The sequence below is a fragment of the Fundulus heteroclitus genome, chromosome 11 (genome assembly GCF_011125445.2).
Source record: "Fundulus heteroclitus isolate FHET01 chromosome 11, MU-UCD_Fhet_4.1, whole genome shotgun sequence".
Classification (NCBI taxonomy): domain Eukaryota; kingdom Metazoa; phylum Chordata; class Actinopteri; order Cyprinodontiformes; family Fundulidae; genus Fundulus; species Fundulus heteroclitus.
Window position 1 is genome coordinate 17787485 of NC_046371.1, and position 239186 is coordinate 18026670.

A 239186-nucleotide genomic window follows, 5' to 3' on the forward strand; every position below is an offset into this window, starting at 1 on the left:
CATTTGTCTCCGCTGTTGAAGTATCAACATTCCTGAGAAGCGTGTTACAGTTTGTGGCGTGCAAAATGGTTCAACTGACTTTGCGGCCTGTTCATGTAAGGCATACAAGTGTTGTTGTTACTACACCCCCACATTAGCTCCTGGGCGAGGCGCTCAGTGGAACCGATGCCATGACAATAGCGGCGCAAACAGCAGGAAGTCACCTCAGGGTAGACACCTCCTCTGAGGGCCGATCTGCCCGACCCTCCGGGGAAAACAGAAGTGAAATGAAGCATGCACATATGTGCTTTGAAGAGAGCCTAAGGAGGAAAACAGAATTTATTTAGCAGAGCCGTCTTTTTAAATACTCATTCATCACTTTTACCGCCTGTTTAGGGATTGCTGAGCAAAACTACGTTTGGAAGAATGTTTTGGGGGGGGGGGGCGACTAGCGAGAGTTAAATTTGCCTGATTACGCCATGACATCACCACTTGTAATCACTCCAGCAGAGCAAAAACCGTACATTAAACTTCCCGTACAAGGCTGGGAAGATAAGCAACAGGAGGGCAGTTTGCTTTTTAAGGGTCTGGGTCAATTTCTGGCGCCTTTCCAGGGGTATCCAGGAATTCTTACCATCATCGTGTTAACATGTACACTGCAAAAACGGAACTAGAAATAAGTAAAATGTTCTTAAAATTTGTGTGTTTGTCCTTGATTTGAGCAGGTAAATAAGATGATTTGCCAATGGAATAAGATTTTTGCACTTAAGACAGGAACAATTCATCTCCATCATCTTATTTCAAGTGCAGGATATCTAATTATCTTATTTTAGGGGTAAAAATACTCATTCTATAGGCAGATAATCTTATTTACTTGCTTAAATTAAGGATAAATACACTAACTTTTACTTATTTTTAGATCTGTTTTTGCAGTATATTTTAATGTAACATTAGTTTTTCCTGCTAACCAACTTCTTCCTATTTGTCCTGCCGCAAACGTATTACGCAGAAAGTCCGTTTTCACTTTTCTCTTTTTAAACGCGCGATATCAAACAAGGATGAGAATATTTTGTGAATCCTTTCTGTCTTCTGTCGGCTTTGTTTTCACCTCTGTGAATGGGTGTGTCTCAGTAATCCTACCTCCGCCATTAGCATGTTGAGTTTAAGATAACTGGTTAAACAGCCTCAACCAGTGAGTACAGGCACTCTGGCTGTTAACACACACCCACATGCCATGGTATGTCGAGCAGATGTATGCGTATCTGTCACGCTTTGCTCCTATAGGAGGGACACAGAATGAAAGTAGAGTCGGCGACACAGGTGTGCGAGAAATCCCCTCTTGTCAAAAAAAATAAATGAAAAATAATACGGTAAGCGGAAGGAGGTAGTTTTGAAATGAAAGAGGGGAAGAAACCTCTGTGAGAGAGGGAGAAGGGATAGAAGAACCACCCAAACTTTCTAAACCGCCCAATCAAGCTGCGCTGTTGGAACTGGATCCCTCCCATGCTCACCACCTGAGAGCAAAGAAACACAGCTGTGCCTCAGAGACTCGAAAACACTGAGGAAGAAAGGGAGAAGAACCAAAGGGCTGCAAAGGCAGTCAAACATCTTGGAAAAACAAAACCTGCTCCTCAGATAAGTGGGAGTATGAAAGCGCTTTTGGAGTCCTAAACAAGGAATATAGAAGATTGACTCTAGAGAGTGTGAATACTGAGGAGATTTTTGGATTTGTAACAAGACTGTGAGCTCACCGTCGCCGGATTGAATGAACTCTACATAAAGAGAAGATGCCATAGGAGGAAACTGGATACCAACATGCGGACAAAAAGGAAAAGAAGACAGTGAAGACAGATTCCTGAACTGCTTTACTTTTTAAAATATATCAACGTTTTGTTTTTTGGATCTAAAGTTAAACCATGTAGCATCTATTTGAAAGCTCTGAAGAGGGCATCGTTTTGAGTATTGATTCCTGGGAGCGGATTGATCTCCAGCACTTTGCGTTGCTGACGATAGAGACATGTCTGGAGAGGACGAGAGATCCACCAATGGCCTTAAGGCTGAAAGCAGTGCTTCCGATCCCAGCGATGGTAAATCTCCAAAGGAGGCTTCAGACCAGGTAGTTCTTAACCAGAACCAAAGCCAGGATGGGATTCTCCTGGATCGCTTTGCCTGTCTGTCACTGGACACATTTGACCCCAGCGCCTTCACTGGGAGATTTTCAAAGGTCCTCCAGTCTAGATCCAGAAAGAGGACAAGGATCTTTGGTAGGTGAACACATGTTGTGATGGGTTTTATTTCTGTTCACTGTCAGAATGCTGTGATGGCCTGGTGACAACCCTCATGTTTGGGTGTGCGTACTTCGTTTTCTAGGGGATATTTTTGAGTCAAGAAACCTTAGAAAGATTGGTTCAACCTACATAAAATAGTGATCCCCAACTCTCCGAGTGGAATCTGAATATGCAGGTTTTTCTCACCAAAGAATGTGAAGAAGTCACAGATCAATCGCTTGCTATTCAGACCCTCTCTGTCTTTACATGCCTCCTGTACGACATAAGCGTTAGCGCAGTTAGTTAGTTAGTCGTTGTTCTGGTTTTTTATGCTCGTAGGAGAGTGATAACCTTTTTATTTTGAGTAAACACGGATTTTATTACTTACCCAGTCCTCAGCTGTATAATGAGCATTGGTCAGTGGTCTACACCAATGGCTATCTACTACTTGTAGTGTTGATTACTTTAGCTAAGGTAAAAAAATATATATATATAATAATAATAATAATAATAATAATAATAATAATAATAATAATAATAATAATAATAATAATAATAAAAATATAGTCAACCATCTGTATAAAACTCTACAAACTGACCCTTGCATATTTACCCAGATTGTCGAACTTCGTTTGGCAGCAATGCCGCAATAACAGAGACACTCAGCCCCTGACCTCCCTGCAAAACAATGATCTGACCTAAACAAGGAGCTGCTGCTAGAAGTTTGAAACTCAACTAAACATAGCTAGTGGTGGCCTTGTGGTTAGACCAGCGCGCTTGCCTTCTGAGAAGGCTCCAAGTGCCTGGTTCGGCCCCCGCAGACTGCTGCCATAGGTCCTTGAGCAAGACCCGTAACCTCAAATTGCTCCCCAGGCGCTGTAAAACTGCCCACTGCTCCCTAAGGGTGATAAGTTAAATTCAGAGGACAAATTGTACAAATGCAATAACAAATAAATATTTCTTTAAAAAAAAAAAAGAGTTGTTTACACTGTGAAAAATATGTTTTTATGCACCAGATCCATGTTTGTTTTGATATGCAATTCCTTTAAGTATAGAATAATTAATTTGTCCTTCAGTAGTAAAATGTATTTGTATCTACAGCAAATTGACAGGCAAATAGAAGCACCCAGTGGTACATTAAAGATAAGCACTTATTCTAAAATAACATAACTACATGACGGTATCAGAGGTACACACTTCCATAAAGGATATTAACATTTATACAAAACTTGCAACCTGTTATCATCAGCACGATATGCATATCTGTGCAACCTTGTTTCTGTCCTTTTCTCATTCAAAAAGCTACGGTAGTATCCCGTTATTACTGAGTAAAAGAGTCAGAACCCGGTCAGAACCAGAAACAGATATTTCACCCATTGTTTAACCTGTTTAACCTAACTTTGTGGCTATTTCATTCTTTAACAAATAGAAATGAGTAAAATGAAGACTACCAGTGTGTATGTAAAGCTAAGTGCTCTTTTACTGTTAATTTGTAATATTAAAAGAAAAACGTTTCTAGTAAAACTTCAGCGGATGTAAATTGAAGATAATTATGTATATTGTTGTCATTTAAGCAAAAATGTGCCGGCATAATTTTCTTCTCTCGGTGGGAAAATTAGCCAGGCTTGAGAAGAAGAGTGAAAAGGAGGCATACAGTTAAAAGTAGAAGGGGAAATTTGGGCTGAAGTAATGCCTGTGGATCAGAGCACCACCTGCACAAACATTTCTTTCAGAAAGGAATTAACAGAGTCTTCCAAATAATTGAGCGAAAAGGTTAAAAAGGTCAAATTCTCAACACGCAAAAAATGCTATGAAATTGAATATTGCGGGGCTTCTCGGCTGTGGTACTTTGGACCCCCGGGGCTTTGATGTGAGGGAGGGAAGTATGCCTGGCATGAAAACTTGTCTCACTCAGACATTCTTCAGAACAGTGACCTATTGGATCAACCCAGCTGTGTCAGGGAGACGCTACTGTGTGAACCCTGAACCTCAAAGACTCATTCTGGGGTTGTGTGCAGCTGTGTACTCTTACACTGTTGTGATGTTTCAGCCAGTATTCCTGTTAACTAATAACAATCCACAGATGGATAACAGCTCAGTGCGAAATGATTGTTGTTGTGGTTAATCTATTTCTGGTTAGGTCCAAAGCTCTAGAACTTACGACTCTACTGTTTCCAGCAGGGTGATGGTTTCACTTTCTACTAACCCAGTCACATTTTGCATATCACGTGTTTCAAAGGCGTTTTTGCATGAATAATGCTACAGCAATAACCGCGTACACTTCAGACACTGTAGGACAAGTAGCGTGATCTACTAAGATGGGGAGCCGTGATTTTTCTGAGGATATGGCAAAAAAGATTCCACTTCACAACTAAGAAGCAATTTATACCACAAATAGTTTCCACTTCTATGAGAATCACCTGAATGTAAATGTTGCAGGCAGTTATGATCCAATAGGAACCTCAATTAATCTGATGCACTGCTATGCAGACACTCTGTCTGCACTGACGAAGCTTCACTCTCCACAGCATTCTGAAGGGTTGGCGTGGCTAACATAGCCAACCCAAGTGAGTTGACCTTGCCTTTTGATAAAAGCTAAGTCAAATGCCACTAGAAAGGGTTTGATGAGTGGAAGCTTGCAGATCCTTTAATTGAGGCAAGGCAGATTTAGTTATAAAGCGCTTTTCAGTAACAAGAGGATTAGCAGATTTCATCAATGTATTGGAGTGAAAGCACTGTCATATTCAGCATGGCTGGCTGACTTCCAATGTTGTGTTTGCAAATAAAAGTACATAAGTGCTGCAGGATAATTAGCTTCGGGGGAAGGTAGGCAGTCGTTTTGCTGCGTCTCTGGATGCATTTTCACAGCGGAGCAATGCATAGTGCAGCTCGATGAGGGATGTTTCTCAAGCTAATAACAGCTAGCATTAGCTTATGTTGTCTGGGAGGCTTATAGCTGCGCTGATGCACGTTCAAGAGCTTTACTGACTTTTCTATGTTGCTCTCAAACTCATTAACATCTGTTTTCAGTGTAATTTTGAAAACTTTCACTTTAACGGGCCATTGCGCTGAAATGCACTGGCGAGAGCCCTACCAGTTACTGAAAAAGTTCCTGCAGCGAAAAGAATGCACCTACAGACATACATCAAATGAGTTCTTGACATGTAAACATTCAGTATGACGGCAACTTTAAAGGATAAACAGCTTCCCAGTAATTCGTTTATGTGGCTGTAGTCCTGAAGATGTCCCACAATCTAGCAGTTTGACCTCAAAGGGAAATAATGTTTATTCGGATCCAATGGTGGTAATAAACATTATAGATTGAATGTATTCTAGTAGAGGCAAGAAACATGATTTGCTCATTTAAAGAGCCCATTGCAACAATAATAACTCCAGTTGCCCTTATTGGCTGCAGATGGGCTTCTGGCTGAAACTTGTAGATATTCATCCAGATTGAAAGGTGTAGTTAACTTTTAGCTATAACTAATCAATTTTGTTTTTATAAGAAAGCGCTACCCCCATTTCTGAGCCAAAATTAATCCTGAATGAAGGAAAATATCAGCATGTTTTTCCTTTCACCTTTCATCAATACTTGGTCTTAAGACTTATTTTTTCACATGCAGTCATTTTAAACCTGAGCACTAAACTGATGCCTTTAGAGACTAAACATGGAATGAATCAGATAACTGACCCAGTTCTTTTGGATCCTCCAAAAACAAACATTTAATACATGTTTAATTTCAAGTTGAGTGAACATGCGATACAGTTCACGCTTTGTATCTGTACACACGTGTGTGTTGGGAGGAATCACATTCCAGCAGCTGGCATGCCCAGGCCTCTGCTCAGAATGTGAGGAATCCCATGAGCTTCACAAGGGTGTGTGCATTTTTTTTTTTTGTGTTTATTATTTTCATTTCTGACCCAAAATATGGGTGTAGCTGTTTCTATCTTTGTGCAAATTTCCCCTTTTCCGATAGTTGGCTATGAATTTGAATAGATTTTCCTATCTTGGGTTGCCTTGGGTGAACTCCGGCGAGTGCTTCCCATTTGCGCTTTCCTCTGTCTGTTCAAACACTGGCCACATCTAGTACAGCAAACGATTTGCATCTTAATTTGGAGATTCCTTTTTTTCTTGCCTTCGGGATAAGAATCCAGGCTGTGACGCAGGGTTGCACGGAATAGTATTTGTCTATATGTTAATTTTACACCGAATAATGCTTTCTATCTGTTCCTCGATCTTGAGTTTGAGAAACGGGGGGAGGCAAGGTGTAATTCTTTACATAAACTCTGTGGTTAGCACTTTTGCGTCACAGCTAGAGTGGGTGAGGCCTTTTTGTGTGGAGCTTTGCAGATTCATGTCTTCTCTAATCTGACGTTCTCACATGCATGTCAGGGTAACTAGTCACTTTAAATGGCCTTAGATTTTTAGTCCCAGCGTGTGTTTTCACGGTTGCTTGTCCTATGTGTCTCCAAATTGGCTGTACCTGCCTCTTACCCATTAAATGCTGGGAAAGTACAGGCTCCCCTGTGACCCTCAACAGGATTAAGTGGGTATAAAAAACAGGTGAGTGGACAAAGAAAAGAGAGTGGACCCAGTAAATTGTATAGCTGATGTAACAGTAAGTAACACCACCATTGCCACAATATCACGATGTCATCTGCTGTTAGTGTTTCCTCCGCGACTGTCGCAGAGTAAACATAATGAGCTGAGCTAATTTAGCTTGCAGAGGTTCTCTGTCGTGGCTCTCTTCCTTTGAGATCAGGCTTTAATTGTCTCTCAATGTAAATCAGGCCATCCTGTTTCTTCCGTAACTCTCCTGTGAGCGGCAGCTTTCAACATCCTCTGTCCTATAGGCGTTCTCCTCTTCCCGCGCTCACATACCATCCGCTCTCCCTCCCTGACATTGTCCTGCGCCACTACTCCAGGTCACCCGAGGAACTACACGACGACCCTAATTATGCACCCCTAATGCATTCAGCCGGCGCATGATTGGTTAGACGTCGGGTACTGCTTGTAGAATATACGACAGGAAATTTAAAACCTTTGAGGTTATTTTGTCTGACGATGAATAATTGCGTGTTCAGTCTTTGAAGGATCTTATGGTGGCTAAGCTGCAGCTGTGGAGGGACCATTTGAAGCTGGCTAATGAAGGCATTTTGAGTTTTCAGTCTTAAAAAGTAAAAATAAAAAAGCAATAAGATCATTTCAGTTATGGGCTTAGAAAGGCTGGTGACAAGAATCGAATCTGCTTGATCAGGCCTGACTGCTGAGTGCAACAACAGCACTGGTCAGTGTAGATGGTTTTTCTGGGGGTAAGACCACTTAAAGATGTCTATTGGAGTTGTTGTGAGATGTTTAAAGCTCAGAGACTTAATAAGCTAATTAGAAGGAAACTATTTTCTAGAAGGGCACGTTGAAGGCAGTGTATTCACGCTCCGAGAGAAAGCAGCAAAGTCATTTTGAGCTTACAACCTTTAATTGTCTTAGTGAAACATGGTAGATTTGTAAATCTTATAGTTAAGATCAGTGTCCACATTCACAAGGGAATAAACAGGGAGACTACCATCTACAGATGCTTGTGCAAACTGTGCTAATTGCTCTAAAGGAAGGCAAAGATAAATGTACACTCTGTGATCTTAATGTTTTAAAATATTGGTAAAAGCCTTATTTATCAAGGTATCCGACTACTATACAAACGTGATAATCGTCCCTTTGCTCCTGATACTAATAATTAATGAACACTCATAGCATAAAGGTTAAAACATACTTTAAATGCTGTTTTTTAAATCTTCTTATATGCAAGTTCTTCAACGGAAATCAGTGTTTGAAAGTTAGTGTTACAAAAAAAAAAACAGATCTCTATTTAAGCTCTTTAAAAGAACCCAGATTTTCCATTGTTAGTCTTTTTCATTTAGTTCTGATTCTTTCGTTGACTTATTTTTGAGAAAAGCAGTGGTGGTATTCATCTGCCAACCCTTAAGCCTTCCCTATGAACTCCCACAAAAATGATCCCACTTGGAATAGCTTCATGTGACTTAAAATATTAAGCTGCTAAATTATTTTTCATATTTAATGTAGGTCTTCAAGTGAAATCAAAGCTCTCTTGAATTGTTTTAACCTACAGAGATGCTGATTATAAATCCCTCTTCAGCTAATCTTGACATGTTTACGTCTGTTTCTTTGGGCTTCATGTTTTTTGGGGGGAATGTCTGTTTTTATTTAAGATGCAAAATCATGAACAGCATTTTATAATTGTTTTGAGAGAGAGAAACCTAACATTAAAAAGCTTTACATCGTATTGTAGAAAGTGACTGTAAAACAGAAGAGAACATTCAGTAGCAGTTTGTATGTGATGTCAACCTGAGGCAGTGATAACAAAAACCCGTTGTTCCCCGCTATTGGCTGATTCAGTCTGTGAGTCACCGTTTCCCTCAGCTCTCATTGGCTTATAAGCCTCACAGCACACTTACACAGCACTATATGGCACACTGGCATAATGTTATTGTTAGGCTGTATTATCTCCAGCCCGCTTTCTCCTCTCTCCACATTGTGTATCACTCTCTAGTTTTCTCGTTCCCCTGCTTTTAATTTTTGACGTTTCCCTCCCATTTAGTGATTAATGCTCCGCGCTGACCTCTCGCTGCCTCTCTCTCTCTCTCTCACCCTCTAAGAGGATTGGCCGCTTGCATCTCCCAACATCTGTGTATCACTGTCCTGAGAGAGCAAAACAGAGAGGGGGTGGGGAGGTGTTAGCCAGCATTATAGCAACACGGAGCTCAGGCAGGGCTGACATACACTTTTTTTCCTCGCTCTCGCGCGCGCACACACTCAGAGCAGCAGACAGCCGCAACATCCGCATCGCTCACTGCCCACCTGCATCGTCCTCCCTCTCTCTCCTTGCCTCCTCACTCCGTCAGCGCTCTCCTCCTCCTCCTCCTCCTCACTCGCTCCCATCCTCCGAGCCTCATCCTGCCGTCCTGATCCCCCCCCCACCCCCGGCTGCTGTCTGTCACCGTGGCGACCTAGCCTCTGCAGCTATGGCGACCAGCCAGCAAGATTCGGGGTTCTTTGACATCAGCCTCAAGTCTCTGCTCAAGTCTTTAGGAGGCAGTGAGTACAGCTAACAGATGACAGTTGTTGTTGCCGTTGTGCCGGACAAGCGGCTGACACACAGTCAGTGGCGGACTCACGAGCTGCCAGTGGGTCCCGCTTTGTTTTTGGGCTGGCAGCTGATCTACCCTTGTCAATATTTGCCAGCGTTATGTAATAGAACCATGTTCTGACAATGCTTGCAAAAAAACGATGAGGGCTTCAGAACCGGGGGCAGTTTTCAAGTCTCTCCCGTCATACGTTCAGCCAACTAAGTGTGTCTTTTTGGCGTTGCTATAATCTTTGTTCCTGCCTGAAGGTAGCCTGGAAAAATGCGTAGCAAATTTGTATCTTAACATGCAGCATTGGTCAGTGAACCGTGGTTTTTTGCGCCGTTTGCATTCCGAGTGCGTCCTACGTCCTTTTCGGTTCCCTTGTTTTTGTTTACTAAACAGCACTGGTCTCACGCTGAGACATCCTCCATCCGTTTCTATTGGACACAGTGTTCCTCAGCCTCACAACGGCGGGTTCCCGAGTCTGAACCATCACAAGAAGCAAAAAGGCAACTCCGTCTTGTTGCCCCAGTGGGAGTCATCGCCACGCCGGCTGCAGTTTGTCATCGCTGTGACATTAGTGGTTATCTTGTTGATGTGGAGGATGCTGGGATTAACAAAGGGGACTGCGTAGTCAGGGGAAATTTGTATATTAATACTAGAATGCTGCAAGTTGTTGTTTTTTTTGGTTGGTTTTCTTTGCTGATACAATATTTATGGGGACCTATTCAAAAGTAAATACATTTTAAGAGAATGTTTTGAGAATGTAAGGCATGGCGGCCCGCCAGGTTTATAATACGGTGGGGGAAACTCTGAGTTAGGCTAGCCGTCTGAGGCTCATGTCTAACCTGGAGGTGCAACTACCAGGCTTTACCTGCTAAAAGCAATCTGTTGTATTTATTGTTTTTGTTTTATTTAGTTTTCTAGGTCTGACCAATCAATTCAAATTTTAAACTTTTTATTCTTTTCTTATAGACTATAACACATAAAGGAAATAATATACTCTTTTTTTATTAAAGGTAGCTGTTTTGCATCATACACAAAATGAAGGAAATCAAAATCATACCCATTTGATAAGAAAAAAAGTACATCAATATACATGCTGCTAGATGATGCTTTCATAGACTAATAGCGATGAGAGTTCTTAGGCTAAGATGCATTAATTATGTAGGGGTAAAAAAGTAATTTAGCATTTGACCTTCTGATTACCTGTCTTCCCTGATGATGCTGGGGAATCGGCTGGATCCCAATCTCTGACCAACTGATTTGTGCATTTTTAGTCGATATTTTTATATATCGACTAAGTTTTATATAGGTTTACTGTAGGATTTATATTGCTGTAAGGATCTCAGGGAAAAAATATAGAATGTGTTCAAATAAATCATTCAGGCTAGTGGGAGATAGCTTCATACACTAAAATAGTTAGTAGCTTTAGAAATATGACCAGATTAAGTTTTACTCTAAACTCGAGATGATGATGAAAGAACCTTGTAGGCTTAAAAGGGTGGAAGCATCGAATACGTATCGACCAAAATCAAAAAACAAATAGCTGACCTCATCAAGTTGACCTTGTCAGATCTCGTGCCACTGGGCTCATCTAAAACGTCAGCTAGCCTAAGGAGCTGAAGAAGTTCAAATTTGAAGGATACTTTTTATTGGATTTAGGTCTTTAGTTTTCATCATTGTGATATTATTATCCGCTGTGTATAAAACAAAGTAATTGTCCCTTACCAGAACAAATATACATTTCACATAGGTGTTCTACTTTTCAAATGTATTTCGGATACTTGTTTGTCTTTAAACGCCTCGTGTTTTGTGAGCATCTGTTATTTAATTGATCCTTTAGCAACACAACACAACCTGCAGGATTGCCAGACCTTGTCACTCCTAATCATGGTTTGTCAGGTTTCTTCTCCCACAGCAACCAGGTTAGGCTCTGTTGGGTCCTGTCAAGGGCACTTAGATTCTGCGTGTTATTATTCTCTATGCTGTTAGACGTGACTCATACTGTAGCTGTTACCTAGAAACTGACAGCAACATTTTGGGAGGCTTTTAAACACTCAAGTCAACATTTTATCCTTGGTTTTAACATGTAAGACATGTCTCAGAGGCCTTTACAGCATCAGCTGGGAGATGAAGTTGTATTAATTTTTCTATTCTGTTTTATACACCTAATGTTAGAAATGCATCGAGCAGACAAAAGACATCGAACAGACAAAAGAAAATTTGCTTGACCTATTAGAGAATGTACCATAACTCCACTCTACAAGGTTGGTGGAAACAAAAACAAGCTTCGGTGTGGATGCTGTTGCTGAGGGAACCTTAGCTTTGTGTCAATGTTAGATTTGAATTGTTTAAAATTACGTCAGAGAATTTTCAGTCATGTAAAAACCTACTTTTATTGAAGGAACTTTAGAAAAACATGGTGAGACGTGTCTGGGGTTCATTCAGGCTGTGAGAGGGTCAGTGAGAGCAAGACTTTCAGCAGATAACAAGAAGGCTGAATGGAGTACAGCAAAGTTGCTCTGTTGTTGTGCTAGGCATTAAAATAATTACTGGTGCCGTATGTGGCACCACCATTATTTAGGCATTTTTACAATATGGAGAAGAGTTTTGAACCAGTTCTGTAAACTTAACTTTTATGCTTCTACTGAAACATATTGTGCTGTCAAACAGTATTGCAAATGGGTTTTTACACCAACATCTTGCTTGTTAAGAAACTGTATTTTGTTCCCATGTTATCCATCCTGTCCAACGATGCTTAGTGGAATTGTGTTTTTATTTATTTTTTACATTTTTTTAATGCAAGCGTAATTTGTTATTATTATTTATGTTAATTTGTTCTTTCAGTTTGTCTTGAAACAATTATTGGATTGTCCATTTGAAACCGTATTGCAATAATCACATGGTCCACACCAGGATTCTTTGCGTAGCGGGGGATTCTCTGCACAGGGGGTGCACTGGTAATTTGTTTCACTGCTTCAGTATGTATTCACACAGCGGAGCATTGCATGGTGCAGCTCGAAGGGGGAGCCCAGACTGACAGAACTCTGTAACTGGGCTGTCCGTCAAGCTAATAACAGTGAATGTTAGCTTACGTAGTCTAGGAGGTTTACAACGTCACTGATGCAGATTCAGGAGCTTTTCTGACCTTTTGATGTTGCTGTTAAACATCCATGCCGTACTGTTAGCATGTAGCACCGTTCATTATTTAGTTTTTCTTGTCTGCCTGCCTGGAGGACTCTTCGAAACAACGCTTTTGTGTTCGTCTTGTCTGTCTTGGCTGTTCTCCACATATTAGCAGACTTTAAAGCTTCCAGTAGCAGCTCTTAATTTGGATCATGTGTGCAGCTGCAGGGAGGAGACGTGTCTGTGCACAGCTGCCCGAAGAAATGCGACAGTTCGGGCAGATGTGAGCGAATGGGTGGGTGGGAGAAACCCTGCGTAAAGGGAGCCCAAATGTCAGCCAGTGAGCTATTAATTAGGTGGTAACCGTCTAATTTAAGCTTAATTTTGACAGTTTACAGCAGTGTAACGTTGTGCTGTCAGTTGTCAAAATTATGCTCGCGAAAACCCTGAATCATCAACATCGTGCTGGACTTTAAGTTGAGATTTCAAGAAACTCAAAGAGGTCACTGTTTTCATAATGCTAGCGTTCTAACCATGCTAATCGCTAAAATTAGAACCTAAAGACAGGATAAACAGCCAACACCATAATTGTACCTTTGTTTTAACAATAAAACACAGTTTCTCAAACCTTTCTCGCTCTCTCTGTCTCGCTGTCTGCCTCTCTGTCTCTCTCTCTCTCTCTCAAAGGCCGTGCTTATGCACATCATGTAAATAATTGATAATATATTCATAACAGGAAGGCCGGAAAATATATTTTGGAAACTGTTTTTCTCATACCTCTTAGGAGTCAGCTAAAATCTGTAATTGGTGCATTAAAGATTTAATGGAGTTGTTCTTATTTTTCAATATTACCCCAAAGATCTAGCTAGTATGTGTCCAACCACACAATATGAAAAACCTTCAAACCTGGTCTGCTGTTTATCCAAATTTGTACCCTGACAATTTGAAACCGAGAAATATACAGAAACATAAATGAGTTTTCATTTAACTACATTTTTTTTTTATTTCCCTCGGTATATGTTATATTCCATATTTCATTTTGTCTTTGCTCACACTGTGTTTTAGGCGAAGCAGCAAAATGAAATTAAATATGTACTACGTCATGTACTAGAGGTTCAGTGTTTGCGTTGAATCATCTCTAAATGCTGAATCATGCAAATCCCTCCAACGAGTCCCAGGAAGCGCTCGTCTGTCTGTTAGGGACATGATTACGTTCGCCTCTAATCCCCCTCTCCTTTTCCTAACACATTCCTGTACAGCACACGCAGCTAAGTTCACATCAGCAGACACCTTGCAGCTATATCATTTAGAAGCCATTTTGGATTCATTCGCTTGGGGTCCACCTCTTATTTGCTAAATGAGATTAGCGCAAACTGCTTGGAAGTTAAGCCATGTTGCTCAGCTGTTTGACTTCTGCCAATTTCCACATCTGTGTTTATTTGCGAGTGTGCACTTGTGTATGAGTAGGGGTCAGTGGGAGTGGTGGGTATGTAAGAGAGTGGACCACCGGCCGGTCTATATATAGCGCCTCCCTCCTCCCCTTGGCTCTCTCTCAGAACAGTGTTGAAATTCCTACCCAAGTCTTCTGGTCGGACCTCCACAAGGATACGATTCTGCTTAACCGCTGCGGACAACTTAAAGACAGCCGCTTTTAAAGAAGCGCCTCATTTCTGTGCCTCGTTCCAATGGGATCCAAGGATTCAAAGGTCAAAGGAACTACTGTACAGAGAAGAGGCGGCAGGTCGGAGGCGGAGCCGAAGCTAAAGTAGGAACTGATAGTTTTGCCTGTGGACTCATAATAGCAGACAGGCATGAGGCCCTGCACGGCCTCTGATTTGCCCAAACCTTTGGAAATATTCTCAGTCCCTGTTTGTAGAGTCACGTCTCATCAAAAGAAGTTGACAGCTGCTGTTTTTTTTTTTCATTTTATTTTAAATGGATACCCTAATGCCATCTCCTCTTCTGAGGCTGCGACTGTTTAAGATTTGAGGCGTCCAACAAAACGTCCGGCGAGCTGAAGCAGTTTGGCTTTGGCTCCTCCAGTCTGGATACCTCTTGTCTTCCAGCTTCATTTGAGAATCTGGGATTTCTGTTCAAGCTTCCCAAGGATGGAGCTTCACTCTTTTAGCTTTGCTTAAACCGGGCCAAGCATCAAAGAGAGGCGTAAATATAATGTCCGCCGTTTCTGTTGTGGTAGACCGTTTGGACAGTGAAGGAAAATACCGTCTTGCAAGGAGCTAGAAAGTTATGGAAGCTGACTTTTACTTTGAGTAAAGTCCGACTGCTCCCCCTGTCCTACTGTTTTGTCCCTTTTCATACACTGTACCTGTGCCTTTCGTCGTTTACGTCATGGAAGTCCCAACCAAATGGAGCAGGGCTAGCGTCATCAGCTTCATCAAAGGCCTCGGTAAGCTTACATGGGTGTACGTTCATACGCACGTGTGTGTGCATCGTGCGAGTGGTCAGGTTTCATCCGGATGGGTGGCTGCACGAGGCCAAGAGGGCGGTGCACCAGGGGAATTAGTTCTCACCTCGCCACTGAGTCGGGTCACATGGTCATGGAAGGTCAATTAAGACCTGACATTGTTGTTACCTGACCCTGCATGTGTAGGGGGAGGCTCCAGCCTTTTTGACATATGATAAATCACCAGCAGCTATAGTCTGCAGCTCAACATGAGCATGAATCTTCCTCTCGGTGTAAAGGAATGTTAATATTCTTTCGGATGCGTCACAGGAAATACCTCTTTTTCATACTTTTTTTTTTTCCTTCCATTAGTTCGCCGTCTCTTACACATACTCGAGAGATTTCAAGTCTTCACCCTCTATATTTTGCTTTCAGTTTGTTTTCTCACACGAGTTCATGATGTCCAGGCTTAACCGTTGTGTAATCACGAGTGGAAATGAAAACATGAACTGCAGTTCAAATTAAAGTGCGTCTTTCTCCGTCCGCCTCTGTCCACCCTGGAAAGTGTTTCACTGTCAAACTTGGACAACATAGTTTATTTGCAGATAGGGCAGATTCTCACTTTTGTAGGGGTTCATACAAAGGGTATATTTAGTTTAAACAGTGTCTGCAGAAACAACATTTTATTTCTTTTGCAAAAATAGATTAAATTGGACATACTGATATTGAGACATAAACACACAGTTGCTTGTAATTATATTCATATTTCTAAAATGCCTGTCTCTAAACACAAAATTCATAGTATTTTAAAATAATTTAATGTAAAAGACCAACAGCAACAACAAAAAACACATAAAGGAGAATAAAGGATACATGTTTTAAAAGTTTTTTTTTTTTTTTTTTTACAAAGAAACATCTGAAAATGGAGTCATTCATCAAGGGTCTACAATAAATTCTGTAAATATGCACATGTTGACTATAGTTCAAGTGTCAGGGCTTTCGATTTTAGATGCAAATGTAATATTCAGCCAGTTGTCCACAGTCTGACGCTGCCTTCAGACCAAACACGATTCGAGTGTCGACAAAGGCGTCCGACGCCTCAACTTGGACGCCTGTGCAGAGCGTTTTTGATGCTGCAACCACATTTTGGACCGGCTCGTCTGACGTGTGTTGGGAGCAGCTGTCCTGTTCTTCTCCTCAGATGCGGGGAAATATTTTTCCTTTGTAAAAAGTTTACCCGAGTTCCCGGCTTCCTCGCTAATCCTCCTCCAGGCAAGGTCCTTTCTGTTACCGTCCCTGTAGCGACAGCTCCACTGATCATAGATAATAGGATGGACATAAACAGCGACGATGAGTTTGTCCTACGTTTTCGACTTCCCGGGGTTTTGATGGTCCTTCCGTCCCATCGGAAAATCCGCCACTACGTCACATAGCGGAGTCTCTCTGATTGGTTGAAGCTCCGCATCCAGCTGCCAAAGTTAAAATTTTCCAACTCTAGCGTCTGCCGCTTTGGATGCCCAGACACTTGACTGCAGGACTTGTCAACACCCCTAGATGTGCTTCCACTATCGACTTTGCATGCAAACCAGATGTCCCTGACGGTCAAATAGGTCTGAACACAGCATTACAGGAGTAGCTGCCTTCACCTCACAGACTATTGCACCCATGCACTGCAAAAACAGAACTAAAATAAGTTAAAATCTTCTTGAAATGAGTGTATTTGTACTTTATTTGAGCAGGTAAATAAGATTATCTGCCAATGGAATAAGATTTTTGCACTTAAAATAGGAAGAACTCATCTCCATCATCTAATTTCAAGTGCATTATATCTAATTATCTTATTTTAGGGGTAAAAATGACTCTCTCCATTGGCAGATCATCTAATTTACCTGCTCAAATAAAGTACAAATACACTCATTTCAAGAAAACTTTACTTATTTTTTGTTCTGTTTTTGCAGTGTGGATGAGGGAGAACATGATTTTATTGTAAGTGACACTTGCAGTAGTTTTGCTATCAGGGGGATTTCAGATATCCTGCAGGCCTAATGTGCTTTTATTCGGTCCATACTTCCTACAAAACAGCTGAATTTCAGGTCAGTAGTACCTGTGAACATCGATTTTCAAATCAACTAGCCTCCTGTGTGACTTTTTGACTGAGCCATTCTCCATATTAATATGCTTTCAGCTAAACAGTTGTGTTGTAGCTCTGGCTGCATGTTTAGGGTGTATTGTTCAGCCTCCAACAGGATTTCTGTGATAGTCTGATGTTAACTCCATCCATCTTCCCATCATCTATGACCAGCCTCTCTTAAGGCTAAATGTGTGGAGCAGTTGCGTAATAATTGTCCTGCCAAGAGACTCTATTAATGCTCCCCTTAAGCGGCCTGTCATTTTAGTCTGACAGCCACGTCCTGGTAGGTTTTGCCGTTTTGCCATCCTCTCTCTGATGACGGATTGAACAGTGCTTGGTGAGATGTTCAAAGTGTGAGAAAGCGTTTTAAAACCTAAGTTAGGTTTAAGCTTCTCCATCTTCATCCCTAACATGCCTGCTGTGTTCCTCAGTCTTCATGATGCTATTTGTTCTCGCATGTTCTCTAACAAACCTTCAAAGCCTTCATAGAGCAGCTGGAATTAGAATGAGATTAAACTCAGCACAGGTTAACTTTATTGTGGATTTTATTTAGGGGTATCGGACTAATGGGTACTGACTTTTCATACTTGCAGATGTCAAAAAGTTAGTGGTTGTAAGGTGATAAAATGTGAAAAGGTTCAATGGGGGTGGAATAGTTTTGCAACACAATGCCTCGGTGTACCAAAATATGGCCCTGTTGGGAGAAAATGTCTTCTGAACTGCCTTGTCCTTCGCCAGCCTCGCCCGCGGGACTGAAGCCGCCAAACCCGCCTGCCAGTGGTACGTTGGGAGAGAGGAAGGGTCCGGTCGTCATGGCGCCCGTCAACGTAGACCCCGAGAGCAAGCCGGGCGAGTTCGTCCTGAAAAGTCTGTTTGCCAACTTCACCTTGCTCTCCGAGCGCAAGATCCGCATCATCATGGCCGAGCCGCTGGTGAGTGAGTTTAGATTGATTTTTCCTCTCTGGTTTTTCTTCATTTTTGCTCAGGTTACAGAATCAATGCATATGAACCTGAGCTGCTTGTCTGCCTTATTCAAATGAACTTTATGAAGGTATATATAGACTAATATTATTTATGCAGAGGAAGTGGTCTGCATGCTGAAATCCTTTGCATCTTGCCTGTTATAAAACATGATCTAACTTGGGATAGATGAACAGAATTTTCCTTCTTCCCATTCACCTGAAAGGATAATGTATTTTTCTCAAAAAAAAAAAAAAAATCTTGACTGGCTTTATTAAATCCAGACTCGATCCAGCATTAAAGTAGGCAGGCCACATTGACGTTATAGTAACCTGTGTTTGTATGATCTTCAGCCATTTGGATTATTTGGAAGACCAAAGAGTGGTAAAGAGGGAGGGATGCCTCTTACTTCTCTTTGAAATTAAACAGTAGCACACAATGTATAATTTTTTTTGTGCGATTCTTAGAACTGCAAGAAGGGTGTGGCGTCTATTTGTTTCCTAATCCCTTTTCGCGATATCACAAAGAATGCAAAGTAGGGGCAGATTGGGACAGTCTAGGCCCGTGGAAAGGTCTTAGCCTACCTTTAGGCAAAAGCCAGGCAGCCGGTGCCAGAGAGCATAGAGAGAGTCCATTAGGGTTGGATGATAATTCAATAATAATATATATCCATCGATAGACGTATATCGATGATAGAAAAAAAGGGTCATTAAAAGGTTCAATAGAAGAACAGTTTTCCTTCCTTCTGCACTCTAGCCCTAATGGTTAATATTACAGTCGTTACATCCTCCCAACCAATCACAAACGTAGACCCAGGAACCAAGCTCCGCCCCCTTCAAAGAGTTCAGAGAGCACATGTTTGTTTTTCTTTTTCTTTTTTAAACTTGCAGTTTTGGTAAAACGTTGGTTGAATAAAGAGTTGAGTTTGAATTCAGTGTTTGTGTGTTCTGTATCTAAAAATAGGTTGCTAAGCAACAGCATAAAACAGCCAGGGCTGCACTTGAATTTTTTGGTAATTATCAATATCGATTAATATGATTTCTATTTTATCGATATGCTTTTCTTCTATATCGTCCAGCTCTACTTTGTATGAAGGAAGTTGGTATTTGGTACATTCTAACAGCGTTTGTGCAAATACTCCAGAGACGCACATGCCAGCCCCACCGCTCCTGTCCCCAGAGATCTCCAGAGACACCAGGAGGGAGTTCCCTCAAAGCAGCCTGGACTGAATATAACTAGAGGAAAAGAAGTTAACCATTTATATTTACTAATAAAACTGAGCCTATTTGCATATGATTCAAATACCGCAGTAACATCCCCTTTTTATATTTACATGCCATCATTTTGCTATTCCCCTGTTTCTCCAGGAGGAAAACAACAAAGACGAATAATATAAATGCATATTTCTGCCCCTTTTTTCAGGATAAATAAATAGTTTGTGGTGTAAAATAGTCAGATTTACTTCCTGGAAGAAATTCATATTTGTCTCGGCTAATCATTATTACCATTGAGTCTGCCATGGTAACAGGGTGTTTGGCTGGCAAACTAACTGAAAGGTTAGGTGTGGGATATGCCACAATAATAAAAGGTTGGGGGGGGGGGAAGCCCAAATAATCACACAGAGATAGAATGTTTTATGACCACTAAAATGGAAATGCGTAAATAAAAATAGAGCATGGCATACCTGTGCTACAGGCGTAAACCAAACATGAAAACTTATGCTCAGACATCTCCAGCCAGATTACCAGAAAACCAGATCCTAAAACATAGAGTGGGGGTATTCATGGGTATTAATTAACTTTGTTTGATATGGAATTAGCAAAACAAATCACAAACTGACATCTTGTTCCCATAACAGGAAACCCTGAACTAATAATCAAAACAATACAATCCATTTGGTTCTTATGGCACCTGGATGCCGGACAGCAGGTCTGATCTTAAGTAAAAAGACATTTATGGTCTTTTTAAAAACATTATCTTTTACCTTTTTTTAACGTACAAGGTACTTTTCTTCATCTTGTCAATAAGAACATATAATTCAACAACCATTCCTCTAGTTAAGCCCTGAAAGGCTATTAAAAAAAGAGTACTAAACGATGTTAGTGTCTCTTTCAAAACTTCCAGCTAAACAATGAAACAGCTCTTCATCAGGCTGCTAAATCAGAGCCTACAAAACGTACGCTAACTCCACCCATAAGGACCAAAGAAACTCCATGCTAACAGTATTCAGCAAAATAAAAGCTACTGCTTCTAGGCAGCAATTAATATGGCCGAGGCCCCCAGCCATGGTTCTCAGGGCTGTCTGCCCTGCAGGTTCTAGTTGTTTTCAACCCTTCCCTTAAATCATTATAGAAGTTGTTTGTCCTTCCTAAAAATAAAATAAAATAAAATGAATGAACTAAGTAGAAATAGAAAACCTACTCTCAATTATCCATTATATTAGACAAGTGGCTGTCATTGTCTTTATTGTTTCGTGCCGTTATTTCATTGTAAAACGCTTTAAAATAATGCTATAAAATAGGACCAATGGCTACTGTGCGGAAAATGACTTTGATTTAAAGCGCTGTGGATGTTTGGGCATGGGTGTGGGAGAGGAGTCGCAACAAATTATTTCAATTTTGTTTGTGCCGCTATCATTCCTGACATTACTGTTTTCCTTTGTTCTGCTTATTTCTTGTAGGAGAAGCCACTTAACAAATCCCTGCAGAGAGGAGAGGACCCACAGTTCGACCAGGTATGTCTTCCTCACATAGACGTCAACAATAAATCCTTCCTGTGCTCCTCTACGTGTAGATCTTATTATTATTTTTTATTTTTGTGAAAGTCACATCAAGTATTCCACCTGTTTTTCTCACCTGCTTCTGTGCAGCTGATCAGCACCATGAGCTCCCTGGCAGAGTACTGCCTGCCCTCCATCCTGAAGACCCTGTTTGATTGGTACAAGAGGCAGAACGGCCTCGAAGACGAGTCGCACGAGTACAGACCCAGAGCCAACACAAAGTCCAAAAAGTGAGCGTCTCCCCCACTAAACCCGGGAAATAGATGGGCAATACATTATGACAGAGGCTTCCAACAGAACAATGGACAAATGGACGAAACCGCGTTGAACAGATAAGACTAGCATAATCCATTTAGATGTAATTTATTAGTAAGCAAAGTAGATTTCCTGCATGGGCTTTGCATGTCAACATGGTATCATTCATAAAAACCTTTTACCTTAGTTTAATCCCAGCAGTAATTAAATCATATAGACGACTTGCTCCTACTGAAAGCACATTTCCCAAATTTGAAATAAAGAGAAAATTGGCTTCACATCAAATTACAAAGCAGAGGTCTGCTACTATAGATTATTTGTTCTAAGAAGTAACACAAACTGTACAAGCCACCTGAGGAGGGTTTTTTTATGTCAGAGTCGAAACAACAGTACAGTTCGAATGTGACGACTAATTATTGTTTGTCTGCTGTGTCTCAGTGATGAACAACAGAAGGACTACTTGCTGGAGCGGAGGGATCTGGCAATAGACTTCCTCTTCTCTCTGGTGCTGATCGAAATCTTGAAACAGGTGAGGCTCGGGCTAAAGTGTGATTAATCAAAGAGACCGTACTGGATGTCTTATTACACCCTAATACAGTTCATTTGCATTTATTGCTTGTCCAGCATAACACTGGATTTTTGGACACATGGACATTAAATATCATTGTTGACAACTCTTAAAAATTCAACAAATAGTGATGAATATTAAACTGAAGATATACCTTTAAACTTTAACATGCATTCATTTATTTTATTTATTTTCATGTAAAATGGGAATTTTTGGTAAGAAATAAATTTGGACACCCCCACATTTAATCCAACTGAAATTGGCTTAACTTGCCTACAGAGGAGCTAATGGAAATCCCCCAAAAAAACTAAAATGGCATCATGGGACCTCCAGCAGGCTCCTGCTACTGTTGATGTGAAAGCGCATACCTCAACAATCAAAGTCCCAATTATATAAAAAAAACAAATGGAAAACACATCCTTGTTGCTGTTTTATGGTAAGTTTAAAAGCAAAATAGTTTTTCAAACAATAAGTCACATGTTCTGGTTCAGGGTAGAAGAAGTCACTCCTTGTCATCCCCCTTCTTTTAATTAAAATTTGATTTGCCACAAGATGAAATTTAGTATTTTTATTATTTGTCAACAAATACTAGGGTTTTATGGCTAATTTCCAACCTCTGGGTTTTGACCTGGTATCAGTTTCAGCTGGTAGACTATTAAGTAAAACCGCGTGATTTTTAAAGTAAAGACAAAGTAACTATAGGGTTTGACGTTTTGCACTGAGTATAGCATCTTGAATTAGCAGTTATCACGGTTAGCATTAGAAGCTGTCAGCATTTGTATGACCAAGACGCTGCCCACTTCCAAATCCAGCTGTTTCCATGACCTACGGAAGGTGAAGTCTCAGAAGGATAAAAAAAATAAGAGCATCTTAACTGTAATAGGGTCAGCCTCCCTGTTATCTGCTGAAAGCTCTCGCTTGAAGGATGAAGGAACCGCAGACATTTCTCAGCGTGTTTTAAGAAAATGCAGTTTCATTCTCTGGCCATATCAAAAACCTTTCTGAGCCTGAAAACAGTTAGGTTTGAAACTTCCTGTCTGAAAAACAAGCATTCACCTGAAATGCTGTTGTTGTGACCTGATAGCTGTTAGCACAGTCGATCCAGCTAAAAGTCATTCCAGGGTCTGATTTCTTAGAGCAACACTATTAAATTATGTTTTCAGAGCCAATTTGTGACGCAGAATACCTACTAATGTGATAATTTTACTGCACACTCCCTAAGACTAGAAAACCAAATATTCCTCTGTTCTCTGGACTCATTAAAATTGTTCATAAAGCAGCTAAAGACTCTTCTACTTAAACTGGCATTTGGGAATCACTGTTTCTTGTTTAATTTAATTTGTTTCCCATTACTTTTATTTGACTTTGATATATTTTATCTTTAAATCTTCTGGTGCTTTGCTCTGAAGCAGCTTGCGTTTTAATCATGCAGCCAAAACAACATTTTGTTAATAAATTCATTGTATTACTAAATTACTGTTTTTCTCATTGTGTCAATATATTGTTTTTCTCTATTTTTTTTTACTCCCCAATTTTGTTTTACTTTTTTTACTTTCCAATTCAATTATATTAAAATAGATTTATATAGCCAATTAGAATAACCTCAGCTGACCAAAGTGCTTAATAATAGTTACTGCCAAACAGATAAAAAAAGGTATAAAATTCAATAAGAAATAGAAAATAAAATTAGTAACAAAAGCAGCAATAAAATAGCAATAAAAGTCGAGATTTGCTCTGTTGCAATTTCATTTCAGTTAAAGTAATTTCCCAGTTCTGAGTTAATGAACTACATAATGTTTGTCATGTTTTAGCTTTAATTGTCTATTTTCCATTAAAATCTAAAATGTTAAATTTATGAGTAAATTTATTTTATTTTTTTCCCTAAATTCAGATCCCTCTCCATCCTCTTTTGGATGGACTTATCCAAGAAGTTGTCAACCTGGCCTTCAAGCACTTCAAGTACAAGGAAGGGTGAGTGGATTTATTAAGAAACACTCGGTTTTCAGCGTGTGTGTTGTTATCTCACCAGAAGTGCTGTGCATTAATAATCGCGATTGGGGTCGCTGTTTCAGGTATCTCGGACCCAACACTGGCAACATGCACATAGTGGCCGACCTCTACGCTGAAGTGGTCGGCGTCGTTGCTCAGTCAAGGTAACTGGATTTCACTTATGTCGGCTGTAGTCACCGTTGCTTTTAGTCCAGTAATCCCTGCCCTGTTGAAGCCGTTGCGTTATTTGTCTGTTTGGACGACGGACCGACGCTAATCACAGCAGCAACACGTCCTCTAGCTGACCCCGATTTTTACTGCTGACAGATGTCGCCTTACAGACGTCAGCTGAAGGGAGAAAATTGAAAGCGGTGTTTATGCACGCACGGATAATGAGACTCTAGACGACGGCCCTCCGACTGCGGAGCGTCTGTGAGGAGAGATCTCATTTTGCCGGAGGTTATTATCCCGTAGTGCGGGGTTGGCAAAGCAGCTCAGCAACTGCCACCAGACACAAAAACGCGCCGTCACAAACACTTTGATATCCAGTTGAGCAAATACAGACTCTCTTCTGTTCGAGCTTCCTCAGTTAAAAACTTGAACCACATTTCAGCTGTGAAATCACCTCTCTGTGCTTCGTGCAGTAAAATAAATTTGAGGGCTTTCTGAACAAATTACTGTACAGTTTAAAAAGGGCATGACATATTTCCTTTTAATAGCTTTGAACCTGTAACTATTTAGAAACCTGGATTGCTTTGACACTAGAAAGCGACCCATGCCTCTCTGTAGGGTTTCCTCCTTGGTTTAGGCAACGCCGTGTTGAAAGAGCAAAGAGTATGCGAGGAAAGCGCATGTGCATCACCACTCCAGATGCCTTTCTAAATTTAGGCGCGCAGAGCGCCGTCGGTTAAATGCATCAGGATCATGTGTAAATACACAAACACACACATGCTCAGCACCTACCCAACAGAAAGTATAACTCGTTGGTGTATGTGCAGAGAAAGATTAACACGTAAAAAGGTTGCTGTTTTTTTTTTTTTTTTTGTTTGTGACCGTAATGTCAGCGAATGCAAACTCAGAGGAACAGTTTCCTAAAAACACAGGCAGCTGCAACAGTTGCTCACATCTGGTGGCCGTTTTCGCCCCCCCGCCAGGTTCCCAGCAGTGAGGAAGAAGTTCATCTCCGAGCTCAAGGAGCTGAGGCAAAAGGAGCAGAGCCCGTACGTCATTCAATCCACAATCAGCCTCATCATGGGACTCAAATTTTTCCGCATCAAAATGTACCCGGTGGAGGACTTCGAGGCCTCCTTCCAGTTCATGCAGGTAGGCTGCGCAGAAACTTTCTACTGACATTGTTGTTATCTACATGAAATAAATATCATAAAAGTGGCGTCCGCTTAAGAACCTCAGTGTATTCACCGACAGATGCATCCTTACTTTGCCTCCGCTGACATCTGGCAGCCGTGTTAAGCTATCACAGCGCTAGAGGCAGTAATCAGGGGTGACTTTCATGTCATTGGAGCGGTGTGTTTCTAATTTCCTCCTATTGTAGAGAAGCTGAGATTTGAACTGGTGACCTCGCATTAATGTGCGTTTCAATCGCTGATCCTGATTGTGGCCTCCCTCTGTCTGCAGGAGTGTGCGCAGTACTTCCTGGAAGTGAAGGATAAAGACATCAAGCACTCATTAGCTGGACTCTTTGTGGAAATACTTGTACCTGTTGCCGCTGTAAGTGCATTTTTTTTAGCTGAGCAGTTCGGTCACACGTAAAGTCACAACTTGACTGAAGCGCGACGTCAGACAAAAAGTCACTAAATGTTCTGTATCTTTTGTGTTAATATCCATGTAAATAAGATTCTGTAGTCCACAATGAATACTGCGCTCTGCTTTCTTTCTAAAGAGATCTTTGCATCATTGTTTTTTCTCCCAGACCGTGAAGAATGAGGTGAACGTTCCCTGCCTACGAAATTTCGTGGAAAGTTTATACGACACCACTCTGGACCTGTCCTCTAGGAAGAAGCACTCTCTGGTAGGTTTCTGACCATATTCTGTTTCATTACTGCTCATCTCTCTTCATCTCCTCTCCATTACCAACAGTTGCTGAGAGCACTTACCGTCGCTCTCCGACACGTGGACTTTTATCGCTCGGCGATGAGCGAGACGAGAGATTAAAGAAGGGCGATGTGCTGCGGGGAAAATGAGCTTTTGACGCCAGATTGGCATTATTAAACCACAGCATGCAGCTAGCTGGTAGCAGTAACACAGAGGTAGTACCATATTTGCCTAATTAGACAAAATGTCTCAACAGAAACGATAAAACGTTTTAGTAATAGTGCACTGATCAAAGCATTAAGTGCCCAGATTCTGATCAATCGTTTGTTTTTTAGCTCTTAGCTGCTGCTGCTAGTTTTTAGGTCAATGCTCGTTTCACTTTAAGAAAATTAAATAATACCAAGCTACTTCACTATCTACTGTCTTCAAAATAAATTATTTTAAGTCAGATATCTCTAGAACAACCCAAAGTTGCAGAGCTGTCTCTCTGCAACACTGACAATCTATTAAGACAGGAAACTCCTCCAAGCTATGAGCCAGAGGTATCTGTTGAAATAATAGCAAATTAAAATTATGTGTTTATACTTTTAAAATATACATTATAGCACAGTAATTTCTATCCCTATTTTTTGCGTACATGTGAAAATATGCCGTACCTTAAGACATTCCAATTCCCCCACAAGATAAATACTCATCAGTTAAAAATAAACTGCTGCATTTGGAAAAAAAAATATCTGCATATCAAGCATTCATTGATTTATTGTAACTATAAAGGGCCGTTAGAAAGCCTTTGTTTCAATACCGGTCCATAATTATTGGTGCTAGAACCGGAGGTGATGCCACGCTGTGTAAACGTAAACAGTCAGCACTTCTCAGATACTTCAAAACAAAGACAAAATTAGCACAGAGGTGATGTTTTAAAGTGTCTTTAGCATCCTGTATCACCACTAGATTTTTTGTAACTATGAACGCTGACACCAGTCCTGGTGTGCATGGCCTTTAGAGCGAGTGGATCCTTAACCAAACCGTAAAGGCTCCCACACACTTGCGCTGACATGAGTCCGCGGAGATCTGCACAGAGTCTGCTTCGACTGTGCGTGGAACTACATTTTTACGATCTCGTTTGCCGTGTCGCTATAAACTGCTCGGCGGGAAGAAGTCTTCACATGGAACTGTTTTATATGGGACACCGAGCCTGATACGCTGAGCCGCTCCAAGCGGACGGTCGCAAGGACGCGCGGCATCACAGCCCCTCTCTGTGCCGCACTGACAGGTGGGTGCCTGCTGGAAAAGGAAAGGGTCCAGGTGCTCACCTAACTAATCAAACATGCTACTATCCATTCCCCTGCTTCGTCCCATTGGCAGAAAGTGTGGCAAAAGTAGGAATTCGTCACACGAAATTAAGTTAATAGGTACGCTCGACAATGAAGGGTAAAACGTCCGAGGATAGTCAGCGGGCAGTACGGCTCTTTATATATGAGCCTTGAGATTTCCTTCAGATGACCAAATCCAGCTAGAAATAACTCATCAGAGAAGCTTTACATGAAAACTTTTAGCTTCCTGTTATCTGCTCATATCTATCAATGCCACTGAAAGGAGTTTCATTTCTGAAAGCTGTTTACACAGTTGAATTTTTTTTTATGAATTCATTTTGAAACACCTCACAGACACTAAAAAAAGATGTATGTAAGGTGTATATAATCTTTATATAAAAATCTATACTATAGATTTAGTAATAGTAATAGTAGTAATAGTAATAATATAGTAATTAGATTTATATCAATATGTGTGTTAATGTGTGATTTATTGTTTGATTGATTTTATAAATTCTCATTTATTTTGAAGAAGAAAATTCTTTATTTTGTATCTATTGACACAGGATCTCTCCCATTCTGCTTTCATTAGTCATTTCAAAGGATCAGGTAATTGACGATGATAGTGTTTCTCCTCACATTAGTTTGACATTACAAAAATAAAATGTGTGATTTTACAGTCATTCTGTTTTAAATCCAGAAAATTGTTCCAGAATTTTTTTTTTTTTGCCATTCAGTGAACTTTTGTATTAGATAATTTTTTTTCCCCCAATAAGTTAATGAGTAAAACAGTGGCGTCAATTAATTTAGGCTAAATGAGTTTTTTGTTAGAGTACGTTTTATTTTCCCAAGCAGTGGGATTGTTTCCCGCTGCTGTTTGATAAGGTCAAACGCTAACAAGCAGCGTCGAGGATACGCCGTGCTTTATTTTGGTCGCCCGCTAGCTGATGTGCCATTCTAGATATCTACCTGGGTTCCTCCTTCTGCTGCAATAGACACTCGTGTTGTCTGGCATGCAGATATGCCACTCTGCAGGTCTACAAGCTTCTTCTGACAGATTCTTCAGATTCTCCGACCAACGCATGCAGTCTAGCCTCTACACACCCCTTTTCAAACAATAGTCTTTTTTCTTTTTTTTTACGCTTCTTTCCCATTGAGCAGCTCTGTGCATTTGCATCCACTAACCCTAACCTGCAACGTTAGCAGAATGGAGAGGCATCCCAAACATGACAGTGACGTGACACAGTTCTATCATTGCTATGCTTTTACATTCCTGAGCAACTAAACGCGTGAAGGTATGGAAATGGGTCAGAGATAGACAGCGAAGGCTTCTAGTGATAATCAGTGTCCGCTATATGGTGCCTTTTAAAAGTGAAATACACATGCATGCTGAGGGTTTACCTGGACTTAATCAGCTGATTGTTGTTGATGATGGTTTAATAGAAGCTGCTAAATTAGAGCTAGGCATTTCATTTACTTATTCTGATCTTTTTCTTTCTTTTTTTTTTAGAGATCATAGTAGCGTCATCAATGGCCGAATTTTGTTAGGAGAAGGAATGCATTCTGAAACTTTCTCTTCCCCGTCTCCCTTGTGATGTCTCTCCCCCTGTCAGGCTCTCTATCCTCTGGTGACATGCCTGCTGTGCGTCAGTCAGAAGCAGTTCTTCCTCAGCCGCTGGCATATTTTCCTGAACAACTGCCTCTCGAACCTCAAGGTCAGTTTTCTGTCGGCATCATGCAAATGCAAGATATATTTCCACAAACGGCAACCCTTTATTGTTTATATGATAGAGCAACACAAGGTAGTACATGTTTATCAAAAATGGAAGGAAAATACTTTTGTTTTATTGTTTTTTTGTCAAGGTAGATATGTGATATGCATTTGTATTCAATCACTTTACGTCTGTAACCCCTAAATAGTGCAAAAAATCGTCTTCAGAACTCAAATAGGTCCAGGATAAAGTTGCACAGAAGTCTAATGCAGATGTAGGTGATGAAACTATATCTCAAGCTGTGGACATCTCATAGGGCAGTGTTCAGCGGCTCATCCAAAACGGGACAGCGGTTAAACTACGGCTGGACGATAATTCAATAACTATAAATATCGATCTATAGACGTATATCGATGATAGAAAAAAAAGGGTCAATAAAAAGTTCAATAGAATAACAGTTTTCCTTCCTTTTCCATCCTAGCCTATCATATAGGTTTATACTACAGTCATTCCATCCTCCCAACCAAATGAACCAATCACAAATGTTGAATCAGGAGCGCTCCATCATTAAGCTCCGCCTCCTTCAAAGAGTTCAGAGATCGCACATTCTTTTTTATTTTTTTTTAAACTTGCAGTTTTGGTAAAAAGTTGGTTGAATAAAGGGTTATGTTTGAATTCAGTGTTTGTGTGTTCTATATTTAAAAATAGGTCGCTAAGCATCAGCATAAAATGGCCAGGGCTGCACTTAAAATATATGTTTTGAATTAGTTGATAATTATCGATATCGATCAATATGATTTCTATTTTATCAATATGCTTTTTTTCTATATCGTCCAGCCCTAGTTTAAACGAACAACTTCAAATGAAACGCCGGGCAGGGGACAGCATTAATTAAACAAGGAGCACACAGGCTTATGGTAACTCCAGTTGACCAGCAAAGATACCGAGGTCACATAGGAGCATAAAAATACAGTTTCAATATAATACAGTTTATTTATATAGTGCATATTTACAGTCATTTCAAGTCAGTTCACACAGACACATTGGTTCAAACATTTTCTGTTTACACACAGCAGATTGCATCGAGTCATCGACTTGCAGCAATCACTTGGATGAGCATGCAGCGACAGTGGACAGTAACTTGCATTGTGTAGTTGACTTTGCAGTAATCAATCCTACCAAGCCAAGGGGGGAAAACTCCCCTTTAACAAGAAGAGGCCTCCAACAGAACCAGGTTCTGTCCGAACGGCCATCTGCCGTGACCAAATGGAGGCTAGAGATGACAGAGCAGAGACACAAAAGGAGCATGAAAGCACTGATCCAGGACAACTTTCTACATAGGAGAAAAGTAAAAGGGAGTACTGGCTCCTTTAGTGGCTTCATCTAGGAGAGAAACAAAGCTAAGCAGATAAACTCTGAGCCAGTTTTTTAAGTCAAGAGAACAAGAAAATCTGGCCTTTACAAAAGAATAGCAAGAAAGAAGGCATTAGTAAAAAATACTGTATGCAGTTATGTTATGTGGGGGTCATGCTCTGGTCAAATGAGACCAGAACTGAACTTTTTGGCCTACATGTAAAACGCTGTTGAGCATCGGTATGACAAATACCTTCCTCGTGGTGCAAACATGGTGGTGGCAGCAACATGCTGTTGTTTTTGCTGCAACAGGGAAGCATGTCCGAGTTGATTGAAGGCTGATTGGAGCTGAATCCAGGAAAATCCTGCACGAAAAACCTGTCCGAGGCCGTAGGTCTGTTTGTTGACTGCAGCGTGACAAAATGTGAAGAGAACCAGCTTTTACAAGCCTCTGACCCCCAGTGTTTTGGTTCTTGCGATCACCGGGATGTTAAGTTACAGTGAAACGAATCCATGCTGAACGTCTCCCTTTTGAAAGACAGACAACCCTTCCACAGTAGCACCACCCAGCTGTTTTTCATCTGTAACATCAGTGTCTCTTGCCTCAAGCAAAAAAAAAAAAATATAGCAGACTAACAAGCAAGTGATTAATGGATTATCGTAAAAAACATGTCCGTACAAGTTCTTGTAGAAGTCAGGATATGTTGAACACAACGTAAGTCATCACTTCACTGCCAAAGTGCTGCAGGATTTCTCAGTAAAAATCTTTTTTACAAAGCGCATGTATAAAGTTAGGGAGGCGTGAAACCATGTACGCGATGGAAGAAGCATTTGTTGTTTTCTGCTTGCATGCCGATGCAGAACAGAGACCCCAAGATGGCCCGCGTGGCGCTAGAATCGCTCTACCGCTTGCTGTGGGTCTACATGATCCGGATAAAGTGCGAGAGCAACACTGCGACCCAGAGGTAACACTCCCGCCAAGTTCCCGTCCTCATCAGCACGACTGTAACTGGAATTTGAAACCTTAAAATTGTTTGTTGCTATGAAGCCATTAATAAAATCTATTGTCTGTCTGCGCATTGTAATTTCCGTTTTGCTGTAATGTGTTTTCACTCCTTCCTCCTGCTGTTCAGCTGTTTTCATTTCAAGATCTCATCAAGATGAGAATATATACCGTTAAATGGCAACAATGTGTAACAAAGATGTCTCGCTAATAATTGCCCTCCTTTCCCTTTTTAGCCGTCTGACGTCCATCACCTCCACGTTGTTTCCTAAAGGGAGCCGTAGCGTTGTGCCCAGAGACATGCCTCTCAATATTTTTGTCAAGATCATCCAGTTCATTGCTCAGGTGTGTAAAGAGATTGCTTTTTTTATGGTGGCTTGAGTATAAGTGACTCTTAAAGTGAGCAATTAATCTTCCCAACGTTGTTCAAAAAAATAGATTTTAATAATAGACTATAGGCCGTATATTTATTGGCTGACGTTAGCAATAGTCATTGCAGTGGCAACAATAAAATGCAACATGCCAGACAGACAACTGATGTTTGTAATCACAAAGTGAATGAATATCTTTTAGAAACACAGTTTTGAAAAAAACGTGCAGGTTCTTGTATTTCACTGTAAGTTTAGCTTAATTATGTTATTTCAAGTTGTATTCTCTGAAAATAGACATAACGTCTCAGTAGGTCTGAGAGCCCATCCATTCCTGACCCAAACACCTTTATGTCTTTAGGGTTTGTTCACCTTGCGCAGCCCTGGAGACAGTGTAAAGGATAAATAATATCAAATACTAACGGTCTTAGAGAATCAATGCCGGATATAAAACCGAAGGAATAAGCATCCCTGCTTCCAATCTTTCTGTTTTATGTCGCCTTTGAAAAAGCGCTTCCCTTGTTTTAGATCTCCTAGTCACACTCAAATGTTTCAGTTCATCTACAAATATCAATATCAGACAAAGATCCCACACTGCAAAAACAGACCTTAAAATAATAATGTTCTTAAAATTAGGATTTTTGTCCTTGATTTTAGCAGGTAAATGATATCATCTGCCAATGGAATGAGTATTTTGACTCCTAAAATAAGATAATTAGACATCCTGCACTTGAAATAAGATGATGGAGATGATTGTTCCTATTTTAAGTGCAACAATCTTATTCCATTGGCAGATCATCTTATTTACCTGCTCAAATCAAGGACAGATACACTAATTTTAAGAACATTTTACTTATTTCTAGTTCCGTTTTTGCAGTGTACATGTTAACACGATGATGGTAAGAATTCCTGGATACCCCTGGAAAGGCGCCAGAAATTGACCCAGACCCTTAAAAAGCAAACTGCCCTCCTGTTGCTTATCTTCCCAGCCTTGTACGGGAAGTTTAATGTACGGTTTTTGCTCTGCTGGAGCTAGGCTACACACACTGCAAAAACGGAACTAAAAATAAGTACAATTTTCTTAAAATTAGTGCATTTGTCCTTGATTTGAGAAGGTAAATAAGATGATCTGCTAATGGAATGAGTATGTTGACCCCTAAAAGAGGATAATTAGATATTCTGCCCTCTAAAGAAGATGATGGAGATGAGTTGTTCCTATTTTAAGTGCAAAAATCTCATTCCATTGGCAAATCACCTTATTGACGTGCTCAAAACACGGACATGTACACTAATTTCAAGAAAATTTGACTTATTTTTAGTTTAGTTTTTGCAGTGCAATGTTAGGAAACTTGATTTTCTTTCCACGGCTGCAGGCCAGGTGGGACATACAAGATGTAAAACGTAACCACTGTGTGAAACCCGATCATAAGCTTCCATGACTCCGACTTAATCTAAATGAGATGTCAAATGATGCTGTTGCCTCACAGAACATTTCTTCTGTAACGCCAGCATGTTTCGTCCGTATTGCAGGAGAGACTGGATTTCGCCATGAAGGAGATCATCTTTGACCTTTTGAGTGTCGGGAAACCTGCCAAGGCCTTCAGTCTGAACCCAGAGGTAAGCAGAGGAGACACAAGTGCTCAGTCATCTGAACTCTAAGCACACAGCAGTCCAGCAGTTTATCTCCTCTGGCAATCCAGCTGTTGTAGTAGCTATGTTCAGGACAACATGTTCTCCCTCGGAGCGTTATAAGATGCTGTCTTGCCTTTTGTTTTTGGATGTTATAATGCAGTGCAGCAGGTTTTACGTAAGTCAACGATATTTACAGCCACAGTAAATAGTAAAGTAACCCTTTGCTGCTGTTGTTATACTTTTTTTTACCACTAGCTTTCAACTGATCTTTTTCCCCCATGCGGCATAAACGGCTTATCTGATCTGTCCTGCAGCGTATGAACATCGGTCTGCGTGCGTTCCTGGTGATCGCGGATGCCCTGCAGCAGAAAGACGGCGAGCCCCCGATGCCGAACACCGGAGCAACTCTGCCCTCTGGGAACTCTTTGAAGAAGAAGAAAACCTACCTCAGCAAAACGCTGACTGAGGAGGAAGCCAAGCTAATAGGTCTCAGTCTGTCAGACAACTTTTACTCTGCTGTAATGGGATGGTTATTACCAGCGTTGTGATTTGTGTCCGTCTGCTCGCTGCAGGGATGTCTCTGTACTACTCCCAGGTACGGAAGTCGCTGGACAACATCCTCAGACACTTGGACAAAGAGGTGGGTCGGTGCATGATGCTCACCAGTGTCCAGATGCTCAACAAGGAACCAGAGGACATGATCACGTATGTATCTAAAATATAAACTCAGAGCGGTCAACCAGCTATTAAGAAAAGTTGATACCTAATGGGCAAATCCATCTCTGCCAGCGGCGAGAGGAAGCCTAAAATCGACCTGTTCAGGACATGTGTGGCGGCCATTCCCCGCATCCTTCCTGACAGCATGTCCAAACCGGAGCTGATTGACCTGCTGGCACGGTAACTTTCACACTGACTCTGGAAAAAATATAAAGAATTCCGTTTAAAGAGACAACGCAATGAAAACACATGCAAACATTGCTCTTTTCTTTTACCCCAGACTTACGGTGCACATGGACGACGAGCTTCGTCTCATTTCTCAAAACTCTCTGCAGAGCCTGTTGCTCGACTTCTCAGACTGGAGGGAAGACGTCCTGTTTGGTTACACACATTTCCTTTTGCGTGAGGTATGGCAGACCTTGACTAAACCTACACAAAACCATCCACATGCAGCTCAAAACTCAGCGTAGGCTTGGTTTATTATTAGATTAGATTAGATTCAACTTTATTGTCATTACACAGGTACAGGTACAAGGCAACAAAATGCAGTTTAGGTCTAACCAGAAGTGCAATAGCAGCAAGTGCAGGATAAACAATGGTTCCATAAGTACAGGACATGGATTATTACTGAATAAATATAGAGATGTATACTATTATAAACAGAATTTTACTGATAGATTTGTCCTATGAGTATAATATATAGATAACTAGTATTGTGAACTAAATTGACAGCTGGATATGTACCGAATATAATATACAGGTGGTTATTACTATGAATAGAGTTTTACAGATATGTACAATAGCATAATATACAGATGATTGTTATTATAACAGAGTTTACATTTACTATGAATATATGTACAGATGGCTATTACTATAGGCAGAATTGTGAATTATGTTGGAAAGACTTAGTTTTTTTAAATTATTATATAACTATGTACAGTGTTGGCCACATTTATCACCACTCAAAGTAAAGATGATTTCTGGTGGGACCACTATTGTCACCCTCAACAATTTCTGTAGTAAAAAAAAGTACCTGAAGCTGTTTTTCTTATTTAGTCATTCACTATTTAGGAAGTTAAAAAAATCGAATTAATAATGACATATTTATGCTTCCTGCCACAAACAGTAAGTAGGACTACTTCTTTAAATTCTTTAAAATATCAAGACCTTTTCAGTAAACTGAAACTGGGTCATTCATGGGTCTTTCTGCAGGATATTTACGTAGTATGGAGCCTAAAAAAACCAAATAGTTCATCAGACACAAATCATCTGTCCTCCATGCCCGTCCTTGTTGTCAGACCTGAACCTGTGGGGTGGGCTGAGCAGGAGAGAGGAGCCAGGACTCTGAACAAAGCAAGACAAGCATCCGTCGCTCCCTGTTGGCTCCATCATTGCCAACAGCTGTCCTGTTGGCCTGAAGGTGTCACACAAACTATTAACAGCAGAAGGAACAATAATAGTGTGAATAGGGATTAGTTGAAAATAGTCATTTTAGAATATGTGATTGTTTTTCTCTCACCACTAAAGAAATGTAGTCAAAATGTTGGATTTTTCCAACTCTTACAGTGGGACAATATGGTACAGCAAAAATAAAAACTTTATTTTCAGGCTTTTTACACAACTGTACAATAAACGTGGCCATCGCTGTATGTGGAAACCTATTCTCTTATATCACAACTGAGATGGTAGCGAGATAACTACCATAGGAACACTTGTTAGTTATTTTTAAATCATGAGTCATAACCATTAACACACATGTAATAACTAATTACAGATTGAATTGTACCTGTTTGTAAGGAACAGTTAAGTGTGAGTATGGGCCGTGGCTAAAAATGTCCTTTGTCTGTGTTTTTTAGGTCCAAGACACCCATCAGGGTCTGCAGGATGCGTCTGTCAAGCTCCTCCTGCAGCTGCTCACACAGTGGAGGCTAGCGCTGCAGCTACAGGGGAAGATGCGAGGGGGAGCTGATGTGAGTAATTTCTTAACAATATGTGGAACTTGTTTCTCTAAGTGCGATCCCTTAAACAGGCCTTTGTTTTTGGGACTCTGAAACATGCCAGTGAGCTCTCGGGAACAAAGATAATGATTAGTTTCATTTACAGCTGACGAGGTTTATAGCAGTATGACTCACGCCCTGATCCCGCTCTGTCTTTGTCTGCTCCCTTCGTCAGACCAGCCCCAGACTCCCAGAGCGCAGCCCTCATTGCTCGGTGCTCCATGCGGTGGAGGGCCTGGCTCTGCTGCTCCTCTGCTCGTGTCAGATCAGCACCAGGAAGCTGGCTGTGGGCGTGTTAAGAGAAATACGCTGCCTGTTTACAGCTCTGGGGCATGCAGAGGTGGGGTGTTTAAATGTAACCATTACATAAATTCCAACCAGTCATAAAACTGTAATATGTATAAAGAAAACTTGTATAGAAACTTGATGTGAGGACACCTAAATTACAAATATTGATTAGAGCATACCACTGAGCTATATAATACACTGGAGTGCTGATTTTGCAGAAAAAAATGAAGTCACTGGCCGCCATCTTGCTACTCCCTACTCTCACAGAATCCCATAGGATTTGGTTGCAACAACAAGCAGTTTTCTGGCTGAGTGAAAACGTTTCACAGGTAATTCTACAGTCATTGGATGTACTAACACTATCAACTACTAGGAAATTAGGTGCTGAAATATTTTACATGTTATTCATATTAAATATATATATATGTATATATAAGTATGTGTATATGTATATATATGTATACACATATGTAAATCTATGTTTTTGTATATTGTTATTTATATATTTATAAATGTTAAACATATATATTTAAATGAATAAAATGCAAAATATATCAGCACATGACTTTCTCAGTACTTGATATTTTTAGAACATAACATAAAACTATATGGCATTTGACATTTTAAAAGTCTTTAGCCCCCCCTGAACATGAGAAAATCCTCGTTATTCGATGCTGTAGCGCACATATTCCCTAGTTACTGGGGGGAAATAGGGAGTACCAATATGGCGGCTGGTGGCTTCAAAGCGACTCGTTCTAACAGACGGTGATTAGCACTCCAGTGTATTATATAGCTCAGTGGAGCATACACACTGCGGAGACTTCTGAAAATAGCCGTTGACCTGAATGTCGCCCCCTACAGGATGATGATAAACCCATGATCGAGGTCATGGACCAGCTGAGCCCAGCCGTAATGAACAGCTTTGTCCACGTGGCTCACTCTGACTCCGTGAGTGTTGATTACAGCAACGACACTAGATCCAGGACAGCAATGACTTCGGGTGTATCATATACATATAACGTCCGCCGTTTTCTCCGCCTCAGTCGCTACCGCTCAGTCACCACGTGGACCTCCAGTGGCTCGTGGAGTGGTCGGCTCGGCTGGTGAGCAGCTCGTACGACGTGAAGAGCCCCAGCTACGTCTGGATCTTCGCACAGTGTGTGAAGGACCCCTGGGTGCTCTGTCTGCACATCTTCCTGCGACAGGAGCACCTGCCCAAACACTGCTCCACAGCACTGGGATACGCTTGGCCCTACGTTTTCACGCGGCTCCAGCTCCTCCTGCCACTAGTCGACCCTAAGTACGATAACACATGTATATCACGAGCAGCACAAAATGCTTTGAAGGATCTAAATTCCTCTCCTTCTTTACCTTTCTTTCTGCAGCAGTCCTGTTAATGCGAAGAAAACCAGCACGGCGGGCTCCAGCGACAGCTACATTTCACTCTGGAGGAATTACTTGATCTTGTGTCTGGGCGTGGCCAAACCTAGCATCATGTCGCCTGGCCACCTGAGGGCGTCCACACCTGAGATCACCGCCACCACCCCTGATGGCAGCGTCACTTATGACAACAAGGTGCGTGTTTAAAGCTACGACGGACACGCGTGTTCCTAACGGCTCCGGGTTAATTTCTCCCCTTTGTTCCTCCATTTTGGTACCACAGCGTTACCATTGAGTCCCCGTTTACATCTGTTTGGTACTAAATAACAAGTAATTTCATAGCTATTTACTTAAGCTATTTACACTAAGGTCTTCTGGCTCCAGCCTACTCTGCATACCTAGAACCAGAACCAAACATGGAGAAGCAGCATTTAGTTCCTATGCTCCAATTATCTGGAACAAACTTCCAGAAAACTGTAAAGATGTGGAAAACCTTAGTTCCTTTAAATCAAGATTAAAAACACATTTGTTTAAAATTGCCTTCAACTGTCCTAGTTAACTGAATCACCACTTTTTTGTTCTATTTTCTATCTATATTTTATTCCTACTTGCTTTTATTCTGTTTTATTTTGCTATATTTTAATCATGTAAAGCACTTTGCATTGTCTTTGTACTGAATTGTGCTATATAAATAAATTTGCCTTGCCTTGCCTTGCCTTAATCACTGCGTATTTTGATGAAATAAAGAATATGTGTTTAAATTACTCCCTAATTTCCACTGATTTATTTTTAGTATCAATCCATCTTTGGTCCTGTCAACTCTTTTCAGATTATGACCCCTGATGCAAAACAACTAAACTCCTGGTTGAAATGATCTATTGGAGTCATATAACCCCAAATATTTACAGCACGCTTTGAAAAATTATTTTAACTCATCGGTTGTCAAACCAGGCTGGAAACATCCCTCAAAGTGGGTAGGAGCTGACAGTTTGTTGCTATGATACCAATACTGATATTAATTTCGTTCTTTATTTTTAATTCCCCTATTCTAAAAAGACGCATGATGGAAAATGGTCACATGAATGAGTTTTTCACCATGTTCAAATTTAAAATATAATTTTTGCGTACAATCTATCTAGTACATTTTAAGATTTATTTTTCTTTTCAGTCGATTTATTCCTAAGTATATTATCCATCTCTTATAAGTAACAGATTAATAGCTGTACAGTTTTGCTGATGCTGAGCCACCCGTGTGTGTGTTTTTCTTACAGGTGATAGGAACTCCGTCTGTGGCCTGGCTATTAAAACAACTCGTCCCACTGATGAGAGCTGAGAGTCTGGAGATCACGGAGTCCCTGCTGTTGGGCTTCGGATGCACAAACGCTCTGGTCTTCAGGTATTTGAACCGAAACAAGCACAGATACACTCCTTTACTAAACTTTAAATTGTTTTCTATCGTTAAAGAATCTGCGATTTGCCTAAACCAAGTGTTTTCTTTGTGATCTGTTGCTTTCAGTTCTGACATTTTGATCAGGAACATATACTGGCTGGATGTACAGTGTGTTAATCCCATTCAACTTTATTTATAAAGCACTTTAAATTACCAAAGGGACCACGGTGCGGTCCAAAATACATAAAATAATAAAGAATGTATGTCCAGATTTAAAAATTGATGACAGACAAACTCAAGGGAAGGTCTATTTGTAGAATACTCGTACAAAGTTTTGACTTGGGGGAGACCCCGAATACAAATACATGCCACACCTTTCAGATTTTATTTATAACCAACATGTCTTATAGTCCTTCTGCTTCACAATTATGTATGTTTAGTAGTAATAATAATATATATTTTTTTATAAAGCGCTTTCAATCAAATTGCACTACAGGCAGTTAAATATCCAGAAAAAAAAAATTTAATATCACGACACAGAACAAAAGAAAATCAAGTGGGTCTTTAGAAACATCTACCGAGTGTTAAATTGTTGCACACAAGCCCAATGAAATGTCTTGAAGTCTTTGGTTGTTGTTGTAGCAGGACACAATGTGGAAAAGTTCAAGAGTTAGAAATGCTTTTTAAAGGCGTTGTGGAAAAAAAACGTTGCCGTGGTCATTCTGACCTTATCACTTACATAAGACAAGCGCGATTAGCAGTGTTTACGCTCTCTGCATCCATTACCGACTCCCTTCTGTCTACACATTGCTGTCATAACTCGAATAGGTCAGATACCTCTGTGTCATTCAATGAAAAGGAAAAAAAAAAGCATCACTGATGCAGAAGAGTAGTTTTTAGAGGGAACGATGTATCACATTTTCTTCACACAGGGCTGGCATTTAATTGTGAAAGGACGGTTGGTCCCTGAAAGGACCCTAACCTAATTCTATTTTTAACCCACTGTGCTTTAGAAAAGGCCCTCATTGTAATTTAAGAGACGATCTTTTAGCCAGACTGATTCATCTGTCGTTACTTTGAGTTACGTAACAAAATAAAATTCTTAGGTTTGAAAAAGAATGTTGATCCGTAACTAAGCTTTTCTGTTTCTTAAAATACGGCCTTACAGAGAGCAAAACCTTTTATGAGCTTGGTATTTAATGTGGTTTGCATCTGACCCACAGGGAGCTGGTTGAAGAACTCCATCCATTGATGAAGGAAGCCCTGGAGCGTAGACCTGAGGTAACGCAACTGCAGAAAAAATATTAATATTACTACTGCAACTTATTGATGTCGAAGTAACACGGTGAAAATATGACAATATTAAAAAAAAAAGTGAACAATGCTAATATTTATATTGGTCAGAGAAAGTAACAACTGAGTTAGAGCATGTTCTGACAGTCCTGCTCTGTGTTACTTTGAGCGTTTATGCGTTTTGCCGTTCCAACATGGCAACAGGTGAAGATTATCTATACCGGTCGTTGCCGTACGGCGCCTGTTGCACAGCAGCAGTAAACCGACAGCAGCTGTTTCCTCCTTTCAGAACAAGAAGCGTAGAGAGAGGAGGGACCTCCTCAGGCTGCAGCTGCTGAGGATCTTTGAGCTGCTGGCCAGTGCCGGAGTCATCAGTGACAGGTATCACGCACCTTAAAGCTCCTGACAAATGCATTTTTTCATAACACTCACAACCTGAGAGTCTGAGGGATTTTATTATGATTTTAAGATATACACACAAACATTCAGCCATATCTGTACGACTTGAAGCTGTAATTCCTCTGAGTGCTGAGTAGGGGCTGGACGATATAGAAAAAAAACATATCGATAAAAATAGAAATCATGTTGATCGATATTGATAGTTATCAACTAATTCAAAACATGTATTTTTTATATTTTTAAATACAGAACACACAAACACTGAATTCAAACGTAACCCTTGATTCAACCTACTTTTTACCAAAACTGCAAGTTTTAAAAAAATGAAAAAGATCGTGTGATCTCTGAACTCTTTGAAGGGGGCGGAGCTTTGGTGACGGAGTGTTCCTGGGTCTACATTTGTGATTGGTTGGGAGGATGTAATGACTGTAGTATTAACCTACATGATAGGCTAGAATGGAAAAGGAAGGAAAACTGTTATTCTACTGAACTTTTTATTGACCCTTTTTTTCTATCGATGGATATTTATCGTTATTGAATTGTCGTCCAGCCCTAGTACTGAGTTAACACGTTTTAGATTTAAAACTTTGTATAATTTTTCTTCCTCTTTAAGCTATTTTTTTATGTCTCCATGACATAAAGCCTCAAGAAAATACATTTAAGGGTCGATAAAATGTTCACGTAGTTCAAACGCTTCTGTAAGTGCCTCATTTATCATCACTTACTCTTTTTAGTTAGGCTTTTCCAATAGCCTTCAGACACACCCTTCTCTTTTTGGTCTCCATTTGCAACGTCTGCTTTCTGTTTCTTTTTCCTAAAGCACTAATGGGGCTCTGGAGCGGGATTCCTTGGCCCTGGGAGCGCTGTTCCTCGAGTATGTGGACCTCACCCGGATGCTTCTGGAAGCTGAGAACGAGAAAGAGCTGGACGTCCTTAAAGACATCAGAGCTCATTTCAGCGGGATGGTGGCTAATCTCATCCAGTGTATTCCAGGTAAACCATTGTTTTGCCTCTTAATGGTTTCAGCATGTAGGTTTAAATAGTCTTACAGCGGCGTATGGTCTGCCTCCGCGCCGCTAACTCTCTCTCATCTGCACAGTCCACCACAGGCGCTTCCTCTTCCCTCAGCAGTCGCTGCGACATCACCTCTTCATCCTCTTCAGCCAGTGGGCCGGGCCCTTCAGCGTCATGTTTACTCCCCTTGACCGTTACAGCGACCGCAATCACCAGATCACTCGCTATCAGTACTGTGCCCTCAAGGTAAACTACGCCTACGTCTTAGCTTTTTTTTTTTTTTCCCCCTTTCTCTGTCTAGTTTCAGAAACCTTAGCAGCAACTTGGCTTTTATCTTCCAGGCCATGTCGGCGGTTTTGTGCTGCGGTCCCGTTTTTGACAACGTGGGTCTGTCCACTGACGGATATCTCTACAAATGGCTCGACAACATCCTGGCCTGTCACGACCTACGGGTTGGCACCTCCGTCGGCTTTGCTAGAAAGTCTCTGACGCTGTCTTCTAAAAAGGCGTTTTAAATAAACTCAACCACGTTTGCCTTCAGGTGCACCGTCTGGGATGCGAAGTGGTCATCCTGCTTCTAGAGCTGAACCCAGACCAGATAAATCTGTTCAACTGGGCCGTGGATCGCTGCTTCACAGGATCTCACCAGCTGGCATCCGGCTGCTTTAAGGCCATCGCCACGGTGTGCGGCAACAGGTTGGTGACCGTTCAGCGGCTCTGACCTGCGATGCTCTCGTCATCCCTGTCAGGAAGATTAAACATCAATCAAAACGCTCAAGACGTTATTACAACTGAGCTAAATGCCTCAAGACCTCTTTCCTTTATTCTGTCAAAGTTTTTCTGTTTATTTTTGCACATGTATGACCGTAGCCATTCGGTGAACTGCAAAAACGGAACTGGAAATAAGTAAAATGTTCTTAAAATTTGCATATCTGTCCTTAATTTGAGCAGGTAAATAAGATGACAATTCATCTCCATCATCTTATTTCAAGTGCAGGATGTCTAATTATCTTATTTTAGGGGTCAAAATACTCATTCTATTGGCAGATAAGTTTATTTACTTTCTCAAATCAAGGATAGAATACCTGTCTGGTAACAGTTTCTTGTTATTTTTCCAGGAATTATCCTTTTGACCTGGTGACTTTGCTCAATCTCGTGCTGTTTAAGGCCTCAGACAGCAACAGGGAAATATATGAAATCTCCATGCAGCTCATGCAGGTAGGGTAAAAGGTGGGTTTTGTTAACATGCATAAGAACGTGAAACCACACGGTAAGGGTTAAACGGTACATGTGCAGGTGCTGGAGACCCGACTGTGTGCATACTCTAAGAGGATGGTGGAGCAGAAGCCCGGCAATATTCTGTATGGGACACACGGACCCCTCCCTCCGCTGTACAGCGTCAACCTGTCTCAGCTCTCCATCCAGCTGGCCAGCATGTACCCAGAGCTCACGCTGCCCCTCTTCTCAGGTAACTCTCCCACTTCCAGCATGTGTATACTGGTCACAAAGCGCGACAGATGAGAATGCAGACCAATAGAAAGAGGTTTTTCTGATCTCAAAACGCAGCCGACAAGTCAAAAGCTCAGAAAAAAAACCTGTTTATTCTGTAGAAAAAGCTACTGACCCGGGTGTAAACGGAAACTCCAGCCCTCTTCCCTTGATGCCCCGCTAGGCTATAATGTTTCAGCAGCAGCAGTGGATAACAAAGCAGCATAGCAAGGTGGTCCTGAAACGGATCAAGGCTTTCAGTCTGTGTGTTTGGATCTAGACTGACAGTATCTACAGGGGCGAGGTATTCTTAAGAACCTCATTGTTCGATTCGATTTCCATTCTTGAGGTCACGATTCGATAAAATTTTTATTCGATAGTGATTTATTTTGTAAGAAGTGTACAATTTTTTACGCGTACCTGTCATTTATTTATATTTTGTCCATGTGAACAGACTTAAACCTACATTGTTCACTCTAGGAGTACCCGCTGCAAAAAACTGATTGTTTTCTGCTACGCCGTCTATAATCTTATCACTCTCCAGCATTTTATCATATTCATCTTTAGTAGAAGCCAGAATAGTTTAAATGTGTTGCTGCACTTTCCTGTAGTCCTAAAATGTCCTAAAATAAGTATTTCACATTTTTGTGGTGAAGTCTTAATTACGGTTTCCATGAAAAGTTTGACATTTTATTTAGATCAATAAGTCTGTTGCTGGCATTCAACCGTTTCCTTCCCTGTAAAATAAAATCTCCTGAAAAGGGAAAGAAATAAATAATTTTTGTTACCATGCCTGCGTTCACCTCCATGAGAGGAAAGGGTGTTACTGACAAGGTTTGTTTTAGAAAAAAAACTCAGGAAATGTAAGTCTTAACACGTACAAGGGTCCAAAAAAAAAAACAATTCCTTTACTGAAACCTGCAGAAACTCTGATTATATTCTATTAAATGATGCTTTTATCATGCAGAGGTGAGCCAGCGTTTCCCCTCCACACATCCCAATGGCAGACAGATCATGCTGTCCTACCTGCTGCCCTGGCTTAGTAACATTGAGCTGGTGGACACGGGGCTCCTGCCCCCAGATTCAAGCCCCTGCACGCCTGAGGACGAGTCGCGCAGTCAGGCGCAGGGCATGAGCCCCAGTCTGAGGGGCAACGGTTGGGGGTCCTTGCAGGCAACCTCGCTGGTGCTCAACAACCTCATGTTCATGACCGCCAAGGTAGAAAGAAACATTATTATTTGAGCAAATGAGCAATTCACTCACGGAAATGTTCCGCATCACAAGTGGATTTTCTGTTTTTTCCATGATCAGTATGGAGACGAGGTTCCTGGACCTGAGATAGAGAATGCCTGGAATGCTCTGGTGTCCAACGAGAGGTGGAGCAACAACCTGCGAATCACTCTGCAGTTCCTTATCAGCCTGTGTGGCGTCAGCAGCGACACCACTTTGTTACCTTATGTAAGTGATTCCTTCAGAAACGTAATGAAAGCGTTCCTATGCAGCCTGGAAAGGTATCTGGAAGTACTGGATTTTACTTTAGTGTTCTGTTGGGTCTGAATAAAGAAGAAAATAAAGCACCAACTATCATCCCTTTGTTCCCAATCCCATTGTCTTCTTCCTGGTATCCATCCTTCATTTGTATGTTTCCATCTTTCCTTCCTCCCTCATGTTCTTCCTCCTGTCTTCCTTCCTTGATTGCTCCCATCTTTCCTTCTTTTCTATCAAGTGTCCTTCTCTGTGTCCTTTCTTTTGTCACCTCATTCTTGCCTTCCTCTGTCCTTCATCCTTCTTTTCTCCCTTTATTTTTCTATCCTTCCTCGGCCCCTCGTCCCTCTTGGTTTTTGGCCAATCTAGTGTCCTTCCTTCCTTCTATGCTACCTTCCTTCCTTCCTTTCTTGTCTTCCATGTCTTTCCTTCCTTTGTTCCTTGTTTCCTTTCTCTCCTTTCCTTTGTTCTGTCCATCTAGCTTTACTTGCTTATGTCCTCCCCCTTCCTTCGTTGTGTCCTTCCTTCCTTTTCTACCTTGCGTCCTCCATCTCTCCGCTCCTTGTGGCCTTTATCCCCTCAGTTCTTTTTCCTCATTGCATTCTCTTGTTGTTTTTTTTTATACAGCATAAATTTCAGTCCTTCCTTGTGCCTTTCTTTTCTGTCCTTCCTTGTACAAGTGTATTTTAGAATAAATAAACCTAAGGGACTGACCCATCTCGAAATTTGAGTCTCGGAAACTTTGGAATTTTTAAAATAAAAATGTATTTTTAAAAAAAAAAACGAATAAAGTTAAACATGCTTTCCAATTATTCTTGTGTCTCAGATTAAAAAGGTGGTGATCTACTTGTGTCGAAACAACACCATTCAGACTATGGAAGAGCTCCTGTTTGAGCTGCAGCAGACCGATCCCGTCAATCCAGTAGTTTTGCACTGTGACAATCCTCCCTTCTACCGCTTTGCTGCCAGCAGCAAGGCCTCGACATCACAGACAGGTGAACAGATGCATTTCCAGATGTGGTTATGGAACTGTGTTTTTTTTTTTTTTTTATGTGATAGGAGGCCTATAGTTCTGAACTTCTAAAAATATATTCCTTTATTGGCAGGCACCACTTCCAGCAGCAACACCGTGGTGGCCGGTCAGGAGAACCTGCCCGACGCAGATGACAATAAGATGGTCAGAGAGAACGGGGAGCGGTTAGTTACATTTATCTGTACCGGCAGACAGAGGGACGCTGATCTCCAAGTGACGGCTTCCCGCAAACAAAAAATATCTACAGACATTTTGCAATCTGGAAACTGATTCCCTTTTTTTAATGTCCCACATTCAGCAGGGCGAGGGCTCACAACAGGCTGGAGTCGCGTTACAGCAACAGCTCCGGAGGCTCCTACGAGGATGAAAAGAGTAAGTTATCTTATGAGAATGAGTGGAGAAAAGAAAAAAAAACAGACTCCAGGCTGTTTTCTCTGAGAACGCAGCGTGTCCAAAAAGGTTTTTTCCTTTAGTTCTAAATCTACACCCCTCTGTAGCCCTAAAGACATTTTTTACTATTTTGGTAAAAACCTCACAAAGGTGAGCCAAAAGTAGCTGCTGGGAATTTCCCTCACATTTTTCCAGAGTTCTTTATCTTTTGTTATATTATGAAATATTCTTTTGTGTCTGAAAGAAAACTCTGCAGGTTTTGTGTTTGTGTTGGACAGCCTTCATTTATTTGTAACCTGATAAATATAAAGGCATTTTGATACTAAATTGGGTTTGATACAGCTTTTCCATGTTTGGTACTTTAAAACATGTAGTCTAGTTTTGGATTTTAGTAGTTTCAGGGAACAAAATGCAGAATTTACTTTGTCTAATAGTTTTAATTATGCCACATCTATTTTTTATCAAATTAATCTTTTGCCAGTTGCTGTATATCAAAATCTTCTAAAAAGACTATTCCACATATAAACATCTTATTAAATTATTAGCATGGTTAAAAGCCGTCCCTGCGTGTATTCTTTGTAGATTTACCAGACCCTCGCCTTAGCTGTGAGATTTCCAAGAGTCCCAGAGAACCAGCAGGTTGAAAACAGACAGAACTGGACTCCTCACAAAGAGAAAAAAAGCAGCTTAACTGTGATAAATCAGCTTCCTGTTATCTGCTGAGCTCTCACGCCCTGTTTAAACGTAGCAGCCTGAATGAACGTCTGACTCGCTCTGTACAAGGAACAGTTTCCTTTCCAAAAGCTTCACCTTGTCCCACTTCACAAATATCTTTTTCTGCCCTCATTTTTTTTAATAACTCATCGATAAAAATGTCTTATACTGAGTTGGGAACAGCTTCCACTCTAAGAAGAGTTGTTGTTAGTGCCACCTATCAGCGCTTAGTATGGTGCATTCACTTAGATAAAAAGATAAAATTTTTAGTTCCTAAGCAGCTGATCACCAATCAGGGCCCGTCGTGTGACCTAAAATCATGTGATTCAGGGCACCTTCTGAATTCTTGGTGCATTTCTGCTTATTAGGCTCAGCATGGAGACTGCAAAAGTGTCAACAGCAGGGGCGGTTCTAGACAGGGGCCAACAGGGGCCAGTGCCCCTGTAGAACTGTTATGGCCCCTGTACTAAAGACATGATATTAAATTTCTTAGGATGATAAATGCTGGCAAAGACACCGTGACTGACTGGTCATTTGGATCAGTTGTATTTTTTACGTTTATGGTTTTACCCAATAATAAAATAACAAAATAATAAAGAAATAAATATAAAAAATAACAATAATTAAAAAATTTAGCTGTTTCACATTAAGCTCCCGCCGTATTGAGAAGAGATCAGGGGTCTGCAACCTGCAGTTCCAGAGCCACAATTGGCTCTTTGGCTTACTTAATATATTAAGCGATGAAATGTTGACCTGTTCCGACTTTTTTTTCCCAATCTTTTGTTCTGTGCCCCTGTGAAAAAACACTGGCCCGCCTGCTAAATTTGGTCTAGAACCACCACTGGTCATCAGACACCCCGGTCCAACAAGCCTCATATCACAGTGTCTTCCAAGCAATGTCACAAAATCACAAGACATTTGTTGGTGAAGATTCTCAGTCATCCAGGACATGATCAATCCAAAAAAAGTAAAAAATAAAACAACTAGACATCTATTCTGAAGCTGAAGACGTTTCGCTTCCCATCCAGGAAGCTTTCTCAATGATTAATAAATTGAGAAAGCTTCCTGGATGAGAAGTGAAACGTCTTCAGCTTCAGAATGGAAGTCCAGTTGTTTTATTTTTTAACCTTTTTTAGATGGAAAATCACAGGACTTAGAAAAGGTTTTTGGACCGATCCTGGCAGTTTCATAGAAACTGGTTCCAGATGCCATTTTAATAAAATATGGGGAAATTTGTAATCGATTAAATATTTTCTTTGGTTAGAAAAGAGCCAAAAAACTTGTCTACAAATAGAATACAACCTACAAAGAGCCCGAACCTGGGCAGTAACTGAGCTGCTTTCCTTTCTCCCTGAAAAACGAATGATTGTCACTTTTCCAAGTGCGGATAGGTGACGCTTCCTTTATTTCGTTTTTGATCTTTCGTTTCCCGCAGCTGACCCTCTGCCGCCATACGCTGGATGGCTACTCGGAGTCTTGGAGACCAACCGTCCTCAGCCGTTACCCATGCCTGTTAACGGAGGCTGCTGGGCCCCTCTGGTCGACTACCTTCCAGAGACCATCACTCCCAGAGGACCTCTGCATAGGTGTGCACACACTGTTCTGACCCTGTAACCTCACATTTACTGAGACACTGAACACAAACCTTATTTAGGGTCGCAGGAGTGACTACTAGAGCACTCAACAGCGTAGTTAGACTTTAAGTCAGGCTTCAGCCTGCTGCCTTTGTTTGGTGTGTTTAAAGGTAATATTTGGGGGGGGTTTGCCATGATCTGTTTCCTGCTTATTTTAACACCAGAAATTCAGCCAAACCCTTGTGATGCAACACAAAACAAGAGAGGAGAATGTTGAGCTTAGAGAAACACTTCTGTGTATCTCAGTTTTTTTTTAGTTTCCGCTTAAGTAGTTTTCTTGTGCAAAAAGAAACCGAACGAGTTCCGGCATGAAGAAAGCTCACAACCTGTTTTTGAGGATCAGACTTAATTGGTTTTCACTGAGTGACAAATACACCTGTCTAAAGTCACTTCCTTGTTTACACCGCTGACACACATCTTGTGTGTGGATGTGTGTGTCTTCAGTGTTTTTGCAGTTCTGCTTCATCAGTGAAAGGGATTTAAGAGGAAGACTGGAGAAAAAACTATTTTAAAAGTATTCATACCCCATCAGTGTATTTTATGAAGTAGAATAGTAGATCATTATAAAGTGGGAGGAAAACTAGACATGTGTTGGGGTTTTTTTTGTAAAGGAAAATCTGAGACTAAACAAACAGCCAGAGCTGCAGAGAAATTGTTTAGAACAAAGTCCAGGCCTGAATCCAACGTTTTTCACATCATGTGGGAAGTTCAAGGGGGTTTGGTTACTTATGTAAGGCGCTGTGTGCATGTAAAGGGCAGAAACTGTTCATTTATTTTCCTCTCGTGACTCTTGCCCTTTGCGTCGGTCTCTAGGTGCAATATTGCTGTCATCTTTATGACTGAAATGGTGGTGGACCACAGCGTGAGAGAGGACTGGGCTTTACACCTGCCCCTGTTGCTTCACGCCCTCTTCCTAGGTGGGTATTTATTTCAATTCAATTCAATTCAATTTTATTTATATAGCGCCAAATCATGAAACATGTCATCTCAAGGCACTTTACAAAATCAAGTTCAATCATATTATACAGATTGGGTCAGATTATACAGATTGGTCAAAAATGTCCTATATAAGGAACCCAGTTGATTGCATCAAAGTCCAGACAAGCAGCATTCACTCCTGGAAGAACCGTAGAGCCTACAGGGAGAGTCGTCTGCATTGTACATGGCTTTGCTGCAATCCCTCATACTGAGCAAGCATGAAGCGACAGTGGGAAGAAAAACCACCCATTAGCGGGAAGGAACACGCACAGCTTCTATCCGCTTTGACCCGCTTTACACAGAACTCAAAAGCCCCTATATTGCTCAGTTACAGAGACAGAGGTGGAATTACAGAAACACTGACCTTAAAAGATAAAAAAATATATATATGTATATATTTTTGAACACTGACGTCAGTGTTTCCAAACAAAAGCAGTGCCGGTGTGCTTCTTTTCATCCTCACAGAAATTATCATCCTGATAATACAGAAACTGTTCGACAGTCTCCATAGATATGAATGCGGACCCAGCCTACGGCAGATATGTGCTGTTAGACACATTCGACATATTAAAACTTGAGCATTATCTTCACATCTAAGACTGTACTTCTCACAAGCAGCGTACCCGCAGAACCGCTATCTTCTTAGCAACGCACAAACATTAGATAACAGCACCGTTGTCGGAGATGTGTGTTGCCATAGAAAAAACAAGAAAGCCCAAATAAACTGGTGCATCCATGTTTACGATTACCGAGAGCAAATGTGTTTATTTGACAAAAAAAAAAAAGCCAGATGAGCGGACATCAGTTACGAACCAGGAGAAAATCACCTGGACAGTGTTTTTTTCCCTGTATTTTGTAATTAATGGCTGATTCTGCCTCTCTGGATGTTTATTTAATGTTGCCAGGTCTGGACCACTACAGACCAGAGGTGTATGAACACAGCAAACGCCTCCTTCTTCACCTCCTCATCGCGCTCTCCTGCAACAACAACTTCCAGGTCGGGACGCGTGATTCCGTCAAAGATCCATCGCTCGCTGACAAGACATGCTGACAGCTTAGCTTGTTTCTGTGTTTGCAGGTGATAGCGTCGGTGCTGATGCTGACGAGGGAAATCACGGACAACAAGACCCTTACCATTAAGTCCAGCTACCACTCGGAGTACCAGCAGTCACGTCAGTAATAAATAATGGGTTCTCCTGTTCCGGTCACAGTTTTCGATGACTTGAATTGTTTTATCAGTGCCCCTTTTTAACCCTGGTCGTGTTTCTTTAGAAGCGCCTGACTTCCTGCGAGAGTGGCAGGCGTCTCCAGTGGTGGACTCCGGGCTCAGTTCCACCTCCAACTCATCCTCTGCCAGCCTGGGCGGAGGGAGCACCGGAGGCAGCGTCGGAAATTTGCCGCTCGTGACGCCCGACGACCTAGAGGATCTGGAAGATGCGCCCAACGAGACGGACGAGAAGACAAACAAGCTCATCGAGTTCCTCTCCACCAGGTAATGCCACAGAGACACGTGTTCTGGGGTGTTTTAGAGTACAGGGGAGCTGTTTGCACATTTAAGTGCTGGTGTAACTTGTGTGTGGTGCTACTGGTGGTGGGTATACAGTGCCTGGAGTACTGTGTTGTTCTTGCTCAGAGCTTTTGGGCCCTTGTGGGCGCACGAGGACATCACCCCGAAGAACCCCAACTCCAAGAGCACAGAGCAGCTTTCCAACTTCCTGCGACACGTCGTCTCTGTCTTCAAGGAGTCCAAGTCTGGTGAGAAGCCACCTTTGTCTGTATAAAAACTATTGTTGCACCGATCCGATACCAGTATCGGATGGGGCCCCGATCCAGCACTAAAATGGTGGTATCGTATTGGCGAGTACCAACAAATAGGCACCGATACCATTTTGATGTTTGTATGTCACTTGAACGCAGCCTTCTCTCTCCTGATTAGTATTATACATGTTCTATAAGTTCATGAAAGTTGCACTATTTTGCATTTGAGAGCCAAAACCCAGGGTTTAAAAGAGATGACTCAATTATTAATGTAATTTTACTGTCTTACTGTGCACTACTATTATACATGTTATAATTTCACGAATGTTGCACTATTTTGGCCTTAGTATTAGAATTCAGAAGGTGCCCTGAATCACATGATTTTAGGTCACACGGCGGGCCCTGATTGGTGATCAGCTGCTTGGGAACTAAAAATTTTATCTTTTTATCTAAGTGAATGCACCATACTAAGCCAAAAGTTTGTTCAACTATTGTCACCCATTCCAGGTAGGCAATAACAAGTTCTACTACCCTAAGTAGTATGCAGTTCTTCATATATACAAAAACCGTTAAAGTGAGCCTCAATAATGTGAAAAGCATTTGTTTCTTTCTTTCTTGTCCCAACTAAATGTTTCAGTGCACCCATCAAATATGAAAAATCAAAGATAAGCGGATTAAATAGAAAGATCAGTTCTGAGATGATGATTTTGGTTTATCAAGAGAAAACAGTTATGCGGCCCACCTGGTTCTGTGTGAAAAGTATTTGCCGCTAAACCTTATAACTGGTTATGCAAACAATGGCGACAACAACTGCCATCAAGCCCCGGTGATGACTGGCATTGAGTCTTTGACATTACGGTACTGTCGAGGACTTTTGGCTCATTCTTCTGTCCATAACTGTCTTAAACCAGCCCCACCAGAAGGGTTTCAAGCCTGAACAGCCTGTTTGTGGTCATGCCACTGCTGCTCGATCACATTGAAATCCAGACTTTGACTAGGCCGCTCCTAAATCTTAATTTAGCTTTTTAAAGCTACCAGTGCTGGACCTACTCCTGTGCTTCAATGCTTAGGACAATAAACTGCAGGTTGGGGGCGCTATTTTCCCATACTGAATTAATTTGTAATTGAAAAACTGCCTTTAGTATTTACTCAGGTTATCTTTGTCTGAAATAAAAACAAATTGACAATCTGAAACGTTTCAGTGTGCGTAAAAAAAGTAAGAACAGAAGAAACAAGAAGTGGGCAAATACTTTTTCAGCACAATGCATAACTGATTCAAAACCTACATTCATTAGTGTTTCTGTGTGTTGTTTTTTTTTTTGTTTTTTTTGTGTATCTTGTGTTTTCATCTTCCTGTTCAGATTTCCACCTGGAGCAGCAGCTGAGCGACGTGGCGTTACAGACCGCTCTATGCAGCTCCTCGCGTCACTACGCCGGGCGCTCCTTCCAGATCTTCAGGGCCCTAAAACAGCCGATCAACAACCACGCCGTGTCTGACCTGGTCTCGCGCCTCGTCGAGGTGGTGGGCGAGCACGGGGACGAGGTGCAGGTGAGGGACGGAGTTGAAGGACTATAAATGCTTTGAGACATAGAGCAGGTTTGAGGCGTGCCTGAGTTGTGAATTTGACGCGCGTGTGTTTCAGGGCTATGTGATGGAGGTCCTGCTGACTCTGGAGGCTGTGGTGGTGAACCTAGCAGAATGCCTGAAGAATAGTGACCTCATGGCAGCTCTCACAAGGTAGCATTTGCCGTATTTAACAATATTCTAGCACATTAAACGGGAAGCAGAATTGTCCTACATAAATATAAGAGGTGTAAAAGTACGCTAAAGTCGTGGTTCAGGAAACACCTCAGTTTTAAAGTCACAGAATGGGATGTTTGTATGTTTGCTGTATGATTCGACCAATAGAAACAAACCCTTTTTTTTTTTTTTACCTTATTCAGCAGTGAATAATAATTATTATTATGTTTATTTATTTGATTTTTATTATGATTTAGAACCTCAACGAGGAAAGAAAGTAAAGAACTTTATTATTATTATGTATTATTTTCCATTTAACTAAGGATAATCAGGGATAACCAGTCCTTGGATAAACTGCACAACACTAAAAACACCGCAAAATGGTCAGAGTTGTTATTTAGAAATGTTTAAATCGCTTTGAAGTTCTTTCAATAACTAGACAATCCAGTGTACCAGTTGTCCCTGAATGCACCTGACAAGCTGAGATGTCTCAGGGGAAAACCTGCCGACACGGATTTGGACCTTAACTCATTTTTGTCTTGTACCGGTGGTATTTACAGTCGGTTTGAAGTTGTTTCTGGTGGTTAATTAATTTAAGTGTTATTGACTAACTTTGGCCCTTTGTTTTCCATGGTCCCTGTACTTCAAACAGCAGATTTTGTCATTGCTGGGAGTTCACACTGTTTTGTCATGGTGTCGCGTTTTAAAGTCAAACCACCGTAGCTCTGTGCACTTGGTTCTGCACATAAACGTTCTGCATTTGCTTTAAAGCTAAAATGTATTCAAACCAAACTAAAAGGGCTGTACCTAATATTTCCATCTCCATCTCCTGGAGAACTGTTTAATCCAACATCTGAAAATGGGGAAAAAAGCCACAGAAATTCACCTGAACTGACAGGTGAAGCACGGAGCCTTCACAGAAACCTTGGAGGTTAAGTTAAGGGTTGTTGTTTTCAAGATGTACTTTTAATCTGACAAATGAGCCCAATCGAGACTGCATGTTCTAATTTATTGAATAATAAGGTGGATATTTATCAGAAATCCTAATTTGTCATTTTTGTTCAGTAGGTTATGTAACATTTACGGCTCTAAACGTTTTATTTAGCTAGACTGAGGGCAAAATCGGAACTTTGGCTTGTAAAGGTTGCAGACCTCTGGTTTAGATTACAGCGTAGTCACGTGTTGACACAGATGTTTCCACCAAACTCTTCTGGCAAAGCAGAATGGCAACTGGTTACACAAGTGAATTTCTCCAATGTGAGATCAATAAAGCCTATCTTATTTTATTTTTGGTTGTCAAATTAAAGGGGAGAGAACACAAATGTGCATCACACTTATCAGATTTATTTTTCTTCCGCTTAACCGTTATCTTCTACTTTGTGGTGGTCTATCAGATGAAATGCCAATAAGATGCATTGATTTATTTTTTACATTTACATAAGTAAGTATCTACGATGAACAATATGATTTAAAAACAATTAGGCAGTTAAGCTTTTACAAAAAACGTTCTGTCTTTCTCAGAGAGGTTAAATGCAGACGCGCCTAAGTAGCCTTTTCTTGCATGGTGGTTTGTTTACATGGTGGTTTGTTTACAGGACGTCCTCGCCAGACTTTGTGACTAGTGACAAACTGATGAACAGGAAGAGCACCGGCCAGCTGAACTTCCCTGGCCCCGGGTTTGCTGGGCTCTCCTCGCAACGCCACCAGCGTTCCTATTCGGTCCCCAAGAAGTTTGGCGAGTGCGGTAACCTGTCGAGCGATCCTCCCCGCAGTGCAACCTTGGATCGTATACAGGCAAGAAACGCAGCGTTTCGATCCGTCCCTCAACAACCTGCAAAGTATGTAGCGCGCCATCCTAACCCTAGAGTGCATTTTCGATTAACAGGCTTGCAACAGTCACGGCCTGTTGTCCCGAGTGGCGAGAACCCCGGGGTCCTGCACGTCGTCGACCAACCGCATTGATCCCAGCGCACTGTCCGATCCTTCCCACGTTTCCCATCCCTCGTCGATACTGGCCACGGTCTTCTGGGTGGCTGTGTCCCTCATGGAGTCGGACTTCGAGTTTGAATACCAGATGTCTCTCCGACTCGTTCACAAGCTGCTGTCAAAGGTAGATCAGACTGATGATAAGAGCAGAGGTTATGGCAGAGTTACCGCTGAAAGCAGAAGAATGCAGCCATTTTTAATTTTTTTATGGAGATGGTCATATTCTTGATCATCCTACCAGTGAGGGGGAAAAAAAACAGTTGTAATGTATTGTGCTATGGCAGGATGGCTATAATAGCGTTAACTCTGTCTACAACCTTATTATCTGTCACTGAGCTAGGCTTTTATCTTCTCTCACAGGTGCCTCTAGACAGAGCGGAGAACCGCGAGCGGCTGGAGAAGCTCCAGGCCCAGCTGAGGTGGAGTGGGTTTTCTGGCATTCAGCAGCTTCTGTTGAAAGGTTTTACCTCCCAGACAACGTCTGACCTGACTTTGCAGCTATTCTGCCAGCTCACGCCGGTCTCCCGGGTTCCTGTTGTTGATAGCTCACAGTCTATAGGTGGGTGATGCTAATAAGCAGTTAGTTAGAGATCTACATTTGAAACCAGATCTTTACATGTACTGCATAAGATAGAAACATTCGGTAATTTTTTTCTCTCACTTTGTTGTAATAAATCAGACTAAACATGTCCTGTTCTGGGTCAGTTAAGATTGCCTAAATATTTTCTATGTTGTGAACGCCAGAACAATTAGAGATAATGTGCTCTCCTTGAATTCAGAAGTTTACATACATTAAAAAGCGGGTATCCTGCGGCAGTCCCTTCTGCGGCAAAACACCTAAAACAACAACGTTGCTCACCGTTGGGATACCGCTACGGTCATTATGCTCAAATACTTCAGTTTTAGTTTCATCAGCCCTCAGGGCAGGTCTTCAGAGATTAAGATCTTTGTTGCTGAGTGCATTTGCAGATTGTAATCTCTATTTTTAACGGGACCTATTGGAGTACAGACTCCGCGCACGACATTTTTTACTTTCTTATCAGCTTCAGCCAGCATCGTCACGAGGCCGTTTGCTTTTGTTCTGGGGGTTGATTCACACGTCACACCGACATGGGTTTGTCTCTGGGTCACAGAGCGCTTCTTCCCCCTTGAACAGCGGCATAGCACAAATTCTCACGCTGTTTCTTGCTGTGTGAAATAGTTTTAACGGAGCAACGTGGCACCTTCTTTCATCACGTATGCAAAGATGATCCAGATTTGTGGAGGTCAACCGTTATTAACCTAGATTAGAAAGCCATGGCATCATCATCTAGGCATTCCCACATTGTGTGAAGGTTTAGAAATCTTAGCGTATGTAAACTTTTGGAATTTGATGTAAGATTTCTGTCATTTAGCAAATAGGAATAATTTTGGTTATTGTAGCTGACCTAAAACAGTAACTGTTTAGTCAAATTAAATGTCAGACAGTGAGAAAATTGATAGTGTGTTTTTTTTTTATACCATGTACGCAGATATATGCTTTTAACTTATAGCGCTCTGTGAAGTGAAATCCGGCCTCTCGTATCTGTGCAGGTTTTCCCCTCAATGTGCTGTGTCTGTTGCCGCACCTCGTGCAGAACTTTAGCCATCCAACACAGTTTTGCAAGGAGAGCGCTGAGAGGATTGCACAGGTGATTTGATGTTCTGACTGCTTTTTGTTTTTTTAGCCTCTTTTAACTATGCTGCCGGTGTGCTTTTTACCTTCTAAACCAGGGGTGTCAAACATACGGCCCATACGGCCGGACAATTTAGTCCGGCTCTGTGGCTAAATGCATTATTATAAATAAATAAATAAATAAATAAATAAAATTTTCCCAGTGTCCTGTCTGGCAATGTGGCAATAAGATGCCACAAAGAGCTCATCAGATTTGACTTTCACAGGTGGACAAGATAGAAGGAAGAGAATGATAAAACAATTATTGAAAAAAACATGTACTTTGTTTAATTGAAAATATGCAGTTCCTATATTGTCCACGAGGGGCGCTGTGTTTTAATTAGCAGATGAAGCTAAATTCAAATCATTTCTTAATTTTTATCTGTTTGATGTATTTTGTCATGCAGGACAGTGTTTTTAAGTTCCAAAAAATGTGAATAAATGTTTTTCAACATTGTATAATCACTGTGATCAGTTCTTATGCATAATGCACAAGTAAATGTTTAACTAAATAAAAGTATAGTTGAAATTGCACATACTTTTCCTAAAAACGCTGAGGTTATTCATAATATATTGTGTAAAAGTGAAATTAACTTAATAGAAAAATGAACAAGTCCACATTTATTAGTTCTATTTAATCTTGCAATGAGTTTACTCGTGTGGCCCTCTTGAGATCAGATTAAGCTGTATGCGGCCCCTAAACCAAAATGAGTTTGACACCCCTGTTCTAAACAGTAAAGATCCCAGTTTTTTTATGACAAATGAGTAAAAATTGCTGGAAAAACGTCAAACGAATACACAGGGCGAGCTTACGTTAGTTCTTACATCTACTGTCTGGCTCTTCCTTTTCTCAGGTGTGTCTGGAGGAGAAGAACACAAAGCTGTCCCATCTGGCACATGTGATGACTCTTTACAAGACCAGATCCTACACTCGGGACCCTTTCTCGTGGGTCAGTGTTGTCTGCCGCTACCTCCACGAGGCGTTCTCCGATATTACGCTCAACATGGTCACCTACATGGCTGAGGTAAAAGCTGCCAAAACATGCAAACATCCCTTATGTAGCCGTATGAAGTTTGCTAATTTGTTGCTTCGTATAGTTGGAAGTTAAGTAAGTGCAAATCAGCAAAGAAAAGCAAAGAGGCCTGATCAAGAAGCTGTTTTACTTAATTCTTGTTCCTGTCCTTTTTATCAATGGACACAGAGTCACAGCTGCTTGCAGCTGCTTTTCCGTCTCTAAAATATCTGTGTCTGCATGTCTCAGCTGCTGGATAAGGGCATCCCCAGCATGCAGCTGCCTCTCCTCCAGATCATCTACTGTCTGCTCAGTCACATGGACCTGACAGCTGTGCAAGTCAAGCAGTTCAATGGCGACGTCATGAAGACGGTTGAGAAGTTTGTCCACGTAAGTGTCCAACACTCCATGCCTCTGTTCTTTCTAAGTAACAGTGTTGAATGTAAAGTTGTCCTGCTGTCTCTCTTAAACGTTTTGACGTGTCGTTTTTGTAGACGATACACTGGAAGGATGCTTTAAACGTCTTAAAGCTGGTAGTGTCGCGTTCTGCCAGTCTGGTGCATCCATCGTACATCCACACACAAGGAGATCTTTCCAACCTTGAGGTCAGCAGAGTGTGGGACGGTTCTGCCAAGGCTCTGCCGGGCAAAACCCTGGATTTCACATTTGACATCTCTGAGGTGAGGAAGAAGCCGCTCTTACGCTCTTTAGTATGCTAACAAGTTACTTCCACTTTAAGTCTTATTTCATAATATAAAGGATAGAAGACACAAACAACAGCAGAACAGATGCCATGATGTCTAAAGGCCCATTCATACCTCACGTAAAAGACGGATACGGATACGTGTGGAGTGTTTCATACGTTCTAACCGTCGATTTCGTCCGTATTTTGACACGAAAATTGGGAGCTTACGATTACGGACGAAACGGATCAATACGGAGCAATACTACCGGAAACGGTGGGGGCGCTATTGAGTTTGTAGTACAAAATGTCAACAAAATGACGAAGAAGGTTAGAATTCTGGGCTTTAAACAATGGAGAGATTCGAGGAACGACTTGCGGAGCTTGTCCGCAGCTACCCACACATATGATGTGTCGTGTCCGGGGCACAGGGACAAACAAAAAGTTTACTTACGGAGCATATACAACAAAATCACGTCTTGGACCGTCGCCATGTTTGATAAGTGACGAATCATTGGCGCCCAGCACTGCCACCTAGAGGAAATATTGGTTATTGCGCACCTCAACGGACGGAGGTATGAAGGAGTCAACGGATAGAACGTACGGACAGAAATACGGACGTGTAAGCCAAACGTAGGGTATGGATGGGCCTTTACACTGATCTTATTAACCGTTTCTGACACAAAGGTGGAAGGAAGGAGTAAATAAATATGACATTTAAACCCCTACACAACTTACAGCTGGCTCTCTGTTGCTCACTCAGACACCAGTTATCGGGCGTCGCTTTGATGGGCTCCAGGGTTCAGGGGGCAGAGAGGGGAAGGCCAGAGCTATGGCTGTAACACGAAGTACCTCCTCCACCTCTTCTGGATCAAATTCCAACACCATCCTAGTGCCGGTCAGTTGGAGGCGTCCGCAGTCATCTCAGGTAGTTTGACACCTTACAGCTGCTCTTGCAGTGTTGCGTTGTATGTTTGTGCATTTTTACATGTTTTTTAGTGTTTCTGCATGACTGCATTTCTTTCTAAGAAAAATGTTTTTTGCTAATGACAACCAATCAGTTTGTGAAGTGTGTGTATGCTGGGATCAAAAGTTTAAAATGTACAGCACCAGGCTGTGTAAGGACAGGAAGTCACCTCACCCCTGACGTCACCGGCTCACTTCACTTTTTTCACACTTACTGATCATCCTAAGATGACAATTCACTGTTCTATACATACTCTTCATGAACACATGCTGACTTACTCAGAAAATAATTCAGACCAGCCTTGTTTTGGAGCCACTTTGAGAGCTTGGCCTACTGAAATAAGTTAATCTTCTTCGGTGAAGACAGAGTGTCTGCATAGCATGTCACGTAATTAAGCTTTGCTACAATTGGGGTTATTACTGTGGTATTTGACTTGTGGTTATAGTAATTTTGCAGTGGCTGAAACCTTTATGGTTTGATGAAAAAAGTTTTTGTCTTGTCTATAAGAATATTCATAAATCAGCCTTAGCTGGAGATTAAATTGTAGGAGCTAAAGACTCAGATGCCTGGAATGAGGAAGATGGATGTTGTTCTGTTTTTCTAAAGGCACCAAACTTCACCTCTTTCTGCTTCGAACTACAATGTTTTGCCATATTTATTTTAATATAATGATATATAATATTACTTTTAATTAGATAAATGCTATAAATGTCACAGAGGCAATGTATTAAATAATATGCTCCGTTTTTTAAAATTTTAAAACTTTAAAAAAGTTGATTTTTATCTCTTCTAAACATAAAAAATAAAAGGTTTTGTGGACTGAAAATAACATGATTATAATTTTCTCAAGCAGTAAAGTACTTTGTATGAAAAACTGATGATATCTGAGGTATAATAGTATTTAATTTCCTGTTGATATTATTTTAATTATTGCAATCTTGCCTGAAACAGAAGAGAACCAGAGAGAAGCTGGTGAATGTCTTGTCTCTGTGTGGACAAGAAGTGGGACTCACCAAGAACCCATCCGTAAGTATTTACTGTATGCTCAGCGCAAAAGCGCAAAACCCTTGTTCTCTAGGTTGAGGTTTTCTTCTCTAACTTTAATGCTGATATATCCATTCTGTCTTCATTTGCTCATGATGCTGACCCTCTCTGTTCAATCTGCCCAGGTGATCTTCTCGTCCTGCGGTGACTTGGACATGATGGAGGTGCGTGAGAGCGGGGTTTCGTCGGAGGAGGGCGGCACCAGAGAGGACACTCTGGACGACACGGCCAGCGAGCAGCAGTTCAGGGTTTTCAGGGACTTTGATTTCCTGGACGTGGAGCTGGAGGACGGGGAGGTGAGAAGGATTTGATCGAATCCCATCTCCACCTTCACCTGTTCAATTTCTCTCTCCTTCCTGTTTTTTTTTTAACCCTCTTTGAGTGTTTGTCCTCCTTTAACATCAATATGTCTGAAATGTATTCCTCTGTTCCTCCTGGTCTGTCTCTCTCTCTAACTCTGTGTCTTTCTTTCTCCCCCTTCGCTGCCCAGGAGCTCCAGGTAAGTCGCCCCACACAGAGCACTTAACACGAGCTTTTATACGCGCTGTGGTGTTGCTGGCTCCCTTTCTCATGAAAATCGCTGCTTCATTTTGCTCTCACAGCTTGGTTCTACTTTGTTTTTTTGTTCTTGTGGGATAAACTCTTAAAGGTATACTATGCAACCGGGGTTGATTTTCCAGCGAGGCTCCCCCCAGAGGGCGAAAGTAAAAGTGCACTGTCGTAAAGATTCTCAGCTGTTCTGGTTTCTCCTCAAGCCAGGCTCGGTTGTTTTGAGCTTAGCAGACAGGCGAACGCAACGAAAAGTGGAAAAAACGGCAGTACAAACAATGACTAACACAGTGAAGGTATGAACATCAAGCTTCCTGCAGCGCTATCTTGGCGAGGCGGCCGCCGACGCCGCCTCGTCAAGCCGCGGCCGCCGCCACCGCCGCCTCGCCGCCTCGCCAGTTTTATTATTATTATTATTATTTTTTTTTTTTTTTTTTTATGTTGGCGAGACGCTACCGCCACCGCCTCGCCAAGCCGCCGCCGCCTCGACGCGGCCGCCGTGGTAGCGTCTCGCCAACATAAAAAAAAAAAAAAAAAATAATAATAATAATAATAAAACTCAATATGCTCAATATTTGACGTTAACACTCGGTTCTTTGTTGTTGCTTTCGCGCGTGCATATAGTGAATGGCAGGGCAAAAACACATGGAGTTCTCGCCGTAAAGCGAGACTTCTGTGGGTGCGGGCCGTGAGCTCTTGCAATTGCAAGTGCGGTATTTCCCCCACAGACCCCCAGGGCGGCCGAGAAAACCTTTGTTCAACCTGAAATGACTCATTTAATCATCCAAAACGGTATGGAACACATTAATTAACTGAAAAATTTTGCATAGTATGCCTTTAAGACCAAACGCATATTATTTTCCCATGAGTAACAGCTCATTTTGCTTTTTATGCTCATAAACGCAGCTGCTTTATTATTTCCACAAGACCTGACCAGAAAATGAGTTTTGCATTCCCTCTCTCCCCAATTTTCGCCCAACGTGTTTCTGTTGTTTTTTTTTGTGTGTGTGTGTGTTTATTTCAGGGCGAGACCGTCGACAACTTTAACTGGGGTGTGCGGCGACGGTCTCTGGACAGCACCGAGCTGGGAGACCTGTTGGAGGAGAGCCAACACTCGGGCAGCACCCCCAGTTTGGGTCACGAAGACCCCCACGACTCAGACGAGTCCTCAGAGGAGGAGGAGTCCTCAACCAGCCAGAGCCTCTCCCATTCCCAGCTTGTGTGTAGCCTCGTTTTTTTTTTATAGCAATGCACCATTTACAGTTAAAGCCTTCTAAATCTTATCCATACTTTCCTTCTCATTCCAGACTAACCCGTCTCCGTCTGAGGAAACCAACCACACCGATTCTCTGTCTACTTCCTACGACTTATCAGCCGACCCCCAGTCGTTGAACGCGACAACCCCGGGCCAGGGAGTCCTCACTGATGATCACGGTGGCCTACATGTGAGAAACATTTCAATTAGCTGTTTGAATTCAGTAGATTGTTGTGTTACTGTGATTTATTCTAATGATTTGTTTCAACAGGTGAGGCTGTGTGGTGAGGATGAGGACACCCAGGCTCAGGATGACGAACTGTCACTGAGCGCTCACGAGCTGCCTCAAGGCTCAGACTGCGGCGAGAGCTTCACTCTCGATCTGCCGGGACAACCTCAGGATCAGCTTTTGAACATCGCCCGCGGTCTCAACCCAGACTACTGCCAGCCCCCGCTGGACTTTCTGCCCAGGTGAAAAAGACCAGGAAACTGGCCTTGGTTTTTTTTTTTTTAGAGTGTTTCTTTAAATGCAACTTCTTTTTGAACAACGGTATCAATCTGCAGCCCAAGTGCCAGATTGATTCTAGTACGGGCATGACTTTTGGAAAACGTCTGGGGAAATATTACTTCAGTTTACTGAAAAGTCAATTTTATGTGTCTGCAAGCTGTTGTTTTCTCTGAGGTGCTCTGTAAATAAATGGATGTTGGTATAATTGTCTTGCGGATAAGATCGCACATATCCATGATTGATCATGCCTCCTGGACAGGGTTCCTACGCAGACTGGAGAATATATTCTCCACTCCTTTCTTTTTTTTCCCGGCTCTCAAAAAGTAATGAAACAAGAAAAAAACATCCTCTTAAATCTTCTTAAAGGCGTTATTATCAATCCATCCATTCATCCACATTTACAACCTTGAACTCTAGGTTGAGTCTGGAAAAGTAGAGACATTTGACCGATGTGTAGGAAGTGGAACCCTGTAGAAGAAATTGTGCTTTTCTTGATTTTTGTTTAGCTTGTATATTTTGCAATAGGCTCGTTTCTATTTGAAATAACAATTTTTTTCTCACTGATCTAATAGGAGTCAGCTTTGAATTAACCAAGTCACTGAGCACCTTTCATTGTTTGAACACTTCCTTACGTTTAGACGGCACCAGTTTTTGTCTCATAATGTTTTTGTTTGTTTTGTGAAGCCTACGTGATGATGTAGATGACTTGGAGGACCTTGGGTTTCCGCCTCCTCCCTCTCCTTTTTTCTCCGCCATCTTGGCAGCGTTCCAACCCGCGGTGTGCGACGACGCCGAGGAGGCGTGGCGCTGTCACGTCAGCCAGCTTGTGACAGATTCTGACGGCTCGTGCGCCGTCTACACTTTTCAAGTCTTCTCGTCGCTCTTTAAGGTGCGTCTAAGGAAGGACTGGCTGGAAAATACTCTAAAGTCGTTGCACTTTTTTAATCCTGTGTGACCTATCTCCAGCATGATTGGTGGAAATAAACCACCTTTTCTGGACAATACTGATTTCTGATCCCTTATAAGATCTGACCTGCAAATTCGGAATTTGACCAACTCTAGTATTTAAGTCTAAAACACATATTTTGATACAGGCATATCTTGTGGCAATTGTGTTGCATCCACTAAGAAATCAATGATTGAAAGATTATCCCTTTTCATTGTTTAAATCGTGCGTTAACGATTACCCGAGTTCTATTGAACTTCAAAAAGTGCGTGGAAGTACGTGTTTTCAATGAAAAATGTGAAGCATTCTTAGTTTTGATGTATTTACATCAAAACTAAGATGTATATGACTTGATGTATATGATGTATTCACATCATATATATATATATATATATATATATATATATATATATATATATATATATATATATATATATATATATATATATATATATATATATATATATATATAAAAAATCTCTCTCTCTGTCTCCCTATCTATCTATCTATCTATATACATATATAGATAGATAGATAGATAGATAGATAGATATCTATATAGATATATATATCTATATAGATATATATATATAGTTATTTAGATAGATCTATATAGATATGTGTGTGTATATATATATATATATATATATATATATATATATATAAAATCTCTCTCTCCCTATCTATCTATCTATATATAGATAGATAGATAGATAGATAGATAGATATAGATATTTAGATATATCTATATAGATATATGTGTATATATATATATCTATCTATCTATCTATCTATATATATATATATATATATATATATATATATATATATATATATATATATATATATATATATATATATATAGAGAGAGAGAGAGAGAGAGAGAGAGAGAGATTTACCTGCAGATCATCACTATATCAGAATGTTAATCTTTCAAAACTTTTTGTTTTGCAGAACATTCAGGGGAAATTTTGCACCTTGACAAATGACGTCGCCACGTATCTTGGCGAGGGATTAAGGGGAATCGGGTCAAAGTTTCTCAAGTCCTCCCAGATGCTGACGACGTGCTCAGATTGCCCGACTATCTACATCGACGCCGACACGGTGAGGGCCGTTGACGACGGAGGCTGGATCGCCACGTGCCGGGCAGCTCCAATGAGTGGATTTAACTCTCGTGTTCTCCGTCTGCTCTTCTTGTACTTTGCAGATCATGTCCTACGGTCTCCTGGAAAAGATGAAGTTCAGTGCACTGGAGCTGCAGGAGTACCTCGATACGTACAACAGCAGAGAGGAGGCTGCTGTATCGGTAACTCTGCCGCTCTCGCTGTACCTTTCCAGGATATTTCAGTGAAGATATGACAAAATAACCTGTCACTTTTCCTTTGTCAGTGGCTGAGGAACTGTAAAGACACGTTTCCTAGATGCCCTGTTGAAAACGTGGTTACCTGCCAACCTGGGGACTCGGAGGAGAAGGTACTGGCTTCTTTGCGAAACACCAACTTCTTGAACGTACCTGCGAACAGATTGTCTCGATGCCTAAACCTGTTCCTCATATTTCTCCTGCTTCTCCGCTATCTTGCCGCGCTAAGCTGTCTGCTCGACTAATTCTTTGTAGCCTGACTTTAGCCTTCATGGTGAATACAATGCTTTGCATGTGTTTGATTGACGGTGTGTCTTCCTCTCACCTCGCTCTGGTGCCCTAACACGCTCTATCGCTGTCTAGCAAATGGAGTCTCTTGCAGTAAGTTATCTCACAAGTTTCTTTACTTTACTGAAATAAGCTGCTTAACTTACTCTTCGCGAGACTATCAGCTAATTAGCCGTGTGCTTGTGTAAATCTGTGGAGAATACGTAAATGTGTTTCGATAATACAGATGGGTGTCAGTGAGCTGACTATTGTTTTCCTCACGACTATTGCAGCAACTGGAGCTCTGCCAGAGGCTCTATAAGCTGCACTTCCAGCTCCTCTTACTGTTCCAGTCCTACTGCTCGCTCATCGGTCAGGTTCACGCCATCAGCTCGGTGCCCGAGGTAAAGCACAACAAATACAGCAAACATGATAATCAGAGCACACAGCTTTTGTACTTACTTTGTAGGATTCACCTTGCACAAACCCTTTAGCTATGTAAAGCTTTTAAATCTCTGCCGTGTCTAGACAAAAGGTTTCTGTCACATCCTGTCTTCTAAGATTTGATTTACAGAGAGCCTCGCAAAGGTCGCATGTTGCCACCGTGTAAGTGCAGACCTCGATGTGTTTTGTTGGGATTTTATGCAACAGGCTAGCACAGAGTATTGTCTGGAAGAGGGCCATACAAAAAAAAAAGTCTATTCAGTTATGACTTTTTTCTCAGAATTCTGAGAAAAAAGTCAAAATTCTGAGAAAAAAGTCAAAATTCTGAGAAAAAAGTCAGAATTTTGTGGGGAAAAAAATCATAATTCTGATTTTAATCTCAGAATCCTGATTTTTTTTTCTCAGAATTCTGACTTTAATCTCAGAATTCTGAGAAAAAAAGTCAAAATTCTGAGATTAAAGTCAGAATTCTGAGAAAAAAGTCAGAATTTTGTGGGGGGAAAAAATCAAAATTCTGACTTTAATCTCAAAATCCTGATTTTTTTTCCTCCGAATTCTGAGATTAAAGTCAGAATTCTGAGAAAAAAGTCAGAATTGTGAGATTAAAGTCAATATTCTGAGAGAAAAAATCTGAATTCTGATTTTTTTCTCAGAATTCTGAGATTAAAGTCAAAAGTCTGACTTTTTCTTAGAATTCTGAGAAAAAAAGTCAGAATTTTGTGGGGAAAAAAATCATAATTCTGACTTTAATCTCAGAATCCTGATTTTTTTTTCTCAGAATTCTGACTTTAATCTCAGAATTCTGAGAAAAAAAGTCAAAATTCTGAGATTAAAGTCAGAATTCTGAGAAAAAAGTCAGAATTTTGTGGGGAAAAAAATCAAAATTCTGACTTTAATCTCAAAATCCTGATTTTTTTTTCCTCCGAATTCTGAGATTAGAGTCAGAATTCTGAGAAAAAAGTCAGAATTGTGAGATTAAAGTCAATATTCTGAGAGAAAAAATCTGAATTCTGATTTTTTTCTCAGAATTCTGAGATTAAAGTCAAAATTCTGACTTTTTCTTAGAATTCTGAGAAAAAAAGTCAGAATTGAATAGACTTTTATTTATTTATTTATTTATTTTTAATGGCCCTAATCCTCTTCCGTAGTATTGCGTAACAATGAAGTGGAATTAAAAAAAAGTCTCAAGCGAAGAAAAGCCTTGCTATGGGGACTCCGACACCCTGTTTCGCCGGCGGGACGGTGTGTTTAGGCTGATGTGCAGAGTTGGTTCTCTGCCATAAAGTAGGGTTTAGCACATACATTTTAGTCTCATCCAGCAGAGCCCCCTCTTCCACACGTTTGCTGTGTCCCCAACGTGATTTGTAGCAATGGCTTCCTTTCAACGGTGGCTTTCCTCTTGTCAAGCTTCCATTAGATGTAGAAAGTTTGGGATGATGTTAACGCAGAGTCTTGGCTCAACTATCCTTCTAGAAGAGCCTGACTCTCACACACACACGCGACTAACCGTTGTCTTCCACCTCTTAGCTGCTGAACATGTCTCGAGAGCTCACGGGCCTGAAGAGCAGCCTGCAGGCAGCAGAGGCGGCTGTAGCCAGCGACCTGGAGCACAAACACTTGGCCCACACGCACGCACACGCCGCCCAGGTGGCAGCAATGGTCGTCCCTGACTTCCCCACCTCAGAGGCGGCTGTGCAGGCCATTCTGGAGTGCCTCCGGAGCCACGAGTTCACCAAAGCCGTGCGCTACATCCAGGAGTGCAGGTGAGGAGGGATTCTCCGTATCTGATGTCGCAATGGAAACTCCAGCTTTTATATTTAGTGTTGGAAGTGTTTTTCAAATTATAATGTGTTTGTGGTGTTTTTAGGAAAACCAAATTAGATTAGGATAACCTGTTGAAAATTAATATGGAATAAAATAAAGCTTAAATTCTACCTTTCCAAAGAGTTAAATATTAAACTTAAAAAGCCGGTGGAGAGATTATTTTAGCCTTAATATTTATTGACATGAACGAACGTTGAAACTTTACATTATACTTATCCTTCTAGGAAACGTTACATACTAATCAGCTAATTTCAATAAATGGGCATAAAGTACTACTACTTCTTTAAAACAAATATCCATAAATCTAATCTTTCTTGTAAAACTAAAGAGTAATCGCAAATGGAGGAGCAAATTTTCTACTAGTGTGGACGAGGTTTGCAGCCGCATCTAATCAACGCTGCTACATTTTTCTCTCTTCAATCAATATTGCGGATAGCTAAAATTGAATTTTTACTAGTAGAACTCTCATCTCAGATATCTATTGTTTCAAAGTGAATTGGAAATATCTGGGCTTTTGAATTAATGTTAAAACAGCTTGCCGTACTGGGTGGCTGCTCATACTGATACTGTTGAACTTTAACATTTAAAGGCAACACTAAACAAATGCGTTTTTAACCTTGATTTAAAGGAACTCGTTGTTTCAGCATTTTTACAGTTTTCCAGAGGATTTGTTCCAGATAAGTGGAGCATAGGAACTAAATGTTGCTTCTCCATGTTTGGTTCTAGTTCTGGTTCTGGAAGATGGAATCAGATGGAACCAGAAGACCTTAGTGGTCTGGATGGTTGATACACTGATAACAAGTCTGTGATGTATTTAGGTGCTAAGCCATTCAGGGATTTATAGACTAACAGAAGTATTTTAAAGTCTATTCTCTGAGATACAGGGAGCCAGTGTAAGGACTTTAGAACTGGGGTTATGTGCTCTACTTTCTTGGTCTTAGTGAGGACACGGGCAGCAGCGTTCTGGATCAGCTGCAGCTGTCTGATCCACTTTTTAGGCAGACCTGTGAAAACACTGTTGCAGTAATCAATTCGACTAAAAATAAACGCATGGATTAGCTTTTCCAGATCCTGCTGAGACATTAGTCCTTTAATCCTGGAAATGTGCCTGATCAGTGGTTTCTAGCTGAAGCAGCTGAGGCTGTGCACTAACTCTTGATCTCTCCTCTATTGGTCCAAAAATTGTTACTTCAGTTTGTTTAGGGTTTGTTTTTGTTTTTTTGTGTTAGCCAATCAGAATTAGATCTGAGAGAAATAACTTCTGAAAAGCAGAGTCTCAAAAATGACGTTAGTAACAATTAAACAGGTTTAAACAACAGTTCAGGGAGTTAGAAAAAAATCCATTAGTTTGAGTAAGCAGCAGAACTGACACGGCTCGGCTGTAGTGAGCAGCAGAGCCAAGAGAGCAGCGTCTCTGGAGATGAAACAATAGGACTGGTTCTAGGGCTGGGCAAAATATCAATATTTTTTAAAAAAGAGATATAAGTTGAGACTATATCGAGATGGTCTATGTTGCATTAGAATTATACTTTTATGTCTTCCAGCAGGTCATGTTTCAGCTGTTTCTCAAATTATCTACAATCTGTGAGACATTTGGGATAAAGATTTGATTCAAAGATGCTTTTTTATAATTACTTTATAAAAAGAAAATCATATCGAGATAAATATCGTATATCAGCATTCAGCCTAAAAATATCACAATTTTATTTCTGGTGTACATCGGCCAGCAGTTGGTAAAAGCTAAATCTCTATGAAACTAAAATGAGAGCTTTAAATGCGTACGTGCACATACATTAAACAACTGAAATGTTTAAACAGCAATTTCTTTTTAACTAAAACTATTTTTTGTCTTCTGTTGTATATTCCAAAAAAAGTAAAAAACAAAGCAACTGGACTTGTTTTTTGTAGTTGAAGACGTTTCGCTTCCTCTCCAGGAAGCTATCTCAATTCAAAAAAGTCTGGAGAAATGTGGAGTAACAAGCTTTATACTACTGTCCAAACAAAGGCCTTGTAATGGCTTAGATAACATGCAAGTACAACCAAAACAGGTCCACCCCTTAGTAATGGGCAGTTGCTAAAGACATTAAGCCAGCAGATTGAAATGAAACTGGTCTTCTGTAATAGTTCTTGTCTGATTGTTGACAGTATTGTTCAGCACACAGAGCCTGTACTACTTGTGTCTGATCTCCTCACCAGGAGGCAGTGGCCCAGCGGGGTGTTTGGCGGCAGCTCGGAGACCGAGGTTCAGACGCTGCTCAACATCTACTTCCGCCACCAAACCCTGGGCCAGACGGGCACCATCGCTCTGGTGGGTTCCCGTCAGGACCTCAGCCTGATCTGCTCCAAGCTGCTGGAGCTCAACGGCGAGATCCGCGAGATGATCCGCCGCGCCCAGGGTTACCGGGTCGTCACGACTTACCTCCCCGACTCCAGCGCCTCCGGGACAAGCCTCTGACAGGACCTCAGGGGCCCCCAGCCCCCTGCCTCCCCTCCCCCGTACATACAACCACTAAAAACAGCTCCACCATTTCAACACGCCATCACAGAGGAGGCTCAGCACCCGCACACGTGGCCGCTTCCCCCTCCGACATGTCTGCTCCCTCGGCTGCACAGCTTCAGGAAGACACCTCGCCGCCCGGCCCCCAATCGGAACCAGAACGATGCTTAGATGGTGACGTACTCCTCCCCCTGCTGTCCTCACTGTCTCCATCTGCAAACCCTGACGTCTCCTTGCCTGGTTTCCCTGAACCGGGCCCGCGAGATTACACGCTGCCACGCACAAGACAGCCGAAGAGGACCCATTTCAGTGAGAACCCAGGCCTGTACTTCCCCTTCAGAGCCTATTCGTCACGCGGGTCCCCTCTGTCAGAGCAACACAGCGACAGGACCCCGGCGTCACCATTTCCACCCGACGTCCTCCCGACGGTGGCCTCAGAGCCTCCGTCGCTCGCTCGCTGCATGTCACGTGTCGTCTCTCAAGGCTCGCATCTTCCCCGTTTCCCCCGCTCCCCGTACAAAAACCCCTGCAGACACGACTCGGCCTCAACCCAGACCCCCGCGCCATCATCATCATCATCATCGTCATCCCCTGCTGCACCCCTCCCTCCCTGCCCCACCGGCCCAGAGGAGGCTGCAGCGTGGGGCTGCTGCTGCTCCCTCGGCGGGGGAGCAACGCCCCTGTCCCGCTACCTGGGGAAGGTGGGGCAGGCCGCCCTGCCCCTCCTGAAAGTCGGGGAGCTCCTGAATACCGAACCATCGGATGTCCAGACCTGAGACGACAGAAGCTACAGATCATGAAGATTTTCCTCACAGAGGGTTAAATCTCTGATCCTACTGGAAACGACAGATTGCTGCCTGCTGAAAACAGAGTCTTGACTTTATCCTTAAAGCTGCACATTGGTCAAAACGTCGGCCCCCGCTTGATCTGGACCTGCGAAGGCCTCTGGCGTGGACGTGGGACTTGCCTCTCAGAGGAACTCGACCGACCGCCTCCTCACTGACGGAGGCGGTGTGGCCGAGCGACGAGGGCACATCGCTGTGACACGCTGTAGCATCACTGGAAAACGTTCATATTTTGCACCAGACGAGATGTTCGTCGGCTCTTTTTGAATGTTGCAGAAAGAGGACGACGCGGCCGAGAGAAAAGCCTTTCTCTGAGACGGAAAAGCCAAACGCTGGAGGAGCTGTTCTGAGATCTCCACTGGAGGGATCTGTGCAATGCATGAGCCCAATTACACTACTGTACCCTGCCCCCCCCCCCCCCCCCCCACACACAGGTAAAAAAAAAAAGGCTCCACACGGGACTGACTGAAGGACCGACGCAGACGTTTGAATCTCACTTCCTGTTGCTGCTCTGCGTCAGCCAATCAGCTCCTCCTCCTGCGACCCCGTGCCGTTCCCTGTGCGCGGCTCTCTGGCTAGCTGTAGCGTCGTTAGCTAGCGCTCTCTTTCCCCGCTGTCGTGCTCTGTTACCTGTTGCGTCCCCGTGGCGGGAGGAGGGCGCTCGTGCTGCACATTGAAATATCCTGTCTGTCAGTGAAACTGTTTAGTTATCGTTAGGGTCGCGCAGCCATGGTAGCATATGTTTTTGTGTATGGTTTTGTAGTTGCACATAAGGGAAATGCTGACATTCAGCACATTATCGTTGATGTCGAGACAAAACCCCAGCCGCTTGGCGCCGTCAGCCCCTCGTTTTTTTTCCATTCACCGTACGAACGTCTTGATTCCTATTTATATCCGACCGGGCAAGACGGCACTTGTTCGACTTTTCTATCGATGTTTTGTCCTCTCAGACCCAACTGCCATGCATGCGTCTTCGCCGTTCCCGTGTGGAGCGTTGGAAATATTTATTAACAGAATCATGTTTGATCTGAAAGATAGGTTCGCGTGCGGTACAGAAGGGAGCTTCAAGCTCCGGTGGGTGTGTCTGCGTTGATTGTTTTTTTTGTTTTGTTTTTTCGTTTGTTTCCTGTGTGGGAGAGCGTTTGTTTGCATGCCATGAACAAGAAGTTGCACATTTTTAAAAGCTTTTTAGATGAAGACGGTAGTTGTTTTTTCACCGTGTAAATACTTTTACAGCTTTTTGTGAACTTGTTTTTGAGTTGGAGCTCTGTACAAATCGGTGTCAAATTAAAGACATATCAAAATCGCTTCTTCATTGTGCTAGTTTTCATTTAAAACGGGCACACTCTGGTCATTAAAAAACAAGTTTATAATTTAATCTTCCACCGGTCCATGTAGGTTTATGGTAATTGGATTTTCTACTTTCAGACACCAAACATTTAAAAAAGTGAATATTAAATATTCCATTTAAAATAGCATTTATTTTCTTATATTCTTATATTCCTGGGTTTGTGTATACATCACCCTCCTTATACAGGTATGTCTCAAAACATTAAAAATATCGTGGGAAAAGTTTATTTTATTTATTTTTTCATTTTATTTTTGTACTTTATTTAAGGACAAACAAGTGAGGGCTAGAGTGCACATACAATATATAAAGCAGTGTATTTTACACTGCATTACTGGTCTGAATCACAAAGATAAAAAGAAATAACACATATAACCAACAACCCAGGAGCAGAAGAGGCAGATATATTTTCAAATTCACAAAAGTAAGTTGTTATGAGTCTTTGAGTTTCCCAGAGTCTCTCCTTTCTCCTGGAGACGCAGGGAAAAAGTCAATGTTTCCATTTCGTGGACCCAGTTTATAATGCTTATGAAGAGCCTCAAGGTGTGGGGACTGGAGTCCGCCTTCTTGCTTGCAATCAAACAAATCTTTAGTAAATATGTGTCACTTGAACTGAGTCCTTCAGGGAGTTTTCCCAGGTACAAGGAGATGAGAGAAAAGTCCAACACTGTGTCCAGGGTTTCTGAGATTATTTGCTTAAACTCAGTATTTGTTTGTCTCTTATTTCAGAAAGTGAAACTCAGAGATTCATTAATGAGTGAAATTTTTCATGCAAAAAGGATACATGTATTGCTTAGAGGTTCAAGGTCCTCTTTTCAGGTGAAAGTTTTCATTTTATCTGGAAATCAAGCAGATTTAGTTTTGCTGCAGAACTCTTATCAGCCCGCACTGCCAAAGGTACCAAAATCTACGGTGTGCACGGTGTTACTGTGCTTGACCGACCAGCAAACTGGTCTGACCCTAACCCGCATTCATGGGTTACCGCCAAGAGGAGGATGAGAGACCCCAGACCCGACAAGGCGGTTGACCTGAAGGCTGCGATCAATAAAATCTGGGCTTCCATCACACCGACGCAGCGCCGCAGGTGGATGTATGCCACGCCGACCTGATGCAGTCAATCATGCAAAGATAGAATAAGCCAATTACTGAGTGCATAGAAATGAACGCACCTTTCAGAAACCTGAAGTTTGCTTGAAACATTCTTCGTTGATCTTATGTTACATTATAATTTTCTGAGACAATTGGGGATTTTCATTATCTGTAAATCATAAACATCCAAAATAAACGATATTTATGTATGCTACTGAATGAATCTAAATGATTTCACTTTCTAAAACTGACAAGAAAAAAACTTTTCAGAATTATTGTGCTTTTTTTAATGTCCCTATACATTGTAGGGGTGACCTTTTTGTATTTTCATTGTATTTTTAAAACACAAATAGATTGCCACCAGAATTGCCTTTTTTGTAGTTTCAGTTTTGCAGTGATTTTAAGTTTTTGTTTTAAATCTGAAATAAAACAAAAAAACAAAACATTTTGACCACAGAAGGACAAACAGCTTCAATGGAACATTTTAGATGACAGAATTAAAATAAAATAACCACTTCTTAAGTTTTTATATCCAGTTTCTGAAGAAAACATGCCAGACCCAATTCTCAGCGTGGTCCTTTACCTTGATTGGTTGGTAAAGAACTTGAACAAGCAAAAAGGTTTACCAATATTTATAATACAGCTTATAGTCATGTTTAGTGTCAAGCAAAAACTGTAATCACATTTTTGGGGTTTTATAGTCTTGGTTCCAAATATTTAGTACAAGTTTAAATCAGAGTTCTTTTGCCATCTCAAAGTATGGAAAAGCTGTACAGCCGGAGAATATTCGGCTTATGTATGTACAGGTACAACACGATTAGAATGTCAAAAGGTTGATTTCAGTAATTCACAAAGTCAAGCAGGATCATTCAACAGCAATATTTCAAGTGTTTATTTTTAATAAAAACCCAGACTTAGGTGACTTAGGACAATAAAAATTAGACATTAGCACCGGAACCGGCTGGACATTATGGCTTACAAAATCCCAGGGAAGACCAACTTGCTAAAGAATTCAGCATTTAAGAGAGCTGCATAAAAACACACTGGGAAGCTCTGTGAATGGGGAAAAAAACATGCATAAGCAACAAGGATACCAGCATTTTGTCCCCCCCCCCCCCCAAGAACAAAACCCATTCTTGCATCTTGTCCTTGAAGTGATCTGGTCAGAACATTCTTGGCACGCATCCTTTCAAAATATGAAATGTTAGGGTCAGAAAAGTTTTCTTGCCACCTGATCCCGGTTTCAGAAAGCTGGGTTAGAGTCATTTCTGGAGTTAATTCCTGCATACCCTGGGTTTTCTGTTTCAGAAAGTTCAGAAGCCTTTACCCTGAGTAAAAATATAACAAGTTACTTAGTGGAAACAACCCTGTAACCGAGAAGAGTTGTTTTTCCTCCTAAGCTGCGATCTGCACAAAGCCTGTATGCTGGAGCACAAACACTCGGGAGAGGCTGTTCAGACCATGATTAAACGTCTTATTTCTGGATTAATACATTTGTGTTACCGTTTTTCACCACTGTCATTTTGTATTTACCTAAAACAGAATTGAAAAGCCCATCCAAAAGTTTGGAGGACATTCATAAACATGGCCTGGCGTCAGATTCAAAAGCCACCACAGACCTGTCCACGACAAATACTGAGTTATTCCATGTTAAGGCAGGCTTTAACCAGAGATGTTAGAAGCATCTTATCTGGGCAAATACAAAAAAATAAAGTTCAGGCTGTTGCTCAATGGCCTAAAGTGTTTATATGAAAATAAATTATGAGTTTCATTTGTAAACCAAGGTCCCAGAGTCTGAATGTAGAGTAAAAAGGTTCATAATCCAAGTTCCTTAAAGGCCCAGAGTAAAGTTTCCCCAGTAGAGGTGTTATGGTTTAGATTTATTTTTTTCTAAAATAAAAAAAAAGTTTAGATTACAGAGAAACAAAGTCTTTGTGGTTCCGGTCCCTCAAGTTTTCCAAAGTCAGCCCAGGCATCTACCAGCAGGACTTGGTACCCAATCAAACCATATGTATGCATGGTCTTCTACAGCATTTAAATTTTCTACAAACTTCATTTTGGGCATTCCTTGTAAATCCATTGTCCAAATTAGAATTAAAAGTCATGTACTATATTTCATTAGCTTGTAGGGTTTCACCTGGGTTAGGACTAATTTGCAACTTTAATTTTATAAAGCAGTAGATTTACACAAATTCACAGGAGTCATTTAAGATTGAAAACCCCATCCACACAAGCAAAAACATGGCCGTTCTGGATTAATCCTCAAATCTCATACATGGATCTTAAGCAGAATCAGATGTTGACGCTGATCAAGCCATTGCAACTACTGAGACAATGTCTGATCTAAAATCTAAAAAAGGAAAGACGGACTACAAAATCATTTGCCATGTTTTTCTCAGTTTTGTTTTCTGCAGCTCCTCTATTTTAACCCCTGAACTGCACTGCCAGTCAAACCAACCTGAGCTTTAGCAGCAACTGTTTTACTTGACTATTCTTTCGCTCCACAGCATTCAACTTTCAGCCTGAGGTGCAATTTATAATTCACAAACTTTATTTTTCGTTTTTACAAAAATACTTTTCACGTTTTAACAAGAACCACGGTATAACAAAAGGGTGGGGACGCAGCAATTTCAGAGCTTTTGTGAAATAAGCCACCGGGGCAAAGCTTCAGGGTGTTGCTGATGGGAGAACAGGAGGAGGCGGCGGCTTTAGTGACGTGGACTTTGGCGTGACCTCAGCCCCTCACAAAACCATGCAATGAAATCCAGCGACACTGCATGAGCTCAGACGATGTATTTGAAGCTGTAGGTGGCGTCACATGACAATCTCATCCCTTTACAGCGGCAGCACAGGTCCTGACGGTGAGGCCTCTTCATGTTGATGTGTCTCTGCTTCGTCTCGCAGACGCAGCAAGTCTGAGAGCAACCCTGCAACAAATATTCAACAAGGCCGCGCATTTAGGCTCTTAACTCTTCAAACAGAAGACATTTCTCACCAAACCCATGTATTGAACTGACAGGGTCATCGACTAAGGGGCAAGAACCTGTACCTTGCAGACGATCGATTCCACTCTGTAGGGGTTGAAATCCCCCTGGCACTTCCGGCAGAGCTGCTTGTAGTACACCTAATTGAGAAATTGCTCAAAAACGTATGAATGGAGGCACGGAAAGCTGCTGCATGTTGCATACATTAGTCTGTAGCTGATCACTTGCCTTGCTGGTGCCAGAGATGCACCAGACATAAGCACTCTCCCACCGGATGTTGCACTTTTTACAGTGGAAGAAGCCATACCTCTGTTCCAGGAACTAAGAAAAAGAAAAACAGCACATCAAGCGTGGTCCACTATAAAATTTTGTAGGAATAAAAGCATATTCTGATGCCTAACAAAACCTTAGCCCCTTGTAAGCAATTTGCCAGATGCACAATTTATTGGCTTTTAATTATTCATTACATTTTTCTTACACCCACCAAATCAGCACCTGGTTGAAAATCCAGACTAAATGTAGATAATTTAGCATCAGATTCACACTGGTGCGCTGCCCTTTCTGTCCATTTCCACTTTAATTTCATCAAATCAAACCAATGTGAACCCTTTTAATTTTCGCTGCCGTCCCCTCGCTGAGTAATGGGCCTAAATCGGATATCTTAAAGACAAATGGGGCGCAACCCTTTTTTTCCCCCATTCAATTTAGATCTGATCTTTTTTGGGCTTGCTGATATTTATTAAACTACCAAAGCCTGGCAGAGGCTTAACTGTACTCTCCTAAAATAAATGATGTATATAATCAATTAGGCACTGTCAAACTGTGGTTACAGCAGATTGTCGTAACTGTAAATCTCGGTGGAGACCTCGAACCATGCCACAGAAACCGACCCTCCATCAAAACCAAAATAACCAAGTGACCTCCACTTGGCAGATGCTGATCGGCGTCAAATAAACAGTTTCCTACTCTAAACTTATTGTAGTGCGTCTTGGAACATTTAATCCTTTCAGCGAGTGTAAAAACTCGTGCATAGTCTGTATGTAGTGTCCTTGAGCAGACGAGTTGGGTATCAATACCCATAAGTACAAACATGCAATATAGCAAAGGGACGAAATAACCTGTGCCAGTCAAATCTCTAAATATTCAGTACACCAACACACTCAAAGCATTACGGAAGCCCATTCTTTAATATATAACTCAACAAGGTGTTAAAAATAATGATTGGTTAATATAATCTAAGACAAAGGGTTTTTTTTCTTTTTAGTTAAAATCAATCTAAAGACTTCACTTTAGAGAATGTGATCCGTTTGGAGTAATTTCATCTAGCTCTGACCAACCATGTATAATGTACTACTTGCAAACCCATGCAGAGAGAGCACTAAAATGCTTTGTGTGTACTTATTTTATGAAATGAATAAAGGTTTCACAGATCTCAAACAAATCTGTCATAGATGCATTTGCCATCCGATCGCTGAACAGCTTTTGCATGATTTTTAACTGGAGCTGATCAAACAATGCAGGCTGGGCTAAAAAAAAAAAATTGAAACATTTTATTTGTCACAAAATCATAAGCTTTGACTAAATATGCCTATAAATATTAAGACTGGCCCCTTGACACTTCCGCTCTGGGCAGAGAGCCATTTATTAACTGGTGTGAGCAGGGGCGGTTCTAGACCAAATTTACAAGGGGTGCCAAGGTGGGGCCAGTGGTTTTTCACAGGGGCACAAAACAAAAAAAATTAAAAACAATAAAACGGCAATATTTAACTGTGTAATAATATTAAGTGAGCCACTTGTGGCTCTGGAACTGCAGGTTTCAAAGCCCTGATCTAGCAATTGAAAACTTTGCCCCCTGCTCAATACGGCTAAAGCGAAACGTGAAACATCTTAAGTTTTAAATTCTTTTTAGAGTAAAGCTGTACAGGTAAAAAAAATAATATTGGTCAAAGTGACCAATCGGTTATGGTTTCTTTGTCATTGCAAATAATTATGAGAAGTTTATTTAACATCATGCTTTTAGTACAGGGGCCATAACAGGGGCCAGGTAACCTGACTCCGCCAGATAGATTTGCTCCGCATATCCATCTGGAAACCTTCCGTTGAAGTAATTTTGGGAAGGGGCGAAAATACTGGTTAGCTGATTGGCCTATGTTGGTGATAGACGGGCCAAATGAACCAATCAGATTCGTCGTCACTCTGTTACGAGCGACGACGAAAACACAACCACAAGCCAAGCTACTCTTGCTGCTGCAGGTAAAGGCTCGTTAGCTCAGCAAAAAAATACTCTGTAATTCTGATAAAACTTGCTCGATAGCCACGCTAACGCTAGTTTCATCGGCTGAAGCCGCCATGTTGTTAAGACTGAACTGACGCGCTTCCCGTTGCGTCACACCTCAAGCCGCCTCAAAGCCAACGCTGATTGGACGTTCGTTTGGTGAACGGCTCCAAATTTTCTTCGACGGAGAGTAGCCAGACTGATCTGCGAGTGAAACCTTGAAAGCTCGCGAGATCAGGATGGTCTCACGAGGCTAGGGGCCAGGGGCATTTCTACAGGAGCATGGGCCCCTGTTGGCCCCCGTCTAGATCCGCCCCTGGGTGTGAGAACGCCCCCCTGCCCCATCAGAGCGCAGATCTGTGGCTCCAACAGGTTGACCAACAACACCCACCTGGAAGTTGGAGCTCTTGGAGGATCGCTGAACCGTAGCCTTGAAGCCCTTTTCTAAGGTCTCGCCACTGTGATCCGGGTCGGCATCAGACTTGGCTTGCTCAGGGGCTCCAGCCGCTTCCGGCGCAGCGCCGTCGCGGAGACTCTTGAGGAAGACCCTGCGGTCAAACACCGGCGAGTAGATGGACACGGGCCTGAGGAAGCGCAGGCTGCCCACGGGCGGCGTGCCCAGCGGCGCTCTCCCGTCGAGGCTCTCCTCGGGGTCCGCGGGTTCGTCGCGCAGCAGCGTCTTCGGACCCAGGGAACACTGCACCACCTTATCCACTTTGGCGTTCACCTGCACGCCGCACTCTTTGGTGTTGGCCTTCCCGCAGGACGGCGGCGGCGGCGGCAGCGGCAGCAGCGGGGGTGATCCGGGCCCGACTTGGGACAGGATGGTCTTGCAGATCTCCAGGTAGTTGAGGCCCTGGGGGATGAGAATGCGGCCCTCTCTCTTCCCCCAGCTGCCGCCCCGAGGCGGGGGCGTGCACGCCGGGTTGCCGTAGACGCTGAAGTGGGGGGACGTGGACAGGAAGCCCTCCATCCTGGAGCCGTGAAACCAGTTTAAGTTCCTCCCCCGGTTATTTATGCCGACCCGAAGGCACTGATTGCTTAATTGGGGCCTGGGTGTGCAGGTTCTGACTTGGAAATTTGAGTAAAGTAAAAGTTAAATTAGATTTATTTTAATTATTCAGAAGTATTTCAGATAGTAATATTTACAGTATAGTATTTCAATATCTAAAAGTAACACATTTATATAATAGAATTTAATTCCTGAGAGTCATTCTGGTCCACACTCCATTCCAGTAGATGGCGGAAATGCATCTATCTGTTGTTTGCCAACCGCCAAAAAATTTCAAAGAAGAAGAAGAAGAAGAAGAAGGTTCTGACTTGAACTAGTGTAGCAGTAGTGATTCCTGAATTAAAGATTAATATTTCAAAAAGAACATCTTATTATATCAGTATATATGCAGTAGAATTATATGCTATATTGTTAGCTTTAGAATGGGTGGAGGATACCAATATAAATAAAATAATAATTTGTAGTGATTCATTATCTGCATTATTAAGTATAGAAAAGGGATGTGCAAATAATCATCAGAATATATTATATGAGATTATGGCTGTTTATTATAGAATATGTGAACAAAATAAAAATATAATATTATTTTGGACTCCTGCTCATGTAGGCATTTTGGGTAATGAAAGAGCAGATAGGTCGGCTGAGGAGGCTATTAAAAAATAAGACATTGATATGCCAGTAAAGTTATCAAAATCTGAAGGAAAAAGTATAGTTTGGATAGAAAGCAAGAAGATATGGAAAATTAGGTGGGATAATGAAATAAATGGAAGGCAGTTGTATACGATACAAAAAACAGTTGCTGTAACAAGGATTAGAGGAATAAACAGGAGGGAGGAGATAATCATAAATAGAATAAGAACCGGTCACAGTTTTTTTAAATGGCACTCTTTTTAAGATGGGGAAACATCTAACTGGTTTTTGTAGTTGGTGTGGAAATGTAGAAACAATGGAACACGTTTTTATTAGTTGCAGAAAAGGGCTGTGGAGGACACGTGTGGTTCAAAAGCAAATCATGCGCCTGTAGTTTTAGGCTACTATTAATACTTCTAAATTAATTAAACACATAATAAGAAATCAGAAATATAAACTCAGAGCTGGCAGTAATATAATCCCTGAACATGAACATGTTTGCCATAGTTTTTATATCAGAAAGAACTTAGTAAAGGGTACTAATTGTGCCCTCCTGCAGGAGCTGGGTTACTGTAGGGGGGGGAAACTGTTCTGGTTCTGATGGCCCGTAACCTGCCAACGGAGGGGAGGGACTGAAAGAGTTTAGTCCAGGCTGAGAGGAGTTGACTGCAATCCTGGCCCCATGTCTCCGGGTTCTGGAGATATTATATCTCCTGGAGAGGTGGCAGGTTGCAGCCAATCGTCTGCCTGTGCTGCTCCCTGGTCTTGTCCCTGTTTGGTGCTGCAGCAGACCAGTTATGGAGGATGGATTTGTTGACGGGGAGTTTAGTATCATCTTCACTGGGATCCAAACCTGTCCAGATGTGCAGCTGCCACCTGTATGTCAGGAAGTCTGCGTCTCACCTGTATGGATTCAGGTGGCGAAGCTTGTTTCTGATCAGAGCTAGGATGATTTTATGGAAGACAGAGATCAAATTCACACACAAGTTTGTTTTTTAATTCTTCAAAAAAGTAATGTAAAATCATCCTGTCTGTAAACAAATATTCTATTTCTGAGAAAAAATTACTTTAGGTGCTTTGAGAAGTAGATAGGTTAACGGGAATATAAATTATAGACAGTCGGAATTTCAATGTTTCAAAGAATATCTCTGAGCTGTTTTGTATTTCAACAAAAGCTACAATTAAATATTATTATTATTGCTAATAGTTTCCTTCACTGTAGAAAAAGCAATTCTATTCATTATCTTGTTAAAAAAGTAAAGAGATGGTTAAATTAGTGGAATGCTTAAATTAAAACAGGGGCTCCACAAGGAATCATTTTAGGCCCCATCCTTTTTGAGGTTTTAGCCCATATTAACAATCTTTCAGATGTGTGTCCCTCAGGTTGACATTTAGGTGTGTATATATATATATATATATATATATATATATATATATATATATATATATATATATATATATATATATATATATATATATATATATACACAAATGTGGTGGAAGACAAATGTGTAAATATTATAATTGATTCTCACTGAAGTCTAAAAATGTATGATTTTTAAAACCCAAAGATGATACTTTCCTTTGAAATGATGAGTAACTATTTGACATTTGAATGTCCATGGTTGTTATTTCTAAATGAAATGATATTTTCGTATTAGCATTATGGTCTCAAACCATCAAATCCACCATCAACTGAATGGAGTCTTTTTTAAATTGAGCAACAAAAACTCTATATAAAACAATGCCATCATTTTTATCTTACTTTTTATATTGTATTGTATTTTATTGACTGGGTCTGGGGATTAGCTGGTTGGTAGAAGTTCTGTGTGTAACGCATTGGTTACTTTGTACCATTCCAGAATGAATAGACAGAAATATTTAGAAAATAAAATTATGCTAAAATACAGAAATCTACAGATACCCAGATATCCAAAATAACCATACAGAAACACAATAAACCAGAATTCAATAAAATTGAGGCTCGTCTTCCAACAGCCAGTTGCTGATTCAGGCGCTGCACAGCCATCCGTGTGTTCATCGGAGTCATCGGGGAGAAGTGACTCTGATGAACACACAGATGGCGTTGAAACATTAGTCTCCATGAACTGTGATATCAGTTTGTTCTGCATATTAAATTGTATGCCTTCAATTGTTTGTCAGGAACACTGACAAATCATTTTCTCAAAATTACACTTTAATTGCCCTGCTTTATTTAACATATTGTTAAGTAATCAAAAAAGAAAAAAAAGTTTAAAGCATTTGCTGTCCTGCATGTATTAAATATGTGCCAGCTGCTGCAAACGTGAAAGCATTGGGCGATAAAACGGCCTCTGCTGCACTTTGTGGGTTGCAAACATTTAAATCGGGTTTGGTGAAGCAGAGACACATGAAACACGAAAGACAGTGGCTCTTAGGACCTGGATAGAAAAATGCATTTTTTAATGTTTTTTTTTTACATGTTTTTAATATGCAATAAAATATTTTAATATGACCATTTTAGTGTGTAATCTGTATATTTATTTTCAATTATCATTTTATTTATGACACATTCAATTCATTATTTGATGTTCATTTAGCTGTTAAATTCTGGCACTTTGGGGACTCCATACTTAAAAAGGGTTCCTTGGATATTTGTATCAGTATGACTTTAATGTGCTCCCTTGGGGAAATTCTCCTTACAGCAAGGTGGGACAAGAAAACATGGACAATACCCACACACAGATAAATAATCACATAATGAATTTAGCAACATTAAAATCAGTAAGCATCCATGTTCAAGTATCAATTAAACCAGACTGAACAACAAATCAAGCCCGATAACCTTTAAAATTGATCTGAACGATTGCTGGCTAGTAAAGAAGGGGCTCAAAATATGAAACATAGTCTTAGAGTGCCCCCTAGAGGTCACGTTGGCCACAGAACCTGCACAGGAAGACAAAGAAAGATGAAAATACACAAGAATCACCTTTCCCTTTCCCATCCTGGAATCCAGCTTGCAATGATGTGTTTTTTTTTTTTTTTTGTAATAATAGTAGTAGTAGTAGTAGTAGTAGTAGTAGTAGTAGTAGTAGTAGTAGACACAAATTAAGCCGTTTGATGGGGAAAAAATATATACAAACATATAGAAGCCAGGGTCAGATTTGATAGATATGTTTGATATGAATAGAAATATGGCTGTTTGCTATGACACAAAGCTAAGTTTGAGAAAGACTGCATGAACAGTGGCAAGTTAATTTGATAGAAAACCCCATTATAACTTGCATGGGTGTTTTGAAAAAGATCAACTGTGCTTTCTAAAATGTTTGAATTCATTTTAAATTATAACTTGCAGAATAAGTATAACAATATCACTTGAACGGGATTGTTTTTTGATTAATTGAGAGTATTGTCAGACTATCATTCATTTATGCAAGTAGAATAAACGAAGTTGGTGCGTTTAAGTGCCGACAAAATACATAGGTTTTACGTTTGCACTTTCAAGTTTAAGAATCGGAACTTGAAATAAACACTTGTAAAATAAAATAATTAATGTTCTTTTCAGTCATTAAATATCAACATTAGTATAGTATTCGTATTACTATTATTAATTCATAAACTGGGTTGCCACATACAACTCTATATAACTATAATATTCTTTGTTCTATTTGTTTTCGTTATTTCTATACAGAATACATATCTTTGTAAATGTAAGCTTTATAGTTTATATGTAAAATATCAAGTGAACAGGCATTTTTATGACTTTTTTAGTGCGTAAAGCAAGATAAAGGTAGATCCGAGCGTCACTTGAACGTCGCAACAAAACTACCAGGTCTCGCCTTTAGGTGGTGCTACTCGCCCACCAATCATTTGCACCCATGGGCACTGAATCTATGCATGTTGGCGCCATTTTGGAGCTAGGAGGGGGAAGAGAGCTGCAGAGGAGGTACACGATTTATCACAATTCACCCTAACAGGTAAGAAATGCACAAATAACCATATCCGTTGAATCGTGAAATAACAGTATGTTTAGTTCCGCTCGTGGAAGAAAATATAGATGAGCGAGTATTATAGCCGCGGTGGAGCGGTCTGGTTCCCAGGCAGGGAAAGGTGGAGCGCAGCCCGCCTTGCTCGCCTGTGTTCTGGGCTGCCTTGTCTCGATTCTCCGCGTTGCTTTGACTTGTTCCTGCGCCGCAAAATGATTAGCCGGAATAATATTACCCTGTTGGGTTAGCTTGCTGTCACGGGGGGAAAAGAAAAGGGGGGGACACACAACTAGGCGTCTCAGTTGTACGGCGGGAATCGGGGCAGTTGTAGCAACATAACGGTAGTTAGCCGGAGTGTTTTGTTACTGTCTGTCCGCCCTCTGTCACTGAGATTGCTGCTTGCTAATGTTAGCTGTAGCATGCTAGCTGAAGGTGTGCAGAGCGAGCAGCTAGCGGCAGCTAACTGGGGGCTAGCAGCCAAAACACTCTTCCTTTACATGCTGCGGTGATGCAATAATAGTAACTTATATGCTTTAAAGGGTTAGCGCTGTTCCTGTAAACCTGTTGGAAGTAATTCTCACTTATGCTGTTCGGATATAATATTTTAGTTGTGCGATATTTTTTTTTTTGTTTTTATTGCCAATAATGGCTGCTCTATCTTGCGATCATTCGAGGGGGTAATGTTGAACAGCTATACAACTAATTTACATAATTAAAAGTAGGCACCCCTGGGGACTTTTTTATTATTATTTTTTGTAGTAAAAGTACTATAATCCAGGATGATGGAAGAAAGATGGGCTTTAGCCAGCCTGGTCGTAGCATCCAGGTTTTAATTGCTGCCTCAAACTACAAACTAAGCTGAGGAGGAGGAGGAGCAGTAACTGCAGTCGCCCTCACTGTGATTACAGCACTCACTATAAACTATGAACAGACTCGATTATGAAAATATTGCTCATTGTGTGATTGGGAAATTACGTTTGAGTTTAATATTTGCTTTAAGAAAGCTAACCATGTAGAAAAAAAACCTGTAAATAAAAGCCACATTAAAGAAAATAACAAAACAAAAGTAATCACTGAAAATATGCTTGTGAATTACAAAACAAAAAAAAACAAAAACATGAACGGTCATATTAAAAATATATTTACTAAAAATGAATAAAAAGAAACTGTATGTATTGAAGAATGTTTTTTCTAAAAATACTAAATAAAATGATGTACGTTTATAAAATATAAAGAGATGAAAATAAATGTGCACCATTAAAAATGTAACATGTTTGTTAGATAAAAATGCAAAAAAAAAAAAAAAAAGTGTGATGGTAAAATAAATTTCATAAAATAAACAATCATTTTAAAATGTATTATAAACAGAAAATAAGAAAAAAAATCTTAATTTAAATCAACTAAACTGTGCTTTTAAAAGTTCAAATACTGAAATCCTAGAAAGAAAAATGCTTATAGGTATGAAAAAGAATGTATAGTACAGGCAGATAGCCTGTACTTGTATAGCACCTTATTAAGTCCGATGACTCCAAATCGCTTCGATTAGCCTTTATGCATGATGGATGGATGGATTGTAAAAAAATATATATATTCACTGTCCAGAATCTGCGTTGTTGGTTTTGGCAGCCGTCTGCCTGTGATTTAGTCTAATATTATAGTCGGACGTTGTAAGAAGTCTTTAGAAATTCAAATTATATAAATGGGAGTCATTGTTTTCACCTTAATAGCTCAGAGCAAACAGAGATTTAGTTAAACATTGCTTTAATCAAGCGGTTAAATGTAACTTCCCAAACGGCAGAATCTCGGCCCCAATGTCAACATAAATGTGCTATGTGACAGCTATATATTCTTTTCCGTTACTTTCCAACAAGGCAATGCTGTGGTTGAATATTGGTATGAAATAATTTATGGTTAATCCACATTTTCCAACACTGAAACCAGCTGTAAGTGTTGTTGCCCAGTAGACTGATCAGCTGAGGTCAGCGTACCAAATGTTCGCACCCCGAGCGGTCCTTTGCAAGGCCAGTATTAGACACATTGAAATAATAATTATAAGAAGAATGATTATTGTTTTCTTTAAAAAAAATGCAGTGTAACAAACATTGATAATTAAAGAAGAGAGGGATGTTCCTTCATAGATGCATAAGCTTAGAAATGTGCTGAAAATGGAGGAAAATCAATATGGTTGTTGTTTTATGAGATCAAAATATTTTTAATATTTATGCTTTTAAATGACCAAGAAGAAATGTATACATATTACTTGTGTTGTATGGTTAGAGCTGATAAAGGGAGGTTGGTTGGTGCGTTACTATAAATGGGGAAAATGTTAGATGCCAATTATGAAAAACAGTTGTTTTAACTCTGAACGCAGAGGTGTTTCCGTCCCAAGCTGATTTATGTTTTATGTCTTTTCTCTTTAAATCTAGCGCTGAGTACAGTTTCTTTGGCGTTAAACGCATATAAAGCTGATCACGGCGGCGTCTTTTTGTACTTATGTGTGAAAGCTGCTGATGTAGTTGAATATTTATGACGGTCGAATAGCCCTGGGCGTGATTTATGGCCCTGCTCCATCTCTACGTCGGCGTCTATAGACAGATGAAGTGTTCCTATTCCCACTCTCATACAGCGTGATGCCTGCTGTTTTGACTGTTTGCTCCGGCTGCGATCGCTTTGTTCTCAACGTCCCGTGGGCACACAGGCATGAGCAACGCTTCCAACACTCAGCTCTTCACTTGTTACAGCATCACTTTTTTATTTACTAAGACCTTGAACAGGGGCTTAGGGCAGTTTTTAATGGATGTAACGTGTAAGGCCTGTGATCGAGCAGTGCTTTTATTCGGGTTTCCTTTATGTTTATCCCAGTTTCTAACCTTCTGGACTTACTTTAATCCTATAAATTACCGTTGTTTTGGCAAAGAAGGTTTTTTTTTTGCAGGAAACATTGTCCAGGTTTCTTTATCTTGAAACCGCAAAAGCAGGTTTCAGACGATGTGGAGACTGGTTTGTATTAGGGCTGAACAATTAAAAGCATTTTCAATATAATCGCAATTTAAAAAAACGCAATTTCCAAATTGCAGAGTCTGCAATTTTTGGCTATGTAACAATTAGTGAATTAGACACGTCCTTTAGGTGTTGGTAAAATGTTTAAAGTGGGTTTGCCTCCACATGGAAGGGAAGACAGTTGCAGCAGTAAGATAATCTAATTTTATTACGTGTTTTAGAGTTTATATAATCATACATAGCATTAAGTACAGGTCAATCAGTTTAATACATAGACTTGCTTGTTGGTTGCACTTTATGTTCAACAAGGATTGATGTCCAAATGAACTAAAAGCTGTTCTCTTGAATAATATTCTGATTCGTAGAAACATTAAAAGTTCTTGTTTTAAATAGTCCTTGTTTACAGACGTCTTTATTTAGACGCCATTTTTGTTGCTTGTGGTTAATGTGGAGAAAAGTCAAAATTGCAATTTTGGTTGAAATATATCGTAGGCAGAACGCAATTATTTCTGCTCTGAGTTTAGACGCTGCGGGTCTTTTAGCAACTAATCTGCACAGCGAGGAAACGAAATGATTTGTTGTTTGTGTATGTTTAAAAAGACACGATAAATTAAACTGGGGGGAAAAAATCGCATTAAATCGCAATATTAAGAAAAAAGATCGCAATTAGATTATTTGCCAAAATCGTTCAGCCCTAATTTGTATCCACATATAGGTCGTTGGGTTCACCTTTGTAGACAGCTGGTGGCCAGGTTTCCCTCCTGTTGCTGGCTTTCTCTCCCTTTCCTAGCCCACCCACGGGTTTAAAACCAGTCGGCCACTGCCGACATTCAGCTTTCGTGTCCTTAAAGTGCTGCCGGCGGCTCAGATGAGCCGAAACTGGCGGCGCAGAGGACGATCTGGATGCAAAGCCCTCCGTTGGGAGGTAAAAATGTGTTTAACTGTGATAAAGCAGTAATGAGCTCAAAGAAGCCCGTGCTGAAGATGTAGAGGAGGCGCAAAGCCAGTCCCTTTGTGGTTATTTCCTGCTGTATTTCTGAAACGTTCCCCGGTGGAGAGTAGCCACGCATTCACATCAGGTTGAGAAACAAGCTGCTCTGATTGGCTGCCAGGGCGCTCTGTGTGTGTGTGTGTGTCTGTGTGTGTGTCTGCGCGGCGCAGAGACGGAGGGACGGACTCAGATTTGGCAGCAGCTGTGGGGTGGAAAAGAAGGTCACAATCCAGCGATCTGGCGGCCTGCCAGCGGCCGCTGAGCGCGTTCGCTCTCTGCGTGTGTGTCAGCAGACGCTCGGCCGCTGCCGCTGTGACTTCTCACAACTCTCGTGGTTTATACGTTTGTGTTGCATCTTCCTGAACAAGACAGCTTTACTGCGATGGAACAAGTTTGTTTAGTGATGGTCACAAATAACATAAAATGATAAAGTTTTTAAGCCTCAGATTAGGTTTTGTTAAATTTTTGCGCTAGTGACGGTAATCAAATGCTGCCCACAGACAGAATTGTGTTTTGTTATTACATTATTTAAGAAAAAGTAATGTTCTCCTGCCATATGCAGCAAATATAATTTAGTTACATGGCATTCAATGTGAGCGCAGTCTGCTGCAAACGACGGAGGACTTGGTATTATGACTTGTTAGAGGATGACGTTAGTGCGGCTCCTGCTCCGGTGAAAACAGATCAGCCGCTTGTGCCGCTCTGCATCTTTGGCGTCTCACCAGGCAACACCGTTAAAAGCGTTTAAACGTCACAACAACAAAACACTGCAATGAAATGTGACTGCTGCATGGATGAAATGGCATCTAACACTCATTTTTAAAAGCATTTAAAACAATGAAAGCAGCACTATTAAGTTACTTGGTTGATTTTTAGTGAGGAATGCATTATTTTTTATTTTTTTAGGATTTTTGCCAGTGAGGATTAGGGCTGAACGATTTTGGAAAATAATCTAATTGCGATTTTTTTATTTTTTTTTCTTAATAAATAAATGCATATAATTTATGCAATTTTTTTCCCCAGTTTAATTTATCATGTCTTCTTAAACATATACAAACAACAAATCAACTTGTTTCCTCGCCGTGTGGATTAGTTGCTAAAAGACCCACAGCATCTAAACTCAGAGCAGAAATGATTGCGTTCTGCCTACAATATATTACAACCAAAATTGCAATTTTGACTTTTCTCTGCATTAACCACAAGCAACAAAAATGGCCTCTAAATAAAGATGTTTGTAAACAAGAACTATTTTAAACAAGAACTTTTAATATTTCTATTGATCAGAATATTATTCAAGAGAACAGTTTTTAATTGATTTGGACATAAATCTTTGTTGAACATAAAGTGCAACCAACAAACAAGTCTATGTATTAAACTGATTGACCTGTACTTAATGCTATGTATGATTATATAAACTCTAAAACAAGTAATAAAATTAGATTATCTCACTGCTGCAACTGTCTTCCCTTCCAGGTGGAGGCAAACCCACTTTAAACATTTTACCAACACCTAAAGGGCGTGTCTGATTCACTAATTGTTACATAGCCAAAAATTGCAGACCTCCTGCGATTTAGAAATTATGTTTTTTAAAATCGCGATTATATTGAAAATGTGATTAATTGTTCAGCCCTAGTGAGGATGCAGACGTTTATAAACACCCAAAACAAAGAGTGGCAGCCACAGCTGGGCGATGTGGACCAAAAATACAATTTTAAGGCTGATTTCCGATGTACGACATTTATCGTAATACGTCTTTCCTGTCATTAAGTAATAATAAAAAGAGCGAGTAAGGCTTGTGATACGGTGGGGGAAACCCTGACATTAATGATGTCCATTTGTTTTTATTCTCCTTTATTTTGCCTGTGAATTTGCTGTTGATCCAAATATAATGGACTACTGTGGGGCAAATAGTCTTTTCTAAAATAAATACGTTGTTTCTAAAAACAAACATGGAGCGAGTGTGGCACGATGGGGAACGCCTCGCCTCATCAGAAGCTCAAATATCGTCCCGCCCGCCCAGAATGGCTGGAACCAGTGCTGTCCGTGTCAGGAGGGGCCCAGAAGCTCAGCCTAGAAGTCGGCTCACCTCTTCTTCACTTCGGAGGCAAGGACGGGTGATCCGGTTCTCATGCTAATCAAAGGGGTTATATTCACAACCCCGGGTTCTGTTTCATAGCATACGAGGAGGAATGCCACGAGAGCCTGCACTTACGACTGAATGTGCCAAAACAGGAGCATTCACATCAAGCTTGTGAAATCTAGCCCAGCGTGCCGCTGCACACGCCTCCTTGGATTGGATAGGGACGTGTTTGAAAAGAGCCCACGGGCCGAGATCTCTGATGGAATGTGCATGAAGACCGGGTGGGGCTGGTGGTCTCTGCTAGAATACGCCAAAAGAGGAGCTTCCTGTGGGAAAGACGCTGCTTCAACACAGGCGTTCCTACCCAAGACGTTGAAAAATGGTCGGTTTTCCTAAAGCCTTGCGTCGTGTCCAAATAAATCTGCAGGCATGTATGAAATTCTGATGGTACGATAACCCCAAATGGTAAATGGCCTGTGCTTGTATAGCACTTTATCAAGTCCAGAGGCTTCCAAAGCGCTTCACACTACAGTCATTCACACCCGTACGGTGGTGAGCTATGTTGGAACCACAGCTGCCCTGGCGCAGACTCACAGGAGCGACGCGGACATACATCGGCGCCACAGGGCCCTCTGACCACCGCCAGCAGGCAAAGCGAGTGAAGTGTCTTGCCCAGCGACACAACGGCTGAGCGAGTTGGTCGAACCAGCAACCCTCTGATTACAGGACAAGTTCCCTAACTCCAGCCTCACAAAATGTCATGGTATCACAGTAGTAACGTGACTCTAAGTGGCGTTATTCGGGAAATGTCGGCGTTTAAAAAGAAAAAGAAAACATTTCCATCGAGCAGCTGTTTGTTTTTAAACTTCTATAACATAGAGCAGAAGAAATTTAAAATAACTGCATTTTTTTCTAGATCAGATAAATGCAGTCCTTAATGTAATCGTTAAACCGTCGCTCATCTTTTACACCTGTCTGTAACGCTAACAGCAGTGCAACCAGGTTACTTAATAGCTCTTGTTGCACATAACCAAAAAAAACCCCTCAAATCAGAGACATTTTCGAGGACAGCTGAAGGTAGATCGTTCATTTCTGGACGGCGTAATCCTTACCTTGAATTTCCCGGCTAGCGATTAGGTCGTGGTCCTGCAGATGTGCCATCGTATCTGACTTTATTCTTCAGGCAAAAGTTCAGGGTGCTTGTCTACTTCCTCATACGACCTGCGGAGCTAGCAGCTACAAAGGGTTGCGTGAGTGGGAGGCGTCGTGATACTGCGCCTCCAGGCGACCAGGTAAACTCCCACTCCCGCCAGGAGAGGGCGCACTTAGAGACACGACACTTTTTAACTGCCCTGGTAAATATTTCTTTGTTTTGTAAACGGACCCAGTTTCTGAGGATGTCTGCACTAAAAAGTCCCACGTAAGAATTATCCCTGACAGAATTAGGGTGGCTTGTGTCGGGAGCGCGGGATCCAACGAGATAAATGCGTCGTTTATCTTTTTTTTTTTTCTGTTGCACGGTTCTCCCCAGAGGACGGAATAAGGGCAGCGCCGCTGTACTGGTTTTCAAATCTAGGGTGTTTATTTCCTGTCCTGATCATTTTCCTCAAACTTATCGAAATTCCTCAGCCCGCGCGTCACTTTCCACGCCTGCCATCGTTTTCCAGCCACATCTCGGAGTCATCTCGCAATATTTCAGCACGAGGCTTGCTTCTCATTGGTCGGTTGTTCTGTGACACATTCAAATTAAGCGCTGTTATTCGTGGAAACCCTTTAAAGAGCCAACTTGGTGGGTGAATTTCGTACACGACTTTTCCCGACGAAGGAAAGAAGACGACTCGCCGAACGTCACGGACGGAGCTGGTGGGACTGGTCACCCCAGATGGAAATGTTTGAGTTAGAATAAAGAGAGCAGGAGTTTGTTAGGCTAGACCATATGAAGGTAAACATTGTGTATGTGCTCGCAAATGTTACCTTTCTACTGGCATTTGTACATATTGTTTGCAATAAAGGATTCATTTGACCGTAAGAAGGTGTTTGATATTTTCATATGCATCTAAAGTTGTATATTCAGAGCGGACTGAAAGCTTAAGTCACAGGAAATGACCTCCATTCGTACTTGAAACAATTAAAAGATGCCAGAGCTTCCTTCTCCAGATGTAATCCGCCGCCACGCTTCAGGTGAAATTCGACAGCCCCTCCGCTATACTCTAATTTCTAGGGAGAAGCACGCTGTTGTGTTACAACTGAAAAGGGACACATTTGTTTATTTCACATGGTGCTTTGATTATTCAGTATATTGAGAACGTTTGCCTGATACAAATATGACGACGATCACGTCTGTTTAAACTCAGTTATTATAAACATTAAGGCTGAGTGCAGCACGTTCTCAACACATGAACGGCTCTGTGGGGATTTTCAGATGTCCTACAAAAATACCGTTTGCTTTGATTGTTGCAAATCACCATAAAGTCTGTCTGGAAACAAAAATCCACCTTTCTGAGTCCATCTCTGAAAACAGATGGCTGTTTTATTCTTGGAAAATGCGTTTTTGTTGCTAGATAGACCCTAAGAATGGACAATAAAATTAGAATTGAATGAAGTCACGCTCAAAAACATTATGATCTAGATCTAGATTTTAAAAAGATTTTCAATCAATCAAGAAGTAGGAAGGAAGAAAGGCAGGTAGCCTTCAAAATATAACCATGATAGAGACAGAAACTTAAAGAGAGAAACAGAAAGATGGATAAATAAGAGATAGCTGCTTTTAAGGAATAAAGCTGCACTCTGTGACATTAATGGAAAGCTAAGTGGAAGAATTAGTTGTCATTTGCTGTCAGTAATCAGTAAGCCCAGAAGATCTACAATTTATGAAGTTCATTTAGCTGTCGCACTTTAAACTTTTCCCGTTTAGTTTGCTCTGCATGTCTAGTGTCCAATGTTTGTGATTTGATGATAAAGCTAGTCACTGGTTGCCTGAGGAAGACGCTTGGGCTCAGTGCGATGCTGGGAAATGTTGTTAGATAGTTGAAAGGCTAATTTCCCCTGGCATTCATTGTTTGCACTGGATCTGTTTACTTTTATTAATCCATGCAGAACATCTTGACAGCTTTTTGATCCCAATTTCAGCTCTCCCCGCTTTGCATAAAGGTGGATCAGTTCACAAATTTAAGAGCCAGCTTCATAAAGATGCAGTGTTCAGTGTTGGGGTTTATTCCAATATTTCCTGGAGAAATCCTCAGTTATACATTGTTAGATAAAAAAATTTGCTGGACGATAATTTTCTCTAAAACCTACTGCGATAAATGTGTTATTGTCATTTGGAGACATTTTTCGACTAAGAGTATAATGCCGTAACAACACAAGTAAATCCATCAATTTTATTTCTTTTCAGACTAGCGTCTCTCTGGCTCTGCCCCACCAGGCTGTGGTTTTAACTTTTTTCACTTGTCTGTACACTTGTCTGTACAGGAAACAAGCGCAATGCATAGACCTGTCGCGATTAATCAATAAATCAATTAATCGAACGATAAATTAGAATCGCATTATTAATTAAAATAAGCGGGATGATTTGCTTTGGCATGCTTGCTTATTTCCCCCCAGCCTGGCGGAGGAGGCGAGTAAAGCGCTTAGAATACGGTGGGGGAAGCCCGGCTTGTGTCAGAGAGGTACATGCTCCAAGTCGCGTTTAATTAGTAGTATTCACGTAAGTTCACACCAAATGTGAACAAGGCAAATGGAGCGTGTGATTTACGTGTTATACCTATGTAAAGGTGCGTTAAAGAGCGAATTAACTGTCCAAGACGTGAACTAGGGCTGGTTATCGATTTCAAATTTCAAGAATCGGATCTATTCTGATTCTCAACATTTGGAATCAATTGTTTTCAATTTGATGCGATCTCAAATTGGATCGCTGGTATTAAAAATTGTTTTTTTATCTATATTACAAAACCTTTAGCTGACTGGCAATCCTAGTCCAATGTTTGCTAACAGATCTGAATCAAATTTTGCCATCCCCATTACTATGATAAAAATAACCATTCTTTAAAAATAATGTTAATAGAATCTTTCAGATTTCATCCGAGACTTAAAAAACAAGAGAATAAGATTAAAAAAAGGTCATGTGAATGTAACTTGAAATTAAAATAAAAGAACATGTAGTAGCAGCAAATTCAGTCAATCTATGATACATTACTGCTAGTCTGGATGAAGGGAAACGATTACAAATACAGTTCATTAAGTTATCCTTTGGGCTGTGGTCCACCATATGCCGAGCATCCTCAGTTCTGAGGGGGCGACCAATCACTGTCATCTTCATTTCAACACATCTCTGGCGCTTACTCACATCCAAACAAATGTCCAAATGTTTTCAAGGAGCGTGTTGCATACAAAAAAACTGCCTTATAAAGCAATTTACATGCAGGATTTGTCAAATTCGAGAAGACCAGGTAACAATTTCTGAAAATGTGCTTTTGCACAAATTTGTGATGAAAGAAAAAAAAAATGATAATTTTTTTTAGCTGTTAACCGAATTTCATGACTGTGAAGTTATGCAACATATTGATACTAGTATCATATTAACATTTAACCTCAAATTAATAAAGTAATGGTAGCTAATGCCGGCTAGGACCAAACGCTCTCCCAGAATGTTGAGACAATTACTTTTACGGACATGCTGTAGAGAAGAAGAGACAAACAGATCCAGGGGAGAAAACATGATCTACAGACATCTACGGCTGCTATTTCTATTCAATTCAATTCAAAAATACTTTATTAAACCAAAAGGAACACTAACCTGGTACACTATTAAAAATCCCCCTCCCGGACTGGAGTGTGAAGGCTCCTGTGATGCATGTATGCCTCCAACCACTAGGTGGAGCGTGGCGCTTTGTTTTGTTTTGGTCCTGCTGAGATTTCAGAGCAGAAGAACTAATAAACAGACTAACACTGCTGTTAACGTAAAGTCGTCTCTCTGTGTGCTTTACTGCTAAAAACATAATATCACAGCTCCCACATACTGGGGCGTGCTGTGAGCCGCGCAGACTCTCCCCTTATGCTTTACCTTCATAGTCGAGCGTACCTGTTGTCTACATTTCTTGTGATAAATTCATACAATGCCCACATTTTTCCTAGCGGGACGAAGCAGGGGAAGGGTTGGTAAAATGTTTATAGAGCTCAAAAGTTTAGCTCTGCTCGTGGCTCTCACAGTGAAAATTACTTTTTTTAAATCGATCTTTGGTTATATGAATTGTTTGTTTTTTTAGGAATTAATGAGAATCTATTCATAATTGGAAAATCTATTTTTTTAACACAGCCCTAATGCCAATGCGTTTTGGACCATGCGAGAGCCGCGGATTGCACAAATGGAGCAAAGCGAAATTTAGCTCGATTTCAACAATCTGAACTTTTCTGCCCATTCACACCATGTTAAGGTTCTTCATATGTAACGTATAAAATGTTTTTGTTTCTATGTTACATATTTAGACTGTACAATCAGGCTGCTGGTGAAGATTCTCAGTAACCCAGGTCATGGTCATTCCAAAAAAAAGTACGTTTCGCTTCCTCTCCAGGAAGCTTTCTCAATTCAAAAAGTCTGAAGTAATGTGGAGTACCAAGCTTTATACTACTGCCCAAACAAAAGCCTTGTAATGGCTTAGATAACATGCAAATTCAACAGAAACAGGACCACCCCTTAGTAATGGGCGGTCGTTAAAGCCATTAAGCCAGCAGATTGAACCGAAACTGATCCACTCCTCTGTAACGAGGAGTCGTTAGGGTTGTTATTGGCCCGGCTTAAAGGAATGGCTGCGTTGTCAGCGTGGCTTGTTTGCAAGAGAGAGGAGGAAAAGCAACCAATGGCAGGCGATCAACGCGGAGAATTCGACTTGATGGCGTTTGGTGTGAACGTAAATTCTCCTGTAGTTTAGTCACCCTGCAGAAAACTGGCTAATTGTGTAGTTGTGCAGAGGGTGAAGACTTTTGAAATATGACCGACAAATACTGCTGACCAAGCGGTTTGGGCTGTCCCCCCCACCCCGGCTTTAAATCACTCTACCATTAATCATCCCGGGGATTGATAAAGTTGTCTGTGTATCTTATTTATTGATAACGTTTGCTGTAAAGTTAAGTTTCGCAATGTTTGTTTAGCAATCAGGATTCTACAGGTAAGTACCATCTGCTTGAGTAGTTAGGAAGGGTTATTTTCCCTTTATTTTTTGGTCAAACATTGCTGCAGTTACTTATTTTCCACTTGTCCACCTAGAAGGAAAACAATAAAAGCGATGACAGTATTTACAGCTTCTTGCTGTGTTTTTCTGGTAACTGTGTAGCTGTGACTAAAACATCTATTATAGCCCAATAAGCACAAAAACACTAAAAATTTAAAATATATTAAGACAAAACTGAAGATGTTTCATCAGCACTCTAGTTACATAAAGAACTGTTTTTTTATTACCAAACAGCACACAGTAACTGTATTTAGCTATATTTTTTAATTTATTGATATTTATTGATGCTCTCAGTGACCCAACTGTGCAGAAAATAACAATCCTGACAATACTGGCAGTTTTTAGGGGTTAGCAGACGTCACTAGTTGGAAACTATTGTTGTAGAGAAAAATCCAAATATGTTATCACGGTAAGAAATTTCTCAGAATAACGATAAAATAATCGGATAAAGGCCTGGCTCTACGTCACGGGCCACAGCCTAGCTGCAGGGCTGCACGAGAGGAAGAACTGAGATGATGTTGCTGGATCATTTTTGATATTCATCAATATTGACCAGAAATAATGGGGATTAATATGTTTTTCAGAAGTCCTACTAAAAATAGAGTGAAATACAGAAACATAAGTATTCACAGTACGACAACGAAGCTTGAGCTGGTTTAAATAAATGAAAAAACTCTCTTTTTGGATCATTGAGTCAAAGATCCGACCCTTAGGAATATTTATTTCCCAGCTGTTTTTTTTTTTTTTTTTTTTTTTTTTCTGAAGATCTGGAGGGTTGTGGAGTAAAACTGCTATAATAACCGTAGATAAATAAGCCTGGCTCCTTTTTGAAAGGAAAATCTAAATGAATGTAGACCGTCGCTCAGTGGAGATTGTCATGTCTGAGCTCTAGATCTACTGTTGAGTCTTTTTTCCCTTCATCATGCCGGGAACCCTCCGTTTATTTATTGTGTCGGTGAAACGTAGACGCGTCGTTACCGGCTTTGCTCCATAAATGTGGTCGTTTCATCCAGAACGCCGAGCGCCTGTAGAATAAAAAAACACTTCCATGCTTTGAATCCCTCGTTGAGTATTTCAGTGGTGGCTTTGTGGCTGATTTCTGGGAACGTATTCAGAGGATGCTCTAGGTTCCCGTGTTGGTCAGTGTTGCTCTCAGGGCTTCTCTCTCCTCGCCTAACGCTCTCTGTCACACCGACTTTGATGCTCTCCTCCGGTTTGTTACGGCCGTGTTCTTCTCTCTCCGTCTGCAGGCAGTGACGAGCTAAAGAGGATGGCTCACTCTAAAGCTCGAGCCACAGACGGGAAGGTGACCTACCCCCCGGGGGTCAAGGAGATTTCTGACAAAATCTCCAAAGAGGAAATGGTCCGCAGGCTCAAGGTCAGTGTTGCTCTGCGCTGCATCTTTAAAACCAGTATTAATAACCACCTTTTTAATCACCAAACCTAATTGTTTTGTTGTTTTTTTCTTCCTCCCATCCTGGCCTGACCTGCTACCCCAGATGGTGGTGAAGACCTTCATGGACATGGACCAAGACTCCGAGGAAGAGAAGGAGCTTTATCTGAACCTGGCCCTCCACCTGGCCTCGGACTTCTTCCTCAAACACCCGGACAAAGACGTGCGGCTGCTGGTGGCCTGCTGCCTGGCAGATATATTCAGGATTTATGCCCCAGAAGCGCCCTACACCTCTCCAGATAAGCTGAAGGTGAGAGGAGGCCGGCCTCGTTGCATCACAGCAAAGCACTTACTGCCGAAACACTTTATGCTGTTACAGCTATATTAGTTTATTTATTATGTTTTTTTTGTCTTTGTTGAATAGTTGCTGCCTTTCTTAAACATTCCCTATCCTACTGTGTTTGCAGGACATTTTTATGTTCATAACGCGACAGCTCAAAGGCCTGGAGGACACCAAAAGCGCTCAGTTCAACAGATACTTCTACCTGCTGGAGGTGTGTGGCTCTTCTTTGCAGCCGTAGCGACGATTGGTCAGATTTACAGAAGATTAACCCCATAATAAAACTGCTTTTGGCCGTTTTCTTTTAAATCTGGCCCTGCGCCTCGTTTACTGTGGCTTCAAAGTAGGGCTGAACGATTTTGGAAAATAATCGAACTGCGATTTTTTTTTTTTTTTCATTTCTTTTTTTTCTTTGTATCGCAATTTAATGCAACCCCCCCCCCCCCCCCCCCCCCAAGTTTAATTTATCGTGTGTTTTTAAATATATACAAAACAACAAATCAATTTGTTTCCTCGCCATGCGGATTAGTTGCTAAAAGACCCACAGCGTCTAAACTTGGAGCAGAAATGATTGCGTTCTGCCTACGATATATTTCAACCAAAATTTCAATTTTGACTTTTCTCCGCATTAACCAAAAGCAACAAAAATGGCCTCTAAATAAAGATGTTTGTAAATAAGGACTATTTTAAACAAGAACAAGAATATTCTGATCAATAGAAACATTAAGTTTCTATTGATCAGAATATTATTCAAGAGAACAGCTTTTAGTTTAATTGGACATCAATCCTTGTTGAACATAAAGTGCAAACAACAAGCAAGTATGTATTAAACTGATTGACCAGTACTTAATGCTATGTATGATTATATAAACTCTAAAACAAGTAATAAAATTAGATTATCTCACTGCTGCAACTGTCTTCCCTTTCATGTGGAGGCAAACCCACTTTAAACATTTTACCAACACCTAATGGACGTGTCTAATTCCCTAATTGTTACATAGCTAAAAATTGCAGACCTCTGCGATTTGGAAATTGTGTTTTTTTTAAATCGTGATTATATTGAAAATGCGATTAATTGTTCAGCCCTACTTCATACTGTAAAAGCAACAAGTATCAAAGCTAATTGGGTTTGTAGGCCATGTAATGGTAGAAGAATAAACTCCTTAATGAAGCAGGCAGTGTTTGGGGTGGGTAAACGTTTCAGCAGCTAATATCTGTGTTTTTAATTACTAATTTTGAAACAAGTTGCATACGATCCCTATCCCCAAACAAAATAAAGCAAACAGTTGTATTTCCCTCGCATTATTATGTCCATCCTGGTTGGTGTTCAATCTGGAAATATCTGAAAAACGTTTAGATTTGATTTTAGCATTTTGGAAAATAGTCTGGTAGCATATTTGTTAGATCAGAAATGTATAATCCGTCCTAAATAGTACATTTGACATCATCTAGCTAGCTATCATTCCACACATTTAATTGAGGCTCATATCTTTACAGCCTGACTTCCTTAGACGCTTCCGCTGTAAATTTACTGTCAGGTTGGGTATTGCTTCTAAAATGTCCCGAGACCATCGCTGATGAGAATAATTTGGGTTTGATAAACGAGGAGGAGCCGTGATTGGCCCCCACCCCTCCACACAGCCCGGCCCTGTCAACATCTTTGTCACTAACATCATTCCTCCTCTTCTTCCTCCTCTCTCCAGAACATAGCGTGGGTCAAATCGTACAATATTTGCTTCGAGCTGGAAGACAGCAATGAAATCTTCACCCAGCTTTACAGAACCCTCTTCCAGGTCATAAAGTAAGTCGCTTTAATGAAAAGTCCTCTTCATCGCCTCGGACGGCTTTCAGTTGTAGCTGACTGTTGTTTTTCTACCGGCGCTGGCTCGTTTCGAAGCAGCACAGTAGCGAGCTTGTCGTTTCTCTCTGATGCCCCCGAACCCCCCCTCCCCGTTTCACTCTGCTGAGCACAACCTTGAGGGCTGGATTCTGCACCACAGCATCTGGCCTTTTGCCAGTGGGGGGGGGGGGGTCTGTCTGCGTCCAGGTTGTGCCAATATTACCATTTTTCCTGCTTGGGGGAAAAATGTAAAGGCAGCTTTGTCAGTGCAGCTCTTGCACCTTTGTGTGTTTGCAGCTGAGTGAGAACACGCTGCAAAAACGAAACTAAAAATAAGTCAGTGTATTTTTCCTTGGTTTGAGCACGTAAAGAAGATGGTTTGCCAGTGGAATGAGATTTTTGCACTTAAAGGCATACTATGCAACATTTTTCAGTTAATTAATATGTTCCATACCGTTTTGGATGATTAAATGAGTCATTTCAGGTTGAACTAAGGTTTTCTCAGCTGCCCTGGGGGTCTGTGGGGGAAATACCGCACTTGCAATTGCAGGAGCAGTCGGCCCGCAGTCACAGGCTCAGATATCTCGTGTGCATCGCGAGAGTCGGTCTTGCTTTACGGCGAGAACTGCTACACGCCCGCAGTGAAAGGTGTGCTCGTTGGTAGCGCAGTGGCGATATTTGTGCAGTTATCATGGCGGAACCAGCGAGAAAACAGCGAAAGCCCATGTTGGAGCAGGCAAGAAAGAGGAAAAGGGCTCTGGACAGAGAGAGGAGTCGTACACGGGTGAACATAGAAAGGGCCTTTCAGACAGGAAGCGATTTGCGCTGCGCTGGCCGCGGGGTTCAGCGCAGGGCATTTGCGGTTTCTATGGCAACGCGTGCATTCGTCACGGCGCGAAGCGGTGCGCTGCGCTGTGCTTGCGCTTTGCTCGACGCAGCGATAAACCGCCCTGGCGCGGCGCAAGCCATTGAAAAGAATGGGTTTCACAGCGCAGCAGTGCGGTCGCCGCAGCCTGTCTGAAAGGCCCAGAAGGCTGCAAGGCTGACGCGGACCTCGCGTTTCTGCTGATGCGATTGTAAGTAACATTGTAGGGTTTCCCTGACGCTACCGCCTCGCCGACATTCCAAAAAAATAATAATAAAAAAATAAAACTAACTCGATATGCGCGCCGCTCCGCTCAGCCGGTCAGCGGTGCAAAGTTTGTCTCCCGCTCCGCTCTGCTCCGCTCCGCTCAGCTCCGCTCAGCCGGTCAGCGGTGCAAAGTTTGTCTCCCGCTCCGCTCTGCTCCGCTCCGCTCAGCTCCGCTCAGCCGGTCAAATAAACATGCAAGCATATCGAGTTTTATTATTATTATTATTATCTTTTTTTATGTTGGCGAGACGCTACCGCGGCGGCGGCGGCTGCGGCTTGGCGAGGCGGTGGCGGTAGCGTCTCGCCAACATAAAAAAATAAAAAAATAATAATAATAATAAAACTGGCGAGGCGGCGGCGGTCGCGGCTTGGCGAGGCGGCGGCGACCGCCTCGGCAAGATAGCGCTGCAAGAAGCTTGATGTTCATACCTTCACTGTGTTATTCATTGTTTGTACTGCCGTTTTTTCCACTTTTCGTTGCGTTCGCCTGTCTGCTAAGCTCAAAACAACCGCGCCTGGCTTGACGGAGAAACCAGAACAGCTGAGCATCTTTACGACAGTGCACTTTTACTTTCGCCCTCTTGGGGGAGCCTCGCTGGAAAATCAACCCCGGTTGCATAGTATACCTTTAAAATAGGAACAAGTCATCTCTAGCATCTTATTTCAGGTGCAGTATATCTAATTATTTTATTTTAGGGGTCCAAAATACTCATTCCATTGGCTGACAATCTTATTTACCTGCTGAAATCAAGAACAAATGCAGTAATTTCAAGAAAAAATTGACTTTTTAGTTCCGTTTTTGCAGTGCATGTATGTATTTTACCACCAAAGTGAGGACTTTGATGTAAAATACGGACTTTTTCTTGGTCCTCACTTTTGGGGAGGGGGCTAGAGATTAGGACTAAGGTGTCGATTAGGTTTAAAGTCTGGGTGAGACCATAGAAAAGGTTGGAAAAACAATGAAAATCAGCGGAAGTCAAAGCAAGGTCCTCGGTAAGTAACCAAAACAGGGCTGTGTGTGTTTGAAAGTGATGCCTGTGCTGAATAGAAGCTAATGGCTGTTAGAAATCCAGTCGCTCAGCTACAAATCAAGGTAACAAGCTCGGCCTCCCGCTGAAATGCAAGTACGCACGCCCACTCGCTCCAATCGGTGCGTCTTCAATCATGTGGGCCGTTTGCATATATCTGCGGAGAATACTGCTCTGTTGCTAAGTCTCTGCTTTAAAGACGTTACAGATCAATGTTGCAAAACGGTAAAGCTAGTTGGACTGAAACGACTTGAGGAGAATTCTTACTGAGTCGTGTGCTTTTATTCTAATTAGGATGTCAGCAGCTCCCCCGATTAGCCCATCAGTGTCTCCTTTTAAAAAGAAAAAAAAATGTATGCATGCATGAAAAGGGAAGTGATTTTGTGCCCAGATGACTGAGCAATGCATTTTAAAGTTATATAAAAAAAAAAAGGCCAACCCAAGTGGAAGATGTGGTTTTAACTCCTCGTGTTTGGTGCCTTGTCTTCCTAGCAACGGCCACAACCAGAAAGTGCACATGCACATGGTGGACCTGATGAGCTCCATCATCTGTGAGGGAGACACCGTGTCTCAGGAGCTTCTGGACACGGTTTTGGTCAACCTGGTGCCGGCACATAAGGTACGTGCGTGTGTGCAGCACTCACGGCGCCACATTTATCAGATAAGGGTGCAGATAGCGGCGCCGTAGGGATAGTAGGACAGCGGCCAATACTAAGGTACCAACAATCAGAGGTTTTTAAATCATTCTGCTGGCATTTATATCCAAACGCCTCATATATGCATAAGTGGAAATATGGTGCCGCCAACATGTTATTTATTTATTTTTGACTGTTAAACTTGTCACAACCTGATATGTCCAATTTTCCATACCACGCAGTTCAGTGAGACCCCTGCAGGCGAGGAGAAGTAACGCAGCTACTGTTTCCGTGCAGAAATGTTGACATCTGTCTGGTGCATATTCACTTTGTCTTTCTTTAATCTGTGTTTTGCTATTCTTTGTCCGTTTAGAACTTGAATAAACAGGCGTACGACCTGGCCAAAGCTCTGCTGAAGAGGACCGCTCAAGCTATTGAACCTTACATCACCAATGTACGAGGTTTTCATTTTGGTTGTATTTTACCGTGGACACAGTTCAGTTACGGGGAAAAAACTCAATTTCTGAAAATCTGAAAATAGTGCTTTTGTTTTATTTGTTAAATTTACTCGGAAAATAATCCGTCTTCTAAACTTCTTCATTCATTGCATTTTCTGAAGCTTCACGCGTGATTAGATTATATATGTGTCCCTGCTAAACACTCGTAACATTCATTCATGTCTCACTTTTTGTTTTCCAACAGTTCTTCAACCAGGTGCTGATGCTGGGAAAAACCTCCGTCAGCGATCTGTCTGAACACGTGTTTGATCTCATCTTGGAGCTTTACAACATAGACAGCCATCTGCTTCTGTCTGTGCTGCCTCAGCTGGAGTTTAAGCTCAAGGTACTGACAACCATGCTCTGCGTCCCTCTGCACCGTAGTGCACGTATTTTATCCAGTTTTTAACGATTTTTAACAGTGCTAGAGGCTGTTTAGCTGCTCGAGGAGAATTTCCATTTTGCAACTTTTTATCCCCTGGGCTGCTTGTTGCCTGCTTTTTAGCTGCTGGTCCTCATTTGCTGCTGCTCGCAGACGTGTTGCTGCTTCTATAACAGGGACCCAAACTAAAAGTCATCTAAAGCTGATTGATCTGTTGTACATCAAGAGGAATAGCTATTGTTTGCAAAAAAAAAAAAAAAAAAACAGAGTTCAGACTCATCGAAGCAGGCAGCTTCGGTTATTTTAGGAAACAGGGAGAGAGCTGGGCTTTTGCCCACGCTTCAGGAGAGGCAGCTCCAGATTGGGTCAGAAAACTGAAATCGCCCCGTTTTTAAAGTATTATTCTCAGCGTTTCACCACAGTCTGAAAAAAAATGGGTTATAACCGTCAAACTCTCTGCAACCGTAGCTTTGAGATTTAAGATAAATGGCAGGCCAGGTGTGCGGCGGAGACGGGGCGGTTGGGCGCACAATACATCAAACGCATATATGAGGTGTAGAGACGACTGCTTTGATGCAGTATTTATCAGGCTCTTATACTCCAGATGCTTTGGATGCAAACCGTATATTCAGCCGGCTGGATGCACTTTGCTCTTGATGCCCACACCTGAAATGGGATTCAGTGGCTGAGGTGCAAAAAGCTCATGTAGAGATGTGGGGACATAATAATAATAATAAGGCGAAAAAGAAATATCAGAATCAGATACACTTTAATAATCCCAGAGGGAAATATGAGGAGAAGGTGGCTGAATCACAACCATTATAATTCTCACAGTGTTTGGCAATAATAATCTTTAAAATACGTGTTTTTCTAATGTGCAGCGCTACTATTGGACCGAATTCCCACTTCACCCTGTGATCCTCTCTCTTCACGCTTCACCTTGGGTTTTCTTTTTTTTTTTTCTTTTTTTTTTCTTTTTTTTTTTCTTTTTCTTTTTTTTTCCAGTGTCCTGTCTAGCAATGTGGCAATAAAAATTGATATCTTAATGCCAAATAGAGCTCGACAGATTTTACTTTCACAAGTGGAGCAAACAGCTTTCGCCATAATGCTCCGCTTGATTTGTGCTTGTAAATAGCTTTATTGTGATTCCTGCAGGGAGAATTTCAAATTATATGGACACTACAATGGGAAAGTAGGAGAGTAAAAGAAAAACAAGAAGAGAAAAAAAAGAGAAAGAAGAGGTGAAAGAAAGAAGAGATAAAAGGAAGAGAATGATAAAACTTCCTCTGTCTGCTCCATCACCTGGAAAGAGACACAAAAAGAACAGCACAACCAACAGACATAAAGCAACAGATACAATCGTGTAACACCTTGATACCATTGCTAAATCATATGTATTATTATTTAAGCTGACATGTGTAATGTGATACCTAAAAAAGAAAGTAAATAAATAAATTATAGCCTTTCTGTATATAAGTGAACATTTAATAACTGGGACCCAGCACCTGTGGGAGTTTGTGAGAGTGCACTAGTTTAGGTGAAAATTATCCAGAAGGAAATAGTTCGATAGTGATTGTGGAGAACCGAAGACCCACCTTCCCTGAGCACAGAGGCAGGAGTCAGGGGACCCGTAACCCCGGACTCCCAAAGGGGCCCCCAAAGCAGTGCGCCCGAGAGGGGCCTTCACAGGAAATCTGCAACCCCCCCCCCCGAGGAAAGAGGAGAGACGACCCCGAGGAAATCCCCCAGCCACCGCAATGCTGACGACCCCAAGAGCCGCGGGGACGAGCCCGTGGGCTCCGCCGACAGCTAGCCCCGCTGAAGTGGTCCTGGCTATGGGCCCTGGGGGCCAGACGCCCCAGGGGCGCCCCGCCCCCGCGGCAGGGGCCCCGGCCGCCCCCTGGGGGGCCAGGCCCCGCGAAGCCACCGCCGGGAATGGGCCGGCGCCCACCCGGGAACCCGCCCCAAACCCGAGGACCGTCAACGCGCCAGAGGGCCAAGGCGCCCGCCAACGCAGCGGAGGAGGGCAGGGTGTGGGGGGATGGGCTCCGCACCTATCAGAGACTTGAGATGATCTTGGGAGAGGGAGCGGACCGGGCCCGAACCTGGGGGGGAAAAAAAAAACTCATTCACACCATCCCTCCCTTGTGCCCCACTCGCCACACACAGACACACACAAAAAAAAAGGGACGCTGTACACACATTCCCACATAGCATTCACATCCAAAAATCCCAAGTGGGGGGGGGGGGTCACCACAATTAAACAATACGACTGCCTGTGCCCGACCCCCGCCCCCGGACCAGACGCCCCCCGGACCAGGCCCCCCAAAGAGGGGGGGCCGACACGACCTGTACGGGCCATCCGACCAGAGCCCCCCCTCACCCACTGTATACCTAATAAACCCCTTCCCACCCCGACCTTACCCTAGCCACCCCTGCCCCCCATCCCTTCCTGGGGAGAGCAGAGGCGTCAGCCCCAGACCCGGTAAGCCGCTGGCTAGCCGCAGCAGCCCCCCGCCAAGACCCCGGACCCAGTGGCCCGCACCTCCTCCAGGCCCCAGACTCCGTGCCGCGATCGGAGATCGGGGGTGTGGAAAAGACCCCCGATCCTCCCTACGCCCGCTCAGATGTTGTGTTGTTGCATGTTGATCTCAGGTGTGTTTAGAACTGGGAGCACCGAAGGGGGTGCACGGCACAGCCCACCCCCCCTCCAGAAGGAAGCTGGTGCCAGCGCCCCCCCCTCCAATCAACTACCCAGAACCCTCAATGTCTAAATGCGAGAGGGGGTGAAGGGAGCCGCCCGGGGCGAGGCTCACACAACATAAGCCCCCCCCCCCCCAGACGTCTTCCCCCCACCCCACCATATCGTGGCCTACATGAATGTGCGTTGTGAAAATGTTTGGAGTGAAAGTGTCACCAAAAGGTGCCAACCTCCAGTAACGCCCCCTCCCCCAGGACCTACATGTGTGGCGGCGTGATGGAGCAGGCAGAGGGAGGAGTCCGGGGATGGGGAGCAAAGGACTGGGGAGCCAACCCAGGGAGCCAGCTCCCCTACTGACTCCAATAGGCACCCCCACCTTGGGTTTACTAAGGGGTGGGGTGACCCAGTGGACTATTGTTTAAAAATGTGAAAAATATCTTGAAATATTTTATTTATTTTTTTTTTTTTATTGCACCTTACCAATGATTATCTTTCACAGATTTTTTTCCTTGTATTCCTCTTTTTTGTCTGTTTTCAAATATATTTTAGTAAAAAGGGAAACAACGAAAATGTAATTTAAAGTACGATGTATTCTGACGCATTACCTGGTAAAACACGATTACTCTAAGTGTAAAAAGGGTTGAAATGCTCCCAAGTATATTCGAAGATTAATGTAAAACTATTAAGTCTATGTTTGGAGCTACCGACTGGTACGTCTCTTTTGTTGGTATAGTGGCTAATAATGTATTGCTGATAATTTACATGCATGCAAATGAATTTTTCAGTTGAGTACATTTATGTACTGTAGGATAGAGAGCTGTTCAAACAGGCGTAGTAGATCACATCTGTGGTGGAGATGGTTGAGAACTGATCCTGTTTGTTATTGTCTGATAAAGTGAAGGAGGAATGATGTAAATTGTAGGGATAACCTCAGGAAATAGGATCCAGTCTGCAACTTATGTGCGCATGCAAAGGTTGTACGAGAATCTCACCTGACACTAAATGTTTACAAAAATCCCTCAACATTTTGAAAAATATAAAGGTAAATAAGATTACAGTGCTACAATACAAATATAAATAGCAGTAAAACAGATATAACTCTTAAAATCGTGCTGATAGATGCAGTGTACAAGTTTGCTATGATGCAGACATTGGGTTAAACAAAACGCTGAGGATGTTCCTCTAATAGAAGATGGCTGCCAGTCTGCCTCAACCAAACTTCACCCCAAAGGGTTAGAGGGGACATGAAGTGACGCTCCCTCCCTATCCGAACTGTTTCTGGGATACGCTTCTGCGACGCTGAAGAAATGGCCCCAAAACCTACCTATGGCCGTCTAAACTCTGCTGCATACAACGACTTCTAGTTCCTGACCTGGGAGGCGGATGTGTATTGTGTCTGCTTCACATCGTGTCATTCTTAAGCAAATCAAGCCACTGTGCTCTCCTCCGGCTCTGCTTCAAGCTACACCACCAGCTAGGGACCTGCATGTATTTAGCATTTCCTTTGCAGGTTTGTTGATTCATATTACCAAGATAAAGCGGTGATCCAGTCAGCATTATGTTGTCTCATAAAGGCATTGTGCTGATGGATAACACTCATTAACTGATCTGAGGGAGTGTAGATCACTGCTGTCTCCTCTAAATAATAGCCGTGATAAAATCTCTCCTGCACAGACTCCGCTCGCTCGCTCGCTCGCTCTCTCTCTCCAGCCCATTTCATCACTATTGCTTATTTCTCCCCATGATGCTTTCCGCCTCCCATCCCTGCTTCTTGTACACAAAGTCATTTGCGCTGTTTTCTCTTCCTGCCTGGAATCAACATTTATATAAATGGAACTGCAGCCCGTCGTGCTTCGTGAAAATGGTTTGCTTCTAACAAAGCGTCCTAATGACGTCGCCAAGTCAATTCATTGCCAGTTTCTGTGCCTCATCTCCCCCCCCCCCCCCCCCCCCCCGTTCTGCCTGTGCAGAGTAATGATAATGACGAGAGGCTGCAGGTGGTGAAGCTGCTCGCGAAGATGTTTGGAGCCAAGGACTCTGAGCTGGCGGCGCAGAACAAACCTCTCTGGCAGTGTTACCTGGGCAGGTGAACGTGGATATATTGCCGTTTGTACAACATAATAAATGACTGCAAACGTGTCGACGAACATGTTGGCGTGTTGATTTTTAACATGAGTGCGTTCTCCCTGTAGGTTTAATGACATCCACGTGCCCATCAGGCTGGAGTGTGTGAAGTTTGCTAGTCACTGTCTCATGAACCACCCTGACCTGGCCAAGGACCTCACAGGTGAACGTGCTAAGCTGTGCACGCGTTTGGGAAGTTGGACCTCTTAGGGAAGTGGGATTTTAACGGGTCACACTTAGGGCCGTCTTCGGCAAAATGACACTATTTGTCCAGCGCACTGTGCACCGACCAGGCGGCTAACGCTACTGATAGCCTAGCCTGCTAATACATGGATGCTAAGTGTGGATATACGCTATGGGGACAGAAAACAACGGGACCTAAAAGGTGTAAGGACACTTTAAATTTACCAGAAACATTAGCGCTTCTGGGTGCTGCTTGGTCCCCGTCTATCTGCTCCTTGCTTTGATTGGTCAACATGGCAGCCAACCGGCCAATCACCTGAGGGCCTCACCATTATGTGAAAAACAGAGAGGGGGGCAGCTGTGAGCAGACACTGAGCTATAATATATACTGGAGTGCTAATCGCCCGCTGTTAGAATGAGTCGCTTTGAAGCCACCAGCCGCCATATTGGTACTCCCTATTTTCCCCCAGTAACTAGGGAATATGTGCGCTACAGCATCGAATAACGAGGATTTTCTCATGTTCAGGGGAGGCTTAAGACTTTTAAAATGTCAAATGCCATATAGTTTTATGTTATGTTCTAAAACTATCAAGTACTGAGAAAGTCATGTGCTGAAATATTTTGCATTTTAGTTTTTTATATATATATATATACTATGAATAACATGTAATATATTTCAGCACCTAATTTCCTAGTAGTTGATAGTGTTGGTACATCCACTGACTGTAGAATTACCTGTGAAACGTTTTCACACAGCCAGAAAACTGCTTGTTGTTGAAACCAAATCCTGTGGGGTTCTGTGAGAGTAGGGAGGAGCAAGATGGCGGCCAGTGACTTCAGTTTTTCGGACAAATCAGCACTCCAGCGTATAATATAGCTCAGTGTGAGTAGAGGGTAAGTTTGTTAGGTTGTCCTGTAAATAACTGTGAGGGACAGGAGAAAACAAAGCCACTTAAAGATGTTGGGGACAGCAAAGCAGAACTCCTTCCCTGCAGAATGAAAATGGCTTTAAGAGAGACAAATCAGAGTTGTCATTTTAGAGAAGAGTCTGGTTCTGTGCTGTGCATGTCTTAGCAGTTTTTTGTTCATTTGCTCAACAAAACAACGTTTGATTAAACTATTGCATTGTTCTGTAAACTGCTGTTTTATTCTTCCGTTTTTAACTTGATCACTTTATTTTTTATCAGAATATGCATTATTAATATATTATCTATTAATAATCACATAGTATTTTTTTTTTCTCTTCTGCTGGACAGTTTAACTTAAAATGTAGCTTTTTCATATAAATTAATCTTGTAAGTCTGGTGTCTATGCCCACCTGTTTGTGCCACTGTTGCACCCAAATTTCCCCACTATGGGACGGTAACGGTGTTTCTATTCTATTAAACATAGTTTGAAAAAAGGCAACATTTATGGCTGAATTTAAAATGAGCTGTTTACCTTTTCAATGAGTGTGTAATTATTTTATTGCTTATTTGTGGATTTGAAAAAACTAAGAGTTTGACTTAGCTCTGAAGTGCACTAGATGGGTTCTGTTTTACGTGAATAGAATTATTCTTTTAAATCTAAATAAAAAATCCAGAATGTAGTATGCAAATGAGACTTTATGCATTTTGTGACCATTTACACCAAAATATATTCATGTTGAGTCAACCGGAAACGGTTGAGCTTTTAACATTTTGATCCTAGAACTTTTTAGCTGCAAATTTATCCTTGTTGTTCAAGAAGAATTTGAATTATTTGCTAATTAGCATCTTTTTGATTTATGTCTACTTCTCATAAAATGAGCTTCAGTAATTAAGTGAAAATTCTACAGAATTGATAGAATAATCGATGACTAAAATAATGGTTTATGACAGCCCTAGTCTACAAATTTACAAGCTGCTCTTAGAAACTGTAAAAGGCTCATTTGGAGAAGTTCGGCTGAATTGTTGTGATAACGCTTTGGGGTTCTCGCATATCCCGCTCATTGGTTCCTGTTTTCCTTCCCAGAATTCCTGAGGGTCAGATCACATGACCCCGAGGAGGCCATCCGCCATGACGTCATCGTCTCCATAGTAACGGCAGCTAAGAAAGACTTGTCCCTCGTCAATGACGCGTTGTTGAATATCGTGAAGGAGAGAACCTTGGACAAGAGAGTGAGTCGGAAAAATTTAAAGATGGTCCCGAGCTAATAGAGGAAAAAGAGTAGAGCTAATTTAGCTCAGTTTGGTTAGACTTTGGGATGTTTTATACTCATTGTAACTTTGCTGCTAAAATCCACATCTTATTGTTTGCAGTGTTTTTAGAAATGTCCCTTGTTTCTGTCCTGGTTTCGTCAGTGGCGTGTTCGTAAGGAAGCCATGATGGGCCTTGCATCCATCTACAGAAAATACTCGCTACAAGGAGAGGGCGGGCGGGAGGCCTCCAAGCAGATCTCCTGGATTAAAGACAAACTGCTTCATATTTACTACCAGAACAGCATCGATGACAGGTACGGGTGTTTCTCTGCGTTCGGTTATAAAAGGGGGCAGCGATCCTTCCCAGTCTGATGAAGTATGGAGTTTTATGCGGTTGTTTTTCTTCTTCTTCCAGGGCTAGATAAATATGGGAAAATATTAGTATTTTATAAAAGCTGCATTCATCCATCCATAAAGTCATTTTTCTTTTTGTTGTCCTTCCATCCATCCATTTGTTTGTCCATCCTACTGGCCGTCCAACCCTTTGTCTGTCCGCCCATTCGTTCCTCCATACTCCCATCCATCAGGTTGCCGATCTAAGCGGCAGCGCTTTCGTTCATCCATGCAGCTGTCCATCATCTGCCAATTCATCCGTCCTGCTTGCCATCCAAACATGTGTTTGTCAGCCACTCATCTATCAGTCTGACGACGTGCCTCTCCATTCATCTGTCTGTCCATCCATCCGTGCATTTGTCTGTCTGTGAAGCCTCTCCTGTAGAAATATCTGCTATGAATTTAAAATCTGTCTAAGAAGCAGGCCTAAGAACGCTAAAAATTTCAGCCTGGAAAAATCTGTAATTAAAAGTGGCCGAGTTTCTTTTTGGCTGGTCATCATGCCGGTGTTTAGAACAGGAATTAAATCAGTTTCTCGCAAATGTTTTTCTTAGACTTTTGTTTTCTTGAATAGGTTCTTAAAACATTATTTGTATCGTCGCAGCTTCTGCTCTGCGTGGTTTAGGTGTTATTTGTTTATTTATCTGGTGAACTGGGCTTGTAGTAATGTGGATAATCAGAAAATATTTGTTTTATAATCTTGTTTTTAAGTGAGTTTTGGTGTCCATATAGCAAAGCTTTTTTTTTTGTAACCTGCATTTTAATCAGTGGTGGTGGAATTATAATTGAGAGGAAATGAAAGTTTTTATCACCCTACGGTAGCCTCCAGACATCCTAATGTAAGCAGTACAGCAGATATTAAAGCAAAGCTTGTTTATTACATCTTGTCTTCTTCCTCTTTGAGCAGCCAGAAGGCAGAACTGCAGCACCTGCTTAAACGGAGCATATCGTGCGTTATTCTTGATCCACCTACACAGGCGTTCAGTCATTTTTTTTTTTTTTCATAACGTCTCGAGCTCCATCTGATCTGAAGCTAGCCGTTATATTGAGGAAGGAAAGTAGGAGGAAAACCCTTCTGCGAAGAGACCACAGAACAATGTCTGTTTAGTTATCATCTCCATCGCTCCTGCCAGCAGGAAAAGTCTTCACTGCGAAAGGCTGTTTGTGGTAAAAGGAGATTTATAAAAAAAAAAAAAAAAAAGTTAAGCAGCAAGGTGGTTTGTGTGTTTCCAGTGGAAATTCTGACTTCATGCAAAAACTTAACACGATGACTTCAGCATCTTTTAGCTCTTCATCAAAAAAAATGTAAGGTTCCTATTAGGGCTGGGCGACACGGCATAAAAATAAAATATCCAATTTTTTTTGTTTACAAAAGATCTGATTTACTATTTTAATCTTTTTTTATATATATATATATAAGAACTGGAAACAACGAGGAAATCAAATAAACTTTGGTTTGCTTTGGTAACAACCCAATATGAATTTACCAATTGGGCTTGAAGTGCAAACCTTAAAATAAGGCCAAATAAGTAAAAGGTTCCTCTTGAACTTGAACAAAGATGAGTGTCCCTATTGTGATTAATAGTGCAATAACTTGCCTTTTCACAAAACTCACGCAGCAGCTGCCTGTGAGACCGCGCTGAGGGAACAGGGAGACTCCACACAGCTCCAGGTGTTGTGGTGAATGGTAGACAGATTGCTGCTTTCAACTCAAGCTGCTAAATCACCAAAGACACAGAAAGGGTCTGAAAAGTCCCCAAATATGAGTCGCTAAGTAGGAAACGCCGAACTGTCGTCTCTAGTTTTCCTTCTCTACCGAGACCAGAGCAGCGCCCAGCAGCTTCATCACTAGCAGCTTCATCACTAGCAGCTTCATCACTAGCAGCTTCATCACTAGCAGCTTCATCACTAGCAGCTTCACAGGGATGCAGACAGGAGGAGTTGGTTTTTCAAAAGTAGATTTTAACATTACACAATATTTAAATTCATTTTAAATTGATTATTTGTAGAATAAGTGTTTAAATATAGAGTAGCTATGCTATATCAAATGCTTTACATTGTAACATATTTTTTAATTTGTTCTGAAGGTGTGGCGGCTTTTATTTTGGTGTGGCAGTGCGCCACAATCAAATGCATGTAACCCTGGTCTTAGGGTAAAAAAGTTTCATCTTTAGATTATTTCCACAATATATTTTCCTAAACATATATTCACATCGGAAGCTTTTACCAAAACAGTTTGCCTTAGGATTGTTTATATATAATTACATGGAGCCCCAAGGGATGCATTGGCCGGAAAAAAACAAAACAACAAAATCAAAAATAACATCCTCATAAATTGCTAATTGAAATTAATTGATAAAATCCCTAGTTCCTATTGTGTTTTTAAAAAAATGTGATTTATTAACACTTTATGTGGTCTTATTTTACTTTTAATAATCTGTTTATTTTTCTTTCTATATCAGAGCACTTTTAAAATGTAAATCCAATAACAGATTTCTTGGGTCCTCAGGTTGCTGGTGGAGCGGGTTTTTGCCCAGTATATGGTTCCTTACAACCTGGAAACCACTGAGCGAATGAAGTGTCTTTACTACCTTTACGCTACGTTAGACACCAATGCTGTCAAGTAAGTCTTTTCAAGCTACTTTATGAAGACATTAAAGCTTAGAAAGTGATATGGTTCTTAAACCCTTTAATTTTTCAGTCTGTTGCCTAAAAGCTTCATCATTACTGTGTCCCTTACAGAGCTTTAAATGAGATGTGGAAGTGCCAGAACATGTTAAGAAACCACGTCAAGGACCTGCTTGACCTGATCAAAAAACCTAAGGTACTTTTGATGGATCAGCTCTAATAAAAGTGTATCTGCCGGGTCTCCTTTTCACGTTCTGTTTCTGAGGCACGTTTTTCTTCCTGTTCTCTGATTTGTTGCAGTCGGAAGCGTCCAGTAAAGCCGTATTTGCCAAAGTGATGGTGATCACAAGTAAGTCATCTTTTCTAGGTTATAAATCTATCCTGCAAATGTGGTGTTTGCACCGGAGGCCAGTGATGTGGCAGAAAGCACCCACTGGCCACCAGTGCAGGAATACAGTCATAATCAATAAATTAGAATATTATTGAAAGGTTCATTTATTTCAGGAACTCAGTTCACAGACTAATTATGTTTAAAGCATTTATTTCTGTTAATTATGATTTTTTTCTCCTACCTCCAGCTTATAAAAACACAGCATTTCAGATTAGAATTACATCAGATCAATAAAAAAGGTACATTTGTCATGCAGAAATGGAGGCTTAATGAAAAGTGTGTTTAATATCATCTTAAAGGTTGTTGTTTGGTTTTTTTTTTTGTTTTGTTTTTAATCAAAAGGTATTTCTAATCTGACAAACAAGCCTCTTAAAAATGCTTATTCTAATTTATTGAAATTACTGTATATCACAAACCAAGTTTGAAAACAATGATTAGAGGAAGATGTGAGGAGATTTTCAGATAAAATTTTAAATGAGCAAATAAGGACAAGATGCAGGGCTGAAAAAAATAAAATCCTTTTTCACATTTACAAGATTTTATGTGAAAGACCAATAAAAAAAAAAGTAGGGCTCAGATTTGTGTTGATCCCCCTAAATAAAATCCGATGCTACTAAGTACCTTCCTAAGCTAACTAATTAGTAATTAGTCTTTCTGTATAATTGACAGTCAGTATAATTCCAGCTATCCTTATGCTTGTTAAAGAGCACTAATGGACAAACAGGAGACACAGCAGATGGGTCAAAAGCATCCAGAGCACTGATCCATCCATCCCAGAAATATGTACGTTTGTGTCTGGAACTTGACAAATTAGGAAAAGATGATGGATCTGCCTTTGCAAAGCACTAAATGCAGTGGGATGATTTCCTGCTTTTACTTCAGATCCACTCCATGCTTTAAAAAAGGCTTTTGCTTGTGTGTGTGTGTGTGCAGGAAACCTTCCAGACCCAGGAAAAGCTCAGGACTTTGTAAAGAAGCTGGCTCAGGTCCTGGAGGATGATGAGCGGATAAGGGATCAGCTGGAAACCTTGGTCAGCCCCGCCTGCTCCTGCAAGCAGGCTGAAGTCTGCGTGGTGAGTATTGAACGTTTTTGCTGCTGCCGCCGTCAGATAAAATAACCAATTAGAATATAAAAAAGATGCCCAGGAAAAAGCTTAGAGCTGTGTTCCTACCTTTTTTTTTTTAATATGCATCATCTTCATCAGCGAGACATCACTAAAAAGCTCGGGAGCCCAAAGCAACCCAGTAATCCGTTTCTGGAAATGGTGAAATTCCTCTTGGAGAGGATCGCTCCTGTTCACATCGACACAGAGTCCATCAGGTACGGCGTTGGAAGACACCATTACACACTGCAAAAATAGACCTAAAAATAAGAATTTTTTTCTTGAAATGAATGTATTTTTCCTTGATTTGACAAGGTAAATAGCACTATTTGCCAATGGAATAAGATTTTTGCACTTAAAATAGGAACAATTTATCTCCATCATCTTATTTCAAGTGCAATATATCTAATTATCTTATTTTAGGGGTAAAAATACTCATTCCATTGGCAAATAATCTTATTTACCTGCTCAAATCAAGGGCAAATACATTAATTTCAAGAAATGTTTACTCATTTTTAGTTCTCTTTTTGCGGTGCACTGGAAGATGTCAGGGAGGAGAACTATTTCAAGCCTAATTTTATTTATTTTTTTTATCTCTGGCTTCGTGTGTCCAGTGCTTTGATAAAACAGGTCAACAAATCCATTGACGGGACAGCTGATGATGAAGAGGAGGGCGTTCCCACTGAAGAGGCCATCAGGGCAGGACTGGAGCTGCTGAAGGTTTAAAAAACAAACAAAAAACTTCTCATTCTGGAGGAGCTTTGAGAACGTTTAATCAGCACTGTGTCGTTTCCCAACCAGGTGCTGTCCTTCACACACCCGGTGTCGTTCCACTCGGCAGAGACGTTCGAGTCTCTGCTGGGTTGCCTGAAGATGGACGATGAAAAGGTGGCCGAGGCCGCGCTGCAGATCTTCAAGAACACGGGCAACAAAATGGAGGAGAGTTTCCCTCACATCAAGTCGTACGTCTTTTATTTCCCCCGTTCGTGCATTTCGTCCCGGTTCTAACCCACGACAAAATCCACGCCGTCCCGCTGGTTTGTCGTCATGTACAGAAGTTGTTCTATGGCTGCGTTCGTTAACATCTGCAGGAAAAGCTGCTCTTACTGCCATTTAAAAACGATGCTAGCATACCAGTTCCTAACGGCGTTCTCCTGCTGCTCCTCCTAGTGTCTTGTTGCCGGTACTGCAGTCCAAAGCTAAGCGAGGCCCCCCTCGGCAGGCCAAGTATGCCATCCACTGCATCAATGCAATGTTCACCAACAGGGACACACACTTTGCCCAAATCTTCGAGGTCAGTTAGTGCTTTGTCTCTGTTTTGTGTATTTGCACAAAGTAAACTGTAAAAAGTCACTAAGAGTAAGTAAAATCTTCTTGACATTAGAGTATTTGACCTTGATCTGAGCAGGTAAATAAGATTTACCTGCCAATGGAATAAGATTTTTGCACTTAAAATAAGAACAGTTCATCGCCATTATCTTATTTCAAGTGCAGTTTATCTAATTATCTTATTTTAGGGGTAAAAATACTCATTCCATTGTCAGATAATCTTATTTACCTGCTCAAATCAAGGACAAATAAACTCATTTCAAGAAAATTTTACTTACTTTTAGCTCCTTTTTTGCAGTGTAAACTGAGAATACCAGATTTACCTTTAAGCATATTTTCATAGTTTCACCTGATTCTGTGCAAAAGTGGCCGATAACGCGACAGTTTCTCTTACATGGGTAAAAAAAAAAAATCATAATATTGTGTATTTCTTCAGCCCCTGCACAAAAGCCTGGACCCTGCCAACCTGGAGCAGCTCATCACTCCTTTGACCACCCTGGGTCACCTGGCCCAGCTGGCCCCAGAGCAGTTTGCTGCGCCGCTCAAATCTCTAGTCGCCAACTTCATCGTGAAGGATCTACTCATGAACGACAGGGTACAGATATAAATATGTATTACACATTTTAGATTCAGGCTAAAAACCCGGGGCTCATTTTTGTTAAAGCTTATTTAGAAGCTAAGCTACCTAGAAACAGCAGTGTTTAAAATAGTTTTTAAGAAGAATCCTTTTTCTTTCTTTTTTTTTTTCTTTTTTTGTAGATCCCAGGCAAGAAAACAACCAAACTCTGGGTTCCTGATGACGAAGTGTCCCCCGAGACGATGGCCAAGGTCAGTGTTGAACCTCAGTCACTGCATTCTTTCATGTTTATAATGTAGTTTGCTGTTAGTAGAAAATAGTTTTAACAATTTTTTTTTTTTTTTTTTTTGGACCTCCATTCAGATCCAGGGCATAAAGCTGATGGTGAGATGGTTGCTGGGAGTGAAGAACAACCAGAGCAAATCGGGCAACTCCACCCTGAGGATGCTGACGGCGATCCTGCACAGCGATGGAGATCTAACGGAGCAGGGCAGGATGGGGTAAATGAAGAAAGAGAGCAATTGTAGTCTCTTTGTCTCCGTTACTTAGAGAATTTTGTTAAATTTTTTTTGGATCCTAATGTCTTTTTAGGCTTTGATTATTTACAGATCTGTGGATGACTAAAAAAAATGCTTACTTCCTCTCATCCCCAGCAAACCAGACATGTCAAGACTGCGGCTGGCGGCGGCGTGTGCGCTGCTCAAACTGGCCCAGGAGCCCTGCTACCACGAAATCATCACCCTGGAGCAGTATCAGCTGTGTGCCCTCGTCATCAATGTGAGAACCTCCTGTCGTCTAAAGATTGTTTCTCTCATCAGACTCTGGATTTTATGTTGTTGTTTTTTTCTACTTGGGCAAACATTGCTTCAAGGTGATGAAAGTGTCAAGTCTGGTAAATTTGATCGTGCTTTTTAGCTCTGCATTAGTAGGAAAAAGGAAAGCAGGATGGAAAATTTCCACTCTTTAGTCACGATTGTTGTGTTGTCCTCACTATACAACGTTATAAAACTAGCTAAACTCTTCCTTATAAATGAAGATGTGAGTCGTAGTAAGCTGTAGTTACTGTTTACTGTGGCTCTTTTCTTCATAGTACAAGGTAAGAGTGAAAACTGTAACAAGACAAGTACAAATATGACCGTTTAACTCTGTAACATATGCTTTCCTTATGTAAATAAATGTAAATAAAACGTTTTTAGCCACAAATAAATCAAAGGCATTTTAATGTAAATGGTACATATAAACTTATAAATGTAATTATGAAATTATCAACTTACGACGTTGCCTCTGAGACGTTTATAGTGATAAATTAACTAACTTGTAGTTGAACACAGAAATGTAGCAAAACTCTGCTAACCTCCAGCTGCCTTACTAACTGAAAACAAACCTGAGATTCAGAATGTTAGAGTGAAAACTGCCCTTCAAAATAAGAGTTCCTTCAAAACAAAGGTCCATTCAGATTCATGCCTGAAAGGCAACACAATTGTGTTTTCTTAAAGGTTTAGTATCGTCATACATCCGTTTCTGTCCATCCATCCTCAACAATCTGACTTTTTCAGGCTCTAGATGTAAAGTCTGACCTCTAGCGGTATGTGCCATTAATCCAATGAACGCCTTTCTATTTAAAATGGTTAAAAAAAACAAAGGGGACCTTGGAGATTCGAGTGTGGAGAAGAACTATGACCTAAAGAATAGGAACCCTGAAGTGCACATTTTCCTTTTTTTTTTTCTTTTTTTTTTTTTTTTTTCTTCTCCATTTGCTCCCAGCTCTCATTCCTAATCCAGCGTTTCCTCTCCTCTCACCATTCCCCTTGTCTGATACACTGTATATACCTTATACCTTATGCACCTTTTTCCTCGTTTTTGGCACCTTTTGTTTATTAATCCGATGCGTAACAAGTGAATTTCTCCACTGTGAGATCAACAAAGCCTATCTTATCTTATCTTATCTGTCTCCACCTGTTCGCTGCAGGATGAGTGCTACCAGGTGCGACAGTGTTTCGCCCAGAAGCTCCATCGAGGCCTCTGCCGCCTCCGCCTGCCCCTGGAGTACATGGCGGTGTTCGCTCTGTGTGCCAAGGACCCCGTCAAGGAGAGGAGGGCTCACGCTCGCCAGTGCCTGGTGAAAAACGTCAACATCAGGCGAGAGTACCTGAAACAGCACGCCGCCATCAGTGGTAAAGAAATTCACCTCCGTGAATGTTTTACAGCAAATTTATTTTTTTTAGTGATTGTGGTTCAAAGCGACGTTAAACGTCCTCAATTTTTAGAATATATATATTTTTTTTATATTTAAAAGTGACAAAAAGAAGTCATCAGTGAAGTGTTTTTTAATACCGACTGTGTTCAAACAGACAAGTTGTTGTCTCTGCTACCGGAGTATGTGGTTCCCTACACCATCCACCTTCTGGCTCACGACCCCGATTATGTGAAAGTGCAAGACATCGAGCAGCTGAAAGAAATCAAAGAGTAAGTCGGATTGCTTCATTAGTTCTAGTTCATTTTCATTAACAAGGAGAGAAACTGTTTTTTTTTTTTCATGATGCGTGTATATTAGCCTGGCCAGCCAGACTGAATTACACGCAGCGTAAGTCAGTCTGGTAAGGCTCCAATACCCACGGACCAATCACAGCGAGGGAGGCGGGACTTTACAATGCGTCACTCTCAGTGGCAGAATTACCCATAATGCAGCAGTGCTTTTCTGCTACCGTAACAGTCGCTTGGAGTTTTTGTGTCACATCTATAGTTATCTGATTCGTTCCAGACTTACCAGGCTATATCTATCTATCTATCTATCTATCTATCTATCTATCTATCTATCTATCTATCTATCTATCTATCTATCTATCTATCTATCTATCTATCTATCTATCTATCTATCTATCTATCTATCTATCTATCTATCTATCTATCTATCTATCTATCTATCTATCTATCTATCTATCTCTTCTCCATAATTATTACTATTATTATTGTAATTGTTGTTTATAGCAATATTATAGCATCATGCACCCCTGTTAAAGATATGTTAAGATAACCTGGGCCAATAACAAAAACTTTCATTTGGGTGCATTTATTCAGTGATGAAACCTCCATATAGGAAAGAAACGTTTTTATTAAATAATGACACAATTATAAGGAGCTCTAACAGTTCCTTCCTGCGACAGAAGCCTGTGTGACACATCAATGTCTGAACCTATTTAATAACGGTCATATGCAACAAGGCCAAGCTCTCTTCAAAATGGGAAAAACAAGAGAGCATTCCATAATTTAAGGCAGATGCATGTTGATCTTCTTAAATCAGGAAACTGCTAATCATGCCCATATCTACAGTCAGAGCAATAATTAAATGGTTTTAAAGCAAGGGGAGCCTTATTAACCAAGACTAAACAGAGCCAGACACCTCACAGTGAGGAGGATGCTAAAAGAGGCAAGGGAAATGACTTCATTCCCTTAAGAGAGCTTAATAAAGGGTGGCATCTTGCAGTCTCCTAGTTTCTATTTGAATTTTTTATAAGTAGAGCTGCACAATATATTAAATCCCAGTCCATCATTGCAATATATTTGTGTGCAGTCACTAAGGACTGCTAGCACATAATGTTTAGTAGGCTGTTATGTTGAAAGTGTAGAGCATTCATGAGCTGTATATCAATATATTTGGCTCATTAGATGGACCCTAACTGCTTTTGATAGTAACAATAATAATAATAATAATAATAATAATGCATTTTATTTGAAAAGCGTGTTGTATAGCACTCAAGGACACTGTACAAAATTAAACCAAACAAATGGCAATACAAAAACAAAGAATCCCACCCCTGATATATTATTCATTAGCTGAGATGCTGAAGCTCAGAGCGTTGCATCTGGCCCCGTGCGCCGCTTTGGCAGTGGAAAAGCTTAGCTGCGATTAAACAAGCGTCGCATAAATTACTGCCGTATAGAGCTGAAATGCACAGCACTTCTATAGTTGGCTAATATTTACTGCAGTCCACGCAGTTCTTCAGGGTATTGATAAATCTGTCATGTATAGGGACATCCAAATGCAGTAAATCAGCAAAATGTTCTGCAGTGCAAACAATGACATGTTTTATTCATATCGTGGGGCCCTACTTTTAAGGCTTTGTGCTCATCCATACCAGTAATGCCATTATTATGACATCGCGCTGAATCAGGCTCTAGCGGATTTCAAGATTTAGGGATATAAAACCCAAAAGCAGTGAATTTCCAATAGTCTGCCAGAGGGTTGCAGGTAGAATTGATTCAAGTCTAGCATTCACGGTTGTCCCAAAATTATAGGCTTATCTAGGAAGGTTTGACCATGAACGCTTAAGGTCTGTGTATTTGTTTGTTTGTCCTTCCTCTTTAGAGCTTTGTGGTTCGTCCTCGAGATTATCATGGCCAAGAACGAGAACAACAGCCACGCCTTCATCAGAAAAATGGTGGAAAATATTAAGCAAACGAAAGATGCCCAATCCCCTAATGATCCTAAAACTAATGAGGTAAAACTGAGCTTTTCTACTCTTAATGAAATGTATTCAGCAGCAATGAATTATTTTCTATTATGCAGCAGTGTGCTGACCGTCTGTTTGCCTCGCTCTTTTAGAAACTTTACACCGTGTGCGACGTAGCCATGAACATTATCATGTCAAAGAGCACCACCTACAGCCTGGAGTCTCCCAAAGACCCCGTGCTTCCTACGCGCTTCTTCACCAAGCCAGACAAGGTCAGTGACTCGGGTACCAGGCAAAAGTCTGCAGTTTGACTCATTTTGACGAAGGCAAAGTGTGGAGAACAGATGGTTTCCTGTTTTGGCTTTATATTGTCTAAGAGGTAAAAGTGTCTTTTTTGGGAAAAAATAGAGCTTTTTATGTTGATTTACATTTAAAATGTTACTTTAATTTTTGGTTCATGACATCACCGAAGTGGTTTTTGTTCAATGCGTTGATAATTTTGAGTTACAAACCGATAGACTAATTAAAAAACCGAAAAGGAGCAACTTCTCTGTTTTTAGGCTTCATTTTATAAGATGGTTTCCTGTTTTGGCTTTATATTGTCTAAGAGATAAATGTGTCTTTTTGGGGGAAAAAATAGAGCTTTTTATGTTGATTTAAGGTTTAAAATGTGCCTTTCATTTTTTGGCCTGCCCCATCAAGTGGTTTTTGTTCAACGTGTTGATAATTTTGAGTTACAAACCGATAGACTAATTAAAAAACCGAAAAGGAGCAACTTCTCTGTTTTTTAGGCTTCATTTTATAAGATGGTTTCCTGTTTTGGCTTTCTATTGTCTAAGAGATAAAAGTGTCTTTTTTGGGAAAAAATAGAGCTTTTTATGTTGATTTACATTTAAAATGTGACTTTAATTTTTGGTTCATGACATCACCGAAGTGGTTTTTGTTCAAGGTGTTGATAATTTTGAGTTACAAACCGATAGACTAATTAAAAACAATTAACAAGAAGAACTTCTCTGTTTTTTAGGCTTCATTTTATAATTTTCCTCAAGTTTTTTATTTTTTTTTTGTATGGATGCCAGGTTCTTCGTCTAGGTTTCGTTTACATGACAAACCGTTGAAATTCCTGTTGTCATTTTTTGCAACGGTTTAAAGGGTTATGCTTGTAATTTGCAGTTATCAAGTCCATATTTTCCTCCACATGCATAAAACCCAGTGAAATAGGCAGCGGTAAAACATGGCGGAAGCAGAAGTCTGCTTCGGTGCTGCAGAAACGAGCATCGCTGCCAGATTTACCCGCACACGTCCGCTCTCATGCTCACTTACATCTCGTCCTGTTTCAGAACTTTAGCAACACTAAAAATTACCTTCCTCCAGAGATGAAGGCATTCTTCACACCAGGAAAAGTAAGTTGGCTAAAGCCCTGTAGCTTGCTATTGCCATTCTTAGTTTTTTACATTTGTATTCAAGCAAAACCTTTCCTCATTTCCTCCTTCCACCTCAAGCCCAAATCAGCGAACGTTCTGGGCGCAGTGAACAAGCCGCTCTCATCGGCGGGAAAACAGCTCCAGAGCAAAGCGTCTCGTATGGAAACGACCAGCAACCACGACTCCTCGTCCAATCCCAGCTCCCCGCAGCGCAGCAAAACCAGGTACGCTCTTCTAGTTAAAGAAATTCACCCATTCAGTCCTACTTGTAGGGCTGCACTTCTCTTTACTGATAAAATAAAAAATAGTGCTGATGGTATAACACTGCACACAACCTAAAGGAGTCACAAAGAGTTTTGTGTCTTTTTAGAAACTTTTTTTTTTATATTATTGCATGTAAGCTGACAAGTTGCCATTTTTTTCCAGGCACGACAGCACAGAAATGGATCACAGTGAAAATGAGGACTTCAGCCTGAAGAGATCAGACAGCGTTGACAAGGTATGATCCAGAAAAGTCTACAAACGTCTAAACGTCGATGTTTCAGTACAGATTTAAAAGTAATTTGTAGGAATCCTGTCATGTGAGACTTCTGTTTCTCTTCTTACTGGGTCTGAAATACATGTGATTAAAATGAAATTGTTCTTGGGGAGGGGGGGGGGGGGCTAATCTGGCGTAAATTGCAAAAAGTGTCTTTCAGTCTGACCTGCAGGACGTGTGCATGGATCAACACGTTATCTGAAATTACACGGTAGCTCAGAGCTGGAAAGGCGCGTTGCTGGGGCCCAGTTAAGTGGCGTCAGCCGTAAATCCCTGTTTTTAGTTTATGAACCCGCTGTGCAAACAGCAGCCGGATCAAAGTCAGGACAAGATGAGCAAATACCAACTCGCCGGCGCTACTCTTTGAACCAACTGCTAACACTCCATCCTTTTGTTTGTAAGTCTCTCCTCAGGAGAAATGTGAAACGGGAAGATTGTTTCAAGCCCATTAATGCAAATTTCTGAAATACTTTATAAATGTTCGCCATAATAATAATAATAATAAAAAAATCTAATGATTTGGAAGCAAAAATATTTGCTCAGGTTTCACTTGAGGGGGGGCGGGACACATTGTCAGGTTATTTAAATATTTCAGAGAAGCTCAGGTTTTGTTGAAAATGCAGTGAGCAGAATCCGGTGACCAGTTATAGATAACTTTCCAAGACTGGCAACTGGATACGGAGGGGAAAAATAAAAGTTTAGAGCAGGGGTGTCAAACTCATTTCTATATGGGGCCCCTTTGGCGTCATGAAGTCATTAAAAGGGCCGTTTGCACGTGTATAGACGGTACTTTTTAGAATTTCATTCCAGTTCACATATAAGTATAAAAAATGCACAGTAACATAAAAGTAGCAACCTTAGGCCCAGTTTATACAGTTTATCTGCAAAAAAGTAGATATTGGGGTGAGTTACACTTACAGGAGGAACAGTTTTAGCCACTTTATACACTTTAAAAGAATATATGCCTCTACTTTATGACATGATATGTCATAAAGTACATTTTTGGCTCTTGAGGGCCGGATAATTTACCTTGACGGGCCGGATTCGGCCCGCGGGCCTTGAGTTTGACACCTGTGGTTTAGAGTGTCTGCAGGGCCAAACACGCATCAAAGCTTTTCTGAAACAGGTTATTTTCAGGAAAATAACGTTTAACACCTGAATGATCTCGTGTATCCCGTTTTTAAATCTCGCTCTGTTGTAGGATATCGAAAAGCCCCGCGGGCGCAAGCGCGGCGTGGCGCCCAGCGACGACCAGGACAGCAAGCCGAAGCGCGGCCGCAAGCGGGCGTCGGCCAACACCACCGCGGCGAACGAGTCCGAGGACCAGTGGGACGAGGACAACCGGCCGGAGGACGAACAGAACAGCCCTCCCAAAAAAGGACGCCGGGGCCGACCCCCGAAGTCCGCCGCCTCCAACCAGGAGACGCCCGCCAAGGGCCGCAGGGGGCGAAAAAAGGCAGCGCCTCCGCCGGAGGAGGACGACGAAGAGAATGAGGAGGAGGAGGAAGAAGAGGAGAGGGTGGACGAGGAGGAAGAGGACGAGGAGGACGACAAGAGTAGCGAGAACCTGGAGGTGAAGCCTAAAGGAGGAAGGCCAGCCAGGACGCCACGGCGGTTACAGGGGTACGAGTTGCTCCCGCATACGATTCATCTTCATCGTCACCCGCTGTGAACTCTTCGCAATTTGTTTAACCACAAAATCGTATTTTTTTTTTTCCCCCAGCAGCTCAGAGTCAGCAGAGTCCACGCCACAGAAGAGGAGAGGACGTCCACCTAAATCAGCTCAGCCAGCAGCGAAGAAGCCAACGTAAGAGTCAGCTCTTTCTTTCAGACAGACTCTGCCCTCCCAGCGGCTACGCCTCAGCGGCTCCTTATGGCTGCTACATACATGAATGGATGTTAACATTTACTGTGCAATATTAAAACAGACGGGTAGCAGAGAAACTAGAGCAGAAAATAAGAGATGTGTGTTTAATGGGTCACTTTGGGCCTTTTTAGCTCTTAAACAAATGTTTGTTTCTGTTAGGTGAGAATTTGACGCACTGAAAGCAAATAGATCTGCGTCGAAGCACTTTGCAGATTTTCATGTCTTTACATGATGCTATGCCTTGACAGGCGTCCCACGCTGCCTTTACAAAAGTATTCATACCACTAGAACTTTTTTTTTTTTTCATTTTGTCTCATTAAACCACAAACTTCAATGTGTTTTGATTTGGGATTCTCTGTGCTAGTTAGACCGACACTGTTTTTGTAGAATGAAGGTAAAGGATACTTTGTTGAAACAGTTTGATTAAAAAGCATCCCCACAGCATGATGCTGCCACCACCATGCTGCACAGTGGAGAGGAGAGTTGTCAGGTTAACATCTAAACCTGACTTAACCCCTTCTTCCACATGTTTCCTCTCTTCTACATGACTCCTGTCAAACTGAACTGCTTGTCGCTTTCTTCTTGCTACTCTTCTAAAGGTCAGATTAGTGGAGCGCATGACTTCTAGTCATCTTTGTCGCGCTGACCTGCCAGCACTTTGCCTGACAGACAATGATCAGGGCATAAATGGCACCTAGGAAAGCAGCTGCTGTAATTTGCGAGTATGTGTGAAAAGACTAAACTGCAGAGAATCGAGGACCCACAGACACTGAAGGGGCAGCCGGTAAAACATATGACTGTTGTTTAAGATTGCTGCTTTTGCTTTTAATGTGGCATGTTTGCCACAAGTAGAGTCCTGCTTCTGTGGTTTGTGCACTTGGACTTTGAAGATGGCTGCTGTTTTTACCTGACTATTGTCTAAAGGACAAAAAATGAAGACATAAAGAATGGAAAAAGATTCTGCTCTGAGTAAATCCAGCTATACTCTTAATGTTATGGGTCCACCCCGTCAAGTGTGAGGTGCAGCTAGTAAATAACGTGACAGTCATCATCATCATCGACCTTGACGGTTGATCTCTTGCAGATGAAGATTTGAGCATCGCTGTGAGATGTTCAAAGCTTGAAACATTGTTTTATGACCTAACTTTGCTCCAAAACCATTCTCCTCGACCTGTCTGCCGTGTTCCTTGGCCTCCACGATGCTTTTGATTCCCTCATGTTCTCTGCCAAACCTCGGAGGACTTTGCAGAACAGCTGAATTTAGACTGAAATTAAATTCTACAAAGCTACAGGTCTGGAGGTAATTGGTTGTGCTAGATTTTATTTAGCGATATCATAGAAAAAGGGAACTCGTGTTTCATGTTCCGTTCACAGTTGTGCTACTTTGTGTTGGTCTATCGACAAAAATCCCAATAAAACTCATTGACGTTTTGTAGTTGTAACTTGACGAAAGGTGATAAAAGTGCAAGAGAGACTTTCTGCATCAGCTGCCTCTCATGTGAACCTGTCTGTGGCGTTTTTTTTCCAGGCGTGCAGGCCGATCAAAAGCTGCTGCGGCTGTTAAAGACGACTCTGAGGAGGAAGACGAGGAGGAGGAGGAGGAAGAGCAAGAAGATGAGCCAGCACCAAGGGTAATTCAGATGCTGACTTCAGCCGTCTCCGGATCGTATTTCACTACCAAAACATTAATTTTCGTCTTTTTTTTTGTTTTTTTAAATGTTCCTGCCTCCAGGGTCGTAAGAAGGCGGCCGGCCGAAGAAGATGAGCTGAGGGGAGAGAAACGTGTCTGTTGAAGTCGAGGAGGGAAGACCATGTGGACATTAAACTTTTTAAACTTTTCATATGCCCACGCTCCTACTGTTACACCCGTGTACACTCTTGCATATACCACGCGCACACTACATCAGAACATCTGCATCGTCAGCTGTGGATCGTTGCTTTGTGTCGCCTTGTGATGATGTTTGCCACATTAGGTAGAAACCATTTTAACAGGAATACAAGGAAAAAGAAAGAAAAAAAAAATCACTCTTGTAAATAATCTGTCTGTTTCATGTTCTGTTGTTGTGTTTGATGCTGACTGGGGGGATGCCGTCAAGACTTTTACCGCTGTTCTTAAAAATGTCCCATTAAAACAGTATTGCTTATTAAACTTCCTGATGTTTCTGCTATTTAAAAAAAACAAACAAAAAAAAACAATTACCCTTCAAGTTTTTTGTGACGGTATTAGTGTCATTTTACTGTTAATGAAAATGTTTTTGTTTACAGCTATGTATATTAATTTTTTTTTTTAATAATGGTTGAAATACTTTTAAAAAAAAAATGACAATGATCCAATTGTAGAGTTGCTTCTGGATGTTATCGTAGTATGCGTTTAATTTTTAGTTTGGTTCTCACTGCTAGAAGGAAGTCATGAGCAGCTTTGGTTGTCGTGTTCGTCACTGCTGCTTAACTTGGCTTCACATCCACCCAGTCACATCCTCCGTTGTATCAATACGATTCTCTATAAAACCTGTAATGTTTGATTCGTGTTTATTTTGTTTTTATGTCATTTATCTCCGTATGTGTATATTCTGCAGTGAAAACTTTGCTAATGCTAACCTAAACTGGACAAAACTTGCCAAATATTGGTTCACATTAAAAAAAATAATTATTATTGGCCTATACTTGGAAAGAGCTAATGTCAATTAACATGCTAGCATTATGTTAGCAAAATATTTATCTTTCAATTTAGGTATTTTCACATTAGCTAATAATGTAGTATTGGCTAAAATGGCAATATTAGCTACCAGTAGCATGCTCGATTTAGTTCACATTTTCTTCTATGTTAACGCTAGCTTAGCATGTTAGCTGTCGGTACATGCTGTCGAGTCTTAGTTACTACTTTATATATATTCGTAACTGTTAATATACTAGCATTAACTAAAATGCTACCGACAAAAAAAATCCTACTGTGCTAACAGCATCTTTGCTATTATTAAATAGTAAAATTAACATTAGCATGTTGGCTAATAGAACATGTTTACTATGCAAATGTTAGCTAACATGGTAATGCTAACATGGCTAAAAGTAGCTTGCACTTATTATTTTTTTTTACTTTATTGAAGACGTTTTTGTCATAAAAATGTCTTCAATAAAGTAAAATATTGATTAATACTAGAGCTGAGATCAATGTGATAAGGTTAACGATAAAATCCATGCAAAAAATGTGGGTTGGCAGTGATAATCAGATCAAACACTAAACGACTTTTTTTCCCCTCGTTTACTAAAAACATTGAATTGGGGGGAAAAGACTTTACGTATCTTTGTTTTTGGAAGATGAAATGGATAAGTCAAATACTATTTCTTTGTAGAAAAGGTAGCTTTGTTTTGGAAATTTACATTTGTGAATGTAATATTTGGCAAGGACTATCAGAACATATTTTTTGTGTGTGTGCTTTACCTTAATACAACCAAATATATTTTCAAAATAAGGTTCTAACTCTTCAGTTATATTGTACAAAATAAATCTATAGCTGTCCTTCCAGAACAGGTGGACAACAAACTGGGTGAGAATCACTACAAGCACAGTCCACATCAAAGTTCTTATGAAAGGGTTTGAGAAGGGTTTAATTGGGTGACATCAATTTAAATAGTGTAAAAGACACTTCCTTGACGTTATTACCAAGCAGAACCTTTGAGAGAGTCCAAATTTCTTTCCAACAGATTATTTACCTGATTGTTCCAATACGTAACTGCAGCTGGTAAAGTGACATCCTGTTAGGGGATTCATCCAACATAGAAGGTGGAAGGTAAACTATAAATAACACAACTACAACAGATTGAATTACATTGATTACCACAGCAATCTGGGAGGTACAGGTAGTGTAAGAAGTCTTAATAAGTAAGGAAGGTATTCTTATTGAACATCAGACCCACCCACCTGATGTCATGGATAACCCATTCTTTTCAAAAAGAGATTTTGGTACAAGATGTTTCTGTTTTTAATTAGGGCAACATTATGCAGACAACTTAAAATTGTTTTACAATTGAAAATGTTAAGTACACATCTTATTTCCGAGATAGAGATTTTTTTTATCAAGCTCAAAAGAATTTGCAAACACACCATCCTTTAATACGGTAAAAATCCTTTTACACATCCTTTTCCTACAGAAAATCTGACTTATATTTTGTGGAGCTGGTAAAATGAATTTGCATTAGTTATTTTTTTGCCCTTGAGTAGTTTTGACTTGACAATTTAGCCCCACGGGACGAAAATATATTCTTTTTAAAAAATTGCTTTTTATTTTGAGACCACTTTAGTCTTTGATTTTTAGAGTGAACCTTTATTTTGAAACTCCGGTGGTCATTATCCCTGCTGATTCCTGGGTAAGGTCTATTGAGAATATGAAAACCAATTAATGATAATGGAACATGCAACCTGAGTACGCGTAGTGTGTTAAACGACACTAGGTTAAAACTTCATAATTCAATTGTATTTATTTAGCACCAATGCACAATACACGTCATCTCAAGGCACTTTCCAAAGTCAAATTTAATCAAATCATCCAGACAGATTGGTGAAAACGTTTTCTATCAAAGAAAACATAAGATGGGAAGCTCAAATTTAGTCAGAAATCAAACCTAAAGACAATATAACTTAAGATATAATTGCCAAATTAAGTTAAATATAAGTCAAATTCCTAAGTTACCGTTAAGATTTTTGGATTTTTTTTTATATTCCAAATATATTAGTTTTAATTAGCTAGCACCTTGATTATATTATTCACTTTGTGCACTTTATGTCCTGTCTCACTAACCGCCTGTCCTCAGGCTGCCAGGCACCTCTTAACCATTTTCACCCTGTGTTGTAACTACCTTTCCTCCACACTACTTATGCAATCAGTTCCACTTGAGTTCTAAACTTTCCAATGCAGCTCGGCAGGATGGAGAAAGGAAAGGGGAAAAACAAACAAAAAAAAAAAAGCACTTCCATGTGCTTTTCCCAGTCGGGGTCCATGACTGAGTCTGTAAACCTTTGCTGCTCTGCTCTCCTTTCAGAGTAAATGACAGCAGTTCTTATGGCTGGAAACCTCTGAAAACTATAAACCGCATAATAAAACTGAGAACAGCTTGTAAAAAGTGCAAACATAACTACACAGATGTAATTTCTTTTAATTGAAAATATATTTACATTTTCATTTAGGTTTATGTAACGGCATTTCAAATGGAAAACAAGTGCATTGTGGTAAAGTAGACCGCAGAAACATCCTTTCTTGTATCCCCCCCCCCCCCCATCATAATTAATACTCAAACTAATGAATTATTGCAATTATGCAAGGGAAGACATTAAAATGGTACACATATACTGTAGGTCCCAAAAAAAAACAGGTTGCCTTATTTTGTTACGTAGGGATTTCATGTGATACCCAACACAGAGTAAAAAACAATTGTGATGCTACTGGACTGTAATATTTTTGAGGTTCGGTCAAGAAAGAAGGCAGCTCAGTGCAAGCCTTGCTGCACTGAGCTGCACCGTAACTGATCTTTTTGACCAACATGGTGGTAGAAACATCATGCCATGCTTTTCTTTACAGGGACAAACTGATGGGAGGATGCAGTAAGCTAAATATAGCTCAGTTCAGTAAGAAAATCCTTAAACGCGTCCAGTCAGCTGGAATGGAGTGGTTTAAAATCATAGTGTGCTGATGTGATAGGATGGCCCTGTCAAAGTGCAAATCAAATGCAGAATCTGCGCTATGACTGGAAAATTGATGTTCCCAGACCACCTCCTCTCTATCTAACTGTGCCTGAGCTATTTTACAAATAAAAAAAATGGGCAAAAATGTCATTCTCTAAATGTACAAAGCAGGTGGAGACCTACAGCTGTAATTTCAGCGAAAGTGTTTTTTAGTCTACAAATAATTGAATAAGGAGGCTGAATACAAATAGACCCTGCAAACGATAAATTTGCATAAGGAAAATTATCTTCCATATTAACCAATGGAAAACTTTTTTTGTAGAAACAAAAATGAGAAATTATTTTTATCTCCCATATTAACTAATGGAAAACTTTTTGTTTTTGTAGAAACAAAAATGAGAAAAACAATTTAGCTTTTTCCTTCTGCTTTATGATCCTTTGTCGCTCTGTTACATAAAATCCTAAAGACATGCCACATGTGGCACAACCTGAAAACCACCTGTAGATTTGAAAACTTCTGCAGGGCACTGTAAACAGTCCCTGGAGTGGTGATTTATCCGTATATTATTCAGAATTCATAACAATGCAAGTATTTACTTTGTTTATTTAGCAAAAAAAAAAAAGCAGAGCCTCTGCGTTGAAGGGAGTCCGTTGAGGTGGTTCAGGCTGCTGATCCGGATGACCCCTTTGAACCCACCTGACACCAGACATCCATCCACCTGTTACAGTGGCATGTCAGCCATCAAGCTGGCCCGCTTTGTGACTCAAACACCAACATCCACCAACAGGCTCTTCCTTTAAGGCCTGTGTGTGGATGGAGAGGCCTGGGTTTCTGAGCAACCGGCTGATAATCAGGAAGATAAGGCGGTGGCGTAGGCGTGGTGCAGCAGGGAGCACTCACTGAGCTGTTCCTCCTGGACCGCTGATAAAGATGTAGATGACTTTTCTTTTCATGTCGCATCAGGATGCATTTAGGCGATAATCTGCCAGCTGAGGCTGTGAAATAATGGCGCTGTTTACGACGCAGAAAGGATCTCCACCTGGGGACCGCTGTGTGAAATTATGATTTAATTCAGTTAGAATAATAAACCCGGAAGAACCAAACCAGATTAGCGTCGTTAGTGATCACCGGCGTGCATTGATCATTTTGGGGCCCTCAGCAGCATGCTGTGCCCCGCAGGCCTCCGTGCGTCAGGTGTCTGGGTAATAATTGACAGATTTTGGAGAGGCTTGCAGGAGTTCACCGCTGGCTGACTGACTACTCCGCGCACGGCTCATTTTTAAGCCTCCAAGCATGGCAAGGTGAGGCTCAGTCACATCAGGAACCATGGGCGCGCTTTTCGCCCTCTTGACGTTTCTCCTTCTCGGCTCCGCGGCCGCGAAGCCGCACGCTGGGTTAAAGACGTGGGGCCGCTTCAGCAAGCTCCCCTACCCCGGAGACAAGGTTTTCCTCTATGACACCTTCCCCGGGGACTTCATATGGGCGGTGGGCACGGCGGCGTACCAGGTGGAGGGGGCGTTCGAGAAGGACGGCAAGGGGCTCTCCATCTGGGACACCTTTACGCGCGGCGGGAACCGCATGGCCACCGGGGACGTGGGCAGCGACAGCTACCACAACGTCCACGCAGACATCCGAGCCATCCGCCAGCTGGGGGTGAGCCACTACAGGTTCTCCCTGTCCTGGTCCAGGATCTTCCCGAACGGGACGCGCGGAAGCTACAACGAGGTGGGCACCAACTACTACCGGACGCTCATCAAGAAGCTGAAGGAGATCCGCGTCCAGCCGGTGGTCACCCTGTACCACTGGGACCTACCCGAGCAGCTCCAGCAGAGCCTGGGCGGCTGGAGCAACCCGGAGCTGGTGGAGATCTTTAAGGACTACGCCGATTTCTGCTTCCAAGCCTTCGGGGATGACGTGAAGTTCTGGATCACCATCGATAACCCGTTTGTGGTGGCGCAGCACGGATACGGAACCGGGGTGGTCGCGCCCGGGATAAAGAACGACCCCGATCTCCCATATCGGGTCGGACACAACTTGCTCAAGGTTTGTTCAGAGGAGTTTTAGAAACACTGTTCACAGCTGAGCCCGGCATTATACGCCAGGGGGATTTATATTTAAAACTGTTTGTATTTAATAAAGCATGTTGTCTAGTGGAAAATGGTCCGGGATCTCTCAAGAAATAAACTTTTAGAAAGAAATGTTTTCATCCATTATAACAATAAAACAAATTTGCATTTTTTTTTATCTTCCGTATTAACCAATGGAAAACTTTATGGGCATTAGGCCGCTACAGTAATATTGTCTAAACACGATTTGACAATAAATGTTATTTTAACCTGCAATAAATCAAGAGTATGTCAATGAAACAAAATAGCTTCCTGTAGTAATGGGATCTTTAAAGTAACCCTTGTAGATCTGAAAAATGCACTAAAGGGTTTTGCCTGTTTGTCTTATTAAAGGAAAGGTACATGTGACCTAAGTTTTGGGAATTGATTGCGTTCAGATTTCTTGATTACAGTTTTATTGGGAGTATTTCCACGAATAGGAACGGCTAGCTCTCGTTAGTGTGTACCCACATAGTTTTCACGCAGACATAATCAGTCCTAATTACCCCCACAGTATCACAATTTCCTCTTTCAAAACCCAAAACTGTTGACACTGGTCTAGCTAAAGATGGATTCATGATGACCCCTTCAGCCAACCACCTTTCCTCATTTTTACGATCAACCCGATCAGCTTTACCACTCCAGTAAGTGGGGATTAATTATCTCGCCAACCACCCTAACCCATTTTTACGATTGCCACTCCAGAAAACGTTTTAAACCATCAACTGAAAATGTCGCGTTTTAGTATAACTGGGACCTTACCAAGATGTTGCTATTTACCTAAGCTGACCAGCATTAATCAGAGAAGCAGCCAAGAGTCTTACTCTGGAGGAGCTGCTCGGATCGGAGAATCTGCGGCATAAATCTGTCCTTCTTGGGAGAAGAAGCCATGCCTGAAACACAGCAATAAGAAGTTCTGTTTACAATTTATTTTAAGCCAAATTAAGGGCATGGCAAACGTGTAAGAAGGTGCTCTAGTCAGATGAAATCAAGATCGAACTTTTTGACCTACCTGCAGAACACTATAAGTAGGGGAAGAACCAACACTCCACATCAGCATGAAAACACCATTGACCTGGTGGTGGCAGTATCATGATGTGGGGAGGTTTTTACTTTGGCGAGGACAGGGAAGCTGGTAAGAGTTGATGGGGTTAAATATAGGACAATCCTAGAGAAAAAAACTTTAAAAGGATGCAAAATACGTTAGAGCCACCTTTCAGAGGGACGATGACCCGAAACACAGAGCCAGAGCTATCAAGGAATTTACCAAGATGGAATTGGGCAAAGCACTGCATGAGTTCACACAGGGCGAAAGAGAAGATGACTGCAGATCAGGGCGCAGCGGAAGGGGTGAGGCTTTTGGAGGCGCCGCTCTTTATGCAGCGGATGATGAGCTGCAACACATCTCTGCTGTGGCAGTAAGGCAGACCTGAAACACAGAGGAGACATAGCTCTCTCACAACGACAGCCCAGATTTCTGTTTGTTTCCAAGAAAAAAACAAAAACCATGCATCATTTCCCCCCTCCACTTTACAATTATGCACTTCTGTGTGTTGGTTGATCACATAAAATTACATCAAAGGAGGTCTTTGGTCGTGCTAAATTTGTGCTTCCCATTTGCCTGCTTCTAATAGTTATATCATAATAATTATACAATTAGACCCTATTTTCTGGTATGTCTCATGTCTGTGTTTGACGCTGGCCTCCTCCTGTCCTCCAGGCCCATGCAGCTGCGTGGCACCTCTACGACCGCTGCTATCGGCCCCGGCAGCAGGGGAAACTCTCCATGGCGCTGGCCTCTCACTGGATCAAGCCCCGCCGCACCCGGCTGGAGAGCCTGCGGGAGTGCCAGTGCTCCCTGGACCACGTCCTGGGCTGGTTTGCCCGGCCGCTGTTCACGGACGGCGACTACCCTCCCTGCATGAGGGAGCGGCTCGGCTCGCGCCTGCCCTCCTTCACCCAGGAGGAGAGGGAGCAGGTGAGAGGGACGGCCGACTTCTTTGCCCTCTCTCACGGAGCAACGCTGAGCTTCCAGCTCATCAACGACAGCCTGAAGTTCGGGCAGCTTGAGGATCTGGACCTGAGGATGCTGCTCTACTGGGTCAACGCGGAGTACGACAAGCCCCCCATCTTTGTGGTGCAGAGTGGTTGGTGGGTTTGGATTCCTTAGAGACATTTCGGTTACACTTTATTTGAAGGGGTGTACATAAGACTGACATTACACTGTCATAAACATGACATAACACCTGTTATGAACATAAATTACTCTTTATGAATGTTTAAGACTGTTGTCATTGTCATTCTATAAATTATGACACTATTAAAGCAAAGTTGTTATGTTTGTTTTGTTATGACAACTTGACATTAACAGAGACAAGGTTAAGTTTAGGGCTTGATTTGAGATTAGGTTAAATTAAGGTTTTGATTTGGGATTAGGTTAAATTAAGGTCCTGGTTTGGGATTAGGTTAAATTAAGGGCTTGATTTGAGATTAGGTTAAATTTAGGGCTTGATTTGGGATTTGGTTAAATTTAGGGCTTGATTTGGGATTAGGTTAAATTAAGGTCTTGGTTTGGGATTAGGTTAAATTTAGGGCTTGATTTTGGATTAGGTTAAATTAAGGTCTTGATTTGGGATTAGGTTAAATTAAAGTCCTGGTTTGGGATTAGGTTAAATTAAGGGCTTGATTTGGGAATAAATTAAATTTAGGGCTTGATTTGGGATTAGGTTAAATTAAGGTCTTGATTTGGGATTTGGTTAAATTAAGGTCTTGGTTTGGGATTAGGTTAAATTTAGGGCTTGATTTGGGATTAGGTTAAATTAAGGTCTTGATTTGGGATTAGGTTAAATTAAGGTCCTGGTTTGGGATTAGGTTAAATTAAGGGCTTGATTTGAGATTAGGTTAAATTTAGTGCTTGATTTGGGATTAGGTTAAATTTAGGGCTTGATTTGGGATTAGGTTAAATTAAGGTCTTGATTTGGGATTAGGTTAAATTAAGGTCTTGATTTGGGATTTGGTTAAATTAAGGTCTTGGTTTGGGATTAGGTTAAATTAAGGGCTTGATTTGGGAATAGGTTAAATTTAGGGCTTGATTTGGGATTAGGTTAAATTAAGTTCTTGATTTGGGGTTTTGTTAAGTTAAGGGCTTGTCATAACAAAGACATGTTAAACAATGTCAACTTTGCTTTAATAGTGTCATAATTTACCGAATGACAATTAATGACAACAGTCCTAAACATTCATAATGAGTAATTTATGTTCATAACAGGTGTTATGTCATGTTTATGACAGTGCAATGTCAGTCTTATGTACACCCCTTCAAATAAAGTGTTACCGACATTTCTGTCTCTCTACCACGGCTGGCTCAAGGTTGGGTCTGTAACAGAATGTGATTTGGGATTTAGGGCCTCTCTTCCTGCTAAGAGCTTCACCCCCACTAAATTATTACAGTAGAAATCTGCTTTGATATGGGAGAGTTGGCCCACGTCGGCTAAGCTCAAAAAGCACAAAAAGACGACTGGTTTTGCTGAGACATATTTGTGAGCGAACCAAAGTCATACACATAGAGAACAAACTCAAAGCATCAGACTGGAGCCATGTTAACACAACCATCAAACATTAGGAAAAAAATCCTTTGCACTTTTAAGAAGCAAGCTTTCCAATTGAATTTTTATTTGAAACATTTTAAAGTCTTTTAATTCATCAATGCTGAGACGGTCAAATCAGATGCAATAATATTCTCATCATCAATGAACAGATATGACAAATTTTAGATCTGTGGTCTGTGTCAACATCCAGGCTTTTCTGGGAGGCCCCTGAAGGTTCGGGGGCCCTAAGGCTTGGTTTGCCTATGCCGTTTATAATCTGCGTGCTTAGATAGCGTTGAACCTAGTTTTCATTTGAGACAGGTACGTCCTTGGGAACACCAAGACGGAAGACCCGAAACACATGTACTACCTCAAGAGGTTCATCGCGGAGACCCTGAAATGTGAGTCCAGACGTCCTGATAAGAGCAGAAAAACTAATGTTCACCTCGATCCTCCATATATTTAACAGTAAACTAAATACTAGCTATGTCTAACGTGTTTGTTGCCCAGCAATCATCAAAGACGGAGTGAACGTGATTGGATACACCGCCTGGTCTCTCATCGACGGCTTTGAGTGGCACAGAGAATATGGCATCCGCCGCGGTCTGTACTATGTTGACTTCAACACTCCTGACATGAAGAGGGAGCCAAAGACATCGGCCACCTTCTACAGGTAGGATGTGTACGTGGGTGCGGACCACTGGAGGTTGTCTCAGCATCCGTTGATTTTGGGTCTAACCGGTTTAGACAAAAGAGGTCAAAGAGCAGAATCCGGGGTCCCACCAGTCACTCCAAGTCGTCCTGATCCTGAAGCATCAAACTGCCCCCAGACCGTCACACAGTCACCACCAAGTTTGACCGTCGGCGAGATTGAAATGCTGTTGGTTTTGCACCAGATGCATCGCGACGCACACCCCTCCAAAAAGCTCCACAGAAGTCTTGGAGATCATTAAGAGCTTCTCTTAGGAAATGTGAGGTTGTCTTTGTGTTTTTTTTGGTCACCATTGGATGTCCTTCCCCCCACACCCCCCACCCCGGGGTCTTTCTTATTGTTGAATCTTGAACTTTTCTGAGGCAAGTGGGGCCATAGTGCTTTATATGCTGTTCCTGGTTCTTTCATGACCTCCTAGATGAGCCGTTGATGCCCTCTTAGAGTAATTTTAGTGGACCGCTCACTCTTGAGAAGGTTCGCCACTGCGAGATAAAACTCGGGCTGTTGTTCACTTTAGTCCCAAAGCCTTAGAGATAGCTTTGGTGACGCCTTTCAGATTGATAGATGTCAATTACCTTGTTCCTCATCTGTTCTTGAATATTTTTAGATTAATTTATAGTTTGTTGCTTTTCAAGTTCCTATTGCCCACTACAAGCCTGGATGTGGCTAACGAAATTGAACCAGACAGGCGTGGCTAATTCCACTTAATCAATTCATTTGCAGCATTTATTTGGGCATATAGGGGGAAAATAGTGAATCAATTATTTTGCAACTGTTCACCAGCATGATTCTTGTCACTGTTTTTTTTTTTTTTTACAGAAATGTCATCCATAAGAATGGCTTCCCTGAACTTCCAGAGAACAGACCAGCACAGGGAATGTTCCCGTGTGATTTTGCATGGGGTGTGTCTGCCAACTCCATCCAGGTGTGTTAAAGTGTCTGCAGTGGGGAAGATGTGGATGCTGTGTTTGTGTGTGTGTGTATGGGCGGGAGAGGGGGGGGGGGGGGGGCGGTTGCCGTTGTTCAGCGGTCGCATAAATAATGAAGCTCAAAATGCTTCCCGAGAAATGGGACTTCAATAAAATATTAACTTTTTTCTTTGAGCTTGGGTTCAAAGTTTCCCTGTGGATCTCATATTAGGTACAGCCCAAACATTGTTACTATAAAGGGAAATGTTTGACTCTAAATCCGCCTTTTTACATCATGCTGGTGTGATGCTGCTAACCAAGCAGATAGTCTACAGCAGGGTTCACCAACATGGTGGCCGCATACTTTAATCATACTTGTATTTACATAGATTTAAAATGATGAATGCATTAAAAACATGTTTATATTACATACATTTAGTTCAAAGGTCAGTACAGGTATAGTCCTTTGTATGTCACTACCAATGAAGTAGTTCTCAACTTCTAAAAGGTTGGTGATCCCTGGTCGACAGTATACACAAGAAAAATTAAAATTTTTTACACAAAAAAGAGAATAAAATCTGCAACTGTGAGTCTGTCCTGTCCATCCCTATACAATGATTGAACATCTGTGGTTTTTCTAGCAGCCAGTTTTCATGGTTGAAAGTCCAGCAGCTGATCGTCTCTTAATCATAAACCACCTAAGCTCACATTTTGGCTGCTCAGATGAGCGACACTGGACCAGCTGTCTGTCATCGGTTTGTCCCATCTGGCCTTTGTTAGCAGGGGAGTGATCACCAGAGTGTAAGCATGTGCATGTTTGTCCTTTTGTTGTAGGTGGAGACCACGCCCACCCAGTTCGCGGACCCCAATATTTACCTGTGGAACATCTCCAACAACGGAGAGCTGATCAAGCTGGAGGGCTTCAGCACGTCACCTGTGCACAGAGCCAGGCACTGTGCCGATTACGCCACCATCTGGCAACAGGTCCGCCTGCCAAACATTCAAATTTCTCTATCATATCTGATTTAGAAAACACCAATCCACAACACCTGTCATCTTAAAGCGCAATAAAAAGTCAGTTCAATCAAATCGTCCAAACAGATTGACTTAAAAGTTGACTAGCAGCATTACCTGCTGTCGCTCTGGAAAGTCAGACTTGGATGCAAATTTCTGTATGACTTTTAGAAGGGAATTCAGATGCTGATCCATTCCTTTTCATCCTGAAATAACAGTGCAGAAAGTCATAAATGTTAGATTACCGCCTTAGTTCAGATATCCTGCTGGGAGAGAAGTTTTCATGTATCGATATTCTCTGTTGTCAGGATTTATCGCTTTGAGATAAATATCTGCAATGCAACGACTTATCGACTTTAATGAAAAAGTTGTAAACTGTATGTGCTTATGGCATGCTAAAACTATGTTTATACTTCAGCATGGTCATTTCCTGACTGTAACTATGACCTTAACTAGACCAACGTTCTCAGCCTCCATGTTTGGAAATACAATAAGAAATAAGAAGATAAAGAAAGAAAGAATTTATATTTTTGTACAATCAGACTTTATCATCTTTCCCATGATTTAAAAGTTCCATCCAAGAACCTGTTCATCTTTCTGTTTGTTCCTATCGATCCATCCATCCATCCATCCATCCATCCATCCATCCATCCATCCATCCATCCATCCATCCATCCATCCATCCATCCATCCATCCATCCATCCATCCATCCATCCATCCATCCATCCATCCATCCATCCATCCATCCATCCATGTGTCTAAACCCTGAGTTATACTGTAGTCTGGTGTTTGCTTTATAATGACTACACAAACCTTCAGTCTCTAACTCCATTTTCTTCTCTTCTCACTTATTTTAGGTGGATGAAATCAGGCAGGTGGGGGTAAACCACTTCCACTTTTCCCTCAACTGGTCTGCTCTGGTGCCTAACGGTGATGTGGCTTATCCCAACACCACCCTGCTGGGATATTACCGCTGCTTTACGCGTCAGCTGGTGCAGGCCAACGTCACGCCTGTTGTCACCCTGTGGCACCACACGCGCCAGCGCAGCAGCCTGCCTACCCCACTCGACACTGCTAACAGGTGGCTCAACAGGTGGGACATGTTGCCGATTCTTTCCCTGTTAGACACAGTTGCGTATCTACCTAACCCTTGCAGTACTGTCAACTCAACAGCACACAGACTTTGACCATCAGCTTAGCCAGACTGCTATGGATTTTGAAGACATGTCAAAAAAATCTACAGCTTGAGCATCAAGCCTCTGATATGCAGAAAACACTGCAACAGAGTTTACAACAGTGAATCTCAAATGTTTGCAGGAATAGTCTGATAATAACCTAACTAAATGTCATTCAACCCCCTGCAGTCGCTCTGTTTGCACCTATGAAGATTTACTGACGTCCAGGATTAGCAGACCACCCTTAAATGGGAAAACAATAAAAACTTAACAGTGGCGTCATGATAGAAAGTACCGTGTTAATCCCGACACAGTGTAAAAAAGTGAAATCTACTCCGTTTATTCCAATAAACATGCACTATACCTTACGAAGCACCTAAAAAAATGACAAAAAATAACCCACATAACAAATTTTTCCACATGGCAACATGGATGTTAAGATAATGAACAGTGTGACAGCAGCTTAAGGAAGTAATTTTTGCCTTACCATGCGCTGAATCTATAACAGATGCTTTCTAGTTTGAAAGTTTGGCTTTCTGTGTTTTAGGGCATTTTACGACCACTGACAGACTGTTCTTGTCTTCAAGTAAACAGGCTGTGATATTCCCTGGACCACCCTGTCTTGGTGCATTTTCTATTAGAATAAAACACAATAGATTATTCTCTATTGTCAGTAAGTATGAAGTTCACTTTCCCCCATTTAGTCCCATGTAGCTGCAGGAACTGGCATGAGGTTCAAAACCCAAAAATATTCAGCTTTCTAGACTAACAATAAAAAAACCAATTAATGCTCATGGGTCCTACAAATATTCCATGTTAACAATTTCACACATTACCAGACTGGGTCTCCTCGGTCTGGTGGGTGGGCTTAGCGGTCATGGTGGCTGAACGGGGGTTGTTTTAATAAAAATAATCTAAAACTATACTTCTGCAGACTTTTCAAGACTGCATAGGAAGCCTGAATATTTGCATTACAACTCCGAATTGTTAATTTGTTCCATGTCATTTCAAATTGTACTTGCGGCTGTATGGTTTGACTGTATTAATGCACTGTTTTGTTCCTCAGCAAGACACCACAGTCCTTTGCAGAGTATGCCAGGCTTTGTTACAGAGAACTGGGGGCTCACGTGAAGATGTGGATCACCTTGAACGAACCCAACGATGAGATGGTGAGCTATCAGGAGGGCCACGAGATGCTGCGGGCACACGCTCTGGCCTGGCACGTGTACGACCTTGAGTTTAGACCCACGCAAGGAGGTCAGGTCAGTGAAACCCTTGGGATGAAAGACTGAATTTATCTACCCAAATCATGAATTAAAAAATAAAACAGTGCAACCTAGTGTCTGTATAATGCCTGATGTCAGCTGTACATGTTAGGCACAATGGCTCTTGTTGTCTTAGGTGTCTCTGGCTCTGCACATGGACTGGGTGGAGCCGGCGTTTTCCTTCAGCCGAGAGGACGTGGAGCCGGCTAAAAGGGTTTTAGATTTCTACGTCGGCTGGTTTGCTGAGCCGGTCTTTGGCAGCGGCGATTATCCCGTAGGAATGAGGAGCTGGCTGCGACAGCTCAACTCACTCGAGTAAGAAGCGCTCACTGTGTTTTTATATTTTTATATATAGATATAGATATATAAATGGCGACCTGTCCAGGGTGTACCCCGCCTCTTGCCCATTGAATGCTGGAGATAGGCACCAGCACCCCTCGCGACCCCAACAGGGATAAAGCGTGACGGAAAATGTGTGTGTGTGTGTGTGTATATATATATATATATATATATATATATATATATATATATATATATATATATATATATATATATATATATATATATATATATATACATATACATATCTTCTTCTTGGGTAGCTGCAGGCTACCAACCAGAGCAGATAGCTTGACTAAATCGTCAGCTAGTATCAGCTTCTTAGACTCCCAGTGTTACTCTAATCTACAATAATTTCTTGCATTTTTGGGCAAGTCTACTCATTAAGATTAAGAAACAGGTGAGAAACTTGATAAATAATGTAACGTGTTGACTGTTATAGGTGTTTTTAATTTAATTAAATTTTGTTTTTTATCTACCAGATTTCAGAGAATCAGAGCACCATCTCTTATGGTCTCCTTTCTATTTCAATATGTTGCATTTTTCCGAAAGGGATGCATTGTGGAAATGCTTTATTGTGTGAGGGCAGCGTCGAACCCACAGGTGCAGCTTATGTCTTTTACTCAAGAGCATCTCTGCTTTCATAATTTCCCCAGACTGCCTGTTTTCAAAGAGGAGGACAGACAGCTGATTAGAGGGACGTATGACTTCTTTGCTATGAGTCACTTCAGTACCAAGCTTGTGACTCATGCCAAGGAAGACTCGTAAGTTAAAGCCTTTTTCTTCTTACTCCAATTATTCACTTTTTGTCCAAAACAAGCACACCAGACAAAAAGAGTAAAAAAAAAAAACCTTCAGCGTTCTTTAAACCCGAGGCCCCGTTTTTTCCTCTATATGGCGTCCATGTGAGCAGCTACACCTACACGGAGATGCTGGAAGTCCAGCACATGATAGACACGACATGGATCATGTCGCCCAGGCCCGTGGTGCCCTGGGGCCTGAGGAAAGCTCTAAACTGGGTAAGTTTAGAGCTTTATTAGTCCAGGGGGTGATTTCACACATAGAAACTGATGATGATTGAATTAAATTACCTCCTGTGCGAAGGTAAAGCAGCACTACAGCGATGTGCCCATCTATATAATGGCTAACGGAGTCCAGGAAGACCCGGCTCGTTTCAAAGACGCCCTGCGGGTTTATTACCTGTACAACTACATTAACGAGGCGCTTAAAGGTAGGACTAATTCAGCGATTTTTTCCAGATTTTATTAATGTTTTAACAGGCGAGTTTATTCAACAAGAGATCCGGCCTTTTAAAACGGCTGAATCTTGTCCCTTGCTGGCCCCTGTAGGGATTAATTATTAGACAGGGATTTACTGACCCCTGACTGATCAGCTGACTCAAAGAAAACCTTCATGCAAACCCAAAAAAATACTAACAGACTTCACCCAGTTGTTGAGTATAAGGCGCTCGCTGTGTAGAATACTAAAGTATTCACACCCATTAAACCTTTACCTGTGTTGTTGCCTCATGGTTGCAAATGTCTTCTTGGGATTTTATGTGATAGACCGACGCTAAGTACTGCATAATAGTGATGTTGAAGGAAAATTATACATAATTATCTTTTTTTTTTTTTTTTTTTACAAATAGAGCTCTGGACTATGACGCACATTTGTTTTCTTCTACCCAGAGTTAATAATTAGCAGAAGTTCCGTTTGCTGCTATTAAACCTGAAAGTCTTTTCCGGGTATGTTTCTCAATTAGTGCGCCAGAGTTTTATGTGTAGATTAACACGGTAATTGTTAGACCTTGCCTCTGATTCTCATAAGTCCGGACTTTGACTAGGCCATTCTAACTCACTGAATATGCTCTGATCTGAATCGTTCCGCTCTGGCTCTGGCTGTATGTTTAGGCTCGCTGTCCTGCTGGAAGGTGAACTTCACCTTTCTTCACTGCGTTTGACCGAGACAGCCTCCATATTTAGCTCTGACCACATTCCTCGCTCCTGCTCAAAGAAGCGCTGAAGTCTTCAGCAGAGTTCAGTATGATGCGCAGAAAGCTCCACCTCTGCTCGTAGCTTTGAGCTGTAAACAGGACTTCTTATGACTTTTTCCAATAATGGCTTCCTTTTTTTGCAACTCTTCCATAAGGGTAATTTTTATTGAATGTTCAATTAATAGTCATCCGGTTAACAGTGACACCCATATGAGCTGCGGATCTCTGCAGCTCCTCCAGAGTTACTTTGTGTGTCTGAATAATTACTTACCTCTCCCGCTTGTCACTTCTGTTGGGCGGTCTTGAGCAGTGGTGCCATTCTCTTTTTAACTTCTGTCAATGGAATAAACGTCGCCCTGCGACGTGTTTCTAGCTTGAGGTATTGCTTTATAACCTGATTCTGCTTTAGTCTCCTCCACAGCTTTCTCCACAACCTGTCTGCTGTGTTTCTCGGTCTTTGTGATGCTCTAACAAATCTCTGGGGTCCTCGCAAAACAGCTGGATTTTTGCTAGACATCAAATCACACACATGGAACACCGCTCACTGACTGGATGACTTCTGAGGGGTCACACTGGATTTTATTTGGGGCTGTCAGAGGGAAAGAGGTTCACACAGGAAAAACAGATAAAAAAATAAGTTAAATGTTCTTAAAATTTGTGTTTTTGTCCTTGATCTGAGCAGGTAAATAATATTATCTGCCAATGGAATGAGTATTTTGACCCCTAAAATAGGATAATTAGACATCCTGCACTTGAAATAAGATGATGGAGATGAGTTGTTCCTATTTTAAGTGCAACAATCTTATTCCATTGGCAGATAAGCTTATTTACCTGCTAAAATCAAGGACAGATACACTCATTTTAAGAAAATATTACTTATTTTTAGTTCCGTTTTTGCAGTGCAATAAAAATACACAACACCCTTTTCATTTTTGATTGCTAAAACATTCAATAAAGCCATGAATAATCTTCCTCTTTACAGTCATGCGCTACTTAGTGTCGGTCTGTTGCATAAAATCCCAATTAAATACATTGTCTGTCGTTGTAACGTGAGAAAATGGGAAATAGTTCTGGAAACCATAACATGCTGCATGTTGGGGGGGGGGGGGATCTGTATCCTCAGAACACAGAACTAAAAGTAGGTAAAATCCTCTTGAAATTAGTGTATTTTTCATTGATTTGAGCTGGTAAATCAGACTATTTGCCAATGGAATAAGATTTTTGCACTTAAAATAACAATTTATCTCCATCTTATTTCAAGTGCAGGATGTCTAATTATCTTATTTTAGGGGTAAAAATTCTCAGTATCAAATATTCTTATTTAGCTGCTCAAATCAAGGAAAAATATACAAATTTTAAGAAAATTTGACTTACTTTTAGTTCCCTTTTTGCAGTGAAGCCACTAGGTGGCACCCACATTCACACTATCCCTTATACTAATTCTATGTGATGGACAGGATGAGGAGAACAGATACTGAAAATACCTCCTTGTCCCACGCAGCTTTTACCCTGGATGGTATAAACCTGAAGGGCTACTTCGCCTACGCCCTGAACGACCAAAGAGACCCGGGCTTCGGCCTTTACGGTCAGGTCCACCAGGAGGTCATCGTCAAGGCTTCGCTGTCCAACTACCGCAACATCATCCAGCACAACGGCTTCCCCATCCCAGGAGCTCCTCAGCAGCAGTGCCCCGCTCCGCCGCCGGCCTGCCCGGGCTGCCACGTTCTCATCAAGGGGCCCGTCGTGGGCTTCTTGACTCTGGTGGGCTCGGGAGTGCTGATCACGCTGGGCCTCATCATTTACTACACCGCCAAGAGACACAAGGAGTATTACTGAGGAAAGGATGCAGATTTTACTGTGATGTAACGACAGGATGGCAGGTCCATGGGGCCCAATCAGCTTTCTGGGTGTTAAGGTTACCTAAATGTCCAGGGTCACTCTTGGCGATGGACGCGGGACTATGTGGAGCCTCTAAATTAAAGCAGGTTCTGATATTTAAGGATGCCTCCGTACAACTATATCAGAAAGGTTTAACTATAACTAAACTAATCCTGCCTCTAAGAAACATAAGTGAGACCTTATCAACGTATTAAATATTATTGGTGTGTTGGTGTAGAGAGAAACATCTAAATTAGGTGTGAATGTTTGCTTTATCTTAAAATGTAAATTATTTTTTGCTTTGTGACTGTGTTAAGCATTGGTTTGCCTTATATATGGTAAATGGAGAAAATTTATGCGCCACTCCTCTAGTCACACTGACCACTTAGAGCATTTTACACTAGAGACCCACCCACCCAGTCGCACTCACTAACCTTGGGGTTAAATGCCTTGCCCAGGGGCACTTTGACATGTTCCAGGGGGGGAAGCTGGAATCGAACCCACAACGTTCCCCACCCACTGAGCCACAGCTGCCCTCTGCAGTCCTGACATAACTGAATAAAATCAGCTTTATGCTTTTTACTCATTTAAAAACAACTTTAGCACCGGGTCTACCTGCTTATTTATGAAACAATAAAAGCAAGTGTGCTAAAATACCTAAAAATGATAATGTCTAACATTTATTTATGGTTGTTGGGATTTTGAGGTAGAAATATAAAAAAAAAGATGGAATAAACCAATAAATTTAGGTGCAGGTATCCCAGTGATTATTAGGCAGACCATAACCTTTTTCCCACCGACTCACTCAAGCATAACGAGCCGTTAATTAGTCGATTAAGTGTGGGTTAATTAGCCGGCCCACCAGCTTGCAGACTGACCCATGCCCATCTGAGCTGACAAATGTGCCTCAAATTTTGATCTATGTTTATATAAGCACTGTCTCAAAGAACTGTACACACTGTTGTGATTAAAATGCTGTCAGTAATTTGTCATTTCTGGACAAAGGAGGTCTTAGTTCATACTTCTGAGTCGAGAAAAGAAGGAAGTCGTGCTTGTCGTAACAGAGATGCAAGCTTTACATGTTATATACAAGGTGATTTATTGTAACCTGTCAGAACATTTTAATACAACCAGTTCCATCAAACTTCTCAGCTTTTTTAAAAAAAAAAAATTTGATTTCCCATTTTTTTGTGTCTTACACCACCAGATCAGTGGTTTACAGTCAGCGCTGATGAGTTTACCAAAGAATTCATAACGTAGACACAAACTGCTATAAATTGTCCCCAATTCCTGGCCTGAAGACTTTTGAAATCGCATCAATAGCGAGTTAAGTGTGCTCAGAACATCATCGCATCCAGGCCGTCTTCCATGAACCTCTTGTACATTGCCATGAACTTGGCTATAAACGCCTCCAGGTGGTAGATGGACTTGCTGCCCAGCTGGAGTCGGTGCTCGTAGTAGGCGGCCAGGTGGGCCACCTCCGTCTTTAGCTGCCCGTCGCAGTTGCTCAGCAGTTCCTCCACTAAACCCTGTCACATGAAAGCAGAGGGCAAAATGTTGATTTTTTATTTTTTTTTAACTTGAACATGACACAAAGCTGGTTTGAAATCTTGTGACGAGGGGAGAGAAGCTGAGCGTGGCCGTACCTTTATGATGATATCAGCAGGGATGCAGTGTGTCAGCAGCTCGTACAGCCTGCCTCGGACCTCCAGCAACCTGAAACGGAGACCAGAGGCCTTAGACCAGGGGTGTCAAACTCATTTTGGTTGAGGGGCCGCATACAGCTTAATCTGATCTCAAGAGGGCCACACTAATAAACTCATTGCAAGATTAAATAGAACTAATAAATGTGGACTTGTTGTTGATTTTTATATTAAATTAATTCTACTTTTACACAATATATCATGAATAACCTCAGCGTTTTTAAGAAAAGTATGTGCAATTTCAACAATACTTTTACTCAGTTAAACATTTACTTGTGCATTATGCATAATAACTGATCACAGTGATTATACAATGTTGAAAAACATTTATTCACATTTTTTGGAAGTTAAAAACACTGTCCTGCATGACAAAATACATCAAACAGATACAAATTAAGAAATGATTAAAAATTTTCCACATCTGAAGCTTAATCTGCTAATTAAAACACAGCGCCCCTCGTGGACAATATAGGAACTGCATATTTTCAATTAAACGAAGTACATGTTTTTTTCCAATAATTGTTTTATCATTCTCTTCCTTTTATCGCCTCTTTCTTTCACCTTTTGTTTTTTTTCTTCTTGTTCTTCCTTTTCTCTCCTACTTTCCCATTGTAGTGTCCATATCATTTGAGATATTCCCCGCATGAATCATAATAAAACTATTCACATTCATAAATCAAGCGGAGCACTATGGCAAAAGCAGTACTGCTCCACTTGTGAAAGTCAAGTCTGATGAGCTCTTTTTGGCATTAAGACAACAATTCTTATTGCCACATTGCCAGACAGGACACTGGGGAACATTTTTTTTTTTTTTAATAATGATAATGCATTTAGTCACAGGGCAAATTGTTCGGCGGGCCGGATCTGGCCCGCGGGCCGTATGTTTGACACCCCTGCCTCAGACTCTTCCTAACCCCAGGACAAACCAACCATACCCCGCCCACACGCCCGTACGTTTCCCCATCCTACCTTTGAGGACTCTGCTGGCTGACGATGGCGTTAGCAGTTTCTCTCAGGTAGACCTCCCAGTCCGGTTCCGGTACGTCCTGATCTGCTGAGAACGGATACCTGCAAAAGATTAACGACAGCCACGTGAGCTCGCGTTTTTAGGTTTACCCGCAAAATGTTCCCGCGCGGCACGGCGACGGTGTCCCCGACTCACTGCTGCACTCGGCACGCCTCGCACATCAGGAGAGCCCTGCGGAGGTTGCGACCCGACTTGTCGCTGATACGCTTGGCCAGCTCGGGTGGCAGCAGCAGACCTTCCTTCTTACAGACGGACGTCAGGACGCTGCACACCTGCCAGACGGGACGATTGGAGAACGTGAAAGGTGCTCGTCTTCATCATTAGATCTGAAGTTCTGAGGTTTTATGTATCAGGATATAATACATTTATGATTTTAAAGGGGATATATCCTGCCAAATCCAGGTTTTTTTTTAGCCCTTAAATACATTTTGTTTTGTACTCGGAGACTCTAGGAGTGCAGAAAAGTGGAATGCAGATGGCTTTAGGTTCTGTTTGGGTCATTTTTGTCAAGTCATTCAGTTTTTGTCTGTTCTCTATTGCGTTTTTTGAACCGTTCCGTCACAATATTTGCTGCAGATCTGCTGAACAAGGTCATGGACGTCCGGCTGACCAATTTCGCAAATCCACCATTTTTTGTTTTTGTTGTTGTGATCTTGCAACCCGGGTCACCTCTCTGACAGACAGGAGTTTGGGCAGTTTGACACCATCAGGTTGTCAGAATAACACGTGAATCGAATACAGGATTGTTGGAACAATGTCCTTTGGAGAAATCAGGCCAAATTAGGGATGTTTGGACAAAACCCAAACACTGAACAAAAAGCATAGCCACTAAACTGTGGAGCACGGATGATTTAGGATTGTTTTGCAGCAACAAGACCTGAGCACCTCACGGGTCTCCGAGCTGCACTTCCTCTCCTTTGTATAACCAAAGGAGAGGAAGTGCAATTTATGCTAAACATTTGTTTAAAGTCCAAGAATCTCTTTCCTACTACATTTATGTTACAGTTTCCCCCTCCGAAACGCCTTTTTACCTCCTCTGTGCTCGGCAGAGGAACTCTGATGGCCAGACATCTGCTCTGGATCGGTCCGATGACTTTGGAGGTGGATGTGGAGCAGAGGATGAGACGACATGTGGCCATGTACTTTTCCATTGTGCGTCGCAAAGCGTGCTGAGCGTCTTTGGTGAGTCTGTCCACCTCTGTTAGCAGCACCACTGGGAGAAAAGAGATCGGACTTTATGACGTGGCCGTGGTTTTGGAAAGATCGTGGCGTTAACAGAGACCGTCTCTAAAGGGAACAAAAATACGTTCTTTGGGTCCAAATGTCGGCCTTTTGTTTTATTCCCTCAGCTCTGTAACATGTACTGCTGTCCATGACGTACGCTGACACAAACTGTCTCGTCTACCTTTGAACTCCTTCTGGGTGCTGGACTGGATTTGCTGGGACTGGGCCACGGTTTTAATCAGCTCCTGAATCACCACACGATCCTGGTTTCCTGCATCGCTGCACAACACGGAGATCAAAAATAAAAAATAAAACAATAAATCATATTCAAGCTGTGGGTGCGGTTGTCAAACTGGTGAAATGTTTTGTAAAGAATTGTCCACTGGAAGACATTTAAACCATGTGTGATCATTGTATGCTACCTTGGGTTGACCTCGATGTGATAGTTGCTGGCTATTGTGTTGATCTCAATTTTCTTCTTTGATGGAGCCTGTAGCAAAAAGCAGAGAAATGTTAGAAAATATCCACCAATCCTGAGCTAGAAGCTGCTGTTTTTATTTTTTACCCATCTTACTTTAGCATACAAAGAGCTTTTCTTTTTTCAAATAACTGCTGTAAAGTTTCTTAAACGTTTAAAGGAACGGCTTTGTGAAACCATGCCATGTTTGTTTCTGAATAGGCAGAACATAAAGTTAATATAGTCCAAACTGTTGCATCTTTAAACCCGACCAGAATCGCAGGATTTCATCAAAACTTGTTTGGGGGATTAGGGTTGCACCAATATGAAAATTTGGGCCGATGTTGACATTTAATATTAATGATGAGGTTATGGCCAACAACGCTGACTCTGCTTCAGTTAACCACCAACAATGCCATCATTGTCATCCCCAAACAAATACCACAACCAACCTCCCAAAGCACATAAACAAACGGCAAAAAGGAAATAAACATCGCTCATTATTACCATCGGCCCAGTTTTAATTATAGGACTGATATCAGTGTTAATACAGATATATCGTGCATCTTTAATCAAGGTTATAAAATATAATTTTAATTTACATTTCAAATAGTTTTATTATATTCTGAGCGAGAAGCTATACACATTGTGGCAGGCATGTTTTACATGCTTAAAAAAAAAACCTTTATACCACCACCTTAAGATGATCTTCCCATAACCTTTCCTATAATAGTTTGCTGTCTTTTGAATTGGCCAAAAAATAAATAAAACGGGAAAAGATGTTAAAAATGTCAAAATATGTCAGAGAAAATTAGTGGAACGGTTCAATTTGGCCAACTAAATGTCATTTAGTTTAAATGTTTCCCCACACGGCTACTTCATCTAGATGGAATCTAAATATGAAAACATCACGAGAGAATATGTGTATACTGTACGTGTTGCAAGGCAATTATAAACCACAGGTATTCTCTTTTCCGTTTTGTTTTGTTCATTCCTGTCTCACCACAATGGTCTGATGCTCTATGCGAAGCTTCTCCACCCCTGGTCCATACAGCTCTCTCAGCAAGCACATGATGCGGGTCTTCTTCCCCGCTCCTGATGGCCCGTACACCAACAAGTGAGGGAAGTCACCGCACTGAACCTGGAACAAGTAGTCAAAGAAAATGCTTGATTCTTGTGACAAAATAAAATATATATATTATTATTTTTCTTCTTCATTGATTTGAGCTGGTACATTTTTTCTTTTTTTTTTTTAAGTACACAAAGATAAACAGAAATGAAGTGGGTAAATCAGACGTAGACCAGTTCCACTGAAACATTTGGATGATTTCCTCCACTTTACTGATTATTATTGCACTAGTAACCATTAAAATATGTAAACAAAATTCACTCCCAAATATTACTTTTCAAAAATCCTATTTATTAAAAAGGTGCAAGTAAAAAAAAAAAAACATTAATAGGCCATTACAATTTCAATTTACCATTTAATTTAAAGGTTACCGTTTTCTTTTTCTTTTTTCACTTCACATTTACATGCTATGTACATTAACAACAAAAACACAGTTGCTTAATGAAGCACGGATTTCCACTGCAGGCTTTCACAAATAAAATAAAAACGCTGATCCTGCTTTGTTTGGGTCGATGTGACGTCTGAAACCACCTCAGATGTTCGAGCCAGATTCTGACCCAGAAGTCGTGACGGATGCAGCCGTGGAAGAAGCAGCTGAAGGAAACTTTGCACCTCATCACCTTCGGATCGTTAGCCGCTTATAACACCTGCCTTTTGTTTCCATCTGATTGGTTTCAGCTCTTGGAAAATGACCAACAGACGGCATGCCGCCTTTGATCTGTCAGCTTCTGTAACGTCACCGGGGCGCCTCACACATATAAACTGGAGGTTTGAAGAGACAAGCTACAGCTAAACTGAGCTGCTAGCTTAAAAAACGTTCAATAATAATAATAATAATAATAATAATAATAATTATTATTATTATTATTATTCAAGAACAGTTAACGTTTTAGTAAAAATAAGCCAAATTAAAAGCTACGCTCGGATTCACGCGCTTCCCTTGGTAAAGTTAGAAAAGATAGTCGAGCCTGCAGTTTATTGCTCCTGTTCTAAGTAGCATGATGCTACGGCTAGCCCCTCAGTTAGCCGCTCTCACCAGGTTCTTCAGCTGAGCCGCTTGCTCCTTGTGATAGTCGAGCTTCCCAAGGGACGTCGGTCGGTATTTATCCAGCCAGAGGCTCATTGTGCAAAGAGTTTAGCTTCACTGTGGTCGTCGGTGTTTACGGGGAGCCCGTCTGCAGCTGATCTCCCGCGAAATGTTCTCTCAAACGCAACCAGCCGCGCTACCTCACTTCCTGTGCGCCGCAGTACGGAGGCTCGCAGGAGACAAAAGCCTCTAAGTGCGCTAAAGCCCATATATTTAGGTAGGTGGATATTTAGAGAGGTAAATGCAGAAAGGGTAAACACCGAGCCTCCTATGGTTGCATTAAACCTTCTGTAGGACTGTTAGGATTGCAAGTTCGTTCAGCTGCCTTTTTAAAAGGATCCGAGAAAAGTAATGCCTTCCAGCGTTGATGCTACTGTTTATGCACAAATACAAAAATGGCCCTCATGAAAACAAAAACATACAAGAGACGATTTCATTTATTTAAATTAAGTTAATTTCAATTTAAGTTTATTTATTTGTACTTAATGTCTTCACGGTGTGAGCATTTACAAAGGAAGTCAAATTCCTTGTTTGCACAGCACAATTTTGGTCAAAAAAGCTGATTCTGATATATTTATTTGGCATCTGAACCCTCTTAGACCACGGCTGTAATAGTTTTTGTGCAGCAATATAAAATTGTGCTCCAGAGTATTTTTAAAATTATTATTATCATGCCCCTATATGTTTTGGTAATTACATTTTCTCAACATAAACCAGCAATGAAAAGCAAAACAGGCGTGGTTAATCGATTTTTATTTTGAAATTCAAAATATTAATTGACAAACAAGCTGTTTTTCTTCAATTCAAATAATCAAATTCAAATAATATATGAAAGGAAATCAATATTTTACTTTTCATATTTAGTTTAATAAAAGCACAGGGTAACCGACGGTGACGGACATAAATTGTTTATAGAAAGTTTATAGACCTGCGCCAAATTTTGCCACCACATGTGGCAGGCACTGTTTCATCATTAACAATCATAGAAGAAATAAATAGAGGCTCTTCCTGCACTTTGCTCTACATATTTCTGCCCTCCACTGCCTGAGTGTCCCTGATAAACTAAAGGATCAGCACCCGGAGCTGTTCCTTACTCTGTCCTCCTTTCATTACCGCGTTCTAACAAAATGGTGTATTTCTTTTAAAACAGCAGCTTTATTTCACAGCACAGCTGTCCCGCAGTTAAGAAACATCTGGATCCAGTTCTGTTGCAGCAACATGAATAAAATCATACGTGATACAACAAACCAACAATAAAACTAGTTGTAAAAAAGTTAACATGCTAAGAAACGGACTCCTAAATCAGCAAAACTGTTTTTTTGTGCTTTGGCTTCATGGTGAACTCTGCTAATATTTTTCAGGCGTTCATTCGGGTATAAGCAAACAATCATGTGTTTGCACAACAGCTCCAAGCCGTCCTTTATACGTCCGTTTATTTGGACAATGCATTTAAAGGATGGATCTTTTCCATGAAACAGTCTGATAAGATCGAGGAATGTAAGACAGTTAATCTGCAGCGGAAACAAAAGGACACGCTGACACTGAACTAGTCTCACCGTGCTGTCATGAATAGGTGTCAGAAGACAGTTTAATGAAATTCCTTTTCCAGCTCATTTTTTCATCTTAACTTGTCTTATTCTTGGAAATAAGCAAAAAAACCACACATTAAAATCCAATCAGTGCCATGTTCTGAGATTCAATCATTAAATGCTCCTGCCCACTCCATGCAGAGCAGAATGTTAATTCTGTGTTTCCTGTCATGTTAGAACGCGCATAATCCCTGCCCTTATCTTGTGAAATGTATGAAACGCTTGTTGTCAAAACTTTGATCCGACGTCCTCCATATTTCAGACAGGGTCAACGTTACACACTTTCAAGATAGCATAGCTTACATGCAACATATTCTAAAATAATTTTTTCTCTTGAATGACTTCATATTTTGTCACCTTACATATAACAATTTTTATGTATTTTGCACATTAGTAGCATGTAAATGTGAAGTGAAAGGAAAATAGTGTATGGGTTTTAAAGGTTTTACAAATAAAAATCTAAAAAGTGTTGCACAAATTTATATTCAGCCATTGAAAATGACGTTTTTTGTACCTTTGTGGAAGCCAAGCTCCGCCAGGTGGGATGGAGAATGTTTGCAAACATCAGTGTTGTTCCAGATTCTTACTTGATCTGGACTTTCATCCAACCCATTCCATTATGGCTCTGGTTCTGTGTATTCTTGCACTTCCACCTCAGCCTAAGATCTGCAGCCACCTCTAATTGTTGTCCATCCGTCTATTCATCTGTGTGTGTATGTAGCTCCATCCATTTTCCTTTCAACTCTGACCGGCTTTCTTGTTCCCGATGAAAGAAAACGCCCCACAGTATGATGCTGCCACCACCATGTTTCCCTGTGTGGATGATGTGTTTAGGTTTAAGTGCAGTGTAGCTTTTCCGTTATTCATTACGCTTTACATGTAGGAAAAAGGTTACATTTTAGTCTTGTCTGACCAGAACACCTTCTACATATTTACTGCATCCCTTACATGGTTTGTGGCAAACTGCAAACTGGACTTTTTATGGCCGGGCTGTTAGTGTAGGTGGATTATATAGTACTCATGAGAGGTCCAAAGCTTTATGTGTTGTTTCATAACATGACCCTGAACTTTATCCCTGGCATGCCTGATGTTTTCCTTGGTCTTAATGATGCTGTTCGTCGAAAGATGTTCTCTAACAAATCTCTGAAGTATTTGAAGAACAGCTGGACTAATACTGAGATTAAATTGCATACAGCTGGGTTCTATCTACTAACAGAGTGGTTCTGATGGGAACGGGTTTTTTTAGGGGTATCAGATTAAGAGGGCTGAGTAGAAAAGCAAATAACACTTTTCAGATGTCTCTTTGTAAGACATTAAAGGGTAGGGTTAAAGTTAGAAAACCTTCCATGCACATCCCTATGCTGTACAGTTAGGCACTACTTTGCTCAAATACATAAAAAGAATCTCAATAAAATAAAACCTAATTTAAACAAAAAAATGGATGAGAGCCTTCCCTTTTCTGCATTTCGCCCACATTTTGCCTGCTTTGTTCCTGCATCTTCCGCTGATCCGTATTGTGAAACTGACTGTTCTAGATAAATCAGATTCTTTGCAGGTAATTGTCCAACGCCACCTTGACAACCTGTTCTCCTTTTTACCTTTCTTCCGCCTGGCTGAGGTAAATATACCTCTCTGTGACAGGAATGCTGTATATGAAGCATGCCTGGGCAAGTTAGCGTAGCTTGGACTGAAACACATTCTTGAATTACATTAATGCAGCAGAATAATCTCAACGATAACCTGAAAAGTCTGGATGTGGTTCACTCAGCTCCTGTGTGGAACTTTTGTAATCACTCAAGTAATATTTTCCTGATATATATATATATATATATATATATATATATATATATATATATATATATATATATATATTGCTTTTTCAGATTGGTTTGGATAGCTTTTTTCCTTAATAGATGAAATAATCATTTGAAAACATTGTTTTTTTTTAATTTACTCTGGTTATTTATGTCTGATATTAAACTTATATTGATGATCTAACAGATGTAAAGTTTGGGTTAGCAAAAACAGAAACAAACTGTATACGGTAAAGGAAGAAAACTGATTTTCACAACACCGTATGTGACGCCTAACATTGCACGCCACTTTTTGCTGAGCCCCTTCATAGTTTACCTGCTATTTTATTTGCATCATAGGACATATTTCTCTCCCGGTAGATCTTTACAGAAGCTTTCGAACAGTACTGACGTTACTCAGACATCTCTTCTGTCGCTGAACAGGCCTCAACAGGAGAATTCATCTCCATCGCAAATGTCCAAATTGCAGGTCTGCACTCCTGACCAGAGACCTTCCCTCCAAAATGTTAAAATTTATTATTTTCTGGCAAAGCTGAGGAATTCCACAGTCCATCGACAGCCCTGCAAAAAAAGAACCCAAAACAAAACAATAAAGTAAGTCCTTTTACTTGCTGCTGCCCCTAAAACCATGATATTTGGAATATATTGACAGGAGTTAATAACACTTGAAAGCATGACCTCATGCGTTGTTGAGGAATGTGCAAGTAAGGTGAAAAATCTGTCGCCCTGAGCCATGTTTCACGGCAAAGAAGGAAAAGGTGCAACAGGGGGGGGGGGACCTGGAGCCTACTGATCTATTTATTTGCATCAAAGCTGCTGGAGCTTTCCCACAACATGTAATCATCTTTCTTTTCTATCTAGAGCACATTTGTACGGCAAACAATGGCCTTTCTCCACACACACACACACACACACACACACACACACACACACACACACACACACACACACACACACACACACACACACACACACACACACACACACACAAACCAGCAGTTCAAACACCTGCCTGATCTGGCTCTCTTCTCGCTGAGGTAATAGGAGGGAAACACATTCCTCAGCTTTTCTTCTTCCCTCCTCCCCTCTCTGTAATTTTTTTTCTTTTTTTTTCTTTTTTTTTTACATTTTTACAACTAAATAAACTCAGTCTCTGATTCGCTGTCATCACTTGCCGCGTCGGCTCTGCTGGATCCATCTGTTTGCTGCGTGTACTTCTGACTGTTGTGGTGGAAGAGGTCTTGAGCTTCTGTGAAAATGTCTGGTATGTTCAAATCTTCGTTTTACATTTGCAATTTAGAAAATCCAGTGCTCCCATATGTTTTTCAGTAAGAGTTTGTATCTACAGGGCTCTTGTCCACAGTGGTTACGTTATAGTTACAGTATTTCAACATCCTGGCTGATTTATTTCTTATGCCACGTGTCTCCACAAAGGGTTTTTTACTGCTTCATACAATTACTGTAACAGCGTCTAGAAATGTTTGGTCGTCTTTTACATTTTTTTTTACCCAGAGTTTAAGACTTCTTTGCTGGGAAAAGAAAAGAACCCACACACACGCAGGCGAGGAAAGGGTGTGATGCCTGCAGCCAAGAATAGCAATCCACCAGGAAAATAAACAATGTGTTTGAGAAAAAAAAATGCCTTTGTGGAAAAAAACGGAGGAGAAATTTCTGACAGCCTGGGCTGTGAAGACAAGCGTTTCTGCCAATGTGCCTTTAATCCGATAGATCCAATACGATAAATGTAAAAGAAAAGAGCAATTACTAGTTTGTCCTGTGGTATTTCATGCATCTACAGATTTCTTACAGATCTCTTCTACGTTTACTGAAATCTTTTACATCAAACAAAGATAATCAGAGTAAGTACAAAACTCCACAGAACCCAGTCCAATTGAAAATATAGTTGCTTTCTTCCTTAAAGGGAACACGTCATGCAAAATCCACTTTTTTAGCTCTTAAATACATTTTGTTGAGTACTTGGAGTCTGTAGGAGTGCAGAAAATTTGAACGTAGTCTGTCCAGGTGCTGAATAGATAATTTTATCTTCTGTTTGGGTCACATTTTTCTAGCCACTCAGTTTTCTCTCTTTTTTCATAATGTTCTTTGAACAATTACGTCACAGTATTCGCAGTGGAGCTGCTAAACAAGGTCATGAACTTCCACCTTACTAATTTCGCTTATCTGCCATATTTATTTTTCGCTGTGATTTTGTAGTCCAAGCTAAAGGATCCCGAAGCTAGAAGTGGGGAAGTAAAAATGTTTGTTTATTGGGTCCATTAAACCACACAATTCATTATATCCCCCCCCCCCAGTGTACTGCAAAAATGGCCGAACGGGGTGGAGTGGATTGCTCCGCAACCCGGAGGGGTGCAGGGTGTGAAGTGACACCTTTGTGTTTAAAGAGACAGCACAAAAAAATTAGTTGCTCTCAGACGAACCTCAGAACAAGGGGGAAAAGGAGTAATGTGGAGGTAAATTTGCGAGGAATTCAGACCAAAGTATTGCAGTTCCACTTCATATAGATCAGAACTGAATGATTGCAATGTGAAAACGAAGAACTGGAAAGCATATATGTCCCTCTTAAATCCTTTACTTACTGTGCTGAATCCCATTATTTGCTCCATTTCAACAACTCCGCTCACATAAATGTGCTTACCTAAAGGATCAAGAACCTGTCTAACAACATGAAGTAGTCATTTTTTTTTCCTGTTTATGTTTTCCTTCTTGCTGCCATTTTAGTTCATTCATTGCGGATCCGGTTCTTGATTCTGTCTGGAAAGGGCCTACAAAGCCATTTCTAAGTTTGGGACCATTAACTAAAAATGGAGAAAACATAGCGCAGTCTTGAACCTTCTTTGTAGTTGACAGGCAAAAAAAGAGCACATTGTCTACTCTAAGAGGAAATCAGAAAAACATATCTGACACTGGGGGCCTGACTTTTCTCAGCTAGGGTCAGTGTTTAGGATTCAGCAGCAAGAAAGAGATTTGGCACCTATTGCTGCCGTGGGCGAGGCCTCACGGTTAAAGCCCACAGTCTAAAATGGCGCTGGCAGTAAAATCCTGAAGGAAAATGTTTGGCCAAAATGAAGGTCATTCATCCTCGAAAACCCTCCAATGTGGCTGGATTACAACAAGGGGTGGGGGGAGGGTGGGGGGAGTCACAATCCCTCCGCAGGTGTCATGATTTACGTTTTTCTTTGTTTATTTTGGACTTTTCTGAATCAGCCACTATCCAATCAGCTCAGTCAGCAGTCAGTTAGTCCAGATCAGCTCCACCTGCTGCCAGTGATTGCTTCCAACTCTGCTCACCTGTTCACCCGTCCATAAATATGCCCGCCTCAGCCAACTCATCGCTGCCAGAACGTCTCTTTTCGTCTCATCTAGTGTTATTTGCCCTCTTCTGATAGAAGTTGTGCTTGCTCTGCCGGTCCACATCGCATGTCCTGGTCTGTCACTACCTGCATCCTCCGGTCTCCTGCCCATCCCTGCCTGCCTGCACCTTCAGCCATTATTCATTCTGTTAAGTCTGGTTCTGCTTGCCAGCCTCACCTTCCATTACTCATCCCCCCTCAATAAACCTTTTAAATCGTAACTCTTTGTTTGGTTGAATGGTTCACCAGCGCCATCCGTTACAACGGGGATGTAAAACACTCATTGCCAGTCATCACTGGCCAGATGCTTGGAGGCAGCTGTTGCTGCCAAGGCAGGTCATTAAGTTTGGGTGCAATTACTTTTTCACTTAGGGCCTGGTTTGGTTTGGACTAATAAATGAAACCGTCATTTGAAACACTCACTTGTGTGAACTAAGGCTATCGTTCTCTGATGTTAAAATTAGTTTGAGAAAAGCAAACAACAAAACAAACAAAAACAAAAAAAAAACTCAGAAGAAATCTGAAAGGTAAATTAATTTTCACAGATCTGTATCTAAAATTAACCCCATTTCACCGTGACTGACCATGAATGGTGAGAGTTTCTGGATTTAGTTTGAGGTCTTTTCACAGTAGAAATTAACTTTTCACCCAATAAAGCGTGGAGTTTATTAAAATAACACGTAAAGCTTCAGCTTCTAACTTTGCACATGTGAGATTGAGTGTGTTTGCCCAAATCTCAGTCTTTTATTGTTCTCTGTGCAGGAACCCAATGGATGTAGGGCTTTCAAACCAGGACCAAACCAAACCGCTGATATAAGCTCTGGAGCTTCTCCCGATTCCCTCCATGGGCTTCAACCAGGTGACATCATGATGATAGCAGGACTGGCGGTCGCTGAGCAGGAGATCAGTACTAATTCTTAAAATCCAGGGACTGCGCCGGCCTGGCCAAGGGCAGTCTATTTCTGAGTGAACGGCGAGGACATAGCCCTCCCCTCACTCAAATCCCCAGCAGCCAACTTCTAGCCATGTCTGGGCCTGCTTCTCTTGTCGATGCCGGTCTGGATCCAGTGGGCGGTTACATTAGACGCTGGAGGGATCTGAAGATCGACGGCACGTCTTCCTGCAACAGAGCCGGGCCCGGCCTCGGTCGGGATGAGCGCAGCTGGAGAGCCGACATGTCTACCGGATCTGCTCGGGGGGTAGAGGTGACAGACACTGACGGTGGGGATGCGGTGAAGTGCGAGCCTTTATTTTTGGACCAGAATGCAAAACAGGGAGGAGCTGTGGCACCTGAGCAGCGGGAGGCGCTCCCCGCCGCGTTGCTCCATCCCGCTGAGATGCCTTCTGCCTCTTCCCCACACATGGACGTGCCCTGTGATGACAACCATCTGCCTGAGTGCGCGAACTCACCAGAGGACAATTCACAGGACGTGCTTCGAATCGTAAAACACAAACCGAGCGCTATAGTTTTCTGCGATTATGAAGGCGGCTCTGACTGCAGTGTGACTGTTGCGAATGAGGGCTCTGATGGGAGGGAGTCCTTCTCCTCCTCCTCCTCCTCCACTTCTAAAGGAGAAGAGTGCGAAGATGATGATGCTGATGTTGATGAATTTCCTGAAACTTTGCAATATAAGGAATTTCTGGTCAGTCGCCATCGTAGGAGCTTGAACAGGAACAGGAAGTGTCAGAGGAAGAGACCCGAGGTCCCGTCTCAAGGCCCGGCAGCTGACTGGCTAAAGACTTCCAGCAACAAGAGAAGACCAGAGTCCGCAGGTAGTGAGGAAGAGGAGGAGGAGGGTGCACAGCAGGTAAATAAATAAAAATAAATAAATAAATAAAATCATCATCTCAGTATTACATCGTGCTCCAAGCAGCGTAAAAACATTTATTTTACTGAAAATACTTAATCTGTATTTATAGTGTCTTGCAAAAGTATTCGCACCCGCCGTTGGCTGTGTCGCATTTTGCCACAGAAACGTGAATTATATTGTTATAATTCTTAGATTTTAAGTCAGACCGACAGAAGTCAGTGCATAATTGTGGTTGTGGGGAGGAAAAAGCGCACGGTTGTTGGTGCCTGTATGACTGACTCACGGACTTGCTGCATTCACTCCTCCTAGACGAGCATGTAGCGACACAGGGCAAGCATTCAGGGAGGTGCCACCTAACACGTTTCAGCATTCACTGCTAAAATGAACAAATAAACTAATAAATAAATAAATAAATACATGCAATCATGCACTACCCTGTCTTCTTAGGCTGTCAACTAAACACTAAAGCTTCTGGCTCTGACGTGTCAAAATGTGAAAAGGTTCAAGTGGGTGTGATTACTTTCACTTACCGCTTTTTAGGCATTAAATGTTAACGTAAGTAAGGCTCAATCAAACAGTGGGCTGCACCATGCACATGAACGAGAAACCTGGCATTTAGTTTTAGGATATGCACAGTGTGACCCTCTTCTAACCTCCTGTAACTCACTATGTACCACTAGAGGGCAGCAAAGTCGAAATTTTCCCCAGGATTCAAAATGACCTAATGTTTCCGCTCAGGGTCAAGAGTTTGCTCTGCCTACCATTGAAGCCTCTCAGTAGGCTAGATCATGACCTTATTTAAAATGTGGATGAAACATAACAAATCAACAAGCAAAATATCTTGCCCCCCCCCCCCCCCCCCCCCTCCAGACTGCTGTTAATAATGTTTACATTTAACCATTGCAACATTAAAAAGGCTTTATGGTGCTTATGACACTGATTTCTGATCTCCGATGAAGCTATTTTGGACAAAAATAACCTTAGTATAGTTAGTATTTGTTGGTGGAAAGTGAGACGGTTCAATTAAGAGTAATTCTCCTCCAGAAATACCGCCTGTAATAAATTCCTTTCATATTTTCCTCCTGCACAGCCTGGCATCTGTTACACCCCTGCATGCACGGCACCAGCAGTCATTCTTTCAAGCGCGCATGTCCCTAACTTTGTTCTCACACCTGTCAGAATGCCCCCCCCCTCCCCCAAAAGTCCCTGGCATGGTTGCACTCTTCCTGAAATGAAAGGATCATCTCCGCCTACACCTCTGTTGTGTTGTTGCTTACACAGTCTGGCTGAAGGATCATTTGGTAGCAGAGGTAGAGAACATCCTTTAAATACCTGCTGCTTACACGCTGAATATTCACAGTTGTAGTTCCAGTCACTGAGCCATTTAGACTTGTTAGGGTTTGGGTTATGAAATGATATAAGAATACACACTTTGACAAGGCCTGACATTGGCAAGGCCTTTATTCCGTCTGTTATGAATGCAGTGGGGTTGGAGTAAAGGAAATCACACATTAAGAAACAATTATTTGTCATTTTGTATGAAAAGCTAGGCTTATCTCTTCGGGTGGACTGAGATCAGGCCTTTCAGCATTAAACGCTTCGGGTAGGTCTGCTGTGAGACCTACAGTTTAGTAACAAGGCCGTTCGGTAATTGATAATTGGATAAATGGTCATTTTAAAGATTTTTTAATATAGAGAGTTATTTAGTGGTTATTTTCTCAGCAGGAATCAAGAGTTTTGTCCTGTTTTGAATCTGGATCAGCTATCTGGAGTGTAATTATATGGTTGCTAATCATTAAAAGGGGCACCCAGAAGGAAACAATTAGTTTACAATATTCTTTTTATTAATATTCTACCGAAACAGTTAATTACTGCTTTATTAATCAAACTTAATCATCTCTTGACCAGGGTAAAAAACATGAATTTTCCTAAGCAGAGTTTATATTGGCTGAAATCTAAACGTTAGTGGCCAGAGGTTTTTGTTTAAAAAAAAATAAAAAAATAAAAAAAATCCACACATGTACGCAACAGACAGAGTTCTTGCTCTGTTTCTTTTTAAAAAAAAGGTGAATTTTGTGTAAATTGTTTGGCGTATTCATGCTCTGGTGCAGATTTACAGATGTACGCCGATGATCCAGTATCATGTAGCTATGGACAGTCTAAGCTGTACATATTGTTTCAAAAGTTATGTTTTAATGGTGAGTAAAATAACTATTTGGTTTGATTTAGGAACGCGCAAAACAAACTGCTTAGTGAGAGGATAAGACAGACCCACTTCACTATTGAAGCCCTCTCTTACAAAATAGATCAGACTAGGCAGAAGCTGTTGAGTTTTCTCCCTGAAACCTTGTTTGGGGAGGTTTCCAGCTTTGTTGACAAGGTCCAACTTTCACAGCACCTTAAAACAAAAGAAAGACAAAAAGCCAAATTCAATAGACTGCAACAGAAAGCAGCACCTACACTAGACAACAACATACCCCAGGAGGAGGCCACTAACATCAATGTCCAGGACAAGTGGGTTAAAAACCTCTCTAGCAGGTCGCTGACGAAGCCGGAGATGGAGGTACTGAGTAAAGGCCTGAATTTTGCCATTTCTCCACAAGAAATACCCATTGTGGAACTAATAACGGCCACGGAATCGGCCATCAAGAACAACAATCTGGCTGAAACAGAGGCAGAAAAACTCAGGATGAAAATTACAGCTACCCTATCTAGCGCCAAACCACCTCCTTCCAATCTCACACCACAGGAAAGGAAAGCCATAACATCGCTTAGCCAGGACCAAAGCATCACCATATTACCAGCAGACAAAGGAAGATGCACCGTGGTCCTCAACACTTCAGACTACCAGGACAAAATTCACACTCTACTGAGTGACACCAACACATATGAGTCTTTGAAAAGGGATCCTACCAACTCCTACAAAAAGAAAATCACTGACTACCTACAACAACTAGAAAAAGACAAGGTAATCAATCGCTCATCTTATTATAGATTATATCCAGGGGAAGACATTCCATGCTTATATGGACTCCCAAAAATTCACAAAGAAGGAACACCACTCAGACCCATTGTCAGTAGCATTAATTCAGTAACATATAACATTGCTAAACAGCTTGCTAGTATTTTAGCCCCCCTGGTGGGGAACACACCACACCACATAGAAAACTCCAAGGACTTTGCTAACAAAGTCAAACATTTAAAGATGGCACCAGGGGAAACTCTGGTGTCTTTCGATGTCACTTCACTTTTCACTTGCATACCTACATCAGAGGCAGTAGAAACAGTCAGGAAACGTCTTCAACAAGATAGTGACCTTAATAACAGAACTAATTTCACTCCGGACCAGATCTGTACCCTACTGGACCTTTGTCTTTCTACTACTTATTTCAAGTTCAGCGATCAATTTTACAGACAGAAGCATGGCTGTGCCATGGGATCTCCAGTGTCACCTATTGTAGCCAATCTTTACATGGAAGAAATGGAAAAGAGAGCTTTGGGAACTTTCAGAGGAACACCACCAAGCCACTGGTTTAGATATGTGGATGACACCTTTGTCAAAATCCAGCTAAAAGAAGTGGAAGCGTTCACAAGACACATCAACTCGGTGGACAACAACATCAAGTTTACTCGAGAGGATGCCAATGACAACAAGCTACCTTTTCTCGACTGTTTGGTGAATTTGGAAGGAGATGGAAACCTCGACATTGAAGTGTATAGGAAACCCACCCACACAGACCAATATCTTCTTTTTGACTCACACCACCCACTGGAGCACAAACTTTCTGTCATCAGAACCTTACAACACCGGGCCGAGCATGTCCCGACTAAAACAGAAGGGAAGCACAAGGAACAGAAACACATCAGAGATGCCCTCCAAACCTGTGGGTACCCTAACTGGGCTTTTGTCAAATCAGCAAGAAAATCCAAAAGACCCGCTGCAGAACATAATGGTGAGAAGAATAAACGCAAAAACATCGTCATCCCATATGTTGCCGGAGTTTCTGAAAAACTCAAGAGGATTTTCTCCAAACATAAAATCCCAGTACATTTCAAACCAAACAGGACCCTCAGACAGAGGCTGGTGCATCCCAAGGACAAAACCCCCAAACCTAAGATGAGCGGAGTGGTGTATGCAGTTCAGTGCAGTGAGGAATGTTCTGATCTTTATATTGGAGAAACCAAACAACCTCTCCACAGACGCATGGCTCAACACAGGAGAGCTACCTCCTCAGGTCAAGACTCTGCTGTCCACTTACACCTAAAGGACAAAGGACACTCTTTTGAGGACCAAAATGTTCACATTTTGGACAAAGAAGACAGATGGTTTGAAAGGGGTGTGAAGGAAGCCATCTACGTCAAGAGAGAAAGACCAACCTTAAACAGAGGAGGAGGCCTTAGGTTCCAACTCTCAAAAACTTACAACACAGCTATAGGATTAATTCCAGCCAATCGTCAACTTAACTCTCACCCTCATTCAGGTGATTAAAACATTGTTCCTTTAAGCCAAGCCAATAACAACTCTAACGACTCCTCGTTACAGAGGAGTGGACCAGTTTCGGTCCATTCCGCTGGCTTAATGGTTTTAACGACCGCCCATTACTAAGGGGTGGTCCTGTTTCGGTTGAATTTGCATGTTATTTAAGCCATTACAGGCCTTTGTTTGGAATGGTATAAAGCTTGTTACTCATCATTACTCCAGACTTTTTGAATTGAGAAAGCTTCCGGGAGAGGAAGCGAAACGTCTTCAACTACGGAAAACAAGTCCAGTTGCTTTGTTTTTTACCTTTTTTGGAATTGGTTTGATTTAAGATTTTACAGTCTTGTCAAAATGTTGACCAGAGATGGAAAAGTAAACTTGAACTCCTTTAGACTAACAAAACCTATAAAAATCATTGCATATGTGGACCTTCATTTTTAAACTAATGCTCCCTGTTTTTTTTCCTCTATTTGCTTTGGTGCGCGGCGCTTTCACTGGACATTCACTTTAAACAGCCGAGCACTCGCCAACGCCACGCTTGTCTCCTTATTTACAACAGTTTGTGTTTCCTTCCTTTGAGACCAATAATGAATTGCTGCTTTAGCATTGATGCATTAAAGGCCTTTCTCCCCCGCCGGACGCTTTGGACACAGTCTTATTAACATTTCATGAACTCCGAGAGCCCGCTGCTCCTTGTCTGTGTGTGTCTGTGTGTGTCTGTGTGTGTCTGTGTGTGTCTGTCTGTGTGTGTTGCAGTGCATTAGCACGTTTATGTGTCAGTGACTTTCAGCATGTGTACACGCTGGCTGTCATTCTTGTAGCTGAAAAGCCTCCAGTGGCTGTGTTCCCCCACCTCGCCCTGGATCTGTCCCCCACAGAGAGGGTAAAAATAGCACCCTTCTGTGCACAGACAGCCCTCTGTGCTCTAGTGCTGCGTAGGAATCTTGGAGGGAGGGAGGGGGGGGTCCACAACACACAGGAAATGGTTTTACTGCCAAAGCAGTTACTGCAGATTTTTTTTCTAAGCTGGTCGACATGATAGTTTTTGGGGACTGGAGAAAAGGGTGTTTTTGTGAGGGTGAGTGGGTAGATGAGTGGGTGGGTTGTGTTGTGAGGGCGCGCTTGTGCGTATGCGTTTAGCTGTGTGAGTGAGGGGGCTGTTTTTGGACTTCAGGCCCTTCAAAGGGGCTTTATGTGCTGCTATCAGCCTATGGGACTCTGGGATTGGCGACCGAGCTCAGAAACAAAGCAGTTTGTTCATTTCCTGGAAATCCAGCGGCACAAGCTTCTCAGTCAGACTCCGTTACCGGCGGCTAATGAAGAGATGCAGAGATGATTGCATCACTTTAGCAAGGGCAAACATAAAATCTCACATTGTGTAAATTAATGTTTTCGCGTCGTGCATACAACCTTTACGCCTGCCTTGCTTTTATTCTTAGCCTCCACATTCTGCTTTCCTCACTACAATAATGTGATAAAAAAAACAACGTGGGTGTAAATCGACGCTCAAAGGATCATTGAGGACAATGAAGGTTGGAATGGTGAAATAGCAAAGAGGATAGTTGAGTTTTAGCTTAATTACAACTAACTGGCAGAGGTACACATGAATTACCTGCATTTCCCCCCTGAGCTATGCTTACTTACTTTAGCTTTTTGTTTTTGTCTTGTGTGCCCAGGCGTGTGACTCCATGATGCTGCTGATGAAAAAATTGGATCACCTCAATGAGGGGAGGCAAAAGGTCCAAAACTCTAATTCCTGCCACACATATGCCATTAAAGTCAGAGATGAGCAGCAGAGCGCCACGGTAAGTCTGGTGTAATTTTATAAAAGTGTCATTTTGGTGCTTAAATGAAAGCGTTTAAAATACGTTTGCTTGGTGAATAGACTCATGGCTCACCTGGGCAGAAATGACAAGGTTGTGAAAGGAAATGTTATGTAACAGATTCTGGAAGCTAAATGGAATCCATGCAAATGCTGTTCTTTAATTTAATTTAATTTTATGGTAACACATCATTCATTATAATCATTTGTTCGTGTAATTGATTCAATAAACTCTTCTCAGGGTTTTCTTCCCCAGGGTGGACCGACACAACGAAATGTTCACAAGTTTGAATTTATTCTGGATTTTCTCTACACCACACAAGTTGGCAATTATGTATACTGATTCAAACATATAGATGCACTCACATTCATGTTTGATTAAATGTCCCTTAGCAACAAAAAAAGAAAAATGCTTTTTTTTTTTTTTTTTGGGCCTTCTTCTGACCACTCTTCTTGGCAGAGCTGGCAGACCTCATTTAAATGCATTGTTCTCCTGACCTTTAGAAATAGTATATAAATATTCAGTGTTTTGTGGGTCAGAACATTTTTTTCCAGAAGCTCGATGTTAGCCTGCTTTTTCCCTTTCAAACCACTCTAGATGCAGGTTTGTTGCAACACCTCGCTGTGGCCAGGTTCCAATCATCTAGCTGTGGATTTAAGGTCAACTTGAAGAATAGTTAGGTATTCCTCATGTGTCATACCGTTTATTTTCTGCAACTAAACCAGTACCACTGGAAGCACAACTATCTGACACCATGGTGCTACCACCATGCATTACCATTGGAGCCAATGTTCTTTAGTTTGAAAGCCTCACCTTGACTCTTCCACACAGACTCCTGGTCGCTGTGCCCAAAAAGCTCAATTTTGCTCCATCTGACCATAAAAAATGTCTCCAGAGGACTTTAAGCTTGTCCATGGTGGCTGCTGCGAATCATTTTTGATGCAAACTCTCCTCTCTTTGTCTCTGTTCTCAGTGCCAGTTGATGTAAAACTTGCGTCACCGTGGACAGAGGCGTTGATGTTCCTGCATGTTGTGGCTCATGGTGGTGCCTAGATTGTTCCTGAACTAATTTCCTTTCAACAGAGGGTGACAGTTTGGGTTTGTCTCCAATCCTTAGCGAAGAGAGGAAAACATCTGAAGCACCAGTAGCCTTCCCAGTGACAATTATGCAATATATTAATCTGTAATTGATTAGAAATGGATCTGAAAGACCTTCCCAACTGTTGCAAATCTGTAATTCTCCTTCTGACGTACCAAGTTTGGGACTTTTCTTTTGTTCTAAGTATTTGTCTAATCATTAAGAGATTTTAGATACTACTGATCAGCAAAGAGAAACTACCAGCAGCAGATAATTATTATCACTAACAAGGACCTTCGAGGAGTGAGGCTTATTAGCAAATACATCCACAAAAAAATTCCAACTTGTGCACCCGGACCTTGTATATTTTATATTCCTCTCACCCTGGAAAGGAGAAAACATTCATCCTCATCATGAGTGTGTTAATTTATCACCAGAGCTGTAAATCAAAATGCCATTTGGATGCCGTCCATGTGGTAACAACAGAAACAACAGACTTCAAATCATGGCTTACCTTAGTTTTGCTATTTAAACCAAATGGCATCAAACATCTTGTGTGGGAAAAGATCACAGTGTGTGGATGTGCTTTCTGCTGTACTTTTTTCTTCACGGCATTCCAGCTGCTTCAGTATGCTTACTGAGTGTAAACGAGTTAACCTCAAATAGCTTTCAAACCTTGCAGAACTTGAGGAATGCTCGTAAAATCCCGGGATTTAACCACAATAATCCGATTTAAACAGTTTTGCATGTCAGAGAAAAAGCGGCGCAATGAATCCTGTTCATGCATTTAGCAGTTTGCCTTCAACGCATCAGTGAAATATCAATGAGTATCATGACTAGTACACAAGACGCATTATAATAAATTATAAAAGAAATACACAAACATTGTATTTTTAACAGCTTTTTTTTAAGAGAGCGAGCAGCAAAGGGACTTTCTATCACAAGCAGTTGAATATATTTAAAGTAAAGTAAGGCTCAGTAAAAGTGGTCATGGCTTGTTGCAGAGTATAATATTTAGAAATATATCGAAATAAGGTGCTTTGTATATTTGCAATACATCTCAAGATGTCGGACTTTAAAATGCTGTTAAAGTTTCCCTTTGGCATTAGCCTCTTTGTTTTTTTTTCTGCTGTACAAACAGGCACCTGCATGCTACAGATCCAGAGAAGAGATCTGTGCAAACTGTTTGCCAGAATAACTCAAAACTGCTTACTCGTAACTTGGTCACAGGCGGGACAGCGAGTAGGTGATCAGTCTCATCTCATATCCAACGAAATACCCTTTGAGTTGTGGAAGTCGCCTCCGTACATTTGAATTTAACAAAAGTCTTGAGTAAAGTGGAGCTTGCAGGGTCTTCAGCTAAAACAGTAGATAATAACATATGAAATATCATGAAAGTGCTCCTCTCTTACTGGATGGCTACTAGACAGCAAAGATGCTTTGAATTGGTGCAGTAAAAGTCTCTCCTTTGCAGGAGTATTTGATCCATGACTGTTCCTCTGGGCTCTACAACCAATATGTTGACTATGCATTGAAGATGAGCGCCTTGGTGACCAGAAACCATGTCAGCTTCTGGAAGTAAGGGACACAACCATGAACATAGATCTGGGCAGAAGGGGCGAACAGAAAATGTTGGAAAGCAAAGGAATAGATGAGAGACATAAAGGCCTGGATGCAGTGCCTTGCAAAGGTACTCCTACCCATCGACTTTTTCCCCATTTTGTCACATTGCAGGCATAATCGAGATTTAATGTGAAAGACCAACACAGTGTCTTATAGGTAAGGAAAATGGTACGTGATTTTCAGACGTGTTCGCAGATAACATCTGTGTAAGAGAACACAGCAGACGGGTCAGAAGTTTAAAGCAGGGTTACGACATAATCCCTGGCTTTAACTATCTCGCTGGGGCACTGTTAAAGTCATCGCATCAAAATAAGAAGAGGATGCGGCAACTGCAAACCTACCAAGACACAGCTGTTACATCCAAACTGACAGGCCGGGAAAGGAGAGCGTTCATCAGAGAAGCAGCCGATCTGTGGATGTGGATGTGGCAGTAATCCACAGCTCAGGTGGAAGAATCTGTTGACAGCAAGTCATACAGATCAAAAAATGTTGGCATTATGGAGCCAGGGCTTGACACAAAGAAGTGAGTCTTGTAAAATCGGACTTTTTCAGTGCTCTCAGTTTGAACATTTCCGCTGTCAGATGGTCCAACGACTGGCCGTGTTAAAAGGACAGGATAGGTAATCAATGGCAGCGGACAGGAATGTGACGCTTTGGCAATTTTAAAGGCAGGCTCAGGCAGTGCTGTCAGTTTAAGTGCAAGCATAAGTAAACAAACACGCTTTCGCAGAAAGGAACCTGGCCGGAGGTAAGTACTGGACAGCGGTCCTTGACATTCACCTGGGGGGTCAAGTGGTAAAGACATGTTGAACAGAAGACAATCTAAACATTTTGGAAAGTCCCAGCCGGAGTCCAGACAGGAACCGCGTCTAGAGTCCGTGGAGGAAACCAAATGAGTCAAGACAAACATTTTCTAATCTTAATGTGATGACACTTTAATGTGCTCTAAAAATCGGAGCTTGTTTTATTATTTTTTGTTATTTTTGACCCATCTCCAGCCACACAGTGGGAAAGTTAGCGACGGCGTCATTCATCACTCTGATGGGAAGCCTTTGTGTGATCAGAAAGGGAATTTTCTGAAGAGAGCCGCATTGTGCGCTGAAACGAGCAGAAAATAGCCGTCTTTGCGAGTATTCGTGGAACAGATCCTCTTGTGACAGAAACAAAAGTCACTCCACCCTCTCCGTCAGTTACTCACACGTCTTATCAGCTCGGCGTCTGTTTGGAGGAGGGAAGCTGGAAAGCGCAGCGCTGGGTATTCCCACTGAAGAGGGTACAGTAGCTGAGTGGTGGGGTCAAGCTGGGGTGGACTTTCCACTCCTGTCACTGAGCCGAGAGCGCAAAAACCCAAGGCGAGTCGGAGTCATGGTGGGAATTTTTTTTTTTTTTTGCGGAATGTGAGAAGGACAGATCGTCAGCAAGGTTCTGAATCTCAGATCACTTTACATCATCAGCCACCTTCATAAATTACTGGGCAGAAAGCAGAGAAACACAGATGTTGATGAGACAGGCAACACGAAGACACAGGGAGTGGTAAGAGACAGATATTCAATCTGCTGCTAAACGGGAGGAACTACATATCTGTAAAGGCTTTTAAATTAAAATAACATTTTGTTGTTGTTGATGTATACTCCAGTTGCAAATACTAGGAGTTTAGAAGTCTTGCTAATTTTTATACAGAAATGACCCTTTGACCGGCTAATGTTTAACATTTAAACATTGATAGAACAACCTTTCAATTTAAACATTGATAGAACAACCTTTCAAGTTTGTTCAGGTGCTTTTAAGTAGAATACAATTGGTTCCCTCGCAGCAACAAGGCAAGACAAGGCAAGGCAAATTTATTTCTATAGCACATTTCAGTACAGAGACAATGCGAAGTGCTTTACATGATTAAAATATAGGGAAATAAAACAGAATAAAAGCAAGTAGGAATAAAATGTAGAAACAAAATAGACCATGGGAGAATAGCAACCAAAAGTCAACATTAAAAACAGTTGGACTACAAAGTTCAACTAATGATGTTTCAGTTAAACAAGTTTAACTAGAACAGTCGAAGGCAATCCTAAACAAATGTGTTTTTAATCTTGTTTTAAAGGAACTCAGGCTTTCCGCACTTTTACAGTTTTCTGGCAGTTTGTTCCAGATAAGTTTGTTCTGGTGCTTTTAAGTAGAATGCAATTTCAGTAACAATAGTTATTGTTGGCTGCTTTTCTGGTTCCCTTGCAGCAACAAGGCCCTGGGTTCGTATCCTGACTGACATGGTTGTCTTTCTGCATGAGTCTTCCTCCCAAAGCATGTATGGGTTCTCTCTGAGTACTCTGGCTTCCTCCTAAAGTTTCGATTTTTTTGTTCTAAATTGTCCTCAGACATGAGTGCTTGCATGCAGGGTTGTTAGTCCTGTCTGTCTCTGTGTTGCCATGTGCTGGACTGGCAACCTGTCCTGGGAGTACCCTGCTGCTTACCTACTGTAATGCCAGCAGGGGATAGGCCCCAACCTGCCACCCACCACCCATGACCCTGCACAAATATGTGGGTTTAGACAATTTGCATGGTCAGTTAGTGTATTTCAATGTCTTTGTGTGCTGTTAATCTTGTCCATGATTCCTCTGTTTATTTCAAACTCAGACTCAGACTTACTTTAATGATCCTAGGGGGAAATTACTTTTGTTACATGCTCCAGAATACACACATTGTTATATATATATTTACAACATTCCACACAAGGTAATACCATAACACAATAGTCATATCACTTCACCTTGGGAATCCCAGTGAAGTGATGGTGACTTGTGCAAAGAACAGTGCAGAGAATGCATTAGACAGTTACAGAAGGGGGGGGGGGGGGGGGGGTTGGGGGTTAGGATAACTGAGGGAGGCGTTTTTATACCCTTCTGTCATGAAATAAAAATTAATTATATTTATTCTCTACCAAAAATGTGTTATTTAACATTCCCAATCCGTTTTGGGCTTTCAGGTCGGTTTACTTTTGTAAAAAGCTAAATGTACATATATATATATATATATATATATATATATATATATATATATATATATATATATATAGTGTATATGTGTATATATATATATAAATTTAGCTGGTCTCAGAGTTTTGATTTGAACCAGTTTTGTGAAGCCTGTAAAAGAGGAGCAGTATTAGCCCGGAGGAACACAACTGCCAACTTAGCAAGAATGTGAACTGACTTTTTTTTGTTTACTTGAAATATTGATTTCCAAGATCTTCAACTGTTAATGCTATTGATAGATTGTGATTCTATGTTATGAGATTTTATCAAAGGTTTAGAACTAAGATCAATAAAGAATAAGCCGTTATTGGGTGTGCAAATATAAATCATTTGTTGTTCTTCTTCTCTGGGCAGCTAAAAGGTTATTTTGGGGGAGTGGCTGCTGTCAAAGAATGTACCTTTAATGTTCCACAGATCGTGAGCTAACGGTGACAGTCAGTATTCCTTTTATTAGCTCTTCTCAGCTCTTCCTTTTCTCTTCTTTCCTGTAGAGTGTCCAGGCTGTGGTCAGGATGACCCTCCGAGCAGGTCAGGATCAAGGAGCCAACAAATTTCCAGACAAAACTGAGCCGCTGGCCAGGCGTCGCTCGCGACCTTTGACCCGCAGCAGGCCGCTGACCCGCTCGTCTCTGACGTCCCCTGCGCATCTCCAAGCTCGTCGTGGCCGGGTGAGACACTTTTTGTTACGTCTGTGCTCTCTGATGTAACTAGGTTGCCGTCTGGAGCAGCGTCTCCCACGAGATCGCCACTGGGACGCATTTCACTGACAGTCATTGCGTAAGCTGTGCTGTCTTACACTGAAATAAAGTCTGCGATTCCTCTCAGCTGATTGCGTTACAGACTCGCAGACAACACGAGGCGCTGTGAAGCACGCAGGAGCTTCACAGACTGATTGATAAAAGCTAATCAGTCACTCAGCTCAGTCAAATCTGATTTTCAGCATTTACCGTTTACCTGTTTTGAGGTCACTATCATTCCAGTGTTTCATAAAGAAAAGAGATGACCTGAGCATGTAGTGTGTAGCTGATTTATTTATTTTGAGCTCACTGACATATGGCCCCTTCCCCCCCATCTTTGACTCACTTGTTTTACTTTACATCTTCCACAAAGGCTCCAAATCAGACCATGTCTCTGTCGCTTTCTCACGTCATCTTCCTCCCTCTGTCTGACGCTCCGTCCAGTCTTCATGTTCCCAACTGTTTTATAAATAAGATGAGTGTAAAGGGGTGGACAGATCTGCTCGACGCAGCAGAATGTACGAGGTCACTCTGTGCTCCGTCAGCACAGTCACAACAGCACTAAGAACAACTATAGACTACAATCGTCAGGCAGATAAGGGAGGATTAAAAAAAGAATACCTATCATATGATTTTGAATGAGTGGTAACTGGTGAGCTGTTAAGGTTAAAAACTTCTTGTTAAAAATCAACGTAGAGAAATAGTTAAAGGTTGCAGATTAAGCCTCTGAAGTTGATGCATGTCGCTTATTTTCCATCCAAACATGCTTTATGTGTGTTTGTGTAGATTTATTACAATGTTGATGTCTCTTAGAGTTACGCAAGCGGGCAGAATTAACGGCAAGGTCCAGTTTAATCACCATTTATTAATTTTAATTGTCAAAGCAGTAAAAACAGATACATGCAAAGACAATATTAGCACATAATTGAATCGAGCTCAATGTCCCACCTTGTCTTTGTCATGTCCTTTGTGTTGTGTGTTTTACAAAATGATCTCTGTAGGCTGAAAGTCATTTATTAATATCATATATGAGTGGAGCCTGTAGCAGAATACAGTGGTAAGCGCTTTTGGGTCAGTGTTCAGCTCGTGTCTTAGTGTGCATATAGGCAGGCTGAGGCAGCAGCAGGGGTGGGTTTATTTTCCCCCTAACTGTGACTGATAAAGCGCAGCTGTGCAAACGGACTCTCCCTCCCTCCCTCCTTCCCTCCATCCATCCCTCCCTCCCTCCCTCAGTACACGTTCAAATAAATGTAAAGTTTGGTATTTCTGTGTCAGCATGACTTGAGGAATCGGATTATGTCACAAATTAATTTCCCTGACAACAAAAATGGAAAATGATCATGCTAGAATAAAAAAAAAAAAACTCATCTTTATTAGACCTGCCAAAAGCATCTAATTTGAGGGAAACGTTTTCAGAACAGTAATGCAGAGGCATGGTTTTGAAAGTGAATCTTGGGACAAATGGATTTATTGGCGTCAGCCGCTGATGCTCATCAACGTTTCTCAGCAGAGGACGTTTCCCACTCAGTCAGACAAATTCTGGACAGAAGATTAAAATTTTAGGTAACCGACAATGATAACGAAGGTGTGCAAAAAGAAGCGGTTGCTAGAAACTTTGTGGACAAACCGGAGAGCCACCGGGGGAAATGAAATCTCGGCAGTCAAATAATTGTATTTATTAATTTTATTTATTTATTTCATTGTCTGCTAGATAGTTCCACACTAAAGGAGATGGTGTCGGTGTTCTCGTCAACATATTAACTTGAACATTTTTTAATTGGATTGATAATAAGAAAAAAAACAGAGCTGGGGCTTTGCTGGACTGATTACAATTTAGGTCCACGGTGCAGCGGCTCACAAACCTGACTCAGGGCCCAAAACAAGCAAACTATTATGAAATCAGACTGTTTTTTTTGGGGGGGGGGGGTGTAATTTTGGTAACCCTAAGTGATGACGTTTATTGTAGTTAAAGGGCCTGTTTAATGCAAAATCAACTTTTTTAGAGCTTTTAGCTACGATATAATACTATTCCTTCATCAAAATCAAGACCAGAATGATATGTTGCTTGAGTCATTAATGTCTGAGTGATCCTTGTGTATTCTGCTCCCTGAGCAGCAGCCCCTCCCTGTCCTGGAAAGCTAGTGGCCATGGCCGATCTTTGTAGAGCAGTCATTACCCGGCCCCTCCAGTAAGTGCCTACCTTGACTCCACCGGCCCTGCACTATAAACAACACACCCAACGAGTGGTGGTGTGAGGCAGAGCGCCACCATTTCTGCTCAAAGTTGAGTTGAAGTGGCTCTTTTAGCACCCAGTCTACATAGCGACAGCAACTGCTCTTTTTCTGATGCGGCTCTGGAGCGCTTCCACAATGGGTTGCTGTGAAGGCAAGCATCTTTCTTCTGGGTTGAGAATATAGCACCAGAAGAAGTGAAGAAGCAGACTGAGAATGTTGTTTCACTCTCTCCCTTTTCTCTCCTCTTTCTCTTTCACTATTTCTCCTTTTTTTCTCTTCTACCTTCTTGTTTTAGTGTCCATATAACATGAAACATTCCCTGCATAAATTATAATAAAGCTTCTTGCATATATAAATCAAGCGGACCACTATGGAAAAAGCAGTAAGGCTCCGCTTGTGAAAGTAAAATCTGTTGGACTCTTCTTGGCATTAAGACAACAATTCCTATTGCTACATTGCCAGACAGGACACTAAAAAAAGAGAGAATATAGCACCAGACTACAGCTAATATTTCACAACAAATGAATACTCCGTAGTGCCAAAAGAAATATTTCATCATATATATGCCTATAGTTGACTTTGAGAGGCTTATCAAAAACAAAATATAGAATATATTAATGTCAGACAGTGAGGGAAAAGGTATTTTTCTTTTTATCCCCTGCATGCAGGTGTTGAGTTTCAACTGTATATGTGGGCCTTTGTTTAAGTCAAATTATTTGTGATGGATATTAGGGCTAGTATTAATGTTTGTAGTGGTTTGAGTATTAAAATCAGATGAATTAATAGCAAACTTTTCATTTTATCATTTGTTTTTTTTCTTCTGCATTTCAATTCTTTATATGCAATATTCTCTTTTTTGTTCTTCATCTCTCACCTTTAAGAGAGGACCCTTGTGCTCAGGTCTAATGATGTATTATTTTATGTTTTTTAAACAGTTTTTCTTGAAAGGATTGTAGTCCCATTAATGAGTGACAGGAAACAACAACCAAGCCACCAGTTTTTCCAGTCCACAAATGAGTTTAGGAAGAAATCAAAGGTTCGCTCATTTTCCCAGCATTGCTACTGTTACAGTAGGAGCAGACCGATGGAAGTGGGGCACCATCTTTGGCCATTGTTGTGTTTACATTCCCCCAAAGCTTTGGAGTAAATTCACCCTGCCTTTGTATATTTTACTGCTTATGTGTTGGTGCTTATCTAAATCTCCGTCTCCTTCTCTCTTCCTTTTTCATGCTAGGTCGCAGCAAAGGTGACCAGCGGATCAGCAGGTAGGACGAGCTTTAAAGTGAAAATGGAAATCTTGCCTTACATCTGAGGAGAAGGGTGTGCATTCATTGTTTTGTGTGTGTGTGTGTGTGTGTGTGTTTCCCCCCTCTGACTTTGTATTCCCACTTAGGGATAAAACAGGACTTGTGGGAATTTCTCCTCCTGCCTTTCAAACCCCAGCCACCACAGCACAAACACGCACACTGTCATATCATCAGACACATGCACATTTTAGGAGCAATAACAACTACTGATAGCATAAATCACACCCCATTTGCAGTGTCGTGTGATTAAAGTATTCACAGCCCTTCCAGTTGCAAAACAGCCAAAGCTATCCAACCACCACCTCGTAGCTGGTTCTCGGTTGGTTTTTAGGTCTGGACATTGACAGGACCATTCCAACACCTGAATGGGCTTTGATCTAAACCACATGTATCAAACTCCAGTCCCCGAGCGCCAGCGTCCTGCTAACTTTAGATGTGCCACTGCTCTAACCGGCTGAATCTGATCATTAGGGCATTAGCTGGGCTCTGTGAAGGCATGCTGACGGGGACATTCAGTCATTTGATTCAGGCATTTTGGACCAGAGGCTAATCATATACTTGCAGGATGCCGGACTGGAGTTTGACACCCCTGCTCTAAATCACTCTGTTGTAGCTCTGGGTGCACAAATTTAATTTTCTGACATACACAGTATTTTCCACATTGGCTAAAATGTGAAAATGTTGTCTCTTCTAACCAGAATACCTTCTTTTATCTGTTTTAGCTGCATCTTCAATCTGTGTAAACATGTCTCTCTGTGTCCTTTCAACAATTGCTCTCTTCTGACCCTTCTTTCGCAAAGGTCAGATTTGTGGCGTGTACATTTAGTTACAAATGTAGCTGTGGCTCTCTGCAGCTCCTCCAGAGCGACGATGAGACTTTCGGCTGTGTCTTTGATTAATTGATCCGCTGGCCAGGCTTTCCAGATTAGGTTTCAGATGATTGATTGAACAGTGCTCCATGAGATGTTCAAAGTTTTCTCCTAAACTTCTTCCCTGGTCTTCATGCTGCTTCTTGTTCTCTTGTGTTCTCTAAGAAACCTCTGAGGCCTCCACAGAACAGCTGGATTTGGACTCGGCTTAAATTACAGACTGCTGCGCTTTGTTCACTAGTTGACTTTTATGTTATATATATGTAAGACAAATTTACGGCCCATTTTTCAGATGTTTTTTTTTTTTTTTTGTAAACACATTAGAAAACTGTGGCTCCTTTTCCATTTCCAAATAATGCCCTGCTTTGTATTTCTCTATCACATACATTTCCAATGAAATACACTGAAGTTTGTAGTTTTAAAGTGAAAAAAACATTAAAGGGATACAGGGATTTGGCCTAAATTTGTGAGGCGTTGTACTCTAAAGTTTCTCTTTGTCATGTTATGTGTTGCATCTGGAGGCAAAAAAAAAAAAATGTTTTTAGATTTGGATTGAACCAAAATGACACATTTTCTTATTTACTTTCTGGGTCTCATGTTCACTGAAACTGATGCAAGAGTCAACAAAAATGATAAATGAGCCCTCGCCTCTTCTGTATCCTCTGAATGTGCCCCCCCCCCCCTTTTTGATTGGCAGAAGCAGATGCCACGGCGGCCGTAGCTAAGTGTGGATCCCAGGGAGTTGATTTAGGTCACAATCGCAGAGTTTAAGGTTTGTTTACTTTGCTGGGGTTTTCTGAGCGCATGTCTCTAGTTGTGCTGGGTTCTCTCAGATGCCAGCCGTCAGGGTAACATTACCAACACTGATAGTCCGTGCAGGAGAGGTGCACGCTGGGTAATGAGGCCCAGGAGGCTTCGGCCAGGTCAGAGGGGATGCTGTAAGGGGTTTAGGGTGGGTGGGGGGGTGAAAGGGTTGCGTGTTTGTGTAGTTGTAAGAGTAACATTTCATACAAACACGGCAGCGCTGAGGAAGGAGAGTAGATTAGAGCAGCCAATTGGACTTTTAGGCTTCAGATTTGTTTTCTCTCTTCGAGAGTGTTTATTTTCTCCTCTGATGTCGGGAAACACTTGAACGCTCTGACAGAAATCCCTTCTAATCAATCGGTGTTTGTCGGCCTGTGTGGTCTGGTTCTTTGTTGCCGAGCGGCGGGGATATGATACGGCCGTATCTCGCCTCACATAGCTGACATTCACTCCGCTCCGTGTCGGATAAACAGGGCATTCCTCCAGGGAGTTTTATTAGAACTACCGGCGTTCACACTGTGACTTCTGCTGGGTGGCTGGCTGCGGATTATTGAAATTACCCACAGCACGCATCTTTGATGTGTTTATTTACTCTGACAGCTTTATTGGATCTCCGTAGCCACGTCTGGGAGGACATATGTGGTGTGATGGTATCTGGTTTGTGTCATATCTGCCCTTGAGCCACCGAGGACGTGGAAAACCGAGCTCACATTATTTTTGTATCTGGAAAATTTATTTGCTTCATCAGTAAGGCTTTTCTGGGAAAATGCCTTAAACTACCAGATAATGTCCTTTGTATTGGCAGATTCTTGTTAGAGTCAATCATTGTGGCTTATTAACCTCAAACAATTATCAAGACGTGTCCGGCTTCATGTAACTTTGTCACAACTCATTTGAGGTTTTAACTACAACTATAGGACTAAGGCATCACTGTAGGCACAATATATATAAGACATAAGGGAGGCTGGCCTTTTGGTTAAAAGGTCATTTAACGTAATTTTAAAAATGTACTGAAATTAAACCTAATTAATGGGTGTTGTTCGTAAATTTCTTCTCAAATCTATGTCTGAAATCGACAATAAAAACATTATGCTACCTGTAGAAGTCTGCATGTTTAAGCATTTTAGCAACAGTAGCAAAAATTGTTGCTTGGTTAAATAAGATCATGCTTACTATTTATTGGAAAATCCAGGTATCCTGAATTTCACCCGAGCTCAATGCTCTAAATAATATGACACCATGATGCATCGTTTTTCTGCCGTTCTCACCTGTTGGGGAGGCATTTAAAAAGTCAAATAAAAAAACATGCAAACATGTACTGTAACAAAGCAAGCAACCCTTTTTCTTTTAGCTAACAGCTCTAGTTACACCTTCCTAAATCATTAGTTCTGAGGGAGACAAAAATGTTAATGAAACAGAAAAAAACAGTCATGCATCTCTCAACTACTTTAAGTATAATAATGAGTATTCAGTTCGGGATGACTGCTCATTTTGATGCTCTAAGCCAAACGTTCTATGATTGTGACAACATTTGATTGTGTTTCATTACTATAAGCCGAATCGATACTTTCATCTTTCGCAGGACTTTGGGTGGCCTCCGTGTTGGCATTAGTTGTTGCACGTACCACCCACCTACACGTTACTGCAGACGAAGCAGATGCCTCCATGGTGAGGGTTCTTCCTGAAAAGCTGTGGCCTCTCCCAGCAGGACAGTGTAATCCTACCACCCAGCAAAAAACAATTTAAAGAATGTACCAAAGTTTCAGGCTTCAGTTTTAAATTCAGCAGCTAAGGCTTTTGGCTGATGAAAGTGACATTTGTGACCCTGACTAATGCTGGTAGAGGCACACAGTATGAACACTATAAATAAGGAGGGATGTCATGATTAGGATTTGTTTGTCCCCACAAAGACATTTACCAATGTCAAGTTATGATCTGATACTTAATTGCAATCAATGCTTTTGCATAGAATTATGTGGGGTGGGGCAAGATCTCGTGACAAAAAAAGAAATGACACAATGTTTCTCATCAAAGAAAAAAGTTTGTCAGACAAATAATAATAATAATAATTATGTAACCAGATATGAAGAAGAGTGATTTTAGGGTTAGATGGAGGGAAAGTTGGGGACAGGGTGAAACTTAACAGATGTTTGATGTATAACTAGTCATGTTATGTGTTACTATAAGAAAAGTCAATAAAAATAATGTTAAAAAAAGAAGAGTGTTTTCAGCTTGTAACTCATATTTATATGTGAGACTCTGCTCGTCGGGTGTGGCTGAAACCTCTCGTCATAAACAAAGAAGGCCTCAGCAGTTTTTAAATTGTTAGTTTGAGGGAATATTGGCTACTTGGTTGAAAAAAGAAATGGTGATGCAATTAGGATGTTGCAAAAAGCGGCAGTTTGCACTACACTAATGGGATATTTTAGCAGTACCTTTCTGGTGTTAGGACCACTTTAGAGCTAGACTTGCATGACAACATGAATATTTGTACTAATGTGCACTGTTTACAGATTCTATAAAACATGGTTTTTGATTTGGAAAACATTTTATGTGAACACAGATAAGTGAAATTATTAAGTTGTTGGGTATATTCACAGCATACACAGCATTCATTACACTGTCCCCCAGCTGACAACAAAAATGGCTGAATAGGGTGGAGTTAAATGCTTTGTGACCTGGAGGAGAGCAGGATGTGAAGTACCTCCTTTAGATTTAAAGAGACGGCACCAAAGGTAGTCGCTCCCATGTCCCCTTTGAGACAAGACTGAAGCATAGAGATGAACTGTCGGCAGAGTTCTTTGATAAGAAAAAGTGACTTACATTTGATTGAACACAAGGAGAATGAGGCAGTAGAGGAACATGAGGCACTGCAAAGGAATAATCCAGCAGTGATTAATATGAACCAAAGAGTTTAAATTAAAAAGAAAGGCATACAGAGCAGATGAGTGCAATCAAAATGAGGAACAGCTAAGGCAAGAGGAAGGTCGAGGAGCTGAGGGAGAGAGACTAATTTACAAACAGGACCTGAAGGGAGAAGTAAAGAAAACCCAGGAAAATTTTAACTGAGATCTTCCAGAAGTAATTGAAAATGAGAAAGAAGACAAGAGTAGACTAATAATCTAATACACAAGACATTAATTAAAATGGCAACATCTAACTGACCAAAAGAAAGCAACTTGTAGTCAACTTCAGGAGGAAGAGGGACAGATTTGTTGTGATGAACACACTTTTTCAGGACCTCACATCGACTGTTAACGTCCCTGCTTTTGTGAAAAATAAAAGCACAGTAGGGATTGTACTTTTTAAAGCTGCTGCTGCTGCAGATGTTCTGTTGAAAGCATCACTCACAATATCTTTGTGTGGTTTACAAGCTGCTCCTCAACTCACAGCATAGCTGTTGAGCGAGTATCAGCCCAGGACATTATTAAGACATCACTTCGTCGTTTACGTATACCATAACAATGAAGGCTTTGAATTGAACGGAATTGCAACCATTGCACTGCTACCTTGCAGCAAGAAGGTCCTGGGTTCGTCTTGGGGTCTTTCTGCATGGAGTTTGCATGTTTTCCTTTTGTATGTGTGAATTCTCTCTGGGTACTCCTCTTCCTCCCGCAGTCCAAAAACAGGTGTGAGTGTGTGCGTGCGAGCATGGTTGTTTGTCCTGTATGTCTCTGTGTTGCCCTGGGATTGTCTGGTAATCTGTCCAGGGTGTACCCCGCCTCTCGCCCCTACCCTGCACCCATAGGAGGGTATAGTCGATGGACGGATGGAATCACAACCATGGGATTTCAGGCGATAGACCAAAACAGGATAGGGTAGTGGAGGAAAACACACTTTAGATATCCTCATCATCCACACACACCCTCCCCCTCTTTGGTGACGCATAGAGATTAATGCATCGTACTGTACGGATGCTCCTCCACAGCAAAGAGAGAGAAGCGGGTCGGAGTCGATGGGAAGATGGATGGGAGTGAATAAAGAGCAACACTGGAAGATAACCTGTTAAACGGTGCTCACCTTCCTGCAGGACAGCGACTCAGAGAATACATCAGAGTTTGTGGTTATAATCCAAGAAAGTGAGAAAATGTTCACAAAGTAGGAACACTTTTACAAGGCACTATCCACAAAATGAATATGTATAGCTTAAGATAATTCCTAACTTTTAAAACAGTGATTATAAAAAGATTCTGATGCAACAAATGTGCATACTGAATTACATTTTGTTAAAGAAGAACGGTTGTCAGACCTGTCATCAAGCAGGATTTTGTTTTTTTAATTATTATTTTGGTCTAGGTTAGTGTATTTATAGCCTTTAGGAGCGGCAGATTTGTGTTTTGTGTCTCTTCAGACTTATTCAGACGTCAGAACGAGTCGTCACGTACCTCATTTGGAAAAAATATCTCAGGAAACTGCGGCTACTTTAGAGCAACTGATAACATTCTTCACATTTTCTAGGATTAGAAAAACACATACAAAGTAATCCATCAGAACTCTCACATTATTGGAAAGCGCTCAGAGGGCCTTTGAGGAATCTGAGTGTTTGATTGGGAAGTGTTTTTACACTGCTGCATGTCTGGGTTACATTTTTAATCTGTCAGGCTGGAGAGACTCTGCTGCTCTGCAACACTCTTGAAGGAGAAACAGGAAAATGACCTGGAAGTATTGCTGCTACTTCATAATTTCACCAGTGTCCTGTTGTTTACCTTCATAAATCTCAGTATTGAGCCCCTGAAATTTTCTCTGTGACTGATTAAAAAATAAACAACAAAAAAAATTGTCAACATGGGTGCTTGTAGGTGTAAATATATTCAATAAATGAAGATATGGATTTCTAAGAGGTTTGTTTGTCAGATTAAAAGTACAATTTAAAAAAAATCCATAATTATCAGAAATTAGGCTTTAAAAATCAACAATCAGTGTTAATCTATAAAATGTCTTTCTCTTAGTGAATTGAGTTACTTGAATATGACTGTATGTGTTGCAGGCTGAGTAGATTTAAAGGTTCACTGTGAAATGAAGAGCTGTGCAACAGCCTGAGGCCTTAAGCTTCCTTCATATTTGCCTTTTCATTTCTCCGCAGCCTTTCTGCCCTCTGCTGTTTCTCCTGATCATTTTAGTGCCACCACAATATCTTTGTTTAGCGTTCGCAGTGATCTTATATGCAACTGCTTTCATCTTTCATGTTTTTTTATGAATCCAGGTGCCATTTCCTTGACAGGCTCATGCTTTTTAAAAAAAAAAAAAAAAAAAGAAGCTTACTGGCAGCTAAAGAGTAAATTTCCAATCCATCTCCTTTACTTTTTTACCTCATATCATACTGATCCTCATATCTGACTGCTACTTTTACACTCAGCACTTTGAATTGCGTTGTTACTGAAAAGTGCTTTATAAATAAACATGCCTTGCCTTACATTTTCTTTCAAAGCATAATTAAATTACGATATTAATCTATAATTGAATTAAATTGAAGTGAATGAGCTCCTTAAATTGGAAATTATATTTCCCAACATCCAGTATGATTGAACCAGGGAGAATTCAAAGACAGAAAAGGCTGATTGTAAATGTCAGAAATGAATAAAACAAGCTTCACATTAGCATGGTTAACAAAAAAAAAAGCAGTAAGACCCACTTTTAATCTCCCCAGACAGTTTTTTCCAGAGTGTAATGTAGATTGGATTCAATTTAAAGGTTAATCCTGGTGGGTGAAAGTTTTGTTTGCATCACAGGAATAACCTTTTGAAAGATCTGGGCTCTCATCAGAAGAGCACATAAAGCATCTGTCTCTTACTTTTCTCTACATCAGTATTGTGTATTATTGGGCTGCTAACAGCTCTTTGCAGATCTGTGTAGGGAGCGTATGAGTTATCTGCACCAGCTGGCCTGGGGGGCCCAAGCAGTAACGTAGTATGTTCATACCTTTGACCCACTCTGAGATTTCACCTAAAGGTTGGAGCTGCATCAAGCATCATTATGCATGTATTGTTATACTAATGCACACATTTTTACATGTATTATTGTGAGTAGTATGATTGCTACAGTAACTGTTTTATCACTCGGGGGTAGAAGTAATTATAAAAGTATTATTGTGCTGTTTTGTTGTAAAAAAAAAAAAAAAATCTTGTAACTCTTTGAGGCTTTTGATGTTTTCACATTTTAGACTGGTACTTTTTTTTTTTGCTGTTATAGTTGCTATTACTTCATTTTATGTGGCAATATGAGAGTTAGTTACTGAGAGTCATCCTGGTAAAGAAAAAAAACAAAAAACTAATAAAAAAAACGTCACCATATGTATGCAACTAACAAGTCCATAAAAAATGAGTCGCTCAGCAAGAAGGCACTCCTATCAGCATGTAATCTGCACTCCCACGACCTACAGGGTTTCCTTTACATCCATTAGCCATTGTTTGCTCTTTTTCCCCCCGCCTCTTTCCATACCACAGTCTGCACCCTGCAGTGCCATGCATTTCATAACTTCTTGTCTGCCTCTGAACATACCGTCAAGCTTTTTTGCATTTAAAATGCCGTTAAAAGTATTTTCTCCCTTGGTCTTTTTTTTTTTTTGTGTGTGTGTCAAACATAAATGTTTCAGATTATCATAACAGATTTTAGTACCAAGCAGTAATGATGTGAGTAAATACAAAAAGTAGTTTTTGGATGAATATTTCATCTGTTCAGGAAAAACATGTTGGGTCTATATAGATAATCACTACCCTCTTACTATACAGTATTATAATTTAATTAGAGCAACAATCTGCATGTCTCACTTGACTCAGTTCAGGTCAGTGTTATATTGCATCAAAAAGAAAGAAACTGACTCCTCTGAAACCTTGTTTCATTGTTTCACATGTGCCAAAAACATCTGGATGTTCCCCAAGCATTTTTATGAAATATTATCTGGATTTATGTGAAAAAAGCAAAACTTTTCCAATGTGTGCAACCCTTTGATCTGCTAGAAAACTAACACATAATTTCATAACAACATTAAATCATAGGTAAAACATGGTGATGGTAGTGGGATGACCCGGGGCTGGTTTGCTGTAATTGTTATTAACCAGGAGTTTTGCTCTCCACCCAAAAAGTTATGTATCTGGACAAAAACGCAGAGGAAACCAACAAGTTTGCGGCAAAAGATTTTTTCTGTTGTAGGAGATTACTGACGGTAGTACTTTCGCTGACTGGGTAACTAATTAGTTTGTGGATCAGACTAAATTTGCACTTGACCCACATCCACCACGGCCAATTTCTCTGTAGGAGCCACAGATGCATTACTCACTGCCTAGTGCAGAAATATTGACACACACACACGCTGACGCGGTTGATTCAATCCAGTAAAGATGCTGTCGGTCTGCACTGTTAACGTGCTTAGACGGCGTAATTTAGTCAAGATCAGATCTAAGCTCAAATGTCAGAATGGAGAAACTAGATCAACGTTTTCTTTTCCCAGTTGGAAAACTTTAATGTCTTTAAGCTCTTGATTGAAGTGATTCCTCATCTGTGTTTTACATTTTGACCTTGTTTGGGTTACTCCCATTCTTATCTTCGATGTCATCAACCTCTGTCTGCACCCACCTCCACGCTTGCTGAGGATTTGCTTTTGGGGGGAGTGAGTCTCAAACAGTCAGTCTGATCCATCAAAGTTAAGGTCTATAATAAAAGATCAATAAAATCACCTCCTAACACTAAATAGAGATAGAAGTTCTTTAAATGACCTGTAGCTTGTTTAAATATATATTCAATATATTAGAATATGCATTTATAAGAGGCTTATTTGCGAGATTAAACGTACCTTTTAAAAAAAGAAAAAAAAACACATTACCTTTAAGCCAGTATTAAACATGCTTTTCATTAAGCCCTCATTTTTTCATGAAAAATATAGCTTTTTAAAATTCATCTGATGCAATATTCTTAAACGCTGTGTTTTTATTAGCTGGAGGTGGAAAAAGAATCACAATTAACAGAAATATAGGCTTTGAATAGCAAAAGCTGTTCACCTTGCTCATTTCATGTTGACTAATAGATGCAGATGTTTTGTGGGAATTTTTTTTTACATTTCTAATTTTCATCCATAAGGCTTGTTTTTGTTTGAAATGATATATAGTTTTATTTGTGCAGTTGAGTTTTTGAAGGAGATATTGTTTTTGTCAGCTGCAGTGTGCGGCTTTCAGCTCAGATGAGACACTTGAATATAAAAGACACACCCTTAAACACACCAGCAGAGATTGACTGATCGGAAGCTTAATTTTTAAAACGTTGTGAAATATAATAGTATATGAAATAAATGTGAGATCCTTGTCACGATTAAATGGTCGTGTTTTTGCACTCATGTCAATCAGATTTAAGTTTGATGAGGGGAAAAAAGGGAAAACAGTTTATTTATATAGAACTTTTCAGTAAAGACGATTCAAAGTGCAACTAAGGTTAATGACCCCCATTGCCATCTGTTGAAACACTTTATTCAATCCTGATTTTTGCACTTTATGCAGATTCTTTTTTTGTTGGCTCTTGATGACATCATGCTGATGATTTATCACACTGTTAGGAAAACCCAGTGCCTTGTAAAAGTATCCATAGCCTCATATAAATTTCATTTGTTATTATTTCAGAACTAGATAGTAAATATATTTCATTGTTGTACATGACTTGGAAGTAAAATGAAAAGGCTACATGGTGTTGTTACACATAGAACAACATAGAACAGTCTGGAAAGTCTGACTGTATTTAGTCTCCTTTACTCTGATTTCCAGAAATAAATTTAGGCTCTCCAGAAACCCGGATTAGCCTTTAGCAAACTCCATTAATCTTCCCATCTGCTCAGGCCAGCTTCTGTGACTTTGCTGAACCCCCCCCCCCCCCCCCCCCCCAAAACAAGGAAACATCCAGCTAGCAAGATGCTATCACCGCCATGGTAGACCATGGGCATGGTGTGTTCAACGTGATCTGAATTTTGCATGTTTGCCAAAAAAAATTTTTTGGACCATATGTTTGCTGCGTCCCCTTATAAATGGAGCAAAAATGGCCTTTCTTCCTACAATGATGCGCTTCCACAAAGGCCAAATTGGTTTATTTGATGATTTCATAGATTTTATTAAAACGATGCTAGAGTAAAAGGGACTGAACAGAGAGTCATGCCTCAGTTTTTATATTAATGTTGTGAAAAATATTGAAAACCATGTAATGTTCCTTTCCCGTCACAATTACGCCCTACTTATAAATGGCTGATAAGAATATTTTTCCAACTCCATGTTTGTCTCTCGCTGATTAAGGAGGAGTTTCTGTGGAGGTCTTCTTTTTATGCACTTGCAGAATTCAAGCAGATCTCTTTCATGTACGGCATCATGGAGGAGCATCGTGCATGTTCCGGGCTTGGAGTCGCGTGCGCTGAACTACTTGGCCTGAATAACTGAGTGTTGCTGAAATTAGAAGATGAGGAGGAGACAGAAAGTGGCAAGATGGAGAAAAGAAAAAAAATTGCTAAGAGGAAAGAGGAGCAGGCGTGCAGGTTTAAGCAAGATTTCAGTGAGAAGAGGGGGAGTTGAGGCAGAAGCATTTGTCACGGCCTTTGGTCACGTGATCTGTTAAATCATTGATTAGTGTTGAACTCACTAACCCAGCTTCTGTGTGCAGAAGCAGATATTGACTTCTTACTGTTACTCTGTCACTGTAAAGGAGCGCCTCAGCAACAGACAGTTCTGGAAAATAGGGTCACGTGCAAAAAAAAAAAATGGTTTGCAATGGGACCCAAACGCAGACTGAACCAGGAGTGGAGCAGAGAATAATCTTTAATGCAAAACATGAACAAAACTTGCAGCAAAGTACTCGGATATCTGGACATGCCACACGGTCAGGGAACAGGGAGAGTGATGGAGAAGCTGTTGGGAAAACAGCATCCATGGAAGTCAAGGAAGAAAGCAGCGGTGAATGGAAGGCAGTCGAGAGCTTTATTATGGAGGGCGGGTCGGGGAACGGGCAAGCAAGCCAGCAGAGGTAATCAGAGGAGACGAGGATAAGATGTGGCAGAGGGAGAAGGCAGAGCTGCTGAAGGAGGGACACAAGAGACCCGGGGGAGAATATCTGACGGAGATCTACAGAAGTAGTTTCTAAATGAGCTAGAGCACAATAACAGGGTAATAAACTAATACTCAGGTGTTAAACTACAAGAAGAACAGGGAAAACAGAGACATGAAAGAAACCCAAAAGACTAGGACAATATACATTTTTAAAAATATATGAAAAAAACATGTAACATTACTAAATCATAAAAAATGGAAGAAAATACTTTTTAAGATTCCATGTGAAATGTCATAAAATGAAGTCTTTGGTGAGCAGCTTGTTAGGACAGTCCCACATTTATTGCCAGTTAGCAAAGGCTGAAGCTACAAGCAGGAAGAAGCAGGGCTGCTGCTCATGATTACATCACAGCTGAAAGTAAGGAGTGTGGCAAGCGTTCCTCAGACCGGTTTCAGAGGCTGGTAGATGGCTACAACAAGCGTCTCGCTGAAATTATTCCAGCTAACGGGGGTAAGGTTAGTTATTAGGGGGTAAGGGTGCCTAAATCTAACTTCAGTTATAAACTTGTTTGCTGATAGATTTAGTTTAATAATCAAAATATATATATATTTTTTTATTGTTCAAGGCCAATTCCAACACTTTCTTTTCCAGATATAAATGATAAGAACTGAATATTAACTGATTAGTCGTAATTGTTTTGCATGACTGTAAACGTTTTTTTTTTCTTTTGCTGTATAGGGCAATTGAATTAGTTCAACATGTAATTTCTAAAGAAATAAAACCATATTTCATTTTTTATTTTTATAGGTAATTTATAACTGATTGTAAGATCCTCCAAGCCGCTCAAGACAGACCAGCAGAAATATCACGAGCTCCTCTGCAGCCCTCAGCATGTTGCATTTTGCTGCAGTTTTTGCTCAGCGTGACCAAATATCTTATTCTGCTGTGCTTCCTAACCTCAAATGACCCAAGTTTAAGTAAGGGGCAGAAACCCGGTGCTCCCTCCACCTCCTCGCCTTCGTCCTTCTTCTCCTCTTCCTTCTTCAGCCCCAAGAAGACAACCGGGTCCTCCACAGCGGCCGTGTCCGATTCTGTTGCTGCAGCAAGATCTGATTGCTCCCCCAGCAGTAAAAAAAAAAAAAAAGGCCCGCGCTCCGCTGTGTATTTGTTCAGAAAAATCAGATCCCATCTCTGTCAATCGTGCTGTTTTGATTGGCTGCCTCACCACTGGAATGTGTTGGATGGGTGTTTAGATTGGCCGCTGCACCGAGACGGACTTCCTGCAGGGCTCCTTCTCCCTGTCCAGACTAAAGACTGACCCTAAGGACCGACTCTGTATCTGCGTCTTCTTGTCTTCAACATTACTGGAAACACAAGACTGAACGGGTGAGTGGAAGTCCAGTAGTTTTCCCACAGAAGAGTTACGTTTAATCTTCACTCTGACCCGGCAGCTTCTTCTCTAAAGCCTTGCCCACCGGTTCCCATCCTTCTCCAAAAGCAACAAAAGTTGTGGAGCAAAACGGCAACACTTTTTCAATGAGTAAAAGAAAATATACTAGTAATAAACCAGTTATGGTAAAGCATCAAATCCCTGTAAAAGGTTTCATGAATCACACACCTTTTCCCCCCATTTTGGTCCCATTTAGACCACAAATGTTTGTACATTCCTACTAGGATTGTATGTGACTGACCAATACAAAAGGATTTTCAAATGTTTTACTAATAAAACTATGAAATATGTGGTATGCATTTTATCGAGCCTCTCTCAATCAATACTTTTTAGAGCCACGTTTTGCTTCAATAACCGCTGCAGGCTTTAGTGATATATTAATACCAGGTTTGCACAGAGATTGACATTTCTGTACATTCTTCTTTGTAAAATAGCTCAAGCTGAAGCAGATAGGCTGGACGTTGACTGGGCCATTCGAACAAATGAAAAACTTTGACTTAAACCTTTCTATTGCAGGGTCATTGCCCTGCTGGAAGGTGAACTTCTACATAAGCCACAAGTCTTTTATAGCCTTGACCAAAGTGTTCTAGTTGAGGGCTAGTTTCCTGCTATGCATGGTGATTTGCTTGTAGGCTTAAGGCATTGTTTTGGTCTCATCTCTGTCAGGATTTGGGTTTTGTTTCAGCTGTTTGTTAATTTTGATTTATTAGTTAACTCTCTGGTCTTTAAAATCAGTTTTGGTTTTGGGCTCTTTCTTGTTTGGTTTCTATTATAGCTTGTGTGTGTTGTGTTTAGTCTTAGGTTTAGGTTCTGTATTAGTTTTGGTTTATGGAATAGGTTAGATTTTATTGTAGTTTGATTTTATTTAGGTTTCCAGTTCAGTTCTGTCTCTTCCCAGCAATCTGTTTATCTGTCACTCCCCAAACACCAGTTACCAGCCTATCACATCTGCTCACCTGTCAACCTCCAGTCACTAGCCAATCAGTTCAGTTTCCACCTGTCACTTGTAATTAGTCTTCACTCCCGTTCACCTGCTCACTCCACTATATAGTTCTGCCTCGGTCTTCAGTTATCTGCCAGATCATTAACGAGCCACGGTGAGTTTAGTTCCAGCATTCTATTTTCTGATTGACCTGTTGATGATAACCCGAGAGCCTCTTTTGATTCTGAGCCAGCCTGTTCCCTGATCTGATTTTCCTGCCCTGTCTGACTGATTTACCGGTTTACCGACTAGTTTCTGTCCCATGGTTATCCGAGCTTGCTTTGCCCTGTCTGTACCTCTGCCTATTTTGGACTGCTTTTTGTGTACCGGATTTTGGACTGCCCTTTTGACTATTGAGCCCGCCTGTCCCTGTTTTCATTATTAAAATCCTGTTTTTTGCCTTAACCTCACTTGTTGGGTTTGAATACTGGGTTTGCCTGATTCACGATCATAACAGAATGATCTGGCCCCACTAAAACCTATCGCCCAACAAGTTTTTAGAGGTTTTTTTTTTTTTTCCCCTCCACACGCTATGGCTTGGGAGGGTTCCAGATTGGCGTTCTGTCCCCCTGGTATCGGTCCCAGACGCCATCTCTCCAGCAGCCGCAGCAGCAGTAACCCGCTGCCTGCTCCGAGTTTACGATTGGGAGGGCTCTTTGTCACAAATTCAGATTCTGCTCAGAATAGAAGGGATCACTCACCCAGCGACACCGCTGTCGGCTCTGCCCATGGGTTTTATCCAGACCCAACTTTGTTTATGGAGGTCGAAGCGGAGGTGGTGCGGGATCTTCGCCCGGATCTTTTTCTCTCTCTCCCTCCAGAGGAGGAGATGCAGGGAACGCTGTGGGCTCCGCCGATCCCGGCTCTACCGACAGAATTAAACCTCCAGCAAGTCCTGCCGTCCCGCCGTCGGAGGAGGGGACGGAAACCTGTGGGTCGCTCCTTCACCCGTTCTGTTCGGCCGACAGGCGAGTCAGTACCGCGCCCGTCCGTTGCCACTTCCTGCCCAGTGGATCGGAGTCCGGTGCTCCCCAGAGCTGAGCAGCCCACAGCGCCTCCTGGTGGCGCCCGTGATGCTGAGGATCTGGCTCTGGAGGACCAGTTAAGAGCTTTTGCCCCTATTATTAAGGACCTTAGGGAGGCTCTTTTCTGCCGGTATTCAGAGGAGCTGGAGGCAAAATTAAAGGAGGTCGAGGGGCACTATAGAGCAGCTCTCCAGGGTTTCTATAGTGGACTCAATCCTGTCCCCAAGGGTCCAGCCGACGCCCCGGTACCTGCACCTGTCCCAGAGGACCCGCCTCCTACCTCAGCTCCAGTGCCGGCCTCCGGCAGCTATAAGGCAGCACTGTCTGCGCAGCCGGCCCAAGACGCTGCAACCCCGGAGGGTCCGCAGCCGGCCCGAGACGCTGCAACCCCGGAGGCTCCGCAGCCGGCCCGAGACGCTGCAACCCCGGAGGGTCCGCAGCCGGCCCGAGACGCTGCAACCCCGGAGGGTCCGCAGCCGGCCCAAGACGCTGCAACCCCGGAGGCTCCGCAGCCGGCCCAAGACGCTGCAACCCCGGAGGCTCCGCAGCCGGCCCGAGACGCTGCAACCCCGGAGGGTCCGCAGCCGGCCCGAGACGCTGCAACCCAGGAGGGTCCGCAGCCGGCCCGAGACGCTGCAACCCAGGAGGGTCCGCCGCCGGCCCGCGACGTGGGAACCCAGGAGGGTCTACCACAGGCCCACGATGAGGGGGTTCAGACGAGCCCTCTTTCAGGCCGCAACTCGGGGGCTCATCGGGACACTGGGCGCCGTGGCCCTCGCCCAGACGACAAGCGGCGCCGTGGCCCTCGCCCAGACGACAAGCGGCGCCGTGGCTCTCGCCCAGACGACAAGCGGCGCCGTGGCCCTCGCCCAGACGACAAGCGGCGTTGTGGTCCTCGCCCAGACGACAAGCGCCGTCGTGGCCCTCGCCCGAACGACAAGCTCCGTCGGGGGCCTCGCCGAGAAGACAAGCACCCAGAGCCCCATGGAGACTTAGAGGCCCCTGGACCTCTTCTGAAGCTCTTACCCCCTCATCTTTGGCTTGACAGCCAATTTCCCAAGTGGCTGACCAAACTGTCTTTGTCGGAGGTTCTGGAAGGGTTATTGATGAGGTTCTGGGTGTTAAAGGGTCTGGGAGCATCTGAAGCCTGTAGCCAGGCCCCGTCTGAACCTGTAGCCTGTAGCCAGGTCCCGTCTGAACCTGTAGCCTGTAGCCAGGGCCCGTCTGAACCTGTAGCCTGTAGCCAGGTCCCGTCTGAACCTGTAGCCTGTAGCCAGGTCCCGTCTGAACCTGTAGCCTGTAGCCAGGGGCCGTCTGAACCTGAAGCCTGGAGCCAGGGGCCGTCTGAACCTGAAGCCTGTAGCCAGGGGCCGTCTGAACCTGAAGCCTGTAGCCAGGGGCCGTCTGTACCTGAAGTCAGTAGCCAGGGGCCGACTGAACCTGAAGCCAGTAGCCAGGGGCCGACTGAACCTGAAGCCTGTAGCCAGGCTCCTCCTGAACTCTGTAGCCAGGCTCCTCCTGAACTCTGTAGCCAGGCGCCTCCTGAACTCTGTAGCCAGGCGCCTCCTGAACTCTGTAGCCAGGCGCCTCCTGAACTCTGTAGCCAGGCGCCTCCTGAACTCTTTAGCCAGACGCCTCCTGAACTCTTTAGCCAGGCGTCTCTTCTAGCTCTTAGTCCGGCGCTGTCTCCAGCCTTTAGTCCGGCGCCAGGTTCTGTTCTCTCTCTCTCCAGACGTCGGTTCCGGAGGGTCCTGTTCTACCGACGGTCCTCGAGGTTGCTGCTCTGCCGGCGGTCTCCGAGAGACCTGCTCCGCCGTCGGCCTATGAGAGACCTGCTCCGCCGCCGGCCTATGAGAGACCTGCTCCGCCGCCGGCCTATGAGAGACCTGCTCCGCCACCGGCCGCCGGACATCTTTGCTAACCGGGGCCGTCCTACAGGACACCCGCCGGATTACCTGTCTAACAGGGGTCGTCCGCCGGGACGTCCGCCGGAGAACCTGACACGCCTAGGACGTCCGCCGGAGAACCTGACACGCCTAGGACGTCCGCCGGAGAACCTGACACGCCTAGGACGTCCGCCGGAGAACCTGACATGCCTAGGACGTCCGCCGGAGAACCTGACACGCCTAGGACGTCCGCCGGAGAACCTGACACGCCTAGGACGTCCGCCGGAGAATCTGACACGCCGAGGACGTCCGCCGGAGAGCCTGACACGCCGAGGACGTCCGCCGGAGAGCCTGACACGCCGAGGACGTCCGCCGGAGAGCCTGACACGCCGAGGACGTCCGCCGGAGAGCCTGACACGCCGGGGACGTCCGCCGGAGAGCCTGACACGCCTGGGACGTCCGCCGGACAACCTGACACGCCGAGGCCGTCCTGCTGGACGCCCGCCTGAGAACCTGACTCGTCGGGGCCGTCCTGCTGGACGCCCGCCTGAAAACCTGACTCGTCGGGGCCGTCCTGCTGGACGACCGCCTGAGAACCTGACTCGTCGGGGCCGTCCTCCTGGACGACCGCCTGAGAACCTGACTCGTCGGGGCCGTCCCCCTGGACGACCGCCTGAGAACCTGACTCGTCGGGGCCGTCCTCCTGGACGCCCGCCTGAGAACTTGACTCGTCTTGTTTTTTTTGAGTTTATATTTGGACATTTATTTGATTCTAGCCCTGCGTCCTGCACCTCCCTCCACCCGCCCGGTCTAGTCCGTTTTTGTTTATCATTTATCTTGTTTAAGGACGTCTGGTATCCGTCCTTAAGGGAGGGGCTCTGTCAGGATTTGGGTTTTGTTTCAGCTGTTTGTTAATTTTGATTTATTAGTTAACTCTCTGGTCTTTAAAATCAGTTTTGGTTTTGGGCTCTTTCTTGTTTGGTTTCTATTATAGCTTGTGTGTGTTGTGTTTAGTCTTAGGTTTAGGTTCTGTATTAGTTTTGGTTTATGGAATAGGTTAGATTTTATTGTAGTTTGATTTTATTTAGGTTTCCAGTTCAGTTCTGTCTCTTCCCAGCAATCTGTTTATCTGTCACTCCCCAAACACCAGTTACCAGCCTATCACATCTGCTCACCTGTCAACCTCCAGTCACTAGCCAATCAGTTCAGTTTCCACCTGTCACTTGTAATTAGTCTTCACTCCCGTTCACCTGCTCACTCCACTATATAGTTCTGCCTCGGTCTTCAGTTATCTGCCAGATCATTAACGAGCCACGGTGAGTTTAGTTCCAGCATTCTATTTTCTGATTGACCTGTTGATGATAACCCGAGAGCCTCTTTTGATTCTGAGCCAGCCTGTTCCCTGATCTGATTTTCCTGCCCTGTCTGACTGATTTACCGGTTTACCGACTAGTTTCTGTCCCATGGTTATCCGAGCTTGCTTTGCCCTGTCTGTACCTCTGCCTATTTTGGACTGCTTTTTGTGTACCGGATTTTGGACTGCCCTTTTGACTATTGAGCCCGCCTGTCCCTGTTTTCATTATTAAAATCCTGTTTTTTGCCTTAACCTCACTTGTTGGGTTTGAATACTGGGTTTGCCTGATTCTTGATCATAACAATCTCATCATTGCACCTTCAATGTTTTTGTTATGCACCCTGCATGGGTTGTATGGCTTCCTTCATGTTACTCTTCCCAAAAGGCCAGATTTATGGAGTGCATGACCACAAATTCTCTGCCGCTCTTCAGGAGTCACCATGTTTCTTTGATCAACATTTTTCTTTCCAGGCATTTAAGGCGGACACCCATGTCTTGGCAGGTTTGAAGCTGGACTGAGAGAAACATTTTGCAAGGTGTGCATCCCGTCACATCGCTCATGCACTCTCAAGGTTATACAGCGGGACGATGATTTGAACGTGCAGCAAGCCCACCTCTGAATGGCTTAAAAAAAGCAAAACAAATGAAGGTTTTATAGCAGACCCAGTGAAAGTCCAGACTTGAGTCCAGTTGAAATGCTGCAGCATGACCTAAAGCCTTTTTTGTTCATTCTCAAACATCCTCCTCTGTGGTGGCAGAAATAAACGATTCTTCCACTTAGAGTGGACCAAATTTCATCCACAGCAATGTGACAGATTCATCATTGATCCAAAATGCTCGATTGCAGCTCTTTCATTTCTGTTATTTGGTTTAGGGGCCACTTACTTTTGATATACAGCCAAGTTGGATTGGATAGCCTTTTTGTCCTTTGATAAATTAAATCGTAATTTGAAACTCAAGATTATGACATAAACTTGACATAACACCTGTCATGAACATGATGGAGTCGTTATGAATGTTTATGACTGTTGTCACTAAGTGTCATTCGGTAAATTATGACAATTTTAATGCAACGTTGACGCTGACAAAGTTGCCAATGTAATAACAGGTCTAATTAAACCTTTAAAGAGTTACTTAGATGTATGTGTTAAGATTACATTACGCTGTCATGTGTGGTTAGTCTTAACTTTGTCTGTGAGAGACCATTTAAATTGGGTCAGAATTTCCCCTTACCTCCACTAAAGTGAAATTGCAAACATTAATGACTGTGTTATCAAAGCATTTGTCAGTATAATAACGTTTAATGACATCTTTACAACTAGTCCTACACGTTCCACTTTACTTGAGGTAAGGGGAAATATTAATGACATGGATTAGTGGCGCAAATACCTTTCTACCTGCACTATAGCTGTCTCCTGAATGCTTGGTAGTGCTGGAGTCTATTGAGGATTGCCAGAGTAAAGGGGACTGCATTTGAGATATAGGTGAGCTGATGTGATTTTTTTTTTTGCAAAACTAAACAAAAAATGAAACATAAAGGAAAAAGATTGGGTTTCAAGCGTTGTCACATCCTCTGAAGAATGAGAAACCTCTTTTTCCTTGCTCGTGAACTGCTGTGTGTGTTGGTGGTCTTGTCAGTTGACGCTGCCTTTTGTCCCCCCCTGAACTCCCCAGCTCCTCCACCCATCGGTCACTCATTCGTCGTCTTTCATTGCCACTCTATGGAGCTAGCCGCTTCTATCACTTCTTTCCTCTCAAGACGTTTTCCCTCTCATCACTGCTAAGTACCAGTGCCAGACATGCATCTTGGCCCAGTCTCAGAAGAGCATAGGCACATAAATCACTAGGTCGCTTAACTGGACATTGCAGACCATGGCCAGGCAGAGACGGAACTCCTTAGATCTTTGCCCTTAGACATGTCGTGTGTTTTATAGGGCAAAATAAAATACAATCACATCAGTCATCCCAAAGGCAATAATAATAGAGACAATTTAGATCCCAACCAATAGCAGTCAGCCTGACAAGTTAAAAGGGTTTTTGGTGTCTGCGTGACCCCAAGATTTTGCTGATGCCCGAGATGTCAAACGCGTTTCGACAGGCCAAAATGCCGAATCAGGTCCCTCCTCGCAGGGTCCACGCTGACCCGCAACTCGACACCGCAAACAGGACGTCCGACGGTGTCGGGCAGACGGCAGCTGAGAAGCGTCCTGGGCTGCTGGGATGGCTCTGTCTGGCATTCCTGGGATAACATGGGAAGAACTCAGGGCTTAGGAGGAAATTCCCAAAACTCTTAACCTGTCAGACGTGGGGTGAAAGTGCCTAGCAAAGAGAAACAGCTTAAGCACTTTCACTTTAGGCTGTCAGGCTGAACATGATGGGTGTTTATAGAGAAACTCTGTCTTAGTTGTGTTGGGTAAAGTCTGATGTGCAGGTGCTCTCATGGTGATGGAAAAGTTGTGCAGTCAACAGAAGGTTCTTCCATTCCACAAGCAGGAATATTGTTTTAACTCTGGATAGATGGGTGGCTGGATGGATGGATGGACTGGGAATAAACAGATTAATATTAGGACGGCCATGGCAATAGACGGATAGGCTGATGGATGGGCGGATAGATGGAATGGACGGACAGTTGGTCAATGAATAAACGGATGAAAGGATGGGTAAACCAAAACTCAGATGGATGGATGACACTTATATCAGTTTCCAGAACTTTCCAGAATGTGTAGGAACTACATTTTTTGACATATACCTACACACTTTTGGAAATGTGCAGCATGTGAGATCTATGAACATTGCTCTTTGGAAACATGAATATTTGAAAGTCCAGTGGGAAAAAAAATTAAACGTAGGAAACCATTATAATGTGTTGGTAAATTAGGTGAAAATTTAATAAAATTGAATAAAATTGCCAGCCTACAATGTAAAGACTATATTCAATCGAGTGCAGCAAGTTTATTTGGGATTTTGGTATATTGAAATCATGTGAATGGCAGACCAGATCTTGCATTTTTATGGTTAAAATAAATACATAGAACATGTCTTCCCTGATAAAGACACTAATTTAGCAATATTTTTTAAAATTGATGACAAAGATTGGCGGTCCTTGTTTCTGAAGGCAAGCAAAGCTTTCCACTACCAACTTGTAAAAACAACAATCAGTTTTAATGGTGAAGTCTGGTGTTCTGCAGGGTTCTGGACTAGATCACGCAGGATATTCATCCATCTTACTTTATATAAACCTTTTTGTTCCAAACTTTTTTTTTTTTTTTTACCTACAAGATCTTGTTGGATTTATTCGTTATACTAAATCCCAAACGACCCTTTTAGTTGCAAGATATTCGAATCGTCCCCTGTTAAAGCGCCACACTACCCGTGCCTCCGCTTCTGATATCGATGCTGCGATGTTTAGAAGTATTGAAATATTCAGTTTACGTTTTCAGGGTTTGTGTCCACCCCCCACCCCACCAATGAACGTGTAACATCTCTTCGGTGACAGTGTGGGGGCAGTCAGGTGTGTGACTGAATGAGCAGATAAACCCAGACTTGTTCTGGCGACAAGCAGCACAGTTGCAACTTGTGTGCGTGCAATGTGCGGCATGGCTGAGTGTTATTACTACGCATCAAGGAGATTGAAAGAGATCCTTGTTTGGGTGAGTGGGTGGGTTTTTTTCTGCAGATCATGTAGGTTTGGTGCGTGTGTGTGTGTGTGAGAGAGAGAGAGAGCGTCTTTGCACATGGGGAGGGGGGGAATCCGCCTCTCACATCTGGCTGTGGCTCACATGCAGAAGTTATGTTGAAACGGCGCAGCGCCTTCGCTCTGTAAGCGACTGGATGAAAGGATGTGGGATCAGTGAAATTCTTTTTTTTTTTCTTTTTTTTTGTGTGTGTGTGTGTGTGGCCAAAGGCACCTTTTCTGCTGGTTCAGGGAGGTGACGCAGCGCGTCGCAGCGCGGAGCTGTAGCCTGGACCAGGTGAAGCGGTGACGGTCACTGCGGCAGGAGCAGCCGGGACGCGCGCTTGTCCCAGCCGGGGCTGGAATACACCGGGATCGCGGGGGAACGCGCTAATCTGACGCCGATCGACCCCGGATCTTAGTCAGGGATTCATAATAATATCAACAATGCGTCCGGCCGCACCGCAATGACAACACAGCGAAAGTCTGCCAGTAAGCTACAGCTGCGGCGGTCGATCAGTGAGCAGCTGCGGGACTCCACGTCCAAGGCTTGGGATCTGCTGTGGAGGAATGTCCGGGAGAGGCGACTCGCAGGTCAGACCACCAACCAACAAAATCCAACAATTTAACGTGTAGCTAAATTAGGCTCTGTAGTCTCAATATAACGCACGAATCGTAGCTTCTTTTCAATATATATATTTTTGTCTTTTGAAATTATCTCCTGACTACTTTATAGAAAATGCCGCGTTTTTTTGGCAGATCTCTGACATGACGTTTATTTCCCACGGGTGACTGTTATTTAGTCCTGCTAAATCCAGTCCAGCATGTAAAAAATATATATATTTAGAAAGGGGCAAAAGTTTATTTCCAGCCCATGCTGCATACAGTGGTGGCGTCATGCGCATGCAGGGCGCTCCATGATTATTTTTGGGAAGGTCATTGTCAAATTTAGTGGCCACAACAACGCAGGCATGCGCTGTGGAAAGGGGGGTGCACCGTGGCCTTCAGATGCCGGTCATGTACAGTTTTTACGGCTATTCGTGTGTTATTCTTAACGCGTGATTTCAGTCAGCTGGCCCATTTATTATTTCGGGTTTCACAGAGAAGGCTGTAATATGAGCACTAATGCACCAAGTTAAGGAGGGTCAGTCAGTCAGTCAGTCGGTTGCCTCTGTGTTTACAGTGGCCTGCTGGAAGCGCACAGTCTGGATATAGGCTGTGCGTCAGAGAGGGTGGGAGAAGACGGAGGAGGAGGAGGGGGGGGGGGGGGGGGGGGGGGGGGGGGGGGGGAGCAGGAGAGAGGGAGCTGCAGCTGTCTGCTCGATATAATGCAATTACGGAGATGTGCGCCACTTAAACTGATTGAAGCTAGAATATTCCCACATTCAGGGCCCCATGAAACCTCCACGGACCGTGGTATCAGAGTGTGGGAACAGCCGTAATTTGGGGACCAGCTTCCCGTTAAACCCGTCAGCTATAGCAGCTGACCTCCTTATAGGCTACTGTATGTGCGTGTGAATGTATAAAAGTCGTGTTGCCTGTACCCTAACGAAAACCTTTTCCTACCCAAGCCACTATCTATTTATCTTCCATTGTGCTTTTGTATTTTTAGGAATTCTGTAATTAAAAGGTCTAAAGTTTGCATATCTCCTGAATATTTTGTATTAGTCTCCATTTCCATCTATTTTGGCTCTGATCCGCGTCTAACATAAGCCTACTCTCATGCAATTTGACATAATAACCCCTGATCTAACCAAAGTAACTCCTGCTTGTAGACATAATTTGTAGGATACATAAATCCAGATTAGATCACTAACTAGGATATAGTAAATCACTTTTGTTGTCAATTATGTAAGCAGATATAATAGGCGTTGAAGGTGGGCATGAATTAATCTACGGTCAGGATGAAATGACATAAAAAGACATCTCCACCTTCTACCTGTATGAGCTGTAACCAAATATATAAAGGTCGCCAGCACGTGTAAAACTGATGCATTTGTCAACCTGTTTCATGTGAATTCAAGTTCTCTACAAGGGCTCCAGGCCATTAGGGGACCCCAAGCTGTCACAAAGGCGACATATACTGTAGCTCAGGCTGACACTGAGTGCGTGTCAGCTCATCAGAAGCAAAAAGAACTGGGTGGCAAGGTGGATGTTCATTTACAACATAGCTTAATATTCTGTAAACGGACAATACACTCATAACATAAATAAGTGCTTTTATTTGTGCAGATTTGAGTAAAAATTATATTTAACTTCAAAGCAAAACAACACTTAAAACAAATTGAATTACTACCAAAAATGTAGCATGACCTTAGCTTACCAAACAAAAGTAGGCACATCCAGATTCATGTCTATTCTGTTTTGTATTGACTAAACTTTTAGATTTTAGACACACCTTGGCACAACACATGCATTTTTTTGTTATCCATTGGAAGCACCAATCTTGACCATAGCCGGCAAGATAGCTGCTCATTTTAAAAATTTCTCAATCCTGAATCATCATCCTGCATAAGGATTAAACCATGCAAACTCAAATGGTGAGAGGATGCACGCTTCATTGCTCCAGTTGACCCGTCTTCCAGGATGACGCCTCTGCTGCGTCAAACTTGGCAGTAGAATCGACAACACCTTCGATGTTTCATCCATGCATTCATATGGTTTGTCATCCCCGTTAAAAGAAGAAATAAACATTTCTTTAAATTCTCTTTATTGTACATAATTGAAAGAAAATGTCTTTTAGTTATTTTGTTGTGTTTAATTTTTCCCTTTCTAAAACTTCAACTTTATGTTGATTATCGTTTTTGCTCACCTCATAATTGCACCTATTTATAATTGAATTTTCTTGATAAAATACATTAAAAAAGAAGCAAACATTTAGCATTGTTTTGCCATAGAGCTGTAGAGCGTTGCTGAACTAGTAATCTATTTTAACAAGATGACAAACCTTTACCCTGACAAGCACAGCCAAGACATACCCTTCATTAGCACAAACTCACAGGATTTAGTGCTCATAGCGTCGCTGGACCTGCTAAATTAGCTGGAAACACGTTAATGTTCTTGCCCCAACACAGAAACAGTTGAAATGTTTACCTAACTTGATTTATTTATTCATTTATTCACAGTATAACTGCTGGGCACCATGAACAGCGAATAAAAGTAGCGGTCAACTGGCTCGGTTAAAATCTACTCTTAATGTTTAGGTAGGATTTGTTCAAGTTAATTTAACCATTTTTGAATATTACATAGTTTTAAACTGACGAAAATGTAAAACATTTTAAAGATTCATATTTGTGACATTTTAAAGTGCATTTTTACTGTGTAGGTGACGTGAGACCTGCCTGTAATCAACTTCCACTCCTTTTCATCCCTTTAAGTCTTTATCTTTAAGCCAGCCCTCTAAACGTTCGGCCCAAACGCCGCTGCTCCTCCCTCGCACTGCTGCTCAACCCATCAGCCCAGGGGCGCCCAGTCCACATCTGTCTGGATCAAATCTGAAGATGGAGAATCCTTAAAATGCACGCATCTGGCTCCACGGCTACGCTGGAGTTCAACTATGCGTTTTCCACTCCGCTGTAGTCAGTCAGGGGCAATGAGATATCCAGGTTCAGTCAAATGGTTTCAGCATGAAGAGAACTGAATGGGCAAATGGTCTCAAAACACATTTAAAATGATGTAACTCAAATAGAAAAAATATACTGTATATATAAGGAAAAACTGTGCAGGAATGTACTCTGTACATTAACCAGAGTAATAAAAAAAAGACTGTGCAGTTACAATAAAAGGTCAACTCAGACACAGAAAAAATAAGTCATAGACAAAAAAACAAACAAAAAATAACAGAATGAGGTTTTGAGTGCACGGTGGGATTTAGTTGTAATCTACAGATCAGTTGGATTAGAGGAACTGGGGGTCTCCCTCTGCCTGTGGGATGGGGGGGGGGGGGGGGATTAATTCCACATTTGTGTATATTTATTTGTGTGAATGTGTGTGTGTGTGTGTGTGTTAGTTTGTTAGAAAGCATATATGGACTAAGAGGGATTTACAAAAACAAACAGCTTAATCATTAATCATCTCCAACCCCCGGCTCATGGACTGCTCCTCTGGCACTTTCTTTCATTGGTGCTGAATATTTGGCTACTGTAGGCATGTCTGCATGTAAAATCTGGTGAATGCACACCACATCCACATTTTGCATGGGAATGCTTTATTTTATGGTCTCATGGAGCCTTTTTACCCATTAGGTTAGGGGTCTACAGGTTGAGGTTCAAAGATGTAGAACCCTGATGTATTTTATGTATCAATGACGAGTGCTGAGACAGACTTTGTGTTTGCTGTGGCGTGACCCACTGAGCTCTACAGAACCTTCTAGAGAAAGCTCGGCGTGGTTTTGTTTATATTTTTTCTATGAAATGAAGAGTTTGACTTTTAATTGCGGCTTTTTGGCGACTACTATTGTCTCCTTTTCCTTTCAATGTCTATAGACACTACAGACACGTTCTTAAAGCGTTATGGATTGCAAAGCGCACTTGGTCCTACCGTGCCCTCTGTGCTTTTCGGCAGTCCTGCTTTTAGAACTTTTCAATCTGCTTTTGTAAGTATAGCCGCAATTAATGATCTGAAAAACTGAAAAAGTTTGGCGTATACAGGGAGAAGGAAACTAGATAACTTTCTTTGCGCAATCTCTCTACGTTGTCCTCTCTTGTGCCGTTTTCTCTTTAGAGCACCTCACATACTTGCATGATTTAAGGGACTGAAAAACCCCTGGAAGAAGACTAGTTTTATGTAACCACTTCTGTGTGGACTGGGGCCCAATTTTGTAAGCATTGCCCTACTGAAAGAGCCAATGATGATGCATTTTCAGTTTTCTTATTAGATTTCTATTTTGAATGTCCTGTTATGTCAAAAGCATCATGATGCGGTGCGCTATAACGAGATCCTCAGGATTTAATTATTTATCTGACTGTAGAGATCGTGAGCGTTTAGGCGAGGGGATATTTTCCTGACTCATGAAGATCGATCCACATATGCAGAGTTGATTTACATGTTCTCTTGTTATAAAGAGTGGCGAAAAAAAAAATTGCCAATTCGTTCATTTGGTATTCACTTGATTTTAATCCCACATGAAAGCCAAGGTTTATAGTAAGGATGAATCTGAATAAACTGGTCTGAGCGGGTCGTGTTAAATTTTGAATTAATCGACTGTCACGTCCATCTGGGTGGCTTCATCTCTTTTCTTGTCTTGCACTGTAAAAAGGGAACTCAAACTAAGTACAATTTTCTTGAAATCTGTGTATTTTTCCTTGATTTGAGCAGGTAAATAAGACTATTTGCCAATGGAATAAGATTTTTGCGCTCGAAATAAGAACAATTTATCTACACCGTCTTATTTCAAGTGCAGGATATCTAATTATCTTATTTTAGGGGTAAAAATACTCATCCCATTGGCAAATAGTCTTATTTAGCTGCTCAAATCAAAGAAAATACACTAATTTCAAGAAAATTGCACTTACTTTTAGGTCCTTTTTGCAGTGTGGCCTGTTCAAACTTAACACGACAGCTATAACATCACCGAACACTTACAACAGCTGTTTCCCCAAATACTCTTCCAGGTACATGGAGCTTTGTGGCTGCGGCCTACGCTCTGAAGCAGAGCGTTTTCCTAAAGACCTCCTGAATTGTTTTATAGGTCCAATTGTGACTTGGAAATGAAGCATGTTTCCGTCTTTGGAGTCCGAATCAGAATCTTCCCGTGTTTCCTCCAGAGGGCAGTGTGATCAAATCCAGCCTCAGATGTAGTTCTTTGCTACTATTCTCACTTGGGGAGGCAGAATATTCAGTTTTTTAAAAAAAAAAAAAACAATTTATGACTCAGTGAACTAAAGCTTTTTGCTGTGACCTCTTGTTAGAAAAATCTGCTGTAGGCGTAGCAGACAACAGCCGTGTATAGACGGGTTCTATTAAATGTGGTACAAGCTCGACGCAGAAAACATATCTGAATGGCATTAAAAGTCCCACACAGCTGCAGAAACAATAGCTACGCTCCCTCCATACGTACATTCCTCATAGCCCTCTCTCTCTCTCTCACACCCACATGCTCTCCATTGTTCTGCTCCTTCCTCGTTTCACGTCGGGATGTTGGGATCATACTTTTTTTTTTTCCAGGCCTACATCCCGGCCCGAATCACAGACATGCACATATGCCTGGGGCATGTGCCGAATAGTTTCCCTGGAAGAGCTTCAGGAAGCAGCGAAGAATTCCCCCATCGCCCGCTGCTCACGTGACCGAAGGAAAGAGCTTGTGGAAGTAACAGTTTGTGACTTTTTATCCTCCTCCTGTCTCAGCCGGGCAAGGGTGGGGAGGGAGCAAGAGCCGCCTGGGTCAGGTGGTGCCATGAAGCTTGTGGAGGGAGGAGGAGGGAGCGCGTCTTCCAGTGAAGACATGTTAGAGGCAGGAATGCTCCCGCAATAAGTCATGAGCGCCGGTGTGAGGAAGACTTGCAGGAATATGGATGAGGTGGATGCTACGGTAGTTATGGATGCATCTGGACAGGGTGGAGGTGAAGAAAGGGCAGGACCTTCAGGGAGCGATATGGATCGCGCAGACAGCGCAAGCTCAGCGGAAAGTGCCCAGGGGGAGGATGCTGGCGGACCACCCGCACAGCCTGTGAGTTTAACCTTCGCTGACAGGGCGGACAGCATGAGGGACAGTGCAGAGAGTGCTGACCCCATCCGCGGGGAGGTCAGCGGAGACGGCGTGGATCCTCCACTTCGCAGGAGTGGGGAGCTGGAAGGTACAGTGGACGGCATGGATCGGGGCGCCAAGGGCGGCGGCAATGATGGCGAGAGCGACGGCGATGGCACAAACGAGGGAACCTGCCTGGAGGCCATGACACCTGACGGTCAGGACTACTACCTCAGGCTGGGTTACACGCCTCAAAGACGCTCCGCCCTACGCCTGTCGCGTATCATCGCCCGGCAGCAGCTGTTGCGCCGACTGGCACAAGGTATGGAGAGAGAGAGAGAGAGAAAGGGAGAGGGAGAGAGAGAGAGAGAGAGAGATGTGAGAAAGTCCCAGTAAGTGCTTTAGTGGCCAAATTGAATTTGATTAACTAGGATGAAAGGGAGAAAGCTTGTTTTTTAATCAGTTAAGTTGTTGCTTTTGATCAGTTGTTCAAACGCAGGAAGCAAGCTTCTGATTGCAGCCTCTTTATGTTAGAGTGTCTCCTCCTGTGTTTTTTTTAATTTTTGGTCAATATTTGACGTATATCACAGCAGTTTTCAACACATCAAGTGTCTATCGCCATATGGACAGCCTCACTGCTTTCATGCTTCGCATTTTAACACCTAAGAAGTTCCGGTGCGTAATCAGCTCCGACCGGACTGAAGTGGACCGAGGAAGCCACTTCTGCACGGAATAGGTTTTTTTTTTAATAAACCCGAAATAAGTCCAAACCAACCCCGAAGGGTCGGAGTGTTGTTGTTTTTCTCTGTGTTTCAGCTACCTAACTGGTTACTTCCTCTACTTCCTGTCACATGACACAGCTTTCCCCGAGAAATAAACACCACATCCAACGGTAAAACGGGGAGACCGTTCTCCGGCCGTTAATTGTCTGCTTTGATTAGAAGGTGTTTCTGGCTAACTTTAATAATCTCTGTTCAGTCCACTCCCCTCTGATGATGTATGAATGTCAGAAGAAGAAACGTGTCAAGAATGTCGATAGAGTAGCGTGTTTCTGCTTGTGCAGAGAGATGGTATGACTTTGTTAGCTTCCACTCCCTACTTCTTGCACTAATACGCCCTTTTTAACCTTAACCTTTTTCAACGTGGATAAATACTCCCCTAACGCAGAGTCTGTGAGATGGGGACAGCCTTAAATTAAAGACCATAATGCCTAATGACCTAACAGTGCTGTTAAGATACAGGTCAAACCAGATATTTACACATCCAGAATCACACTGATATTAAATCAAAGCTTTCCTGTTTTAGGCCAGCTAGGATTACATTATGTTTCACACATTTCCTTAGTGTTTGGCAGAGTTGCATATTCTGGGTCTCCTATTATGAGCTTATCAGAATAGTTTGCTCTAATTTTGGAAAATGTCTTCTGACAGAATCGATGTAACTAGGTCAGGCTTTTTCAGGCCTGCCCACAAATCTTTGACGGAACTGAGATGAGGGCTTTTTGATGTCCACTCAAAGTGTTGACTTTTTCGTCCCTGGGACACTTGCTTCAATTTTTCCACCTTTCGTACTGATATGATCTACTTTGGGAAGTGCATCAGTCCGTCCTGCATTGAATTATCCCGTATGACACAATGCTGCTGTACTTTAAAGTCAGAATGTTGTTCTTAGATTATTAAGCTTTCCAATTCTTTCCTCCATACTCATTGTAATCCAGCTTTCTAATTTGTTTTTAGAGAAAAAAAGTTCTTTTAAGTGGCCTTTTACCTGTATTGAAACAAGATTTAATTCACTCTTGATAGAAGCGCTTTATTGCCAGCTTCCCCCTGCACCTTTACAAGGTTCTTCTGGTCTTAGGTTTATACACACATTCTGCACCAAAAGTCACTCTCCTTCCTGGACAACGTGATGGCTGGACATTCCTAAGGTGTTTATACTTGCATATAATTGTTTGAACTGATGAATGTGGCGCATTCTTGCAACTGAAAAAGATAGCCAGGGATCAACCAGAATTGAGGAGGCCCACCTTGCACTTCCTGACATCTTTGCTTATTTCTTTTAATTTCCCAACGAGGTTGCACAAGGAAGCAGCGTGTCCAAGGTGTTGCCTTAAAAAAGCATCTCAGCTGGGCTTCCGGTTTACACAGATGTTGTGATCAGAAGCCATTTAAATAAAACTGTTTTATTGAGAAGTAATCGTAGGGAATGTAAACTTCTGAATTTCAAGAAAGTAATCAGAAATGAAATCATAACTGACCCTGGAACAGGAAAAGTTCAGCCTAGCTTTATGTAGCGCACAGTTGGCAAACGTTTAGATTTAACTACAATATAGCTGGTTATACAGGCAGGATGTTTTCATCCACACCTTTAAGTATGCACATGTTGGGATTAAAAAGTTAGAGTAAACCTTTTTAAATAAAAGCTTAATTTTGCGTTAAGTGTAGATAAGACATAATGCAGTGATTTGGAGGTTTTTGAAAACATTTGTTTGATACAAAATTGCAACAACAACAGGAGTTTTTGTCTTCCAGTACATTCTCTCTGAGCATCCCTGTCTGGTTTTCAACTGGACGTGTTGCTTTTGGAAGGATCTTGACCTTTAAGGTTTGGTCAGGATTCCTGCTTAACATACTATAGAATTTAATCTGCGCCAAGAGACTCGCAGGTTAACCTTAAATGCTAGTTTGGCACTTTTTTCACAAACTGGTTTGGGATTTGTTATCCTAAAACAGGGAAGACCTAATGTTTAAAAATATTTCTGAGCTGGCATATTTTATTCAATGATATGTATGCCATTGAAACCCTGGAGGTTTGCAATACTTTTAAAAAAAATGATATGAGTGTATCTCTTTGCCATTTTCTTGATTACTATATAATTTCAAAGCTTAATTTTCTTGCTGTGGTGAAAAGAATATTTGATTCTGCTAATCAAAAAGGTCGCACAACTTGAAGAGCCCAAAGACATGTTTTTCTATTTAACCCTTCATTAAAGCAACAATTTGGATTTTATCATTTATACGTCCCACTTCCTTGCATGGCAGCCATTATGGTTGTTCAGGTTTCTAGTGTGTTCTTGTTAGATTAAAGAGTATCAATTGCTGCAGGTTATTTCCCTCCTTCCCCTTTTCATGCCTTTGTAGATTTAGCTGATTCATAGCCCATGCTTTTGGGTTTAAATATATTTATTAAATGTTACCAAATTGTTCCTTCTGACTTGACGCAAAATCAGCATTTTGGAATGGCCCAGCCAGTGTCCCGGCCCCGAATCTGATAGAGAATTTGTGGAGGCAGGGAGCTAATTATTTGGGTGGTGGCAAGATGCTCATCATCAAAGATAAATCATCAAAGCACCAGTGGAAATATGCAAAAGGCTGCTCAGCAGTTATGAGAAGTGTTGGCTTAGCATTAAGGCCAATAAAGATGTGTCTATATCTTATTTAGAAGACAAGATAGGCTTTATTGATCTCACAGTGGAGAAATTCACTTGTCACACATCGGCTTAATAAACAAAGAAGGTGCCAAAAGGAGTAAAAGGTGCATAAGGTATATAGAGTGTGTCCACATATATACAGAGTATCAAAAAATAAAAAAATACAATAAAAATACAAAGGAAATAAAGCATAGATTTAAGATGACTTATGTACATTTAGTTGACGTATATACAAATGGATTGACGTTGAACATTAAAGTGGTACCAGGTAAGAACAACAGTGAGGTAGTGAGATAACTATACAGCTCAAGTCACTTATTTAACAGGATTATTTAACCAAATTATGTCACAGGTTATTGCGCAGGGTATTAAATAGAAGGGTATACTGAAGTCATTCCCAAGAAAAGTAAATGAAAACAGATAAATTATCTTTTTCCAAACTGATGCTCCTTTTACATTAATTCAGTTTTTTTTTATTAGAGATGCTTGTTTCTTTTGTGAATATATCAACAACCTGTGTCATGTCGTTGTGGTCCTGGACTGTACTAAACTGTGTGTTTGTGTTGTGTTCAAGGGTCTGAAGTTGTGCAGGTACAACTTGTTTGAGCATAGATGTGTTCTGTTCTGTGATGAGTTCTTGTCTCTAATGATTTGATTGGCCGTTCTACTGACAGTAGTACAATTGATCTCCAGTAGACCTGGAAAGGTACCACTGGGAAAATGTTGTTTATTTACCTGCCTTCAGGTAAACAGGTTGAAATATTTCTAAGTCTGGTGTTTACCGGACACATTTGAACTGTCTCCCATCTTTGCACATCTTCAATTGTTACTTTGCTTGTTCGATCATTCGTTCTTGCCCGTTTGCTCCTGCAGTTTTCGACTATTAGAGAACGTTCTGCTATCTAGCGATAGTCTTTACCAAAACACAACTTGACCCCTTTAATCCAAGAGTTTCTTCTTCGTTGTTTTTAACCTTTACCGGCTAGTTTATATCTTCATTTAGGTTTTGAATACAGGACAACCTATAAGAGCATTACTGGATGTCCAATTTGACAATTTCATGGGTTTCCTGTGCAGTCAGGAAATGAATAAATGCGTAAGCTGTGACAGGTACAAACAGAGCCTTTCATGCCACCCTGCCCTGAGGACATGGATAATCAGACTGAATAGGAATGCTGTGCTGGAACACTTTTCTTTGACACCCTCTGCTGGACAAAAGGCTGCATTTCCAAACCTTCAGCTTGATGACCTTCAGTCATCTTTTTTTTCCCTTCTCTCATTTAAATTCAGCCGGCGAACAGCCGCTGTGACTCTGGTACTTTTGGTTATTATGGCCATCCCCTAACATTGCATTTGCATGTGTGTTGTATCTGTGGTCTGGCATCCTCGTGCTTGAGGAGGCTCTGTGTCTGAACCTGCGCTGATTTCATGCGAGTATCGATTCGGGTTTTTACAGTGCATTCCTGAGGGCGTGGCATCAAAGCAGATGTAGCTCATGAGACTGGACAGACATATTCAATTTTATCCCTCCCCCCCCCCCATCCCTCTCTTCCTGTCTCATCACTCCTCCACTGTCTTCTTCAGTCCTTTTTTTATTGACCTTTAGTCACAAAGGACTAAGTGCTTTAGCGTATGTGGGAATACGGCTGCTCTCCAGGCTGCCTGTGTTTGTAGTCTTTGACTTCTCTGCCTCCTTTGTCAGTTCTCGTTGTAAAGTTTCATCAAAATCTTCATGAACGTATTGAACAATTCACATATGTCGTTTCGTAAACAGTTACAGTTACAAATTTCAGTTCAGCTCAGGAACTTCCTGCTCCAGTCGCTGTTCTTAGCTGACATGGCTGGTCTGGATTCATGGGAAATTAATAGCAGGAAATGATGTCATCCAAGCCTCTTTGGAGTCCCTGAGACCAAGGGGACCCAGTAGAAGGTGGAAATATCACAGAAAACAAAACGTTAGCGGCAGTGGAAGAGAGCAGGAAATATAAAGCAGAGGAAATGACTACGCTTGAGAGGGCATTAGGTTTGTTTTATGTAACACCGCCGGCACCCTTGTCATGTAAGCAATTGCCCCCCCCACACCCTCTCTGTCCCATACTTGGATGCCCAAATTGATATGCTTCCACACAAACTCACAGAGCCTTGTACACATACCATCCACCGGCCCTGTTGGCTGTTGTTCTGGTCGCTTCCTCCCTGCTGTCACATAGTCATCTGCAGGACTGCAGGGACATGAAAAAGATCAAGGGGGGTCGGGGTGTGGGGGTGGATTCGGATTAGCCCTTGCTACCTGGTGCATTGTTGTGCTTTGCAGCCGATGTCAAACATGTGTACTAATTAATCTCTGGATTATTTTCTGCATAGCTGAATAGTGGGAGGGGGGGTTGTTCCCACACCGATGGGAACCTGGTCTTTTGTCTTTCGCTACAGTGATGAAAGTGTAGTTGGCAATTACGCACGCACAAACACTGTAATGAAGCATGTAATTTGGACTTTTTCAAAATTGGCTTTGTAATAACATGCGATCATTCTTTTTTTTTTTTCAAATTGTTTCATATGGGAAATCTGGAAAATAATTCAGAATTAATTGCCGTAAGAGGGTAATCTGGGGCACTACTGGACATACACCCATACTGGGGTACAAATACTGTAAATAAAGTTTTGTTTCTTATTTTCTGTGCACCAAACAAAGAAAACTAGTTGACACATTAAATAAAAGGGACCAAAACATTTGAAAAGAAAAACAAAGTCCCTTTTACAGTTAAAACAGACGTCTGGGGAGACAAGGATTGGACAGATTATTATAATTACATGCATTCATCATTTAGTCCGTCCTTATACCTTTGTGTTTTAAATCCAAGAGTTTTTTTTGTTGAAATGTGATACAGAATGAATATTTTATTGGAGCTCAGAGGATGTGTAAAATTAGTAAAATGGGTCCCTGCAATGCCAGCTGGTGTTACGGCAAACAAAAATCTTGACTTGTTATATGGAAACAAACAAAAGTACACTTTTTTTCTTTTCACTGAATATACACTTCACGGAACACAATAAATTCTTAACCAAATAAAACATTTTCAAAATAAATGTTTTAAAGTAAATAATAGAAAAATAAACATACAACCATATTTGGAACATGAGCTTTTAGCCGTCAGGAGCGAGTGACGTCATATCTCCATGTCTGGGGACGGATCCTGGCTTCGATATCAGATAAAGTGTTCGAGTTAGATCTGCTGAGGTTAAGATTGCATGCAGGGAAAATATAAAATGATCAGAAGTTCAATCAGCTTTTTAAAGGTTATAACATCCATCCATCCGTCGTCTAAACTCACTTATCCAAGCAGGGTCCTGCGGGCTGGTGCCTATCTCCAGCGGTCATATGGCGAGAGGCGGGGTACGCCCTGGACAGGTTGCCAGTCCGTCACAGTAAATGTTATAACAATGGATCTCTTTCGCCTACCATTAATTAGATAAGATACAGTAGAAACTTTTCATCATGTTGCAGATGGCTCAGACCTGTAAGCAGTCAGTAACATTGCTGCCACCCAGTGACACACAACGGCAGGCAGGGGGCATGCCCAGCGACACAAGTCTGTTGTTCCTTATGCTTTATAGAAACAGGATCTGAGGAACTGTTTTCAAGCTAAATCTAGCTTTAAACTTAAAAAAAACAAAAACACAGAAGTTCAAACTTGGGATTTTGGGGTACCAATAAAGGATACCCATGCCTCTAGTCCGTCTCCTCCTTTGTGTTTCCACTGCTTTATTTATTAATATTTGAATATTTGAATCCCACTACTCTCCACTAAGGAGCATCTCAACTCTGCACACTAGTTTTGCTTCGTATAAAAACTTAGTTTTAGAATGCTCTGCATTGAGCCACGGTCAATGAGAAGGGAAGTCGTCTTGCAATCAAAAAGTTGTGGGTTCAGTTCCAGCTTCCTTCCAGTTTCCACATCAGAAGTGGCAAGGTACTAAACCCCAAGTTGCCTCCAGACCTGTGTATTGATGTTTGAATGTCTTTTTCATTTACTTTTTCAAAGTAAACTTTGACTTGTGATGCATGACGTCTGCAGTGACAAAGTAGACTTTTTAGAGGATACCAAACCCAGTGAGTCATTGGCCTTGTTTAGCTTACGCGTGACAAGTCATACATTTAAAATATATATAAAAAAAATACACAATTTTAATTTCTAAAGTCTTTTGGTGGATTGTAATTTAAACATCTTGGGCAAGAATTGCTTATGCATCTGTAACCTATTTTCAGGATTTGAAGCCACAAGTTTATGTTAAAAATCTAAAACAGAAGGTCCAACTCCCTTTCCTTTTAAAATTTTGTGGGAAAACATTGAGGATTTCCTGCCCCCTGTCCTCGTTTTGCCTCTCGGTTTGGATTTGCGACGTTTAACCTGGTTTTTGGATAAAAAAAAAAAAAAAAAAAATGTAACCAATCTCACAGCGAGCAAATAAACAAGTGGCGTGGTATGTCGTCTCCCCTGCGGCTTTCCCACAAGGTCCGTCCATCTCGGCTCCCCACCCCAGCCGTCTGTCTCATCCCCTTTCTTTTTTTTTTTTTTTTTTTGCATTCTCTGACTCGCCGAGGGCAACATCTGTGCCGTTTTAAATGTACATGCCCGTGTGTCCAGACTAATGGATGTGTCTGGGTGGATTCTCGCTCACGCTGTGTGGGTGGCGTGTCACAAAGTAGCCAAGGTCAGAGTCTCCTTGACGTCCAGTTGGCCGGTGGGCTTGGCCGACATGTGAAGTTAGCATCCAGCGACTGATGGCTTGCAACCTAGAGGGTCCGGCCTATGGCAACGTCAGCTGAAATGAGTCATTTCCTGCATGGATGCAAGGAAGAAGTGGACTCTCTTGTAGGGGCTTGAGTGGGAGAGTGGGGATTGGGACGTTTCCGTCGATGGAAGAAAGAATGTGTGCGAGGGAGTGTTTTTTTTGTTTTGCAGAAAAATTGTGAAGGAGAGACGATAGGAGAACCCAGAAGCAAGAAAAATATAGATTGAGCGTCGAAGTAAGGGTTTAAAGAAGGGGGGCGTTTCGCTACGTGAAGGAACCTAAAGATAAAAAGGGAAGGAAACGACAACAAGATGACTTGCAGGAGAGGTTTTTGCAACGTAACCGAAAAGAAGAAGGAAAAGGTCAGGGCGGTTTTATAAATAGAGAGACACTGTGTCTGTGTGCAATCTAACAGAAAAGAAAGTTGAGAGAGGAGGTTGAGTAGAAAATTAGAGGGAAGGCAAAACCTGCACGGAGCAGGCTGGAAAAGGGGGGGGGGGGGGGGGCAGAACTGTAAACACATGGGGTGGAGATCAGACGAGGAAGAAAGCACCGAGCTGCCGCTGCTGTTTGATGGAAAGCTGTGCGACACTGCAGATGGATGTTCACTGGGATGGAGATGAAACCTCGGCTGGAGCAAAGCAAACATAGGAGCTCGCCGCACCCCTCGCCATGAGGGCTTCCAGTAAGTTTCTTTGATTGCAAAACGGAGTTTCGCCCCGTCGGATCTTTTCTTTCTCCCTACTTTCAGGGAGCTCGTGTAAGTGTGTATGTTTTCTCCCAACCTTTGGTCCGTGTGTGATTTAGAGAGAAGAGTTATCCAAAGAATGCTGGAAGAGGGATGTAATTGCTAGATTGTGGTGACAGTGTCATTTCCTCTGACCGTTCTCATCTCTGATGGTGAGGGAAGGAGGTTTTTTTTTTTTTTTTTTATTCCCCCGCTGAACTTTGTCAACACCTCTAAACCAGTGAGTAAGCGTGAATGAGTGGGAACCTGACTGAGCAACATATTATTTATAGTAACCAATTTCGTTTTGGACATCTCTAAGCTTTTATTTCTCTTTTAGATTTATCCTGAAACAGTCTCTCCAGGCTGTACTGTGAAATCTTCATTCCTATCCCGTGAATTAAGGCGCTAAAGCGTTCTTGCGAGTGTACTTCTACGCTTCCTGTTGGAATTGTATCCCATCCATGGCACCGGTTTCTTTCGGATTACTTTGTCAGCACAAGGAGCCGCTTTAATAAGTGTCGGCTCATAAAGAGAACGTATATAAACACGCCCAGATCTCTCCGCTGCCAGTTAAGCAGCGTGTATGATACATATGCCAGCGAAAAAAAAAAAACAAACCCCGTAAAACAAAAGCCTATAAAGATGTTTCATGCTTGCTAGGGCAGCTAGGGGCCTAAAAGGTTTCGGTGCAATGTGCTGATCCTGTTACATTCAGCCCAAAAACAGCTAAACCCGCTCAGAGCTTTTTTCTGCATGGATGTGTTACATCGATGATGTTAAACTGCGTTAGCAGCAGATTTAAGAAATAAATGCCTCTCTATCGGCAGATTCCCTGCCTTCCCAGTCTCATCATTCCACTGATTTCCCGGAGGAAGAACACGTCCCTGAAATGCTCCTTCTTTCAAGTCAAAACAAAATTTCCTTCAGGCACAAGTACAGTGCAATGTCTCTGGCTTGATTTCTGTTTGTTTATCAAATGCTTTTCACGTCGGGCTTTTGAGTTCAGAGCTGGTGTACATGGTGTCTTTTCACGTTTTCACATTGTGTCCCATTACAACCACAAATTTCCACGCATTGTATCAGGGTCTTATGTGGCAGACCAGCACATCGTTGTGAAGTGGAAAATGATACAAGCTTTTCAATTATATCTAATTTGCCCCCCTTGACTCTGATACCCCAAATAAAATCTTGTCCAATCAGCTTCCTGCAGAAGTCACATAATTGGTAGACTGTGAGTAATTTTATCTCAGTATACCAAAATGGTGCTCTGGGCAGATGAGACCTCCAAAAAAAAAAAAAAAAAGAGCTTTTTGACCTATTTTGAAAATGCTGTGTGTGGATACCAACACTGCAGATCAACCTGAACGGAGCAGCCAAATTGCGGAGCGTGGGTGTGGTAGCGCCGTGCCTTTCTTTAGCAGGAAATCGGAAGCTGGTCGCAGTTGTCGTGGAGACTGACCGAGCTAAACACAGAGCAATCCTGGAAGAAAAGCTCTGAAAGACTCAAGTTCACCATCTAGCAGGACAAGGACCGAAAACATACAGACAAGTCCAGATTTAAATTTGATTGACAATATGTGGTAAGGCTTCAAAACCGATGCCCGTAGACTCTCTCCATCCAGTCTGAGTTTGAGCTGATTTGCAAAGTAGAAGGGGGGAAAGAAAATATCACTGTTGATGTGAAAAGGTGGTGAACACATTCAATTGTAATTGAAGCAAACCGTATTTTCAGCCCTCCTGATTAATGACTCACGGGGGGATGAATATCAATGCTTTCCACGCTTTTCCTCTCATTTTTTTGTTAAATAAATTTAAAACATACATCAGTTTCCTTCCACAAATATACGGTTCTTTGTTTTGGTGCATCACATAAAATTCATTTAAACAAAAAAGTGTGAGGGATGTTAATGCTCTTACAAACCACTGTAAGGGTGATGGAAATAATCTCTATCACACATCTTTCCGCTGTTTTCTTTGTGTCTTATAGAGATTGAGGCGAAGGAGGCTTGTGATTGGCTGCGAGCAGCGGGGTTTCCACAGTATGCCCAGCTCTATGAAGGTAACTCAAAACTGCGGCGGCCACAGTGCAGCTGCTTTGTTTCAGGCAGAAAAAATCCCTCCTCCAGATATCTCCTTTTGCTTTATCGGCTTCTTTGGTTATTTTCCTCTCTTGGTTTTCCATCATTTGTGACTCTTTCTCTCTTCCTGTCCCTCAAACTTCTCATCCCCATCTTCTGTGCCGATGCGTTCTATTTCCAGGCTTCAGCTCCTCTCCAGAGGGAGGGGTCATGGGAAAGGCCTTGTTATCACTGCTGGAACTCTCATAGCTCCTCTTTCTCCCTCATTTCTCCCTGTTCTTATGCTTACCAACAATTTTCTCTCAACTCCCCCCCCCCCACCAACACCAAAACCTGTCGTTTCTTACTTTTATTCTACTTGCGTTGCCTCTCTCCTTATAAGTCCTTCTTGTGTATTTTCGTCTGATCTTGCAAACCTGCAGGCTTTTTCTCATGTGATCATCATTGGGTCTTGTGGGGTAAAAGCACAAACACAAAATGACTCAAGTTATCAAAGAAGAGGATTTTTAAACACAATAATTTGTCTTTATTAAGACGACACACACACACAGCGTCCTTAAAAAAAGAATCCAGAAAAGGTCAGTTTAAGCTGTTGATGGTGCAGAGAAGTCTTGCTGGAAATCACCAAAAATAAACAACTCGAATCAATTTTCCATTGTGTTGACATTAAAGTTTTAAAGGGTTTGGAGACATGCGTGTGTTTGTTGCACTTCAGAAGCATTTGGCAGGCGCTAACTGTGGCGACGGCAGCTGTGGCAGACTTCACAAACTTCACTGAGAACACTGCCGTCTGTCAGCCGTCGTCTAATAAGTCTTTTTCCCCTCTTCTCTTTGTTTGCTCTCTCTGTCTGTTGTTTCCTAGATTCCCAGTTTCCCATCAATATTTCCGCGGTGAAAAGGGACCACGACTTTTTGGACCGGGATCTGGTCGAACCTCTGTGCCGGTAAGGATGACTTTCCCCCCCTGTAAATTCCTCCCCGGGTCATCCTTCCTGGTGTGCAGACTTTTGCTTGCGGCCTGCTGCTTACTGCGACCCATTAGTTGCCTGACCCCTACCCTTAATGAAGTCCCCATCCACGCCCCCCCTCTGAGACTCCCAGGCTTTGATCCGGTCACCTCCCATCTCTCTCTGCCAGGCTCTGATCTCCTATTCAAAGAGGAGAGACCCTCGGGGGGGGGGCAACATGTAGAGAGGTGGGTGATGGGGGGGCTGAGAGAGGGATTGCCAGAGTGCTCCTTTAAATGAATATGAGATATCTTCCACATCCTTCTGATCTTGCTTTGTCACATTACCCAGCTTCTCCTGCATATTTACATGTTAATTTTTTTTTTCCGCTGCTGCCTCTCCATCCCCCTTGAACTGCAGTAACTTGCAAAAAGTATTATTGCCCCTTGAACTAGTACAACTCAAAGGTGCTTAAATGGCATTGTACGTGGCACTCAAGCTGGTGCATAATTGTGAAGTGGATTGAAAATAATACGTGCTTTTGCGTTATTGTATTATTGTATAAGTGAGCAGCCTCGTGAACATTGTACAGTCCAGAGTCAAATTCCTCGTATGCGTACGCATACCTGGCAAATAAAGGTGATTCTGAAAATCAAAGGGTATGTCTCTACCAGCGTGGCACGTCCAGAACAGTCAGACTGCACGGAGAACGTCTGTGAACAGTAATTTTCAGACAGTGCCACAAATTCTGATTGATCTTTTGCATGGCCTTTGAGCAGGCCTGCTCTTGGATTAACAATGTTTAGGGTTGCTGTCTTCCTGGATGTTAAACCTCTGTCACAGTCCAAGATGGACCAGATTCCTTGTCTCAGTTGAAGAAACACATTCCCACAGCATAATGCTGCCTTCTTCAGGGGGGATGGTGTTTTCAGGGGGATGTACAGTGTTTTTTTTTTTTTTTTTTTTTTTTTTTTTTTCCATTTTTTATATATATTTATTGTTTTCAACAAATTAACAAAACTGCAGGACAGTTATCAAAATACAAAGATATGCAGAACATCGATCAGACTGCAATGACTGGCTTTGAGATCTTCTACAATGACATCATTGTGTTGTTGTTTTTTTAAACATTTTATTTGTGTGTAAGGCAACAAGTTACATTTTGATCTCATCTGACCTTTTTCCACATGTTTTCTGTTTCCACTAAACGACTTGGTGCAAACTTTAAGCACGCTTCCATTAGCCGTGGATCTCGCAGCTCCTCCAGAGGCCCCATGGGCCTTTAGCCTGCTTCCAGGATTAATCCTTTTATCGCCTTTCTTTTCAGTTTATATATATATGTTTATATATATATTGAAGCTGTTGTCGCCATTTTCAGCAATATAAACAATATTAGATATTTAGCCCCAGTTTGCTGTTGGTTTCTACTCTTTCCATTTTCAGATGGTGGACTGAACTCTGTGAGCTGTTTTAAAGTTTTTGATATTGTTTTATCAAAATCCTCCTCTTAACTTCTCCAAATGATATCCCTGATCTCTCTTTAGTGTTCCTTGGTCTACGGATTCTGCCGTTTCACTAATGTTCTCCAGCAAACCTCTGAGGCCTTTGCAGAACGGCTGCATTTATACTGAGGTTATATTACTCCCAGACAGGCTTTTTTTTCTTTCAGTTTCATATTAGATGTTTGATAGCCGTTAATTGCACTAAATGTAATTAAGGGATATTAGAGTAAAGGAAGCTGAATACATGTCCACGCCACACTTTTCAGATTTGTAGCTGTAATACATTTTTGAAAAGCAGCATGATTTTCCTCACACTTCACAATAAAGCATTATTTTATGTTGTCCTTAACTTAAAATCCCCTCAACATGAATTAAGGCCTACAGCTGTAACGTGAAAAAGAATGTGAAAATGTTCAGCAAGTATGATTACTACTTGTTGATTGTGGCAATGGAATTGCAAGGAATTGCGGCATAGGTTATGAAACCCTAAAACCTGTTTTTAATAGTTTATTGTAAAAGAGCTGCAAAAAACCAAAGGGAGTGGAGGGATCATTAGATCTTTTAGGGGTGAGGTGGTGCGAAGGAGAAGGGTCAGGACGGGTAGCACAAGAAGCTGGGAGGAGAGTGGAGGGGAAGTCTTGACTGTGCTTTTTGATGAGATGCTCTCCTCAAAGGTAATGATCACTTTCAGTCAGAGAGGGAGGAGACTCAGAGTAAGAACCCTTCTGTTGAAGACATTGTTAGACGGTGCAATGAGAGATTGACTGCAGGGTCAGAAAAGATTAGAGAGAAAAATGAAAAGGCTTGTCTGACAGTGACTGATCAGACTCTGGGGGAAAACGGGGAAAAAGCAACATTATACTGCACTTTTTACAGTTCAGGAGATCTCCAAGATACAGCAAAAGATCGTGTGTTCAGTAATTCTGTGTATCTGTGCTTGTTGCAGACGCCTAAATACTCTGAACAAGTGTGCATCCATGAAACTCGATGTCAGCCACCCCAAGAAGAAGGTAAGTCTGTGTCTTGTGGGGTTATCTATCCGTATGTATATATGTACAGGAGTTATATTCAGTAAATTAAAATGTGTGTTCGGATTAGGCTCCTTTGTCAGATTAAAAGTATTTGTTGAAATTCACAGTCTTTAAGCAGGTATTCAACGCACTTTTTTATTTAATTTCAGTATTGCATTTTTTTTAATCTAATGCAATTTTCCAAAAATAAATGTTTTCATGAGCTGTAAGCAATAATTAATCATAAGTAACAGAAATGAATGCTTGAAAACATCAATCTTTGTGTCAATCTGTATAATGTGGTTCACTTAGTGAACTGAGTTACTGTAGTACATCAACTTTTTAAATTATATTCTACTGTATTTAATAGATATGAATAACAGTTGATTTTCTTCTGAACATTGTGCTTATTTTTTGGAGAAATTCAGAATGTTTTTGAAGTAAAGGCAAACTAATGAGAGAGAGAGAGAAGGGAAGAAATGCTCATTCTTGATTGCAGCTCAGAGAGATGGCTCTTCATTTCGTCTGGGCTCTCACAGAGCCTCCTTGTTTCCTAATTTCTGATCAAGTATGCACCACGTTTCAGAGCTCGATTGCAAAGCATCCTTTTAGAAGGAGACAACCAGCCCAGCTCTGATTAGGGGTACTTCTGTTGCTCCTGATTATAGCTGCAAGTGTGTTTCCTCTGATTCTGAGTCAGCTGCTGATCCTTAAGTATACTTTTATATTCCTTGTCTTTTAGTTTCTTTCAGTTCCTCTAATTCACTGTGATAAAGACACGCTGGCAAGCGCTGTTGAGATCATGGTGGATGAATAGCTTACAGCATACTTGACAAATAAGAATTTAAAAAGTGTTGTGAAGTTTTTTTTCCACCCCTACTTTACTCTGAGACCCATAAATAAGACCTGGTGCCAGCAATTGCCTTTAGTAGTCATCTAATTAATAGGGTCCTCCTCTCTTTATTTTAATCTCAGTATAGATCCTGCTGTTCTATGAAGGCCTCAGATGTTTGTTGAAGAATATTAGAGAGCAAACAGCACCAGAAGGAAAACAGAAACAGTATGTCACAGTTGCAAACCAACCGAGGCCGTCTGCCTAGACTGACTGGCCGGGCAAGGAGAACATCAATTGGAGAAGTAGCTAATAGGCCTATGGTAACTCTGGAGGAGCTGCAGAGATCTGCATCTCAGCTAGGAGAATTTGTAAACAGGAAAACTCTTATTCCTGTTTGCAGTTTGCCACAAGCCATGCAAGGGACACACGACACTTGTGACAGAAGTGATTAACAGAGCATGCACACCATCAAAGTATAATGAAGGTAGATCGTGGGAGGACGGGGTTTCTTTTCTTCAGCAGGGACAGGAAAGCTGGTCAGAACCGATAGGAAGATATATGGAGCTAAATGCAGGGTAACTCTGAAAGAATTACCTAAAAAAAAAACAAGGAACTACAGAAGAGTTAAAATGGGGGAGGAGGAGTTTCCAGTAATTTGGACCTAAGCATACTGATGTGTTAAAATGGCCCAGTCAAAGTCCAGACTCAAATCCCACTGAAAATGTTTGGCAAAACTTCAAAACCTTGCTGTTATCAGACTTGCTCTCCATCCAATCTGACCGAGCTTGGCTAGTTTCTCAAAGAAGAATGTTTTTTGTCCAGTGTGGATTTTTGAAAGATTTACAACACAGCTTTATTTAAAATGTGAGAGGAGTTTAAATCTTGTATTCTTCCAACTTTAGGCCAAATAACGTAGGTTTGTGCTCAGTTCTGTAGTAATATATGTTAGCAGATGACTTGGCAGTTTAACTTTCTTTTGTACCATCACTGTTGGAAGGAAGTGGGTTTGGTCCACTTCCAGAAAAACTTCAACGCTGCATAAAAAAAAAATCTTATTTAGGAAATTCTCATGATGGATCAATTGTAAAATCTGCCCAATCAGCAAATGTTCTTTTTGATATTACATAAAAAAGTGTTTTGTGAGTTTGGGCGTTTCTTTATCCATTTCCTCTTTCCTTCCACAGAGTGATGATTCTGACGAAGATGATCCATTGGCCATCAGTAAACGATGGACATTTGAGTGGAGCAGCCGGCGCTGGTCTCGCCTGCAGGACTTCCTTCTGGACAGCACCAATGAGAGCGGCCCGACGGGTCCAGGAGAGGGCCTTCGCAGCACAGTGAGCAGCGAGAGCGTCCTGACCGACCTGAGTGAGCAGGAGATCACCGAGATCTCCTCGCTCCACAGCGAAGACTCGGCCTCGGCCATGCCTGACTCTATATCCATGGCGTCCCTGTCTGCGTCCTATCACCCGCCGAGGGAACTCCCGCACTACAACTCCCTGCCGATCAAAAGCAGCCGCCACGGGCAGGGAGGCAGGAGTAAAGCCAAGGAGTTTCTGCGCAAGATGGAGTTGATGCGCACCTGGGGCCCATCGACGAAGAGGAAAAGCTCAAATCGGAGGCCGCCGCTAGTCATCAGTGAGCCGGTGCTACAGGGGGAGGAGCCTCACGCGCTTCAGATGCTTCACTGTACTCCCATCAGCCAATTAGAGCACAGCCCAACACACAGCCACCAAACGGACGGCGCGTCTATCAGCGAAACGCGTAAAGAGCAGATCGCGCTCGACGCGAGTCCCAGCGAAGAGACTGCGGTGCCGGGTGTCCAGGAGCGTGCTTGTACTAAACCGCGCGCTGCCAGCAAGAGAAGCAGCGTGTACCTGGAGGACATGGAGTTGCCCTCCCAGGGTAAGAGGACTGAGGGGCAAAGCCAGTTTGGCAGGAACCAATTTCGCTCCTACGAAAACCTCCTCATTCACGTCCCCAAAGACCACAAGCCGGGCACGTTTCCCAAAGCCCTGTCCATTGAGAGTTTGGCACCTTCCCCGAGTGACCGCAACAATAACCCCCAGTCTCACAACCATATTTCTCCGACTGAGAACGGCCTGGGCGAACCTTTATCCAAACCCGCCTGTCCCGGAGCTCCGAGGGGCAGCAGGGTGAGCGTTTACGACAACGTGCCGGGCTCCCACCTTTACGCGAGCACGGGCGACCTCCTGGACTTTGAGAAGGAGGACAACCTGTTTCCTCACCTGGACGACATCCTCCAGCACGTCAGCGGCCTGCAGCAGATAGTGGACCACTGGAGCCGCAGCGTGCTGCCCGAGGGGGACGCCGGGGAGGGAGAGGAAGAAGGGGAAGGCATGACCACCCCCAGCGAGGGCGAGAGAGATGGCGTCTCCTTAATTGACACCGATTCAACGGGGACCTGCCGGGAGAGGCGGGACTCTGGAGTCGGGGCCTCGCTCACAAGGCCTCGGTAAGCAGCCGAACAGGCATTTAGGAGGTCATAATGTTTCATCACAACATCGGTCATGTTTTTATAGTTTTGGCCTAAACCTTTATGGGCTATAACAACTGTGGACTCACCACAGCATCTACTGAGATCTTGCCGACCCTCCTCACTGGAGCTCAGGATATCTTCTTAACCTTGACACCATAATCAGGCAAATATCTCCATTTGGTGGTAAGACCGCTTCTTGGGGCGAAATATGAGAAATATCCAATCAATTAAACAAGCAAACATTAAAGAATATTCTTTTCAGATATTTAAAACTCTAAAAATATATGTGGGTATGATTTTTTTAGAATGTAACCAGGCATGTTGTAATATTGCGATGTTGTAACGTTACCTGTAGTTTGATTTAGTGCATTTGAGAAATTTGCTAATTGATTTTTATCTGTGGGCACCTCTCAAAACACTCAAGGTCACCTTACAAAGCAAAACAATCTAAACTCAAGTGCAGGACCAAAAACAACACAGACATTACCAAACACACACAAAGGATCAAAGATTTTCAGAGGAAAGAGGATAGGTTGAACATGTTTTCTTTGTTAAGCGGGAGAGTTGGCAGAACTGTTGCCATGCAGCAAGAATGTTCTGGATTCATGACCCTGCATGGATAAGTCTATGGATAAATGATTTTTAGATGAGATTTGTGATTTGAAAGAGACCCTGATTTATGTATTCCACATGGAAAGAAATACCAGAGTTTGAGGAGGCAGGAGTTGCCACTAGACTTTGTGAGAGAAGAAAAATAATCCTCAAGCAGAGGACAAACCTGAGTAAGACGTTTGAACATGAGGAGTAAGGCTGCAAACAGGATGATACAATATCGACGCAACACTCATACGATCTGAGTGCATAAACACCATGTTTTAAGGGGACAGCAGGGCAGGCAAGCGTTATATTTGAATAGAAAGATAGAAAAATTTCATTTCGTTTCTTGAGACTTTTATTTTTATTAATTGTACAGTATTTTTTTCTTATGTGGTACATTTCTTCTTTGCTGATGGTTCACCTGAATATCCCCACTGTAGGACAATAAAGGAGATTGCTATTATTTTGAGTGTGAGCAAATGATATAATAATAATAATAATAATAATAATAATAATAATAATAATAATAATAATAATAATAAATACGAAGTCGGTGTTAGTTTCCCCAATCATATTTGTTGATAGCTTCAAAATGTCAAGGTTTAAAAAAAATAGCAGTATCAAATGCAGCAACACGATGTAGTTTTAATGCCCATGTATTCATAATTGTAGAATCACGAGATCAGCACTTCTATGTTTCTTTGCCGACACAATGACATCTAAAATGTTTTTACGATTAAGTTAAACTTTAGGAGACAAAGGCTACTATAGATCACATTGTGCTGCAGTGTAGAAAAGATTTTTTGTCATTGCAGCAAAAAAAAAAGCACTGGCAAATCTGCTGAGAGTCTGTAGTTGAGGAAAACACTGTTATAATAATCAGATTTGCAGTTTTAAGGGAAAACAGCACACACATATTACTTAAACCATCCAGAACATCAAACCCAAACCAAACCAGTGAAATCATTATTCATCTGAGGTAGCCGAGTGTTTTAAAACCAGCACAACTGTTGCATTTCTTTGATCAATCAAGACATAAACATAAGACTCCTAATGAATTGTACTGCCTGAGTCACTTCTGTCTCCTCTCTTTTCCTTTAATCCATCTCAGTCTGCGATGGCCCAGCTTCAGAACGTCTGACCATCTCAACCAGCCCGCATCTTCGCTCCAGATCAGTAGCCAGTCAGCGGGCCAGCTTAGCCTGCTCCAGAAGTTCTCCCTGCTCCGCCTCACCGCCATCATGGAGAAATACTCCATGTCCAACAAACACGGCTGGACATGGTACATATAAACACCACTAAATAACATTAAAGGTCATCTGTCCGGACTTTTTGTAGCTTATAACCTTTTTACATTTCATCACATTAGAAATGACATTACATGAATATATTTCATTCGCATTTTACATGACTGACCTAAACAAAGCTGTGGGGAAGGAAAATGACACTTTGTGTTCATGTCCTTTACAGCTTAAATGATGTTTTCTGCTTTATTCCACTCTGATATCCCCAAATAAAGGTCCCAACAGAAATCTAGTTGGTAAACGGTTTTGTGAATGCCTTTGAGGTTCGTTAGAGAACATTAGTCAACAAACAGGAACACAGCAAACAGGTCAGGGATAAAGGAAAGCTTTTGCCAAAGAAGAACCCAAGAGCCCACATGCAAGTCAGGAGGAGCGGCAGTGATCTAGGTAGGAGAATCTGTCGGTAGGATAGTTAAAGTATTCGTTGCATCCTCCACAAATCTGGCATTCATGAAAACATGGCAAGAGGAAAGAAGCAGTTCAAGACTCATAGGTAGTATTGTCCAGGGAACACAGGGGATAGGAACATAAAATAGGAAAATAAAACCTCTTGGAGGCTGCAGACCTGAGACTAGTCACTCAATGACGCTAAACGCACAGTAGTTTATTTGGTGCCTGTTCCTCTTTCTCTCCTGCTGCCCTATGTAGGCAAAGGTAACAGCACCAACTGCTCTTGTTTCAATAGTTTTGGCTTTTGTAACTCACATGAGTTATTATTAAAGAGGTAGCTTCACAAAATACTGAGACAGGCGGAGAATACACACTGCAAAAACGGACGTAAAAATAAGTAAAATGTTCTTAAAAGTTGTGTTTCTGTCCTAGATTTCAGCAGGTAAATAATATTATCTGCCAATGGAATGAGTATTTTGACTCCTAAAATAAGATATTTAGACATCCTGCACTTGAAATAAGACGATGGAGATGAGCTGTTCCTATTTCAAGTGCAAAGATCTTATTCCATTGGCAGATCATCTTATTTACCTGCTCAAATTAAGGGCACATATCATATCATCAACTCATTTTAAGAAAATGTTACTTATTTTTAGTTCCGTTTTTGCAGTTCAAGTGGACACTACAATTCATTGATTTTTTGTGTGTGTGTGAACTTTTAAAAAACATGCATAATTTTCCTTCCACTCCACAACTATACGCTACCATCTGTTGGTATATCACACGAAACACCCTCGGAAATGCTTGGAAATGTGTGGCTTTAGTGTAACAAAAGTGGTGTGGATACTTTTAACAGGTACTGTATGTTCCTTTCTGCGTGCCATTCTTTACAAGGGCTTTACTAGGTATTTTTACTGTGCAGTTCAACCCTACAGTAGACCTAAACCTGCTGGACCTTACAGACAATTAACACCTTCACCCATGTCTTCAAATTGAAAACATGGCCCGACATCAATGGGTTTGTCCATGTGCAAGCGTTTGCCAAGGACTGAGCGTATAACTCAGCCGCCGTTCCCCACAACCCACAAACGCATCCCTGTGTCATTAACAGCCGGTCCTGTTCGTTTTTATTGTGCCCTACGGGGAAGTCCTGTTGACCGGCCTATACGTGCACAGGATGATAATGACACACACTTCCCTAATGGTTTTCTGTCTGTCGCTGGCAGGTCTGTGCCCAAGTTTATGAAGCGTATGAAGGTGCCAGACTACAAAGAGAAGAGCGTGTTTGGCGTTCCTCTGATTGTTCATGTCCAGCGCTGTGGGTTCCCACTTCCTCTGTGTTTACAACAGGCCCTCAGCCACCTCAAGACTCACTGTCTGGACCAGGTTAGTAAACAGAGTTTTACTGGACCGGTTGTGTGCGTGTTTCGTTCTCCTCTCGCCTAAGCTGCCAGACGTAAGGCACCGTTGCCTCCCCGGATCCGTTCAGGACTCTCACCCGCTGCTTTCCCTTTGAAGGTGGGTTTGTTTCGCAAGTCTGGCGTGAAGTCCCGGATCCAGGCTTTGAGGCAGCAGTGCGAGTTGTCCCCTGACTGTGTGAACTACGAGGACCAGTCTGCGTATGACGTGGCCGACATGGTCAAACAGTTCTTCAGGGACTTGCCTGAGCCGCTGCTTACAAGCAAACTGGGGGAAACTTTCTTGCATATTTACCAGTGTAAGTTACCGTAGTGAGAGCTTTTTTTCCTCTTTCACGAACTCTATACCTCTTTTATTAGATACATTATCCAAGGAAATTATTTGTGCATTGGTTTACTTTGAAGTGACAGAGATGTGACACTTTGATATGATGTAAAGTAGTAAGTGCACAGCTTGTATAATGGTGTAAATCTGCTGTTCCGTCAGAATAACTCAACTCACAGCCATTGATGTCTAAAAGTCTGCCAAGAAATGAGTACAGCCCTGAGTAAAAATGTTCAAACATCGACCAGAGTGTCAATAATTTGTGTGGCCACCATTTATGTCTTAACTCTGTTGGCTATGGAGTTCACTAGAGGTTCACAGGTTGCCGTTGGACTTCTTTTCCACTCCTCCATGACGACATCGTGGACAACCTGCTCTCATCCACCTTCCATTTGAGGATACTCAGTAGGGTTTAGGTCTGCAGACATGCTTGGCCAGTCCTGCACCTTTATCCTCACTTTCTTAGCAAGGCAGGGGTTGTCTTTGAGGTGTACGTGGGGTTGTTATCATGTTGGAAAACTTGCCCTGCGGCCCAGCTTCCACAATGAGATAACCATGCTCTTCTCCAGCATGTGGCAGTACATGTCGGCATCAATGACCTGTAGCTCCCCGCAGCTGGCAGCCCCACAACACGACATTCCCACCACCATGCTTAACCGCAGGCAAGACACACTTGCACTTGTACTAATTCTCACCTCGTTGCCGCCACACACGGTCGACATCATCGGAATCAAATATGTTTATTTTGGTCTCATCAGATGTAGAGACCAGTTCTCCACGCCATTAGTCTGCTTGTCTTCAGCAAATTGTCTGTGGGCTTTCTTGTGCAACATCTTTAGAGGAGGCTGGGGTGACAGCCATCCAGACCAATTTGACGCGGTGTGTGGCGTATGGTCTGAGCTCTGACTGGCTGAACTCTGACCCTGTGCCATGAGGAGCCATGTTGAACTTCCAGTGACCAGTATGAGAGCATTTGAACACACCTGCATTTACACCTGAGACCATGTAAACCTGAGTAATGACACTGGGTGATTGGGCTGTACTCACTTATGTTACCAGTGGTTTAGACATTAAAGGCTGCATATTGAGTAATTTTGAGGGTACAACATGTTCACGTTGTTATACAAGCTGCACTTTGACAACTTTACATTGCATCAAAGCGTCATCCCTTTCTTTTAAGGTCAGTATCTGTAGAACATTTTCCCATTTCCATTTTGGCGCTTTTCAGATGTTCCTAAAGAGCAGAGGTTGCAGGCCGTCAGGGCGGCCATATTGTTGATGCCCGATGAGAACAGGGAGGTCCTGCAGACGCTGCTCTACTTCCTGCGGGACGTCACCTCCTTGGTGGAGGAAAACCAGATGACGCCAATGAACCTGGCAGTTTGTCTGGGACCGTCACTGTTCCACCTCAGCATACTGAAGAACGAGACGCTGTCACCAAGGTGTGCACCCAGGACAACCTAAACAGACATATGCTTTAAACAGATAACAAGAAACCTCCTGGTGACCTGGCGTGGTGGTCTGTGGTTCTTGATTTCTGTAGGTCAATCCAGAGGAAGTACGCCACAGGCCGCCCTGATCAGAAAGATCTGAGTGAGAACCTCGCTGCTACACAGGGACTGGCACACATGATCATAGAGTGCCAACATCTCTTTCAGGTCTGCATCAAACTCAGCGAATATTTATTTAATGCATGGACTGATCCTCCAATTAAGGAAATAAGACAGATGTTTACCCTTTTTTGCATCCAAAGTCATTTTAATCTTCTACTTCACCTTATCTCAGAGGTAAAGAGCAGAAAAGGGATTTTATTCTTTTCACACCACAGAATAAGGAGAACAGTAAAGTTATCTTTACTTTTCATTCAGTAGCCATTACAATTAGAATTAGTTTGGAGCTGCTTTTCTTTTAATCAAGAAATACATAGAGAAAACATTATTATGCATTGCATAAGGACCAAAAGAGGTCCTGTTTTCTGAGCTCATGACTTTGTAGAGCCATGTCTTTCTCCCCAGACAGACACAGTATGCTAAAAGAACAAGTGGTTAGGATTTCTAATTCTTGATACCAGTCGGAGTAATTTTGGAATAGGCGTTTGTGGGGATATCGAGCACTAGTCAGAAACTTACGGAGGAATTTTCCTTTCAAAATGTCTAAGAGCATACACTTTTACATTAAGAGCAAGATTCCTTATTTCCACTCAAAAAAAAAAAAAAAAAACGTTAATAAGAAAAAACCTGCTCACACACAAAAGTCTTTGTTGCTTACAAACAAGGAAACACCCTCAAAACAATATTTATGCAGTTAGATATTAGCTGAATTACAAAGATATATTCTGCTCCTATTTAAGAATAATACATATGGACAAAATTATGATTAATAGCTGCTTAAAGGTTGTTATTTTCAAAAAGTTGATTTAATCTCTCAAAAACAAACCTAATTGAATATGACTCTAAATACTCTTCTTTTGTCATATACAAACTATTTATTTATCAAATAACTAATTACATTACAGTCTTAGTTTCAGAACACCTAGAGATGAAAAAGAGGAAGAAAACACATAGAGACAGCAAATGCTTAGATATATAAGTCATTGTGGACATAAAAGTAATGATTTTCTTAAACTAAGGATTTTCAGCAATTTCTACAACAAAAATGGCTGTTTTGCCATTCTGGCTTTATTTATAAAGGCTGTTTTAGCTAAAGTAACTCACGTATAAATAAAGCCTAAATGTATGTTTACAGAATCAATTCCAGCCACTTTTGTTCTGTCTGTCAAAGTAGAAATGATTTTCTGAATCAAACCAACACATTTCAAAGAGGTCTAAGAACCTCACATTAAAATAAACAGGAACATGTTTCAAACTCTGTGTGCATATGAAAAAACTGCTTTGTTTTGTGAGAAAATGCACATTTCGGGGGTAAATTATGTTAAGTATTTCAAATCGCTTCCCTTTCATTTTAGGGCGAGAGCAGAAAAGAAATACAGAATCTGTCAGAATGCGGAGAATATTTTCCATCACCGCCACCAACTGGTCTCTCTGTTTACCCTTTAATCTGTCACCCTTCTCTCACCGCTTCTCTTCAGACTCTGTTCACTCCGTTAAACGTGAAAGCAGGCCTACCTGAGCTGATTTATTGTGACACGCCTCCTCCGGTTGTTGCTCAGATCCCGGAGGAGATGGTGACCCAGTCTCGCAACTCCTACATGGAGGCTGCGCTGATGGTGCCCCCGCTGGACGAGCTCTGCAAGGTCCAGGAGGAGGAGGACGTGGACGAGGAAGTGGAGGAGGAGGAGGAGGAGGAGGATGAGGATGCATCCTACAATGCACATATAGAAGGGCTGATCCAGAACCTGCTGAAGGAGAGCAAGGACAAGAGCAAAGGCTGGGTGTCCCGCTCGTCGTCTGACAACACGGAGCTGGCATTTAAAAAGGTTGGAGGTCACTCTGTTCCAACATGGCGGGGATTTCGAGTCAGCCAGGAGAGAATAGGAGATTATTAGGATTAATATTAGATCTACAGTTAGTACACATTGTTAGTTCAGCCAAAGCAGAAAGTGTAAGTTTTATAAAAAAGAAAAAGCAGAGACCTAAGGATATTTATTTTTTTAATACTTTATTGACATATTTCATATTGATGTGTAAGGTTGGAGACGGGAACCCCCTGAGGCGATGGCGCGTTAGTCTGGAGGTGTCGGCGCCTCCCACCGAGGTGCTGCAGCGGCTCCTGAAAGGGCGTTCGCTGTGGCAGACCGAGCTCCAGCAGGAGAAGGTTCTGGAGACGCTGGACAAACAGACAGACGTGTACCATTACTCCTGCTGCAACATGGCCCCTCAGCCCAGCTGTGACTATGTGGTACTAAGGTATGATTGATAAGATGCATGCAAAGATGATTTACACGTATGTGTGAATACACAAATCATGTGTGTATCTAGGATTGTGTTATGTATATCTGCACATAAACATAGTGTTTATTAATGTAGCAGATTTGATGGATACTTAAAGCTCTAGCAAAGTATACGATAAGTCTCGTAATCTAACGGATCAGTGTTTTACTTATCCCATAAGATTATTTTTAGTACCAGTTAAGAGAGATTCAAATAACAAGAATTCAATCAATTAATTAGATTACGCTTTTTTTATTATTCCCACATATGTCTAAATTCTGTTTTAACACTATTTCTATCTGTTTTTACAAAAAGAGGATACGTTTTATGAATAAAAGATTAATGTTAATATTAACTAAGCTTTAAAAAGATTCCCTGCCTTGTTGGAGTTAAAAGAAAGTTTTTCTCCCCTTGACAAAATCTGTCATTGCCTCTTTTGTCGTAAGACAAAGAATGCCCGGGTAAACACAGAATGCCAACATGGCTGAAAACATGAAGTAGAGAAAAATATCTCCTAAAGCACAACACATTGTGCCCTGATGTAAAGAAATTCAAAAACAGGCGAAGCAAAGTAAGGGACAACTATTGGATTAGAACAGATTTCATTGCTCTTTCTACTGCACACATTTCACTGAACAAAAGTGAAACATGGAAAACATGGCTGTCATACCTAAATTACTCCAAGAGCACGTTGATGGTTCATTCAAAAGGTGAGAAAAGAACCCATAACATCTAAAGCACTAACATTCTCATTTCCCTCATTTAAAGGGGACATATCAAGCAAAATTCACTTTTTTAGACGTTAAATACGTTTTGCTAGGGTCTAGGAGTGCAGAAAGTTTAAAATTAGTGAGTCCAGGTGCTGCGTAGATATCCTTATATTCAGTTTGGGTCATATTTTTCATTCAGTTCATTTTCGTCTGTTCTCCATTAAATTTTTTACCTATAATTTCACAGTATTTGCTACAGAGCTGTTAAACAAGGTCATGGGCTTCCGGCTAATCAATTTTGCGGATCCGCCCATTTTTATTTTTCACTGCGATTTTGTAGTCCAAGCTGAAGGATGTCGAAGCTACAAATGGAGACGTGAAAAAAATCTGGTTATTGGGTGTATTGACCCGCACAAATCATCACATTGTTCCTTAGCATGCTACAAAAAGGTGGAGTGGAACACTCTGTGACCTGGAGGGTTGCTGTCTCTTTAAATCCTTTAGATTTAAAGAGACAGCACCAAAAGCTAGTTGCTGTCAGACAAACCCTCAGAACAGGGGTGAAAGAGGGGCTGTAGGGAACAATAACAAGGAAATTCAGTCCAAAGCATTGCAGTTCTACTTTATATAGATCACAACTGAATGATTTAAATGTGAAAAAGGAAGGCATTAAAAAATATGATATGTCCTCTTTAAGTTCAGTGTTTATGATCCAGCAACAAGACATGGAAGGGAGCAAAAATGTCCTCTATGTCCTCTAAATCACTGCAGACCAAAACAAACAAAGAGCCTCATCTCAATTTTACCCCGCACAAAAAACATCTTGATGATTTTCAAAATTTGGGGGAAAACGTTCTGTGGACTGGTGGGACAAAAGCCAGCTATTTTGGAAGGTGCTCAACCCTTTATATCTTGCACTAAAGTAACTGTACATTGACAAAAAAAAAAAAGAACATTAGGCCTACAGACAACCTAGAGGTGATAGTGTGATGTTCCGGGACTGCTTTGCCACTTCAGGGCCTGGTCAACTTGCCGGGCTTAATGAAACTATGAATACTTCTCTGTGTCAGAAAATCCAGAAGGGCAATGTTCCTCATTTGGTTCATAAATCTAAGCTCAAGCCTCCTTGGGTTATGCAGCAGGACGATAGGATGGCAGGTTTTAGGCTAATGTTACACCAGTCAAGGATGTTTTTATGCTGTTTTTTTCTTTTTAGGAGAGAGTGAAGAGTGTTTAAAAGGTTAGATTTGGTGTGTTTGTGGGCACTACATTAAAGATCTAACTTCATTCATTGTTTTTCACCGCTCAGATCGTGGCGGACAGACCTTTGTAAAGAATCCTGTGCGCTGGTGTGCGTGTCCGTCGAGCACGACGACAGTCCATGCGTCGGGGCTGTGCGGGGGGTCGTGTTGGAGTCGCAGTACCTCCTGGAGCCCTCCGGGACGGGGAAGACCAAGGTCACGCATATCTCCAGAGTTGATCTCAGGTGCGGGTGGTCTTCGGCGTCCTCTCATGGTCATGGTTTTAACGAGATTTGAAAAATGTTAACGTGCTATTTGGCGGTTGTCGTTGCAGGGGAAGATCTCCAGAATGGTACAACAAAGCGTTCGGTCATTTGTGTGTTAATGAAGCCCAGAGGATCCGCTCCTCGTTCCTCCCAGCAGATCAGAGTCTGCCTGAAGCGAAGACCTAAGCTCCAGACACAATGCTTTTATCTTGAAAACCGATTTAATCATCCAGGCAATCTTTTCTTGGTGCTGAGCTACAGTTCTGGTCAGACATACAGTCACAGTAATTATGGGTTTTTAAAGATTTAGATCCTCCCTTTCTCTAATATATTTATTTCAATGTAGGCTGAACATAAAAAAAAACTTTCCATGATTTTTGAAAGGGAGAACTTGATACACTAGTTTGAATTTATTGTGGGTTTTCTCTAATTACAACCAAGGTCAAAATTATACATATATACCCCCTCTAATATTAATATACATTTCCTCTGGCAAGATGCAGAAAACTACACACTTTCTAAACAATTAACGAATGTCCTGGCATAACCCTGGCAAAAAAAAAAGACCACACCTCTGGTCAGAAGTGGTAAAATCCTTGCTTTTAAACCCAGCCTGTGGATTTCTAAAAGCCTTGAGGTTCTAAAACCAAACTGGATTTGTGTTTGGGATCATTGCCTTGTTAGAGCAACCATCTATGTTCATGTTTCCACCATCTAGATGTTCTATTAAGGTGAACATTATCATTTCATCTGCTTTGTGCAATGCCCAACCCTTAACATTATCCTGCTGAACAGTAGGTGCAGTGTTATTAGTTTTAAAGCCTCACCTTAACTCCTCAAAGCTAGTTCTGAGTATAAAACCTTTCTCCAGCTCTTTTGATCGGCACCCCCTCAGCCCATGTTGATGCGGGACATCTTCCAGGCTAGAACAGGCTGGAAACCTTGGTGGTTCCTTGATTATTTTTCAACATTCAAACAACATTTTAGTTGAGATAGTTAAAACTTGGACTTTGTCTGGTTTTAAAGTTTCTGGCTGAAAATGGTAGACTATGTAGACAAGCTTTGCCCATGCCAGGAAATGGTGAACACTTTAACCAAGGTGTGCCAGTTTTCTCAAGAAGAGAGTACAGCCTTTTTGCCAGACTTATGCCAGATGTTTGACAGCTGTAAGAAGTGGATGGTTCAGCTGCAACTTGCTCAGGTTATTCCGATATTAGTGGGAGCTCTCTGTACATATTTGAGCCTGTATGTGTATTTTTGACCATGTGTGGATCACACAAAAAAAAAATCTGCAACAAATTCTGACGTGTGCACTAACCCTTATTTATGAAAATGATTAAAGTTATATGTTGAAGAATAATGCCCTGCTGAACAAAGAGCAGATCAAATAAATCATTAAAACCCTAAATTAAAATCATTGTCCATGATGAGTGGATGTATAGTTCTGACCCAGACTGTAAAATATACTGAGTTGGCACATAGAAGGAAAGATTTTATATTGCCATTTTTCAGGTCTTTTTTCAGCATAATAGTTTAATTTATATTATAAATTATGAGTTTGTTTAATCAATTCTCAGTCACAGTTTAAAGATTATGTCCGTCTCTGAATGTGAAACTAGACATTCAGTCATTAGCGTAGCAATTAACTTTGCAAGTACTCGTAGTCCATGTGCATTATTAAAAGGATGGTGTCTCGTAGATTGAAAGCAAATTCCTTATTTATTGCTTTGGTTTGTTCTTTCACGTCGTCAACATTCAGCTTAATACCTTGAACGAACAAAACAATGAGAGAAAATGAGACATCACTCTAATCCCTATTGCTTTACAGTATTTATGAAAGATTTACACATCATGAGAACTGATTTTCCAATCAACCATTAATTGAAACTGATATATTAAGAAAATAACTATTTATTATTTTAACATTTCTCCATCTTTGTAAAAAATCACAAGGTCTGCTTATTCTGCCACTCTTATATTTATTGTTAAATTTAGGTGGTCTCGCTCAGCCGTAGCCTGACTTTATACTAGCCAACTCTATACAGTGATGAATCTTCAGCTTTAACCTGATGAATTACCAAACTATTGCTCCATTTGCACTTATCCATAAAAAAAAATAGTTCTTACCCAAAACACGAGGACAAAAAACAAAACAGAGCAAGAACATATGGATACATGTCAGCACCGTCTTGTGACAAGTCCACTTGTTTCATGTAGAAGGACCACAGAGGGAATCGTAAGGGGACGCAGTCACCGGGTCCATAAACGTGCTTTGAATATTTTGTGTACAATTTCACGGATGATTTCCTTTTTCAGTGCCCACTCTGAGTATTAATCTTCTCCAAAGGTGTCCTTTTATCTCTGTATGTGGTAATATAGTTGTTGTTGTTTTTTTTTTTGTCTCCGTCTTTCGTTTTATACAATGTCTAAGACATGAGACCATTTCACTGCTTCTGGGAAGCATGTTTGAAACTTAGCGTGTGTGCATGGTTGTGCCCGTGTATCTGCATTTTCAAACACACCTACAGCCTGTACTGTAAACTCTCCGCAGCGCTCTCTGTGCCATCACAGCTCTTCAGGGTCTTCCTATCATATTGATAAGCTGAAATGTGAAATAGCCACACACACACACACACACACACACACACCATCCGTAGGAAAGCAATAGCAGATGAAAACCCGCTCCAATCCGTGGTACTGCCCTGGCTTTTATGTTTGTTTCCGCTGTAGGCAGCATTGCCATGGTGTTGCTATGATATAATATTATCTCCACAGTGCTGCCATAATCCTCGCGCGGATGCCTTTTGCTGGGTGACAGTGGCGCGTGTGCATGTGTGCGTAAGTAAGGATTGAGTGACTCTGACGTGAGACCTCCGCTATTTGTGGAGAGGCTCCAAACTTAGCTTAGAGCAGGAGGATTTATGCTTGTTGTTTTTGACTGAGGGAAAAAAAAAAACTATTGTTTTTAAAGAGGAGAATAAAAATCTAAAAGTGCATTTGTTGTGTTTTTTTTTTCTCTTTGTGATCATTTTTCTAATTCCTTCGGAAAGAAACATATCAACATGTTTTATAATGAACACGGTGTCTTACAAGCATCTTCCTGCCGCTTAAACATTTTCTCGTTTTGACAAGCTTCAACACAGACTCCATTGAGTTTAAGTGGGATTTTACTTGAAAAGGCAAAACAAATTGGATTTTGTCGCAAACGTTCTTCATTGAGCACTTTTCCATTCGTCTTTCGTCAAAAAACGGAAAGGGTATGGGACGAGTGCGAACCCACCAAGAAGCAAAATAGTAAATTTTTATGACACTCTTAAAGTCATGCTGACCATTAAAAGCGTTTTACACTGTAGCCCAACCAAGTCGCATTCAAAAGCAATCACAGATTCATATGTCGATTTGCATTACAATGGGCAGGTTGGGGTTAAGTGCCTTGCCCAAGGGTAAATCAACATGTGACAGGAGGAAGCTGAAATCAAACCCATAATGTTTGGATTGCAATGCAACCACTCTTCCCACTGTGCCAACATTGCACCACGAGAGGAGCTGCAAAAGTCTATAGCTCTGGTGGAAAAAAATATTTGACAGGATACCCAAAAGTCTTTTAAGGGGCTCTGATTGGACAAGACAAAAAGTGAACTTACTGGCCATCAGGCAAAACGCAATCTGTTGAAGAAAGCCAACACGACTCATCAACTGTAACCAAACGGCAAAAGAATGGAGACTGGGGGGGGGGGGACTCATTGTCCAGCAGAAGAACAAGCGTAAACATACAGCCAGACCTACAATGTAATGATTTAGACCAGATCCTACCCATGAATAGCGTGGTCAATGGTTTTAGGTACTTAACCTATTTGTAGCAGACATTACACATGACTGAACGTAACATGATGAGATACGGTGATGGCAGCGCTGTGCTGTGTGGAAAGCTGCTGGACGCATACTCCAGATGGTGGTTCTACCAAGTACTGACTCAAGAGGGGCTGAATACAAATGTATGCCACACTTTTCCAATTCTATTCAAAACGTTTTCTAAAAATCTGTTTATGTTTAAAATATTCCCCTTGTTGTATGTCGCTGTGTACATTAAATGGTGCTATTGCCCCTCTAGAGTTTAATTAAGCGTGGAAAGTATGCCACAGGAAATATTTTTAGCTAACTGAGTAAATGAAGTGTCCTCAGAATCACAAAGGGTTTCTCCTCAAGGACTTTTCCTCGCTTCCCTTCCTGTGTCCTTTAAAGCAGAGGATGGAAACTAACCCTCCGATGCTTCGATCGATATTCAATCACATTTACCTACTTAGCCGAGTTAGATAGATGGTTCAGACGCTCGTAAAGGACAAGGAAGGGGTTTGGATACAGACGGCACTCTCTAAAATCTCCCCGCATGCGAGTCAGCATGTCTTTTTACTGTGTGACAACGGAGAGACATTACTTTAACTTCTACCTCATTTAACATGTCAGTGGTTTATCTTGAAAGTGGGGCACATGGTTACAGCACCTGAATGTCAATGATCCTCCGCACGGTGGGTGTGCTTCAGCTCTGCTGCTCCACGGGCTCTGACAAATGGGGAACATCATTTTGCAAATTACTTGGTGAAAAAAACAAGAAGACTTTCACCAGGTGAATCAGTAATTTTCTCTCTGAGTCAATTTTGCATCTGAGTTGTTTTTATTGTTGTTGTTTTTTTTCCGTTTTTTCTTTTTACAAATGCACACATAACCAAGCAGGTGTTGTCTTATGAAAAGCAGAGCCATTTTTAAATTATTCCTCTCGGTGTGGGTTGATGAAGTGAAACTTTTCTTTCTCCCTTTTTGTGTGTGTGTGTTTGTGTGTATGTAACTCTTCTTTCACATAATCAAAAACTGCATCATGCAGCCTATATTTTGCAAAAGGATCTATAGGGCCCTCTTCTGGAGAAAACTAGAAAAAATGTTTGGAAAAAACTGGTTTGTCAGAAAATACAACA

General features: G+C 41.7%; 6 protein-coding genes and 1 long non-coding RNA gene across 20 annotated transcripts; 4 read left to right on the forward strand and 3 right to left on the reverse strand.

The window, feature by feature from the left end:
• Positions 1–1531: 1531 nt before the first annotated feature.
• On the forward strand, positions 1532–71043 carry fryb (furry homolog b (Drosophila)). 4 transcript variants are annotated; one of them, XM_036142997.1, is made up of 67 exons: positions 1532–2243; positions 17792–17985; positions 20694–20747; positions 20883–21022; positions 21486–21576; positions 23507–23586; positions 23688–23768; positions 24759–24927; positions 25240–25332; positions 25535–25633; positions 28583–28684; positions 30896–30999; positions 31274–31382; positions 32936–33022; positions 33352–33523; positions 33610–33742; positions 33827–33934; positions 34035–34161; positions 35614–35727; positions 35930–36094; positions 36904–36990; positions 37086–37342; positions 37428–37617; positions 38694–38818; positions 40036–40093; positions 40395–40486; positions 41325–41497; positions 41604–41764; positions 41860–41970; positions 42060–42214; positions 42637–42736; positions 42815–42986; positions 43974–44224; positions 44318–44464; positions 45318–45486; positions 45598–45688; positions 45823–45896; positions 48064–48214; positions 49076–49179; positions 50146–50237; positions 50319–50412; positions 50513–50732; positions 50844–50995; positions 52360–52547; positions 52642–52736; positions 54335–54533; positions 54625–54849; positions 55086–55284; positions 56298–56395; positions 57273–57443; positions 57681–57821; positions 57926–58111; positions 58877–59041; positions 60032–60106; positions 60250–60420; positions 60615–60623; positions 61698–61892; positions 61981–62118; positions 62200–62399; positions 63121–63325; positions 64337–64486; positions 64590–64688; positions 64772–64855; positions 65106–65123; positions 65303–65413; positions 66981–67216; positions 69474–69732. In XM_036142997.1, exons 1-67 carry the CDS (start codon positions 1997–1999, stop codon positions 69730–69732), a joined length of 9312 nt encoding a protein of 3103 aa, XP_035998890.1. In that variant the 5' UTR covers positions 1532–1996. The 4 variants fall into 4 exon arrangements, with proteins under 4 accessions (XP_035998890.1, XP_035998893.1, XP_035998892.1 ...); XM_036142999.1 differs by having other exon boundaries at positions 1533–2243; positions 50874–50995; positions 69474–71043; XM_036143000.1 differs by lacking the exon at positions 60615–60623 and having other exon boundaries at positions 50874–50995; positions 69474–71043.
• A 4447-nt stretch (positions 71044–75490) lies between these two features.
• On the reverse strand, positions 75491–79312 carry zar1l (zygote arrest 1-like). Its single transcript, XM_012878631.3, has 4 exons — positions 78707–79312; positions 76269–76361; positions 76106–76180; positions 75491–75983 (listed from the first exon to the last, which is right to left on the reverse strand). The coding sequence occupies exons 1-4, from the start codon at positions 79286–79288 to the stop codon at positions 75840–75842; spliced, it is 894 nt and encodes a 297-aa protein (XP_012734085.2). The 5' UTR covers positions 79289–79312; the 3' UTR covers positions 75491–75839.
• Positions 79313–83822: 4510 nt separating this feature from the next.
• On the forward strand, positions 83823–127857 carry pds5b (PDS5 cohesin associated factor B). 2 transcript variants are annotated; one of them, XM_036143002.1, is made up of 35 exons: positions 83823–83913; positions 97471–97598; positions 97720–97923; positions 98081–98167; positions 99657–99754; positions 102446–102572; positions 102962–103042; positions 103291–103431; positions 108139–108254; positions 108361–108455; positions 110468–110613; positions 110797–110948; positions 113537–113650; positions 113770–113851; positions 113956–114004; positions 114980–115119; positions 115252–115367; positions 115764–115869; positions 115951–116111; positions 116320–116443; positions 116915–117073; positions 117238–117306; positions 117419–117555; positions 117709–117832; positions 119025–119229; positions 119407–119521; positions 121422–121554; positions 121659–121778; positions 122847–122909; positions 123009–123154; positions 123357–123429; positions 124670–125091; positions 125192–125275; positions 126864–126966; positions 127068–127857. In XM_036143002.1, the coding sequence occupies exons 2-35, from the start codon at positions 97491–97493 to the stop codon at positions 127098–127100; spliced, it is 4233 nt and encodes a 1410-aa protein (XP_035998895.1). In that variant the 5' UTR covers positions 83823–83913; positions 97471–97490; the 3' UTR covers positions 127101–127857. The 2 variants fall into 2 exon arrangements, with proteins under 2 accessions (XP_035998895.1, XP_035998896.1); XM_036143003.1 differs by having other exon boundaries at positions 125195–125275.
• Positions 127858–132063: 4206 nt separating this feature from the next.
• Positions 132064–146283, forward strand: kl (klotho). The gene is made up of 13 exons (XM_036143004.1): positions 132064–133056; positions 134839–135269; positions 137027–137106; positions 137216–137378; positions 138237–138342; positions 139160–139309; positions 140198–140433; positions 141582–141777; positions 141917–142095; positions 142776–142883; positions 143033–143138; positions 143224–143350; positions 145614–146283. Exons 1-13 carry the CDS (start codon positions 132340–132342, stop codon positions 145946–145948), a joined length of 2934 nt encoding a protein of 977 aa, XP_035998897.1. The 5' UTR covers positions 132064–132339; the 3' UTR covers positions 145949–146283.
• A 787-nt stretch (positions 146284–147070) lies between these two features.
• rfc3 (replication factor C (activator 1) 3) lies at positions 147071–152778 on the reverse strand. The gene is made up of 9 exons (XM_012878673.3): positions 152567–152778; positions 151405–151542; positions 150367–150434; positions 150126–150223; positions 149752–149933; positions 148856–148992; positions 148663–148761; positions 147637–147706; positions 147071–147519 (listed from the first exon to the last, which is right to left on the reverse strand). The coding sequence occupies exons 1-9, from the start codon at positions 152651–152653 to the stop codon at positions 147328–147330; spliced, it is 1071 nt and encodes a 356-aa protein (XP_012734127.2). The 5' UTR covers positions 152654–152778; the 3' UTR covers positions 147071–147327.
• Positions 152779–157200: 4422 nt separating this feature from the next.
• On the forward strand, positions 157201–237212 carry stard13a (StAR-related lipid transfer (START) domain containing 13a). Of its 10 annotated transcripts, none has more exons than XM_021324589.2 (18): positions 157201–157284; positions 160154–161199; positions 167359–167487; positions 173724–173900; positions 177438–177468; positions 217191–217262; positions 218144–218225; positions 220677–220740; positions 222760–224051; positions 225784–225954; positions 227593–227752; positions 227885–228083; positions 229338–229551; positions 229653–229767; positions 231198–231545; positions 231758–231975; positions 234019–234195; positions 234285–237212. In XM_021324589.2, the coding sequence occupies exons 2-18, from the start codon at positions 160417–160419 to the stop codon at positions 234400–234402; spliced, it is 4350 nt and encodes a 1449-aa protein (XP_021180264.2). In that variant the 5' UTR covers positions 157201–157284; positions 160154–160416; the 3' UTR covers positions 234403–237212. The 10 variants fall into 10 exon arrangements, with proteins under 10 accessions (XP_021180264.2, XP_012734136.3, XP_021180267.2 ...); XM_012878682.3 differs by having other exon boundaries at positions 231279–231545; XM_021324592.2 differs by lacking the exons at positions 157201–157284; positions 160154–161199; positions 167359–167487; positions 173724–173900; positions 177438–177468 and adding exons at positions 199438–199541; positions 199796–200158.
• LOC118564550 lies at positions 194441–194827 on the reverse strand. Its single transcript, XR_004931917.1, has 3 exons — positions 194799–194827; positions 194511–194606; positions 194441–194456 (listed from the first exon to the last, which is right to left on the reverse strand). It is a non-coding gene; the product is annotated as an uncharacterized LOC118564550 (long non-coding RNA).
• Positions 237213–239186: the final 1974 nt, after the last annotated feature.

What these genes read in the sequence shown, in the direction of transcription:
- fryb (XM_036142997.1), top strand. Translation starts at nt 1,997, where the DNA reads ATGTCTGGAGAGGACGAGAGATCCACCAATGGCCTTAAGGCTGAAAGC. An exon ending in GGCCTCGACATCACAGACAG is followed by an intron (nt 45,487 to 45,597) that starts GTGAACAGATGC and finishes CTTTATTGGCAG; the next exon opens with GCACCACTTCCAGCAGCAAC. An exon ending in CTCCTACGAGGATGAAAAGA is followed by an intron (nt 45,897 to 48,063) that starts GTAAGTTATCTT and finishes CGTTTCCCGCAG; the next exon opens with CTGACCCTCTGCCGCCATAC.
- zar1l (XM_012878631.3), bottom strand. Translation starts at nt 79,288, where the DNA reads ATGGAGGGCTTCCTGTCCACGTCCCCCCACTTCAGCGTCTACGGCAAC. An exon ending in CCAAGAGCTCCAACTTCCAG is followed by an intron (nt 76,362 to 78,706) that starts GTGGGTGTTGTT and finishes TCTTTTTCTTAG; the next exon opens with TTCCTGGAACAGAGGTATGG. An exon ending in GCATCTCTGGCACCAGCAAG is followed by an intron (nt 76,181 to 76,268) that starts GCAAGTGATCAG and finishes TTTCTCAATTAG; the next exon opens with GTGTACTACAAGCAGCTCTG.
- pds5b (XM_036143002.1), top strand. Translation starts at nt 97,491, where the DNA reads ATGGCTCACTCTAAAGCTCGAGCCACAGACGGGAAGGTGACCTACCCC. An exon ending in TGTGTGCCCTCGTCATCAAT is followed by an intron (nt 117,833 to 119,024) that starts GTGAGAACCTCC and finishes TGTTCGCTGCAG; the next exon opens with GATGAGTGCTACCAGGTGCG. An exon ending in ATGATCCTAAAACTAATGAG is followed by an intron (nt 121,555 to 121,658) that starts GTAAAACTGAGC and finishes TCGCTCTTTTAG; the next exon opens with AAACTTTACACCGTGTGCGA.
- kl (XM_036143004.1), top strand. Translation starts at nt 132,340, where the DNA reads ATGGGCGCGCTTTTCGCCCTCTTGACGTTTCTCCTTCTCGGCTCCGCG. An exon ending in TCGGACACAACTTGCTCAAG is followed by an intron (nt 133,057 to 134,838) that starts GTTTGTTCAGAG and finishes CCTGTCCTCCAG; the next exon opens with GCCCATGCAGCTGCGTGGCA. An exon ending in GCTAACAGGTGGCTCAACAG is followed by an intron (nt 140,434 to 141,581) that starts GTGGGACATGTT and finishes TTTGTTCCTCAG; the next exon opens with CAAGACACCACAGTCCTTTG.
- rfc3 (XM_012878673.3), bottom strand. Translation starts at nt 152,653, where the DNA reads ATGAGCCTCTGGCTGGATAAATACCGACCGACGTCCCTTGGGAAGCTC. An exon ending in GAGGCGTGCCGAGTGCAGCA is followed by an intron (nt 148,762 to 148,855) that starts GTGAGTCGGGGA and finishes AATCTTTTGCAG; the next exon opens with GTATCCGTTCTCAGCAGATC. An exon ending in CTGCTGATATCATCATAAAG is followed by an intron (nt 147,520 to 147,636) that starts GTACGGCCACGC and finishes TTCATGTGACAG; the next exon opens with GGTTTAGTGGAGGAACTGCT.
- stard13a (XM_021324589.2), top strand. Translation starts at nt 160,417, where the DNA reads ATGTCTGGGCCTGCTTCTCTTGTCGATGCCGGTCTGGATCCAGTGGGC. An exon ending in GGTGACCAGCGGATCAGCAG is followed by an intron (nt 177,469 to 217,190) that starts GTAGGACGAGCT and finishes TGTGTCTTATAG; the next exon opens with AGATTGAGGCGAAGGAGGCT. An exon ending in CTGGTCGAACCTCTGTGCCG is followed by an intron (nt 218,226 to 220,676) that starts GTAAGGATGACT and finishes TGCTTGTTGCAG; the next exon opens with ACGCCTAAATACTCTGAACA.